Consider the following 288,358-nt stretch of genomic DNA (forward strand, 5'->3'; position numbering starts at 1 on the left):
GTAGGTGTGCATATGTATAACCCAAGTTGGGCTCAGGTGCAGGACATAAAATGTAAACGAATGTCAAAAAAAGAGGTAGATGTCCGTACACTGAAATTAAAGCTCCAACTTTATTATAAAAAGGCAAAGAATCGACCAGTTAGGACTTCATCAGGCACAAACTGGTCGAAACTTTGACAATTTGTAATAAAGTTTGGAGCTTTAATTTCAGCGTGCAGACATCTACCTCTTTTTTGACATTCAGGAAAAATATCTAAACATCTTTAAAACAAGATAAGTTTACTTGAGAAGCCAAATAAGATAAAATTTGTTATCTTATTTTATCTGGAAAATTTGTTTTCCAGATAATATATCTTCAATTAAATTTATTTTTTCTACCTCATTGGCAAATTGTTTTCTTTTTATGAATATTGTTTTAAGCTTAAACCTAACTAGATTTTGTAACATTGATGCTTAAAACAAAACTGCAATAACATAAAAACATGAAAATAAATTTAATTCAAGACATAGTCTTTTAAAATAAGTCTCAATCTATTCCAAATATAGTTTTCCTTTTCAAATAAATATATCTTATTTTAAGGATGTTGAGACATTTTTACTGGAAAACAAACATTTTTATAGACTCCATCCAACTCTGTTCACACATGCCAAGTGCCCTGATTGTGCAGTCTGACTGTGTTTTGCACATCTTCATGTATGATTAGGTTTTCTACTACAGTTTTATAACAGCTATAACCATTTCCACAATGCACATCATTCACGATTCAATCCTTGTTTAAATTATTATTCCACTGACCTCAATTAAGCCTTTCATTTTGGTTTTTGGACTTGGAGAACCACAAAAAAAGAACAATATCACCATAGAACCCTTTTTATTGAGAGAATGGGTCAGTTGTTTCACATGTTGCCATAGGAACAGACAAGTTTTGAACTATGAACCTTTCTGCTAAAACCTTCCTGCAGGAACTTGCCAAACTGCTATTTTGAAACATGGTTTCATTGAATGATTTTTTTCCCTTTGGCACGAGAGGTCATTCAGTTTATTTTGGTTCCAGCGTCAGCGCTTTTATTTCCGTAATTGCCTTACCCAGCCCCTGCCTGTCTTATCATGGTGTTTTAAAACAGTTTTTTATTGTCTCTAGCACTTCAGGCTGTCATAGAAACACATTATAAAATTGGATAGAATAAAATATCAAGGCTTGGATAGTTTTCAGTCACTCTTAGAAATCAAAAATAGGACATTTGTTCGGTAATTAGTACATAGTTGCTCTGAATTTCAGTTCTAAAACAGTGAATCCAGGCATGATAAGATTTTAAAGAAGTGTTTAGTCAGGTTCTAGCTCTGAAACATGAGACAAATATTATAGAAGAGGATCTTTTTCTCGAGACTGTTTTAGAAGAACTGTCAAGAACTGTTCATATTCACCCCAATATCAACAGAAAGAAAAAATTTATTATTTTTTGCTTAAAGTCAATGAAGTCTATTTTTAGGACCATTGCCATTTTTTTGTATTATAAAAGCAAAGCACATTTCCCCACCAATTATAATGATGTGAAACAATGCAACAACAACAACAACAACAACAAAAACGTATTACAGTATTTTTTCTGTAAAATAATAGAAATATGAATTTATTACAATAAAGAGACTTTTCTTTTCTTTTTAGGGTAAAATGTAACTATTTTCATGAGATTCATTAAGAAGGTGATTGACTTTAGAATAATATAAAATAGATATGTATTGCATAACAAAAGGTGGCTGTCTGCAGCATGATACATTTGACTCATTATTAACTTCCACCGGGCTCACTGCCTGCTTTGCATATGGTCTTCATTGCAGGCAACATCTGTGCTGATTTTCCTTACAAGTGTAAAGCAGAAAGGGACTTGAATCCACACTGTAAAAAGTGATTCATGTGTCAAGTAAATTTGACTAACAAAATTAACATGAAATTTATAATTATTAAAGATATTTTATATTTTAAATTATGACTTTGCATTTTATAAAAAATACTGTGTGCATTTCACTCAGAAATTTAAGAGAGAAGACAACTACATTATTTTGGGAAAATCTGTGCAATTTTGAGGTTTAATTTATGGACACCAATTCAACTAATAAAATTAAGAAACAATACAACCTAAATATATTAGGAACATTTTTGCAATTTTGTGGTTTAATTTATGGACACCAGTTCATTAGAAAGTGAGCAACTGCTGATTTGACGACATTTTGGCGACTGGTCGACACAAGTGCACGCTAAAAGTGGAGTGGTGGTGGTGTAGTGGTCTAAGCACATAACTGGTAATCTGGTAATCAGAAGTACACTGGTTCAAACCCCATAGCCACCACATTGTGTCCTTGAGCAAGGCACTTAACTCCAGGTTGCTCCGGGGGGATTGTCCCTGTAATAAATGCACTGTAAGTCGCTTTGGATAAAAGTGTCTGCCAAATGCATAAATGTAATGTAAAAGGTAAGCCTTAATAATTTGTACTTTCCTTTTATTTCTTAATTGTCTCGTTAAATGTTGACCAAGTGTGTTCAATCCAGATATGTAGCACCACATTACACATTTTGGATAGCTCAGTTTTTAATGTAGTTTTTTATTTCATTTTAATCAAGCAAGCAAGCAGATGCCGCACAGGTTAGCGAGGTTAGTTGTTCGTCTCGGCCTCAGTCATGATGCTAATCAGCATGACCGGCTGAAGCTTTCATGGCACTAATTTTTAGTGATTCGGTTTACAATTTTGTGTGTCCCTGATACAATAAGGAAATGCTATATTAAAGTGATAGTTCACCCAAAAATGAAAATTCTCTCATCATTTACTCACCCTCATGCCATTCCAGATGTGTATGATTTACCTTCTTCTGCAGAACACAGATTATGATATTTAGAAGAATATTTCAGCTCTGTAGGTCCATGCAATGCAAGTGAATGGGTGCCAAAATGTTGATGCTCTAATAAGCATATACAGGCGTCATAAAAGTATTCCATATCACTTCATATCTTCAGAATAATTGCTTCCATTTATAATATCCTCAACCACCACCAGTGTGCAGCATCCACCTGGATGATGAGACGGCAGCCATAGTGCGCCAGTACACTCACCACACACCAGCTATTGGAGTAGAGGAGAGTGATGTAGCCAATTCAGGGCTGGAGATTATTAGGAGGCCATGATAGATAAGGGCCAGTGGGTGGAATTTGGTCAGGACACCAGGATTATACCCCTATTCTTAACAAGAAGCGCCCTGGGATTTTTAATGAACACAGAGAGTCAGAACATCAGTTTAACGTCTCATCTGGAAGACGGTGCTTTTTTACAGTATAGTGTCCCTGTCACTATACTGTGGAATTAGGACCCATACAGACTGCAGGGTGAGCACCTGGGTGTGAAAAAGATCAATATTTAAGCATTTTTTTGCTTAAAATTCTTCTCCCTGCCCAGTAAGGGGGCGGTATGCATGAAGAATGTGAATCACCAAAAACACAAGAAAGATTTGATCTGTTTCTCACACACACCTATCATATCGCTTCTAAAGATATTTATTTATCCATTGTAGTCCTATGGATTACTTTTATGCTGACTCATGTGATTTTTGGAGTTTAAAAATTTTGGTCACCATTCACTTGCATTAAGTGGACCAAAATAGAAAAATGATTCTAAAAAATATTAATTTGAGTTCAGCAGATGAAAGAAAGTTATACACATCTGGAATGGCATAAGGGTAAAGAGTAAATTATGAAAGAAATTTCCATTTTTGGGTGAACTATTCCTTTTTCAGTGGCCCCAAAAAGTATGGGCATTTAAGCCATACTCTAAAATTTATGAATGTCTTGGGCTGACATTATATAATAAAATATCAATATATATATTTATATATAAAGTTATATATTAGATTTGTTTCATGCTGAAGAGCTGCTTCGCTTAGTATATATTTAGTTCTAGTTTGTCAGTTTAATTGCCATGGCAATTAACATATGACACAAAGGTTGTGTTTGCAACTTGCTAGTCCCTAAATATCTTTAAATATGTTGACAAGCAATATTGTGAACAGTGCAAATGTTCACAATGTCAAAAGTTTTACTCTTGCTTGCAAAACCTGTTTTTGGGTGGGTAAGGGTTGACAGAAAAATATCATCTACTCAATCAGCCAACAATCAGATCACCTTAAAAGAAATTATATAAACAATTGTATTTTTTTTTCAATAGATTGCCAATAAATTTCTCATCACATCTCCAAGGTTTTTAGCTTGTCATATTTTTTCTTGTATTAACATTTATATTTTCTGTCTGTTCCAGATTCACACAAATCAATACAAGAAAAACACTGAAACCTTTAGTCCCTTACTATTTTCAGAATTCAGACAAGAAGATCAGCATTGAGGTCCAATTTATCGCCATTCACAAATTCTTATTTTACTTAGTCTCCGAATATTTGTTAATTCCAGAAACAGTAAAAGGTCTATGAGGAAGTATAACTCGGCTTGACACGCTGTGGTGTAACATATTACAATAGGAAATATTTGTACTACTTGCTTTAAAGCCTTGGGTATGTAGAGATGTTTTCCAGAGGCACAAGATTCCTTCAGCATATTTTTGAAGAAGCAACACTGCTGCTGCTTTGCCAGCCTTAAAATAGCAGACGGTCTTGCCCAATCTCAAACCCTGCCGTTTTGTCTGATAGGATGTCATGGCTGACAACTCAGTGACTCATACACTCACACCAAGCACCTGTCTGTCCTGTATACATGATGCAATCCTCCTCCCAGATGTCACACTGTAAGCTTATTTGCATCATCTCTGTTCTCTCAGACATTCACCTCCCAAACACATTTTACTCTTGATGTGTATTCAATATAGTTCACCCAAAAATGAAAATTCTGTCATCATTTACTCACCCTCATGTTGTTCCAAAGCCATATTACTTTCTGGCAGCCTCAGTGACCGTTAATTTTATTGTATGGAAATATCATGCAATAAAACTGAAAGGTGATTGAGATGGAAGAAAGAAAGTTATACAGGATTGGAATATCATGAGGAAAATTAGGAAAACATCAATTTTAATACAAATATCCAGAACAATAACTTTTGTTAATATCAGCAGTAGGCTTTATTTCACAGTCATCTAAATTTATATTCAAAGTAACAAAGAAATGTTCTGTGTGTTGTTATGGTATATATGTTATGGTAGTTTGGGCATCACGTTAAAACATACCTTAAAACTTCTATACATTAAAGCTTAATCTAATTATCAGGTAATAAAACAAGTAAAATATGTTATTAAATCAGTCATGGTCCTCATTTAGATTTTCTCTGTGTCAGACAAGAGGCTCTGAAAATTCCAGAAGGATTCTTGGACATATATGTGTTCAGTCAGCCATGAACGCTTCTAACACATCACTCAAACAAAGATTATTGACAAAAAGGTTTCCACTGATAAAAGGAAAGTAATTCCTATTATAAAATAAGGAGAACAACTTGTTTCCATTTTATGAGATTACACTAAGGGTAATACAGAAGAGATGCTTGAACTAGAATCACAGTGGTGTTACAACAGCAGCTTAACTAGCAGCAATGCCAAGGTCATGGGTTCAAATCCCAGGGAACACATGTACTTGTAAAATGTACACCATGAACCATGCTGATGCCCAGGGGTGGAAAGAGTACTGAAAAATAATACTCAAGTAGAAGTAGTTACATCTTAAAAATGTAGTATGAGTAAATGTACCTGTCCTAAAATCTACTCAAGTAAGAGTAAAAGAGTAGCTCATTTAAAAGTAGGCCTACTCATGAGTAGTGAGTATTGAGTACTGAGTTTATGTGTAGGGTATAATTTTTACTCAATGCCGACAGAGAGAGTTACTGTTGCGCATAAATATGTTCGAAACAATGCAAGGAATGCAAAAAAAAAAAAGAAAAAAGAAAACCCACTAAAAAAAACAGGGTCACTTGGTGCATTATGTCCCGAACAATAGAGGGGGTAGAGCACTGATTTGGTACAGGGGCCACTACAGGCTTCAAAGGAATAATTAACACAAAAATGACAAGTCTCTCATCATTTACTCACCCTTCTGCCATCTGTCTATGACTTTCTTTCTTCAGTAGAACACAAATCAAGATTTTAAGAAGAATTTCTCAGCTCTTTTGTTTCATACAATGCAAGTGAATGGGTGGCAAAATTTTGAAGCTCCAAAAATCACATAATTCAACATAAAAGTAGCCTAATCCATGTGACTCCAGTGGTTAAATCCATGTCTTCAGAAAAGATATGACGGGTTGGGTGAGATTTTTATTATAAATTCTCCTCCCTGCTCAGTCAATGTCCACTTTAACTTTCACATTCTTCTTCTTTTGTTTTTGGTGATAAACATCAAGATTGTTTTTTCGCACAGCCCTTTTGATATCATTGCCTTAATCTCTCACAGCAGCCCAATAATCTCAGTGATAGACAAAGATACTGTTAAATTACAGGCTACATTATAGACACACAGAATCTACTAAACAGAAATATTAAATTTACCTCGAAATGTTTCTTCAAATCAGAGGCAGGATTAATGCTGATATCTGGCTTGAGCAAGTTAAATTTACACAACACAATCATGCAATTGGCCTTTTTCCTGGCGAAAAGCCCTTTCAGGTGTTGAACTGTGCTTGAGGCATCCTCCACAGTTGGCTCCGGGACTACAAGTGCTGTTCAAGTGTGTGATTTGATTTGATGGGAGTCAAGAGGCTGTCCCTAGCCAATCATGTTGATAGATCAAAATAAAATCAGGATGGGAAGTAGTGAACACAGATGGTGGGAAAATAGCGCAGGAAAAGTAGTTACAGCACTTAAAATGAACTCAAGTAAAAGTATTCAATTTTTAAACTACTTAAAAAAGTACAATTCCTGGGAAAAACTACTTAATTACGGTAATGTGAGTATGTGTAATTCATTACTTTACACCCCTGCTGATGCCTCACATAAGTCAAGTGCACTAAATTTTGTGCAAAAGCAATTGATTTGTACCAGTGCATGACACAACAGTGCAATGATCATTTAATTCACTTGGCCGTTATGGACCTTAGTCAGGGTAGATGGCATATTTAATTTGACCTGGATGAAAACAAGGCTGTGAGGGACATAAATACAGTCTTGTTTTCCAGAGTTTTAAGGTCTATTGCACAAGTTTAGTACATGCCTTAAACATTAACAGAATTACATAAATCACACAGTGGGCTTCTGAGCAGTGAGATGTATAATAATAATGTTATATATGTCAGGATTCAGGAATGCTATTAAATCATAACAGACAATCATAGACAATATATTCTGTTTTGTCTCAGTTTGATGATAATCAGATTTGCATGAACAGTGTGTTTTGTTAAGATTTTGTGATCTTTGAACTTTTTAAATATCATTCTTTTGAGATTTCATAATATGTTAAAATGATAAAAATGAAAAATGTTTATGTTAAATATGTCATATGTATAATGTAATCCAAACAAACTTTAAGCAGATCAAATCAGTGAAGGGATTTTATATAATATACCAACATTTCCAAATAGCAAACAACTCAACTATCAAGCTATTTTAATCAGTCAGCTAAATGACATGTTGGCTGAGTGTTCTGACACCACTTTTGAGACAAGGCCTGTGGAGGTCAGGGTGGGATATGGCTTATCTTTATGCTTTAACCCAGTGTGAGCAGGTGTGGCCTTGTTTTGTAGAGTAAATAAAGGAAACGTCCAGAAGCAGAGGGAAAACATGATGACAGTGCATGTGAACGCTGATTCACTCTTCCTCCGGTGCAAATGTGACAAATGTTGTGGCCTGAAACAGTGGAAGTAGACTGATTGGAAAAGGAAGGATAATAAGGGCTGTGTCAGTGACAAACCTCCAAACCAGGAAAGAAAGTTCAATTTTTATCAATCCTGATGAAAAGGTCATCCTTCTCATTTTGAGGGAATTACTGGAAAACAGACGCAAAGATTAACATTACTCTGAGCCACTGTTCTTATTTCCTATTTATGCACACGTTAAAATTATATTTATACACAATTATTTTATATATTGTTTAATTAAAAATATGTTATATGTTACATTGTAATTGAGCAAATTTATAGATGCCAGTATCATGCTAAATCTAGACTCTAGCCCGCGCCGTTAGATCTGAAAACTCACCAGTGTGTAAGTCCTTTAGTTCAAGTGCACAACTTGAGGGAGAAAACTGGACTATTTAGACAGTGCCTCTCTTAGCCAAACAGGCTTCTCAAATACATCCATCTGAGCAGTGTTGAGGGGGGTGGAGAGCTTTGTTCCCAAAAAATGGTGGCCTACATATTCAATTGAGAGGATTATACTCTTTTGTTGTAGACATTTTTACTCAAAAAAGGGCTAAACATTTAGGTTTTTACTCAAAATGACAGTTCATGTGCCATTTAATTATTATTGTTATTTAATAATTTGGTGTCATCTGAGGCAACCAATTTTAGCTATGTAGTCTTTCTTTTTACATAATAAAATAATTTAAACTTGAATGATTATTTCATGTGCATTTATTTAGTATGTAACCGGTCCTGCTCGATTCCCTCCGAGCAGGATTTCAACCAGCATCTCTGGTATGGGACGCGGGCGCGCTAACAAGGAGGCTAAAGGCCAAAACATACAAGTATGTAAAACACGCAAGTATGTGAACGCAGACACCTTGCTACACAAGCTCGATTTCACACATCGTTGTGAAATGTGTCAGAGCTTAATTCATAACACAATGCAAGTATGCGTTGCATTCTTAGCGTTGCCACAAGGGGCGCTAGAGCGAATTTTCTTCTTTCAAACAACAACTGTCTTTGTGGACTCGGGCAGCAATTTGAGTTTAATCTTTTCTAAAAATATATACGGCATTTTGTCCCCAGTCCATTCGAACTAACTTGTTTTTTATCCATGTCTCTCCCCTCCTCATCTATCGACCCATCTACCACATAACTGATAGCTGTTTTGAATTAATGGAACTCTTCAGGAACTTGGTTTCGAACAGTTTGAAAAGCACCTTATTTTCATCCTGCCTCCGTATACAGCCTCCGAAGGCAGCATTTTCCTGGTTTTGGATGTAGCACTGGTTTCATGGTCATGCCTAAAAAATCTATTGCCCTCTTGTGGTCTGAGGTTTGTAACCGCCAGAGCAACACAAGAGCGCACATAATGTATGTACAAAGGGACCATGTGTTGGCAATGTATTGGCCAATTGCTCGCATCTGCATTTGCAGACTATGTTTCGGCCTTAAAGGCTACAGCCTTTAGCGTAGCGTTTAGCTAGTGTGCCTCTTGAAGCGAGGGGAGATAGATTTACACACTGCACAGCTATCTACCAGCTGGCTACTTTTACAAGTACATAAATGTACTTTGTTTTACACTTTGCATTGGGGTACTGATCACCCTGTATGGGGGTTATTTTTGTGATAATGTCCTGCCAACTGCACATTATATTACACAATATGCTGCTCATATTTAGTTTTAAGAACCATCAAAACCTTGCACTGTCTGGTGAACTAAAATGAAATTAGATGAATTAAGATTAAAAAAGAAAAAAAATCCATACATATTTCAAAGTAATGCTAAGTAAATTCAGTTCTGTACAGTAGATGGTTTTATAATGTTATCCTGTGTAAGTTAATGATTAACAATTATGTTGAGAATGTTTTGATAGTTTGCCCAAAACAGGGAGGGAGCTGGACAATTTCAAAACTTGCCTTGTTTTTGCTTAACCTTTATCGAACCAATGTAACCATAAAAATTGAAAATAACAAAAGTTCACACTAGCAATTTTTCAAAAACTTTGTACAGTCCAGCCAATATTGTCATGTAACGCTCTGCCCGGTCTTGCCTTTCCCGGGATGAGGTCACGTGCGTTGGTGACAGTCAGTCACAGTCATAGGCAGCATTTCATTGGCCGAGAGTGTCCCAATAAGCCCCTCCCATGGGCCGTCCTCAGCAACGTCACGCCTAATCAGCTGTTCATTTTCCACAACAATAACAAAGGGAGCAGTTGAGACCTCGGAGAAGAAACGAAAAAGAACCGACTGCGAAACTCCGAACTAAAGGGTCCACAAACGTGTACTTTCTTCTGAGAAGAATTATATTAATATATTTTTGTATTTCGTACGACAAGTAATCTACCTCAAACACTTGAAGTGATCTGTTTTTGTTCTTGAAGTCGTCAACCCTCTTCCTGTTTACATTTTATATTTTTTTACCGCAGGTGAGTTAAACGTTCTTTGTTCATCGACGGACACTACTTTGTTCTGATACGTTATGAAAACGTTTCTGCAACATTTCAGAAAAATTATAAGAAATACACAGTGCTACTGAGTGCTTTCAAAAGTGAATTTGTGGTCAAAAGTTACATTTTTTAAAACAAGAAAACAAATGTATTCTAATCCGTCTTTCGTGGAATTAGGCTATTGTATGCACAACTCATCCGAGTCTGCAAGCGATGTGATATATGTTCATTGTTTGATTCTGCAATGTGAGCATGTTTGGATATTACGGATTAAGCTTTGTTCAGCCGTGCCAGTTGAGCGTTTGCAGTCCGCCCTATCGATTGGTGTAGGGTTACATTCATCCCTCCTCCACAGTGCTGTCTCTTTGGGTGCGGGTCAAGAAAACATCATATATGGCTTGACTGTCCAAATACAGGTTTTAAATATTTTCGCACCTGTGTAATTATACATATAACTGCATATGTTGCTCAGAATGCATTACAGCTGCTGCATGTGTTGTGCAATTCATGTGCTATTACTTTTCTCACTGTGTTGAATTTGGGTCATCATTAAAATACCTTAAAAGTAGTCCATACAACACTAAGATGTTGTTTGGCCCCAGAAAGTTTGGAACTACTGTTATGATGTCTTTATACTGAACCTTTAATAATGCATATTCGTATTTGTCCTTTATGAAGCTTGACCGCTCCTGCTCACTATGTACTTTTATCCTATGGATTAGATCTGCTTAAAATATCTATTTTTATGTTCCAAGAAAAACTAACAGCATATGGGTACATTTTAATTTTTTAGGTGAACGACTCCTTTAACTGGTGGCTAATTTTTCTGAGCACAGACCTGACAAGGACATACTCAAAATAAAACGGTCTCTTAAAAAATAAGACGATTTAGGAGATGCTGTACAAAATTCAGAATTAAAGACATAAATATATTATTTAGAAAATCTTAAATTTATTGTTGATTATTACCTAATAATATTTGCACTAAAAATATATTCTACTAGTTTGTCCTTGTTACAACCTAAAAACTCAATGGAAGCCTCAAGTCACAGTTTTAATCTGATGGCAATAACTCTCTACTTTGTGTTTTATTGATTATTTTCTTAGACAATGTTATGTGAATTTTCTAAACATGCCAGATTACAACATTCATTCAATTCCTTTACAATGTACACACATTCACGCTTTATCTTAAGCCTGACATGCTCTGTTAATGTTTTCACATTCACAATTATGAATGACATATAAATCACGTACTGTAAATTACATATTTTCGATTTGAAATGGGAAATTTTGCCAAATGGTGAATAGTTTACTTTTGGTTGGTACAACATTTTAATCCTAAAACAGTGGCCTGAACTGCTTGTTTTTGCAAGCAGCTGTAATAATCCATGAGTTTTTCCGCTTATCTTCTGAAACTTTAGTCCTGCGACTCCTGCCTTCATTGATTTGATCTCAGATGACATTGAAGAGTGGTGTTAGACTACTGAGCACACAAAAAATTGGCCATATCTAATTATTGGAGGGGACTTGTCCCCCTCAAAGTATATTGCAGTTATGGCCCTGGATTGAAGTACAGTCTCTTTAATGGTATGCACTGTAGAAAGCTCCTAGATAACATCACATTTTTACAACTCATGTTTTCTCATTAGTTTTTATTATTATAATTTATTTGATATTTGATTTTACTGAAAATCTTTGGAACAGGTTTGTCAGCTGAACGGTCAACACCAAAGTAACCCTTTAAGACTACTTTCCCTCATAGCCTTATTTTTGTATCTGTCAAAATAAATTAATATGAGATACTCTGAATAAGGTCTATAAGGGGTGTTCCTGTTTTTATGAGTATTACTTGTCTTGTTTACTATGCAGAAGTAGCTATGTTAATGAGGTGTGTTGTTTTGCTGCATTCCATTTAAGCCAGCTTTCATACTGTTTTTCTCCATACTTCTTCATAGAATGTTGTTCTGAACTTATTCAGCAATTATAGACATTCAGTTCGCCACAATATATGCCAATAAACATTGAAATATGTTGTTGCGCCTTTTATGTCACTCCCTCTATAGGCTGATGTTACGTAATAACCCGTTCAAATAGTGTGAAAGTGTGAACGATTCCAATATTTTCAGCTTTAATTCTGTTATTATTTTCTTGATGGATCCATTGCTGTTTCATACACTTACATATCTAGTGCAGCGTAATGTGCATTTTGTATTTGCATTTTTGTTTCAATTGTATACCTTGTTTGATGCATAGTATCAATGCCTTGAAAATGGATTTCACGCAATGCACTGTATGTTCTGTACACACCAGGCCAATTCTGCCATGTTTTTAGATCTGAGTACCACTCACCAATACAATGCATGGATTGCATAGAGATTTTGATTAAATACAGATTTGTTGTTTGCATCTTACAAAATTTATTTTGAGAGAATCTGCTAAAATGTTGGTAAAAATGTGTGTGTGTGTGCAGATAATCCTCTTTTTGGGGTTCAAAAGGGATACTTACTGTATGAATGTGACCCCACCATCTTAACAGTCAAAGAAAGCACTCTGCCATGACAGTATGCAGGTGGAAGGGAGTATGAATTGGTTGCTGTAAAGGGATTAATGGAAAGGAGGCGGCGAGAACTGGCTTGATAATATAAATAATATTTTCATTATAAATTAACCAAAAAGACACATACACACAAAGGTGTCGGACAGCTGTCCGTAAATCTCTCTCTCTGTCGCACTGCCATCTTCGGTCAGCCTTTATCCCTCTCGAGGGCTAATTAGCCTGATTAGGGGCCAGGTGTGCAGAATCATGACCCTGCCCTCCACTCTGCCATAGTTGCCTTGTCTCATGATGCACAGGGGTGAAGAACAGCTTGTAGTCACTGCTGTCTTTCTTTGTTGTCACAAGCAAAACAGCGGATAAGGGTACCCTCATTAGTCATACTCCTGAACGAGTCCGGGTGTATCTGTGCATAGATCAGTTTTCATAGGCATAAGCTTCTTGTGAAGTGGACAGGTGACAACCAAGACAATTTACATTGCTTTGTTGTGGCTGATCTGTTCTCATAAATATCTGTCTGTCTTTTATGAGCATGGACCTGTAATTTAAGGCTGATCACAACAGAACATGAGACGCTCATGACATGTAAATAATTGTGTTATGTACATGAAGAAATTATGTTCTGTACATGGAGGCTGCTTCCTTTATCTGTGTAATGTATAATTTCATTGAGTAACCATTTTGGGGTAAAAGTGAGTGTCTTTGTCTACAAGAGTATTGGATAAAATTAGGTGTTTGTTCCTTTGTTTAAGTCATAGACACTGATTCAGTGTTCTTCTCTTGTGTCCTCCAGGGCCTTTGTTTTTGCACAATCAAAAAGAGCTATGTCTGAACTTCCTCAGGTGTTCCTCAGCTGAGAAGGAGTGACTAATGCTCCTCAGCACCTTTACCAAGATCTCAGTGAGCAGCTCTCGCAGCTGATGACCAAAGATCCCGGTTCTCGCCCACTGCCAGCAGGACTGTCCAGCCTTGCACCTCTGCCCAGGACACCATCATGTTCCAGAGGTTTACCAGCATCTTGTTTGGAGACTCCCTGGAGGAGGGCAGTCGATGCCCTGCAGATCCAGACTTCAACGAGAAGGAGGAAGATGATGAATGGATCCTGGTTGATTATCTAGGTGAATATAGATCAGGGGTCCCCAAACTTTTTTCTATGAGGGCCACATCATTTTTCCTTTCTATAATGGAGGGCCATAGTCTAACAGAAAATGGCATGGGCCGGAGAGATTTATTGTGGAGATTTTATTATGATTTTAAATGGATTTACAGTATTATGCCTCCTAATGCTAGATTAATTTATTATTTATGCACCATAAATATCAAGTGATATATAGCCTGTTAAAAGAGCATTATTACTATCGTAATGACATTTTTTCATATTCATTGCTATTGAAATCAAATTATTTACTTACTCATGTGTATTAGGCTAATCAGTGTGAACTATGTCCCCTTGACGCGCCAACCATACTAGGAGCTCCGTCAGTCGTGATGCTGGCCAGCTTAGACCAGTCTAGATCCAACTCTTCTATCGTTTGGCACACTTTACCAAAAATATCCTCCCCTGTCGTAGTACCTTTGAGACTTTTTAGGGCTGCCAGCTCCTCAGACACTTCAAAGTTTGAGCTAACTCCACGAAGAAAAATGAGCAGCTGTGCCGTGTCCTGCACGTCATTACTTTCATCCAGCGCTAATGCAAAAAAATCTAATTCTTTCACTTTTTCCTTCAGCTGGGCATATTATACCCCATTTCTTCAATTCGTCTGGTGATTGTACTTGCGGACAGACTCACCGCATTTAAGACATCTTTCTTATCGGGGCACACCTCCTCCGCAACAGCATTAATACATTTCTTTACGAACTCACCATCACTGAATGGCCTACAGCAGGTTGCAATCAGTTTAGCTACCTGAAAGCTAGCTCGAATGGATGACTGGTTCAACTGGGTTTGCCATACAAGCGTATTTTGCTGAGCAGATAGTCCACTTTTTAGCTTCGACACTTTGTCTGCTCTCATTTGGCCTTGTAAACTCGCATACTTGTCTCTGTGGCGGGTTTCATAGTGTCGGCGCAGATTGTATTCTTTGAACACGGAGACTGTTTCTTGACAGATGAGGCAAACAGCCATTTCTTTGCATTGAACAAAAAAATAATCACTTGTCCACTTTTGGTTAAATACCCTGCATTCTGAATCAACTTTTCTCTTTCCCAACCGTTTGGCCATTTTGTTGTCACTTTAAATTTTCTTGCTGGATCGCGTGCACCCGCTCGATCACGATGGAACGTTAACCCGGGTGAATCTAACAAATAATTTGGCTACTTTAATAATTATAACTAAGGGAAATTTTATTTTGAAAACCAATATGTATTATCAAACACAAATATATGATTAAAACATATTTAAAATTAAATTGGAAAAATATTTCTCTGCATGGCATTGTTCAGAGGGCCGGTCCAAATGTGGGGGCGGGCCGTATTCGGCCCGCGGGCCGTAGTTTGGGGACCCCTGATATAGATGATCACATTTTCACATTCCGTTTCTCTGAATCTAAGCATGGTTAAGCTCAATCAACAACATTTGTGGCATAATTTTGATTGCCACAAAATAAAAAAATGAATTCATTATTTAATTGTTTATTAAATAAAAAAATTGCAGTTACAGTAAGGCACTTACAATGGAAGTTAATGGGGCCAGTCCATAAACGCTTACATACACACTGATTTAAAATTCTGCCCATTAGACATAAACATTATACATGTTAACATGATTTTAGTGTGATAAAACATTTAGTTATCTTATCTGTACAAAGTTACAGGTATATCCAATGTTACAAATTTGTTGTTATGACAACAAAACCCTGTAATCCCGGTTACAGATACAATTCAACAGATACAATTAGTAAGGGATTTTATCACACATAAATCATGTTAACATGTAAAATGTTTATGTTTTATGGGCATATATTTGAAACTGTGTGTAGTTTATTGCCCCAGTCCCCTTCATTGAAAGTGCCTTAATTGAATTGTGATGTATGCTTTTGTTTTGTTTTTATGAAGGAAAGACTAATACAACATTTTTTTTAGGTAATCAACATTATGCCCAAAATGCTGTTGATTGAGCTTAATTTGTATTGAATCTGTACAATGTTTTTTTTATAAAACCATCAGTCACAGGCCAGATCGTAGTCTAAGAGACCCGATTCAGTTCATAACACAATTTTGAAAAAAATGTTGCTATATTTTGATATTTAATATCTTTGATCAGTGAACTGAAATATGGATCTCAATCTATGTCAGGGTTGCGATCAATGAACAGGCTTAGGGGCTGTTCACACAGGATGTATTCTTGTATTCGTCTGCACTAAATTTACACAATACACTTTCACTAGTCTTTATTTCTTCAGTGTCTCACACCACGAATGCTTTGATTTAAGATAGTGTGTCAAGTTAAAAGAGGGCAAACTTTTAAAAGGAGCCCCTCTGCACTTTATCTAACAGTTTTCAACACAAAAACGCACCCTGTGGGAATGGCCCCTTAGTCTGTATCAGGATAACTGACCTAATAAGCATTTTATCTAATGACAAACCCCCAGAACAGAGTTCTGCAGAATTGGAAAGTCATTCACAAAATTCTACACATTCCCCAGGCCTTGTTAATTTAATAAATATTTTGGCTGATTTCGCACATTCTAATTTGATTATGGTTTCAGATACCGATAAGAGTGTAGTAGTCACATTTTTACAATTTTAAAAACATTCCACAGAATTCTTTAAATTTTGCCCCATGATCAGCATAAGAAATCCTTAACAGTTTCAGTCTGTGCCTGAAAAAGACATATTATGTCTGAGATGTCCCTAGCTAACCTCATCTGATTCAGTTGACATGGTCTACTGGAGCCAAATTTCAGACACAAGGTTGATTCTGTAACCCTTGGCACAGAAGCAATGCCCTTATTAGATGCCTTCGTATGCTACCTGCCCAAATAGAGGCCTTGCTGTCTGTACAGTCCCTTCTCATATTGTGTATGTGTGTGAATATTTCAGCTGCAAGGGAATCTGGTTGGCCCAGTTCCCCTCTGATAAGTGAAGCGCTGATCGTGCATTGGCAACACAGCTTTTAGCTTGCCAGACAAAACTGTTTGCAGTGGGGTCTGCAGTAAAAACAGGACAGATTGAGTTACATCTAACTGCACATAGCATGGGAAGGCCTTGAACATGGAGCAATTACAAACATTAATTATTGCCTGAAGGCTGAGGTGGACAACAGGGGAGTGGAGAGACACGTCACTTGTTTTGTATTTTAGCTCGACAGGAATATCCAGCATGATACAACAGCGGTTGCTGCCCAAGATGGTGAGAGGATTAGAGGTTAACTGACTTCACAAGGACATTGGAGAGTGCCTATAAGAGGGTTAAGAGCCTTCTTAACCAGCTGAGTTGAGAAGAAGTTGGATGTAATTTGGCAGTAGCATACAAAACTGCAGATAAACGGTGTGGCACTGTACAATGGATGTTCTGTGTATAACATCAGTGATATGGGTGTGGTACTTGTTTAGTGACTAATCAGTCCTGTATTGTATTTAGTGTAGATATACAGCTATTGTCATAGTTTTTACTGTAAGTAGCATTCGTCACATGAACGGCATGTAATCAGAGGCTCCTGCAGTGTTCATGCTTGCTTAATTCAAGGTAGGGATTGTTCAATCACACTGCACCATAGAGGCAAGGGAACGCATAGCACTGTGGGGCTCTGTCCAAAAAGCCAGCTGTTTACAGCATTTGGTTTGCTTCCAGGAGCCACAAAGAGTCCAAATAAAGATGAACTGTGGACAAAAATATTTACTCTTTAGGTATATCTGGGAGCATGACTCATTCTTAATAGAACCAGTGATACTTTCAATGAATTATTTTCCCTTTTATTCAACTTCACATGGTTTATTGATCGAAGGTATTGATTATTCGGTTCATTCTGTGTTCAGATGTTTTTAGTATCAACCAGGGATGATTTTGAATAATTACGGTTCTCTTTTATTCACCTTCATATTATTTTGTCTGTCAAACAATTCTTCTGTTAATTCTATGTTGGTTTAACTAGATTTTTACATTTTCTTTATAAAATGTTAGTAGTGCTTACCTGTGTAAAACTCACCACCGCGTAAAGGTATTGTGGGTGGTTTTCAGGGTATTGCTATATGGTATTGTGGTTGCTGTGGTGTTCAGGGTGGTTGCTAGGTGGTTTCTCAGTGGCAAAAGTCAAAATAGCCCACCCCATATGTCTTTATGATATTCAGGTTGTTATGGCTCAGGTTGCAGATAAAAAATTAAAAAAAGGATTGAAGGGGAATAGTCAATCATATTTTCAAGAAAGCACTCCCTGTTTGAATAAGGTGTAGAGTTAGAATTGGGTTATAGTTTATTCGACCATCCCAGTAGCGCTTTGCTGCTGAATATTACTGATTTGTCTTTCCTCATGAATTTGAATGACTTTTCTCCTGCCTTTTTTTTTCGGTTTTCCACACCTTTTATCTTCTGCATAAATTGCTTTGAAAAGTGATAGCAATAAACCTCAATAAGCTGCATGGTTTTAGGCACCATTCATGTCCGTAAAACATACAGTTTGGAACGAGCTACGCATAGAAGCTTAATACATAGAGTTAGCTGTTTGCTCGAATTCCTAAACCTAAGAATGAGCAATTGTAACAGCGATGCTTGCTTCAGCAAACACAACTAATTATTCTTGACTATTATAGGAAATTATAATGATTATTTGCTCGCAGTATTATCAAACTGTAGTAACTGTCTTTCTCTCTGTCCATGTAGCGAAGGCCTGCTCCAGTGCATGTGGAGAGGATTTTGTGGCTGTGAGCTCTGACGATGTCGCTCCCCTGGACTCTCCTGTGCGCTACTCCTCCTGCTCATCTCTGGACTCTGCGGCGGATATTGACGGCAAGGACAACAGCTTCCTGTGTCTGGAGGCAACATATGGGCTGGAAGAGAGCTGGTTTATCACGCCTCCACCTTGTTTCATGGCTGGGGGCAGAGCGCCAGTTCTGCTGGAGACCAGTCCTCTGGAGAACCTACTGATCGAGCACCCCAGCATGTCTGTGTACGCTGTTCACAGCCCCCTTCAATGGCCTGCTAAGGACGGCACCCGTGAGTCATCAATTTTAAGGTAAAGACTGATTCCCCTAAAGAGATAGTTCACCAAAATGAACATTTTGTCATCCAAACCCATATTATTTTCTTTTTTCTGTGGAACACCAAAGGAGAAGCAGATTGTTTGGGACTGACAGCCTCAGTCACTGTTGTCTTTCAATTAATCTTTTTTTCATACAATGAAAGTGAATGATGATTGACACATCCATGAAAGAAAGAAATTAATTTGTATTTTGGGTGAACTATCGCTTTAATTTTAGAGTACAATAAACCATACCCGATATGTCTTATTTTCTAATATTCGTTCAGTTCAGAGTTTTGTTAAAGCAGCTCTGTTTCTTTTGTTTTATGACTTATTAGTTTATTCAGTTGAATGGTGGGAATCCCTGCAATTGAACCACTGGATATGTTGCCCCTATGTTGTTTATTTGCCCATGCACTTATAAAGCTCTACTGAATTTCTTCTATGTACAAGCTCAATTTTAGGAGTTTGGAAGGGGTACTACTACAATACTGTAATGGCAATATGATTTTGATGGTTTTATCTCAATGTATCATGATGTTGCATTGTGTGAAGAGGTTTAAATTTCAGGGATTCCCTATCATTAGACAACAGATCTATCCCTGTGAACACCAAAATAATGGCTTCAAATGAATTATTTTGATTGCCCAGCCAAATGTGGATTTTAAAATAGTCTCATTCTATTTTCTCTGAATGTGAGCATAGTCAAAACATGTATGTGACAGGACAGATCATTGTCTAAGACGCCAAAGGGATAGATCACCCAAAAATGAAATTCTCTTATCATTTACTCACCTTCATGCCATATCAGACGTGTATAACTTTTAGAAGAATATTTCAGTTGTTTAGGTCCATACAATGCAAGTAAATGGGTGCCAACATTTTTAAACTCCAAAAGCACATAAAGGCTGCATAAAAGTAGTACATAAGACTCCAGTGGTTAAATCTATATCTTCTGAAGCATGATGATAGGTGTGGGTGAGAAACAGTTCAATTTACTGCAATTCCTTTTTTAACTATTACTCTCCACTTTCACTATTACTTTTAAATTCTTCTTCTTTTGTTTTTGGTTATCTGCATTTTGGAGCTTAAAAATTTTGACACCCACACCACTTGCATTGTACGGACATACAGAGCTGAAATGTTATTCTAAAAATCTTTGTTTTTGTTCTGCTGAAGAAAGAAAGTCATTCACATCTGGGAGGGCATGAAGGTGTTAATGATGAGAGAATTTTCATTTTTGGGTGAACTACCCCTTTAAATCAGTTTTAGCTAAATGTATACAGTAGTTTCTCAAGTTTTTCCTTTGCAGGATGGTATAATAAATAATGATGAAGTATAAACAAACTGAAAAAAAGTGGTTACTTTTTTCTAAAAAAAAAATGTAGTAGTATTTCTGAATCCTCTGTATTCATGAAGCAGTAAGTGAGAAATACCTGGATAACCTACAATTTCCGATTCTGAAACCAGAGTAGATTGTTTTTGTACAGTAGTTGTTGTTATTATGTCAAATTCCAGTCAAGGGTCAATACCCACATCCCCAGAAGAAGTATGCCTGAAACCTATTCATACTACTCGCATGAATACCTAAAGAACGTACTGTTTTACCGCTCGAGAAGTGCATCCTTCAGCAAATACAGTACATACTGTGATGGCAGTGACGAATTCTCAGTGCTAGCAAAGCCTTCTCTGTTGGCCTAACATGCCAAATAAATAAATATTTTTCATCCTTTCATTCTCAATCATGTCTTTTTAATCGCTTTCCACTCTTAATAAATCTACATACAAATAGAGAAAAACAAAAAGTTTATCCAGTCAGAATTTATGCCTTGATGCTTACAAGTAAACTGTGACGACTGTTTCATGAATCGCATGCCGGAAGCCAAGCTCATTAGCAGAAGCAGCTTGTGAGTCTGAGCTCCACCCCTTCAGACTTTCCACAGAATCCCTCAACAGTGCAAATGAATGAGCAACTAAAGTCAGATTGCCATATTCATCAGCCAATCAGATTGATTTATTTGTTCTTGGTAGGTGTGATCTTTAGGATATGTCACAGTTGAGGCCTTCTAGCTGGCCTTGAGTGATGCAATCAAGCTTTAAGTGATGTATGTAATTCAAGAGCGAAAAGCACAACATCTTGCTGATGAGTCGGCTGTCACTGCTGGTATTGTCATTGAGAAAGAGATCCATATGGATTTAAAAACCTGAGATGTTCTGTATGATCATGCGATTTGATTAATTGAACTGGAAAAGAGATATAAAAGTATGTGATAAAAATCACTTTATCAAGTAATATTGATAAATTAGTTAGTTTCCACATTACAGGATATTAAAGCTTGCATTAAAGCAACGTCAATTTTCAAGATAAAAAAAAAACATGATCATGCCTGGTAATGTGCATGTAAAATGGCTAGAAATAGCATTTTAGCTAAGCGTAAAGTTGATATTTTATACAAGGTTTATTTCCATTTCTTCTGCTCCAAACTTACTTCAAAATGACTTCTCTGTCTGTTTGTATGAATGTATCACATCATAAGAAAGTGTTTCACCTCTGTTCAAATGCACTTTGGATCGCCAAAATATTAAATTAAACAAATGACAATAAAATGCAAAGAAGTCTCATCCGTTATCAAAATAATTTTTTTATGTAACTGTTTTCTAATTACCAATTATTTTAAATGTAACTGTAGTGGAATACATTTCACAGTTACAGTTACTTATATTTTGAATTTTAAATACGTAACCCTGTTACATATATTCCGTTACCCCCAAACTTGTCTTTATCACAATTCCAGTAGATCAGAAGTTTTCATACACTAAATTAACTGTGCCTTTAAGCAGCTTTGAAAATTCCAGAAAATTATTTCAAGCCTTTAGATAATTAGCCAATTAGCTTCTGATAGGAGGTGTACCTGTGGATGTATTTTAAGGCCTACCTTCAAAGTGCTTCTTTGCTTGACATCATGGGAAAATCAAAAGCAAAATTAGCTTTTTCAAAAATTGTGGACCTCCACAAATCTGGTTCAACCATGGGAGCAATTTCCAAATGCCTGAAGGAACCACATTCATCTGTACAAACAATAGTCCATTGGACCGCACAGGCATCATACTGCTCAGGAAATAGATGCATTCTGTCTCCTAGAGATGGACGTAGTTTGCTGAGAAAAGTGCAAATCATTCCCAGAACAACAGCAAAGGACCTTATGAAGATGCTGGATGAAACAGCTAGACCAGTATCTATATCCACAGTAAAACCAGTCCTATATCATCATAACCTGAAAGGCTGCTCTACAAGGAAGAGGCCAATGCTCCAAAACTGCCATTAAAAGAATCCAGACTACAGTTTGCAAGTACACATGGGGACAAAGATCGTACTTTTTGGAGAAATTGTCTCTGGTCCAATGAAACAAAAATTGAACTGTTTGGCCATAATGACCATCGTTATGTTTGGAGGAAAAAGAGTGAGGCTTGCAAGCTGAAGAACACCATCTCAACTGTGAAGCATGGGGGTGGCAGCATCATTTTGTGAAGGTGCTTTGCTTCAGGAGGGACTGGTGCACTTCACAAAATAGATGTCATCATGAGGAAGGAATATTATGTGGAATTTCAAGCAACATCAGCCAGAAAGTTAAAACTTGTTCACAAATGGGTCTTCCAAATGGACAATGACCCCAAGCATACCTCCAAAGTTGTGGCAAAATGGCTTAAGGACAACAAAGTCAAGGTAATGGAGTGGCCATCACAAAGCCCTGACCTTAATCCATTAGAAAATTTGTGGGCAGAACTGAAAAAGCATGTGCGAGCAAGGAGGCCTACAAAACTGACTCAGTTACACCAGTTCTGTCTGGAGGAATGGGACAAAATTCCAGCATCTTATTGTGAGAAGCTTGTGCAAAGGCTACCCAGAAAGTTTGAACCAAGTTAAAGAATTTGAAGGCAATGCTCCCAAATATTAACAAAGTGTATGCAAACTTCTGGCCCACTGGGAATGTAATGAAAGAAATAAAAGCTGAACTATATCATTTTCTCTACTATTATTTGGGCATTTCACATTCTTAAAATAAAGTAGTGATCCTAACTGACCTAAGACAGGGAATGTTTTCTATGATTAAATATCAGGAATTGTAAAAAATGATTTTAAATGTATTTAGCTTAGGTGGCTTTTAAATTTCTGACTTCAACTGTATGTACTGCTTTTACAAGATAATTATTGTTGAGTAGTGATTGACATATTCTGTTCTGTATGGTTTTTCAGATCTGAAGTTCAGCGCAGGCCAAGTCACCCCTCTGGCTGCTATGCAGCCGCCATCGTCGCTGCCCACGCAGGCTTCGTGGAGCAGACAAAGAGCGGCCGACTGGCCCAACACATCCGTGACCATGTGGAGCGTCAGCAACTGTCCCGCAACGGCCTCCGTCGCCTCAACCTGCTGCGCAATGGCAGAGCCAGACAGGCCAAAGCCACTGGAGGCTACCTTCACCAGCCGGGACAGAGACAGTACAACTACTGAGGCAGCCCTCATTGCACTCCCCCATCCTACCCTGTACGCAGCTCCCTCTCCACCTCCACACTGGGAGAAGTAGTAATTTCACCAGAAGGATTGGAGTCCTTTAGAATCAATGCCATAGGTCACTTTACTTCACGGCAGGTTCCGCTCCACTTGAATGTGACTGCATGATGTTCTGTCTTATGTTATGTGTCACAAGGGTTGAACTGTGTTCAGTTACCAAGTGTTTGTCTGCCGTCAAAGGCACTTTCCTAAGCAGTGCTCAGGTGTGTTCCGTAGCACGTATTGGCAGCTTGACACATTTGTTGCCTTTTAAGTTCTTTTCGCTGCTTTAGAGACACAGCTTCTTGAAAGCCATACTGAGTTCAATCACATCAATGACTAAATCATCTGCAGCAATTTTCTGGTTAGAAAGGAACCTGCCTGTGATTCTGTAGTTCAGATGCTTTTTTCCTTTTCATTTTTTTCTCTTAAAAAAAAAATAATTGTAAGATATACTAGGTTTATTATCACTAAAAGCTTTGTTTCCATAGTAGGTTTCAAAATATGTAAATATATATATAAAAAACTTCAAAAATATTTTCAAAAGAAAACAATATTGAATATATTACATATCAGTATGAAGTTGATACGAGTGTATGTTATCTGCATAGATATGTACGTAAGCAGCGTTTTTTCCCCCCTACTTTAGTGACTGATTTGATGTATGACTGTGTAGTGATAGTTTTCCAACAGGTGAAAAAGAAACAAACAAACAAAAAAATCAAGTGTTTTAATGTTGTTTTTCATGTTTGCTCTATATCTGCAGTACATGTCTCAGGGTCATCGCTGTTCACCTTTGCTCTTGCAAGAATGCAGATTAATTTCAGAAGATAAATTGTCTAAATTGTGTGAATACTGGAGAACCTCTAACTTTGTCAATGTGTATGTTATCTTGTGGAAATACTTGTAATTCTTGTAAATCTTTAACAAAACATGTGTCTAACAATTTTGAATGGAAGCAAAACACTTGCTCGTCCAAGGACTGTGAAAACGAAATGTATCTTTATTGACAGTTAAAACCTTTGACGACGGAGTGAAACTGTTAGCATTTTAATTCAGAATTTAAGATTTTGTTATATGCCTTTTTTATCATGTTTTTTTTTTTTTTTTTGACAAATTACAAGTTGTATTTGCTGAACGAAATATTTAAAGTAGCAACAATCTTTCTTTGTAGTTTATGTTTCTCATTTTCTATTCCTTTATAGCCTGGTGTTGTACATTTCCGGTGACACTGCCAAGGTAAATGTCTCCCCTTAATGAATGAGTTCAGAAATTCTGACATTCAGCAGAATACATATGCGCAACTCAAGAAAATGTCTACAACTCTGTCAACACAAGCAGTGTGTTATATGTACCTTAGTATGAAAAGTATGAGGACATGCAAAATTTCTTTAAGTGACTCTACTGCCCCTAAGGGTTATCAGACCTTCGCTTCTTTTGCTTGCTGTAGTCTGTCTTCACCAGTATGTTGCATTTTCTGACATTTTCTCTGTGGACAAAGGGAATGGAATGTATGGATCTCTTCATTTTCCACGAGTTATACTGGAGGGGCCCCCTTTCCTTATGAACCTGATATTTGGTATTCATAACAGGGATTTAATTTAGCCTTGAATTGAATTTGGGGATCATGTGCCTTCCAGGTGAACAGTATGACAATGCATCCGGAAAGAACTTGAAATTTGTCCAAAGGGACACAAACAAATGTAACTTACTATGCACAGAGGATTAACTTGTCTCTGTGAGCCACTTGCTCTGTCAACTTTTTACACAAATGTAGCAAATGTTTTATGTGTTTAATGTGTGAAGTATATTTTTCTGTGGCATTGCTAAGGTTTGTTAAGGTTTCTTTATTTTATTTTTTACTGGAATAATACAGCACTTTGCCAAAAGTGTAGGGTTTTAGCATTGTTTATTTATCTTTATCTTGAATGGATGCGTTTTTGGATACATGTCATACACAAACTGTTTTATATGAGTAGTTTAATTTGCAAATAAGTTGTCATTTCATGTCTTGAAACCAGCTATTTGTTAGTATGTATACTCTCTTCTCAATAAATGTTTAATACAAACTAATGTGTTTTGCTGTCTTGAAGTATATAGTCAGCTGAGAAGTGTAATGTGGATATATAGACACTAGACTGGCAGGACTTTGCTTGTTCTGGCATCATACGTTTAATTTATTCTGTAATTTAATCACTTAACCACATTATACTGAAAGACTTCCACTCCATACCAACCTGTAACACAACCCACATAATCTCTCAAGAATCCCGAGCCATGATTAGTTAAAGCCATTTAATCATTGTACCAGTGTAGGTATTAGCCTTGATCGTGTAGATTTGTAACTGTACCCATTTGATTGTACCCTCCTTGTCCTTTACCTCAATGCAGACTGTGGTTAGGCTTTGGGTAAGTAGTTTTGTTTGGTTTTTGTCCTTAGTGAATTAATCTATTAAATGTGGAATTTTAATATGATCTTTAGGAAGCTGTTTATGCACAAAAACAACATACTGAAGATATTGTCATATAGGAGAAATATATAATACTGCATCAAGGAGACATTTATTTACATTTTACAGTTTCATGGTCAACACATTCTGGATGTGATGTACTAGCCTGACTTTATGCTGCCTTCCCCAGGTGAAAAAGACGTACAATTAAGTGTATTAAAAATGTACTTAAATATGTTTTTAGTACAATACAAATATAATGTAATGCATTTTTAATACACTTAATTGTACGTCTTTTTCACCTGGGATTTGCTATTGGAAGTGGCAATTACAAGTACGTTGTGCTCATGTGCTTTGTTGTCAGAAAGAACAGGAAACATGGACGATGCCAGATTCATTCATACATATTTCTTGAGAAACTTTTATTTTGACACAATATATCACTCCGTTAGCTTTTTATTTATTTATTTATTTTTATTTATTTATTTTTAAATCGAATTGTAAAATTTACAACAATATCTGGCTTAGTCAGAATACACAAGAATATCAGTGCTAACAGGAAACAGAGCACGTAAAATTACAAACAACTTTAGGAAAAGGATAGTAAATTAAAGTAAAAAAATAATAATTACAGTAATAATAATAAAAAAAAAACATAAGATAAAGAAACAGTTATAAAATAATAGTTAAGGGGCTTCAATTAATTTTAAGGCATCAATAAAATTAAGGAGTTTCTTTGCTGTTTTCTTGTTCATAAACCACAGGGACTTGTAGTACAATGCAAATTCTCTCTTGAAGACAGTAAATAAAGGCTGTGTTTTTATACATTTACATTTGTGGATGAAAAATTTACCCGAGATAATTAAAGTGTTTAAAAGCATTTCATAGTTTTTGTCTTTCATTGTCATTCCAAATGTGATGTTATCTCTAGTGAAACTGGAGAGAGACTGTAGATAAGGCTCCAGCCAATCATACAAGTCACACCAGAATATGTTACTGTAAGAGCAGAAGAAAAACAAATGATCCGTGGTCCCTATGTTCTCATCACAGAATATACAGTTAGTTAGCTAGAAGTTAAATCTATGTGAGAGGAGGTCTCTTGAAGGATATATATCATTAAATATTTTGAAATGGAGCTCTCTAGCTTTTGGTGGTAAAGGTAACTTTAAGAAATCTGTGCGTAGTTTCTTCAGAGAAGAATGACTGAAGATAAGAGAAGCAGCATTTCGGCTGTATTGCATTGGGTATAAAGTCAGAGTAAAGAGATCACGGAACAATTTGTTCTGCAAAGCCTTACTACAGAACTGGTGACCAGCAATCATCAACGAAGGGAGATGAGGGGGGTTGAACAAATGAGGTAGTGCATTTTTTGTCATCAAAAGGAAGGCAGAAGGGATGCTTTGGATAACCATATTATAATGTTTATGATTGCACTGAAAATTAAATTTTGTACCAAAATCTTCAGAAGATAAAAATTGCCATAATTGTCCAGTAAATTTGTGACAGACCAAATGTTGTTTTCCATCCATTCACTGAAATACAGGGACTTATTTCTAAAGAGAATGAATCTGCAATTCCAGATGGGTACATCATGGGGAGTAAAATTGTGTTTGTACAATAGTTTCCAATATAACAGAACTTGTGAATGAAATGCAGACAATTTTACAGAAAGCTTTGGAACATCAAAATCACAGCGTAAAAGAAAATCAATACCTCCATTTATTTTAAACAGTTCCCTGGAGACACAATACCAGAAGCTACTACTGTTTGCTAGAAAGCATCTTAACCATTTAGTCTTTAAGGTTCCATTTATACAATCAAAGTCTATGGCTTGTAGCCCACCATCTTCATAGTCCTTCACTATAGTGGCTTTTTTCAGATAATGGGGTTTTCTTTTCCAGATGTAATCAAAATGTAATGTATTGATGGTTTTAGCCGCTTTGTTGGAGATAGACAGAGAAAAGGCTAGGGAAATGCAGCTTGAAAGGCTTTCCATTTTGGTTATATAGATGCGACCAAACAGAGAAAGATCTCTATTTAACCATCTGTCTAATCTTGATTTACATTCATCCATTTTGTTCCATACATTTAATGTTTCACTCAACTTAGTATCTTTGGTTATTTGTATACCTAAATATTTGACTGCAGTTTTAATAGGGATACCATATGCTGCCTGAAGGTGGCAGTCATGTATAGATAATAACTCAAATTTTTTCAGGTTCAGTTGTAACCCAGATGCTTTTGAGAATGAGTCTATAGTTATATAGGCTAGATATACTGGGCCAGGGGAGCGGTCAGAAGTCAGACATTGCAACGCCTTTTGTAGCTTATTATACGTAATTTCTGCCTCACATGTATTTTGGAAGTCCTCATTTATTTGGGGAATAAAACCTCTGATTTTATTAAAGAAGGCCTCTGTTGCATCAGCTGAGAAACTAGAAGAATATAAGTTGCTGTAAAAGGAATAAACTTCATTGGTTATAGTTTTAGGATCAGAGCATTCATTTTCATTAATGACCAGTGTTCAGTAGCCTTGGGACCTGCTCAACATTTTTAAGAAATAGAGTGGTGTCATCAGCCAGCTGACTTATAACTATTTGGTTATCAAAGATATTTAACTGTTCAATATCTGAATTTTTGACGAGGATTGATAACATTTCAGCTGCAATTATGAAAAGTGAGGGTTGAGATGGGACAGCCATGTTTAATACCTCTGTTGATAGTGAAGCGAGGCGTAGTTCCACCTGAGAGAGATATTGAGCTGTTGGTGTCCTTATAAAAACATTTTATAGTGTTTCTAAATTTTTCCCCAAAACACAGAGTTCCAGAGCCTTAATGATAAAGGGGTGTTCTAGCGTGTCAAACGCCTTATAAAAATCCAAAAAGAGAATAAAGCCATCGTCCTTTATATGCTCATTGTATTCAAGTAAATCAAGGACAAGGCGAACGTTATTGTGTATTGATCTACCTCTCATAAATCCTGATTGAGTGTCACTTATTATTTGAGGAAGACCCTCTTTAAGACGATTTGAAAATATGTGTGTTAGCAATTTATAATAATTGTTTAAAAGTGTTATCGGTCTCCAATTGTCCAAAATTTTGGGATCTTTGTTTGGTTTTGGAATAAGAACAATTAGGCCTACACCTTGCCTCAATGTCTGTGGAAGAGATCGGTTGTTTAAAGCTTCTTTAAGTGTTTCAAATAAAAGTGCTTTGATATGCTCCCAGAAATAAATAAAAGTTGGCTTTCAGGCCAACTGGGCCAGGGGAGCGGTCAGAAGTCAGACATTGCGACGCCTTTTCTAGCTCATTATACGTAATTTCTGCCTCACATGTATTTTGGAACTCCTCATTTATTTGGGGAATAAAACCTCTGATTTTATTAAAGAAGGCCTCTGTTGCATCAGCTGAGAAACCAGAAGAATATAAGTTGCTGTAAAAGGAATAAACTTCATTGGTTATAGTTTTAGGATCAGAGCATTCATTTTCATTAATGACCAGTGTTCCTATGTTATTTCTTTCCTGGCGAGTTTTTTCTAATCTACAGAAATAAGAAGAGTTTCTTTTGCCTTCCTCGAGCCATTTTGCTCTGGATCTGATGAAGGCCCCATTTGCTTTTCTTGTATAAATATTATCTATTTTGGTTTGTAGTGAAAGTAGTTTCCTTTTGTCAGAATCCGTAAGCGTGGGTTTATTACAACAGAGACTTAGCTCTCTTGTCAAATTGGTCTCCTCTAAAAGGGCAGATTGTTGCAATTGTGTGCTGAAAGAGATTGAAAAGTTTCTTATTCTGAATTTTAAAAATTCCCATTTGGAGCTATAAGACAGAAGGTTGGAGTCTTAAGTAATTTCATAAATTATGTCTTTAACCCCTTGGTTATACGTTTCGGATTGTAACAGGCTGGCATTGAGTTTCCAATAACCCTTGTTTCGTTTATGATTATTACTGGGTTTCAAGGTGAGACTTTCAATACAACTAAATAGACATCATATAATATAAATGGAGCAGACTGTCGTAAAAACGTTGGCGATGACAGGAAGTGACATCAGTTTTCGCACATGAGCAGTACCAATCGTGTTTCCAGTACGGATTGAGTAGTGTGTTGGATTATGGTAGTATAGTGGTTGGGTCTGCAGCTAAGTCTCTTTTAATGAGGCTGGAGGTTATTCAGAATCAGGCTTTAAGAATTTGCTGTGGTGCTTTTAAAACGTCTTCAGTACCTGCCATACAAGTGGAAATGGGAGAACTGCCACTGGAATTAAGAAGGAATCAATTGATGGCAAATTACTGGGCTGGATTGCAGGGCCATAATGACTCGCATCCCACGAAAGCAGTATTGCAGGATTGCTGGGAAAATGGAAGAAAGTTAAAGGAAAACTTTGGTCAGATTGGAAATAATATAGCAAAAGAGTTAGAAGTATTTAATCTTAGAATAAGCCCTACGGTAGTTTTTCCAGAGATTGCCCCTTGGAAGATGACATGGCCTGAAGTAGACTGGTATGTGCTTGAGGAAAAAAGGAAGGGAAAGGAAGAAGTTAATCTGAAAAGTATATTTAATATCAGAGTAGGTGGAAACTATAATGAATTTATGCAGATTTATACGGATGGTGCAAAAAAACCAGAGACGGAAGAAACAGGGTTTGGGGTGGCAATTCCAGGGAAAGAAGTAGAAATGAGTATAAAAACATCTAATAATTTAGGGGTATATTCTGTAGAGATGTTGGCAATTTTAAGTGCTTTGCAATGGGTGGAAAAGGTTAGACAGGAAAAGGTTTTAATATGCTCTGATTCTTTATCAGTCTTGGCAAGTTTAAGGTCATTCCATTCAAAAGCTCGGCAAGATATCCTGTATGAAGTACTTCAATTAAACACAAGATTAAGTCATATGGGATGTCAGGTTAAATTTATGTGGGTTCCAGCACATGTTGGTATTACAGGTAATGAGATGGCAGATAGGCTGGCTAAAAGGGCGCTAACAAAAGGGAATGTAGAAATGCAGGTTAATATTAGTAAAGCAGAGGTTAAAAGCATAATTTGGGAGAAAATAAATAAAAGGTGGCAAGAGAGGTGGGATAGAGAGAAGAAAGGGAGGCACTTATACCAAATTCAGAGAAATGTAAAAGAGGATAGGGTGGGAAGTGGGAATAGGAGAGAAGAGGCTGTGATGACGAGGTTAAGGTTGGGACACTGTTCAGCTGAACAAAACACTAAAGATGATAGGGAAGCACCAGACAGGGTTGTGTGAGGGATGTCAAGAAGAGGAGACAGTGGAGCACATAATTATGAGGTGTAGGAGATATGAAATGCAGAGGCAGGTGATGAAGAATAAGTTGAGGCAGATTGGGGTGCAAGAGATTACATTAAAAGGGTTATTAAGAGCAGTAAATGGGACACAGAATAGAATATTGATGACTTTTTTAAGGGAGGCGGGAGTTTTCAATAGGATTTAATTGATAAATAAAGTTTGTTGTTTGTGTGAGTGTTTATTTGAAGGGAATTAAGGTTATGTAAGTGTAGGAAAGAGAATGGACAATGATGTTTTTGTAGTTATAGTATCTGATCCACACTCCGGAGCAGAGGGGGCGGTAATGCACCAAAAAGCTGGATGCCAACCGCCGTTAAATTGGAAAGAAGAAGAAGATTGAGTAGTGACTCTGCTGATATTCCCGAGCTCGATCTAATCACATCTGTTCTGTATATCCGTTCACAACGGACAGTGTTCATTTCTTTCTTTGACATCCGTAGACGTGTTTTTGCGTTGGATTTAGACTGCGCTGTTATTGGTTGGCCGACGATTGCGCTCGAATTCAAATAAGAGACATTGTGCACCACGTGGAGGTGTGGCCACAGAAAACAGCGCGCGCATAATATTCTTCGCGCTTCTGTATGTGCATGTAAGTGAATGCTTTTTCCTCTCGTGAAAGATTGCACTAGGGCTGTAATGTTCATTTGCACGTCATTCAGTATGAAAGTAAAGACTGGTTGTAGTAAAGTATGGTTTCCATGAAGATATACGTTGCATAACCGTACGTTCACACCAGAGCCAGAGAGAGAGTTGCGACAACTCCATTGACTCCAATGGAACATTTCTTTTACAGCAATGGCGGCTCGTGGAGCCTCTCAATAGTTCCCGGAAGTAGCAGCAAACACATGCCGCGCCGTAGAGATGCAGCAGAACAAACCGTTTGCGACGCACTTTTAAAAGGTGAGAATAATATTATTCTTTAAATAATAATATTACGTTTAAAGAGTAATATTATCTTATTCCGTATATTATTAGTACATCTAAATAAAAATAACTTGTAAATTAAAACCTTATAGTTGAGTATTACTCATTAAATTAGGAGATAAGGGATGTTATCGGATAACTAACAGATTAGGCAAGGATTGGAGCTGGATAAAGTTAGTAACGAACACCCTATTAATTGTAAAATCTGTTCTCTTGATTCAGTTTCATCCATCTTTAAAAAAAAAAAGTTATATCGTAATATATTATTACAATTTAAAAAAAATGTTTTCTATTTTAAAATGTAATTTACTCCTGTGATGCCAAGCTGAATTTTCAGCCTCATTACTTTTGAACGGCAGTTTATATACGAGTATGCTTAAGTTGTTTTAAAGCTGAATATATTGTGTATATGAATAAGTATTGTAAGAATTATACATTAGATATATAATATTTATAATACATAAATAATTATATTACTATATATAGAATTGTAAACAATAAGCTTCATTTCACTAAATTTTACATTTACGTAACTGCTGCTAATAGTTAATAGTTCATTGACCCATTGTGCGGTGCGAGCTGGAAATCACCTGTCACTAGGGTTGTGCCGATGGACGATATCATCGTCCATCGTGATGGCTGACCAACATCACGATGTAGAGCCACCATCGTGATACCACGCCCCCTTTTGCGAGTCTTGCTAGTGTGACTCACTAATCCAAGTCTCTTCTATAGTTAACCTAAAAACTTTGCAGGGATTGCTCTGTAAATTAAATTGAGAATATAACTAATGCATATATGCTATTTTAAATACTGTAGTTTATGCCAGTGACGTGTTAGTCTGTGAAAATACCGTGTCAGGCAGGCTACACAAATATTGATCTTGACATTGTTAGCTTCTTGTCTTTTTTTTACATGTCTTACACTGTACATTTAGATTAAAATATTTTATGTTGTAGGCTACAAGAAAATAGCCTTTATTAATTAATTATTAGTAGTTGTAGTGTCTCAGAAAATCTTGCTCATTGTCACATAGCACTTGTATACACTGAAGCGGCAGTTTAAGATAAACCCAGACCAGCGAACGTCAAATAACTTTTGTCTGGTTAATACTTTTAACTCTTTCCCCGCCAAACACGGAATTTTCCGGGTTTTATGAAAAAACGCTTCCCCGCCAAACACGGAATTTTCCGGGTATCCGTGTTTTAGGTGGTATACGGTAAGGAAGACCCGCACGCATGTTTTGAAAGAGTACGCAACTCTTTGATCAAAGAAACGGACTGCGATCATCTCAAACGTGAAGTGGAACACCATACTAATACTAAAGCACTTGTTTGATAAAAATGCCTTTTTCTCAGCTTTTTGTCCGAAATGTTGTTTTTGACAAAACCTACCTCTGTTCAAGTGGCAATAAAAAAAGAACAAATGAAGATAAAATAAAATCGGTTTTTTTGCCTAAACCAGAGGCTCAGATCTTTATTTTGATATATAGCATCTTCATATATTCATGGAACAAAATATTCTGCGGGCCATTAAAGTTTAGCGAAAATCGTCAAAAACCCTGGCGGTGGCTGGCAACTTTTTTTAAAAACGCTGGCGGGGAAAGAGTTAAAGAAAAATTTCCTTGGCCATAAATCCATAATGTCAAATCAAATGAAAGAAACAAGGTGAATATGAATAACACACATTTATTAAAACATAGAAGAACAACAAATTAAACGAGAACAACACTCAGACCGAAAATCGGCATTAACATTTCACTTATAATTAGCAGCACAATTAACTTCAGCACAGGCTACAAAATAAATGATGTTATTGAAATATTGTAAAGTGGTCATATGAACTACACAAATGAACGTTTAAAAAATAATATGCAAAATCGAATAGCTCCGCAACGGAGGGCGAAAAATGCGTAAAGAAGTCTTAATATCTTTCACCATAGACCATGTTTAAATTTCGATGTTTCTGGCCAGAAATACCAACATATTCACTTTACCTGGTTTTAATAAGATGCGGATTGGAGTAACTACACTACCCGCTGTGCTGAAGACCCGCTCTGATGAAGTACTGGTAGCACATATGCACAGATATTTCCGTGCTAATCCTGCCATGAACGGAAACCTTTTGTCGTTCGTTTTCACCAAGTCAGCGGGTCCTCTTTCCCATCAATGGCCATTTCCTGCAGGTACATGGTCATTTCTGCCTCGACATTTTGCTCATCAGTGAGTAAAATAACGAAATTATAGTTTTTAAGAGGAAAATAGTATTTATGTAAAGAGATATATTAAAATAAAAAGTGCACAACTCTTCTTAAGTGAAAGCTAAAAAAAAAAAATGCTTCACATTAGTGTTGTCAAAAATATCAATATTTCGATAAATATCGATACTGAAATATCTGAACGGTACCAATACTAATTTCCCTAAGTATCGATACTAGCCGAGCTGTCACTTTCACTTCTCTCCAAAGGGGCGTTGACAAACACCACACACACTCGCACTCCTCTCATTCGCTCTGGTTAAATAGCAAAAGTGAAGTGAATGTAAAGATGGCGAGTGCATGCGTTGCCCCGCGACCAGTTTTGTTTGATAAAGAACACAGCAGGAGTGCTATCTGGAAATATTTTTGATATGAAGCCATACATCCCAAGTCTCCCGGAAGTTCCGGGAATCTCCCGCATATTGATAGCTTCTCCCTGATGCCCGCAATTTAGTTCAGATCTCCCGGAATCTATAGCGCACATGCGAGACAGATCATACTGCACGCATAACATAGATAGCGCGTGCACGGCAGAGAGGGAGAGAGCGAGAGACCTTATGAAAGCTAGTCAACCCCAACCCCCCCCCCCCCCCGACGTTTAAGTATCTTTTGTTGACATTGAGATTGGATTTGATTTGACTTGGAAATACAAAAGATTGCACTTTTTATTTACTTGCACTTTATTGGTTTTTGAATGTATGGCAATCTGAGAGGCTTTTGAACAAGTGCAATACCTCAGGACATTTTGTTCATGTAAAATATACCTCATTGTCATGTTCTAGACAGTTCTACCCTCTTAATATTGTGGCAGTTTTTTTCTCTGTGGTATCGAAAATGGTATCGAATATCGATATTTTTCAAGGTATCGTATCGAAGTTAGAAATTCTAGTATCGTGACAACACTACTTCACATGTCGTGCAACCTACTGATAAAGCGCCGACGAGTCATTAGTTGGGTTAGTAAAATAACGAAATTATCATTTTAAATATAATTTTTGAAAATTATATAATCCCGCCACGCCCCCTCCGACCCACCCCACCGACGATATCATCGTCCATCGCGATGTTTTACTGTCAACATCGTCAACTGCCAATTTAGGGGACATCGCCCAACCCTACCTGTCACCAGCCTGTCTCTGTACTATCTGAAAAGTCATAAATATGACATTAGTTACCATGAGATTAGTGAAAACAATGAACATGAGGTTACATAAAAAGGCAACAGAAACCCTAGCCTGAAATAAGTTGAGGCAAATAACGGTAAGCTAACACTAATCCTCAAATATTAGCTGATTTGATCTTTAAAAAAACAACATCGCTGTAACAACATACTCATGCTACATACATATGTCGGTGTTACATAAATGTATAAAATAAATGCATTTATTGACTACTAATTACCAGAAATCGCAGTTCTGTCACTCTACTCTAACAGTTTGAAATGCCCGCCAAAACACTTCCTGGAACTATCTGAAGTCTACGTGAATCACGTGACGATCAAGCATTTAGAACTTCCGTTGTCGCAACTCTCTCTCTATATGGCTGTGGTTCACACCAGAGGCGGAGAGAGCGTCAAATCGACCGGAAGTCATTCATTTTCAATGACAGCCAGCGTCTCTCGGCGGCGAGAAGCGGCGCGGCGAGTCTTGGGCGGCGTGGGCGTCAGATGGAAGTTCAAGTGCAGTCAACATTATGGTAATGAGCTGTGACGCGGTTCGGTGGCAACCTATTGGAATATCAAGTCAAGTGGTTTTTATTGTCGTTTCAACCATATACAGTTAGTACAGTACACAGCAAAACGAGACAACGTTCCTCCAGAACCGTGGTGCTACATAAAAGCAACAAAGGACCAACACAGGACCACGTGAGACAACACAACAAAATAAAATACCTATATAAAATACCTATATACCTATATAAAGTGCACGTGCAAACGTGCAAAGTACGGGACAGTACAACAAATTACTGACAATGAACAGGACAATAGACACAGTGCAGTGCCGACCAGTACTCAGTAGTGCAAAAAGATGACAGTTTCTAAAACCGTAAACATAACATACTTTGAGATAGTGTTCTATGCACATAGCAGTTATTGAGGTAGCAGACAGTTATAAAGTGACAGTAATTAAAGTGCAACTCAGGACACGTGTGTGTTTGTGTCAAACCAGTCTCTGAGTATTGAGGAATCTGATGGCTTGGGGGAAGAAGCTGTTACACAGTCTGGCTGTGAGGGCCCGAATGCTTCGGTACCTCTTGCCAGATGGCAGGAGGGTAAAGAGTTTGTGTGTGGGGTCGTCCACAATGCTGGTTGCTTTGCGGATACAGTGTTTTTTGTAAATGTCTTTGATGGAGGGAAGAGAGACCCCAGTGATCTTCTCAGCTGTCCTCACTATCCTCTGCAGGGCTTTGCGGTCCGAAACGGTGCAAGTCCCAAACCAGGCAGTGATGCAGCTGCTCAGGATGCTCTCAATAGTCCCTCTATAGAATGTAGTGAGGATGGGGGGTGGGAGATGTGCTTTCCTCAGCCTTCGAAGAAAGTAGAGACGCTGCTGGGATATAGAAGTGCTCAGCTCTAGCAAAGTCTAGAGAACATAACCGTGTAAACTTTGGTTCCCACCAAGCATTCGTTCCGAAGATAAAATGGAGGAGAAACAAATTATTGCCGTGACGGGTTTCCCTGTTATATATATCCAAGACCACAGTTATTATTACAAATGTATTTTATTTTTTATAACAAACAACTATAATTTTAATTACTTACTGTCGATCGATTTCTTATTTTCACATTTTAAAGAGTTCATGAGGATATACGCTACTTGTGATAGGTCGGCAAAAAGTAAATTGTTGACATGTCTGGATGTTTAAATTGCGGCCCCTTTAAATATAGTTCACAAAACAAAGCATTCTGAACAAACGAAGGCAGGGCAGCCAGAGCGAATTTTGACGCTCTCGCCGCTTCTGGTGTGAACATACAGTAAGCTAGTGAACGCCTCGCCTTTGCAACAACATCTACACTTATTTGCCAACGCCACAATCTGATCTGAAAATATAATATATATTAATTAGATACAACTGCGAATTTACACAGAGCCGAAACATTGACCACTCACAGGTGCTGCCAATAACGTTGAACGTCATTTCAAAACAAATCCACGTGTCAAAGTTTGGGTAGATACGATGGAAAGTGAACAATCAGCTCATGTAAATGAAGAAGAAATGGACATGGGTGAAGACCTGAGCGACTTTGACAAGGGACAAATTGTTGTGGCCAGACGGCTGGGTTTGAGCATCTCTGATACGGCAAAGCTTGTGGGGTGCTCCCGGTCAGCAGTGGTGAGTATCTACCGACACTTTCTGACTCCGAGGAAAAATAATGCAATTATAAAACCTAAATTACAGGGTTGTTGTGGGTTTGTTTATGCATGTTGCATAATTTGCCACTAGTTTTCTTGTAGGGATGCATAATATATGCGGTTTCAAAGTACTAAATGCATATCCATCTACATTATCAGTGTGGGTGTGCAAAGTAATTAGTTACTGTAATGACATTTATTAAATTAATAAAAAGTTAGTGTAATGCATTACTTAACCTCCTGTAATCAGATTACATTTACTGATTTTTTTTTTTTTCAGTCACTTTGATTACTTAAGTACATTACTTAAAGAAATTATCTACGGACAGTTTGGATAAAGTATCGCCATTGGTTGGTACATTTTTAATTTTTGTTTTACTCTGCAGACTGTTAACTACATGTAACCTAATGCAGCTTAAAACAGAAAATGATTTTTCCAACAATTGTTTACAGACAGATTGTTTCACTTTTAATTGACTATCACAATTCCAGTTGGTCCGAAGTTTCCATACACCATGTTAACTGTGCCTTTAAGCAGCTTGGAATATTCCAGGAAATGATGTCAAGCCTTTAGACAATTAGCTTCTTATAGAAGGTGTGCTGAATTGGAGGTGTACCTGTGGATGTGTTTTAAGGCATACCTTCAAACTCAGTGCCTCTTTGCTTGACATCATGGGAAGATCAAAAGAAATCAGCCAAGACCTCATAAAAAAATGTGTGGACCACCACAAGTCTGGTTCATCCATGGGAGCAATTTCCAAATTCCTGAACACAAGTATTAACACCATGGGACCACGCAGCCTCCATACCGCTTAGGAAGGAGAAGGATTCTGTCTCCTAGAGATGAACATAATTTGGTGAGAAAAGTACAAATCAATCCAAGAACAAAGGACCTTGCTGGAAGAAACTGATAGACAAGTATCTATATCCACAGTAAAATGAGACCTATATTGACATAACCTGAAAGGCTGCTTGGCAAGGAAGAAGCCACTGCTCCAAAACTGCCATAAAAAGCCAGACTACAGTTTGTGCACATGGGGACAAAGATCTTTTCGGAGAAATGTCCTCTGGTCTAATGAAACAAAAATGTAACTGTTTGGCCATAATGACCATCATTATGTTTGGAGGAAAAAGGGTGAGGCTTGCCAGTCGAAGAACACCATCCCAGCCTTGAAGCATGGGGGTGGCAGCATCATGTTATGGGGGTGCTTTGCTGCAGGAGGGACTTGTACACTTCACAAAATAGATGGCATCATGAGGAAGGAAAATTATGTGGATATATTGAAGCAACATCTCAAAACTTCAGCCAGGAAGTTAAAGCTTGGTCGCAAATGGGTCTTCCAAATGGACAATGACCCCAAGCATACATTCAAAGTTTGTGGCAATATGGCATAAAGACAACAGTCAAGGTATTGGAGTGGCCATCACAAAGACCTGAGCTCAATCCAATAGAAAATGTGTGGGCAGAACTGAAAATGTGTGTGCGAGCAAGCATGCCTACAAACCTGACTCTGTTACACCAGATCTGTCTGGAGCAATGGGCTAAAATTCTAGCAACCTATTGTAAGAAGCTTGTGGAAGGCTACCCAAAACATTTGACTCAAGTTTAAAGTTACAATTTAATGGCAATGCTACCAAATACGAACAAAGTGTATGTAAAATTCTGACCCACTGGAGTTGTGATATAGTCAATTAAAAGTGAAACAATCTGTCTGTAAACAATTGTTGTAAAAATGACTCATGCCATGCACAAAGTAGAAGTGTTTAACGACTTGCCGAAACAAAAGTTTTCTAATATGAAATCCGTGGAGTGGTTAAAAAAGTATATTTTTAATGTCTTCAATGTAAACATCTGACTTCAACTGTATAACAAGCACTAAATTGGTACGGTCTCTTTAAGAATGTTTACTCGAGCTTCCACTAGCAAGTGTTTATGGCTAATGGGCGCAGAGAGAAGTTACAGTTGTTTTTACCTCATCCGTGCAATGTGCTATTTAAAAGAGACAAAACATGCAGTGAAAGAGGCTGAATACAGGTTCTTAAAGGTTCTGTAAGGGAGTTTCATCATCTGTTCTACTTCCACAAGACTGAGCCGTTGAATTAGCCACACCACCTCTTTCCTAAACCCCGCTCTCCAAAGATAACAAATTAGCTTTTTTGAGAGTGACATTGTGCAGAAACTTTTGATGAAAACAGCAGCAGCAAAATGGTGCTCTCAACTGACATATTATAAGCAACATGGATTAAAAATGGCAGGAAGCCTCAATAATAAGATGAAACTACAATACAATGAGAACAAGCAAAATTATTGACTGTTGATAAGCACCAATGTTCGTGATCCGTGGACACAATTTTGTCGCCATGTAGAATAAATGTAAAAATTTCCTTACAGGAAGCAAGTGGATCGCCAACTCAAGAAAAACAAAGAGTACGACCAAAGGGTAGCAGAAATAAAGGACCTTCCAAGAGAGTAAGTGATGATGGTCTTTTTGGATAAACTCTCTATTTTATGTCATGATTTTTTTTAGGATTGGCCTTCTGTGTAAATATAAATAGATATTTTTTTCCTCAATTACACTAGTACAACACTGCTGTCTCTATTTTGCAAACACATAGAGACCTGCATTATTACATTTAAATAGTGTGTGCAGATTGTTTCTTGGCGGCTCATCCCCAGACCAGCAGGTCACCCGCTGTTAGCCACTTACTGTAGCTCTGAGCAGTGCCTGCCTCAACTCATTGCCCCCTCCATCTGTTATCATGTGTAGAAAGTGGCTCCCTCTACTGGTGTTAATGCAGTGTTGTTATTGGCTCAGTCAAAAATACTTTGGGGTGGCATACAACACTCTGTTTAACGAGGGGGGGGGGATTGTGTACAACCAAGTGACAATTTTTTTGAAATGACATTAATTGTTAATTCATGTAATTTTTTATTTAATAGAAAGCATCGGCTGGAGGAAAACCGAAGGGAAGGCCTAAGAAAGAGGTACACTTAAAGCAACAGTAGTTCAGCCAAAAATGACATTTCTGGCATCAATTCACTTGCCATCATACCGTTTCTGTATGACTTTTTATTATTATTATTATTCCATGGAACACAAGGAGAAATTTTCATGATCTATAAAAGTATATTGAGTCCATATATTTCAAGTCTTCTGAAGGCATAAGATAGCTTTGTGCGAGTATATAGTTTGCCAATGGAGTAGTATTCCGAATCCCCCGTATTCATAAACCAATTAAGCGAGGAAAAACCCGGATGACAAGAAGTGTGGATCCACTGGACACTTTACTATCCCATAATGCCGCAGGAGCTGAGGAGGCATCACCTTCAAAATGCTGGATTTAAAAACCGTTAGATTAAAAAAACATGAGAGAACTGTCTGACCAGTGAGATAAGAGAATTGTCGCTGCAGCTGCTCAATCTAGCATGATGATGGTGGCGGCATTGGACATGCAGTTGATGGACACCCCCGAAATTATATACTTAAAAATAAATAGATGCAGTTAATGAAACCTTGGTACTGCAAACATAAACCCAGTCTGTTTTTGAAGGTCTGCTTATGGTGTTTTGTCTTGATGTGCATTATTTGACATGTTTAACAGTATACCTGTTATATTCTGATGACATTAAAATGGCAGCGAGGTTCAGCAATTCGTTTGCACCAAGCTCGTTGTAAAATAGCCCATAAAAAGATTTGTTACCTGCAATGATTTTTACAAACAAATTGCAGAACCACACTGCTATTTGTATTGCATTGGGATTGGTCTAACAACAGGGGACTGGTATAACAACAGCGCTGCCTACTGTACAGGAGTGAAATTGTTTTTCCATTTAATGTTTTTACGGACTGTGAATGAGACCTTCCGTCAGAAGTTCGTCTTGCAAAATCATCACTGATTTGGTGTGAACAGGCCTTCAGTTGTAATATTATATTTTATGTTGTTGATAAAGCTGATCAATATCTCTCAGGAGGTTTGAGTGAGTTAATTAATTAGGTTTGAGTGAGTTAATTAACCCATTAGTAAAGTTCATTAAACAAGGTCAAGAGGGAAAAATTCCCAACACAATGACTCTCTGGATTGTTTGAATCAATTCTTTCTAGATTTTACTTTTTAAAGAAAATTGTTCATGTTAGTACATGGTTAATATCTTGCAATATATTTCTTGTCATATTTTCTTCAACAGTTTGAAAACAGTTTTAAAACCTTTTTATTATCGTCATGACTCGTCGCTATTGTCTCGTCTTTATTATCATTGTCAAAATCTGAAAGCCCTTCGTTGGCGAACATTTTCAGGGCAAGATTACCACTGAATAATGACTTGAATATCAGGATGTTTTTCCGTACAAAGTTGGACTACTGTGTTTTCATTTTTGAAGCCTCAGCCTGTATGCCTTTGTGGTTTGGAAAAGAGCTGTATGAACATTCTTTAAAATTTCTCCATTTGTGTTCCATGGATAAAAGAAAAATGGTAATTTAAGGTGAGTCGGTAGTTTTCAGGTGAACCATTCCTTTTAAAGGTGCATTCAGTAGTTCTGTAGCTAGCGTTAGCATTGCTCTTCATATACTTTAAGTAACGATACGACAGTGATGTTAGACACTGTACTGCCATCTATTGATGTGGATCAACATGATCGTCTCTGCTGCCCACGCCAGCTCTGGAATATCATTTGCATCTGGAAAAGTTTCGAGTTTGAGGACATTTCTAAAGTTATTTATTACTACTATAATTGCTTTGCCTAAAAACAAACGTCAGAATTTAAGCAAACATGCTTCTAAAGTTAAGGAAAGATTATTATTGTCCCTCGTATCAATCTTTGGAGACTGTCTACGCTTCACGTTCTTTCTAAGGACAGTTATTACCTTTATTAGAGAACTGCTTGCCGTTATCTAGCGATACAGAATGTTTTGTAAAGGAAAGATTAGAATTGATTTTGATGATCAAATTTAGCATGTCCATGAATGCTGTATTTGGCAAACTTGTTTTGTTCAAAGCAAAAAAGATTTTCAAGGAATAGTGAAACGCCACGGGTCATATGATTTCAACATGGCAAAACGCATTGAAGGGGGTGACCCGCACCATGTGGAATGAAACACGTTTCATTCGTTAATGTGCAAAACTTTTTAAATTGGCTCCAATCTATTGAATGTACTTTTTATTTTTATTTTTTTTTTAAATTACAACTTTCACGGCAGTAACGGCTACCCGCTGACTATTTTAAAGGACAATCTTATCATAAAAAACAATTTTAAATGGCAGTTGTTTTTAAATGTCACATCTAACATGCATAACAGGAAGCTTTGCTTGCTTGAAATCTACCTTACAATTTATACCCAAATGTTTGATTCTGTTCTTTGAAACAGGAGAAGGAAAAACAGGCACCTCAGGACTCGTCTGAGGGCGCTGAAGATGATGACAAGAAAGAACAGTAATTGTATCTTACCGGAGCACTACACCACAACCAAACAAACTGCCCGTCTGCTCTCCAACCTGTGAATCGCAGGGAATGTCATTTCATATATAGGAAAATATATTCTGCATAAATACATAAATGCATTTTTTGTAAGTAGGTCAAATAAAGAAACTAGAATCAACCTACATGAGAAAATGTTGAGTGTTTCTAGTTTTTATTTTACTACATATATATCTGTTAAACTAACATGCTTTACTAATGTTTTGTATTTTATCCATGTTGTTGACTAGCTATAATTTAGCACATGTGCTGTCTTTACATTTTTTTTTTTTAAACTTAATTTGGTCATGACTGTTCTATTACAAATGATTTGTAAATCTAATTTTTGATCTTTTTGGGAACTCGTTTGTTTTGTTTTCTTCAATTGACATGTTTTGTACTTCTATCTGGAAATTATTGACTATAGGCCTCCTTGACCTGAGCTTATGCACCTCTGTTTTCCGGGTTCATTTGTATTGAGAATCATATGTCTGTCACAGTGACGCTACAGAAATTAAATGGAAGTGTTGGTCAATTTTTAAGCTATTTTTGACACCGACTAGGGGTTACTGTTACAAATGGCAGTGAAACTGAACTATAAATGTACTTTTTGGTGTTTTGTGCTAAATGAGACATTCTTAATAATTCATGTTTGGGAACTAGACAGATCAGCCACAACATTAAAACCACTGACCGGTGAAGTGAATAACATGTATTATCTTGTTACAATGGCACCTGTCAAGGGGTGATATATATTAGGCAGCAAGTGAACAGTCAGTTCTTGAATTTCATGTATTGGAAGCAGGAAAAATGGTCAAGTGTAAGGATCTGAGCGACTTTGACAAGGGCCAATTTGTGAGGGCCAGACAACTGGGTCAGAGCATTTCCAAAATGGCAGGTCTTGTGGGGTGTTTCCGGTGTTCAGTGGTTGGTACCTACCAATAGTGGTCCAAGGAAGTACAACTGGAGAACTTAGCGGGATTATGAACAGAGGCTATACATTTAGGCTAATAGAGACGAGCCACTTTTATTTAAATTAATGGGAGAAATTGGAACGCCCAACCAAGGAGCCAGAACGGATGTCCTGCCTTACATGTAAAAGAGCCAATCGCCTTTTAGATACAGACTTAACCTGTCAATGAACTCGAGAACGCGCATGCGCATTAGCTATAAACCCCGGGGAAAATAAATTACGTTTTGATTTTTAAGTGTAACTTGAGGCGAAGAAGCTCAATTTATGATACCAGTTTTATCAGATTTTACTGCTGATTTTAAATATGCTCTTTGATCGTAATCTTGACAGACCATTTTTGAGATTTCGATGTTCCCCCATTCAAGTAGATTGGAGTTCCACTGGCATGACTGAAAATAGCCTCCCGGGAGCGTTCCAAAAATGGCCGACAGTGGACTGACTTGCTAGTACGCTTTGGTTTGAATCAATCTGGCCAGCTGGGTAGTGTTAAAGTTCACACTAAGGGCTTAGTAACTACTAGTTGGTTTGTAAATAAGTCAATACTTAATTTGGTTTCACCAACTGTATTAGTAGGTCGAAAGCTCTCCTTAAAGTAATGAGTAGTCGTATAATATGACGTTAAGGCCTACTTGTATTAATCCAATAAGCAGCCTACAAATTTGTACGCAGATGTGATAAAATGCCGTGAATTTCAGTTGGATCTTGTTACGGTTGATGTTCAAACCTTTGCTCATGTAACTGTTAGCTGTAATACATTTTATCCTGACAATACTTAATAAAACAAGATTTAATTATTGGTATAATTAGCCTATGTAAATAATAAAATTCAATAATTGTATCTAAAACGAATAAAGGGCAAAAATAAATAAATACATACTAATACCACAGGCTGGAAAATAAACGTATTCAATTTAATATTGTATATATATTGACTGTTGAAAATGTGCACTGGGCAGCGTAGACGGGAAAGTGCACCGTTAGGTTTCATGCTGAAGTAAAAATTTTTTCACAATGTTTTCTCCCGTTAATTTAAACGAGTGTAAATGTCAACATCATATATGTCGAAAGGTCTGAAGCTTGTCACACAAAACATGAGCTCGTTGATGTCATTAAATTAGTCTGCTTCTTTATTCCAATCGCCTTAACCAGCGTTCGCGCCTCTTTCTGAAGTTTTCCTAAAATATGAATATATGTTTTTGGAATTAACAGTGTATACTGCCCTCATTCTTATGGCGTCACGTATTTTTATAATTTCCAAAACAAAGTTTTATTGTGTGTATAATAATAATAATACATATTATTATAATAATACAAAGTTACAAATACATGACTTCATTTTGCATATTGCTTGTTTTAATGCTTATTTAAAACATTAAATGATGACACAAGCTTTGCGGAATTGGTGATCTCTCCTCTCACGGGTTTGTTTACAAGAGCACGTTGTTTCTCCTTGAATAACCATGATTGGTCAGAGGGATTTAAAGCCCCGCCTATTGGATGCTGTCAAATTAGGACTCGTCTTCTAAGAGTAAAAACTCCTTATAAATGCAATATTTATCCTATAAATGTACTCGCATAAGGTACATTATGTCCTCAAGCCCCGGATTCGTTTAACCGGGAAAGCAGGAAAGCGCTCTTTTTTAAATATTTAAACCAAAGTTCAACGCGGCAAAGAGCAAGCCGAAAGACCACAGACATTTCAATGTGCTGCTCTGAAATTGTTATCATAATCGTTGTTAAATGTGCGCAGCTGCTTTTGCACTTTACACACCAGGCTTTCTGATATTTTTGAAGACAAAAGCATCATTCAATGTGTTGTTTTTTGGGTTATTTTGAGGGCTGAAAGGCGCCGCGCATGCGCAGTGGTCGAAGATAGCTGGACTTTATATAGCTTGGCGCCATTCATTCATTCATTCGCACTGATCACTGCGGTAAGTACACGTACCTGGCTCTTCTATTCAATATTAACATTTCTTATTTTAATTAGACAGGTTCATATTTATGTAACAACCATGTTTAGCAGGAATTATGTTGTGGCTTCATGTTGTTTGTCGCTTTAAAATGGAAGTTTGTTCACTTTTTAGCCAGTCAGCCACGACAAGAGACGAAACTCCTTTTTAAAACCGTATAAAGTGTCTGTTTTGATAAAAAATATCTGTTTACGCGGACAATAGTGAGTAATGTTTCCAAAAGCGTCGCACCAGGTACAAAACTTACGTAATTTTGACAACAGAGGGGGAGATGCTGTTTAAAGTTAGCCAGCTTTGCTAGGCGCCAGATTAGATCACTGAATATGGGTGGACTTGCATTTGCAAACAATACTCTATAAATTAGCAAATAACTGATCTTGTTAAGACACGGTCTGTCTTTACCACACTTAAGAAGTGCCTTGGAAAGCATTTTCTTTTAAAAGGGTGTTTTAATGTGCTCTTAAAATGTCTTAGATGGGGGAATTGTGGGGGAAGCTTTACTCTCCCGCTTCATGTAAATTGGCGCGGACTGTTCTTTTATAAACCTACAGAACTGGATCATGTATTTCTGGTTTGGCTAAACACAATAGATGATAATAGTACTGCATGTGTAGACTTTTCAGTTACTTTTAATATTCGTAGATTTGGGCATTATTTTGTTTTTTATCGTCTTAAACATGATCGAAATATGTCTGGTCATGCGCTGTTCAATCTCTAGCCAAATGGTTGGAGCACACGTTTTATTTAGCTATGTTATTTTCTTAAATGTTTTTATTTTATTCACGGAAATGGAATATAGTTGATTAATCGGTGACTGTTCTGGGTTGAAAGATTAAAGTATAATGAACAACGTCGTACGTACTTCTCGATTACAGGAGAGAAGAGACAAAACTTGCTTGGAAAATGTCAAAACGCAGGTAAGAATGGTTTAAAAGAGATTAGTTGTTTGATTAACAATAGCCCTACATTTAAGGGCATATATAAACGATAACTTAAATATTTATTTTTTATTTTTCACATCAATAGTGCTCGCAACACTTTACAAGAAATAAATGAAAACGCACTAGAACAAACAAACAAACCTCAAAGGAAAAGAAAAGGCGAGGTGAGTTTCTTTTTCTTTTTAAACGGTGTTTTCTTATTTTCTTTACGTTAGCGGTAATATTTACTATTATAACATTATTTTCAGCAGTGCAATAGAAGGATCCCATCAGCAGCAAAGAAACAACACTATGAAATTCAGGTTAGTGTCGTCTCTATTGTGATTTATTTTTAGGTTTACACTATTTTAAGTGTAAACCTGCATGTTCTGAAATAAGATTTATTATCTGGCCTTTATTAGTCTGTTTATTATGCAGTAGTCTGGTCATGCGCAGTAATGGTGTCAGTGGGTTAATCGTCGCGTCCTGACGTCACGTCCAGAACCTCCCGCGTTTATTTCTTTATCCACCAGCCCGCGAAAATGTCACTTATGTCCTTTGGTTAACTGACTGGAAAATTGTTTAGTATTCTGTCAGTAAGCTTTACTATTGTTACTGTTACTATATGAAGCTGCTTTATGGATCAAATAGTTTACAATAAATCAGAAAGATGTTTGTATCAGAGACTTCTTGCAAGTTTGAACATGGAATACAGTATACTATACACTACATATACTATATGCTGAATCGAAGATACAAGTGAACAGTTAGTTTCCAGACTTGAATGTAGTCATCTTATTAAGGGTTATTTAGTTGAGACCAATTAATTGAGGTGATCTAACTTTTTTTTTTCTCCACTTTTCTAGAACCGGTGTATTGAAGGTGATATTAGTCCCAGTGTCTTAATTGAGACTCCTCAGAAGGATCTTCAAGAGACCAGTAATCGGTCTGGATTTAAGCATTTCCAATTTAAGAATCTCTTCGTTAAACCCTCTCCGCTGCCGTGCCTCAGGTAACAACTGATCAGAATGTCTCCTGATTTTGAAAGTGAAACTATAATACTGATAATCAAATCCTGTTCTGTATAACAATTTGTTTTTGTAAGATTCGAAGAAAGTCAGTAACTTGACAAAATGATTTACTTGTTTTGCTCCTAAAGTACTTAAGGAAGCTTGAAATCATAGTGAAAACATTTTGCCTTGATTTACTTGCGATTTGAAAACCTTAGTTGTGTAATGTTGGTTAGTAATGGAAAGATTTGCAATTCACAAGTGTTCTTCAAATGTGATCTTGGTTGCTTTTAGCCTTAGCATCATTTAGTATTTGCTTTCTGCATTAATGGCTTAAACATGTTTTCTCTTAACAGCTGGGCGAGTTCAGATGATGTATGGATAAAGATGCTGAACAAGGAGCTGAAGTACATACATGACAAGGGCTTCATCCAGCAACATCCAGCTATGCAGCCCAAAATGAGGTCCATCTTGCTGGACTGGCTCATGGAGGTCAGTATGCCATGCCTAGGATGATGTTAACACCAACTGGGTGTTAATCGGGTTATTTAAAAACTGATGTTCTAAAATGGTCTCTGTTCAGGTCAGTGAAGTTTACACACTCCACCGGGAGACATTTTACTTGGCTCAGGACATCTTTGACCGTTTCATGCTCACTCAGAAGGACATTGGCAAGGATCAGCTACAGCTCATTGGCGTAACGTCACTCTTCATAGCCTCAAAGATTGAGGTATTTAAATGTGGTTTTGCTTTGCTTGAATCTGTTTAAAGTGTAGGGCTGCCCCTGATCAAAGATTTTCCTAGTCGACTTGTAGGCGTTAGTTTAAGCCATTAGTCGACTAGTTGTCGCATGTTTATGATATTAATTTAATTACTTAAATATCTGTTGGGGGGGGCAACAGAAAATGTTTTGAGTTCCAGGGCTGAGAAAGAATGTTATAAGTAACATTACTAACACTGTTCTACATTACAGAAAAATACTAAAACATAATAATGAGCATATTTAAAATATAAATGTTACAAGCACAAACGAGCTGCAGCGACACCAGCAAAAGCAGTAATGATTTCTGAATGTGTCTTAAAAACCAGCAAGAGACTGTCTGAACATTTTGTTAATTTAAAGAGAGAAATGCACATTAGGACCGATGGACAATGATCTTTGGAATCGATGATTGTCAGAGTGATCACCAATAGCTGATGCCTTTGACGATGTCTAGACGATATTTGGCTTGTTTTCCCATGTATTAACTTATTATTACATATAATTTGCAAGTAGAGACACAGACACACACACTTGAAGAAACACACTTTATTAAATTATTAAGAGCAGATGACAGAAAAGCCGTCTGACGCGCTGTTTGTATGGAGGTGTGCAGTCTTGTAGAACACGCATATGCAAAATGTTCTCACTTTTTGTTTTTTTCAAGAACAATATCGTCTATGAGTGCTGCAAATGATCTGACATCTTGGATCAGGAGTAGGGTTTTCACAGTATGATAACCGTCTCAGAACATTTCACGGTATACGGTATTACACAATTAGTTTTATCAGTGAAAACAGAAGGGTTATTTATTTATTTTTGAGCAAACACTTAATTATACTTTAAACCATTTATTTTATTGAAGTATGTGTAAAAAAAAAAAAAAAAAAAAAGGCTCTCTTTTGAAAATAAAATAAATAGAAAAAATAAGAAAGCTAACAGAATTATAATAAACATAATTATAAACATGATAACAAATAGCATGTAACTACAACATGTTATATAACTAAAGCATGTTAGCATAGCATGTTAAATTAACTACTATATGAAAAATGTCTTGAGCTGTGTGAGCTTTTGAAGTAATGTCCTATGATTATTAATAATTAACATATACTGTAGGTGCACGACAGCACAGCCAGATTTGTGTCTGTACCTTTAACTCCGTGGTTCTCAACTGGTTTTGCTTCAGGACACAGATTTTACATTGGACATCAAGTGTCGACCTGCCATAGATTAAACATAACCTGTATTTAATTTATCCTGGGTTGCATTTCCTTGTATGTTGCATAGTTTTGTTCATGGTTTTCCAGTACAAGGACATGCATCATGTGACATTATTTTTGTTGTCGTGCGCGCGTGTGTGTTTACACTACCGGACAAAAGTTTTGAAACACTCATACTTTATTATAATTTTTTTAGAATAATAGTGAAGTCATCAAAACTAAAATAACATAAATGGAACTATGGGAAATATGTTGTGACACAACAAAATCCAAAATAAATTAAAAAATATATATATTTTAGCATCTTCAAAGTAGTCACCTTTGCCTAGAATTTGCAGACATTTTCTCAACCAACTTCTTGAGGTTTCACCCTGGGATGCTTTTTAAACCGTATTGATTCCCATCTATGTTAGGCACTTATTGTCTGCTTTTCTTTATTATTTGGTCCAAGTCATAAATAAAAAAAATACATTACATTTTTGTTTTATAATTAAATTAATATTGTGGCACAATTACATTTTTGTCTACAAAACTAATTTAAAACATTTTAGCATACTGTACGTCTTCAGATTTGTGTGTGTGCGTGTGTGTGTGTGTGATATTAAACACACATATAGAGGGAGCGGTAGTGTAGCGGTTAGCGCGCTACGAACCTGGCGACCCGAGTTCGATTCCCGCTCATGGTCAACACCAGTGACGATTATCTGAACTGGTCCTGGGCTGCCCCTAAGTCGACTCAGCCTAAAAATGAGAACCTGGTGTGTAAAACATCACCACTGGGGAGACAAAGGCGGTCGGGCGTGGTGCTGGCCACCCACCCCCTTGTGTACCGTTCCGGCCTTCATAGGTGCTTGCTAACAGCACTTGCCCCTACAGTCTGTTAAGGCTAAGTGGGGGATCTTTGTCGTGTGTGTGTGTGTGTGTGTGTTTGTGTAATATATATTATACACACACACAATGCATTTTCCCGGACAATAAAATACCCGACCGGTAGAAAATGCACAGATGCAGTAGGGGTTTGTTTCCAAAAGAGATGTCGCCCTGTTGCAAAGCCATCTTTCAAAAAGTTTAACAACACACATTTTAATTGCACTTTATTTATTTTAACAAAAAATTTAAATGAAACTGGAAAAAAAATAAGTTCAAAGTTTGAAATAAAGGTGTCTTGGTTTATCCAACCAGTGGTAATACCGGGTTCGTCAGTTTCCTGTGGAGGTTTTTTTGTTTTTGTTTTTTTTCTACGACCAATCAAAACTTGGTTTTCGACCAAGACTCTTCTCATCAACTAACGTTTGGTCAACTATTATGGGCAGCCCTAGTAAAGTGTATGAATATCTGACTTTTGCATGATAATCTAATTAAAAAAAATTTTTTATAGGAAATTTACCCCCCAAAGCTCCAAGAGTTTGCTTACGTGTCCGATGGGGCATGCAGTGAAGAGGAGATTCTTGCAGAGGAGCTTGTCATGTTGAAGGCACTAAAATGGGACCTCTGCCCTGAGACTGTGATCTCATGGTTGAAGCTCTACTCCCAAGTGGACTCTTTGCAGGATTGCACTAATTTCCTCATTCCACAGTTCTCTCAGGAAACCTTCATCCAAATCACACAGGTTAGAGGTTCAGCTTCATCTGCTTTTATTAGATTAAGTGGATAGACTTATGTGTGTTATATACTTATATCCTTTCTAACCTGGGAATGCTCTCTTGTAGTTGTTGGATCTTTGCATTTTGGATGTTAATTCGTTGGATTATCAATATGGAGTCCTCGCTGCTGCAGCATTTTGTCACTTTACCTCATTTGAAACTGTCCATAAAGTTTCAGGTAACTAATGTTGTTGATATCCTTAAAAGTGCTTTTTTGGTTTCTCTACTAATTTGATGTTGAATCAGTCTTTTTTAATTTTGCATGAGAAATGACAAATGAAAGGGGATTATTTATTTTCCACCAGGACTGACATGGGACAGCATATCAAGCTGTGTACAGTGGATGAACCCATTTGTTAGGACCGTAAGTGAGTGGCCAAGACCACAGCTGAGAGGTTTCAAGAAGGTCACTGCTGAAAATTATCACAACATGCAGACCCATGTGGACTACCTGGCTATGTTGGTGAGTTCCATCACTTTTTTCTTACCATGAACATACCTGATGGATCTTCAGAAAAGAAACCTAGTTTGACTTGTCACTGTAATTCATCATCAAAGTACAGATTTAGCCCTTTTTGCAACTGTAAGATGTAGTTGCATGTTTAAAATTAGTTAATCATTCCGTGACCATGAGAAGGGGTACATTTCAGTGCAGAAATGATGCAAAAGCAACTAATGATGGATAAAAATAACCACAATGGAAATTGTACAACTTTACATGTGTCTTATAATATTTGCAACGCGACCTCTGACTGCAACCTATACAATGCGGTGATGTTACACATAACCGTGTCATAACAATACTCGAATATTTGTACCAGTTGACACATTTGTACTGGAATATCATTTTAAGCAGTATATCGATGTTCAAGTCAAATTGGAACCGCACACAAACATTCTGACCAATGAAGGGACCGTTTACTCGCATGTGAATTTTATTAATACAGTTTGGTCCGTTTTTAATGTCCTTGTGAAACTGAGCCATGAAGAAAATCCAACATTTATCTCTTTTAGCCCCTGTTTCAGAACAAATCAAGCAAGCCACAGGTCTGAAAATGGCCTAAGTCTCCTCATTCATGTTCCTCATTCAGCTTTTTTGGCTTTTCAGGGTGAAGCACATAACCGGCAACAGGACAGCTTGGACCGAATGTCTCCTTTGGCTATAGGGGGATTATTGACCCCACCTAAAAGCACTGAGAAACCTGTGAATGTTTGAGAAGACCATACTGGAGCCTGCGTTCATTCAATGCAGTCTCAGCCCAGAGATCTTTCAGTACATGTTTAAGGGAGACCACTCAGCCAAAAACACCCAGAGAGACTTAAAGTTGTGTTCGGAACTGATGCACATTACATGGATAAATTGTATCAGGTTGTTTTTGGGAGGTCTACATGAGGAAATTACATAGAGGCTGAGATGCTGTAGGTCAAAAACATTTCAGACCAGACCGGTGAAATTGAGGAATCTGCTGGCTTGATTTCCCATGCAGTATTTGACGCACTCAAAAGTCCCTTCCATCAAGGAATGGATAATTCCATTTTTCGTAAGATGGAGAAACAAAAGTTTAATGTTTGTGGATTTCAAACATGCATAAGAACATCTGGCCATGTTGCCAGTTTAGAGGTTGTCTACACAAATGCTGCTCCTTCATGGATCAAATGTTACAGTTGATGTTATGTGAATACAATTTAATTTTATTGAGTGTGTGTTGTGAAACGTATATTAGAGTCTACGTTGCCAACCTAGTGGTGCTAAATTTGCTTGTGAAACAGGAAGACCCTGTATGGTGAGCAGTTTTTGTGAATGTCATCCCATTTTTGTACTTTTTTTTTTTTTTTCTAATGCAATGGAAGACATTCCTGGAAAAACTTGACTATTTTCACCCCTCAGAAGTGAATTTAACCAAACAAAAAATTAGCATATTGCATATTTATACACTAGATAGATTTGAAATATCCTTGTAATATTTGAATTGCAATTTTTGGTCATCAATGCCAAAGGCATATTTAATTAATTGAGGTGCTTGCTATTTATACATTTTAATGGCTTGTTTTATTGTAGCATAGCTTGATTAAAATTTTTACCCCTGGACTTGAGCCAGTGTCTGTAAACTACATTGTTGGAATTGGAACATAGTGTAAAATAACTATAAATTGTACATAAGATGTACAGTATGCGTACAAATAACAATGTCCTACTGTTTCTGTATAATTTCCAATGTGAAATTAAAAGGTGAATAAACCATCTTTGTTTGTGTGGTAATACGATTTAAAGGTCAAATTGTTTTTTTTTTTTATCAAATTGATTGTAATTTTGAAACTTTTATAAAATCACCACTCACATGAGATGAATACTCCAGTCATATCAGTAACCTTACAAGAGCTGTTTTTTTTTTATCTGCATGGAGAGGGTCCCCTTATAGGTGCGGTCATGTTAGGATTACATGACCATCTGAATACTATAAATTAATAGTAATCTCATTACCTGCTCTGTAATTGAACACTTCAACTCTAGGATTAAATTACTCATGGCTGCTGACTGATTTAGTACAACAGCATCAATACCTAAAGACGGTGTTTTAGTGATGCTGCATCCATGCCCCTAGGTGTCAGTGTAAGTCCAAGACGATATACATAACACGGATTTCACCCTTAAATTTAGGATAATTTGAGACTGAAGACTCTTGCTGTCTGGTCAAAATATTTATGTAAGTACTGCAATTTGAGCAAGTGAAGTAAGCATATAGAATACGGAGTTTGTCAGTTAATCCTTGGTAAATGTTTATTACCCACCTTAATTGCACATACATGTACAGTGACCCTAAATGCTTGGACCATTAAGCTACATCTAATACAAGAATGTCATTATATGAAATAAAGCTATCATAGCTGTTTTCGCCAGAACGTTTTAACTAACTGGTCCCTAACTACTAACTAAGTTAGGGACCATTAAACTAACTAAGTCACTCCATCGAGAACAATTTGATGTCATTCAATTCATTAGTATGGAAATGTTTGAAATTTGACAATAAGAAACTACATACTTTCTGATTTTCAAACCGCATACTTCATTTTTTTAAATAATTCAAAACTATTGATCCTGTACCATGCGAGCAGCTTTTCATGGGGGAGGAAGTGACCTACCTTTTGGTGTAGTAAAAGAGGAATGGCACTAGGGGAATGGAGCTTGAATTGCTAATTGGAAAATGAGGGCAGCAAGGTGACACTAACAGAGTCTCCTGTAAAATGTACTAGAGTTGCTGCTCACCAATACTTTTTGCTTAGCCAATTCTCTATTGTAATACTTATTGAGTTAACAAATAGGAAAACACCATTTTTTTTTTTTATAAATATTAAGTTACTCAACCAGAGAAGATACTTAAGATGTTTATGTAGTGGCCAGCCTGTCTCTCATTCTCTCTTTACGCAGAGGTGTCTGGCCAGACGTGAGGCTGGCGTTTAAGACATCACAATGCCTCTGTTGTGTGAGTTATTGTGTAGTTCTGGGAACGAGTGTCCCCTGCTTAGTGGGCTTCCTCCCCTGAACTCCAAACCCCCTGCAAATACATCAGAGACAAAGAGCAGTCTAAACTCAACTACATGTGCCTTTAGTTTTTAATGATGTGTCCCACATACAATTGCATTAGGATGGCTTGAAGAACTTTCCAAATGATGGAGAAAGCAGATTTAGGGGAAAACAAATTTTTTTTTGACCCATGCACCAATAAGATCTAAGTTAGATCTAACTTGTTAAGAATTTTTTTTACACTGGGTAAAATGAAGTGAGTTTAAGGACAACAATGGCTTAAGGACAACAAGGTCAAGGTATTGGAGTGGCCATCACAAAGCTCTGACCTCAATCCGATACAAAATGTATGGGCAGAAATGAGAAGCATTTGCGAGCATTGAGGCCTACAACCTGACTGTTACACCACTTCTTTCTGGAGGAATGGGCAAAAATTCCAGCAACTTATTGTGAGCAGCTTGTGGAACGGTAGCCTTAAAGTTAAACAATTTAAAGGCAATGCTACCACATACTAACAAAGTGTATGTAAACTTTTTACTCACTGGGAATGTGATGAAAGAAATAAAAGCTGAAATAAATTATTCACTCTACTATTATCCTGACATTTCACATTCTTAAAATAAAGTAGTGATCCTAACTGACCTAAGACTAATACTGAACTAATATTACACGCCAGTCTATTGCATACTGTGGCAACTCAAAAACAACCACAAAGGCAATGTTAAGCTTCATTTAACAAACCAAGTAGCTTTCAACTGTGTTTGATATAAAGGAAAGTGATTTTGTAGTACCAAATTAGCAAGTTAGCATGATTACTCAAGGATAAGTCTTAGGAGTGATGGTTGCTGAAATGGGCCTGTCTAGATTTGATCAAAAATGACTAGTCATGGTGCTGTTTTTTTTTTTTTTTTTTTTTTACATCAGTAATGTCCTGACTATACTTTCTAAAACAGCAAAATCTGAACATTATTCCACACTTTAGGCCCCAGTGTATAAGGCATGCTAAAGGCATGGCTTCCTGGGTAATTCAATCTGACGTAACGTTCTAAAGAGAAAAACAAAACGGCCTGTAATTACAGAAAGCCACCACAGAGTGGCAGTAAAACTCCACAGAAGAATGTCCCATATATCTGTGAATATGCTGAGTGTCACGTTGATGTGTGCTCTGTTGGACTGGGAAATTACACATAATTGCTTTTAGTTTGACGACAAAAGAACCACATTCTCGCAATCACTCAAGGAAAACATTTCATTTATTAAAATTCATATACAAAAAAAGGAATAACAGATGTTAGGTCCCTAGAAAAAGTATTTATTTTATACATTATTTACATTGTTTGGACAAAGGCTCTATGTAGCCAATACAATGAGCATCACACAAGACTGTTATGGGCTTTAAGGAAATTTCAATGTCAGCCATAAGCCATTGTGGCAATGATGACTTCATGCGCTTGTTATAAGCTTCACAAGCAGCATGAACTGACCTTGCCTGGTTCTTTCAGGCCAGCTTGTAGAAAAGGAAGTGGCCATGTGTGAGCTGACCTATATTTCTTTATATAGGTTCAGCCATTTATGCTGAGCATACAGTTGACAATGGTTGTCTGTGTAATTCACAGATATTAGAGGGGTATACACTGCCAAACTAAATGAGAACAATCTCTTTTGACTCAATTTACAAAATATAAAGTCTGGACATTTTAGCACATGAATATTCTTGATTTTCACAGCAATAAAAATATAGCTATACAGATCTTTTGTGAGTATTTTGTAATACAAAAATTATAAGCATTTCTGTGATTGTATCTGCACTGCATCTGTTGACATTTAATTATTTTTTTATTTTTTACTTTTAAGACTTTTACACAGTGGATTCTCAACCCAACCGGTTATTCTAATTTAACACAATACATTCATCTGCTGGTATCCATGACAATGTCACTATGTTTCAGCACACCAGGAACAGAAATGATTGGCTTTATGACACACTATGTCCTGCCATTTCCAATTGAGAGAAAGAAAAGAACCCCCAGGAATTCCTACGCAATAAATATTCATGGCAGATTAATACCGGAGTAAAAAATAATTCAGCCACTGACAGAAGGTAATATAATTTATGCACTCTTTGCATGAGCAGATTTGTGATTCATTGGGAGATCGGTGACCTCTGAAATCTTAAGGTTTATTCATAACCGTCTTTTGGCAAATGTACTTGTATGCTTCTGTGTTAAAATTCAGAAGTGGGCATTCATCACTAGTACTAGTGGGTCCATAAAAACAAGAGAGTTTTGGTCAAGTGTATAATTGCAAAACATTACGCCATGATCGGTATACTGCTTGGAATAAGTTCCATTTAAAGGTGGATGTGGAATAACTGTGCTCTGTTGTCTGATGTTTGGAAGATGACACATAAAGGAATCATGACAATTTGCTAGCGTTTGCTAGTTGGTCGGTTTTATGATCATGAAAATGTAGAAAAATTGGATCTGTTCATGTATTTGATGCAACAATGAATGTTTATCTCCATAGGTCATGTTTGTGTGATGTTATACACCCACATTTATTTGAAATTTAAGTTGTAGATTTTCGCACAAGTTTCCAAGTTGTAAGTCCGACATTAAATGGGACACAGGCAAAAGAAAAAAGTTATATTGCACCTTTCCAAGAAGTAAATTAGAAATTCTGAATTTTGGAGTTCAGTGGAACGTTTTTATTGTTTATCTATGTAAATGTGGTTGATGGATGCAGTTTCTCGTTGTTTTTTCAGTTTTGCACACGAACACGTCTCGTCAAGTTTAAAAGAACTTAGACTTTTAAAAACGCATCTGGAAACACCATCATTCTGTTCCATTTGTTGCACTGTGCCAAGTTTTTAAAAGCAAAAATGAGTTTGGTCTGAACGGCCCCTTATGTGTTCACTGAAATGTTGTGACAAGTTGGATTTAAATTCATCATCCACGTTCATAATGACAGGCCGAGTGGTGCTTCACTTTTGAAGTACATCTCAGAGCAAAAATAAATACATTACACAGAATATTTCACACAAACAGCACTCAATAAATAAAACAAATCAATTCAGTTGCTCCTCATCTTTAAAGCTTGTGAATGTATCACATATGAATACAAACACATTTTCTTAGGACACATTTTGTAGTGTTCAGGAACTCAATAAAGGCTATAAAACACAAACACTCAAAACAAACGCTGGGCTTGAAGTGCTGGGGTTGTCGGGTTATTGTTGCTGTTCCTGGATCTGGTTTAGAGGGAGACCCTGGCTTTGGTTTTGCATCGTATCCATATAAGGGACGCCCAGCTCTGGTTGGCGATAAAGCTTGCTTAGGTCTTCAAACTTGGAGCCCCAGTGCCGTAGGGAGTCATAGCTAAAGTTCTCCTCTGTGATGGCAGATCCTAAAGAGCTGAGGCTGCCTGCAGTGGAGCCTGTTCCTTCGATGCAGTACACATTGTAGGTGTCCATGGGGAAGCCCAGGCTGTCATTGTCGGCCTCCCAAATGATGCGCGACACATAGCTTTTGAAGTCCATGGAGCAATGGGCAGTGCAGTTGGCATTGTGGTGGAAGGGTAGGGTGGCTCCATTGGCGATGTTTCCACAGGGATGGACCTCCTCCTGGGAGCCCTGAGAGGACTTGATTAGGGGGGCGGTGGTGCAGGATGAAGACTGGGACAAACTGGAGCACAGTGGCCTCTTCAACTCTGTGATGTCATAGGCATTCTGTTTGGCACATGAGGAGAAATTCAGTTGGGATGAAGGTTCAGATTGAAGACTCTGATCAATGGCGATTTTCACCTGTGAGTTAGAGATAATCTGCTGATCAGTGACCTGTTTAGAGTAATCAATTCCTTTCCCTATAAGCGTGATCCCTAAATCTAATGCCATATAGCATTTTGCTGTTAAAACATCCATAGAAGAATAGTTCAATCAAAAACAAAGATTCTGTCTTACTCACCCTAATGTCATTCCAAACCTGTATGACTTTCTTTCTTACGTGCTGTAGTGCTAAAAACAACAGAGGTTGTTGCCACTGTGAACAAACTTCTTTTATGATACTTTAAGGTCCTTTTTAAGCTTAAAGTGAGTCACTATCCACTGCCACTTTATCAAGATGGTCTGTGACATTCATTAAAACATTTCCTCTTGTGTTCTGCATTGAAATGACATGAACAAATTATGACAATTCTTATTTTGGGTGAAATATCCCTTTGAAGTTGACCAGCATAGCTTCCTGCTGAAGCTGGTGGAGCAAAATGGTCTTGCTAGTTAAGCCTGGTAGGGACAAATTAGCTGACCAGCATAAATAACGTTATTTTTATAAATATGCCTATCATGAGAAACCAGACCACCAACTAGCTGTTACTAACCAGTCATCTTATGTGTTTCTTTTCACTCAAGTACTAGGCCTAATAATCAGATTGTTGATTTACATCCTTTTTGGTCCTAAAACAACATCCTATCAACCAATCATAAAAGGGTGGGGTTTGTACACTATTCTTATCAACCTTTAAATTTCCTCTGATTTTAGGGGTAGTTTAGTGGTTAAGTGTTGAGGATGTCACTTATAAAATAGTCCCCAAAAGTACCATGTTACTAGCTTTCGTGTTAGTATTGGAAAGGTGTTACTGGAAGTACCTTGGAGTACCATGTAAATACCATGGTACATTAATATAAGTATCATCTGATACCATCACTGTAACATAGTACTGCAACAGTACTTTCTGTTAGGGGTGGATCAAGGAACATGTGAAAAAATCACGATGACCCCTTTAATTATTGTCTAATGTCTAGTGCCAGAACACTTAATGCAACTTACCCAAGTAGGTCATGTTCCTGGATCAACATCTTTCGCTGTTCATGGAACAACAGTCTCAAAACCAACTATAGCCCTAAGCCCAATATCAGAGGGTGCTAATAGGTTGATAGGAATGTTGATCCAGGAACATGTCCTAATGGTGGAAATAATGTTGTGCAAATAGAACCCCTAAAGTACTCAATGCTGCCAGAAAACGACACTAGAAAAGTCAACATTCTGATGGAAGTCATTCCCCTGACGTGAGTGTATGTGAAAGTAAATCAATATCTCCCCCTGTCTGAACTGTGTTAATGGAATACCTGGTCCTGCTCTCCTCCTCCCTCCTCGTTGTAGTTGAGGATGTTCTCCCGGATGTCCTCCCAGCTCTCATGCTCCGCTGGGATGTGGTATACACCTCGCTTACGGAACTTATTCCGACTGCCCTTCTGATTCCAAACGGTCACTGCCACGAGCACGGCTATGGAGGGCAGAGTGAGATGGGGAGACAAGAGAGAGGCTAATGCAAGAGTGCAAAAAGACCACTGATGAAAGTCCCTGCTAAAAAAGACCAGGATGAATTTCTATTTGATTCCTATTTTATTATCAATTTGTCTTTTCAAGTTAGCTTTTGTTATTTTTCACTTCATGACTGTTAGATAAAGGAATATTCCAGGTTTAATACAAGTTAATCTCAATCAACAGCATTTGTGGCATAATGTTATCTTGTGGATTACCACAAAAATAATTTAAACACGTCCCTCCTTTTCTTTCAAAAAAGCAAATATCGAGGTTACAGAAGAGAATATTTAGCAGAGATGGGCCACTTCTATTCAAATAAATGGGAGAAATTGGAATGCCCAACCAAGAAGCTCTAGCACCCTACGGTCAACGGATGTATAAAGGAAGTCCCGCCTTACAGGTAAAAGAGCAAATCACCTTTTAGGTACAGACATCGCCTGTCAATCAACTCAAGAAGGCGTATAAGCAATGCAGGCTGGGAAACTGTTTTTTTTTGTTAGCGTAATAGAGGTAAAGAATCACAATTTATGATTCCAGTTTTATCCAATTTTATTGCTCAAAGTTTATTTTAAATATGGTACTTGATTGTAATCTTGACCAACAGTTTTTGAGATTTTGGTTTTTCCCCATTCATGTAGATAGGAGCTGCACTTTCATGACTGGAAATCAACAGTGGACTGACTTGCTAGAAAAACTTTGACTACAATGATTACTACTAATTACTACTAATTATTCTGTTAAAATGTGTGTATTATTTGAGCTGTAAATTGTTTAAATCATTACTTTAAGGTTTATGGCATTACGTTCTGGTCTGGTGCTGGTCTTGCATACCCATACTGTTCACCAGCACAAATTAGCCTGTATAGCTGGTCAACCAACATTGTCTTTCTGCTGAAACTGCTTGACCAAGATAATCTTGCTGGTTAAAAAGCAACTTTAGGCTGGACTAGACAAAACCAGCAAACCAGCACCCCATGTCGGGGACCAGCATCCAAAACAACATTACATTTACAAATTTTTATACAGATACATTTAATCCAAAGCGACATACAGCACATTCAAAATATGCATTTGTTCGGTCCATATGTTCCCTGGAATTGACACCCAGAGCTATGGTGTTTCAAGATGTATGCTCTACACTCCACATGCTGATGACCAACAATACAGAGAAATATATGCTTTATTAAACTACAACATTTGCTCTCTCAGCGTTAAATGGACTACTGTGTATTTCTATACTAATGTGTGTTTATGTGAGATCATGTAACTGTATTTTAGTGGGTTGTAATGTTCAGACAGTATGGCAAATTAAGAGAGCAGACTCTCTCTCTAAGAATTCCTCCCTCTATCACCAGTTCCTTCCATCATCTTCTCTTGGCAGTTTATGGATGACAGGTTGCCTCTTTTCAATTAAAGGCTGATCAATCTAAAAATAACCCATCTCTCTGCTGCCAGATTTCTCTGAAGGCATCTCTCCTCCATGAGCCCAACCTATCCCATTATCTGGCACCACTTTTCTAATTTTCGCCTCACTTGATGAGGGATTTTTTCCAGCCTGCATGTGGTGATGCCTTGAAAAAGGATTTGTGTGTCTGGCTGTGATGTGGTTGATTGGGTGTCAGAGCTGGCAGAGAGGCCTGGAGGGCCTGTCAGTGGTGCACACACATTCACATGGCCTGCCTTGTCATTCTTACCTCTCTTTCTGTCATTCCCCCATTGACATTTTTCTAAAAGGGACAGTTCACCCAAAAATAAAAAAAATGGTCATCAGTTACTCAGCTTTATGTTGTTCCAAACCCATATGACGTTCTTTTCTCCTTGGAAAACAAAAGGAGGTGTTAGGCAGAATGGCAGTCATTGCATGTCACAAAGATGCAATGAAAGTGAATGGTGACTCAAACTAAAATACTACCTAACCTCTCCTTTTGTGTTCCACAAAAGAACAAAAGTCATAATGGTTTGTAAAAACCATTTACAAACCATATATCAGAAGAGAAATGTAAACTTTTTAGTGAATTATCCCTTTAATGCTCTGATACAATATATAGAAGTAGTCATATGGTAAATGGTAAATATTTCTCTTTGATAACAAAGACTTCATAGCAGTTGGGGCTTGTGGCTAACACTGCTTCTTAACCAGACTTTGCAACCTAAAGATGCAACAAGTAATTTTTCTGTTCATAATGAAAACAAAATGCTGCATAATGTGACACAATTATCTGCATTTAATCTGTTTTTGTTAATCTGCATTTTGGACCAATATGATTTCACTGTGAAACTGCCAGAGCTACCCAATGTGAGGAGACACAAATTGAAATCAAACCAACGTTAAAATGTAATGATGCTTGTTGCAGTCACGACATGTTAGGATAACTGATTTATGTTATGTATGTATGTATGTATGTACTAGAGGTTGACCGATTTATCGGTTTTGTAGATTAATTGGCACCAATAACAGATTTCTGGAACTATCGGTTATCGGCAAAAATCCATACCGATAGTTTTTCCCCATTGCATCCATTGCTGAAGCAGCTGGGAATGGTCCGCTCTCATTATACAGTATGAGAGCGACCTCTAGAGGCGAAATAGCACTTCACTGATGCCTTGTGGTGTTTGTTTTGACACGTGAGACTACACTCTGCATGGAGCGGAAACACTTCAGATGCAGATTTAAAACATCAACAACGAAAAGGTATGTATACAGTACACTACAGTACATGTTGTCTTAACATTATAAAGTAATTAATTTGTTGACAAGATACTGCATTAGTAGAGAATATCAGTATGTTTGCCGATAAGGCTGAGAGGATGCTAACATTAAAGCTAACCTCAAGTGGTTAGAACAATGTAACAAAAATACACGCAGGTCCTACCCAAATGTTTAAATGTCATGATTGTTACCATCTATTTGCATTAGTTTATATCCCGTTAGTCACATTTATGCATTTGTTAGCCAGCTAAGCTGCATATTTAAAGCTAGTAATGTGAGAAAGCAAATGAATATTTGCAGCCGAGAGAAACGTATAAACAAATCAGAAATGCATCTGATTTCAATAAAAAATGTTCATCTCACAGTAATACGATGACTTCAGATCGATTACATTCGTGTGCTATAAAAGGCTAGACACAGCGCAACAAATACAGTTTAACAGAAAGCAGGTGTCTCAAGATGAGTTTAAATTTCTTTTTAATTAGACACATCATCTAAAAAACAGCTCTCCCGAGAAGCTGAATAAACAAAAACAAAGGGAAACAAAGACGTTTGTCTATTGTGCGTTTACATAGAAAAACACATGGATGGTTGCAAAAGCATTCTGTTTGAACAGCCCCTCACAGTTCTTGGAGGTCTTTGGCCATTGTGTCTTGCTCTCTTATAAGCATTTCTCAGATTAAGCAATGAGTTGTTTAAATGCGTTGTCAGGAAATATGTTAAACTTGAACATGAGTGTCTCCAGATTCTCGCCTTCGGTTCCAGTATGTTGTGTTCCTTCTGATTGAACAGCTCCTGGCCTGGGCACATAGTCTGAGCCGCTTCACCACCGAGTTCAGCCGAATACCAATGCTATCTGTTAATAATGCTACTCTACATACAAATGTGGTATTTTGCTGTTATTATGAAGCTTGAGTCTGGAGTAGTAGGAATCAGTGCAAGTGTAACACCATGTGAACTGTTTTTTACTTTTGACTTAACATTTGAGAATGTGGACCAGCTAAACCTTTTTTTATTTATTTTGTGCACATTAGTTGAAAATGAAATGCTCTTTTTTAACAGCCCTGATAGGAATGTTCTATGCAATAATATAATGGTTCTGAATGGTTTATGTATTTATTGTGCCCACTTGTGGACTAAGGAAACAACATCATTTTAAAAATCAGCTAACTTTAAGATTCAAATATTAGTTCATATATATTAATATTTATATATTTATTTAATTTAAAAAAGTACAATACATTTTCATGGTTCAGTTAGTGCTGTATATTTTTGTAATACATTTCAGCACTGTTTTACTTTGTGTGTTATTTTTTCATTTAGTATCAATTTGAAAAACTACTGGTAGATTAATAGGTTGGTAACTGGATGATAACTAAGTTGGGCAGGTACTGCCCAACTTAGTTATCGGTATCAGTATAATCCACTTATAGACTAAAGTCGACCTTTAGTATGTACTTGTTAGGACATTTCTAAGTAATGAACTGATACAGTTAAATGGTCAGATTGCTAAATTTTCTGAACTATAACCCAAATGGACAGTAGCAAAAGCAATGTTTTGGATTTTATTACCAGGAAACACACATAACCCACTGAAAAAATTATGAATGAATGAATGTTACATTTATATAGCACTTTTCTGAAACTACACTCAAAGCACTTTACATTGTGAACAGGTGTGCAAATTCCACCTGGATGATGCAACGGCAGTCATAGTACACCTTTATGCTCACCACACACCAGCTATTGGTGGAGAGGAGAGAGAAGAGTGATATAATCAATTCATGGATGATGAATATTAGGAGGCCATGATTTATAAAAATGTTTGGTTGGATTTTCTCCCTTTTTCTCCTCAGTTTGGAATGCCCAATTCCCAATACACTCTAAGTCCTTGTGGTGCCGTAGTGACTCGCCTCAACCTGGCTTCACGCTATTCTCCACGGCATCTATGCACAACACATCACATGCCCCACCGTGAGCAAGAACCACACATTATAGTGACCACGAGGAGGTTACCACATGTGACTCTACCCTCCCTAGCAACCGGGCCAATTTGGATGTTTAGGAGACCTGGCTGGAGGAACTCAGCATGCCATGGATTTGAACTCACAATTCCAGGGGTGGTAGTCAGTGTCAATACTCACTGAGCTACCCAAGGCCCCAGGAGGCCATGATTGATAAGAGCCAATGGGGAAATCTAGCCAGGATACATGGTTTAAAGCCCTACTCTTCACAAGAAGTGCACTGGGATTTTTAACAACCACATAGAGTAAGGACCTCGGTTTAACATCTCATCCAAAAGACAGTGCCTCTTTACAGTATAGTGTCCCTGTCACTACACTGGGGCATTATGACCCACACAGACCACAGGGTAAGGGTAAGGGTAATGGTAAGGGTATGCATTAAAAGTACTGTAAGTCGCTTTGGATAAAAGTGTCTGCTGAGTAAATGTCATGTAAATGGTTTTGCATTTGTTTGAATATCTGGGTGCGTTTGAGGATATCTCGATAGTTACCGAAGAAGACGAGCAGACACATGCTGATGGCCAGAATGGAGCTCGGACTGAGTGCAGCAATGCGGAGAGATTTGACCTGGCCGATCTCACACCACTGGCCCCTGAAGCCCTCTGCACAGTGGCACTGGTAGCTCTTAGTGGAGTGGGCAAGGCAGGTACCACCATTACGGCAAGTGTTGGAGCCGCAGGGGGAGGGGGCGCAGCACTTAAGACCTGTGACCTCATCCACCACTGCAAGCTGATTAGCTGGACACCTGGATCAAGAGAGAGAGTCTTTGCACATCACTGTGATGAAGAACACGTGAGTTGTTGAATCGAATGAAATCAAAACTCTCTGTACCGACCTTAGATTCAACAAGTTTTTTCATAAACTTATTTACAATTTATGTAATCTGAGGGTTCATACCTGCATTCGTGTTTTCTCCACAGGTCCACACAGTACAGCGGGCTCAGGCAGGGTTTGGAACTGCAGGCATCAGAGTGGCAGCCAGGTACAACACCACGGTGCTCCAGTACTGTACTAAACTCTGTGCCCTGACCATCCAAAGGCAGAGAGTGACCATTCAGTCTCACGTCCCGCATACAACCTGCAGGAAATACACATGCAGTATTTTGTGTACTTTAAATTTGTAAGTGTAACTGTATTTACATTCTAAGGCATTTTAAAGGCACACTAAGTACGTTTTGGTGTGTTTTGCTGGCTCTTATTTGTTTTCCTAAACAAATAATACATGTTGAATTTTATACTGACACCTATTTGTGGAGATGCAGCACCAATCAGTTTTTGGTACTGATACTATTGTAGAAAAACTATATTAGCAGGCACATTTGTCATCCATGCTTAGCCTAATTTATTCAACAACTATAAGTGTTTGATAACATGGGGTTAATGTGAACTCAACTTGAGGGGGGACCACCCTTAAGTAGAATAAATCAGCTTTTAGGCCACTGATATGACTGGAGCCTTCATCTCAGTCATGTGAGCGTACCTTATTTTATATTTTTATATTTATATAAGTTAATTTCATTAAGTGTAAAACATGTCAAGTGGAAAAAGTGCTTAGTGCACTTTCAAAATTGGACAGAGTTACTAAAGTCAAAAACTAATCTTTAATCAACCAAAGACATGAGTCTAAAGCTTAGAAGATAAAACAAAAAGCTTGGAAAACAAAAATAATTCACAATCATGATGGGGAAAAAAGTAGATGAGAGTAATGCATTGGTTTGAGGTCACAACATTGAGAAGCCTTACCTTGAAAGTCTCCATGGACATTTGGAGTGGCGCTGTTTCCCAGAAACACACCGGAGGGATGAACCACTATTTCCTTCTTCTGACCCAGGATCCCTGTGACCTCTCGTGATCCCCCACCCTGCTCCAGTCGCAGTGTAAATATGTTGTCATGGCGATGAAGGCTAACCAGGACCCATTGGCCGTGGTTCACACGTTGACCTTTTAGTTTCAAAGTATTGGCACCATCTCCTAGGTTAGCACGGACACTGAGATACCCATCTACAATCTGAGAGATAAAAAGATGCCACACATGACACAAGTTTTTTCCCCAAGTTCTAGACATATTTTTATGTGAGTGTCACTCACTTCCAGAATAATGAACTCATTGGTGTTTTGGGAGGCCATGCTTAGCAGGCTGCCCATAGATGAGCGTGTTCGGAGCAGGAGATGAGCTTGAGTCTTGCGTGGACTTCCTCCTCCTCTTAGCTGGTACCGGAGCACACTGTCCTTCTCAAATGACCACTCAGGCAGAGCTGTAACACACATAAAACCATGTTCTAACATGATAAAGCAATGAGCAGAAAGACATATCGTGCTGGGTAGTCCCGGCCACCTTGAAACCTCAATGGTCCAACACTTACTTACTCACTTAACAGTACATTAAACACAAAATATTTTCTGATGGTCTGTGATTGTGTCACAATACATGCAGTTTGTGATCAGTGTGGACAGACTAATTGTTTTTCTCTGACATCTTATCACATAAATGTACACTTTAACCAGGCACAACACAGCAACTTTTCAGCATCAAGTCATTTGTTCCAAAACCATATAACTTACATAACTATCCCTTTAATAGCAGTGATATGGAGTAGGATTTTGGACTGGAGTTCGACCAATAGTGGATTTGGCCGATGGTGGTGGAAATGGCAGATCACCAATTAATCAGCTGGTAGTCGATTTATAGAATGTTAAAAAAATTTCTTAGTCTTTCCTTACATTGATGGGCACAGATATATGGTAGACGCTACAAGAGTCTAAAATAAATAAAATCCCAGATGTAGTTTATTGTTCACCCAAAATCCCAATAAGCTCTATATTTATGTATTAACCAAATTAAGCTATTTATAGACTTTATATAGGGCTTTGCATATTTATATTTCACCAGTTAAGGTTTAATAAGGAGTATGGTTTATTATTATTCACAAGATATGAAGCTGGAGACAAAATGTATGTGCTGATGGGGTAAGTTTCCATATAGTTGCATAGATTTTTGCCGATCCGATAACCGATATCAAAAAGCAACTATCAGCACCGAGTCTAACTCTATTTTGGACCAAGAAGATTTCTCTCTGACTAATGTGTTCCCTTTACAAAAGGCTTCACTACGATGTTGCGCTGCTAAGCGCTACGGGGAACAGCTTTCGCTGTGAGCCGAGCTGAATAATGTGTGGAACACGTCAATGAACATTGACCGGAATTTATAGCCTCGGCTGATGTAATCATTAGATGCACCTGAGGCCAGGCTATAAATGGATACGTCACCAGGTGTCGTCAGAAACTCTTTTTTCAGAGCGATTCTGTTTCTGTGTGTTTCACACACCCTGTCAAAACTTTCTTTCCTCTGTTAGGAGTTAGAATCAGTTAGACAGTGTGCAGTGAACTTTGTTCTTTGTTCTCTTTTCTCTTATGTTTAGAAAATATTATATATACTGTATATATTTCTAAAAAAAAGTGAGAATGACTGAAAGCTGCAAACGGTGCGTGTTTCCCTCTTCTCGCTCTATAGCTGAAGACGACACACATCAGTTTTTGCTGTTTGTTTGGGAGCACGCTGCTCTCGCGTTGCAGCAGGGTGGGTGCGAGTACTGCGATTTACAGGCAGAGTGCGTCGTCGCCTCTCTTGCTTCCGGGAGTCAGCATTCTCGAAAAGAAGATCGTTCGTGGGGCTCTTGCATGGTTTTGGCTGAGGAGCAAGAGACGGGTTGATCCCTTTCTCTCACTCTCTTCCCAAACCCAGCTGTTTCTTCACATGATCTCAACGCTTCTCGGATCATGAGGTGGATCGCTATTCTCTTCCCGCCTCCGAGCTTTCCGTCCGCGATAAAAAATCTACGGAGGAATTGCTCGATGTTGTTACTCGTGCGGTTGCCAGATTGGTCTGGCCACGCGAAAAAGAGACCCCCAAAAGCTCCAAATTAGGGGATAGATTTTACCTTCCAGTCTAAGAAAGGGAACACCTCATGGGTTCCTTCCCTTCTTTGATAAACCTCCATTAAGAGCTTTTTCGCTCATGGAGAACCCCTAAAAAAAAAATTTAAAAAAATAAAAAAATAAAAATATATATATATTTTTTCTTCCCGTGTTCACATACCCTCGACGTCATTATATTCGACTGTCGTGGGTGCTGAGGCACGGCGGTATTCAGTGATGCCGCCGGTCGAAGAGATGCTTGCGGGCTATCTCTCGCCGGGCTCGGCATCGTAACTTAAGAAGCCCTCTCTCCCCTCAAAGCCTTGTAGGACAACCTCCACTTTAGTGGGAAGGGCTTATCAAGCAGCAGGTCAGGCTGGTGCTGCTCTGCACACTATGCTGTTCCTCCCAGTTGGGTGTTTTCGCTGTTCCTGCATTTTATTCAGGACTCGAAACACCCGACAACCCCTCAACAGGAAGTGTTAAAATATAATACCCATCTCAGAGATCCTGGCAGCGTGGGAACTTCTGCCGGATATATTATTTTCTGTGGGTCTTATAAGGGCGTCAGGATTTAATTCACTCGCAGCTTTTCCGTGTTTCAACGGCATGTTCTCACTACCGTGAACCGGATTTCTTTTTATGTAAAAAAAAAAAAAATATATAAATCAATCTCCTGGTTAAAGGGGCCATGGTATGTGTTCCCCTTCCAGAAAGAGAGTTAGGTTATTACACTAAATACTTCCCGTTTCCCATGGAGGGTGAGGGGTGGCGTCTGGCTTAGATCTTAAAGCTTGAACTACCCGTGGGTGTTCAAGTCCAAGATGATGCCTGTCAAGACAGTCGTGTCTCAAGCCCTACAACTCGTTTAGCTGGTCACCATCGATCTTATGACGCACTTCTATACTTCATTTAGAAGTTCTGCCACAACATGGAAAGTTCCTGAGGTTCACTTCCGGGAGCGAAGTCTTCCAGGGTCAGGTTCTTTCACTCAGCCTAGCCCTTTTACCAGCACATTCACAATGCATGATGTAGCTGGCTCCTTGCGACTCTGGGGCATCTGCATTCTGAATTATGTAGACGACTGGCTGATCCTAGCGCAGTTCCAGGAACTGGCAGTTCAGCACAGGGACATCGTCTTAGCTCATCTGTTTCTCTGGGGTTTAGGCTCAACGCCAAGAAAAGCGTCCTCTCTCCCACTCAGAACACTGTCTATCGGGCATCAGTATAGAGTTCAATCTCAATGCGGGCACAACTGTCTCCCGCTAGGATTGAGTCCATTTAGATCACCCTGAGCAAAGTCAGGCTAGGTCAAGGTTGCACTGTTATCAGTATCAATGATTTCCAGGTCTCAGGGCTGAATGCGTCCACAGTGATCCCTCTGGACCTTCTGCTCATGAGACCGCTTTTGTTGTGGCCAAAAGCCAGGGATTTCTTCCAAGGGCCAAAATCCCTAGGCTAAATAGGGTTACGCGCCTCAGGCTTCGTTCCCTTTCTATGTGGTTCAGACCCCGGTTTTCTGCCTTGGGTCCCACTCTAGGTGCGTCTTGTTGTCGCAGGCTGCTAACGACAGACGCCTCCCTGATGGGCGGGGTAGCGGCCTTAAGTGGTCGTCCAGCTTAAGGGGATAGGAGGGTCATCAGCTCGGTTGTCACAGTCTCTGTCTCGGGTTGATGGCTGTATTTCTGGCCCTGAAATACCTCCTCCTGAGGCTGCCATGTCTTGGTGCGGGTGGACAATGCAACGGTAGCCTCTTACATAAATCATCAAGGAGACCCACGTTCTTGTCAGCTGTATTTCTGACACGTTGGGTTCTCCTTAGGGCCCAGGGCAAGCTCCTGTCACTCAGGTCAGTTATATCCCTGGATGCCCGTATATGGGAGCAGATTTACGGTCCATACCAACGGGGGAGTTAAGAACTCCACCCTAAGGTAGTAGTTGCCCAGAGTTCGCCAGCAAGGGTTTTTGCCTCTTACCGATAGCACCGCGCTGGCAGAACAGGGCTTGGTTCTCGGAGCTAATCTCTTCCCTCGATGGCTCGCCTTTGGCGATGCTGAACAGGAAGGATCTTCTGTCTCAGGCACAGGGCAATATTTCATCCCTGCCCCAAATTGTGGAATCTTTCATGTTTGGCCCCTAAGGGTACCAACTGAGGGACACAGGGCTCTCTCCTGAGGTTATCGAGACCTTTTAAATGCCGGGATTTTTCCACTTGGAACAAGTTTGGGTGAGATCTTAGGGCAGAAGAGGACCTCTTTGCCTCTATGAATAGCGCAATGTCTCCTCTACTTCTCCCTGAAATCATCCAGCCCCTGGACGTTAAAACACATACATGACCCAGAATGCATCTGTATGCGTTTCTTTCCCCGGTTTCTCTGCTCCCGGGAGTCTTGGCAATGTTCACCAGCAAGGGTCTTGCCTCCTATTAATGGCGCTGCACTGGCTAAACAGGATATGGTTCTCGGAGTTAATATCTCTCCTCGACGGCTCGCCTTGGGCGATTCCGAACAGGTAGGACCTTCTTTCTCAGGCTAAGGGGGCATATTCATCCCCGGCCCGAATTGTGAAACCTTTCATGCTTGGCCCCTGTAGGGTACCAACTGTGGTTCACAGGGATTTCTCCTGAAGTTATCGAGACCATTGCAAGCTTAGGGCTCCTCCCTTGGAACTGATCTGGGTAGATTTTACAGGGCAGAAGAGGAGCTCTTAGCCTCTGTTGATAGCGTAATGTCTCCTCTACTTCTCCCCGAGTCACCCAGCCCCCTCGGGGTGCTGATCGTGGTGGCGCATACATGGCACAAATGCGCCTGCATGCGTTTCCTTCTAATAAGTTCAAATTACAGAACCAGCTAACTGCCAGTTTGCTTCAGTTCTGGATTTTCTGTGGAAAGAACTGTCAGCGGACACTTGCCTTGCCACTGCCAGGTTCTATGTGGCTTCCACTTCGGTTTGCCACGCCTTGGTGGGCGGGGTGCCCTCTAAGAGGCATCCTTACTAGGACCTCTTCATAGGGTAAGACCCCCCCTTTTTAAAACCTCTAGAGTCAGCATTTGGTAGACTTCTGACTCTCAAGATGGTTTTTCATATGGCAATTATGTCTCTAAGGAGACTTGGGTACCTACAGGCTCTGTCTCTTTTGCCGGCCTGTTTTGAGTTGCCCCAGGTAGGACCAAGAGCATTCTTTGCACCCTCACCCTGACTACCTGCCCAAGGTGCCTTTCTCGACCCTTGGCCAGTCATTCTCTAAGCCTTCTGCTCCCTGCCGCTTGTAATGCCGAGCAGCTAAAGACTACTCAGACTTTGTCCAGTCTGTGCCCTTCAGAATTATGTCCACCGCATTTGCTAGTGGCGTAAAGTCAGGGCAGCAGTTCTTCACTTTGAAGCCGTGACCGGGTTGTCACTTTGGGTGAGGGACCTTACTGCCCGGGCCTACGAGGCGAGCGTTCAAGCTTCGCCAGTAGGTTTTAGGGCGCACTCTTCCAGAGGGCTCTCCTCCTCTAAAGCCTTGGCTAGAGGTCTCCCTCTGCAGCAAGTTTGTGGTGCGGCTGGTTGGTCCTCTCCGCGCACATTCATTAAACTTTTATAGTTTGGATGTTCTTGCCACTCTTGGCTCTTACGCCCTTGAGTTGACACCGAACAAGTTTGTGGTGCAGCAGGTTGGTCCTCTTCGCTCACATTCATCAGTTTTTATGACAAGTTTGTGTTGCGATAGGGTTCTCTTCGCACACATTCATCGAACTTTATGGGTTAGATGCTTTGCTACTCTGGGCTCTTATGCCCTTGAGTCGACATCTCAGCTCATGCCTGAACAAGTTTGTGATGCGGCAGGCTGGTCCTCTCCGCTCACATTCATCAGTTTTTATGACAAGTTTGTGTTGCGATAGGGTTCTCTTCGCACACATTCATCAAACTTTGTGGGTTAGATGCTTTGCTACTCTGGGCTCTTATGCCCTTGAGTCGACATCTCAGCTCATGCCTGAACAAGTTTGTGATGCGGCAGACTGGTCCTCTCCGCTCACATTCATCAGTTTTTATGACAAGTTTGTGTTGCGATAGGGTTCTCTTCGCACACATTCATCGAACTTTGTGGGTTAGATGCTTTGCTACTCTGGGCTCTTATGCCCTTGAGTCGACATCTCAAGCTCATGTCTGAGACCTCTCGCGTTTTTGTGAGTACACTGCACAACCGTAGGGGTCCAGACAGCCCCAAGTGCGGCGGCGTGGGTATTGCGTTCCCCATAGCGCTTAGCAGCGCAAAATCGTAGTGAAGCCTTTTGTAAAGGGAACGTCTCGGTTTACATGTGTAACCCCTGTTCCCTGAAAAAGGCAAACGAGATGTTGCGCTGCTTTGCCGCACTGGGACGTCCCAGGACTGTTCTTCAAAAAGAAGTATCTGACGACACCTGGTGACGTATCCATTTATAGCCTGGCCTCAGGTGCATCTAATGATTACATCAGCCGAGGCTATAAATTCCGGTCAATGTTCATTGACGTGTTCCACACATTATTCAGCTCGGCTCACAGCGAAAGCTGTTCCCCGTAGAGCTTAGCAGCGCAACATCTCATTCTGCCTTTTTCAGGGAACAAGGGTTACACATGTAACCCGAGACGATTTCCCACATGGCCATCAATATCTAGCCCATAAGAACTAGCTCACCTTTGTCACACTTGTGTCCACTGTAGCCAGGGTGGCAGTCACAGCTAAAGGAGCCCCATTCGCCCAAGCACTTCCCATTAACCCCACAGGAGAGTCCTCCAGAAGTCAGACAAACACTGTCGGTTAGGGCACATCCTGGAACACTGTTCTCACTCTCTGCTGCGCTGCCGAGGTCATATACCTGACAGACACACATACACACACATGTTGGGTTTCCATGTTTTATGGGGACTTTCCAAAGACATAATTGTTTTATACTGTACAGACTTTATATTCTATCCCCTAAACCTGACCCTCACAGAAAACTTTCTGCATTTTTACATTTTCAAAAAACTTAATTTAGTATGATTTATACGCTGTTTTCCTCATGGGGACTGACAAATTGTCACCACAATGTAAATCATTTCGGGTTTTACTATCCTTATGGGGAAATTTGTTCTTCAAAAAGTGCTAAATAAATGCTCACACACACACACACACACACACACACACACACACACACACACACACACACACACACACACACACAAAGGCCTAAGTCATCACTATGTTGAATCTCATTTACATGCATTGACTCTCTGTCAGAAAGTGGCTAAGGTGAATGTCTGCTCCGTCCAAACACAAGATTTTGGATTGTTAACCAAAACACATGTCTGTATCTCATTCATGTAGGAAGATGTGTAACAGACACAGTGCCAAATATACTTGTTGAAATATTCATAAAACCAACTCAATTCAACGATTATCCTAAGAATGATTTTACTAACAATTTAAAATAAATTATTTCTTTGTGTTTCAACACTGAGGCCCCTTGACACTAGAAAGCATAGCACACTGCAATCATTTTTACAGTAGAAATATTTCTGGTGCATCCTAATTTGAAAACTATCTATACTAATTAATATGCAAGATAAGAATTAGTGTATCCCAAATCGTTCTTGCGTCTTTCAATTTTTAAAAATATAAATATGTTTTTTTGTCTGTATGACATCTTCAAACTTTGCGATGCGTCTCACACCAGATGCACGATGCTGTGTCAATTTAAAAACAGTTCAAATTTAAAAAAAGCATCTCAAAACACCTGCCTCAGTGCTCCCTTTTTTTTTTTTTTTTAAAGAACACCTTCTGTGTGAATGGCCCTTTAGGGTGCATTTACCTGACTGTCCACCACCAGGTTTCTCATGCATCCCACATAGCCCTTGTAATGTGGGTGTGACCTGCGGAATGGGTGTGTCTCTTTAAATCCGCCCAGCTGGAGAGGCTGGTAGACATCCAAAATCCTGTGGAGAAGAATACACATGTGGCATGAACTTCCATTTTTTTCTTTCCTTCAGAATATTTTCAGAAAGAAAAATGGAAGAATGCTCATGCTGCTCTTTTCTATACAAGGAAAGCAGACAGTGACCAGAGGCAGTCAAGCTCCAAAAAGAAATATAAATGACCAATTCATGCTAAATGTATGTCGTTATATTCACTGAAAACCTTAAACACTGCAATGGCTCAAAAATCTCATTGAAGCTCGCAAAACTTGAAGCACACCTCAAGGTTTGACATCAATGACTGGTCATTGTACACTTTCATAATTAGGAAAAGAGCAGCCTGGACATTCTGAAAAAATATCCTTCTGTGTTCAACGGAGAGAGTTTTTGGGAGAACTATTTCTTTAACAAACAATGTTTTGTTGGTGACTAGTACCAAACCAGCATACACCAGAATAAACCACAACTGAAATTCATGCTGGCCTGCGCTGGTCTTTTCAGCAGGTTATATCTCAGACTATACAGGCATATCTAGAAAAAATTTACATGTACACATTTATTACCTGGCACTGCCTGGAGTCTCTCCAGAGGCTTTGCACATCGACTGATCTGTCTCAAACATCTCCAATCCCAGACCTTCCACCTCATTCACCACAGCCTCAGAGCAGTGGTCCAGAATCATCTGTACTGTCTACACAAAAACACACATCAAACACACTCCAGTGATTCTTCCTCAAGGCAGAAGTGTTACACCACATCTAAGTACAGCAGAGGTCAAGTTTTATAATGGAAAATGTTAGACCCCAAACACAGAGGGTAATAAAGATCACAATCTGATTAACTCGTGAGAACCTCAGAGGTATTTGATGATCTTGATGGTCTGACAGCTTCATATCTCAGCGATATTGAGGTGAAGTTGAGAACATTATGAAGTCAAACAAAAGTTCCTAAGGGAATAGCAATTGCCCAGTGTCTCACCTGGATGAAACTGGTAGTGTGCTCTCTAAAGGCTAGGGTATTCTTCGCTTTGTCGTGTGCCATTACGTGTACCACATGGTCGGGCGTTCTAACCTTTCAAAGTATACACTTCGTAGTTTGATGCATGCACACTGCGACTTCTTTGTGATACTGTTTACAGTCTGTTTTAGTCAACACCAGGCACTTGCTCAGACAAACACACGGCAGTGAATTAAAAAATTGGGCTGCACGCGACCCTTCAGATGAAAACAATTACGTCATCAGTAAATTTCGTCACGCAACTCTGGTAAGGACAAAATGTACATAATGTGCAGTGTGTGAAAGACGTAGCAGCAAATTAAACCCAAAGCATACTTTTGGCTTAAAGGTGCTGTAAGCGATTGTTTTCATGGAAAGGTTTGCAAAAAATGATCAGCTCCCTGAAATATATTAATTAAATAATTGTCCTGAGATATCTCACCGGTCTCTGTGACAGCTATAGATTCTGTACACAGCAAACAAATTGTTTTTTTTTTTTATGTTTTTTATTTTTTCCATTTCATTTCTTATTTTGCATGTTCTCATAGTGTTATAGTTAAAGCAGATCATTGAGGCTTAATGCCATTTTCAGATGTATAATATTTGTCTGTTGAGGGCGCTTTTGTGCAACTGTTGTTGTGTTTGACAGTCATAGGAACACACAATGCTGCTCTACCGCTCGGTTTCAGTCTCAACTTTATTTTTGGAGGGCAGGTTCGGAAAGAGGGGGCTTGGCTTATTCAAAGAGTCAGTGTCGAGACAATTCCAGAACGATAAAATCGCTTACCGCACCTTTAAGACCCTCTCAATCCTTCTCTCTCATTTCCTATCTTCACTGTACCTTGCCATCATTGATGATGTCGAGGTGATGCCAGCGGCGGTCTGTGACGATGGCTCTTGCAGGCAGCTGCAGTGTCAGAGTCCCTGAGCCATGATTCACACTTAGTAAAGGAACGCCATTTTTCAGTTCTAATGAAAGAGTAAGAGAGACAGAATAATGGATTTTCATTAAACCTGAAGATGCACAGAATATTGATGTGGGTGCCAACAGGTATAATCACTGTAAATCACAGAGAGACAGATGTCTAATTAACTACATAGCACAGCACAATCTGTGCTCATCAACTCTATGTATAAGAATTTATATATATTAGGAATGTCATAAAATATTGGTACAACGAGTACGGATCGATACGTTTTTGTGGCATCAAATTATTAACATTAGCCGACTTTTAAATCAGAAGCCTAATTTGTGTGCTTTCCAATTCACTGTCAGTTGGCCTTCTGTTTAATGTAGTCTGACATAATAGCTTTGGGAGATCATACACCGGACAACAGGCACAGCATCTCGGGCAATAACCAATTTTCAGGGCTTTTACAATAAAATATTTTCTGATATTATGCATCATTAAATATTAGGGCTGCAACAGTACATGTATCTGTGCCAAACCAAACGGATACAGGGTGTACTTCGGTATGGTTCACGCAGTTCACATGAATGATTACATATTTTTTAATGAAACCAATATTAAAACAACATATAAAGAACAACACAAACCGTGTAGAACTAAAATGAAAAATATTTAAATAATTGTTGAGCAACACAGGACCACATGGAACCAAATCTTAACAGAAAAGAGGGCCTCACTGTACACTAGAAACATGATCAGATAAATGTATGTAATGTTTATGCGGCCAGTTCTTTCATCAATGTGTGCACTGCCCTGGCGGCTTTCACTGTATTTATATCCGCATCTTTCACTAATCGAGCGAAAAACAATATGGAACAGCCTTTCTGTGCCCCCAACCCCCACTGCCAGAGCCTGGGACAAAAGGTCCAGTTGTCCACCCTTATTGGCCGCCCTGCTCATGAAGCATATATCCACATGTGTCTCTTGAGCTAACTGGAGCAAAGCATGAACAGCCTGTGCAAGTTAATCTCGCCACTGCGTTCAAGCAGCCTCCCTCTGCAAGCTCAGACAGGGTTAAAACGTTAATGAACACCACAGGAGTGCTTATAGTTGAGTGATAAGTACAAGTTAAGTACAAGTGGTGAGCTGAAAGAAAATAGACGCAGAAATCTGCATGTCTTAAATTTGTTACAATTTTTATAATTGCACTTTTTGTACTTTTATTATTATTTATGTTTTTAAACAATGTGCATATAAGTGGCTCCTAAGTTTTGCATTGTAATTTCGTTGAAAAAATAGGCATAGTGCAGTCATGTATAAATTAGCCTTAACTATAAGAATCGTTTCCCATCAGCCACTGTGTTTTCAAAAGAAATAATTTAAAGAAAGATTCTTTGTTTTCCCAGCTGTACCTGAAGCATACAGAACCGTGACCCCAAAACCGAGGTTTGTACCAAACCATGTATTTTGTGTACCATTGCAGCCCAATTAAATATAGTTTAAAGTGATGTGTGTTATTTTTCACAGTTAAATACTTTCTTTTATCCTTGTAGAATGTACAGTGTAACTAAAGCAAACATCATTTTTATTGTTCATACTAAATGTTATGTATTTGAAGAATCCCAGATTTTTTTTTTAAATCCAATTATTTTTGCCATTTTCTATGGTGCTACTAGTGGTGCAGAAATTGCACACTACACCTTTAAGAAGTTTTCAAACTCATCATAGAACAGCATATAACACAATGACCGCACACGTATGTGACATGAGAATTTAAAGGTGTTCTATGCCCCCCAGAATTGGTTTTGACCTCAGCAGTATAAAATGCTGATTCGCAATCAAATTGTGGTCAGTTTCAAATTGCTGTCACTGCAGTGGAGGGTTTCCCAGTTCAATATAAACATGTACCAAACTGATGATGTAAGCTTATGCAAGGCCACTGGAGGATTGTTCCCTGAAAACATTTAACAAGTTGCACAATACAGTATTGGACAAGTGGCACAGGATCTGAACGTATGACCTTCACTGGTGACCTAGGGTCAAGATCAATGCTGACCCAAACTCCACTTGCACCACTGCTGACCAAATACATTTAAAAGCATCTATCATTAGCGGCTCACTGCAGACAGTGCTTGCGGCCACTGATTGATTTTAGTCACACAGTTAATTGAAAGGGGAAATTAATATCATGCAATTCTTTAAGGAGAATCTATGATGGTTTAAGATGGCTTAAATTATTTACAGGATTCCGACTGTACCGGATATATGCACACATTTGTACGTAAAACATGTGTGTGAATATTTTCATCTATACATACACTTACATTTTTCCAAGATTTAGGATAAAAGTTAGAGACAACTCAAATCAAGCATTCACAAAAATCACAGACTTCCAGTGGCCTTAAAAAAACATGAAATATGTTCAAATTATAAAAAAAGTTATTAGTAGAATTTGAATACATAAGTGAACTTACAATATGTCTTATTTCTCAATAACAAAAAGGAATATTTTCTACATTAAAAAGGTATGTTGATCATATGTGGTCTGGGACTACTGTATATAAAAGGTGTTAATTGCATTTCAATTGAATTTGAGAAATTGGTCTTTTCTCAAAGATCTTGCAGTGCAGGTTCGAAGGCAAACGTCTCTTGCGAAACATACCTAATGCAATGAAGTCCTCTTTTTCTCCTGGCTGTGGTGTTCCCATTGGGCCATTGTAAAACAACAGGCCATTGGCTGCCTCTGTGATAAACTCCAGAGAGATGTGGCTTTGAAAGCAAGGCTTTATGGGAGGAAACCAGGCGTAACCATTGCCGAGAAAACTGTGTTTGGTCTGCTGGCATTCTGGCCCGTCAAACATGGGGGGACATTTACACCTACAATAGAACACAGAAGATTGGTCAATATTAAATCAAAGTAAACTCATATCATACCTAACCCACCAAGTTCTATATTTTACAAAAACAAAAGTAATTTAGAAAAGTTATTGCATTGAACGGTAGTCTGTATTACCTGTAACCCAATTCACTGTCCACACAAGTGCCGCCATTCAGGCAAGGGTTTTGTGGGTATGAAGAGCATTGCTGGTGAACACTCTCTCTGGCCAGGCAGCCACACTGAGCACTTGCTTTGGCTGAGACGGACACCAGAGAGACATTTCCATTGTTCAGTACTGTAGGGCGGTCACCGAATACCAATTTGCTAGAGCAGCCGCCTGTCTGACCACAGCCTGCATAGGCGCACTCGTCCACCCCCACCTGTAGGATGGCCACACCCAGAGCCGACTCCAACTGAAAGAGAAAATGTAGATCCTTCTTAACCCTATGCACTGTTCATCATTCAAATTGTTCCCAAACAAAAGTGTCATTTTTTAATCGTTATGAGCGAAATGTAACAACTCTAACTTCAATCATTTAAATCAGCATTTCGGGTGGGTTTTTGTGTATTTTATGAACCAGTCCTCATAAATGATATACCGTTTGAAAGCTTAAAGTCTCAAGAATCAAACTGTGCTGTCCATTTAAAAAATAAAAATAAACCCAGTTGAAATTCCAAGTATAAACACTAGATGGCTGCAGAGAGCTACTTAGTCATCCCTGGTTGAAGAGAAGATGTTTTCTAGATTTTGTCACAAGTTCTGCCTTTAGATATATATTTAAACATGATCAAAGGCTACTTTTGTCAAAGCTTTGCTTTTTGTTACATCTTATGGAGTTTTGTGTTCCCTGCCACAGTCGCCTTCGGCTTGCTCACTGGGGTTCTAAATCCAATTATTATTTAACTATTTCATTATTTATTTTTATACACAATTTACAATTACACAATGATGACTCTAAGACTTTATAGATATTACAGTTTCCTTTCTGTTAAAGCATGACTTTCTGTAAAGCTGCTTTGAAAAGATGTATAATGTGGCATTATTGCAATAATTTGTCAGTTTTGCAATAATGCCACATTATTATTACAGTCAAACCTGAACATGGTGTTACAAAGAGATGACATATATAGAGAAAGCATCACTTATATTTTTTTCAAACATAAAAATTAAATTACTCAAATAATTCAATATAAATATCAAGAAAATGAACATAAATGTGCAGTGATAACTCAAAAAGTTAAATTACATTTTCAATGGCAAACTTTTTTTAATAAACGTTGGTGGCAAATTGCTTCCAAAAATGATGAGTACAATAACAAGTAATAACCTAATTTATCCCTGTTTGTAGCCAGATGAATGTATGCTTGTGCGTGTGTTTAGCATCGCAGATGTGTTATCGTCTCGCCAATTCATTTTGGTGAGTGTGTTTTTTTGACACATTTAAAATTTCTGTTGTATAGTCTTACCAGTTCAGTTTTGTGTGTTGATTTAGATTTTGTGTGTGGCTGTTTTTTAGATTTTATATAATAAATAATAATAATAAAAAAAACTATGATCTCAGATTTTTAGTGTTTCCCATTCATTTCCTATGGTGGTCACTTTTGACAGTACAAGTACAAGTGTAGCTTTGTTCAGATATCAAATGGGCGAAAAGTCACCAAGTCTCATACCTCTCAGACAAAGGAAACCAGTTTTATTGAAGAAACAAAATTGATTTTGGTCAAAAATGACAGAAAAGTGCATAAGAGTTAATTACTCGAGCTTAATTAATGTTACTTCCATATTTCATTCAGTTTCCTTAGATTTGCGGCAGAATAAGTTTTACTGTTAAATAATGGGATAGTCGAGTAGAAAATGTGATTTAATTAATAAAATTATATAATTTTAATATTTAATAAAATTGTATTATTCCTCGTTTAACTCTTTGCACTATTGTTTTTTGTATATTAACACTAACTTCACTTTTTAATGGTAAGAAATTGATGGTAAGACTTGATAATCATAGGAAATCGTTATTTAGATCACAAATTTGCCATTATTTGGAGCAGAATCTTAGATACGTCTAATTACTAGACAAGTTTAGAATTATACAGTATTAGCTGATTCATCATAATTATTTTGTTGTTGTGTTGGTTAGTATGGGTGTGTTTTCAGACCACCATCTCATGCCTTACATGGAAATTAAATATTCATTGACCCTAGCGCAATGTGCAGATATGAGTTGTACGTATGAGGAGTCCATGGTCTCCATGTCTGTCTATGGATGAAACACAGGAGACTTGTAAGGGTGTGAAAGTGTGCGCATAAAAGTGCATTTTTTCTTTCTCACCTTGGCTTTGTTCATGGCCACATAGCCGTGGAGTTTCTCTGGCTTGTAGTACGGTGAGCCGTGAGCAGCAAACCACACACTAAGATGGTGCTGAGCTGACTGGCTGCCATAGGCCAGACTGAAGACATCTACATTCTCCACGTCTGTCTGCAAGAGCTCAGACAAAATGCGCCGGAGACGCATATATCGGCTCTCAACATTCGCAGATGTCCAGAAAAACTCACTTGCCGTTATGTCTATAAACACCAAAAACATACATAGATACTCTTAAAAAATTTGTTTATAACATCAGAACTTATCAACAATATAAAATCCAAAATTATATATTAAAGAGATACTATCATACACACATTTTATTTTGTCCCTGAGGTTCACTAATGTAGTATTGCAATACCATTTCAGACCCTCTCTGGTCATTCAGAAACTCTCTAGTATGTTTAAAAAGTATATCAAACAAAAATTCAAGAAAAATGCAGTTTGTCATGATATGACTTCTTTAAACATAATATTTATGCATACGATATGTGTCAAAAAATATAGCCTGACTACATTAAGAATTTCACTGTTTGTTTTTTTTTAAAGGGAGAATAACTCACTGGCTAATCTAATAGACCCAGCGTTCTTCAGCGCCTGCTCCTTCAGTTCAATCACTGTGACCTCAGCTGTGGAGGTGACGTCAGGCCAGCTCTTATCTGCCACCCTCACATGCAGATTGTAGAAACCTGCCTGTGTTCCCTCTCTGATGCTCAGCTGACCAGTGTTCTGGTTAAGGCTGAACTGTCTGTGCAGGTTCATGTGCATTGGGAAAGGAGGCAAAAGGTCAAGAATTAAAAAACATTATCATGAATCAACTTGTATCGATGGTCATCACTTTTTACCACATTTGAAGAGTAATTCACCCATAAATGTAAATTATGGGATCATTAACTCACACTCATATCATTCACATTCTATATTATTGCCTTTCTTCTGTAGGACATAAAAGGAGATATTTAGCAGAATGTCCAAACTGCTATTTTTAACATATGAAAGTGAATGGGGTTGGATGGTATTGAGCTTAAAAAATAAAAAAAAGACAAAAAAGGATTATAAAAGTAGATCATGTGACTCAACAACAAACAAAATGAGGGTGAGTAAATTATTAAATACATTTCATTTTTATTCAGTTATTTGCACTATACTGAGATACACTGGAGGGAAAATGACTGTACAGTAACTTGAGAGTCATTCCCATGTTCATTCCTAGATAATCACACATGAGAGGGCAGCAGTGCAGTGCACAAAAGTGATGCTGTAAAATGACTCATGCTGTATTATTAATGGCAGTGTGTATATCGGTTAAAGCACTTATGTCAACTCCTGTCTCTGTCTCATGTGATGAGCATGACAGGGACACTTCTGCTGCTTTGAATAGGAAATATTCCAGGAACAGCAAGGCAGCACAACTCTCACTCATTCTCACTCTCTCCCTCTGTATACATACACTTTCTCTAGGTTACTCAAGGTTTCCCAAATGGCAAATTGATCTTTGTTATATATATATATATAGTTGTGATGCTACACACCCGGCCCCTAATCAGGCTAATCAAGCCCCGGAGAGGGATAAAGGCCGACTGGAGACTGCAGTGGGACAGAGAGAGAGATTTACGGGCAGCTGTCCGACACCTTTGTGTGTGTTTGTCTTTTTGTTTAGTTCTTCATTTAGCTACTTATATCGTCAATCCAGTTCTCGCCTCCTCCTTTCCCTTAATCCCTTTACAAAATCTAACTATTTTAATAAACTTAACTTAATGGAAACGTAATGGAAAACAAGACAATGTAAATGTAATGCAAGGTAACATATGAACACTGTGAAACATGGAACAAGATAACCCACAATTACATTTAACCAGGGTTAAAAATGTATTTCAATGAAATGCAAGTAGTCTATGCAGGACCACACTTCTTCAATATGGGGATGAAGGAAATGCACTAAAAAAGCTCAGTTAATCTAGCACTTCAATTAAATCAACACTTGTTTACGGCTCTTATAATGTACCATTTGTACTGATGCTTTTTTTTGCCATGTAAATAACACAAGAAATTTAGCACCAAGGTCATTAAATTCACATTAGCCATTGCTGAAATTAAATTCAATCATGTTCACATAACAGGAATAGAGTTCCAGCTCGATGGTGACCTTCAGCTCTGGTGCCAAATTAGGTACTTAACTGTCAAGTAACAAATGAAAAACTGCCTGGATCGAAGCAACGTTCTTTGTGCCAAGAGATGTGTCATACTAACTAGCACCAAACTGCTAATGTATTAATGTTTTAATTATCAAAATTAATGAGGGCAAAACCTCCACAACACTTTTCCGGGCACAGCTTTGAATGAAACTTCAAATGGACTGTGATTGAACTCAAGACTAAACTGATTAAGTTGGCATTTGTAGTCAAGAGTATTAGCGTAATCACTCCTCTTAAAGGTCCCATCACTGGCACAAGTCACAGAGGCTTGTTTTGACAAAGACCATCACTTACATGGAGTGATTAAAGAGAGCTTCTATCCAACATTGTTTGTTCTAATCAGTTACTAGGAGAGAATCCTTGTCTGACTTCAGAGTGAATTTTGAATTCTATTTTTGATTAAGTATTAAAAAGCAAGTGACAGGCAAGGTGACGGAGAGCCAATATACAGCGCTCAAGAGCATGCTCTCATTCTTTATCATTGCCTTACTTTTGTTCTTTTTTTTTCTTGCCTTGTAAGTGTCCGTTTACACAGTCATGTTTCAATGAAACTTCAATAGAAAATCAAAGCACCTGGGGGGTTTGCCTTCGAACTTGTACACCTTTTCGCTCCAATCATCGAGGTCAGTGGATTGAACCTGTCCAAGTATCATGGTGGGGAGCATACCTGGGGAAAATACATAATGAGGTTAGAGAAAAGCTACTTCCATCCAGTCTGTGCTATACCTGGGGCGATGTGTGTGTTAGTGTGTGTGGGTGGGACAGACATATCTTTAAAGAGATAAGCAGAGCATCTTATTGGCCCATATGGACCCACTTAAACAGCACAGTGGGGGGTTGGATATGATGCTATTAGCATGCACCATTGCCATTTCTCCAAAAGGAAAAACAAACAACTGTAATCCTGTTAGTCATGAAATCCAATTTTTTTAAATGCTCCTGTTTATGTGGCTCATAAAACCTGGGATTTAAGTATCTTGCTATGTTTGACCTATGTGACAAATTCTTAATAGAAGGGTATTAAGTTTACAGGTAGTGTTACAAACTAAATAGATTATTGCATGGGGACGACATGACCATAAGTAACAAAGAAAATTAATGTGACTCTCCCATGTTTTGGTTTTGGACATGGTACAATGTTACCAACATGTTTGTTAGTCTTACATGAAAGTACTTAAGTGGTCCTATTACCTATTGTATACTGTACTTTGATACACCATTCATAGTACTACAATGGTAAATGTCTGAAAAATGTTAGTATCATGATATTTTTTGAAGTACACTGGAGTAAGTTATCTATATCATGTTACATTAATATTTTAATCATACAGTATCATGGTATATGTCAAAGTACAATGGTATCACCAATTGATACCACCACTGTACCATAATACCCCAATGATACATTTTTAATGGGGTAGCACAGCAGAATAATGACATTCTTTTGGAACATACCCTGTAAGTTGTACACTATAAACTCGCTGTGTCCAGGAGCATGGGGGTGGTCATTTTTGTCTCCGATAATGACAGTAAGAGTACTGGTTGCACTCATTGGAGGAGAGCCACTGTCAATCATCAGGATTGGGAGAAGGTACTGGTTCTGTTGTTCCCGGTCAAAGGTGCGGAGAGCGGTTATCATGGCACTGCCATTTCGCAAGTCAGTCAAGTTAAAGTTGGTCACATCAGAAGTTAACATCAGTAGACGGATGGAAAAAGGCCCTCCGTTGGATGATGTGTCTCGATCAATGGCATGTAGCAGAACCGAAGTGTCATTCATGCGAACGACTTGTGGTGCAATAGTGTTCTCCCACACAATGGGCCGATATGCAGCCTCAAACTCTGGTCCGTTGTCATTGACGTCCTGTATGGTCACTAGAACAATGGCAGAACCGGTAAGAGCAGGACTGCCCATGTCTGTGGCCAAGATCATGAGCCTATATTGGGACACCTTCTCCCTGTCCAGAAAGTCAGCCACTACAACCCAACCACTCTTGTCCACCAAAAATTGCTGAAAGGGGTCAGATTCTGGGGCAATGCTATATGTGAACCTCCCATTTTGACCTGAGTCCAAATCCACAGCTGTCACCTGAGCCACAATGGTGCCGACTGGAACGTCTTCAAACATCGAACCAGCTTCATAGAACTGTGGGAAGAAGACTGGAGCATGGTCATTGGAATCTTCAACCTGGATGATGCAGTAAGCAAGGCTGAAGAAGTCAGCATCTTCTACTTTGATGGTAAGGTTGAAAGTGCGCTCATGTGGCTTCTCAAAGTCGATCTTCTTCTTCAGCCTCACCACACCACGGCGGTTCACCTTGTCCGTCTCAATGAAAAACTTGCGATCTTCATCTCCACCAATGATGCTGAAGGTCATGACTGAATTTTCACCTTCATCTCCATCGGTGGCAGCCACTACCACTGCCTCGCTGTTGATGTCCAAGTTCTCTGGCATTGACGCCATGTAGACCCTTTTGGTGAAAACAGGAGGGTGATCATTTACATCGGAAACCACGATCGTGGCTGTTCCTGTCCCGGAAAGTCCTCCTCCATCCCGAGCTTCCACCACAACATGATATCTGTCCACCACTTCCCTGTCCAAAGAACGCAGAACGGTATAGATGGTGCCAGTGGCTGGATTGATAGAGAAGAGGTTAAGATTGATTTCATTCCGCACATTCTGCACAATTCTGTATGTCAGGATAGCGTTCTTGCCAGCTTTTGGATCGTCTACGTCGGTGGCCCGCATTTCCATTATGGAAGTGTCTGCTGGGGAGTTCTCAGGTACGTGACCCAGAGAACAGTTATCCATGGCACACAGAAAGACAGGTGCATTGTCATTGATATCCTGCACATCGACTAGAACATCGGCAAACCCCGTAAGACCAGCCCAGTTCTCATCGGTGGCCAATACAAGGAACTGCCAGACCGAACGAACCTCACGATCTAAACGCCGCTGTGCATAGATCCTACCATTCAACTCGTCAATGGTAAATTCACTACCAGCACCCTGCCCATGTAGAGAATACCGCACTGCACTCTGGTCTGCCTCTTGATCTGGATCTGTGGCAGAGACCTGGGAGAACAGTAGTGGGGAAAAAGAGGAATGTATATTTGAATTCAACACACTGATCACAAAACATATGAGGCAATTAAAAGTTAATAGTCTCAGTAAAGGAATGCAGATTGTTCTCCTGCCTTTTTTGGTTTGGTTATGCAAAGCCTTTGAAGTTTTTTTTTATACTGATAGCACAATACAGAAATATTGAGACATGCTAGCGGAGAATGACAACCGTGGCAAGGTGTGTTAAAGCATTCATTTCAAATAGGGTTTCTTTTCTTCTTAAGCTTTAACTTCAAGAGCACATTAATAAACATAACATATCACTTCAAGGCAATCCACAACAAAACTGGAACCAATTTATGGCATAAGGTACAAGGCACACACAAAATCAGTTCTACATCTCAGCAATCTGCCAAGGTTGATTTGCCTCTCTACAAGAATATTACCATGTTTTTCAATTCACCTGCGGTTTTCTAATCCTCAGCACCTGTTGTGCATCCATAACATTTCAAATTGTGTATAGTTTATACAGTGTAATTACTATACAGAGGCCACAAAAAGTATTTGGAGCACTTTAACATGCTCAAGTCACACATATAAAAAAATATACTGTATGTCATTGCATTATCTAACAATATTAAACCATACGGCATCTGCAAACAATTGATGCTAGACCTTTTTCTCAGAACTAACTTTATTTTTCATATTCCACTTAAGCCTGACAACCAGAAAGTGGTTGCTAAGTATATTTATTGTTTTATCATAAGAAACCTAACTTCTTTTTGTTAAATGTTTTAATGGAAATGTCTGCTTGAGCTATCATTCTTGAAACTAAATGCCACATTTTAGACATTCAAACAATAAGTGTGGCATAACTTCCCAAATAATTTTTGGAGTCAACATATGTGTCTGCTTGAGTGTTTTAACACCTCACCTCTAGTACAAAGACAGGCAGCTCCGTAAGCTCCTCTGTGACTCTGGCATGATACTCCGTTTGAGTGAAAATAGGTGCCTCATCATTCTGGTTGATGACATTAATGACAACCATTGTCTGGTTTTCCCACTTTCCATCCGATGCGACCAGCTGTAACTCGTAGCGCTGCACCTGCTCATAGTCCAGCCGCTGGGCAATAAAAATCGTGCCAACCTCTGGCTCCACATCGAACGCACCCATAGTGTTCCCCACGGTAATCTGGTAGCGCAGTTTGGCATTGGCACCTGTTTGGGGGGTTTGGGAAATGATAGCATTCAAGGAAGTGTTAATCTTGGCTGAGCTGGATAAAAAGAGAATGTCAGCATTAATCTGTGCTCATTTGATGAGGATTACATAAAGGCAAAGAAAGCTCTAACACACACATGATATGATTGTGCCAAATACTAAAATCAACATACATGCATTCCCACAAAAAAAATGTCACACAAAGACTGTTTCTTATATATGGTTTTGTACCATATAGACAACAATTCTACTCATCAATATACCATAAAAAAGAATCCCATTTAATCCTTTCATAAGAAGTAGCATTAGACTAAATAACCATTCTTTGATCCATTATGAAATATGATACCCACGTAATGGTCTTGTCGTCTTACCTTCAGTGTATATATATTTTTACCTAAGAGTGAGAAATTCTCCTTTGACAATGTACCAGACACAATGCCTGATTTTTTATTTTTATTTTGTCATAATACTTTCTGCTGGTGCAGTTTAATGTACAGAGACAACTACAGTATAATCAAGCCATTTATAGGTTGACCTCCCTAAGAGTGTTTCAAACATACTGTAGACTTGTTGACACAGTCAAAAATAGTCAACATGTCAACTGGCCCAACCAGTGGTGTTAGTTTGGGATGAGACTACCTGTGATAAACCATTTAGCTGTACATTCACTAGCTTGTCTGAAGATTTGTAGATTGGTGGTGTGGAAAAGGTGGAGTGTTTAAAGACTCAATTTGGAAGCATTCATTGTTTTTTATCGTTTCCATTTAGTGCTGCCTTTTTCAGAAATGATACACCTGTAAGTACACAGAACAGTGATTGAAAAAGTATCCTAGAAAACAAGCACCACATTCTATCTTTTCCACTTTCCTACTAGATTTGTCCATCCATGGTACACTGCAGGAGTGAATGGCTCCAGTTTCGTTCCAGCTCTGTTTACCAGGCTGGATCAGATTTTATGAGACAAACACCATCTGGGCATGATGTGTGAGGATTTCATTAGAAAGTGTCGTGCTCATCCTAGCTACGGCCATCATGGATGTGAAGTGCGATGTGTTGTGACACTTGCTGAGGGGAGCTCCAGTGATTTGCCAGAAGTGGATTCCTTAGTGACCAGCCGAGCCATATGGTGCACCCTTCTCCCCAAAGCGCCACCAAAGGCCAACCAGCTTAAACTCAACTACTGGGATCCATAGCAACTGGCTCTCAACTGGTTTTGCTCCAGGACCCAGATTTTACATTGGACATCAAGTGGTGACCCAACACAATTAAAAAATCTTAAAAATTTAAATCAAATCAAATCCTTAAAATCAAATATTGAAATTATGAATATTAATAATATGAATATAATAGTAGATAAAATAATTACATTATTAAAATATTTTTAATCTCTTCAGCCAATAACTCAATGACACAATGTGTTGGCACACACCATGTTTATCCTTGTTGCAAGTGAACCTGTATTTAATGTAGTCTGGGTTGCATTTTGTTTTTTAACCTCGAGTCATTTTATTCATGGTTTTCGAGAATAAGCACGAGTCATGTAGTAGTGTTTGATTGGACACACAGCCTTTGACGTCAACAACAAAAGATATGAGAAGCGTTTATTCTCTATTTTTAAAGTTGAGAAGCCAACAGTATTTATTTTGCTATGTTGACTATGTGGCAAGTTGCATTTTGCCTTGTTTTATCCCAGTTGCTGCAACACTATCAGAACAGGCTTGCGAGGCTGTGCCCCACCAATTGAGAAGCACTGATTTATAGGATGGTCACTGGTGCTGAATGACAGCAGAAAAGTCTATAAGACCTTTGGCTCATTTGACTGTTGAAGAAAGTTCTGTATGTTTTACATATTCTATCTTTGAAATCAGTCTGGAGTTTACATTTACACATTTGGCAGACACTTTTATCCAAAGCGACATACAGTGCACTTATTACAGGGACAATCCCCCTGGATCAACCTGGATTTAAGTGCCTTGCTCAAGGACACAATGGTGGCGGCTGTGGGGATCGAACCAGCGACCTTCTGATTAACAGTTATGTGCTTTAGCCCACTACGCCACCACCACTCCGAGTTTGATGAACAACTCAAGGAGGGTACTGCTAATAAGCTTTAGGAAACATTTAACAGGCCTGTAAAATTCATCTTCTCCTTTAAATCAGTTCCTAATTATTCCTATTCCCCATTTTCATCCCCAGCGTAATTTTAATGGCGATCTCATTCATTGTGCCTTTCAAGATGGAAGGGGGGACAGAGGGACATCACGTTCTGATTTGCATTCTCTTTCATGACAGTCGTGAGATATTAGCTGTCGCCTGGCTCTGGACTGTCCATCCAGCCAAGGCAGGTCATGCCACTCTTCTGCCAGCGATGCCGTCTCATCATTAATGAGCTATCAGACACCTGTGCGTCTTCATTTCACTGGCACTGTCTCCTTCACCCTAGCCTGCTTGTTGACACGGCTCCATGCCACACGTAATTTGTCATGCATATGTAACAGTGAAGCCGTGTTGTGCTCCCGCCTGTTTGTTTATGTTGACAGATGAGTCGGAGTCGCCATGCCCTGATGAAAATCAGAGTGAGCTCAGGTGGAGGAATCGTATCATCAAGATGTGTGGAGAAGACAGGCAGAGGACGAGAAATTTGGGGGTGGGCAGACAGACAGGCTGGCATGCTTCATTTGATGGATAAGTGATTTGTACAAGGCTGTCATGCTCAGATTATCAGGAGCAACTCAATGGCTGTCGAACGAAGCTCAATAGTAGCTTAATAGTAATTTTTTCCATCTAACATTCTGCCTAACATTTCCTGATTTTTGGGTGAACTATTCTCATGAAGCCTTCTTTACTAAATAAAAATGGCAATACTGATTGGTTTGTAATTTCTGACCCATTATGTATGAGTATGACTTGTGATAGTCATGATGATTCCATGACTATCACAAGTCATACTCGCAATTGCAACGAAACCTCATCTATGTTAGCCAGTTAGATAAGCTAGATAAGATAGAAGCTACCTTGGTGACATGCTTAAATAAGCTGAATTCAAAACATACATTTTCAATACACCACAGACATCCAAATGTTTATCTTTACAAGTCATAGCAAGTTATGCACAAGATTATCATATGTAAGATGTGGTGACAATCAGGGCTGTACTGGGAAGACAAATTATGTCATCATGTCTGGTCAACTGGTTGTTGGGTGATCCAAAATTTGTTGAGCCTTTTCTGCATATTGAGGCACCTTTTGTTGTCCGTTCTGCATAACGCGGCGGCTCATATTAGCTTATTGCGGAACATTCTGCACATTTCGCAGCCGACCCACGGGTCCGCTCGGTTCTCCCAATGGCCAGTCCACCCCTGATCGTCCACAAAGTGCGTCGGCCCAAAAGCCCAGTATGCCAGATTACCAGTCCAGCCCTGGTGGCAACACAGCACTGGTCCACTAGATTTTTATTGTTGAACCCTGATGTAATGGCCTAAATGTTCCAATATCAACTTGTACACGTCACTCAGTAAACCGATGCAAAATTAACTGACTGCAAATAGTTTGGCAAGCTAATTCATACTGTAGCTCATTCACATGGTTTCAGCAGCTAAGATTATGTTTTGAGGCTGTGTTGAATTTGGCTGTAGGATAAGCAGCTCTCTAAAGACAAATCAAAAATTTACTAAACAGCCATATTTCATTCAAGAGGCCAAATGATGCATAACAATAAGGTAAGGTTTGCTGTCAGCAATGTTTGTACACATGATAATACTGGCATCTTACATTACAAGGACAAATAATACAGACCGCCTATTTGAAGATGGTGTAATAGCTATAGTTACATCATTATAAAGTCTGTGTGCTACTGAAATAAACATGAACTTCCTGCAGTTCCAGCTTGCCCTTGAGGGGTGCAGCATGCTTTGCAACTAAAATCTGCAAACACACAACATAACCAAGTAAAGCACAGTGAGAAACATACTTAAAAAGTTGTAGGTGAATCTACAAAAACATGTCCGGATCATATTTCACCCCCAAAACTAAAAGAATAAAATAAGAAATTATTTTTGCATTAAGAAAATGAGTTGTTTATTAAAGACAATTAAAGGTGAAAAGTTCTGTGCCAGAACTGCAACTTTTCCAAACACTCCCTCTGTCTACCATTCATCAGCAAACAAACTTACGTCATAAGTTGTGCCAAATTTGGCAATGTTGGACTTGACAGGATGCTCAAACAAATACAACAATGTTTTGATAGTGCTACCGAGCCACAGTATTTACATTTTATAAGGAAATCAACCTAAAACGGGCTTACTTATGGATGTCTCTGCATATTAAATTGGGATAGGAGATAAAACTTAAATGCTCATTTCAACCCCAATTCAATGAAAATTCAATGCGAATTCTCATTGATTTTAAGGTTAAATGTGACATGGACATGTCACATGCTTCGTCAGATTCACTCAGAATGAGGAAGAGACTTTCAGACACATTCAGACACATCACCAGCTGAGTGACACAGCTAAAGTCATCGAGGAAAATATGTCGATCAGCAAGTCTGTAGCTTAATGGCATAGTGCCATGTTTTATGGATTAACTTCCTCTAATATTGATCGTCGACATGTTCGGACACCTGTGCTAAGCACATAGGACACCAACACAGCACATATTCCTACTCTCTGCCTCTCCGTGAAGTTTTAAAGGAGTAGTTCAACTAAAAATGAAAGTTCTGTCACAATTTACTCACCTTCTTGTCTTTCCAAACCATTGTGACTTTCTTTCATTTTGGAATGCAAAAGAATAGATATTTTTATCCAAGATAAATTACTTGTAAAAATCTATACGTTTTGAAAAAGAGTTTTCTTTTTCAAAATGGGGACTGCGGCTGTCAAGGTCCAAAAAATGTGAGTATGGTTGAGATTTGAGAACTATGATAGATGGGAAGATTTTCATCAAATAATGAGGCGAATAATACATTTTGGACTTTAACTCATACTAAGCTATGGTACGGTTTCAGAATAATTGGAATATAGCGCACAAGTCTTATGGACCATATTTATGGATCTTTTATGGTGCTTTTGCACCAATTTTGGGGTCTGAATATATTATACAGATTTAGATTGACGTGAGGGTGAATAAATGATGACAGAAGTTTCATTTTCAGGTGAAATGTTCCTAATAAAAAACACATTTATAAAAAAATTTTAACAGATGGAATTATTTTGAGGCTTTGTTTTTTGTTAGGGTGACAGACAAAAGGTTCCAATTTATGCAGCTCGTTAAAGGCACACTATAACATGTAATGCCTCTGAGAGTTTTGTCATAAATCTGCTAATATACTTTCATTGTTTCACTATATTGTTCAAAAGGGGAGAGCTATTCCGGTCCATTAAAAAAATCTCAGTCGTTATTGTTTGAGTTTGGGTATTGCTCAGATGTCACACATCTCATGTAAATTTTTCACAAAGTCTTTCACTCAAGGGTTTATCCCCGTCATTAGAGAGGGCCTGTTACTTATTTAATAATTTTCTTGAAGACAACGACGAGGAAACATATCAAAGAGACAAACATCAAATAAGGGACTGAAAATGTTACTCCCACATCCACCACAGAGATTGCTAACAAGCTTGGCACAAAATGAGTGCATTTTCCACCTAGATTTATTTAGTCATTTAAACCCCTCCTCCTTTGTCTTTGTCAAAAATATCAGTGGGCTGTCAGAACAAATATCTGTACACAAACACACAAATCAAAAACAAACTAAAACAAAAAACAAAAATAAGTGACAGGGCCACCTGAATAAAATATTTGATTATGGCTGCATGCAGTGTAAAAATTACCCTCGTCTTCGTCGTTAGCTGTAACTGTAATGACCACATAGCCCACTTCCTTGTCTTCTTCCACACTGATCTCGTACACAGACTGAGAGAAGGCTGGAGCGTTGTCATTCACATCAGTGACAAAAACCCTCACGTAGGCTGTATCTGTGGAACAAAAAGGTGTGTATTACTTCCAAATCCCATTAATACATACATTCCAAATCCCATTAATACATACATCTCTCAAGACAAATTGGTAACAATTCATTGAAGCTTATTTAATATGCATTAAAATACATTCACAATGGCTTTTTAATACACATTATAATCAGTTTTATGGTCTCAGATCCAACAATGGTTAAGCTAATGTTGCTTTTTTGAGCTGGTCAGGCTGTTCAAACAGAGCAATGTTTTGCTATCTCCAAAATGTGGGGGAATTAAACTTTTAATAGCTTATAGTTGCCTTTACATATTAAGTTAGTATATCAGAGATCATTTTAACACCCAAAACACTGCTAACATTACCTTTAAAATACTATAACTTTAAACAATCTAATGAATTAAGCACAATTAGGTTTCATTTAATGTGTTATGATTTCTAATGCATAACACTCATACAGGTATAAACATGAATAGGTTAATAATGTATTAGAATATATTAACCGTATGTTTTATGTATATCATTTCCATATTTTTTAGGAAAACATATAATTAACAACAGAGTGTATTAATTATTGCATTGAGAATGATGTGTTATGTAGACAGGCTTCATAGGCATCAACATGTTATGGAGACTTTTTCTGTAAAGAATTGACAAGAAACAGTTTTGATTAACATCCTAATTACATTTTAATATTCCAACTGCGGCCTTATTAAATTATATGCATCCTATATTACATACAAATCCCTGGGATGGCATTAGGTCTTCATTAAGAGTGAATCATTAATGCCTTAATGAATGGAGCTCATCCTGGAGGCTAGTGTGCCATGCTGTGATTGGTGGGGAGAGAAAAAGGGGGACCGAGAAGACTTGAAGGTTGATGGATCACACCTGTGTTGGGTTGGCCCTGCTGGCTGGGTCGGGCTGACTCTGAACTATCCTGAGACTGGACCTCGATCAAGTAAGAGCCTTTCTGCTCACGGTCGAAGGTGGCCCGGGTCTGGATGATGCCCGTGTAGGAATTAATGCTGAAGAACTGTGAGTCACCACTTTGATCCTTTAGAATAATGTAGTTAATCTATATGGAAGAGAGTGCCAAAACAGATGAACATGGGAGAAATACTGACACATCAGTACAAAATCAGTGACTAAGGGTTTTGCTCTGCTGAGAAGGCCAGTATAGACCAGCATGAAGTTATATGGTGGTCCAGGCTGGTTTATGCTTGTTTAGTGTTGGTCTAGGGGGATCAACATGCATTATTTTCTTTCTTTTTTCTTTCTTTTTTGGGCAATGCTGGTTGATTGAGGAAGGAGGTAGATATACCATGCTGGGGACCAGCATCCAAAACATCATATACTCATGTTCTTCAAAAATCTTGAAAATGAAAAGGGTCATTACCTATGCAATGAATCATCTAAGACTCTTTACAAACAACAGACATAAAGTCATGGCAGTGTTTTGGTAGTTCTAGAGTAGAGAGAACCAAGATGGAATGGTTTCAGGGAGGACTCACCATGCCATGGAGGCCAGAGTCCAGGTCAGAAGCTGAGACCTGTGCCACTGATGTGCCAATCTCTGCACCCTCTGGTACTGTTGCCTCATACGTGGATGACATGAAGAAAGGAACATTGTCGTTGACATCTGAAGACCAGGGTAATAAGAAAGAGAGCAAATTGTTTTTCAATGCATCTTTGTTGATGTTTTTATTGTTGGTATTTTACAGCTTAGAGGAATTTTATTTTGCTAAGAGGCTACAGTTTTATAGCTGGGGAGTTCTCAGTTATGTGTAATTTTAAGTTTTAACTTTGCCTTTGAGAAATAGAAATAGAAACAATTGAGAAAAATGTCAACAAACAGTAAGAGTATCGAGTTACAAAATTAATGTGATAGCATAGCTCAGATAATATGATATTTTAAGAATTTGATAAGAAATGTTTGACTATATATTGAAATCTCTGGCTCTGCTTCTGTGTGTGCATTTTTAATATGTGAATTCACTTAATGCAGGGTTCTACTGTCTGGATTCTCTGCTCTTCACTGATTACAGCACCTCAAACTAGCTTTTCATGGGCTTTTGTCTCTCTTTCCCTCAATTTCAATCCTACATTTTCTCGTAATTAATGATGATGTGGTCTCAAGTGTTGCCAAAGCTCTTCACCATTTCTATAACACACACACAAAGTCAACCCCCCCCCCAACTCTCCCCCCTGTGCCTATCACGCACTCATCAGTACTCTGTATTTCCACATACACTCAATGACAGCATAGAACGCTTTTGTGTACAAATGCACAGCACAAGCTAAATGACCTATGAAGAAAGGGGGAAAAAACATTAGTTTCAGCACCTCAAACACAATCAGTGAATCAGATCAGACACTGCTGTGCTTCTGAGAAACTACGTTGGTATGAAATGCTGATTGCTGAACTACCGCAAATGTGTTTACCTCTCCGAGGGCACAGAAGCAATGTGAAACTGGTTGTCGAGGCATATTTGTTATGCACCAGTGAAATGTGTCAACAAGGACTATTATCATTCTGTCATAGATTTCTTTAAAATATTTGTTCTCTTTCTTTCTCTTTGTTTTTCACTAACAAAAGTACCATTATATTACTATGTTCTTGTATATTTCACCATGTTAATATCCAATTTTGTTTAGGTTATACCATGGTATACTATGTTTTTTTATAGAAGATGTTGAAAATATCTCACCTGTAATGTTGACATATACAGTAGTGAAGGAAGCTAGCGGTACAGCCGCCACATTCTGTACGCGCACACGGAGCATAAAGAAACGTGTGTTTTCGTAGTCTAGATTCTCTGCCACCAGAATAGAGGCAGAACCATCCCTCCTGTTAGGCTTGATGTAAAATCGCACAGGCATGTTGGTCTCGGGAACCTGACCTTCCTCCAAGTTGTAGGTCACCCTGGGGTCACCAAGTGGGGATGTCGCCTTTATGGTCTGTTGGGGAAAAATAAGCGTTAACTTGGTGACATCAAACTACATAATATGGCCTGCATGATGAAAATAGCAGTATCTAAAATGTATATTCATTTACATCTAGTACAATTTTTTATCTATTAAAAAAGTTTTTGGGTGTTTGGTTACACTACATCAGCTTTATTAAACTTATTTATTAATAGTATTGCAATGCATGCAAGTTTTGCCTTAATTTACTGTATTTCTTTCTTTGAAAGCTGACAAATATTGAACTCAAAAGATGTATTAAAACATTCATAGTCTCAACCTGAAAAGTAAGAGGGCTTGGTGAAATAAAAATTGCTAAGATATACTCTAAGCGTTTATAATTTTCTTTTTCCTCCTCAAGAGGTATCAGGAAAAATACTGAAGCAACGCTCTTCCCAAGCTCAACAGGATAATTAGCATTATTTGTGAGAGGGCATTTGAAATCAGCACAACCGTCAATCATCTGCTTGCTGACTGCAGCATGTGAATACATTAGACACAGTTCATCTGTAATCCATCCAATTTCCTATTGAACTGGTATTGGCACTTATGGAGTAACTTTCTGCAGTAGTAGTTTCCTGCCTTCTTTCTCACTAAAGTGCATTACGTCTTAATCAGTTACACATTAAAAAACTGCACATACTGAAGACAGAGTAAACTTCAGGGACTGACCATAAAAACAGAAGAATATACAGTTAACACCAACTGGATGCATACAGAAAAGGATGGGGTGGTAGCACTTTACGTTACGTCCAAGAGAACGCAAGCAATAGTTGAACTATAATGTACCAACCTCAAAGTTAACATTTATTTGGTGTTTGACCAAAAACATGCACATTTGACTTGGATACAAGACATACAGCTGAGTTTGGATTGGATAATACAATATTACAGCTGGAATCTGTCTGTGAAGTGAACTCAAAAACTTTTAAAGGGCCGAAACACTTTTAACCCAAAACACCATTAACCAAATGACACTATAAAGCAAACAAGACATTCCTAAGACAATACGGCTAACGGCACAGCAACGGCAACACCGTCAAGAGTGACAGTCAAAGACAAAGTCCTAAACCATGTATGGTAGTTCAGTAGAGTAATACTTGGCATATGGGGCAGGTTATAAAACTAATACGTAAGAGAAAAGAGTGAAAACATTGATGGAGAAAAAAAGATAAGGGGTAAAAAGAGTTAGAGAGAAAGAACAACATGGGGTCCAGTCAGCCATTAAATCAACTCTGGCTAGGATATTGAGATACACAGCCCAACGCTACACAGAAAAAATGCACCTTAAAAGCTCTGTGCCTTTTGCTTCCTGCTTTTATGGGTTGACTTCGGCATCTGGAATGTGTCTCCCAACAGAAATTACCTATTCAGGTTGCTTCACTTGCCATTGTCACTTTAACAGAACTCCACTAACTTTATTGACCTATGTTACCCTTACAGCTCCACTAGGTCTCAACTCAGACTTCAATGCCAATACAGATCTCAGTATCTATTCAAATTTCACACCAAAATCAAAAGACAAAATAAGCTACAGCTGCCTAATCTATTTTTTTATTATTTAAATCTGAATAAATGTAATTAAGCACAACAAATGCTAGACCCCCTTCAGTTTGCTTACTGAGCAACCAAGTTTGTGGATGATGCTGTCAACATGGGACTGCATTATATCATGCAACACCTCGACAGACCTGGGACTTATGCAAGGATCCTATTTGTGGACTTCAGTTCAGCCTCCCAAAAAATCATGCCTGATCTTCTCTCAACCAAACTGACCCAGCTCTTCATGACCACCCCATTCTGTCAGTGGATCACCTGCTTTCTGGCAGGCAGCAGCTAGTGAGACTGGGGAAACTCACATCCGGGACCCTCAGTACTAGCACTGGTGCTCCTCAAGGATGCGTTCTTTCCACTACTCTTCTCTCTTTACATGAATAACTGCACTATCAAGCTCCTGAAGTTTACAGTGGACACCATGACCACTGGCTGACGGTGACAAGTCTGCTTACAGAAGGGAGGTTGAACAGCTGGCTGTCTGGTGTGGTCACAAAGACCTTGAGCTGAAAACACTCAAAACAGTGGATATGATAGTGGACTTCAGGAGAAAATCCCCCGCACTCCTCCCCTCACCATCCTGAACCGCACTATGGTAGCAGTGGAGTCATTCAGGTTCCTGGGCTCTACCATCTCTCAAGACCTGAAGTGGGACACCCACATAGACTCCATTGTGAAGAAGGCTCAGCAGGGGTTGTACTTCCTTTGCCAGCTAAGGTAATTCAACCTGCCACTGGAGCTGCTGACACAGTTCTACTCTGCCATCATTGAGTCTGTCCTGTGTACATCTGTAACTGTCTGGTTTGGATCAGCCACCAAATCAGACTAAAAAACTACAATGGACAGTCAGGACTGCGGAGAGGATTATTGGTGCCCCCCTACCCACTCTCCAAGACCTGTATGTCTCCAGAGTGAGGAAACATGCAGGTAGAATCACTTTAGACCCTGCACACCCTGCCCACTCGCTCTTTGTACCTCTCTGGCCAGTGCTACAGAGCACTCAGCACCAGGACATCCAGGCACAAGAACAGTTTTTACTCTCAGGCCATTTACCACATGAACAATTTAACTGCCTTCAGGACTCCCCATAGTGCAATAGTGTAAATACATATCTCATGTACATATGTAAATTCACTCATATTTAATTAAATAACTGTACATACCCCTACCTTGCACAAGTATATATGTCATTCTATGTTATATTTCCTATTTTTTGAATGTCTATTTATACTCTTAACTTTTATATTCTGTTTCTCACTGTAATGTTCTGTGTGCACTTGTTTCTCCTATCATCAAAACAAATTCCTTGTGTACGTGACTTGGCAATAAAACTCATTCTGATTCTAAAATACTATGATAGACTATGTATACAACTATACTTCAAAAATATAAATAATCTTTTTTTTTTTTTACCTTAATATAATGTGAATGAGATTTTCTTTTTTCAAGATTTATTTCTATTTCTTCTGTTATACGTATATCTTTTTCCATCTGAAAGGACTAAATAGTAAATGATACAAATTACAATAATATCCAAAGTAATCTCTGTATATTTATTTCCATAAAATGTAACTGTATTCTAATTACCAATTATTTAAATTGTAACTGTAGTGGAATACAGTTACTTTTATTTTGTATTTTAAATACCTAATCCCGTTACATGTATTCCGTTACTCCCCAACCCTAGCTGCACGTGAGGAGCGCTATTTCAAAGATACACAGAGCTGCCGCCTATGTAGAGCATTCCAAATCAGTCTCTTATGAGGCATCATTTCAGTATGGATGCTGACATAGAAGACAGCTGCCTATGTAGGCAGGAGACAGCGAGGCAGCTCACTATGTTTTGGAACAGACCCAGCATCTTTGAGCTAGGCTCGTGCCTCTCATTGGATGGAACTCCTGCTCAATGGAACATCTCACATTCACTGTTATGCTTCAAAACCTAAATTGCATTCTAATTTACTTCTACCCACAAATTCATCATTTAGAGGACATGTTTATGAGTGATGTACGAGTACACTTAGTATAGGGACAATCCACTAAAGTTACTTGATCAAGGATACAATGGTTATTGTATTAAATATTGTGAGGTTTAAACCTACACCATTACAAGCCCAGATCTTACACCTGTAGTCTATTCCACAGATATTATAGGAGGGGAAGGGTGACTGGTATACAAATGAATAGGAGAAATCATAATACTAAATATGATGGCTGTAGGAATTGAAGTCTAGCCTTACAGTAAATGCCAATTGCATTTTTATTAGAGACATCACTGGTCTGTTTACTCAGGAATACACCATGCACATTATCTCAACCAGCCTGAAATCAAAAATGTTGGCATACCCGAGCAAAATAAACAATTTATAAAAGCATTATTGTAAGACTGAATTGGTGATTTGAAAAATGTTGCTGATCGTAATCTTAACCAAACTTTTAGTAGATTTTGGACGATCATCATTCAAGTAGATAGAAGCTGTACTTGTTTTACTAGAAAATAGCTGCCCAGAGAACATGGCCATCAAGTGACCTGGCTTGCCTTAAAGCGACTCTGGCTATACCACACCATACTATCGGCCAAAAACACTCAATGGGTTTGGTCATTCATAATAGCGAAGGATACCCTACAGAACTAATTCCTATAATGCGTTCAGAAATACAACTTGCGCAACCCAACCTGTTTAATCTTCCCCCAAGAGTTTATTAGCATCTGTCTCTCAGGTTTGATGAGAATGCCATACTCATTATCCCTACACACGACAAAAATCCTTTAAATTACATCCTCAAGATTGCAATTACTGCTTTTGAAAATGTGTTAATTAGCATTTCTTGAGATAATACCACAATGAACTGACTGATATTTAAATTTTTAATTAGATAGACAGAGAGACAGATAGATAGATGAAGGGGGTGAGAGCGAGAAATGAATAGGAGCACTCGACGCACAACAAGGTTACTCAGTGTTGCTAATGAATGAATTATACTGTTTAACAAGCCTAATTTGTATTTAGACTTCTGAGGATGCATTAGCATGAAGACTCCCAATGCACAAAACAGATCTGAACAGCCAGTTGCAACAGTGATTCCACACTGGGGAGTTAATACAGTCCTTGGAGAAAGGGGTGGGAATTGGGGGGGGGGGGCTTAAGGGAAAGACTGTAATTGTTGTTTATGCTTTGTTTTTCATATCAATTCATATTACCAGGAACAGAGTTTGGGTGTTGGCGTGGGCGTCAGAGGGAGGGAAGGAGAGAGACAGGAAAGCAAAGATATAGCAAACAAGGTTATTTGTCCAATTGTTAAGGTGTGTTCCATTAACAAAGGCAGTGATTACATTGGAATACTTTTGCGACCTGCTTTGAATCCCCTTGACTGCAATTACAATCATTCCTTCAACTAAAAGAGGTATAATACGCAACCTCCAGTTTCTATCTTCATCAATGAAGAGTAGAAGGGGTGACAAAGCTGGTTGAAAATGTGCTACAAAAGCCTGGAGTGGTAGAATATTAACAGAAATGGAAACTCAGGGAGCAGGGGGTGGATAAAAAGCTCTAAAGAACAACACTTATCTTGTTTTCTGAGTGAGCAGACACTGAAGGTGACCTCCAGGTACATCCTACATTAGCAGAGCTATGAGATTGAGCAGGAATTTTCAGATCTGCTTTGACACACTGCCCCCAGAACAATCACGGTCATACATTCAAGAGGTGAGCGCAGTCTTGACATACACACTTATATGTGGGAACATACAAAAGCTAAGACTATGAGAATATTAGATTTTTCTTCACATTTTCTGAACATATTTAAAATATTGATTAATAATTTAGTCACACCAGTCACGGATGCATTTAGGACCAAGGAGGTTTGGCTTATGTGTGGCTGCATTTAAAATTAGAAATATAATACTAATGATTTATGCATTATAAATATGAATCAAGGATTTCATACTACAACATTACTTGACGAAGATACACATACACACCGACGGTATGTGAAATGTGGAAATAGCATTATAGATCTGCATTTTACAAAATGTTAACATTTATTGCTCTGATAATTGTGAACAATAGGTCTGTCACTATCGATTATTTTGGTAATTGAGTAATCTCACAATTATTCTGACGATTAATCTAGTAATCGGAAAAATTATTTCATAACTCAGAAGTTGTCGAGGTGAAGTCACATTTGGCTAAAATGTGCTAATTATCCTAAATTTATATGCACTTTATGATTGAATAACAACATCAAAACAGTTGTGAAAACAATATCTAAACCAACAGACACCCAAAGCAGATCTATATTAAAAAAATATATAATTCAAGATTATAGAGATTGGCTACTTCAGCAGTGCTCACCTTTACTTTTCTTTTCTTTTTTCCTCCAGATGCAAGATCTACATTTTTTTTGTTCAACACAATCTAGTCATTTCAGTTACAACTTAAATATAAGAAAACAAGCCATGGCAATAAAATATTTTATCTTTTCAATAACAATGTCTGTTTACCAGTCTAGTTTACTGAGTTCCATTCATTGTTAAACATTTTATGGAGGTTAAAAATCCATTTTATTTGTTTGTAGTTTTTTTAATTACTTACTGTATGCAACACGGAATACAATACAAACAGTAATCATATCATTGAGAGATGCGTGTTTCCCCTCATTTCTCCTACAGGTATGCCAACATTTTTATATAATCTCTTTGGGGTGTGAGACGTGCAGTTGTGTGGCTTTAACGGCTCATTTTGAGCTTTGACTGACAGCATACAGAGCTGTGGCTTTATACAGTAAATAACATTCTCTGGCTTCCTACTTTGAGTTTTATCTGTGATAATGGCCATAAACTATAAAATATTTAGCAGAAAAGGGGATACTAATTTTATAACTATTACAAACTTAATCATCATGAAATCTGATTCACATGAGGAAGAAGACCACATTTACATTTAAATGGTAATTAATGTATACAGAACAGAACTCGAATTATAATCTGCACAAAATAACCTTATTAGATCGTATGGATTCAGTCAGATTTACTGAGCAGAAAGTGTTTGTGCATCCATCAATGCATGTGTAACTTTTTGTAAGTCCAACAGATGTCTTTGCATTACATTATATATATTTTATTTTATACTGCTTCATAAAAGCCTATATTGCAAAGGATTGTGTATATAAATAAGTTTAGAGTGCTGTAACGAGAAGGAAGGCATGACCGGGCCGTGAGGGTGCACGGTTGGTGCTGAATCAGAGGGAGAGCAAGATAAAGAGGGGCCGGAGACACCAGTTGGGGAGAGAGAAAGACGCTGCGTGTGTATTCGTCTTATGTTTTATGTTGTTTTAAGTTGAGTATTACCATTAAACTTTACATTGACTGTTCAGCCGGTTCCTGCCTCCTCCATGCCCAACCTGTAACTGTTACAGTGGTGACGAAATCTGGGAGGGAGGAGGGATGCGCATTTGCGGAGTACTCGCCGCTAGAGGAGCAGTTTCACCCACCAGAGGTCAGAGGGCTCACTGCCGTCCATCAGAGGGCGGAGGAGTGGTTGGGGACCGGCGAGCAAGTTTTACACTCTCCTCTCTCTCTCTCTTGGTGTGTCCCCGCTCAACTTTCCCTCTTCCCACACCTCCCCTTGTCTCTCCATAGGTTCCCAGGAGGCGGGGTTGACCACCGGCTGTCAGAAGGGCCAGAAGGGCAGCGTCTCCACTCCAGAGAGTAAGTCATTCCGGTAGCGCCCCGGCCTGAATCGGGCAGGGGATGTGTGTGACAAGGAGGAGGGCATGGCCGGGCTGTGTGTGTGTGTGTGTGTGTTTTATGTTGTTTTAAGTTGAGTGTTACCATAAAATTGAATGTGGACTGTTCAGCTGGTTGCCGCCTCCTACTTGCCCAATCTGTAACAGTTACAAGTGCATTTCAACGTGTTTTTTATTTTTATTTTAGCATGTCCCACGCGGAAACGAATGGCTCACCTTCTTCCGCGCATCTGGACGTGCAGCACCGCATATCGCATGCAGATGAGCTTATCCCGTGGGTCCAGCGAGTCTGTGGAAACGGGATGTCATCTTTTTGAGTTCTGTTGCATTTCTGAAGTGATGTTATGGTTTTTCAGATCCTGCATTGTTTTTCAAATCTAAAGTGAAGCGCTGCCACACAGTTGGCACCTCATGTCATTATGTGTTTGGACCCTTGTCAATGAACTGCATCACTTCTGCCTTATTTTCGATTCTGCAGTTTTGTAATCAAGGATTTCTTTAATTGAGTAATCGAAATGAATCGATTAATCGTGACAGCCCTATTGAGCAGAGAGATTAGGCCCATGTCTAAATCAAGTAGCATCACAGAATTAAAAACTATCTACTTGTAGCATATAAAGGGGTTTAAGTTCCCTATTCATTTGCACTTTGCAAAATTTGTTTATGTAGAAATAAAGCATTTTATAAAGATATGATAAACACAATGTATTATAATCAGAGAAGCAAGCAACAACAATTAGACAGTTTTGAACATTGATACAGAAAGCCGAATTCGGCAGCATCCATCCATCCATTTACCTGCTTATCCAATGTTTCACAGGGAGTGAACTCGGCAGGTGCACTTTTTCCCTCTCAATCACACATGCTCTGCATCTGTTGCAAGAAGGCTCGTGTAATCTGAGACAGTATCTCTATCACACTGGGTGTTAATAAATGAATGATAATCGATTCTTAAATTCTATAATCGATGCATCAAAAATTCTTTGTTAGATGATGCATCGCGATGCAAAGATAACTTTTTCACCCCTAAAACTGATACAATGATAAAAGGCTATAAACGTAGAAACGGCAGAATAAAGAGCAGTCAGAGATCATTGCTCTACAGCAATGCTCTAACAGACCCAGAAAGGCTGAATAAAAGTTCGAGAATCAAACCAATCTCAGCCGACAAAAGTAGAAAAATAGAGGAGAGAAAGTGGCCAATGGAATCCAGAGCAGAGAACTTTTCAAAAAGGGACATATCCTCTTGTCTGGATGAGATCACACAATTTCTTTTTTTTTACACATATAATGTTTATGTATTGTGGCTAAACCTTTGAAACAGTGTGTATTTAAAATGTTTATGGATTGGCCTCATTCACTTGCATTGCAAGAACCAAACTGTAACTACGATTTATAATTTTTTATAAGTTTGTTGCTTAGGCAAGTGAAAAGTTGAAATTATTTTTTTTGTGGCAATCAGCATTATGCCATAAATGCAGAGGATTGAGCCAACCTTGTACTGAGCCAACCTTGTACTGAACCCGGCACACAGCAGACCAGGTAGCTATTACAGTCTCATGGTCTAAGCAGAATACAAGAAGTACTGTAATGCTACATACAAGTCACGTTGATCAGATCACAAAAGAGCCTATAATAAGTCTAGTGTTGAAAGCACTAGTTCTGAACTAAGCCTGGCATTAATATAAATGTAATACAGGTTAGACAGGGATCAGGAGTGTTATTAATGTGAGGGGTTAAAGCTTTTGTACATTAATAATTGAGTCAAGATAAAAAAAACGTATGTATTAAAATATGTAATGTTCCATGCATGGAGCAGTATATGGGAGTAATATTAATTTCCTTTGACAGAGATGCTAACAGAGGCCCCCAGATGACAGGGCACTGTCAGGAAATGAATGCAGTAGCCGGGCTTCAGGGAAGAGAGAATCGTGCACACATAAAAGCGTCATTTAAGTCATCCATAACACTCGTGCCTTAGATTTCAATTCTTCTGAAGCCATATGATAGTGTTGTGTGAGGAAAAGACCAAAATTTAAGTGTTAATTCACCTCGTTACTCATTTGAAACTGGCGTGCATACACAAATGACCTTGTTTACATGAGCACACTTGACATCAACGATTTGGGCCGTCAAGAGCTGTGCATGCAGGACGCGCTATGGTGCCAGGCGAATGTTTAAACAAGTCAGGAGAAAAGGCGACCCCACCCCTTGGGGTACACCCCACACTTTGAGAACAACCGCAATGGGCTATTTTATGCAGTGGCGATTTCTAAGGGCCAGCAAAGCCTTCTCTGCTGGTCTAACATGCCAAATAAATCAATATTTTTCATCCTTTCATTCTCAATCACCTTTTTTAATCGCTTTCCACTCTTAATTAATCTACAAACAAATAGAGAAAAACGACAAGTTTATCCAGTCACAATTTATTCCTTGATGCTTACAAGCAAACTGTGATAACTGTTTCACAAATTGCATGCCCGAAGCTGAGCTCGTTACCTGAAGTAGCGTGTGAGTTTGAGCTCCTCCCTGTCAGGCCTTCAGAATTTCTGAGTTTCAATTCAAGCAAATTGGTAAGTGCTTTTTGTATTGTTATAGCTACGTCAGGAGTTTTCCAAGTGTAAATAAGGCTGCTTGAGCATTCAGTGTTGGATCAAGTTTTGATCCAACACTGAATCCTCTTCCTACTAGGAAAATTGCAATGGAATGCATCTTAAGTCAGAATTACAACTTGTAGGCTCGTGCAAAAAAATCTCAGCATTTAAGCATTAAGTGTTGTCGACATGTTTTTAAAATGTCAGTTGGTATTACTAGTTAGCTGCAACATAATGTATGATTCCCAAAGACATGAAGTGTTTTCTTAATGGCATGAATCACACTGAAGGCCTAAACCCACCACTGATTTTATGTAAGCATATAGTCAACATTCATATCAGTACTGGAACAGTAAACATACACAGTATTAACAAGACATGGCAGCCCCTTAGTACACTAGCAGAAGGGAGAAAAAGCATTGCTTTACCATTTATGTGGTAAAACTTCACTTGGTGCAGAGCAATCTGGAATAATATGAAACAATGCAAGTCTTCTCTATGCAGCCTGAACTTGTTTAGAATGTTGAATCTTTGTGCCAACTATATTGAAAACAATCTAGATGCAGCACAACAAATTTTTGACAATTCGAAGTTCTTTTTAACTTGACGTGGTGTTTAAAATAAGCCAGTCCTGCACGAGACGCTGAGAAAAATGCGAGACGTGGTGCAGATGTCAAATAATTTCATCCAGCATGTCTTTAAACAATGGGGAAACAGAACAGACACACACAAAAACTCATTCTGTGTGAACGGCCCCTAACACGTCTATTCGAGCATGTCTGAGAGTGAGAGAGCGTGTGTGAAACAAGTTCGATAAGCCTGTTTATGTTTTCATTAATTACAAACCCTGAACCCAAAGTCCTACATGAAAAACTGACCCCAACCCTTAGGTTCTCGTGCCCGGGTCGGGTTACAGACCTCTAGACTCAACACACAATTGATTCCAATCGAAACTTCTGTTAACACTTGTTGCTAAGCTAATGACATGATACTCCAACTAGCATCAAACTACTTAACACACACAAATACTGGGTAAAATGCCCATTTCAAATATACTTAAAATTAGCAACTTTTATAGAAATACTATTTATTTTTTAATTATAAGATTGTAATTAACGTTTCTTTATACTATTGGATGTATTTTTAACCTAAGTTTACAATTAAGTAAAGGATATGTGTGATGCTGCCTTAGGCTTTGGTCAAAATTAAGTATTTTAAAAAGCAGCTGTAATAATTTTACTGCCTACATTTCAGAAGAGCATTTGTGCCTTGAGTGGATCCAGGATGCCTTAAAATGCTGCCTAGGTAGGCAGCTCACTAGGTACAGAGCTTTTATCTGTAAGTGTGCATACGCATTTTCCACCTACTATAGTGTAAACCCTGTAGCTCTTTGCAAACAGGCTAGCAAAAATGACTAGCAAAGCAGTGTGCACACTAAAAGCCATGTCGGTTCAACATTTCTTTACAAGCCAGCAGGGAAAGTTGAAATTTTAAAGATCAAACATCCCACATAAGCCTATTTTACATCCTGTGGCAACATGAAGAGGAGAATTTCCCTGCCACGGTTTGCGCCACTGAGGGATGCTAAGATAGATGCGGAGGGATGTACAGATTGCAGAACTGCTGGCAGCAGCCACAGGAAGCAGCTGATGACAGGGAAATTCAGTGACTTCAGCCAAACTCCTCATGGTGCGCTTAACTGACAAATCTGCTGTATGCGAGGAAAATGGGCTCAGAGGACCGGCCTTTTGCCCCTTTTGAATGAATTTGAAGAGAATGTTCAGACAAGCAGTCTGCTCAAGTTTGCTGGACAGATGAGGTTGTTTGTGGATGCTGATCTCTGTGGGTATAAGCTCCCAGATGAATGTAAAAAGTGACATAGAATGAAAAGGGCTGTATTGGAAAACATGATGATAGCTGGATAAGATGTGACAATCCTAAGTGACAAGAGAGGCACAACTTCAACACTTTACCTCTGCTTATCAACAACAAAACCAAAGCAGGAACCACAATAAGGAAAACAAAAAGAACAAGTGTAATTCTATATTTGACCACACACTACAGTTAATATACCACACAGATATTAATGGGTAAATATTACATTTATATTTTAGATATACAATATAAAAATGAAATTGTTTGTTGTTGGTCTAGCTGTTCTCTTTATTAGCTAGTTAATAAGCCTGATGATGATACCAGTACATCATTATCACACACTGAGGACTAGCATCAAAAGCTAAGTCCAACACCATGAAACAAGAACTTTAGAGCTCAATCTTACCTAAACTACTTCTAAAAGTAGAAGTGCTGGTGTACTTTTAGAATTTTTGGAGCGCCCTAGCTATTAAAGGGATAGTTCACACAAAAATCTAAATTCTCTCATGATTTATTTGACTTATATGACTTAATTTCTTCCGCAGAATACAAATTAAGATATTTAGAACATTTCAGCACTGTAGGTCTTCACAATGCAAGTGAATGGGTGACAGAATTTGTAAGCAACAAAATCCACATAAAGGGAGCATAATAGTAATCCATGTGGTTTAGCTCCAGTGGTTAAATTAATATCTTTAGAAGTGATATGATAGGTGTGGGCGAAAGTTTTCCCCATTAATTCTCCTCCCTGACAGTAGGGGGCGATATGCATGAAGAATGTGACTCATCAAAAACAGAAGGAGGAGATTGTGAAAGTGAAATTTAAAGTGGAGTTTGACTGAGCAGGGAGGAGAATATATAGTAAAAAAAAGACATAAATATTGATCTGTTTCTCCCTCACATCTATCATATAGATTCTGAAGACATGGATTTAACCAACAGAGTCATCTGGAGCTTCAAAATGTTGGCACTCATTCACTTGCATTGTATGGACCTTCAGAGCTATTGCAGAGATATTCTTTTAAAAATCTCCTTTAAAAATGTGTTCCATGTGGGGTGGCATGAGGGTAAATGATGAGAGAATTAAAATTTTTGGGTGAACTATTACTTTAAAACACTACTGTTTACATGTATAAACAGCAAAAATTAATTATCAACCTAAAACTTTAATGTTTAACATGCAACCACAACATAATTGTAATCAAGCTTGATTAATTGGTGCCAATAAAATGATAAACTCTAAAACAAGAACAATCAGAATCAAGCATTCTAGAATGTCGTGTATTTTAATAATCATTCCGGTGACATAATCTCAGCTATAGCTAAAAAGCTATAAAAATGCCTTTATTTATGATTCTTGGGTTCTAATATGTATTTATATTTTTTGTTATGCTCTTATAAGAAAGCAGAGGAGACCCTGGTAAATCCTATAGTAACCATACTTGAGTAATTTAAAGTCTTACCACTATCTTCGAGTCACGTGGTGTGTTCTCCGGGATTGTGACCCAATATTCTGCTTGTTCCCACTGCGGGGGCTGGTTGTGCACGTTGGTGATGATGACAGTGAGGTCAACCGAGCTGCTCCGATTCCCTCCGTCTGTAGCGATTATCAGCTGACTGATTCGTGATGTCTGTCAGAATGAAAGGTGATATAATTCAACCCAGGGGTTTTAATACATTATCATATCAGCATACACTGGAATAATTCAGGACGCCACTGATACCGCAGGAGAAGGTGGATTTTCTGTCAAATATATATATTTAAAAAATCCCTGATATTTCCACCCAAAGAATTGGTCTCCATTATTCATTGGATGTTTGACATCCATAGTACCAACTACAGCAGCTAAGCTGACTTATGCTTTATAATTTGACTTTCAAGACAGAGGGCTTGTGGAATGAAAATGACACATGGCTCATAGACCGTACTCCACACAGTTGTATTCAAATGATTTCTTTTCACTTAAAAATGGTAAAGCACTTCTGAGTTTGAGTCAGCACTAAACTTTGCTTAACTGACTCCAACATTTTGCCTTTTTCAGGTCAGACAGAGAGAAAGAACGAGGCAGGGAGAAAGAGACAGACGGCGAATGAGAGGAGGAAGGAATAGTTAACAGCAGGGGGCCGTTTAAGTTGTCTATTTGAAGACAGGTGACTTTAGTGTTTATGACACTGCCTTTCTGAAAGTGATCCAATCTGACATATGTGACAAGAGGTGGCAAGACTAGCTAATGAAAAACATGGGCTAGACCCATAAACATCTTATTGGCTTGCACTGAGATAATCACTCGGGGGAAGAGAGAGATGTGGGGATGATTGGTTTCTGGGAAAATTAGAACACTGCAAAATTGAGCCCAATTTACTTTCTTGTGTTAACATTTTACCAATTAAAAAACAAGAAGTTTGGGTGGGACATATCAAAGGTCTTGTCTCTTTAACAAAATAGCCAACAGACTTTAGTTACATCACAGCCACGAACCACGATTTTCTACTTGCAGTTTAACTGCAGGTGGTAGTAGGAGGAGGGGTATTCTTATTCAGGGTTCCCACACTTTTCAAGACACAATTTTCCAGGACATTTCCAGGATATTTTATGTGGCCAACAATTTAAGCAAAGCACATTAATCAATTTAAATCAAGCTTTTATTTTGACGTGTTTTTGAGGGTAGATTTTTCACCTACAGATAAGTTATTCCCCGTAAACTGTAATTTAATTAAATAAATACACAGCTTTAAAACAAAAAACAGTGGTCTGACCATTATCACTGTCTAAACTTTAGACTTAAATGTTTTTTGGGTTAACACAATAGCAATGTCATATTAACAAACAAAACATATTTTATATTATGAACTATCAATACTTGAGTGTGTCTGGGTGGAGGGCGTGCGGGCCGGGTCGTGATCCTACACACCCGGTCCTGTATTAGGCTAAGCAAGCCTCCGAGAGGGATAAAGGTCAACTGCAGAGGATCACGACCCGGCCCCGCCCTCCGCCCTGCCACATTGAGCAAAGCAGAGATGACAGCAGATAAGCAAAGACTGTATTTGACAGAGATTCATTCATGGCAGGCTAAATGATAATGTTGTTTCACAATGAGCTGCCGCCGGTAGTGAAAAAACAATATGAAACCGTATATTGAACACGTATTCCAGATCATTGCCATGGTTTTGTACATGCTACAAAAACCTTGTTAGCAACACAGTCAAGCAGTTTTATTATACTTAAATATTTGTCAGCAAAAATAATTATATTTCCAGGAAATTTGAGTATTTTCAAATGTTATTTTTGCTAATCAAATTTTTCTTTAGTTTCAAATTAAACAACAAAGGTTTCATCATTGGAAAACTTCATCAAATAAGCATGACATGGTGTGACATAAATCCTGTACACCAACTTAAAATGTACAAGCTGATGGGCCACATTTTTTGATGAAGTGAAAACATTATTACAATAGAGTCCCGATTTAAATCAATATGGAATATATCAAGCTCCCTCTGACAGACTATGAGTGCACCAAAGGTCAGAGTTTTAAAAGTAAAAAATAAATAAATCATATAAAAAAAGACACTAAACCCTGGGTAGAATTAAGTCTCTGGAGATGTTCACGCAAAGGATGGTTCTCTAAATGGCTGTCTCAGGGTACACCATAAGCCCGGATAGATGACCTTAAACTGAGGTATAAAAAGTAAGAAGAACCAGGAAGAGAAAAGACATTGCAAAGTTCCTGCAAGAATGTAAACCATGTGAATAAAAAATGTCATTCAGAGTATGGACATTCTTTACTGACCAAGGAGAGAAAACAAAAGGTCTAGATCTTGTCAAAAGGAGGTTATTTCAAGGTATAATCTAGATATTTTCAAGTGTATTTACACACTTCAAGAGAGCAATTTATAATAGAACCCAATCTAAGTAATGAACTACACTGTTTGAGACCAGAGAATCGTACATCCTTTAATATAAGGGGGAGAACTAATTCCTGCTAGTGATGGGTCGTCTAAGAGCCAGCTCTTGTAGGTGAACGTTGGGAGCCGGCTCGCATATCAGAAGAGCTGAATCTATTCATAAAAATATTAAAATTAAGATTTTAATTACTTACAGAAAAAAAGTTATACTTGCAGTACCGCCGCTCCCTATAAACAGATTATGCAATCTGCGTAGGGCACCAACTCCCTAGGGGGGCACCATCTTACCCAAGGAGGGCACCAGAAAGTCAACCGGCTGCCCTTACTCGCACATTATACGTTATTTAAGGACCCAAAAGCAGTTGTGGAACACAGATGATCGCTTCACGCACATATCACGCAAACTCCCTCAGCGTGCGTTGAATGTACTGCGTATAGCAGTTTGCAAATTTTATTTATTTTATTTGATATGGTCAAACATTTGCTTTACATGTACATTTATGATTTGCAGCTTATCAGCTACAGTACTTATTACAGGACAATCGAGCAACCTGGAGTTTGCTTGCCAAGGGCATCTTAGTGGTGCTGGGTTGAACCCACTTCTGGTCAGTAACCTGAGCCTCAACCACTGAACCACTGCCTCATATTGTATTCATTTTCATAATACTTTCAGATTGTATTCATTTTGAATGGTTAGATTTATATGCACTTTGTTTGTATACAATAAAAAGTTGTACTTTAAATGTAAATGTTTAATAGCATTCTTTTTCATAACAAACCAATGCATTTTTAAATACATTGTGGTTATGATTTCATTTAATAATTAAAATTATCACAATGAAGAATGTATGAAAAAATACAAAACATATTTTTTTTAAAGAGCCATTTGGGAGCCAAAAGTGACATTTTTGGTGAGCTGAGCCAAACGAGCCAGCTCACTGAAAAGAGCCGAAATGCCCATCACTAATTCCTGCTCTATAGAATGCCAAGCAGTTTCATTTGGGGGATCAAACCATGATTTCAAAGATCTGAGTTGGAAGGTCGAAAAATAAATTTGAAGTTTGGTAAAGCAAGACCACCAAATTAGGCTATTGAAGAGTTCTTAGGCACAGTTTAGACTTTTTTTTATTCCATATAAAGTTTTTGCATATCTAACATCCTCTTTAAAGAAATCTGGCATTGGAAAGAGGGGTATCATTGAAAACAAATTGACCAGAGGCAAAACTTCTGCAAAAATAAAATGTCAATACTGAAATCCTGCCAGAGAGAGATATCTGTAAATGCGACCATCTATCCAGATCCATTCTGAGTTTATCTAACATGTGGTAAAATGTATGTTTATGAATAAGTTCATGAAAAGGACGAATATATAAGTAAAACCAGAGGCCAGTATCTGTAGAGGTAATGCAGTTGGGAGAATAACATCAGCAGGAGAAATATTAAGAGGCATCAAAATCGACAAAGCACAATTTATCCTATAATCCGAGAACGAACCAAACCTATCAAATAATGCTAGTGCCTGAGTTATTGAGTTATCTGACACAAGTTTGAAGATGAGGGTTCTTGGTCTTGTTGAGGTCTCCCAGCCATTGAAGACATGATGAACCCTCTCAATTTCGATAGGGCCTCTGTTGGCTAAGGAAGAAAACCAAACTGGCAGTTGACATTGCATCACCTCCCACTTCATTTTCTGATCAGTTGGCCAGACGAGGACTGTCCCATAGGTTTCAATCCTCCAATTCCACCATACGGTTCTGTAATTTTTCAATCGCGTTTTTTTCTTTGATGCGCTCTTTATCTTGCAGCTGAGCTGCCTGCATCATGTCCACGTGTTTGGTTTGCGACGCAACCAAGGTGTTCATAGCAGAATTTCTGTCTCTTTCGTAGAAAGCTTCATCTGAAACAAATCCATTCCCCACATATCATATTCACATCGAAACAAAGCTCTCGTAAGGAACCTCTCAGGAGGGCTTTCAATGACAGCCCCAGTGTCTCTTGTAGTGAACAGCGTGGCAAGATCGTTAGCATCAAACAGTTGCTTCTTAGCTTTTCCTTTGTCAATTTAGATTGAAGAGAAGGTGTTACAGGACACGTCATGGAAAATTACATGGCCATCTTGGCAAGAGCCCAACCGGAAGTGATAATATTTGTAAAATTTGTAAAAGTGGAAAAATGAATTGCAAAATACCAGGTTTTCCAGGACATGTGGGAATCCTGGCATTATAGAGCATTTGATTGGACAAAACTCTGCAAGACGAGTCATCACTATTTTTGGTCCATTTACCTCAAGAGAAACACTTCGTTTTCCATGCGTATATCTGCTAAAAGTTCATTTGTTCAAAGTTTAGGAGAACACTAGCAATAGATAATCTCAAAGCTTACTGACTAAGGTCGCTTACAAACTAGAGAAAATCCAATGGAGCATTCAATGCATCGGAGTGCAAAAGGTCCATTTAGAAGGCATGCACTTGAGGGAAGATGTGGTTCAGTTCGAAAACAAGCAGCTATTGCCAAACATTTAACTCTTCAACAATGTGCCTGTAAACATTGAAACACTTCTCCAGGCACTTTCTCTACAATTAATACCTTTTTAACCCAGCAGAGAAATATACGAAACATGTCTGCATGTCCGCCATGTTTTTTTTTCGATTAAACAGCGCAACTAGTCTCAACTTTTCGAGATCCTCAATGGCCAACCCATGCCTACGTCAGAGAGTGTTGCAGCAAAAGTTGAAATGTGTTAAACTTTTGGTCGCATGACAGCACATCACTATGGCAATCCCTTGTGTTTTCCTCTATGTCCTTCTGAAGCACCATCTCCATTGAAATAAGTGCATTCACAGTTTTCTTTGATGCAGCATAAACTCTAGTTGAGTGCTTGTAATTGCAATTAAAAACAAAAACGGCATTACTGGAGCATGGGCTATCTTTCCATCCATGCCTGTGTGCATAGAGTATTTTTTTTTTAAATGTCAAATCAACCCCTTACCCCTCAAGGCTTATATAGTCAGTGTAGAAATGACAGAGAGAGCCTCTCGTGGGAAGAAAAGACAGTGACATTTCTGTCCAGACCAAACAGTGCACACACACACAAATATATATAAAAAAAAAGAGTTAAAAAAAATCAGGAGGAATCAAAAGGCAGACAAAAACAAAGAAAGAAGGATGGAATAGAAAAATAATGGTTCTTAAAGATTTAATGGGTAAAAACATAAAAAATACAATATCTTGCTCGACCTCTGAAAAGACTTTCCTTTTCTAATGATGTCACCAATTCCCTCTTATTTTTCAACTCCTCCCCCTCCAACCAACTGTCATTTACAGACAGCTTTTCACAATCCAGTTGATTCCTGGTGGACAAAGGTCCCTTCTTAAATTTTTCATCCTGTTTTACTTAGAAATACTTAAAACGATGGAAGTAAAATTGGTCGTAAATGCCGATTCATTTTGATTTTAAGGATTAGTTGTATCTTCAAATCAGTGTGTTTGGGTAAATCTGTACCTGTGAGATGGGGTGGTTGACGTAGATCCATCCTGTACTGGGGTTTATGTGAAAGTAAGCTGGGTTCTGCTGGGAGAGAGAGTAGGTGATGGCTGCATTGGTACCATGGTCGTCATCGTGAGCCGCTGCTCTTAGGAAGCTGGTGCCAACTGGCGTGTCCTCTCGCAGGAAGTCTGGCATAAGAAGGGTTAACATGTAACGCTGGAGTCAACAAAAACAAATAACAGTCTAAAAACAACAAGAAATGCCTGATGCTATTAAAATCCAAGTGCAGCGTAAAGGGAAAAAAATAATGCAGGTCCTAGAAATGTTTAAATCATTCTCTTTAATTATTAATTAACTTTCTCAGTAGCGATGAATGAAATGAATTTTGACATCAAGCTTACTGAACATATATTTGCAAACATCATAAACAAACACACATCTCTCAGAAGAGCGCAGGACATTTTCAGAGTTTTCACAGCTTTCACAGTTTCAGCTAACTTTCCAGGATTGCTTTTCGAATATAAAATGATTAGTAATGCGCTTATAAAACTGCATTGAGCACATTAAAGAGCACCTTGCTCAGACTGTGATGCATTTTTAATATTAAGGTTTAATGTGTATTGACTACACTCAGGAACCCAGGACATGAGAATATGTTAAGCTTGCAAAATCCTTGCCACTGCCCATAAGTGCAATGTTAAAGGTATACGTATAAATGTTTAAAGAGTGCACAGCTAAAAACTGAGCTGGGACCCTATTTTGAACTTCCTCTCACTCTCCCCATTGTAAAGATGGCAATAAACAGAGGATACAACATATCTTAAGAATCTTGAGTCTCTATGTCTGATACCATTTGGAGAATTTTATGTAATTGTTTGTCTATGTAAAAAATCTATGAAATGAGTGTGCTCTTCCACTGGTGGGCCTGTTCTGATGGGATCATGGACAACAGGGGATAAACAATCCTAAATGCAAATAATAAAATGCAACTAACTATATAGTTCATTGTTTGGATATAAAAATAAATAGACTTAGGAGGAGAAAACATTTTCCATATATAATGTTGTTGACGTCAAAGGCTGTGTGTCCAATCAAATCCTATATTTTACGCAAGATAATCTGTCACTGAGTAGAAGCTATTTGATTAGAAGAAATTTAGATAGATGCCAACATAGACAGGTTGCGCAATATGCCATTATCCTCGACAACCATGAACAAAACTATGAAAGGTAAAAATTACGACCCAGGCTACATTAAAATGGTTTGTGTAGACCACAATGTGTTTGTGCTGCGGATTATTGGCTGCCGAGAGCATGAAACCATTTAAATAATTTATTTTTTATGTAAAACACTTTTAGTAGTATTAGGTCGCATCTTGATGTACAATGTAAAATATAGGTCCAAAAGCAAAATCAGTTGAGAACTGCTGTTCTGTAATTGCATTTCAGGTACCTAATCTCCACAAAAAACAATGCCAAAAAGTCTTTTAAAAAGTACTTTAGGAATTGCATCAGAGAGCACACTGCCTTTAGGGTAAAACTCAACTCTAGCTAACAACAAAGGCAATTTCACCAGCTCTTCAATACGAGACACTTTCAGTGTTTCTTACATTGGTAGCGGCTGTTCTCAAACTTGGGGTCGTTGTCGTTCTGGTCTGCGATGAGGATGGTGATCTGACAGATGCCAATGAGAGGCTCCTGAGCTTGGTCTGTAGCTGTGATTGACAGTGTATATTCTCTCTGTCTCTCCCGGTCAAAACTTACCACCGTACTGATCACACCTGCGCAAAACACAAAATGTACATAGACTATCCTTTTCCGTACTCAGAACCTGATCACACCAAGTTTGACGTATTTCAAATCAGGGACTAAAAACGGTTCAAGGAACGAAAACGAAAAACGAAAACGAACAAAATATTTAGTTGAACGTAACTGAAAACCGGAACAAAGTGATTTACATTTATGCATTTGGCAGATGCTTTTATCCAAAGTGACTTACAGTGCACTTATTACAGGGACAATCCCGCCAGAGCAACCTGGAGTTAAGTGCCTTGCTCAAGGACACAATGGTGGTGGCTGTGGTTATCGAACCAGTGACATACTGATTAACAGTTATGTGCTTTAGTCCACTACCACACCACCACTCTATCGATTTTCAACTGTTCCGGAGTGAAAACATTATTTTTAAATGCTGGAAACCAGTTATATTAAAATAGTTATTTTTTTTTTTTATTAAACTAAAGGCCAAAGGGTTTATCACAGTATATTTTTAGAACTACACCACTTAATTTTGCCTGAAAAAATTAAACATGTGCTTTGAACCTGAAGCTGCATCACACATTTCTTTGAATAATTACCTGCTGTGGATGTTGTATTCTGTGATGAAGACCTTTTTAACAACTATGTATAATAACTGTATACTGTATACATGAACGGCTAATTCAGATACAAGGAAAAAAATTTTAGATGTAAAAAGTACATTTCTCAGTTGTTTCCAAGTCTTTACTAAATTATTGTTAGATATGATGCATTAATACAGATTTGATGCTGGCAGGTTTTGACTTTTTGAGATCTTTAATTCAAATTTTACTTAACTGTTAATTAACTGTATGCTTGTTATGATTTCTATTGTGATACAGTGCTATTTTTAAGGAAAGTGGCCAGTTTGCTTGCTTCTCTTATGAGATCTGGCATTGCTGCAATTGGCATTTCACTCAACCGTTTTGCAGAGAGTAGCCTACTGCCATTTTAAAAAGAAAGTTATTCACCATTCTTTTATTTTGTTCTTTTTTGACCAATTGGAAAGGAGGCTGGGGAATTTTTGAACTGGATCGAAAAACTATTTTTGCTCAGATCGAAAAGAAAAACATTTCGTTTTTAGTCCCTGTTGAAGAAACATTTGTAAACAGTTTATCACACCACAACTATAAACACCAAGTCCAATTGCAAATTATTTGAAAAATGTAGCTCACCTTTATGTATTCATCACATAAAATAAATAAATAAATACATTACCATTTATCATATTGGTCGGCAACCTATGGCACGCATGCCAGCATTGGCACGTGGAGAGGTAATCACTGGCATGCCAGCAATGGCGAGGAAGAGTAGTCTATATTACAGTATATACAGAATATAAATTCTGCACCTGCATTCCAATCTACATCTTGATGTAATCCTTCCTCATGATTACACAGTGTGTTTTCATGAGCTGAATGGGAGGCTAAACAAAAGTTAAAATGTGACGAGACTGCAGTATACTCGACAGACTCGCTAGAAAACCCACTGCTTTAATTCGGTCAGTCGGTGCGGATGTCAGCCTACATTCCCAGTTTCATTTGTCTCTTTTTGCATTCAGAACAACACATGAAGACACCAATATTAATCCTTGAGGTTTCCAACCCAGCATACAGGTACACCCTCCTTACACCATGGTCACACTCAAAATTACATTAAAAGCTTAAAGGAGAAAAAATAAACCCACATCGTGGGGTTCAAAAATCTGAGTCTAATCAAAATATAAATTAAACCTGGAAATATAGTTTTAGGATTTTGGAGGTGCAATTCCCAGAAAAGGGCTAAATGCGTGAATGGCTTGCACGTTCAGCGCGAGTTTCGTCACACTCGCCACAGCTGATGAAAACATGCTGCGTGATCATGAGTAAGGATTACATCAAGATGTAGATTGCAATGCAGGTGCAAAAAACTTATTAAAAAAATATTTAAATGAAATAGCCTGTTCCTCTCTCGCTGTTGCTTACGTGCTATGATTACCCCTCTGTGGGATTTTGAAAAACGTATGACTGTGGCAGGGCGGAGGGTGGGGCCGTGTCGTGATCCTACACACCCGGTCCTGTATTAGGCTAATTATGCCTCCGTGAGGGATAAAGGTCGACTGCAGGGGATCGTGCGGGAGAGAGAGATCGTTTACGGACATATCCGTCGTGTGTGTTTATGTTGTCTTTTAAGTTTATCATTAAAACTATTATTTATATTGAAAAGCCTGTTCTCGCATCCTCCTTTCCATTAACCCCCATTTTAATTATTTCTGTTTCCCTCCGCCCTGCCACATTCCTCCATCGTCCCCCGGCAGATGGCCGCGGCTGCTCCGTTGGGGTGGAGGGTAGTGGCTTCCCGGGCTTCGGCACCAGTGTAAAAGGATCAGTGGAAAGGAGGAGGCGAGAACCGGCTTGACGATATAAATGATGGTTTAATGATAAACTTAAAAGAAGACACAAACACACACACATGACGGACATGTCCGTAACGATCTCGCTCTCCCGCACGTTCCCCTGCAGTCGACCTTTATCTCATAATTAGCCTAATACGGGACCAGGTGTGTAGGATCACGATCCGGCCCCGCCCTCCGCCCTGCCACAATGACATAATATAAGAAATATTTAAGATTCCACACAATATGATAAGTAATCAAATAAGCGCTTTTTCAAAACAGCCATTTACCAGGAAAATATAAAATGTCAAAAAGGACACATTGATTTTGCAACCTCTCATCCACACTGGAATAACTGGAAACTTTTTAGATACTTTGGAAAACAATTACAATAAAAATATTTTTTCAACCAAAAACATGTTATTGTGGATGTAGTAATACGTTCAATGTCTATTCACTGACTTGAATGTGAAAGCTATTCGGTTGCATTGATTGCATGTAATCAAGAATGTTCTGATGAGGAAGGAAGTGTGCACCTGTGTCAGGGTTAATAGTGAATCCCGGTGAGGACCCTTCTCTTTGCATGATCCCATACTTGACCTCGCCATTGACCCCGATGTCAGCGTCGTGTGCCTCCACGCGCAGGACGAAAGTCCCTGGGGGCTGATTCTCCAGGACCAGAGCATTCACACCGTAGTTATGGCACTTTGAAAGACAAAACCACAGTTTCAGAGGTACACAACATAAAAACAGAAACAAACTGAAAAGTGGGTAGTTTACAGTGACATGTCAAGCAACGACAGCAGTTTAAGGGAACGGCAAAAAGCTTAAAGGTGATTAAGCAGACATAGCACCTAAAAGCACCTACACTTTCCTTTATACATTTCAATTTCAACATAAAATCTTAATGTTGAAAAAAATATTTTATGGAAAACAGCAGCCTGGACATTCTGACAAACATGTAATTTTGTGTTCCACAAAAGAAGAAAATTTTGTTTTGAACTATTTAAATTTTTTATTCAAAACTCTGACTCTTCATACTGTACAATAAGACCACAAATTATATTAATCTGCTAAAGTAAACAGCACTTTTTCTTAGAATAAAATGAGAGATAGAAAAGGAGAGAGAGTGAGCAAAACATGGTGACAGAGAGAATAAAGGGCCGTTTAGACCAAGAGCATTTTCGCGTTAAAATAGCTAGACGCAGCACAACCAATGGAATAGAATGCAGGCGTCTCAACATGCGTTTTAAAAACGTTTAACTCCAAAAATTCCTATTAGAATAAAAAAAACTCAAACAAAAACTGCGAGACGTGCCACAGCAGTTAAAGTCTTCCATCTAGTGCACGTTTACATAGAAAACAAGTATGTAAAAATGTATTCGCTGTGAGTGGCCCCTTAAAAAAAAAACATCCATATAGTGCATGTTAACAGAAAAACAAGAAAATAAATTGTGCAGACGGACACAGAAACTCATTCAGTGTGAGTGGCCCCTCAGAATATATTTATGATAAAGTGTTCAAACATTTTTCTCCTTTGATGTCCCACTGCTCTATAATAATAGGGGCACAAGCACTTTTAATGAGGCCTTCACCCCATTCTCCCGGTCTCATCATGCTCTCATTACAGAGCGGGCATCTGGTGGGGCGTCCTGGTGAGCAGTGCCCACGAGTGAGCGGCTTGTCAACTTAAGGCAATTAATCAAGTGACTAGATCGATACTGGGGCTAAAAGCTGGAATTAGCTCCCCTCCCTGCCTCTGAAGAAAATTCTCACCGCACATTGCACTTCATACCTCTCATTGTCTTTCGACACACACATCCTCACCCTTCTGAGAGGGCTTAGAGAGGATTTCTCAGTTTAGCAAGGGAAAAGACTTGAATTAATAGTCTATTGCTGTAATCTGCGGTGCAATTAGGAGCACCAGCAACTAGCAACTACAAAGCAAGGAGAGGGTTTACACTTCATTGAACGTCGAAGGAGGCGTGGAGCCAAGATGAGGTCATTTTATCAGGAGTGTTGGGAAGTCATTTGAAACAGCAATTTCAAGGTACTCATAATTTAATGTAGTTCAAATGCAGTCAAGCTATAATATTTGAAAAGTTATTTCAAGTTAATAACAAAAAGTAGCTAACAAAATTCAAGCTATTTAAGGCGGCAATATATTTTAGCTAATATATTTAGCAATAAAAGGAATATTTACCTGGAACAAAAACAACAAGGATCTCAATTAGATGACATCATTAAACTTGAACAGAAAAATGTAGAATAAAAACTAATAAAGCTAGAAAATGTCATGATTTATGAGTCGAAAACAGTGATGAGCAGCAGTATTTTACCACATTTTTCACAACAATACAGAAGACATAAAATGCCAGGTAGGGTCTCAAATGAACCTTTCTTTTTTAAATGATTAATTTACATTAACTGTCTAAACAAACTGATTCACTAAAATGAAGCATTCGAACCTCGCAAAGCTATATGCAAGAGAAAGAAAATATTTCAGGCGTGTGCCTTTTGATTATTTCTTAAAGGAATAGTTTACCCAAAAATGAAAATTCTCTTATCATTTACTCACCCTCATGCCATCTAAAAAGCACTTAAAGGCACCATAATAATAATCTATACGACTCCAGTGGTTTAATCCATGTCTTCTGAAGCGATCTAGTCAGTTTTAAGTGAGAACAGACCAAAATGTATTTCTTTTTTTTCACTGTACATCTAGCTAGTGCAGTCTCTAAGCAAGCTCGATTACACATGCTTGTGCTTGACGCATGCATAGATCGCTAGATGGTGCTAGGAAGTTAAATCGAGTTTAAAGTCACGATCACCAAGGAGACTGCTGATGTTAAGATTTATAGTGAAAAAGGAGTTACATTTTGGTCTGTTCTCATCTAAAATGGATTGGATCGCTTCAGAAGACATGGATTACACCACTGGTGCTGCATGGATTACTTATATGCTGTCTTTATGTGATATTTGGAGTTTCAAAGTTTTAGTCACCATTCACATGGATGTACAGAGCTGAAATATTCTTCTAAAAATATTTGTTTGTGTTCTGCAGAAGAAAATAAGTCATATGCATGGCATGTGGTGACTAAATGATAAGAGAATTATCCTTTTTTGGTGAACTTTTCCTTTAAATTCATTTGTCTGTAGAGCTAGGAGCACAATAAATGTAAAAATAATAAGCAGCGATGCTGTGTTTGTCATGTTACATTGTTTTACACTGGAAAAAGTAGCTTGTTATTGGAAAAGCAACATTAATTTAGAACAGGGTATTGAGGTACTGTCGATACTTTTAGTTAGTCACTTCCCAACATTGATTACCAGGGCCATGGACTGGCTTGACAGCTCTAAGCACAGGGCGGATGTTGAAAGAGAGAAAAGGAGATACTGAGAGAAAGACAGACTCTGATCAGCAGGGCATGCAAACCCAGAGCAAGTGAGAGGAAGGAAAAGGGACAGATGTTGCCCCTGGGGCTCACTTTGTGCTTTATTTCATATGCATCCCCCATGCCGGTGAGTAATTCTCCCTTGAAATATTCATGGGTAGCAGCAAAGGAGGTAGCTGCAGCAGCAGTAGCATTAGGGCCGTGCGGCTCAGGCAGAGTGAACCACGATGCAGTTCTGCATCCTCCACACAGTAACACTTTCCAATAAAGTTTCATTCGTTAACATTAGTTTATGCATTAGGTATCATCAACTTACAATGAACAAAATATTTTTATAGCATATTTAGTCTTATTTTACAAAAAACAATTATAACTAACTAATTAATGTTAGCATATACAACTTTTAAATAAAACAATATATTAGTATATGTTGAAATAAACATTAACCAATATTATTAAATGCTGTAAAGGTATTGTTCATTGTTAGTTCATGTTAGATTTAACTGACGTTAACAAATAAAATATATTGTTATTATTGTAAAGTGTTACCCTCCATACTCAGCCCTAATGCATTAACCTACTTGGAGAAGCTCTCCAACCGAAGCACTCCAAGAGCCTTTAGATAAGGTCTTCTTGTCTCTTTGTCTTCCCACAGCTTTGCTTTCATTCCATCAACCTTATTATCATTAACGAAAACTATTATAACAACAATAACTCGGAGTCAAGTAATATTTTCGTTAACTAAAATAAAAATGGGACCTTGAATAAGAACGAAAACTAAACTTCTGTTGTAAATTTGTACATTAATATGAACAGAAACACAATAAATGTTAAAAAGAATATTACTTTTGTTTTTGTGTCTTCAATAAATGTTCTTACTGATCTTAAATCTATCAAGATTGCTTTTAACTATCAGTATATTCTGAAAAAGAACCACCCAGTTAGACAAAGCAGATGTTTGATTGACATGTAAATCCACCAGTCGCAGGTCACTTGCTGCATTTTCTGATACGTTATGTATCAAACAAATACTGAAATGAAACAAAAACTAAACCAAAGATAGCCATATTCCAAAGATAATGAACCTGATAAAAACAATATATTTAACAATTAAAACTATCTTAGTCTAAAATTTTATTCAAAATACAAAATTAAATAAATTCCTCAAGAAATTCTATAATTATCCTGCACTGCATCTCTTCATTGCTGTGTTTCCTTTTACTCATGTTCTTTCATTTCTACTCTGTTTTACTTGCTTATTTTATCTTGTTATGTCTTCCACACACTCATTTCTCTGTATGTCAACTCTTACCCATCATTCTTTACCTTTTGTCCCCTTAGACTTTGTCTCTGTCTCTAAACATTGCCATTAGTGGGGTGTTCACAGTGTCACCGGTATTGAGAGCCTCAGGCACTTCATGCAAGGCAGATTTAATGACAGAGTATATTTGTATTCCATTCTCATATCCACATCGGCAGGCCAGGATCCTCTGATTCAGGTTCTCTCAACTCATAGTAATGGATTCTAACATACAGTTTTCAAGTTTTCTTTAACTAAAGTTGTTGCTAATGTTTAAAAACTGTCTCGACCCTTTAAATTTGGTATAAGTTGTACACATCCACACATAGCAAAGACAAAAATCGTAGATGAGATCTCTTAAAGTTTCCTGCTTTTTATAAAGGGGAATATATGCTCAGGCTCACCTCATCAAATACTGGCTTGTTGTTGTTGATGTCATTAATGCCAACAATGACCTGGGCAGAGCTGCTTAGAGGAAGCAGCCCGCCAGCTGAGTTGTCGTCGGTTGCCGTGACGTTGAGGACATACTGAGGCCCACGCAGTTTAGGTGGAGGGCTGCGGCGCAGTTTGATGATGCCTGTCAAAAATTTAATAAAACACTAATTTCATTGGACTGCCAATACATTACTCACTTTTACTGTATGGAAAAAAAGTTGCAAATATAGTGAATGGTGACTGAGGTTATCAGTCCCTAATATTCTGCTTTTCATAACCTTTGAATTTCACAAAAAGTAAGTGTAAGTGTAAGAGTAATTGAAAGATGCCAAAGTTTTCATTTTTCAGGTGAACTATCCCTTTATCATTTAAAAAGAATGAAAGTGTGGCGAAGCGACCCGCCCCTCCCTCTCTTCATCATCATCCCACCTCTGAGGTTCGTCCTTCAGCCAAGCTCACAATGGGAGTGGGCAAGATAGAGGAGTGGTGCAATTTAATAAATCTCTTTTGGGCAGCGGATGATGAGGCGCACGTGATGTGAATAAGGCCTCACCGTGGCTGCCATAAATACGTGTAGCGCCTCTCCTCAGGGAGCTGACTTCTATCTCCTTGTGTGCACACACTAGTGTCCTTGCAGGTCCAGAAATGGAGCGGGCTGGTTCCAGCGAGTGTTAGAAATTTTGTCGGACCCGCACCCTAAGCCCCTGGTGCAAATTAGATGAACCACCAGGGATTGGAGCACATATCAAGGCTGATGGGCCAGGATGCCGGGCCACCCTTCCCTATGCACGCCGCGGCCCCAGGGAAGCCTAGCCACTTTGAGGAAGCTGCAGCTCCTTGCGTCCGGATCCAAGAGGGGAGTGCGTCGCTGCCGCTAATATACCTAGACTTTACCCTTTGAATCACCACCTATCCTTCACATAGCCCCATTCACAGTGAGAGTGCCAGATCCCCCTTTATTATGGACACTTTATTCCCCTTTTGAGCATTTTATGTTTAATGTTTTTCCAATGAATGCCTCTCCGTGGTCTGATGCCACACCCACCATATCTGTCTCTTGCTCAACCCGCCACAGAAAGACAACTGTTTTTGTGCATCATGCTGTACAATTTCACAAAATAGGCTCCTAATGGCAGCACTTTCACCAAAAAACTGTGAAATAGGGGGTTATGGGTAAAAAAAAAGTGCTGCTACATCTTGAAAGTGGAAACTCAACACAACTGTGAGTGCAGAAGCCATAGGCCATCCCTCTGCGCTGACCTCTAATGGGTTGGATGGTAGAACAGCCGTGCAAAGAAGCTGATAAGACAGGAGAGAGCTTCAGTGTACTTTGCTGTTTTCCAGCTCTCAGGCAAAAATGTACTGGTAAACAAACGATAAACAAACGAAAACCAAACACTAAAAACAACTGTTACCTTGTTACTGAAAGCACACAGGCAGGCAGGCATAAAAACAGACAAACAATTCACACAGAAGTGTGCACACAAAAAAGTGCTTCTGTGCGTTGGGAGAGAGCTACAGACCAGAAACATCAAGAGGGGTGTTTGTTTTTCACAAATAAGAGTTAAATGATGGATTAAAAGTGTGTGTTATGAAGACAGAAAGAGGAAACAGTTTATTGATGGCTTTGTATGTCCTTGTTAAAGGGATAGTTCATCCAAAACTTAAAATTCAGTCATTGTTTACTCATCCCTGTGTTGTTATAACCCAATATTGCTTTTTTTTTTTTTCTTAACACAAAGAGAGAAATTACAAAAAATAAATGTGTGCTCAGTGATGTCACACAATGGCAGTTTATGATGACCAATTCTTCAAGCTTTAAAAGGATGCAAAAATATAATTCAGAACTTTAATGAATTATCCCATGAGACTCAGGATTGTTATGAAAACATACAATAAGGTTTGATGATAAACAAACCAAAATCTAATGTATTATTTAGTGAAACTGTTGAATTACAGTTACTGTCCTCTGCGCGCTCCTGAGACAGCTCAAGACCAGTAGTTTACGCAGCCTGCTGGCAAAGAGGGGCGTTTTAACGAAAACACGTTTTATCTAAAAATAGTTCCACCACAGTGATACTAAAGAACAGAACACAGCTACACACAAACCAGAGAACTGAACTAATAAAACATGTCTAAAGAGTTTGTAGTCCAAGAATAGATGCATTTCTATGCCCAGCCATATTTGTTTTAAAAACTGAATATTCATTCAAACGGAAGATTGTGTAGGAAGGAATATCTGTCAGAGAAGAGAGCAATACCTCAGTGAAACATTCAGTAGGTCTGACATTCTTGGCCAAAATCATCTCTCTCAGTTTGATTGAGTACTCCGGCTAAAACATTTTTTTAAATAAGGCTGGGCATAGAAATGCATCTATTTTTGGACTACAAACTCTTCAGACATGTTTTGTAAGTTTGGTTCTCTGGTTTGTGTGCAGCTGTGTTGTGTTCTGTTCTTTAATATCACTGGGCAGACCTTTTTTTTTAGATAAACAATAAAAATGTTCACCTTTCTGTCAGAAGGCTGCATGAACTACCGGTCTCGTGCAGTCTCGTGAACGTGCAGAGGAGAGCAGCGATCCGTGAACAGTTTCACTAAATAATACATTCAATTTTGGTATGGTTTGGCTTATTATATGCATTCGTTACAATCATTAGTCTCAAGGAATAATTTATTAGACTTCTCAATTATACTTTTGTGTCCTTTTGAAGCTTTAAGATGTGGTCACCATAAACTGCCATTGTATGACATCACTGAGCACATCATTGTTTCACAATTTTTCCCTTTGTGTTAAGAAAAAGAAAGAAAGTCAAATGGTGTTATATCAACAAAGGGGTGAGTAAACAATGACTGAATTTAAATGTCTGGCCTAGTGCCAGGACTATCCTTCCTACAGCTGCCATTCTGATTGTTATAATTTCTCCCATTTGTTATTCTACGAGTGGCCCATATTCTTCTCCTTATACTGTCTCTGACTCCACTCACCCTTCTGATTGTCAAGCTCAAAGTTACTATCTTCATTTCCCCCGGTGATGGCATAAGTTACGCTGTCCCCATCAGGGTCCTTGGCGTGCACAATGGCCACCAGTGTCTCAGGACCAGCATCCTCCGAAAGGAAGGTTTTATAGCTGCAGAAAGAGGGAGAGAGAGACAGAGAGACAGACAGATTAAGCTCCGAAAATCACAGACTTACCATCTGCTTCCCCCACCAGGCCTCTGAAGTGTATCCCATGGTGCACACAAACAACTACGCAGTCCCTGCTCTGAGAAGAACCAGAGCAAATTTTTACATAAACACACACACACACACACACACACACACACACACACACACACACGTTGTGTTTCCATGTTTTATGGGGACTTTCCATAGACATAATGGTTTTTATACTGTACAAACTTTATATTCTATCCCCTAAACCTAACCCTACCCCTAAACCTAACCCTCACAGAAAACTTTCTGCATTTTTACGTTTTCAAAAAACATCATTTAGTATGATTTATAAGCTGTTTTCCTCATGGGGACCGACAAAATGTCCCCACAAGGTCAAAAATTTTGGGTTTTACTATCCTTATGAGGACATTTGGTCCCCACAAAGTGATAAATACACACTCACACACACACACACACACACACACACACACACACACACACACACACACAAACTGCTGCTCTAATGATGATACATCACCAAATCCTTTATGTCTTCTCCCAAACTCCTACCATGGGAGAAAACGTTTTTCTCAAATAGAGCACTTAGTGTGTGTGTGTTTGTGTGTGTGTAGACTTAAAAGTTCACAAGCAACACTGTAATTGTTGTCTTTTTTGCTGGTTCTGACCAAATGTCTGCCTCTCCTTCTGGCTACATTCAATAAATGATAGAGACGAACAGCACAATGGCCAACTCTTGCTCACTTCTTTTCCCCTGAAATCCCATTGTGACTCATACAACTGAGAAAGAGTGTAAAACTGGGAAGTCAATTGGGGTGGAACACAAAAAAGACAACAAAAAGTAAAAAAATGAAGAACAAAAGGCTGAAAAGACTATCTTAGACCAGCTTGCATTTCCATGCTGTTCCAGGCTGGTTTATGCAAGCTAGAGCTGGTTTATTGTTGGTTTGACTGGTATGGCAGCATATCCAGCTGTTCACCTGGTGCTTCTGGTGAAGCTGGTTTACCAGGGAAGTCTTACTGGTTAAGTTGTTTAAGAAGCCTTGTTGGGACACCAGCATCCAAAACCGAAAATATGCTGGTGACCATGGCTATGGTTCACAGAAATAGTGATGTACTGTATATAAGGAATAATGTACATTCAGCTGGTAATTATCACAAAATAAAACCAACTTGGCAATCAGGACCCACACGAAGAGGTTTTGCTAAAGGCATTTATATTCTGGTAAGAACTGTGGCTGACTGTACATTATCTGGCTTATTAAAGGGTTATTTACCAAATAAATGGGCATAAAACATTAATCTGCACTTACAGTAAATTGTTTTATTATGCAAGTAGAAAGAGACCATTCAACTAGCTCAGTTGCCTGGGATAACAGTCAATTATAAAAATTTTATATAAAAATATCCAACCGCACACTGCTGTGATTGACCAATCAGAATCAAGTATTCCAGAGAGCCGTGAATATAAAGAGATAATAAAAAAAAAATGAGGACATTAAAGAAAAGATTCATACATAGTCTGTGAAAAGACAGGGGCTTCATCATTGACATTGGCCATGCGGATGCGGATGGAGGCGGTGCCAGTGCGAGCGGGCGTTCCTTTGTCTACAGCCACTACTGTGCACTCATACAGGTGGTTGGGTCTCTCATAATCCAGCATATGACTGGGGCTCACCACTCCCTGAGAGGAGATGTCAAAGTCCATGCTCTGGATGAAGTAAGAAAGTTCTGCATTCAGGCCAGTATCACAGTCTCTCGCCAGAACTAGACAAAGAAAGACAGAAAGGGAGAAAGAACTGTGTTAACCATCAGGTCATGTTGACTAAGGGAAACAGCTAGCAATAACACAGTGGGAAATTATTGCGACGGCAACCTTGGCTGTGATATGTTCTGGGTCAGGCAAACAAATGTCAGTTCTTCATCATTTCTATGCTTTTCTCAGACAGTCGTGTTCTCATTAGATCTAGAATGTTCCAAATGGGGCAATACTTTATCATTTACAAGTCTTAATGTCACCATGTGTGTGATTTTTTTTTTTCCCAACAAAATCACAGCTAATCAAACAAATTTCAAAGTTGAGCTCAATTGACAGCATTTGTGGCATCACAGCATTTATTTTGACTCATCTCTCCTTTTCATTAAAAAAGCAAAAATCTTGGTTCCAGTGAGGCACTTACAATGGAAGTGTAACCTCACTGTAACCCTAAATTTTGCTCTTTTTTTTTAAGAAAAGGAGGGATGAGCCAAATAAATTTTTTGTAGTAATCAACATTATGCTGTCGATTCAGCTTAACTTGTATTGAACCCGGAACATTCATATAAGCTCAATTGTCAGCATTTGTGCAATTCTTCCTTCGTTTATAAAAAAAAAAAAGAAAAAAAGATTACATTAAGGCACTTAAAATGGTAGTAAATGGGGCCAGTCCATAAATATTCACATAAATACTGCTACAAATATATAGTCACAAGACGTAAACATTATCCATTTAAACATGCTTACTAACCATTAACTCGCTTACTAACCTTACCTGTGTAAAGATATATCCAATAGCAACCAAATAGTCATGCCTATTACACCTTTATCATTTAAACACCAGTAAACCCTGTAATCTGGTAAATCCTGGATTTTATCACACTAAAATAATGTAAACATGTATAATGTTTACGTCTTGTGGCTAAACACAATGAAAATAAATTAACATGGAAAAGACAAGATTTATCGGTTGCTCATCGTGCCTGGTCGGGTGATTCTAATGAACCACTGATAATAAAAATTACACTGGTGGCCAAATGTTTGGAATAATGTACAGATTTTGCTGTTTTGGAAGGAAATTGGTACTTTAATTCACCAAAGTGGCATTCAACTGATCACAAAGTATAGTCAGGACATAACTGATGTAAAAAACAGCACCATCTCTATTTGAAAAAAGTAATTTTTTATCAAATCTAGACAGGCCCCATTTCCAGCAGCCATCACTCCATCACCTCATCCTTGATTAATCACAAAAAATTGGTAATTTGGTACTAAAAAATTATTTGCCATTATATCAAACACAGTTGAAAGCTATTTGGTTCATTAAATGGAGCTTAACATTGTCTTTGTGGTTGTTTTTGAGTTGCCATAGTATTCAATAGACTACCATGTCTTAAGGTCAATATTAGGTCAAAATGGCAAAAAAAGAAACAGCTTTCTGCACTTATGATGATCTGCACTTATATAGCACTTTTTTAACCTCAGCAGTTTTCAAAGCGCTTTACAATGTGAATCATTCACCCATTCACACACACACTCACACACCAATGACGGCAGAGATGCCATGCAAGGCGCTAGCCTGCTATTGGGAGCAACTTGGTGTTCAGTGTCTTTCCCAAGGACACTTCAGCATGTGGAGTCATGTGGGCCAGGAATCAAACTGCCAACACTGCGATTAGTGACCAAAACGCTCTACCACCTGAGCCACAGCCGCCCCATTCTCTAGAAACTTGTCAGTCAGTTTTGAGGAATGAAGGCTATACAATGCTTTAAATTGCCAAAAAACTGAATATTTCATACAAAGGTGTACATACAGTCTTCAAAGACAAAGGGCAACTGGCTCTAACAAGGACAGAAAGAGATGTGGAAGGTTACAACTAAACAAGAGGATAAGTACATCAGCGTCTCTAGTTTGAGAAATAGACGCCTCACATGACCTCAGCTGACAGCTTCATTGAATTCTACCCGCTCAACACCAGTTTAATGTACAACAGTAAAGAGAAGACTCAGGGGTGCAGGCTTTATGGGAAGAATTGCAAAGAAAAAGCCAATTTTAAAACAGTAAAACAAAAAGAAAGTGTTAGAGTGGACAAAGAAACACAGACATTGGACATCAGATAATTGGAAAAGAGTGTTATGGATCTTAACCCCTTTAAACATTTGTGGGATCAGCTAGACTGTAAGGTGCGTGAGAAGTGCCCGACAAGACGGCCACATCTATTGCAAGTGCTACAGAAAATGGTGAAATGTCACCTGAGTATCTGGACAAACTGACAGCTAGAATGGCAAGGATCTGCAAAGTTGTAATTGATGCACATGGAGGATTTTTTTGATGAGAACGCTTTGGAGTAGTTTAAGAAGTTCTGAAAATGTATTTCAAATTGCAATGTCCTGACTATAAATTGTGATCAGTTGAAGGCCACTTTGGTAAATAAAAGTACCAATTTCTTTCCATAAGAGCAAAATCTGTACATTATTCCAAGCTTTTGGTCACCAGTGTATATTTTGCACCAAGAAAATGACGTGTATTTTAGGAACAATTCAGAGTTTTTGCATAATGACATTGTTTTTTATGAGAATTAAGTCCGCATTCTCATAACTGTAAATCTCATTGTAATACTGTAATACAATAATAAATGAAAATCCTATTTGAACACAATATTTCTAAATTACAATCAGCATAACTTAAATTCAGGCCAATAAATGCTACAATGATGTAAAAACATTTTTGTTACTTTTTATATTAAAACTAATTCTGCAAAACATACTTTTTCTGGATTATGGAGTAAAACATAACCTAGACATATTTTTGACCGGTGTCTTGAGATTTACCTAATTAGGGCACAGTATTACATGGGAAAAACATCTCATTTGCGGTTGTTGGACTTCTAAATGGTAAATGCTTTTTAAGTTACGCACACTGTCACATTAATGGAGCCAATATTAATTCAAACTATGTAGCAGAGGCCAGTTTATATTTTATAAATTTAAGTGCCCATCTGTTGGTGGCATGACGAAAAGCTGATGTTGACTGGAGCAGATCAAAAGTAAAAGCAGAGGAAGGCTTTGCTGTCATTAGGCCCACAGCCAAAGTCAGGGTCCTGTATCATTATACTGCAGGCAAGCTGTCATCACACCCAACCAGACAGCACACTAATTTACTATGGCACATGATGGCCCTCTAAGCTTCAAGGCAAATAGCTAGCATCCACAGATGTAGCAATATACAGCAGCAGCCTTCTTTATTTCCAGCTAGTGCCCACTCTGTCTTTCTCTCCTTTGCTTTGCTGGAGGACTTGTTGCAGCTATTGGCTGCAGGTGGGCAAGGGTGGGTGTCAGCCTCCTGCACATGTACAAACAAGTGTCAATGCATGCGGTGCACACATGTGAGGTCTTACAGTGAGGATTCACACAGAATGTTCATTAGGAAATACAAGCCCTAATATGCTGTCTCTTAAGGCTACCTATTACCATATGTAATGCATGCAGATGAGAGACCCGGGGCTAAATTAAACATACCAGTTAGGCAGCTTGGGAGGGAGAGAGAGGGGGGGCTGGTAGGCAGGTGGGCTAAGGTTGGGCAAGTTGATCCGCTGCGTGCTAAATCCTCTCAGAGAACTTTTTTGTGCGATAATTGGAGCGCACTCTGCACTTCTCTTCCTGCTAGGGCCTATTAAAAGCCGGCACCCAATTTACTGTCTAATCCCATTTTTAAGGTAAACAACAATAATAACCTTCTCTCCCTTCTACGTGGCTTTGCACAGCCGACAATTGCTGCATGTTTATGTACTTTTTTTTCCACTCAAAACAGAACATATTTAATAAGCAAATAACAGCTCCAGCTGGTGTTTGTGTGAACCTGCTGCTTTTCCATGTTGCGAGTGCGAGGAAGAGAGAGAGATGCAAAAGATAGAGAAGACACAAACAGAGACAGAAAAAGAATGTTGTTTTGTGCACAACATTAAAACAGAGAAGCTAACTGGAATCAGAGGCAGGAACTGTTCTTTTTGCATATGGCCGAAAGTGAAACGGGTGAATGAAAAGAACAGTGCATGTTTTGAATTCTCACAGCAATATGTCAACATATCTGAATTGTATAAATGCAGTTGCCATTCTAAATTTGTGCATCTCCCTCACAAAGCATGCAGTCTGACAGATCTTACCCACTTCTGTTCACTGTTTCTCTCTTTCTTCTTCATCAGACTTGTAGGCTTGGGCACAACAAAGGCTAAATTAAGGAATCGTTAATCACTGGTAATTCTGTAGAGAAGGCTTCAGATATCAAACGGTTGAATGCTGGATGAGAACGATCTCCCTGCCGCTAAGTGCACAGCTCATCAGCTTCTGTTCAATACTAAGATAACCATTTGATATGGAGATTGTTAATAAAGTCAGTCCCTATTAATTCAGAGATGAAAAGAATGTAGTTACATGCACTGGCATATGCTCAAACATATCAATCATGAATAATTAACATTGTACAGATCATGCTCACCTCTAAAGACCAACACTTCTCTAAGTAAATTTTTACATTTGTTTAAACTTTTATATATACTTTTTATATATTCTCTTTTGTATGACAAATTGCTTACTTTCCTCATTTGTAAGTCGCTTTGGATAAAAGCATCTGCTAAATAACTTTATATATAAATATAAATATATGTAAATATACTGTACATTTAATGTTGTTACCAGCTTTTGTTTTATGTTCTATTGAACAATTATATAAAAAAGTGAAGCCATGAATAACTCACCACCTCAATTCTAGGATGTTGTGGGTAGATGCCAGGGCATGACTATGTGGTTGCTAAGGCATTCTGAGTGGTTTTTGAATTGTGCTGTTTTCTAGGTGGTTGTTTAATGGCCCAAGTCAAAATACCCCTCTGATATTTTGGTCCTTAGACATGGCTAGGGTCCCTCATTCAGTCTAAGTCTATCAACAATTTTTTCCGGCATGTGAAAATCCGAGTTTCCTCAGAAGAGTAATAGCACAATTGTAATAGCATAGTTTGCAAGTTAATGTAATTCTGCTTAGAGGATAGTGTACATGTGTGTAGCTTGCTGTACTGGGAGAAGGGCTCGTGGCTTGAGGCTTGACTTGAGCTCGAATACCCCCCTCGGAATTAAAATAATTCTTAATAAATAGATAGAAGGAGAAAGGGGAAGTGGAGGAATGCCAGAAGACTCAATGGCATGTAGAGGTAAGCGGCTGTTTATATGTGCTTACTCTAGTGATGTGATAGGTTGGATTAAATGACCTTGCTCCTCCCGAACCTAGTTTATAAAACTCCATATCATTAATTTTCACAGCACAAAGACGTAGGATGAGTTGCATGCCAAGTTTAATATTTAGGGTTGGGGCTATGTTCACAAAAGTTGAGGTGATGCGTGCCTTAGTAAGCCACTAATTAGGGTTTATGAATATTTATTAAAATAACTAATGCACTCAAGCCTCTTCTCAAAGCACAACAACCGTATTTCATTTTTTAAAAAGCCTCTAAAACACCTTCAATTACAGCGATAAGATCGCAGCTGGGGCAGGTGCAGGGAGATAAACAGGTCCTCATTCCCATTAATGCTTGTGTTTAGTGGAGGAGGTCAGGCACGCTTTTTTCTCAGTCTGCCACCTGCCTCTATCAGCTGTGATTATCAGAGGTGTTGAGGCCCACACCTTTCCACATCCATGTGCCATTGTGCCGATCCCACTTCTACTGTAGAGAACTACTGAGAACCTCCGACCAGTGGTTAGTCTGTTGAAGTAGGAGGGCATAACGTGGCAAGTCAGGATGAAGAGAGAGAGGGAGAGGAAGAAAAAGAAAGAGGGAGATGGTGGCAGAACAGCTCCTGTGCCTGGTAGACACATAGCTGGCTTTGATTACAATCCATTTACCAACCAGAAAGTGCTGCGCTAAATAAATTATTTAATAATCACAGGACTGAGTTGAAGAGACAACCACCCCCATAGAGCGACCACAGCAAGAGCACCTGCCTTAAGAGCATGACCACTGGAGGAAAGAGACTTAGAGACTGAGGAAGAGACAGATACATAGATGGAGACAGACAGAGACCAACAGACAGAGGATGACACCAAAAAGCCATTTATTGTGAGAAAGCTGCTACAGAGAAAATACATACAGTATATGTGCTGTGTTCGCGGCGTACTCTTTACTCCATATACATAGTATACTCAGTAAGCAGCTTTCTCATCAGCAATGTTAATTCCCTGTGACATTAGGGGGCGGCTGTGGTGGTAGAGCGGGTCGGCCGCTAATCTCAGGGTTGGCAGTTCGATTCCCGGCCCACATGACTCTAAATGCTGAAGTGTCCTTGGGCAAGACACTGAACACCAAGTTGTTCCCAATGGCAGGCTAGTGCCTTGCATGGCAGCTCTGACATCATTGGTGTGTGAGTGTCTGATTGTGTGTGTGAATGGGTGAATGAGTCACAGTGTAAAGCGCTTTGAAAACCGCTGAGGTTAAAAAAGTGCTATATAAGTGCAGACCATTTACCATTTTACACTGGTGTAAAAAAGAACACATCGTCTGAGTGCGACTTCACAATTTTTTTCTTAACTTTAATATCCAATTGTACTTCAGTTGCTGCTGTGTTTGTTTCCTTAACTTTCCATTGCAACATGCCATGGCATTGAACTGCAATTGTGGCATTTCCCTCTTATGTCACACTCCGGGATTCCCCCGGAGCACTTGGGCACTCTTCAATAACAAATAAGAACTCTGCTGTAGTGAGAATCACCCTGGCACCAATTGAAATGAACTGGGCCTCACACAAGACACCAAAGTATGTGGTGATTTTTGATCACACTTCACTTAAGGTGTATGTGGGGGCCCGTGGCACAGTGGACATCATCAACCTGGTGGTACTGGAACAATTCATCTCACAGCATCATCATGGTATGGCCATGTGGGCCCAGTGCCACCACATGGCCTCGCTGGAGGAGGCCATCCAACTGGCCAAATACTACATGACGGCATTTCCAGGAGGCAGCGATCCAGAATATCTTTCTTCTCTCTCTCCTATATCTCAATATAGAAGATCGGTTGGGTGCGGCTCAATTTTATTCAACACTGGATTTAACAAGGGCAGATCCCTTTAACTCCATTCTCCCAAGAAAAACAGCGTTTTCCACAATGTTAGGTTTACACCAATTTGTGAATCTTCTGTTCGGTTAGTTCAGGCCCCTCACTATGTTCCAGCATCTCATGGATAAAATTCTCAGATCACATACAGAATATGCCACCGCTAATTTTGATGATATCGTCATTTACATTAATGATTGGCGGCGGCACATGCAACATCTGAGAACTGAGAACATCTGAGGGTGAGGCTCATGGCCAACTCAAAGAAGTGTGCAATTGGGCAGGTGGAAGTTCGGTATCTGGGGTTCCACTTGGGTCATAGGCAGGTGTGACCCCAATTTAACAAAACCACAGAGATCGCGGCTTGCCCGAGGCTCAAGACCAAAAAGTAGGTGAGGCAGTTCCTGGGACTGGCTGGCTACTACTGAAGGTTTGTGCCTAGTTACTCTGACGTCACCAGGCCACTGACTGATCTTTCTAGAAACGGGGCACCCGATCCGGTCCAGTGGATGGAGTCGTTCACCCTCTGCTCAGATAATGCCCCAATCTAATGGCTCCACTATATGAAGGATACCAACGTGCAGATCACCCGTTGGTTCCTGGCACTTCAGCCATTCAAATTTGAGGTGATCCACAGACCCGGGTGCAGATGGCTGTCGATGATTTTCTCTCCCGAAATGGGGGAGGAGTTGGCAGACCGGAGATTTCTCTGGCCTGAGTCGGGTGGTGGGGGTATGTATGGATGGGTGCGTGATCATGTGTCTGTGAACAAACATGTTCTGTGAACAAAAATGAAGTGGGTGTGTTACAGTTGGTAAACGTTTTGTGTAGACTTCCACAAGTTTCTCAAAATAAGTTGCTAGAATTTTGGCCCATTCCTCCAGACAGAACTGAGTCAGGTTTGTAGGGCTTGTACATGCTTTTCAGTTCTGCCCGCTAATTATTTATCAGACTGAGGTCAGGGCTTTGTGATGGCCACTCCAATGCCTTGAATTTGTTGTCCTTAAGCCAAATTAGGAGGTATGCTTGGGGTCATTGTCCATTTGGAAGACTCATTTGTGACCAAGCTTTAACTTCCTGGCTGCTGTCTTGAGATTTTCCTTCCTCATGATGCCATCTATTTTGTGAAGTGCACCAGTCCTTTCTGCAGCAAAGCACCCCCACAACATGAATACTCAGTGAGTATTGATGCTGACTACCACACCTGGAGCCGCGAGTTCGAATCCAGGGCATGCTGAGAGACTCCAGCCAGGTCTCCTATGCAACCAAATTGGCACGGTTGCTAGGGAGGGTAGAGTCACATGGGGTAAACTCCTCGTGGTCGCAATTAGTGGTTCTCGCTCTCGATGGGGCACGTGGTGAGTTGTGCATGGATCACGGAGAGTAGCATGAGTCTCCACATGCAGAGTCTACGCAGTGTCATGCACAATGAGCCATGTGATAAGATGCATGGACTGGCTGTCTCAGAAGCGGAGGCAACTGAGATTTGTCGAGGGCCTACTATGTAGTGGGAATTGGGTATTGAAATTTGTGCAAAAAGTAGAAGAAAAAAAAAGAACACAGTGCACCAGTCAGAAGCTAATTTGCTAATTGTTTAAAGGCTTGACATTATTTTCTGGAATTTACCAAGCAGCTTAAAAGCACAATTAACTTGTACGTAGACTTCTGACCCACTGGAATTGTAATATAGTCAATTAAAAGTGAAACAATCTGTCTGTAATTGTTGGAAAAATTACTTGTGTCACGCACAAAGTACATGTCCTAAATGACCTGCCAAAACTATAGTTTGCTAATCTGAAATCTGTGGAGTGGTTAAAAAAGGAGTTTTAATGATTCAATCTACGTATATGTAAACTTCTGACTTCAACTGTATAATGTAACATTTATATTTGAAACCTTTTTTTGTGCACATTATACAGCACACAATAATTTATGTCTTTTTTAATAAATACATAAAAATACAGGGAATAATATGTATTGATTAATTGAGAAATAATCAAAGATTAATGGAATATTAAAACAATCGTTAGTTGCAGACCAAGCATGTTGACCTTCTTTCTCTTAATCCCTTAAACATTGTAAAGAAGTTGTTTACATGATGGTTCAGAATGCTGCTTTCTGCAGAAACCTTGGAATAAGCCGGTTTATGAAGTGCATCTAAATGAGGTCAATGAGAGTGGAACACAGATAGAGAGAGGAGCAGAATTGGTGTGTTATGTTTCTCTGTTTTGCATAAAATGTATTTGTTGTGAGTGGGTCATCTCTATGAAGTATTACATTACTAATCTCCATAAACTTCTAATGACATACACATACTCACCCTGCAGTAGGGAGGTACCAGGAGGAGTGGTCTCAAGAACATTGTCCCGACTGTAAATAGAGTGTATAAACTCTGGCGTGCAGTCATTCTCATCTGTGATGTGAATTACCATCTACAAAAAAATTAAAATGAGAAAGAGACATTATTTTGAGGACAGATATGGAAAAATGATGGGTTAGAGTGTGGTCATACTTGTCTTTTTCTCTTTCTATGTGGCCAGTTGCAAACAAATGTGGGAGTAAGAAAGAGGGATAGCATTAAAAAGAGAAGCCAAAGCAGTGGCACAAGCCACTGAATGCAAACGTGACCAACCACCCCACACACACACACACACACACACACACATAAACCACAGTCAAACTCAGTATGTACAGCCCTTTCTGTGCCTGGTCTCAGACGAAGCTCAGATGATAGTAAATTAGCTTATGGAAAATATATTCTCTCTGTGCAGCGATATGGGAGCATTCAGACAAAATACTGGCACAGGATTTGACTTTGACCGAACAGAGAGAAAGGAGAAGCAGGATGAGTGTTCTCAGTGGGACTTTAGTCATGGTGAAGGTTGAGTCCCACAGCAGAGCTTATCTCAGAGGAACAGCCCTGCCAAGAGGGTGAAAAGGTTTCTTACACATACACATACAGCACGTTACTGTTCATAAAGCTCTGAAGCAGTCAGACCAGTGCCTAAAATCTGTGTAGCTCTGTTCTATGGAATATTTTTTCTCTGCAACCTTCCCTCAGAATTTGCTTTCTGGTGGGAAACTTATGTGTCTGTTTCATAACTGCTGGGGGTTGAATATGACAGTAATGAGTGTGGTGTCTGCTGTTGAAGGAGTATTACAGCTAACAACAACAACAGGGGTTGAAGAGAGATGAAGGAGCTCAGAGTAGTCTCATCTTTATTTAATAATTTGTCTCACGCTAAGAAGACAGATACTTGCTCTTCTTTTCTCATCTTATTTTGTCTGGTTTCTTCTCTGATAGTCTCCTCTCATCTCTTCATGTCTCGTCTCATCACATTGCATTCAATTTCATCTTCACCTCATCTTGCCTCATCTCACCTCTTCTAGTCTCATATCATCACATCTAGTCTCATCTTGTCTTGTCTCATTTAGTTTTGTCTCATCTCTTCGTCCATTCATATCTCTTCTAGTCTTGTCTCATCTCATTTCTTTGTTTAATCTTATCTCATCTCATCTTATCTCATCTCTTTTAGTCTCATCTCACTTCTTCGAGTTTTGCCTCATCTAATGTCTTTTTGCCTTATCTAATTCTTTCTAGATTTGCCTCATCTCATCTCATCTCATCTCATCTCATCTCATCTCATCCCTTTCCTTCTCTAATTTTGTTTCATGTCTTTTCATCTCCTCTCTCTTCTAGTCTCATCTTATTTCTTCTAGTTTTGTCTCATCTCATCTCATCTCTTCTAGTCTCATCCAGTTTCTTCAAGTTTTGTTTTCTCTCATCTCATATCTTCTCTTTTTTTCTAGTTTTATCTTGTCTCATCTCATCTAATCCCTTCTCTTCTAGTTTTGTCTCTCTTCTCATTTCTTCTTGTTATTCACTGTCCAGCCAAAACATTATGACCACTCAAAGGTGAAGCAAATAACATGAATTATATCCTAACAAGGGCGCATGTCAAGGTCTGAGAAGATTAGATGTTAAGTGAACAATAATTTCTCGTAATCGGTGACAGGGTGTTGGGTGCCCAAGGCTCATCGATGCGTGAGGGCAACAAAGGCTATTCCATCTGGTCCAAACAGACAGGAGGTCTACAGTGGCACAAGACAAGTCAAATACATTTTTTTTATGATGGTTACGGGAGGAATGTGTCACAACACACAGTGCATCGCACCCTGCTGCCTATAGGGGCTGCGTGGAAGCAGACCGGTCAGAGTGCCCATGTTGACCCCTGTCCACCGTCAAAAGTGCCTACATTAGGCATGCGAGCAATGGAACTGGACCTTGGAGCAGTGGAAGAAGGTCGCCTGGTCCGATGAGTCCCTTTTTCAACTAAATTACATGGACAGCCGTGTATGTGTGTGCCGTTTATCAGGGGAAGTGATGGCAACAGGATGCACTGTGGGAAGACGACAAGCCATGGAGGGAGTGTGATGCTTTGTGCAATGTTTTGCTGGGAAATCCTTGGTCTGGCCATTCATGTGGATGTCAGTTGGACTCGTGCCACCTATCTAAACACTGTTGCAGACCAGGCACACCCCTTCATGGCAATGGTATTCCCTAATGGCAGTGGCCTCATTCAGCAGGATAATACACCCTGCCACTCTGCACACATTGTTCAGAAATGGTTTCAGGAACATTTTGTCCAAGGTGTTGCCCTGGCCTGCAAATTCCCCAGATCTCAATCAAACATGGGATGTGCTGGACCAACAAGTCCAATCCACGGTGGCTCCACCTAGCAACTTTCAGGACTTGAAGGATCTGCTGCTAATGTCTTGGTGCCAGATACCACAGGACACCTTCAGGGGTCTAGTAGAGTTCATGCCTCATCATGGCGTTGCTGTTTTGGTGGCACGCGGAGGACCAACAGCATGTTAGGAAGGTGATAATGATGTTTTTGGCTTATCAGTGTATTTTCTCATCAACAATTCTCTTTTAGTCTTATCTAATTTCTTCTAGTTTTCTAGTTTCTTTCTTTTCCTCTCATCTCATCTTATCTCTTCTCTTTTCATCTAATCCCTTCTCGTCTAGTTTTGTCTCATCTCATCTCATCTCATCTCATCATCAATTCTCTTATAGTCTCATCTCATTTAATCTCTTATATTCTGATCTAATTTCTTCTTGTTTTGTTTTCTCATCTAATCTCTTCTAGTCTCATCTCATGTCTTATAGTTTTGTTTTCTCTCATCTCATTCCATATATTCTAGTTTTGTCTTGTCTCACCTCTTTTCTTCTCTTCTCCTCACTTCTAGTCTGATCTCATTTCTTCAAGTTTTGTCTCGTCTCATCTCATATTTTCTCCACTCATCTCATCTCTTAATAGTCACATCTCATCTTGTTGTGTCTCTTCTCTTTTAGTCTCATCTCATCTCTTTTATTTCCTCTCATCTCATCTAGGCTCTCTCCTCGGCATGTCTCTTGTCTAATTTCATCTTTTGTTGTCTTGCCTCTTCTTGTCTCTTCTCTAATTTGCTATCCCTTTTCTTTTTTTCTACTCTCATTTTCTATCCACTGATCTAGTCTCGTCTCTTCGTTCTTGCCTGCCCTTTGAGAAGAGTCATCTTCACAGATGGTGTAATCATTTGGCAGGGGGCAGTGTCTCTGACAAGTGTCTAAAATGTGTGTGTGACTGGTGCTGGCACAAGCACTGTTACACATCATTGTTTCTCAGCCAAGTCCATCAAGGCGACTCAATTAATGTGGAAGAACTTCTGCCAAACAAAGAAGATCAACATGGAATAATAATAGTGTGAGCAACACAGACACAAACAGATGGATGCACTGACCTCTCTTATAACATCAATAACAATACATCAAATCTTTGTCACCTGCCTTTAGCTTTGTCACATAATGTCAGCTGACATGAAAAAACACACACACACACACACACACACACACACACACACACACACACACACACACACACATTGTGGCATGTTGGATGGCCTCATCTAACTGTGTGTTAGTTTGTCTATGTGTCTGTGTATGTCTTTATGCATATACTGTTTGTTATCTGTTATAATGCCTTAAGTGTGTAAAAAAAAAAAGTTAAATTGTATCAGGGCTGGATATGGAGAAAGATTGACAACAATGCGTACATGCACACTACAGACCATTTCAAGACGATTTAAGAAAGTGACATCTTTTTGTTCCTTTAACAATTCCTGCTTGTTGTTGGACTCAGACTTTGTTCAAAATGGCATAAATCACCCTCCGAAGGGCACTTTGAAGGGAGAACAATCATGAATCATGCTGTAAGATTGCTTCAAACAGAATTTCCAATAAAAATGACTTATAATGTGAGTCCTGAATGACCATCATTTTTGAGCCAAACACCTTTTAGCCTTTTCAAAGCTCTCAGAGTGGATGGTAAAGTCTTCGAAGGGAATAGGGATGATCACTTCGGAATGGAACGCCACTTCGGAATGGAACACACCCTCATTTAAAACAACAGTGGGAGGCACTACAATCATAGTGACTTTAACACAATTAACTAATACGATTGTCATAAAATATTATTAAAATGTGGGCTATGCTATTTGGTGGCTGGATGCTCCCTGGATGCCTCGAACTAACAGAAATGAAAGAGTTTAGATCTCTGAAAAAGCAATGAAAAATGTACTTATGAACCGCTTCTGTGAAGTGAGAGCTTGATAAGTGCAGTAATAACAACTGTAGCACACATCTTATCTCTGGTAGGTGAACAATGTTCATACCAACTAATTTCATGTTTGATAGGTAGAGCTCTGAAAGTGACTATAGATCAGTACCATTATAATGAATGAAGCTGCGCAAGTAATTTATTATTACATTTAGCAGACACTTTTATCCTAAACAACAAATTAGGAACACAAAAACATAAATCCTTAACTTGTCCACAGGTCACGCAGGCAGCTTCATTGAACGGCTTCATTGATTATAATAGGAGTTCTCCAATATGTCTGAGCTCTCTGCTGAAGTAATAATTGTGAGCAGTCTGAACTATGATACAGTTTTATCACCTCTCTTGGGTAGATGATCAGCATCAGCAACACGTCTAGATAAGTCACTTCAGGTGAACGTTTGAGGTTATTTGAGAAAATGTGTTAACTTGGAGCCTTATTTAAAGGATCCATCAATGATGCGCTTCAGAAATAGTAAAGTCCTTTGTAATTTTTTACATGCTTGAAACGGTCTATACATGCCACCATAATGTCAAGCACCAACAACAGGTGTCTCTTCTTTAGTTCTGTTAATTAATACAGTGTACATGTATGGGGAAAATGTCAGTCAATGTGTGTGTGCTTATTTCAAATGTTTAATTTGCTGAACAATCATAGATAATAAATGAGACAATTGTTGTCACAGTAAGATTATAGAGCTATAAAATTAATGTGTATAGCATAGCATGGATCATTTAGATTAATCTGAAAATAGCTCTTTTTGTGGACATCCTCAAAGGGAGAAATTTATAAAAGACTTTAAAATCTTTTCAATCACTTTAAAAATGATTTGTTGCAGTGAAAAAGTTGAAGTGAACATTTCTATGTGTGTACCTCTGCAATGTTGCTAAGCCCTGTATCTGGCTCGGATGCTCTGACTTGCAGGTGGTGCAGATGTTGCCCACTCTCATAGTCCACGGTACGCGTCAGACTGAGAGCGCCGCTCTCCTGGTTTATGCTGAAAAGGTTTCCTGGGTTGACCAAAAGCATATAGGACAACACCTTCCTCTGGAATGAGATAGCCTTGACCATCGTCACCCTACATACAAACACAAACACACATAGGAAATAGAATCAAAGCAAGGGGCGACTTTTTTTGTTTTTTTACAGAATTGTTTTAGAGGAAGCTGTAGTTTGTTTCATAACCCAGTGAGCTAGACAGCATTTTAAGGCATCATAGGCAAGCTCATCGATGTGATTTTAATTTGAGATTTTATTTTGCCGGAGCTTTTATTTTGAAGTGTTTCTGCATTGATTTGGAACTCTGACATTATGACAGTAGATTCTCAATCCGGAAAAGTTGGTGCCTACGTGACTCAAATTGATTATTAAACCACAAAAGGCTGCAATTTTAATTAAATAAATATGTAGTCGTATGTGCCTCGTGCACATCCCTCTGCCTGCTGTCATATGCTGCAAACAGAGCACGCAATGCTCATGATTGTGTTCCCCATGTTTGGGTCAAGGAGCTCTGGCTTCACACATTCACAAGGGCTCACATATAATAATAAAACATATTGCAAAACATGCAAACTATATATGTATCTCATTAAATCGCAGCTTTTGCTGTTTAATAATCTCACTAGAACATAACACGATTTTAATTTGTGCGCTGAATATTTACGTAATGACATTTATATATCAGGTACGTTTTTTGGTATCGGACCCAATTCCGATACCAGTATCTGTATCGGGACATCCCGAGTGAAAATCATCCAAGATGCCGGAAGAGTGGACCAAATAATGACCAAAAAGCAGTTCACTCTAATTAATGTTGAGCTGTTTTTTTCAAGATTTTGCATGCCATGTATTTTTATGCTTATCAGAGTATTGCCATATGATTTGAGCAACACGTTAACATTAACTCTATTAGAATCTATTTTGAATCGAGTCTTCCTTGTGCCTCGTATAAGGAGTGCTATTTGTGTGCCGCCTATGTCAAGTGTTCCAAACCAGTCACATGTGAGGTTTCATTTATGAGGATGCTGCCATAACAGGCAGCTGCCTATGTAGGCCAGTGTTTCCCAAACTTTTTTCTGCCACGGCACACATTTTATGACTAAAAAATTCTACACATAATCCCATATAAACTAACCATCATCAATATTTTTCCTTTACAAGGAAAGGAAAAATTTCTTGTTGCTTAGTACTCTCAAAGACATTATTGGTGAAGCAAAAACATGTGTGTGAAAAACACTTTGGTGTAAAGTGCCGTCACTTCATAGACTTCAATGTATTCTGAATGTATTCTGCAGCGCTGACGTGAGTCATGTAAAAGACCCTTAATGCGTATAAATATCAGTATCTTTTGCACATTAATCATTGCTCTTCACAATCACAAAAGTGACCGATTATGGTTTCAAAACAGCACATTTCTCAGTAAGGTGAGGAGTTTGTATCCCTTAAATTATTTATTTTTTTCATGCGTTTATTTATTTTGTGGAATTTGATAATTTTCTAAGGCACACCTGACAATCTTTCACGGCACATTAGTGCGTCGTGGCACAGTGGTTGGGAAACACTGATGTAGGCATACCACAATGTTTTGGAGTAGAGCTATTGTCTCTACACTTACAAATGGGAAATAATACATCTGGCAAAACTCAGTGGTTCTTTGTGGCTCTCTTCCTATGTAATCCCCCCGCTCTCTGTGATTAGCTGTCCTCTCCTCCTTCACACAGATTATTATGCTCTGTTCTGTGCCAGTGCCCAGAGGGGGAAGTTCAGACACAGCTCTTCATGTGTATCCAGAAGTTTCTTTTAATAAATATTTGAATTTGAACACGCTTTCAAATTTAGCGCCTGGGGACACGAATGATGCATCTGTGTTCCCCTTCTCTGCCACAACCCCCTCTATTCCTCTGTCCCCCCTCTCTCAACCTCCACTTTTCCTCCGGGCCATTTTTTTTTATGCAACTGATGACACATAATGGTTGAGACTTGCCACATTGACACAGTCGCTCCTTTACCCTCTAATGAGCAGCAAATTTGAAATCATCTTACAAGCAAACACACCCACAAACACACAGCTTCCTGTACTCACGCTTGGCCCACCCCAGTACTCTCTGGGACGTAGATGGTGTAGGTGGTGTTGGTGAACTGAGGGGGCCGGAAGCCAGCCAGTATGAACACAGAGGCGTGAGGACCCTTCCTGCCCCGCGAATCCATGGCCTGGACGGACAGGGTGTACACCTTACTGGGCGTCAGAGGTCGCCCTGTGGTTTTCACTTCCCCTGTGGTTCGGTCTACTTCAAATGAATCTTCGCTACCTGTCAAAAAATAAACAAATATTTTATGTTATTATAACTAAAAATGTACACAAGTTATGTAAAGTCAGGTACACACTGCGCAATTTTTTCTTTCTTTTACAATTGTTGCTTGACTGATTGTACGATATGACCTTAGCAAGATCTTGTGTAAAAGCCAAGACAGACTGTGACATCACTGGTCTTAAATGTCAGATTGTATCGTCATTGACACACACAAATGTAAATGGTACTGCATGAACCCAAGCAAGCCAGGTTAATATTGGAAACATTTTTGTTGGAAAAAAAAAAGTAGTGGGAGTGTTTAGAGTCTTTTGTGGCTGAGCAACTAGGGAATTTATGCTTATTCTTCTGAGCAAACTTCGGGAAAGTTTAGTGGTACAATCATAATGCAAAGGGAAAACAAGTTATTTATGTTGAAGATCATATACAGTAGAAACTAAACTGATGTTTAACCAAATGTCACCCTCTCTCTTTCACATACATACGTCATTGGATGGCAGGACTGCAACCCAAAAAATTGGATCTCTTTCAGAACTGTGGGGAAGGCTAAAATTAATCGGTGACGCATTTCACACTAAGTGCTCAAACACTGGCATATTGCCCCTTCAGTAAATAAACCTTATACGATTCCCAAAATGTTACTGTAAATCTTGGCCAAAATTGCACAGTGTGCATCGGGGTTAACCGTGGATTCAATTAAAGCCTCTCTTTGAAATAATGACTTTTGCGCAATTTGCATACATTGCCTAGAAAATTTAGTGACACTTGTTTTTAATCAAAAATTAAAAGCACAACTATTGTAAAGTTCAGCCCAAAGTGCACGAGCATTACAAAGTCAAAGTCACAAAAGCCTTGGAGTGTTTTAACGCACATTAGGGGTGAGGAACCCTTCTGCCAGCTGTGGTTCAGTGCATCTGTGTGAGTGGGCAATATGCTCCCCTCTGTTCCTCCTTCAGGACAACAGCAAGACAAGAGCTCATTTTAACCACTCTCCCCTTGAGCATGTCGGTATTTGGAAGAGGAAGAAGAGGAGGTGGATGAAGACCACAGCTGCTGAGGCGGAGCAGGTCTCTCAGCTGCACCCTCTCGCAGCTGCTTGAACAGAGCCTATCAGCAGAGGTTTTGATCTGAAATCAAGCTTGATTCTGTCCTTGCAAGCTAAGTTAAGTTGTCAATGAGTAATCTATATTATATATGAATCTATCTAAAGGGTGTTTATTCAACTTCAGGCACTTTTTTTGCATCTGTTTAACCATTTATAGCAGCATTTAAACTACAAAGACATTGTTGTGTTATGTGTTTAAACAACACATACTGTATGCAACATTTCATTAAAACTGAACCCAAAGACCAAAACCTAAACTTAAAACGAAAATGTAAAATTTTGCTGCTTTGCAAGCACTGGTAACTCATTCCAGAAATGCAAATCAAGCTAACTTGACAGTCAACTAAAGGACAGATTAAAAATCATGAAGGTAGAACACTGTAGGTAACAGCACGTAATGCAGGAGTTTAAAAACTGACATTAATTTCACCAGAGACAGAATATTTATAGCAAAGTCTAAATCCTTACGGACCACTGAAGTAATTTTGTAATGCCACAACATCAAATGATGAATAACTATCCATTATGAGAGACTATGATGTCCTAGAGGAAAAATAAAAGCAGAGCTACACACCTGTCATAACCATCCCTGTGCATTTCTGTAGCAACACACACACATGTTCATACATCAAAGCAGCAAATTTAAAGCACTTTTGGTCTATTTGCTTCTGACTAGATGTGTGAATCCCACAGTCATGTTCGAGTGAAGCACATTTAAAATTCTTCTAACATCGGTCTCTGTGCAGTAATGAAATCACTTTAAAAAAGTCATACAGACAACAATGCTACATCTATTCACTGCATTAGAAAAAGTATGTCTACAATCTACATATTTATTTCTATCTACTCGTATTAAGTTTCTTTTTGTTAGAACTTTAAAATGTAAACTCTTTTTGTTATTTATTGCAGAACTTCTCATTTGGGTGTTGCAAGTATATTCTAAACCTTTCAACTGAAACCTCATCTGCTTAATTTGAGGTTGTCACAAATATCAATAATATCAATGTATAATATGCGAACACACTGGATGAGCTTAACTATGAAATGGGTCTGATTGAATGATGGTTTAACATGCTTTTTTAGTCATTTCTATCCTTTGACAAGTTTAATTTTGGAACCACCATCAAATAAAAAAAAATAAATAAAAAAATAATATATATATATATATATATTCTGGGATCAATATTCAGTTTGTCAATATTTTGTGCTTTATCAACAACTGTAATTGATGAATGTAGCCACAGATCAGAGACCCACCACTTGAAAAAATAAGATAGCAAGTTGTCACACAACATGCATTTGAGACATTAATATCAGGTGTAAACAGAGCCTTTATGTGGCCCATTACCTGACTCTCACTTGCAAACCTGAGATAAATGTCCAAATAATATAAACTGTAATTTTCAGATGGTGAGCACTTTGTGTCAGAAACATTTCTGTTTCTAGCTTAAATAACGTGATGTGTCAACATTATTGATCACGTAATACATGTTTGCATGTGAGACATATCTAAAGTGGGGTAGAATTTTAATGGCGGCACGATTGTATTGACAATTAAGTGTACATTTCTGCTAAGATTGCTGGCAGGTCACAGAATAACAAATGGTCAAAGGCTCCAACCCATCACACTCACCATCCACCAATAGAAAGTATGCTGTTCCCACTGAGCCATCTCCACTTCGGGCCACAAGCTTGTAGACCACAGAACCAGGACCAGTGTCAGGGCCTACAGCTGCCAGGTAGGGGTAAGGGAACATGGCCCACTGCAGATCTGAGAGGTTAGGGAGGTTCAGAGTCAGCCTGCACAAGTACCATTCATCACCTAGAGAGAGAGAAAAGATAAATGTTCATAAAGAAAAAGACAAATATAAAAAAACATAAAAGTCAGTTGATACTTGAAAATCCAGTAATTTAGGAATTAACTATTAAAATGACAACCAGAAAACACCTTTATTCGATTCTATTATTTTTAGTGTAAGTTTCTAAGGTGATCATCACTATTAACATAAACCATCTCCAGTCAAAGATCAATTCCAGGATCGGGTTTCTATTTCGAAATAAAGCTTCATTTACTCTTCCTGCAAAACAGGCCCTTGTGAAAATGACCATCATCCCAATGCTTGACTTTAGTGATGTTGTCTACAGAACTGCTTCTAATTCTTTACTCAAGAAATTGGACGTTGTTTACCACAGTGGTATTCGCTTTATTACTAAAGCTCCATATAATACCCACCACTGCACTCTTTACTCATTAGTTGGATGGCCTTCGTTACACAATCGGCGCCTAAATCACTGGTATCAATTAATTAACAAGTCCATACTAGGCAAAACACCATCTTACCTAAGTACTTTAATAACCATATCAGTGCCTGTATTTAACCTGCGTTCGAGTAAATATATCTCTTTAGACTCTACTAAAGCCCGCACCTCTCTTGGCCGCTCTTCTTTTAAATTTTCTGCTGCAAATGATTGGAACCCTTTACAAAAGTCTCTTAAATTAGAATCCACTGTTTCGATCGCTACTTTTAAAGTTTTACTGTCAAATTTATTGACGGACCACTGTACATGTTGATGTTGATGCTCTTTGCGAACAAAGACTTATGTATTTTTGTACATATTCAACTAAATGGCTGTCACTGCATTTATTTGCACATTATCAATTTACCTATGTTGGACTGCACTATTATCCGACTGCTATTTCTATTGCACTGCCATTTTACATTTTTTTAAACTATCAAGTCTTTCAATTTCTATTCTTATATATTGTCCAGTACTTTTTAACTGAATCTGAATGTTTTCTATATTCATGACTGTGTAATTGTATGTTGGTATGTCATGTGTAACATTATGTTGCCTTGTACCTTGCGCCTTATCTTGGCCAGGTCGCGGTCGCAAATGAGAACCTGTTCTCAACCGATTATCCTGGTTAAATAAAGGTAAATAATAATAATAATAATAATAATAATAATTAAAATGAGCTTATACTGTATTTTAAAAAAGCACTGTTTGTGCTACCAATGTAAATGGTTAATCAAATCATGCTGCTTGTTGAGCAGAGGCAGGAGACTTGGTGGTGGGCTATTTTGCTTGGTCTATTGAGCAACCACCTAACGTCCTAGCAATTATAGCAATGCACAAAAAACCCCCAGTCAAAACACCTAAGAAACTGCATAGCAGCGTCACAACAATAACTAACAACACCAAAAATGTAGTTCATTTATTCATTTCTATTATGAATCCACATTTTAGAGCTTAAGTGGAGATTTTGCAGAAAGGTAACCCTGATAAAGAGAGGCTAAAAGTGAAACCATCAAGTTAAACCGGCAGATGAGCGATTGACCTATTTAAACATTACGTTTAAAAAATTATACATTTTTGGCCTATTTTCTCTCCGTCACAATATTCTTCTTTTTATGTTTCATTGTTTTTCTTTTTTGAAGGAAACTGATAATGCTTTTCATAATCGAATGTGTCTACTTCACCATTTTTCAGGCCATAGGGTCACTTTTATAGCCCCTCAAATTACATACTCTAATAACGACACCAGCGAAAAGAGCAGGAGGAATACAGAAATCCTTCAGCCACCCTGAGTATAGTGCTGCCTCTCGTCTTCAGACTGCCATTCAGCCCGAGGATGCTTGGCTACCAGAGAGAAATGACATTTCAGTAGAGCACATCATCTTTGACTTCCCCTGTAGGTCCTGAGGAAGTCTGCTGTCAGATAGACCATTCACTCCATAAGATGGCCTCTGAAGATCAGATAGAGAGACTTAACAGATATATCTTTTTTGGGCATGGAGGGTTACGGTTTGTGATCTGTTTTCGCTGTTGTTTGTTTGTTGGTTTCTAGGCTTGCACTGTGTTGTATTTGACATCTCACGCAACAGTGAGACAACAGCGAAAATAAGAAGAAACTTCACTTTTAAGCACCTCGTCAAGGGGGAACATACTACTGTTTCCCTCACTTCCTATCTTTTCATAGCCATGCTTTGAAGGACATCAAAAGAGGCAGATCGAAGGAGATGCAAGAAAAAGACAAAAGAGCATGAGATAGCAAAAGAGATACATTGGCTGGGGTTTGGGTATCAGTGAAACTCTCGCCTCTTTGTTTCCATGTCTCCAGTTTGGGTCAGGATTTAAAGCGATCATGGTCAGCCCATGCAGACGGTGGCCTGGAGCTCACATTGAGCTTGTGTTTCCCTTTATAAGCCGAAAGCAGAAAGTCAAATAGACAAAACCATGTGGATTTGTTTTCGACCACGCAAATACCGGCATAGCAACACAACAACAGACTGACAGAATCCCACAGATCACTGCACATGCTAAAGTAAAATCAGTAGTGACATTCTCTACGCAAATCCATGTAAATTCTTTCAAAGATGTTGTTGGTGTAATCAAATTGTTTGGTTGTCCACTTGCCGCTGTGTGATTCACTGACGTTTGATGATAATGTAAATAAATGATCAGTGGTCTACATGACTGAACCTAACATGATGTATGCTAAATACATGCATAAATGTAATCAAATGAGGGAATGATGGCTTAAGCAATGCTCAGTACAACAAGCAACATAATGGCAATGCCAATTTAACTGCTAAGGAAAGAACACTATAGGTTAGGAGCTTGAACAAACTCCTAACTCCAAGTATTAAACTTTGGCGCATAACTCATCCTGCACCATTTGTGCTACAGACATTAATGAAAATTCAAAATGTGTGATTTGTTGAGAAGAGGTGTTCTTTTTTTTTCAAGGCAATTAAAAAGATTTAAATGTAATTCCATAATTTTTATCTGGACCATAAATGGGCGAAAAAATCATATAGATTTACATTGAAGTAGGGACACCAGCCATATCAAGGGACCAGAATATCATAGGCCTTGTTTACACCTGGTATCAAGATGCATTTTGGGGTATCCGATCACAAGAGTACAGGTAAGACACATTGCCATTTAAAAGGGACCTATTATGCAAAATTCACTTTTACATGCTGTTTGTAAATAAATGTGAGTCAGCAGTGTGTGTACACAACCACCTTACAATGTTAAAAGTCCATCCACTCCTCTTTCATATATTTCTATTAATCAAAAACAGTGTGTCAAAATGAATGTTTTTCATTTCAGGCCTCGCCCACGACTGGTGACGGACTCCACCCTATTATCATAGATCCTCCCCTCAGTGATCTACACAAAGCCTGCCTTTTTCCATGCTGGAGCAGCTACAGTGAGAAGAATAATGTCTCAGCTTCATAAGCATCATAAGTGTTCTGTTGTTGGCTGTAAAATTTAACAGAAGAGTCTCTGTTCAATTGTACTCGCTGTGGAAAAAGTTTTGTTTTTGTAGGAAATGTGCCCCAAAACAGCAGAAATAAAGCAGGATTTTCAAAACATTTGATTCTCAAGCATGGATCAGTACCAACTGTTCGTGTTCCAACTTTGTATCCTGAAGATGAAGTATCGCACTTTATATTTTGTGAATGTTTGCAAATCGCCTATCCGAATGTGCTTGTTAGCTGATTCCAAGGCTAATGCATCTAAAGTTACCATAGTCTCTGATTGTGTTCATGGAGACCAGAGCTATGTTGGGGCGGGGAGTATTTTTAACTGAAACTTCACAGACATATTCTTGGGACACCTGAGACTTATATTACATCTTCTAAAAAGGTGCATAATAGGTCTCCTTTAATATGCGTCTCTTTTGACCACCTTTGTTCTGATATCAAGGGGAGGATCTTTGATTTCATGACAACATACATCAATCACTGCGTCAGTGTGTATTAATGCATGACAATAAAATGTAAAATGTAAAAGATAAAAAGAAAGCGCAAAAGAATCGGAGCACCGTTTTTCCTAATAATACTTGCATTTAATCACAAGCACAAACACAAAGTTTAGAACAGAAAACTTTGTTATTTTAGTGGAGTATTAACTGATCATCAGTTGTGCATTCTCCTCATCTTTGTCGCTACATGTTGAAGTCAGACACACTGAAGAAGTTTCATAAAGTTCTTGCACATGTACAGTATATGCATGCACTTTTTTATATATTCCAATCATTCATTTCCTTTTAAAAATGCACGTTAAAACTTTTTTAAGCACATTGATTAATTGACAGGTGAGAGGGTGATGCTTTACTGCTGTTTGAAAGCATTCGAACGTATGAACGTTTACACTATAAGCTCAATGAAGTCATGTGCATCTTCAACCACATTGTGGATAAATGCAAAAATCTCAAAACGTTTTGGACCAGGTTTACACCTGTTTTTAACGTTGTCCTGATTAAAAAAAAAAAAATCGGAATATATAAAACATGTTTGAATAATTTAGCTTTATTGCAGACTATTTTAGAGGGGTGAATATGCACCTGGACGGACTTGCATCTCAGAATTGGGGCAGTATTGATGTTTTTTGCCAAATGAGGGTTGGCAGGCGAGACAAAGGTGGGTGAGTTCCTGTAACGTGAGAGTGAAGACGGACACCTCATCAGTGTCGGGTTCTGTTTGTAAACTGGGGTCCAAGTCCTTTCGTGCCTCTGTAGACCCCCTTTCTCCACATGGACAAACAGACCTCAGAAGCGATCTTTCCTACCTCACAGGGAGCTCTGTACGCAGCCCACTATTGGAGTGCACTAAAGACCGAACAGATGTCGATCAAACCCCAGCAGCCAACACCTAAACCTGTGAGGCTAATGGGCTACAGGCTCAGTCAACAAACTTCCAACCGGGAGAGAGGGCAGTTCAAGGAATGACTGAGGAACTCGGGCGAGGCTTCCAACAAAGACCTCTCAACCCTACTCCTCCAAAACAGCTGTCACAGTACAGCCACATCCTGATTAGAGATCAACATCCCTTGTATAGGGAAAATGAGAGAGGGAGGAAAGCGCCTCTCAAAAAGGGGTAAAAAAAACTGCCTTTCAGCAATGACGAAAATAACAAGGCCGTCTGGGAATGGAGGGATGAGTCTTGATCCCTTCCATGACTGGCAACTTGCTCCTCGTTTCGAAAGAACAATGTAGAATCCTAACTCTGATCTGTTTCGGTGCAGAAATACAACAAAACAATTGCTCTATCTCTTTGCCATCATTGTTTGCGAGTTCAGATAATGTATGGAAGAAGCCAAAGAGAAAGCACAATGGCTTCACATGCAATTGTTTATGCCTCACTGATCCAAGTTAAGCCTGGATGGTGGTGCAGCAAAGCACTGGATATAACATGCTCCATTTATAAATAGCTGGTGAATTTTATCTAAGTCCACCCAAAGCTCTGTACTAATTTGAATATCAATACAGAAGATGTCACGGATTGTTATGTTAAAAAGCAAGGAAGAACAGAGAAAAAAGGATCGAAATGGTGAGCACACTGTTTGTGTTATGTTTTCGCCCTTAATTCTGTGTACGGTAATTTGGCAAGTGCATGTATCAGAAGCCAATGCCAACAGAGGAACATTTTATTCCATTCAAAGAGACTTTTATGGTCATCAGCCGCATCAAACATGTAGCACTTTGCGTGTTTGTCTGTGTTTAAAAAAGCAACTCAAAAGGTACTGGAAGATGAGAAAAAAGACACTAAGAAGATTTGAAGTGTTGAGTCAGTGCTGAACCACCATCAACACAAGGAACAAATGATATGTTGTAGTTTGAATGTTGCGCTTTCAAAACTCAAGAGACTTTAAATATGATTCATTTTTTGTCTCAACTTTTTGGAAAGCATAGCTCGTATAATTAGGTTTTAGTAGAATCAATATGAGAAATGTATATATGCATGTTTATATTGTAATTTGATTTAATTTATGACTTTTGATTACACAGTGTTTTATCTTTCCAAATCTGAGCACAATTTGTGACATTGTTGAGTTCTCTTCTGAAATGCTAGAGGAGACACGTTGTCAGTTGGGGAAGGACTACATCTGGACCAAACCAAAGACCCTGAGAAGAAGACAACAGTTTATCTCTGTTCACTCTAAACCTGCCCTGTTGGCGTGTCCCTGATGGTGGGACCACACCTGATACCTCTGTACATGACCACCTAAACGGATGCACACACACACACACACACATCTATGCTAAGCACAGGAGAAGGCTCGCAGGTGTCTTAATGTGTGATAGCTTAGTTGTCATGGTGATTGGGATGGTACAGCCATCCCACGGTGTCAAGTATACGCTTTGCAGGGTTAAGTCTTTGTGACATCCAAACAGCACGCTGGCGAGCTCGCATTATTGCCTCATCCTTGCTGGGCTTGCAGAAGCAGTTTTCACGATGCGGTCTAAAAAGAGATCACTTTTCATGCTTAATTAAACACTCAACAGCATGTCATCAGAACTCATTGTTGTTCTGATGACATGCTTTTCCAGGGGTGTAATTACGTTTTCAAATCAGGGCCTTTGTCTTTCGACCTCTCTCCCTCTCTTTCTCTCTGTCACCCTCACTCATGAAATGCACATTGAAATTCCTATGGGTGAAATATCTTATAAAGAGTGAGGGGTACAGGAAAAGAAAAATAATTTTTAACATTCCTTTGTGTTTCAATAACATCAGTAAGACTACAGAGCAATACAAATGAACATGGAAAGTATAGCTCAGATAATCTGGAATCAAATTATTCATATTGAAATCTCTGACTTTTGATTGCAGACTTTTGAATCTTGTCAACTCTGAGCACAGTTTGAGACTCTTGCTGAGATCTCTTTTGAATCTCTAGAGGAGACACATGAGATTCCTGGGAGAAGAATATATTTTTCACTAGAGAAAATCAGACAAGCCCTTAATTTTGAAGACTCGATTAAATACCACTGTCTAGGTGACAGAGAAAATTGATGGAAAGGGAAAAGAGAGTAAGAGTTGAAGGTGAGTGAGATGTCTCATGCCAAGCAGGGTGAAAAGACGTGCTCTAGCTGCACCAAACATCACAACACACACACAAATGAAGATGGCACGGCTGTTAGTGTAAGTGTGTAAGTGTGCATACTAATCTGTAGTCAGTGACAGAGGGCATAGTGTGAAACAGACAGGGCCTCATTATTAATGTACTCTACATGAGTGTGTGCATATTTGTAATGTAGTGGCTGTTCTGGCCATTCTGTCCCACTTTTGGAGTAATAACACACACACACACACGCACAAGAGCACAATAATTTCTTCTTAACACAACACACATACACATTCACCCAAAAGGCACACTCAAGGCGAAGGGCTTCTTTGCTCAGAGTCAAAACATTTTAGAAACAGCTGAACAACTATATACTGTTTGCAAACATTCAGACACCCGGAACGTTGCAGGGGGAGGTGTTTAGAGGTACATTTACATATGAGGACTACTAGATGATTATTTAAAGTAATATATATGCAGTAGATCATGTGTAATTTGTAATGTTTACCTGTTGCATTCATGGTGCTAATGAGGGAATTAGTTGTATGTCTCAAAGTAGGTGGAGCTCCAAGTCACACCTACAAATGACGTAAACGAATGGCAGTAAGAAGGCGTTTAGCAGCCATGGTGAGCTGCAACGAACCACTGAAACTAACTTAAAAACACCTTTTTGGACAGATTTTGTTCTAAATGACGTCACACAGCCAACAAAGAAAATTACTCACATCCAGTCTTTACCAATCTTTATATGCATAATGTCAAGCAGCTTATCATTTACACAAACATATTTATTGTGATCTGACAGACAGAATCTAGCAACGAGAAATGTGTCTAAATGTTCCAATACTTGGGTGTAATGTGATTACAAGGTAGTATGTTATTGTAAGCTAATTACTTGTGAGTACAAAAAGTATTGTAACATATTACATTAAAAAATATGTAATCAGATTAGATATTCTTTTATACTGAGATACCAGCCTTCATACCTACCACAGTAGAGAGCGTAATGGTCAACTAGCATGCTAGATTACCATTTGCATATACCAAACAAATGAATGGAGAGAGCAGTAAACCTGTCACAAAATTGTCCATGATACATTTTAAAAAACAGCAATTTTTTCGTAGTTATCTCTGTTATTATAGTTCACTCCAAAAAGACTGTTAAAGGGATAGTTCACCCAAAAATGAACATTCGCTCATCATTTACTCACCCTCATGCCATCCCAGATGTGTTTGATTTTCTTTCTTCAGCAGAACACAAACAAAGATTTTTATAAAAAATATCTCAGCTCTGTAGGACCATGTGATGCAAGTGAATGGTGATCAGACCTTTGTAGCTCCAAAAATCACATAAAGCAAACATAAAAGTAATCCATAAGACTTCAGTGGTTAAATCTATATCTTCAGAAGCAATGTAATAGGTGTGGTGAGAAACAGAACAATAGTTAAGTATTTTTTTTACAATATATCTACACTTTAACTTTCTGATGTGAAAGTGAAACTAAACAGGCACTACATGTGACTTTTAGATGTAAAAGTGAAAATGGAGATTTAGAGTTTAAAAAAAAAGCACGTACATTTTGATCAGTTTCTCACCCACACTAATCTGTTGTGAAAATACACTCTAGAATTAACCACTGTAATCTTATGGATTACTATATTTTTTTCTTTATGTGATTTTCTGAGCACAAATGTCTGATCATTATTCACTTGCATTGTATGGACCAACAAAGCTAAAATATTCTAAAATATCTTCATTTTTGCTTGAAAGTCATACACATCTGGTATGGCATGAGGGTGAGTAAATTATGAGTGTATTTTCATTTTTGGGTGAACTATCCCTTTAAATGTAAAACATGTTGTAGATTAGCGGACAGGTGGCCAATTCATTTAGTTATGAGTTTCCTCGCAAAAGCAGTTTATTCTGTGTACTGAAGCATCTCCATTAACGTCCATTCAAAAAGAAAGGCCTCTGATCTCCTCGCCAGTTGCTATTATGCTGTTTTACTAACCTTGAAGGCTCCCCCTTGGTAGAGGGATTCTAATCAAATTGCAGCCACTGACTTTCAAGGATTTTAAGTATATTTATTGAAGTACACATATTCCTAAAGTAGTATTATTTAGAATATTTAATATGATTCTTAATGAATACATTTCAAACATGAACTAAGTTCATTGGTACTTCTTACGAGTCATTGTAAGGGGGAAAAGTGTGTTGCTGAGTGTATGATCACTTTGTTACTATTTCTGCGGCGTTGCTCGGGTAGCCCCGCCCACCATGAACTCTCATTGATTCAAAATCCTGCTTCTCAGAACAACCTGCTTGCCATCCAGATATGAAAACTCTAGAGATTGACTTGAGACTTGAGGCTCTCTTAGTGTGGTTCTGCTTAGCTAGTATTAGGTTTTCTAGGTTACAAAGTTACACTTACGTAGCTACAAGCTTAGCCATGTTAGATAAAACTTTCATCTGAAATTATATTAATTTAATCTCTCCCATGTTTAAAACACTTTAAGACTAATGTAATAGTGTAGTTTTGGGGGGAACTTAATATGACTTCTATCTATCCCAAAGATATTCTGAAAGATCAGTTTATTAATAAATGTGACCAGATTACTGTCTACCATGGATCAGCAAGCTTCTTCTTTTTGTTATTTGTTATATATGAAATATTATTTTCTTTAATAAACATGTTATATTGTCCACCTTATTTAGTGTGTGCGCTCCTATTTTTGACAACCTTGCATATTATAAATAGGGCTGCAACTAACGATTATTTTGATAATCAACTAATCTAATGAGTATTACTACGATTATTCGGCTATTCGGGTGATTACTGCAACGATTAATCATTAGCTCTTAGCCGATTAATCAGCTTGTGCCCTGACTTAACAGCTTGTATTAAAAGTGCTTACTAACAATAAATACAACAAAATCATCTTTAAAAATACCTTGAAATGACATTCACTGAATTAAAGGGAAATAAATAATTTTATTAAGTTTAATTCAATAAAACAATTCACTGCAAAATAATCCTATTGTTATCAAGTGTTTTTGTCTCGTTTTCCATTTAATATTGTCCAAAAAAAACATATAAGATATTTAGGCTTGCTTTAAGAGACAAATATAAGTGTATTTTGTATATAAGTGAATTTGTTTTCATGATCTATTCTCTAAAAGCAAGTATAAGCATCTTATAAGATGCTTCTCAGGTGAATGCATCTTTTTTTTAGTACTTATTTGTACTTATTTAGTACTTAGTTTGTACTTATTTACATGACTTGCTTCCTCATTATTTTAACTTTAATAAAGCTATAATGCTTTAAATATAACTGCTTTAAAGATGTAACAGAGGGGTGTTTCCTTTAAAGACGTTCGGCACACAAGTTTTGCTTCAACGGAGCGGCAGCTCCAGCTCCGCTTATTCCACGAGATTGCTTCTTTATTTACTTATTTAGTATTTTTGCATTATAATTCCCTCATACTTTGCGATCTACATCACCTGAAGCTGTTTGGAAAATTTAGATTGCATCTGGACTATAAGATGTGTTTCTTCTTCTCCTCAGTCAGGCGTGAGCTGAAGTGATGCTCTCGCGCGCCATCATTAGAGTTCTGTATGATCTCATATTACATTAAATGAGATCAAACACATATACGACAACAAAACATTTTGTAGACAATTTTTTATTGTCAAAGTTGTCGATAATGCTGACTAATCATTTCAGCCCTAACTATAAATATTATGAATGTTATAAATATTGCCTAAATTAAAGTTTATGCATTCTACCACAACGTTCTGGCAACATTTATTAATGAGAAGAAATGGAACAAAAGAGGCTAATTATTTCTCCTGTAATAGTTTGGTGTAAATTAAATGTACAGTATATTGAACCTCAATTGTTTGAGACTACAAAAAGTTAAAAAGAACAGAAAGAAATTCTTCGCATTGCATGATCTCAGGCTACTCTATTTTGAAAATCTTACATTACAGTAAATTAAGCCTTACAGTATTCCTGGTATGTATATAAACCTTGGGGTAAATATCTTTTGTAATGATAACTGCATACAGTACATAAAGTGTGTACTAAACTTGGAGCATTGTGCCTGTTGGCTCTTCTGCTACATTAACACTGAGATGATCATCATTGCTGTAGGTAACTCAACTGTCCAATCACAGAGCACTTGTAAACGGCTTCTAATAGCCAATCCTGTTTTAGGTGGAGGGATTTACAGAATAAGGTTGAAAAAGCAAACAAGAAGTCTAAAGTTCCAAGCACATGCAGACGGGATACAAGGAGAGAGAACGAGTGAGATATTGCACATGCAGAAAATGTATTAACCTTCGCAAGAAGACACATTGGTTAACAAAACTGATTTCAAGTGTGTACAAAATACCTTTTTGTGCACTCAAAATATCATCTTGTGCACCCAAAACATTTTTATGCACTCAAAATATAACCTTGCGTATGCAAAATTACTTTATTGTGCTCAAAATATAAACCTGCACACTCAAAATATAATCTTGCATGCACAGAAAATTTTTCTGTGCTCAAAATATCTTTTTGCACGCTCAAAATACAATTTTGCACATGCAGATTTCTGGCACATATATAACTCCATAGATTTCAAGCTCTCAAGCTCACATTACAGCGCTGAGAGGACCAGTGAGAAGCACGATGCGAGTCACAGAAACATTTGAATTCAGCACAGAATTCTCTGGTGCAAACATCTCGGTGAGCAAACAATAAACGGCCCGACAAAACAGCATTGGCGGTGAGAAAACACAGTGACATGCACAGACATAAATTAGCAAACTTTTCACACATCACCACCTTTATCAAGAATGTACTATTGTAACACTAACTGTAGTATTTTAGGCAGAAATATATTCATAATTAATATGATATTACTCCTATAGCTCTATTAAAATTAATATATGGGAATATCATTCATTTTTGTTACATCTATGGCAGCTTATAAATGTTTAAAGTTTGTATTTATAGTTTTAAATGTGTGTAGGTTACTGTTTTTCTTTACAAAACTACCAAAGTTTGTTTTATAGAAATCATGTTACATTTTACCATGGTAGTGACGATCCATGCTTGGTTTTACCTGAGATTACCATGGTCTTGATAACAAATAAATACCACTGTTTAAACTATACAACTATGGTACATTTTCATAAGGGCCAATGCAAATATGAATAAAGGCCTAAAGATTATGGACAAAGCTAGTTTACTTTCCATGTACAATCTTCTCTCTTTTAATGCAAATAGTTTATTGATTGTTTCCTGAATAAAAATACGATCCATGTTTAAAGTAAAACCGTATGTACTTTATTAGACAAGTTTAAAAGAATAAACAAGGAAATCCCTTATAGTAGTCTTAAGTTTTAAATTTTCAAAGTTGAATTAGCCTTATACAGGGTTTATTAAACTAACCAGCTGCAGATAATGTACTATTGCACAAAAAAAAACAAAAAAAAAACCTTAGACTTGACTTAGCCTTGGCCTTAAAAGACTTGAGACTTGACTTGGATATCAGTGACTTGTGCACATGTATGTTGTCATGTCATGCTGCAGTTTTGTGCTCAATGTGGATAGACAAATTGCTTGAATCTTAAAAAAATGTGTAATCTTGAATGGTTGATGGAATCTTATCGCATAACATCTAGGACACAATGTTAGACATAAAGCAAGCAATTCACTCCCCAAATTTTATTTATAAAAAAAAAAAAACCTGTTTTAAACATTCTGCTGCTCTACACCACTCTCAATTAGACCCAGTTTTTCAAAAAGAAACACTCAATTCACAAATACACTTCCACGCACCATATGCATAAACAAAGTTTCCCGCAGGTTAATTGAGCCTATTTTTCATCACTGATGAGAGCACGCAGAGAGAGAGAGAGAGAAAGAGAGAGAGAGAGATGTGGGGAGGAACTAAACACATATAATTATGTTTCCTCTGTTCTGTTGATTTCAAACTGACATATGTGTAGGATGCTCTTACACACACATACACACACACACACTCCTTGTCTCTTCCAGACAAATGCTACTACTCTATTCTCCTCTATGTTATATCAAAGCTTGGGCATGTTGTTTAATTCATACACTGTCATCTAAAATACAAACAAGATAACACTGGGGGACAAAGAAAAACAGACTTTTCAAAGGAGAAAGAGAAAGAGGGAGAGCAGACGAGCTGTTACACAGAGGACAGAAACCACTCAGATAAATGCAACAACACGACTAAGCGATAGATCCTCCATCTTAGTGATGTGTTTTATCTCTTTTGCCCTGGCTATTTTTTTCCTCTTGTTGTTTATTTCCTTTTCATTTCAGTGGCTGAGATCTGATTGAAAGCCTGAGGCTGTTTGTGGACACACATACTCACTCCACAGTGAAATACAGCAGCGGCGGCCGTGCACGGACAGCACAACACTGAACTAAACCACAGATACTTACACAAACACACGCTGCTCTAAACTGGTCACCAATAATTCTTATTTTTCTTACAACCTAGGAACCTTTGTAGACCAACACAGCATCTTAAATTCAGCAGAACTCTGTACTTATCTGCAGCATATACAATATTCAATTATGTGGTTCTCGGGAGATTAAAAAAAGTTCTTGATGTTATATTAAAGGTTCTTCAGCTTATTGGTCCCTGAGGTTTTAAAGCAATATATAGATGGTTTTCTAAAGAACTAGAAAATAATGTGCTTATTGTGGAGCAAATAAGTCCTATGGGACTTTTGGTTGGAATTGGAACCCTTTATTTGTATTAGCCCTGGTGGACAATCCAGCTTAAACTAGTTTAAAGCTGTGTTTTGGAACCTGTTAGCTGGTGTCTGGTGGTTGACCAGCTGAACTAACATTTGGTCAAGGGCCCAGCTGGAAAAACCAGGTCAAACAAGTTTAAGGTGGTCAAGTTGAATTTTGGAAGATTCATTTCTTTGCACCAGTGTGGTCTACCAGCTCAGGTCCCCACTGGCTGCTAATCTGGCTAGGCAAAAACTAAACCAGCTTGGACCAGTTAATGACCATCTTGGATCAGCTTGAAACCAGATACCATGCTTTAAAACACAACTACTACCTCCTTAAGATGGTTTTAGCTGAATTTTCCAGAAGGGTGCAAATCATTTCCAGCAAACAATAAGCCTTCTTGGTAATATTTGTTGTATTAATGCTGCCTTCACGTACTTCTAGAATTTTCCAAAGTCCCACTTCTAAAGTTATAGTAACAAGTGCTTTGTTGTCTGAGAAACTAGGAAACATTCTTGCATATTTCTTGGGAAACTCTGATTTTGACACTGTAATAGATTTTAGCCAGCTTGCTGACAATAATGGTATTTTCTTTGTGTAAACAATGTACAATATGCATTATATGGTTACTGATAAACATAAATGTTTATGACAGAAACTGCAAGAGATAATGAGGAATATGCATTTAGAAAAATGAATACATTACTACAAAACTGAATTTGTCTCCATCATGTTGAATGTTTATGGCTCCTCCTAACTTGGTAACTTGGGTACCAAATGTCCCAGTTGCAATTATGACTTCATGTGCACCTTCCAAGTAGAAAACTCACATTTATTATAATTCCAATAGCATGTAAAGGCAGCAAAACTCAGGTCAATACATGTTGAATCTGAGTGTTGTTGGAGAAAAAGTGGTTTAGGTCTTTCAAAGCCCACTGTAGATAGTAGAGGATCAAATAAATATGATGTCTAATTTCATAATCTTGTACTGTGGAAGATAAGAGTGTCACAAAATCAACTGGGATGCTGGGATTACGATTCTGTCTGACAACAGGAAAAGAGGAGGCCTAGAAACATGGAAGGAAAGTACTTCCCTCTCTCTCTTTACCACTCGTGGGCAAAACAGACCTGCTAGTCAGCACAACACAGAAACTCAATTAGAGGCTCAGTGTGTGTGTGTGTGTGTGTGTGTGTGTGTGTGTGTGTGTGTGTGTGTGTGTGTGTGTGTGTGTGTGTGTGTGTGTGTGTGTGTGTGTGTGTGTGTGTGTGTGCGTGTGTACGACTGTCCTGAGGTGAGATAATGACCGCGATCAGCACCAGCACACCCCTTTCAGAGGAAGCCTGCCAGTGCAGCAGACTTTCTCCCTCTAGCTCCTGGATGGAGTGGAGCCGTTATTTCAAAGGACGTCTCATTACCCTGATCTGCTCCAACTCTCAGACCTGGAGTCATTATAGGACCAGAAAACAACTCCATATTGCCTAGACACATTTAAACAGTGAAACCCCCTGAAATGCGCTGAGATGAGGTTGTGAAGTAGGTTAAAATTTGTATTTGTTCGGCTAACTGTTAAGGGCAGGAAGTCCTCACACTCTAACCTTTTTAAGGTTAAGAATGTTTCGATAATTTTACAGGATAGCAAGAATTTTTTGCGGTGTACTAATAATATAAACTACAATTAGCATTATTTTCATTAAAAATACGGTTTGTCCTCATGACAATGGGATTACTTAATTGTTTTAGACTATATCTGTGGAAAAACTCACATCACATTAGCCAATTTCTGTCCAAATATGAAAGTGCACTTGTCACAAACACATACAGACACATTGACCCGATATCACGTTGAATATGGACACATCGTGATTTGTTTAGGATTTTCTGCATCCTAGACACTTAGACACATCATAGAATAGCCTGTCATTCTTATAATATTAATTTAAACTTGTATTATGCTGCATTTCCCACACACACACACACACACAAAATTCATTTTCCGACCAATTGGCGAGTTGATTACTCAAACTCCTTTATCTTTTCTCCCTTGATATAACACGTCTACAGAGGCAGAATATTTATACAAATTAACAAAGTCAGAGCTGTGTGGCTTTAAAATAGATTTGCGAGTGCACATGACACGTTTTGAGTGTGCACTGTTGCACACGCACTCTCTGAGCAAGAGCAGGGAGATTTCATAGAGCAGCGTATATTTTAGGGGTTGGGTCCAGGCAGTAAAAGGTGCCTGCCACGACTTTGTGAGCTCCTTGTGCACTTCCTGGAAGAATGGAACCGGTTTGGGGCGCGGCCATGAGCGGCGCTCTGAGCCCTGGAACCAATAATCAAGCCGCAAGGGCTCAGGACAGGGTGGAGGGTTCCACTCAAGCCTGACGCTCATGGCAGCCCGGGCAAGCATGGCCGCCAGCTCCGTGTCGTCCTCAGACTGGGCGACCACACACGAAGGTGGGAGCCCAGTCTAATCCTCTGCGTCCAACTGGATCAGCCTGCTCTTACATGGATGTGCTTTCGCATGATATGCATGTATTTGCGACATTAACATTGTTAGAACGCCATTGAGCTACAGTCTATTAAGCTGGATGGTCTATTAAGCCAATCATATTTATTTATTTTCACAATACATTTTTGTAGTATTTATGTATGTTTTGATTTCACTTGGTGAATTTATCATCAATCTCTGTGCCTCTCCTGTCTGGCACCCCCTAGGGAGGTGCAACTTCAAGTTTGAAAACCGTGCCCCTAGTAGTTACCTGGCTGAAAATGCTGGCCAGACAAAACAGAGGTAACTAATGGTAAATGTGGCAACTACCGAAACTACTATGAAGACAATGCGAAGGTTGCAAGTTTAATGTGAGTTTAATGCTTTACTACCTCCCCACGCTGTATGAATATGCACATTATTTCAGATATAAATGTTAAAATGAGGTTGACTTATGCACTAAAGCTAGCAGTAACACATGCATTTGAACCATCACTTCTTTCAGCTGAAAAAACTAAAACACAATTGTTCCATTTGAGACAATACTACACTTTGAAAATGTATCCACTTGATGGTCTAGTGCACAATGCAAGTGCACAGTGTGTCATTTAGGACAGCTTCAGGCTTTTGAACCCCACTGTACATCATCTTGCAGATCAAGCTATCTTTTCCCATACGGAAGAGTGCTTGGTTGCATATCTACAGAACTGGATCTATGAGATGCCTGATCCTGGATCCATCTTTCCAGTCTGCCCCGCAATGCTAGGAATTAAATTGATTGCTTGTACTCTAAGGAGTGGACAAACCCCAAGCAGACCCTTTTTCTTTGATGCCAGCACGCAAACTTCTGTTTCATTTCGCCTCTGCTGAAACTTAATTACCTCGCTGGAGTCTGACAGGCTATATTGAAGAGGGGACCATAGGAAACATTTTCAACGTTAGGCACCCTCCCACCTCTGAGATCCCCTCTGTCTCTCCCTCTCAATACATCTAAAAGTGCCTTTACAGAATGCAGTATGTGAGTCTTCTGCTCCATTTACTCTTTCTGATCCTTCATTAGAATGGACTACACTGTGTTCAGTGGTTACCATGAGGGAAAATTCATAATAAATGAGTCAATCTGTTCAGTACAAAGGCCGGCCCTGCCCTGTAACTGCCGGAGTTTAGCAAGCCACACATCTCTCTCCATATGTTCTCGCAGATTTGACAAGATATCAATGCCTACTTGAGACTTCAATATGATCTCAGAAATGTTCATGAAATTCTTCAATGTCCAAATGATCTAATCTATACTATTTATTTAAATTTTGTAGCTATACTATACTTTTACTGTATATCAGTTGTCTAATTTGTTTTTATTTTTATTTTTCCCAATTAAATCTACGACAAATTTGAGATTGAAATGAAAGATTACTAAACATACCGTCAACAATTGTCTCATCTGTTTATTTTTTACACTTAACTTGATACTTAAAAGAAACATAACCGAGAACCCCATAAGTTATGAGCTTATGAGCAATAAACATTTTCTCTGGGACATATCTTTATATTTGGCCCTTTTTGTACAAAAAAAGCACAAAGATTCAACGCGTCCTACAATAAGCAAACTGCCTCAGTAAGCTCCATGAAATGTGAAAGTCACAATAGTAGCTCTTAAATGCTCCTGTCGGCATGGCACTCAGTTCCTGCCCCTTATTCAGACAAATAAATATTTTTTTTCTTCAGGGAGCTGCAGTTCTTTGTAATGTGAGATAGGTGTGATGGAGTGAACAACTCGGTCCATGTGGAGCACTTAAACAATGAACTGCAAAGATAAAGCAATTGGGAGAAAAAATAAAAAAGCAGATATGATCTAGCAGAGCTTAATATTCCAAACCGCATGTAATAATAAAGCTGTTTTTTTAACCCTATAAAAAAACCTCAAAGAAAGACATATGAAAAATGGAGACAGATGGAGCAAAGACTCGAGATGTTATCACATAGTAGATCGCATTTTTCGCATCGCACCCTTAGGACATGCTCTCAATAATTCACCAGTCCTCACATTTACAATGACGGTTTCCTGGATAAAGACTATTTTCAGTGTGGTTTTCATCATCAAGCAAATGGCTTGGATCCACATTTAATAAGCTCTGAGGAAATAGACCAATCTAAGACATGGAAACTGTCACTTAAATTATGAATATCTGAGAACCTTTGTTCAGCATTAAAAAATAAAACTGTGAAAAATTTATGTGGGGCTCATATCATATTTATGATTTATGCCAGGAAATTTCTAAAAAAAAAGCCACAATCTGTGCTGTGCTGCAGTGTATATGTGTGATGTCAGCACGTAGATATTATGAAACTTGCAAAAGACTAGGGAACTTTTTAATAGGATGTATTCTGGAATTCCCCAGATTTGGACTGAATGGACAGTGAGGAAACCCTGAACATCCACTGGATTATGTGAGACATTATTGTACAGCTTCTGATCGGGTGGACTCTGTTCACATACAGAATAGTCTTTATGATAATTTTATATTTATTCATTTGAAAGATGCTGAAAAGCAACTTATAGTGCATCCAAAGTACATTTTATCAGTATGTGAGTTCCTAGGTAATCAAACTCCTGACCTTGCCTTTGCTAGCATAGTGCTCTTTGATTTAAGGCCAAAAACATACTCTTCACAGGTATTCATGCTTAAGGATAGGGTATACGTTTTTTGTATACCACCTGCCATTCTGTCTCGTGTACGACCTTTAAAATATACTCTTTTGACCACAAACCCATATGGATGTGTTTGACGATTTCGCACTACGACTGCTTTGTGATACTCTTTTATATAGTCAATGGTATGCGCATATAGAGACAGTTTACCCCGAAGGGGACCGATCACATGTCCAGAAAAACTGGGCTGCACATGGAAAGTATGTGCGTACTGTGCTGATGACAACATCTGCTTCATGTGAAATGTGCACAAGATGTAGTGGCATCCGGAAAACGTAAGTGTACTTTCACCTTTATTTGCCAAAACTTAGCCAATGCATTGCAAGCATTTTTGTACATTATGTGTGTTGTTGGTGTAGCTAACAAATGAGCGTGATAGAGTTATGTCTATCAGCTGTAAACATGTTGGCAGTGTAACAAACTCCACATAAATTGCTCAACAAGATTATTTTCAAACTGTTGCTATGCCTTAACAGTATTTGATCTGAAAGAGAAAACTGACAGTGGAACATGTTTACGCTAATGCCCACTACAGCACCCCTTGTGGAAATTAAGAATTGTCGTATAAACTTGACATTTCAGAATCCAAAACCTAGAAAATTAGTTTGCATCACTAGAAAATGCTTCAGGCCTTAGTCTATAACAACCTCTTGTCTGTTCCCCCATCTGTCTGTCCACCTCTCATAACATTTGTGAGAAACTGACTCAAGCAGAGCTTCATTAAACCTCCAGCAGTGCTGTCGACCGTGAGGCTCCTTCTCAAGATAAAGCTTGTTAACGGCTCCACATTCTGCCGTGTTTAACACAGACCGTACACAAAGCATTCGGTGCAAGCACATGCAAATGCATGCTAAGTCATGCAAATGAGGAGCATAATTGCTAATCTTTGTTGAACTGTGCATCTCAGGCCTCAACGGCTCCTTAGACAACAAGAGAGGAGAGATGAAGAGAGCGAGAGAGAAAGAGAAATAAAGAGATTTGCTCTTCATTATTCATTAGTGTATCATAAGTCTGGCTAGATTTATGATGCTCCTACAGGACGAGAACAAACAAAGTGGATCTCTCCATCACTCATGCAAAACATAATACAACAAAGAAAACCCATGTACTGCATGTAAGGTGCATGATTTGTTCCAATTCATAATTTAATTTGTAAAAGAATGATTAGAAAGGCAGATAATGACCTAAGGCCCTCCATTCTACAATGAAACCAAAGGAAGGCTTCTCTGCTCCTATAAGAATGCTCACTTCCTCCTTTCTGAATGTGTTTGCATTTGTCGTTAACCCCTTTAAAGGCTATACACTTTCCTTTGAATATAGAAGTGTAGTTCTGGAATATGTCACCATACACTGGTTGAGTTGGGGTTAGTGGCAAATCCTGAAAAGCCTCCAGCCATTAATTCGGCATCTTAGCGGGGGACCACTGAGTTCCAGCACCAAGATTCCCATGCCCCATTCAGGTGCAATACCCCCTCCACGTCCAGATTTTCCACTCAAGTGATTCTGTGAAGAAGCTGGATGGGACCCGGGCAGATCCGCTGGGCTAGCCCACAAAAGCCAGACACACACATGGGCACATGAATGCCAATGTTTTCAAACATGAGGAGATAAAGAAAATGCAGAACTGCCTGTGTTTGGGTGAGATGAAAGACGAAGCACCTACAGCTGTGCTGCAAATTAGGTTCAGGGTTGCCCCTTCCTCCTGCTGACTGTTCAGGGTTGACCGTCTGACTGCGGACTTATCCATGTGCCCAAACCCCCTCTTGACCAAATACACACACAAAAAAACACACACAACACACTTCCCTCTGTAGCTAAACTCACACTAGCAGCCCTGAAGAGCAAAAAAATGGCTCGGCGATTAAAGCGGAAGATTTGTCTTTTTGTTTACCTAAATGGCCACCAAAATCGGCTAAATAAAGAATGCTAAGCTGACTGTGGGTTTGGAGAGAGGTGTTTTTGTTTCAAATGGGAACAAGTGATGAAGAGGAACCAAACAATCACTGTGAGAATTGGAAAATCTGGCTTAATCTCACTCGGCAACCACACTGGCTTACTTTTCTCTAGGCCTAGGAGAACGGAACCATAGGAAAATTTTAATTCTGTCCCAAATAAAACTTGGTTTTGTATCATTCTCTCTCAATCCTTTCACTGTCTCTCACGCTCTCTCTCTCGCTCTCGAATATGAGTAGTGTGATTTCAAGACAGGGGCCTGTGGAGACAGAGGATTAGACATTGGTGTTGAGTTCTCAACTCTGCGATCTGAAGTGTGATTAAGAAAGCCTCTAAAGATAGCCTATCTCTGACCCTGCCACCTCTTCTTTGCTCCCTATGCATCCCTTTCTTCTCATCTCCCCCCTGTTCCACTTGTCTATTCTTTTTTTACATTCTTCTCACTTTGGCTCCAAGATATCTGACAAAAATCTCAGAGCTTTATGAAATTCAAGTTGTAGTGGGACTCTAATCGAAAGCCGGAGTCTCCCTCACTTGTTTAAAGGATCTCACTGCTGGGAGGCAACTAGATAAGAAGCAACCAGCTCTCCAATTGGATTTCCAGTGATAAAGTTGTTTACCTCACTCCTCTGCACTTTTTTCTACTCTCTGATGCTCTGACTGAAGCTGTCTAGCATATGAAATTTTCTGAAGCTACAGGGAAGCACAAGCCTTACTTTAAAATATAGGCTTCAATATGTTGTCTGAAATGACAGAGAAATTATCCCTAAAGAGAATGGATGCATATTGGAGGTCCTCATATGGACATGTTCCTCAAGAGAAGGGAAGGAAATATACACCAGCATTGGTCTCTGTGGAAACAGCAACCAGACATCTTTTCAAATTCACACATCTTCACTTGTTGCTGAGTGAAGCACAAACGGGTTGGCCCCCTCTCTTTTTTTGAGAGTTCTACTAACCAGTATGCAATACCTGTCCTGCACTCTCTAATATAGTCTACAGAGTACTGGCAGTTTTTCTCACGAACCAGCATTTTTTCTGTCATACAACGTCCTTCAGATGAGATGTTAACATGAGATCCTGACTCTCTGTGTTTATTAAAAATCCCAGGGCACTACTTATAAAGAGTAGGAGTGTAACCCCAGTGTCCTGCCCCCCCCCATTGGCCCTTCTCAATCATGGCCTCCTAATAATCACCATCCATAAACTGGCTCTATAACTCAACTTTCCCCTCTCCACCAATAGCTAGTGTGTGGTGAGTGTACTGGCACACTATGGCTGCCGTCGCAACATCCAGGTGGATGCTGAAAACTGGTGGAGGTTGAGGAGAGTCCCCTGTTCACTGTGTAAAGCACTTTGTGTGTAGTGCCTGAAAAAGCACTGTATAAATGTAACATTCATTCATTTCTAAGAGTCTCCAGTGCAATGTAATGTCTTTATTTAATGTAAGTCAGCGATTCAACGAGGCCCGCTAATCACTTTTATTTGACCCTCCTATTGATTTTGATAAAATCGCAGTAAACATCTGTGCAAGTGCAACAGCATCAGTGGTTGTCAAGCGATCCGTGGTCCAGTTCCAGACCGAAGCACGTGTGTTTAAAGGGATAGTTCACCCAAAAATGAAAATACTCTCATAATTTACCCACCCTCGTAACATATTTCCTTCTTCTGCAGAACAGAAATTAAGATTTTGAGAAGAACATCTCAGCAATTTAGGTCCATACAATCCAAGTGAATAGTGAAGAGAATTCAGAAGGTCCAAAAAGTACATAAAAGCAGTCTGGTGTGGAAGTGACTTTCACATTCAGCCACCTAATGGTTGGGGCTGATCAAAGGTGGAGATTCATGGTAAAGAAGGACTTAAATATTGATCTGTTGTGAACAAAAACATCCTCACAGTATAATTTATTTACCCAAAAAAATAAATAAATAAAGTTTAATACTAACAAGGAGAGTATATGCAAATTGTTTCATCCACTTCAAGATAAAGTAAGCCAGTACATAAGCTAGTTTGTAATAAAACCGTTAGTATTCAATGCAATGTTCCTACATCTAGAGACAATTTTCCACAGTGGCAGTTACATAAATGTGGGTGATGAGCCAATTACAGTGTGTAATCTAACTAAAACCAGCCATGTTGTGAGATCTAACACATCCAGCTCATGAGTACATGACTGTGACTCAAAGTGTGTAGGAACACACACATGCATCCAAAAAAAAAAGCAAGCAATACAATAAAGCCTGGAAATCATGTCCTGAAAAAACACATGACTACTGAGTCACAAGTTGACCAAATTCTACAGATGCTTTTCCAATTTCACATACCACTGCAAAAAGTTTGTCTCATAATCAGGCCTTGACAATCTCTTTTGAATGAAAGACATATTTACAGAAGACTTTTACGAATACATCAGTGACAAAATCAGACAAGTCAGTTCACTCTGAGACCATGTTGGTAACACCCTGGAAACTCATTTTCATGCAAGTACTTAAATGGGAAAAGACTGAAATCTCCTGAACTGTTTGTCAGGATCACATTTCAAAAGCATATGTCAAATCAGCGATTAAATCTGACAACAATTATATTATAAGTTGGGTTTCTTTAGTTTAAATTCATGCTAAAAAAAAACTGTATTTTTCAGGATGGTCCAGAGAATGTGCATGCTTGCTCTATAGTAAATAAACAATCAAAAAGATGATTGGTTCTTTGAACTGAAAGGTGAACTTCCTTCTTACAGCCGCCAAATTGACTGTTACAATTTCTTCCATTTATATTCCTATGAGTGGCCTGTCTTCTCCTCTTTATACTGTCTAGGGAGCAGGATTAGAAAGTTTAATGTAGCTGTGTGCTATCTGAGAGTAATGGACATCATCAAGAGGAAGTGGGCAAAGAAAGAGAGGAGGAGGAAGTGTGAGTTTGTGTGTGTGTTTGTGTGTGTGTGTGTGTGCGTGTGTGGGTAAATAATTAGAAGCAAAGAGACAGCAATTATGCTAATGAAGCTTCCTCCAGGAACTGGCCACTTGCTGCATTAACGACAACTTTACTAATGTGCAGAATTAATAAGATAGAGTCCTACTGGCCAAACCTCTCCAAAGTGACTGCACCCACACTAAATATCTAAATTATCATGTGAATGGACACCAGCAAGGACAATGAAGCACTCTAGTACTTTGTCACAGATTCATCTATCGATAAATTATGTAGAGGTCTGTTTTCTTTCAAAAGAGCACCTTTGTGATAATACTATCGCTTCACAGCATATCTTGCTTCCAAGCAGCTGTCTGCCCAAGGTCTAAATGGCCTTGAAGAATGCTTCTACCTGTATCTTCTACACCACACCCGTCTGTCTGTATTAGAGACTCTTTCTCTAGGCATATCACACTATAGCTATGTGAGGAAATACATTGAAACATTAAAGGGGACATATTATGCCCTTTTTACACTATATAATATAAGTCTCAGGTGTCCCCAGAATGTGTCTGTCAAGTTTCAGCTCAAAATACCTCACAGATTGTTTATTCTGCCATGCCGTTATACCCCTGTTTTGTAGCCCTGTTCCAAACGGGCTGTTTTAGTGTCTGTAGCTTTAAATGCAAAGGAGCTGGAAGTGGGCTGTGCCTTTCCTGCTGGTGTCATGGATACCAGAGCGTCAACAATGCAGGAGATTAAACAGTTTAAAAATTATATATAACACGGAGAACACACTAAGTCAATCATCTTACTGTATTATGCATAACAAAGGTCGAGTTATGAAATATAAAATAAAACAGCTATAGTTGTCAAAAATACCACTATCGTTTCATAATAATTTTTGAAATAATGACCGGTTTTATTACACGGAAAATCTTAATTGCACGATCACTCAAGCGGTATTGTGGAGGATGCCAATCAGTTCATATCGTAACCGAAACAGAGCTACAGCTTCATTATAAAGGAATAAGGAATTTAGGGACTAGTTGCTATGTTACACAAAGCAACAAGCGGTTTTCACGCAACGTCCAAACAAGCAAGTTAAAAAAGCCAAATTGCAAACCCTAAAAAATTATAAAGTGCAAAACTTACAACTTGTAAATCTGAAGTTGGGTCACAGAGAGTTTGTATCGATCCATCCTTGATCCTTATCTTTGAAGCAAATCCAGCCTTATGTTGACCATCATTGATGAAGCAGTCCGAGTTAGCAAAAGCAGCTCTAGCGAGGAGATAAATATGGCGGACTGTGTGCTGCACACTCAGGTTTTGATGAGGGTGGATCAGGGCTACTCATAAACCATCATGTGAGTGCTGACCTGCATCTCAGAGTTTTGAAAACAGTTAATGTTTTCAATGGAAAAGCTATATACAAAAATTGCGACACTCGCTGCTGCTGAGAAGTGCTTAAACTTACATCTTGGCGATTTTGAAGTGATGCTACTTCTTACAAGAGCTGCAACAAGAAAAATATTATCCCTGAAGTGATCTCTCTCAGTTTGTGAGTTTCTCTGTTTCGATCACTCAAAAACAAACTCACAAAAACTCACACACACATGCACAAACACACTATCTTATTACTCAAGTGCTCCAGTAAAGCAGTGCAAGCCTCCCGGTCCTCTTTTGCTAGTTCTAAAATGATGTTTTCAAACTAGCAACGAAGGCTCAGACTGTATCAAAAAAAGACACTGAATCCGTGGCAGAAGAAAGTAGTTCCTCTCACAAGAGGTATAGGGACTAAAACCAGAAAATGTCTTGAGATAAAACCCAGAACAATGTCTTATGTTGTGGTAAACGTGGTATAAATGGAATAAATGAACCCGGCCCGTTGAAGTATTGAAAAATAACGCACGTGCGCGTGTCGTGGCAGCATTACCACCTATATATATATATATATATATATATATATATATCAACCAATAATATCATAGTCACCCCTCCCACTTTGTGCAGTCCAATCCAAAACCAATGGGTTCTCAAACAGGTTGTCTTTTAGACTGATGAATTTCTATACACACTTGTTTAATCCGGTCTTGTATTTTTTCCTTCGTAAACTGAGCTAATGTATTCAAGTAGAGCAGAGTGCTTTCAAAAACATTCTCCTCTGACAATGAGGAGATAGAGAGTAGTAGAGAGTGGGAGAGAGAAAGACAGACTAGTGCTCTTGAAGAGGTCCCCAGGTCCCTGCAACAAGACCATTAAAAGCTCTCTTAAGTTTTATAATTTGTCCTATTAATATTGAACACCTCCATCAAGGAAGTAAATGTCCTAACAAAAACGACGCAATGATTAAATGCACCTCAACCCATTTACAGCCTTTAAATTATCCTTGCAGAACTTCACCAGAGAAAATACTATATTTTGTCCTACTAAGTCTGTCATTATTTACTCACCCTCATCTCTTTAAACCAGAATAATGTTCTTTCTTCTATGGAACACAAAAAGAGATGTTATGTATAATGTTAATGACTGTCAGCCTCAGTCACTATTCACGTCATTGTACAGAAAAAATGATGCAATGAAAGTGAACGGTCGCTGAGGCTAACATTTTGCCAAACATCTCCTTTTGTGTTCCACAGAACAAAAAGTGATACAGGTACAACATGAGAATGAGTAAAAGATGACAGAATTGTCATTTTTGGGTGAACTATCCATATAGATGCAAAAAAAAAAATGGGGATGAGGAGGAGGGATGCGCTGTCGTGGAGTCCTCACCGCTGCCATCTGCCAGGGGACGGAGGCGACATTGTCTTCCATCATGGGACAGAGGACTCGCTACCGTCCACCAGTTGAGGAGCAGCTATCGTCCATCAGGGGGTGGAGTTGCTGAGGACCAGGCGACAGTGTGTCCGGGGACCGACAAGTAAAACATTTTCTCTCTCTCCTCTCTCTCTCCCCCTCACCTCTCCCAGGGTCCAAAGAGGTGAGGAAGACCTGCCGGTAGATGGAAGGCCGGAAGGGCAACACCACCCCTCCAGGAAGGGAGGGGAGTACGTCAAGCCGGCCCGAATCGGGTGATGGAGGAGTGCAACGAGGAGGAGGAAGTGGTCGGGACGTGAGTACACACGCCCTGCGCTGAATCATCCTAATTGGCCGTGAGGGGGATAAGGACGTGCCGGAGACACCAGTTTGGGGGGGAGAGAGATAGACGCACAATTTTCTCCCTTTTTCTCCCCAATTTGGGATGCCCAATTCCCAGTCCTCATTGTAGCAGAGTAACTCACCTAAATCCGAGTGGCGGAGGACGAATCTCAGTTGCACATCTGAGACCATCAATCTTATCACATGGCTTGTTGAGCATGTTACCGTGGAGACGTAGCATGCGTGGAGGCTTCATGATATTCTTCACGGCATCCACACACAACTCACCTCGTGCCCCATTGAGTGCGAGAACCACATTATAGCGACCATGAGGTGGTTGCTCCATGTGACTCTACCCTCCCAAGCAACCAGGACAATTTAGTTGCTTAGGAGACCTGGCTGGAGTCACTCAGCACACCCTGGATTCGAACTCGCGACCCCAGGGGTGGTAGTCCGTGGCTTTACTCGCTGAGCAACCCAGGGCCCAATGTGTGTGTGTGTCTTTGTTTGTTGTGCAGTTTATGTTATGTTTGAGTTCTGTTGGATTAAAGTTTTATGTTGACGGTTCAGCTGGTTCCCTCCTCCTCCTTGCCCATCTTAAGAACCTTGTTACAATGCAAAATCCTCATTAAAAGAATGTGAGAATTGAACATACCACTGGTTCTCCTTCATGGCTAAATTTGATTGTTTGCTCAAACAAAAAACGAATACCAAACTGAACTGCTCAATATTGCACATTAGGTCTTTAACTCTACATATTCTTCAAGCAGGGGAATTTATTTTTAATATATCATTTTAAGAATAAATGTGTTAGGCCTTTAACTTTTTCCAGAAAAAAATCACAGACGGCACACTTCATTTCACATGTATTAAAGGGGAGAGAGAGAGCCGAATGTTATTTATCTTCATTCTACAGAGAGCAGGATTAGTCAGTATTGATGTGCGTATGCCTTCGAGAGCACTGGCAGCACAACAAGCTTTGAATAATAGCAAAAACCAGCAGGAAGAACTAGTCACCAGTAAGTGGAGAACATTTGCTGGAGAATTTAGGAGGGCTGTTTCTTCACAGAGTGCAGTGTTTATCTCGTCAACTAAATTACTGACGACAATGTTTGTTGATGAAATAATAATAAAAAATAATAAAAATAAATTATTCACTATTATTTTTTGTCAGTAATTTGACAAGACATTTTTGAATAATAAACTTTAATATGAAACTTTTTTTTATTTATTTAAAACATACTGTTGACAGAAAAAAGATGATAAAAAATAGTGCAAGATATTAACAACGTACTAACAACGTTTGCCAAGCTGTGTGAGCTGAACAATGAATCGCTTTACTAACAGGTCAGTTACCTCACTCAGACGCATTCTATAAATGTGAAATTAATCAGCTGTAATATTACATAATATATTAATACATAATATTACAATTTACATCACAGACAATAAAGCTGAGTGCTGGTCAAAACGCACTGCATGTAACACAATATCCTAAACTGTCTAAAAGATGAGCAAATCACAGAGAAACTTCTAAAAGCTACAAACACTTCAGTATAGTATTTATGCAATTATCGGAGGAGCTTGGTTGTTTAATCTTACATGTTATTTTTTCATATGTTTGATACAAATTTAAATATTTAAATGTTATATATTTAATTTCTAGAATATCTGTAGTTTATGATCAGTAGTTTGACCTGTTACAGTTTTACACGTTTTTGCCATTTTTATTGTTTGGGCTGATTTTGACGGAAAATCTGCAGAATTCGGCAGAAGGGATTTAAATATGCTAAAATGTGTTTAATGGAGCTTAGATTATTATAATCTCATTGGAAGCTGAAAGCGTCATGAAATTAGCCAAAGTATTGAATAAACATGCATGTGGTGGGAAATGTGTGGAACTTTTATGCATGACAGTCGCAATTCTACAGAAATCTGGAGAGTTTGTTACTTTTGTGCAATTGTAGTCAAGCGTAAAAATGACAAAAATGTATGAATTTGACATGACAAAGTATTGACAAGATTTAAAGGACTTGATTAAAATAAAATAAAAACACACTGTAAAATTGAGCACTGACAAAGCAGGAAGCAATAAACTCAAAAGGGGGCTTTTACTTTAGCTGAAGGTTTGGGCATGGTCTGAGAAGGATTTCAGGGGGAGCCAGTGGGCTTGCATCAGCCACTATTGCCCTACGGACTAGCTCTGTCTTCCTTGCTATCTTCCTTTCTTTGCTTATTTATCACATAGTATGGTGATTGGTAAATGTGCGTCTCCCTTTGTTTTCTTTTATTAGACACACTCAGTCTGCTTTTGCAGGGGCTGGTGGCCTTAATAATGAACACGGAGAGAGATTCTCTGGCATGATTGCAGAAAGGATCAGTACTGCTTTAGCTATATAGGCCAAATACACACTGCAATGTTTCGGAGTGACAACCACATTTAAATGTGGGAGTGAATCCCTTGAATTTGAATTCCATGTGTACTGAATACAGGGCAGACTCCCACAATTGCGATGATTGACAAGTGATAACCATAGCAACGCTTCAGCTTCAGCCAGTGAATGAGCAACATGAATGACACCAGTGTAACCAGTTTTGTGTTTTCTGTTTTTGAGCAAAGAGATTATCCAACAGATGTACAGTATTATCATCCAAAAATATTTCATTAGCTGCCGTCAACAGAATCGCCATGTTTTGTTTATGCGAATCTAAGCGGCTGTGTTAAACAGTGCATGCTCTCTTTGGACTGTAATGCATGGGTAATCCTGAGACGGAAGGGTTGATGAGAGAAATTACAGTGGAGAGAGAGACTGGAATATATGAATGAATGAAGACACATACTGGACCACGTGCAATTAATCACGTCAATAACAACTAGTTTTTCAGTTTGATTCCATTTTTACTACGTGGGATTTTTGAAAATGCGGTTTTCACTCCATTACATTTTATTCAAATTTTAATCAATTTGAAATTCATTTAGAGTTAATTTGGTTGTAGAATGTGGTTGCCACTCCTGTATTTTATCAAACTGTGTTTGTACAGAACAGGATTACACACTAAAAGGTGAATTGACAACTGAATATAGCTGCAATTTGTATGTGGCCATTGAGAAGAGAGAGATTTCAACTATCTTTCCAATTGCCACACTCACAGATAAAATCCTCAAGTGCACACCAGTCAAGTGTCCATCAAGGACACTTACTCTCTTATGCTATGCCATCCTTCAACGACAAGCTATGAAACCAGTAATTAAAAATGTTGTCATTGCTCTAAAACCAACTAAACACAAAAACGAATGGGTTTTAAGGGTTGCTCACAGAGAACGCGTTTTTGCTTCCACTGGTGCTGTTTTTCAAAAAAAAAAATTCTATGTAAATGTACATAGTTAAAGTTAATCGTGAACATTATTCTTTACACCCTCATTCTTATGAAATGGCATTGTTGAATTCTGTCGATTCTGACTGGTTGACAGACATTGCAAGGTACATGGCTATGGAGTAGGCTTGACTTCATTACAATTCAGTACAGTATTACATGTTAACCATGTCACCAAGTTCTTTCCAAACTTGTAATGGCAGCTTGGGCTGTTTTATGCAATTTTAATATTATTACTTATTTATTTTAGGGGCGGTAAGTAGTAGTTCAACATTATTGAGAAATAATGCACACCCGAATTGTCAGTAATTCTGTGGTCCATTATAATATTTTCTTTAACTATGGTATGCAAAGGTACTCAATATACTTCAACAAATACCATAGTTATACAATGGAACATGTAAAAAATACACATATTTATTATGTTACTCTTTCAAGCTAAGCTATTGACGTGGCAGGCTGGTTTAGCAGACTAGCACTGCTTTTTCAAAATCATTTTTCAGCCTTACCACAATCCTGCTTTGTCTTCTATGATGACTAAAATTGCTTTTGTTTCCTCTATCTCATCTGTCTCATTCTCTGTTCTACCAATTAAGGCGGAGACCCTTTGATCTGGCCATTACCGTGTGAAACAATTAGTCAGAGCCCAGAAACAATTCAGGTGAGGATTGATCTGCCAGGCAAAGCTACAAAGTAGAAACAAGGTCTTTAATTCTTTTAATTAAACCGAGGGCAAAACCTTTTTTGTGTTCTTGTTATCGATATTGCAGAGCACGGCATTAATGAAACTAAGGCTAAGTGAGGTTGACTCTAAACGCCATCAGCATATTATTTCACGGATAGAAAGGCTATATACTGGTAATGGCCCTGGAGGAGACACCAGACCCAAATTAACTACAGTAAGGAGCAAGAGAGGAGAGGAGGTTATAGAGCAGGTGAGGATACAGCTTATTGCTGAGTCAAAGCGATACACTCTGCTAAGCTAGTTCAGTTGGTGGCCCATTTAAATAACCAACTTAAGGCATGTTTTTAATGCTGGTTTTGGCTAGACACTTGGCAAACACTGGTCAAGCAGGATATCTGCAACAATAACTAGCTTAACCATTTTGTGCAGGTAACAACAGACCAAAAACAGTTCAGATATTTAGCTATGCTTACCGACTATTACTATTGCTCGTTGAAACCCCCTAACCCTAAGTATTAAACTCATACTCAATCATGTGTTAAGCTATGGAGAGGTGTGCTGTTACTTTTCTAAGCGATTGGGTGTATATGTATTGGAGCCTCTTTATCCTGTTCAGCCACAGCGGATCTCTCATCTCCCAGTCATGGATATAAACCCCAGCTTCATGCCTGTTTCGCACCCTAAAGAGTGAGTAACCCATGGCCAAAGGCTTTGCTTGGCTGTGCTAAGACACTCATAACAGCGATGGAAGGAAGAGACGGAGCACAGAAAGGAGGGAAAAGAGAATAGAAAGGAAAATAGAATGCTGTTTAAGTTTGGAGCAGTTGTAGATTTTGGAACAGTGGGCGGCAAGGTGGATCAGTGGTTAGCACAGTCGCCTCACAGCAAGAAGGTCCTGGGTTCAAGTTCCGGCTCAACTAGGGTCTTTCTGTGTGGAGTTTGCATGTTCTCCCCGTGTTTGCATGGGTTTACTCTGGGTGTTCTGGTTTCTCCCACAAGTCCAAAATCATGCAGGTTAAGTGAATTGGAGACTCTAAATTGCCCCATGTGTGTGAGTGAGATTCCCCCAGCCATTGGGGGTTGTGTCAGGAAGGGCATCCGAAATAAAGCCAAATCAAATATATACATGTGGACTATCATGAAGCGGACCTTGCATGGGACAATTGCTAGGAAAGAGAGAGAGAGAGAGAGAGAGAGAGAGAGAGAGAGAGAGAGAGAGTAGAGAGAGAGAGAGATATGTAGATTTTGGAGACTCTGTAGTTCTTCAACTTTCAGCACTTTTATGCCCCAGGGGTTGATTTTTGTCAAACTAACTATAGCAAAATATTTTGGAAACTTTTCACTATGTCTTTTAACTAATTAATTTTTGCTGCTTTTCAAATGCTTTTTATGTATATATGTTATTAGTTTACCCTTCTCCTATATTGCATTCAGAGACATTCAATATTAAAATATGAAAATCAATTATGAAAATACAGGTTGAATTGCAAAGACAAAATGACAGAATTCTCCAATGATGCATGTCCAGTATAAAAGTGCACATAGTTGAGGAAACACACAGCTCCAGAAAAATAGAACAGAAAAAGCTTTAGTTGTTTTGGCAATCCTTGCCATAAATAAGATGAAAAAAGACACGCAAACACAAATAAATAAGCCTCATGTGCCCTAATAAATTAATTTACCAGAAGCACAGGAAACCCTCTTTTCAAATGACCCTACCTGTTATTGGCATATGTGTAATCCAGAGAGAAAAACACTTGTGGTCCATCTGCTGATATTTCAGACCAGCTGTGTGGCAAACTGATGGGCAAATGACTTTGAAAGCAAATCCAAAAGGTGCTAGCCTCACCCAGGCAAAACGGATTACAGAGATTTTTATTGGATTTGCCCTCATTCTGTTGAAACACCATTAATGCACCCCTTAAAGCAACTCCAGCATCAAATTAGAGAACTTTTTCATCGAATACCTTCCTGGTTGCTAAAAAAAAGTGGATATCAACAGAAGCATATCAGTAGATATTTCTTTGTAGAATATATTAAAATGAATATCTCACAATGTGCCTCTTCTGCTTTGACAGTTTGTTTACAGATCTTCCACTGCTCTATATTATTCGGTTGCACAGGCATCAATGTCTGAAGCAGACACGGACAGATTGGAATCATCTATCACAAATACATTTCCCTGTCTACTTCAAAAACAGCTCTCACTGATGGCTTTTTCTTCTCACATGCATGCGTTTGCTAAAAAGATCAATTTTATAGTCACTTGATAGAATATTGTATCTACGTATGTTTGCAGGACTATGTTTGCTTATACTCATTGATCTTCAGGTAAAGCAAGAGACAAAATGTGGGGTGGGGTTCAGGGTTAGGGGGGAAAAAGTTAGAAGGTTGTGCTTTCAACATTTAAAATGGCTAATTTGAATTTTCCTATTAATTGTAAAAAGATCCTTATGAACGGTCAAAGTAAAAAAGTTAAGCAATTTGAACTGGGCCAAAATATACCATTTGCTATTTAGTGTTGTTACTCATCATTCAAAGCAGTTACACTACAGTCAAGCTACCCTGTAAAAACGTAGTTGCCTACACAACAAGCTACAGTGATAAATCAGTAGTTGGCAACACTAAACGCTGTGTTAAAGCAATTTAAATGGATAGTTCAGTCAAACATTTGTCATAATTTACTCACTCATTTTGTTCCAAACCCATATGACTTTAATTCCTACATGGAACACAACAGGAAATGTTGAAATAAAAATCACAGATATTCATTAGATAGGTTTTTGTGACAAACAACCCGAAATCGAAGTAATTTTTTCAGTGGAAATATTGACGCCTGTTGTATGTTCATCTAGCCTTGTTTAGTGCTAAAAACAACTCTGGCGAGAACATGTAAGCCACTGTGAAGGAAATTGTCTCAAAGCGCTCAAGACCGCGTAATGGGCGTAAAGATTATCACTGAAAAATTACTTACATTTTGGGGTTATTCTCACCAAATCCGAATCCTATGCCAGTAAAATCTGACAGAATTTTTTTTGTTTTGTGAACTATTATTTAAAAGTAGCAAGATATTTAAAATATATAAAAATCAAGCAGAGCAGTATTTATCTGGCACAATTTAGGGTGACAGATTTAAAGTCAACAAATAAATGTACATTAAATACAAGATACTAATTTAAACATAGTGATGGACGGCAGCTTTTAACTATATTATAATATTTAGACGACGAAGGGACTCAAATTGGCTTTGAGTAACTTTTTCTAATTGCTTTTCCGCTATGTAGATTTTCCAGCAACAAGCGCATTTTTGATTGGAAAAAGTAGCTTGTTACAGGAAAAGGTACACTATTTTGAAAACAGCTGAACTACTGCCACACTGCTGAAAAATGTAGGTTGCAACACCATAGCTATGAATTATGGTATTATATAAGGAAGCTAAAACAGGGTGACGTCCACACAGGAAATGGTCATCAGAATTGTCTGCAGTCACACACATACACAAAATCTCAGAAAGGCACGTTTTAAAGTCAAGAGAGAGGGAGAGAGAAAGGGACAATAGGAGAGAGAATAGCAGGACTGGAGCCCATAATGAGATATGGCTGTTAACCTGATTACCGTTATCAGCAATAGGACTAATTATTTCCTCTACCTCTTAAGCATACTGGGTTAATCCTTTTACAAGGCCTGGTATTTTGGGCCTCTGCTTAATTGGCACTGGAAGGGGGTTGTGGTGGGGGTGTGTTACCAAACAGCATCTGTAATTATTTGGGACAGTACTTATTTATTTTACCCCCAGAGCAGATAGCAGAAGAGTGTAAGCTGCTTTCCTCCCTAATTTTCTGTATTCAATCAATTAAACACGCAATAATAAATCCTTGTGTTTCAATGACACATGCTGCTGTGGATAACAGTAGTTGCTCTTGCTAGGCATGTTTTTGGTGGTGAAAGAGAGGCGAAATAATGTGTGTTTGTCTTTGGGTGGGTGGGCGGCAGTCTGATAAAATTTAAGCTTACAGATGATTTACATAGTTTACTATAATGAAGGTGTGATGGGCTAAATAAAAGGGGGAGAAAGCTACCCAACCTACTAGGACATATTCAGTGTAAACAGCCCATAATGTTGTTTTGTATGACAGCAGTAGTTTCAGCATTTCTCATGAGGGTCAGTCCACTGACCAGACTCGCACTACCGTGCAAGAATTCTGAACAAAACCTCCAACACCACAGCACATCTGGCTTTAACTTCCTGTCATACACACAAACAGACACATTTTTTGCGACCGAGTGCACTGCACCCTAAGGGCAAGGCCTCATTACTGATCTTTTGTTGCCTTTCATTATAGACCTGGATCAAATAACAAACATGGATTTGAATGGCCTTTGATAGTTAAAGCAGGGTTTCCTAATAAAGTTCAAATTGGTAGATAATATCCCCACAGCAGGACATAGGCGGCAACCGTCTGTCCAGTCTCCTTGGTGCATGCTTGAGTGTACACATGTGTATATGTAAGAAGATTGGATCAGACACACTCCTTGGTCTTTGCTGGCATTAGCTTTGACTCTCTGATCTTAAAACAGATGCCCAGCTGTGTGTTAGAAGAACATGAGCTTCAGAGAAAGGTCATCAAGATATTGTCAGTGCTGTTAAAAAAGAACAAAAGTGCAACTGTGCAACGTGTTGGTTCCGTTTCAGGTTTATATCAGGCTTTATTGTAATTCTGTAGCAGGTTTGGGGAATTCTGATTGACTAGTGTGCTAAATCTGTCTGCTGAAGATAGATGGCTGATCCTCCTGTAGAACAAAAATCTAAACACATCTATGCATTGTCTTTCTCTCCCTCTGCCTGTCTTGTCTCCACACTCCTGTTTAGGCAGTAAGCTGCAGGGTTTCTTCTTGTTCATATTGAGGTTTGAGCTGAAGTAAACCTCTCTAAAAGTCTATTCTCTGGCCAGATCAATGTAAGCTGTGGTATTCAAATTTTTTGCCTTTCCCCACCTAAAGTCTAATGGTGAGACGGAGACCTGGAGAGTCCTACAAGCCACAGTGTCTTGCACCCACTGTGAAATTTGGTGGAGGATCGGTGATGATCTGGGGTGCTTCAGCTGTAATCGGGTAGATTCGTCTTTGTGAAGGACGCATGAATCAAGCCACATACAATGTTATCCTGGAAGAAAACTTGCTTCCTTCTTCACTGACAATGTTCCCCAACTCTGAGGATTGGTTTTTGCAGCAAGACAATGCTCCATGCCACATATCCAGGTCAATCAATGTGAGGATGGAGGAGCACCAGATCAAGACCCTATCATGGCAAGCCCGATCTCCAGACCTGAACCCCATTGAAAACCTGTATATAAATGTCCACTTTAGCACCACCTATAACAATGTTGCATACTTGCGGTGAGTTGTAAATTGTGGTCGAACACATTTTGGAATGAAACAATGCAAAAAATCAAGCTTGTGTAGCTAGAAGCATCTGTTTTCACATACTTATGGCCTTAAACTAAACGTTTTATGTTTGGCTAACCCATTCGCAAGTGAAATGAGTAACAACAACCCACCGAGTAGCTGAATACAGAATAGGTGTTGATGTAAACGTGGGCGTGTATTAATGAAATCTTGGTTGTGAAGTTAATACAATGACGATTTCTGAATAACCTGTTCTAGCAGCTTAGTTTCAATAAATGGTCTTGGAAGATTAGGGAGGGAGCTTTGCAGTAAAACATTAAAGTAAGTCTACATACAGTAGTTCATTGAACTCATTTCATAAAAGTAATTAAATGTTTTCCATGATATGTTCCTCTAAATAACTACAGGTGTCATTGTTAAAGTGAATGTATTCAGCCAATCGTTATTTGTGTTTACATGCATATGTAAGTGTATGCACATTTGTATGTGTATAAATATGCTAGTGGGAGTGCTTTTGTGTACTTGCATTGTCACAACAGCACACATTTTCGATTGTGAGAATCTGATTGGGTAAGACAGGAGCCACATCATAGCCAGAGGACATTTGACCTCTAACTCTCTCTCTCTCTCTCTCTCTCTCTCTCTCTCTCTCTCTCTCTCTCTCTCTCTTCTCTTCATATTCAAGTGTGTGCCCAACTCCTGCAGAGCATTATGGGAAGAAGCAGGAACAGCACGTAGGATGAAAGGGCATATTGTACATATTATAATATACATAATATTTATCTGTGTTAATGTGTATGTGCACAAAGAGAGAGATGCAAGTGCAACCATGAGCTTCTTTAAGGTCTGTATCAGTGTGTGCAAGTCTGTCTAGGTGTCATGTCGACCTCACCAGTTGGCCTTAAGTTCAGAGTGGGTAGAACGTACCAGATGCCTCTACACTGCAAGATAAGCCACAGCTTCAGGGAGAGTTAGGGACCTCCATCACCCCTTTACAGACACATACACCAACCCATACTTCAAACATGCATTTAGCTTTCCTGCCCTCAGACATCAACTAAGCCACACACACACACAAGTCTAACACGCACTGTGCTTTCTTGCCCTTGGCAAATGTGCTACACAAACACACACTATAAACTGGGGCAGAGTTGGGAATGAGTGAAGGACAGCCATGTGAGGCAGCATGAAAAACGAGCCACTGAAGGACGAACAGGATTGAATTTGAGTCTGTCTCATAGAACTGTAACTCTTGCCTAATCAAAGTGTCTTCCTGTGTCTGTCCACAGAGAACAGCCTTCATTACAGACTTCAGATCTGCGCTACAATCTTTCAACAACACCGTTGTGTTGTATAAAGCCAGAAATGTCTCAGGCGCAAACTAACTTGTACTACTTCAGAGTAAAATGCTCTTATCAGTGTAACCATTGTGCATGAATCTGGAAGTTAAAGTCACAGATTCAGATCACCATTCATTCGTTTTGTCAGACATTTTGTTTCTGCTTCCTATAGGAACGGTTGCCTAGCAGAGAACAGACTATGGGATTTTACATAGCAACTGGCCCAAAAATTGAGCAGGGGGGTTGTGGTGGTGGGGGGGTGTTCGCTGTCCTTTTCTGCATATCATGCCAGACCGCCCCTGATCGGCCCCAAAGTGCCTTGGCCCAGTATGTTTCCATTGATCATGGTATAAATATTGGGGGGGTTGTACTTGCTTGTTTTGATTATGGGGGGGGGGAGGAATCTACGCCCCTGCCTCAGCATGTACACATCGAATCATGCGGTATTTTAATCAGGAGTATTTGCTCTGTTTATATTTCATAAGAAAAACACAACAAATAAGCCATTTCTGTTGTAACTCTATGCTGTGCACAAATAAACTGCTTTTAGTCTGTGAGTAAAACAGTATTCCTGTTGTATTCTATTAATTCATTAACGTTAGGAATGGTCTATTTGTGGATCTTTCTTTATATTTGCAATTCTCTTTGCCACACTATGCATCTTGTTCACTGTCTGAAAATTTTTGATACGAGTGTGATGAAACCATTTTTTGGAGTTGCATTTGACAGCGGTCTATAGAACAATAATGTTCTGATGGACAGAATATTTAAACTGGTTGCATAAATTAATTTGTAAAGGAATAATACTCTGAATAGGCTACTTTAAAATGCTCCAACCATCACTATAAGTGCAGTTTTCATCTGTTTGTATGTAAGCATATGTGTTTTATTGTGCAGTGTGTTTGACCGGCTGGTTAAATAGCCCACAAATTATGTATTTAAATCTCTTTGGACTATAAGTCACAGCATCTTTCAAATGATGAAAAAAAATGACTTAAATTCTGGAAAATACAACAAATAATATAAAGGAAGCTTTTTCTCCTCCCTTTTATAAGCCTTGCATTATAGTATTTGCATTTTGCATAGTTTTTTCCATTAGATCCATAATCATAAGTCTCATATCTGAGTTAAAACTTTGCAAACGATGGCTGAGAAATGGCTGTTACTATCAGCCATCTGCAGGGACAGAAGAGACTGTCTTTGTTTTTCTTTGTTCGCCCTTCTTTGCTCTCCTCATTTTACCAATTCATCTATATTTTAAGAGACCAATTCCAAGAATGGAATGATATTAATAAAGTATTAATAAAGCTTGGCACATTTGATGCCTGTTCACGGCCAATGTTTCTGTTTCCTTGCACCTTTGGAACAAATATCCACTTGTTCAGTACACAATTCTTTTTGCAGTGGTCTGTTTTTCACTTTTTTCACCCATTTCATTTTCTGTTTTGTTTTTATAAATGCTGACATGCTCTGTGGTCATATCCAGGCCAGCGTAGCTGTTGAGTTCCTCAATGCAACATAGGTGATTACATTACTGCTTCTAGAGTCAGTGAGGCTAAAACGCATTAGCTCCAACACTGGGTCACTGACGTGGCAGGATGCCCCCCTGAGGGTTGGTAGGTCAGGTGGAAGGAGGGCGACGCTGGGTAACAATCACCTGACAGTGGATGCCAGCTCAGAACTCATGCAGAGCATAACATACCTTGTCCCCTCTCACCCCACAGAGTTTTTTTTTTTGTCTACCTGTCAACGAAGATTTGGGCCTGTCGCCTGCCATCTTAGTCCCAGTTTCATACTCAACTACTGTTGCCCCCCGGGAAACATCAGCGCCTGTCGGTGCACCACAGCATCATACATACCACCAGATAAAGGCCAAAGCTTAACTAGATCAGGCAGTGGCTTTCAGAACCTGAGAGGCTGGCTGTTCTGAGAAGAGGTTTATAAAAAAAACATTTTTTGTCACCAGATTTAAAACATGTGTAACGATACACTAAGCTCACGATTCAGTATGGTCATGCAAGAGAGAACAGACAAAAAAAAAAAAAAAAACTTCTAGTCTCCAAGACACAAATCATCATCAACAGCATTGCGATAAACATTTTAATGAATTGCGTTACACAATATATTGTTACACCCTTAGTAACTGATTAATCTTGATGGATCATTTCAACACAACATAGTTACAAGTTACTTTTAAAAGTAATGGTCCCTAACACTAAAAATTAATAAACACATTAAAAGCTACAGTCACACTAGGCTTAAAATTATTATTTCAATGTTCTGTTGGTCTTCTTGTCATGCCAATTTGCAGGTGAGAGTTCACCAATATTGAACTTTGGTGCAGAGAGGAATGCAAAATTTCTTAGCATGAGCTTGTGTTTCCAGTCTCCCGCATTCTGATACATTTGAACAGTGTAGTGTGACCATGGCTTTACCTGTTTTACCAGACCCATGTTTGTCAGTCGTTCATGATTTTTTAAAGTCTGGGTTGTTGTAGAATACTATGACTCAAAAATCACATGGGCTTAAACTATCACTTTTAAAGCATTAATAACATACAATATTTGTAAGCTGGGTTCATTCATACATTTATGTACACACACACACACGCGCACACACACCTATCATAAATATGATGGATAAAAATGGATAATAACATACATTTTACAACTCACAGTGTTTGTCACAGTGATGGATGATGATTATTTGTAGTGCAAGTCATTTTTCTGAGACATTTATAAAGGAGAACTTTCATAAGCTTCCAACATTTCCAAGATCTACATTATGCACATACGCTACAAAGCATTCTCTGAAAAACAGGAGGTGAATTTGCTTGTGAAGCACAGACTTGCAGGGAAACAGCTGACAGAGGGGAAAATGCACAATTTAAATCTTTGAGAAAAAAGGAACGGATAGGATAAAAGGATGCAACCAAATGTCAGAGTGAAATATGACATCAATTAGCACAGTGTGACACGTAATAGAAGTTGAAATGGCAAACTCTGAGAACAAGGGTGGCTCTGAAAAAGGACGATTATGATAAAGGCTGTGGTCTTTAAAGTGCTGACGACATCGACAGTCTAATGGAAAGGTGAGACAGAGGTGTGGAAAGTTCTTGGCAACTTGCACAAATGCAGTGTAGGAAAGCAGGTCTTGTCTTCAGAAATAACTTGTCCAGATTGGTTCACCACTCCTACAAATCCGTTTGTGATGGGATGTGTTGAAAGTAGATTCATATCACTCAGTGTCAAAGAGAACAGAGCTCATTTACACATGCTCAGGCTGCCTCTAAAGTGCTTTGCTGTAGGCGACCCTGACGACCCTTGGCTCGGGCGCTGATATGAGGGCCCTTTTTGAAGAACAAGTGCACATCCTATCGCTCCTTTTTCATTATCCTCCCTATTTCGGGCTCAGTCGAGTGTGGAACAGCATGTAAAAAACAACAAGAGCGAGAAAAGCAGGATGGAATGAGAGTGGCTGGCAACTCTGTAATTTAATGAAGCAGAGAGAATGTTTACTTCACTCGCTCAGAATGTCCTTTCAATGCTCTTTGTAATTACAGATTAAATAAGATGCCTCAAATAAGGAATTTCTTTTACTTTAGGGTTATTTTGCTATGCATTAAAAAAAGCATTCCACTGTATTATCTTGCGGAATGAGGAACGAAGAAAAAAATATATTTGAAGGGGGGTTTGGGTTCGAGTGGATAGAGGTGAAGGAAATGAAAAAGAGTGATAGAATGTGAAAGTGATTGAATGGAAAGCAAGGGTTGAGAAAGACAGACTTCATGTTACTTTATGCCGCACAATGTCAACCAACACATGCATGTTTGCATGAACAATATGCACACACTGGTGTGTGCGTTTGTGAACATGCACTCTGTGGGCATACAGAGTGACTGTAATGCGATCAGGGTAGCCAGCTGTGAGAGGGTCTCTGTATTTGGTCAGAACGTGTCTCTCTCTCATCAAAGGAGCGCCAACCACCCTGCAGATATTCTCAGGCAGGAGACCATAGCCCATGTTTCCTTACCTCCTTTGGACAAGGCTATACCTTACACTCGCACAACCCTACCACACACACATAGCCTATCCCAAAACTTGCAGACAACAAATGCAAACAACATTCTCTTTTAGAAGGCTGCTCAACATATCATATCATATCTCAACAGAAATACAACCTTCCTGCCACTTTGCTGAAAAGTCTTGCTTAGATCAACATGAACATCCATGCTGGTCCAGGTTAGTTAGTACTATCAGTTTTATTTGTGTAGCATTTTTCACTGTATATATTATCTCTGTTCTAAAACCTAGTGAGCTTCCAACCAAGACATCAGTTTAAGGCATTATCAGCACGGCACTCTACCATTAACATTTAGCAGACATTTTAATGCAAAGTGACAGTTCATTACAGTACATTCAAGCTATACTGTGCATATATCAGTAGTGCATTTTGGGCATCAAACCTGTGACCGTTTCTAAGTGTCATGCTCTACCAGTTGAGCTACAGGAAAAATGGTACAGCTGACATGAAAGGTGGCAGGTAGCATAATTTTGTTTCAAGCATCCTTAACAAATCGCATGTAGTGAAAGCAATCCCAGTAATGTATTGTGCTGAAAAAAGAAAGAAAAAAAAGTTGAAAGAATTATGCAAAATTTCATTCAAAACAAATGTTACTTTTTCCAATATTTGTGTGCTGTGCATTTTTATGCTTATTAGAAAGTCACATTGTTAGCTTAGCAACGTGTTTACAGAAATTCTAATGTTTTCAGCAGGGCTGCTTATTCAAAAAGCTAAACTTCAAAACTTGCATCACGCCGTGTTTAACAAAAAACCCAACGGAAACTGGAAAGGAGACATGAAGTTTGCAATAAAGCCTATGATGCCACTCTGAATGGAAGCATTAGAAGATACAGTGAAATGATGGAACCGCCCAGGCCTGACTTGCACGGTGAAGAGCAGATGAGAGATGGAAGCTGTCACAGGCTGACGCGAGCAGTGTGTTGTTCGACAGGTTTGGGCGGGGGGTGGGTGGGTGTTATGCTCTTTCCGCTGTGACAGGATTTTTGGAGAGCTTTTTAGATGTATGGAGAAGTTTTTTGATCTGGCAGCTCTTTGGACACTACACAAGCACCGGCTGACGAGACATTCTGTGAAATGGATATGTGCGAATGTGTGCCACTCACTCTGTTGCTGCTGGGGCTTGAAACCGTGCTCTGTCAGAGCAACAGGAACACGTATACAAGCCTTTATAGCAGGAGCTTTGAGCTAATGAGAAAAAAAATCTGAAATATGTATAATGCACTGTACGCAACGTAGGCCATGAACTCAAAACTTGAAGAAGTAGGCTAAAACCAGTCTACTAAAGAAATCATGGTTTGTGATGACTATTTTAGTGGACAATAGTTCACACTGAGTGGGACAAACGTGAGTTGAAATTGATTCGTGTTTTTGATAAGGTTGTTTGGCTTAGTAGTTAAAAATCATAATGGTTACTATTGTAACCTCTGTTCCCTGAGGGAGGGAACGAGACGTTGAGTCGAATGAAGTGACACAAGTGGTCTTCCTTGGGAGCCTCGCGTACCTCTGAACTTGAGAAAAGGCCAATGAGAAATTGGCAGACAGAATTTGCATGTCCCTCCCCCGGACATACGGGTATAAAGGGAAGCGGGCATGTGTCTGTCAGTCAGGTTTTTGCACCGAGGGGGCGAGAATAAGATACAGCCGTTTACAGTGGTTGGTCTAGTGTCATGGCAGAAGGGACACAACGTCTCGTTCCCTCCCACAGGTGCAAGCAGGCTGCAGAGTGCTAGAAGTGACTGTATCGGCTGCACGTAACCCTCCCCAACGCCCCCAGAAAGGTGTAATACACAGACCTTAGGTTCCCAGCACCCCTGAGGGGGGAACAGGTGCTACATGACCAACATGGGAGCAAGCCCGGCAGCCGGAGCCTTTTTTCTCTCTATGTCTCTCGCATAGAGTGTGAAGCGGCTGGGGCTATCTTAACGCTATGAAATGCATCGGGGAAGGCGGTCTTTCCTGATTCTATTCTTTCAGGGGGAAAAGACCCTGTGGAGGCCACATCCTAAGGGGAGGTGATATGTGGCTAATACACCATGTGGGTTGTCAAGCCATGTGGGAGCAGCGCTTTGGTAGGTAGCTCTACAAACACGGCGACCAGGGGTGCCCGGTCGGCTGTTCTGCATTACCGAGTTCAACCGGCTCGGACCTGACAAAACACAGGACGAGACCGACTCAACCTTGAGATTGTAAAGTCTCGCAAAGGTATTGGGTGTTGCCAAGCCCACTGCTCAGCAGATGTCTGCTAGGGAGGTGCCATTGGCCAGTGCCCACGAGGATGCCACACTTCACGTCGAGTGTGCTCGAACCCGCAAGGGGGCGGGCACGGCCTGAGTCTGGAAGGCCAAGGAAATGGCGTCGACGACCCAGCTTGCTTGCAGGTTTACGACCTGGTCCCTGAAGGGCAGATTATCAGTTCATAAACACTTGCTTTTCACCCTGTTCCTCACACAGTGCTATCGTATGACATCAAAACACTTTTACAATAGCGCATGACCCTTTTAAACAAGGAACTGCACTCAAGTTTGAAAGGAGGTTTCAGGGTTCGATTCATGAACTGCTGTATATGGTTTGTCGCTAATGCAAATGAAATTCTGAAGTGAACTGCAATTCTGTATTATGTCTATTTTGTAGTCATAAACATGTACCGGTGATACTCATGTTATTGATGACTTAATTTTGCAAATGTAATGTGGTTTGGAATAACATAATGTGTGAAAGTGGCAGGAGGAGGTTTGTCAATAAACATACTGACTGTGGCATCAACATACTGTGAAAGTGTGTTACAAAAACAGGCCACAATTGGAACTGAGAGAACAGTGGTGAAACAGATAAACAGCAGTCAGGGTTTAACAAGTTGGAGTGAAGTGGGCATTTGGTAGAGGACTCCCTGGTCTGTCAGGCTCTGGACAAACTCCACACGGCCCAGATGAAGGCAGCTGGACGCCCGGGCTGAGACCCAGAGAGATCTCACTCCAGCCTCATCCTCTTCCCAACACAGCGCTAGAGAGAACAGATGGACTCCGGTGAGGGAAATCAGCCCTTCGTCTGCTTTGGACGCAACTACAAAAACCTCTGTCATAAACAGCACCCCGTGGGAGAACCGCCCATCACAAAATCTGACATTCCACCCAAACTCTGGCTCGTTTTCACTAGGACACTGAGGACATGCATTTTCTATAAAATTGCATGTAAAACTGTTATGAATTAATGGAATAAGCAAGTATATGCTCTATTTTGATCAGTGTGACATATTTAACAGATTTTATGAGTCAGACAAAGTAGGTAGAGTGATAACTTAAGTAGGAGTCACTCTCCAATCAGTATGAGCACTAAATGTATGAGCAGAAATAAAGAGAGAAACAGACAGTTAAAGACGTGAACATTATGAGATTGCGAGGACGTTTAATTTCGAAGCAGTTTCTGATATGAAATCACTATAGAGCAATAGCAGATTTTTTGACATTCCTTTAACACACACACACACACACACACACACACACACACACACACACACACACACACACACACACACACACACACACAGACAGATGCAGGTGTAGTGCCAGAAACAGAGACAATCAAACCATTTACTGTGCAGAGGGACATTGGGACTATTTGAGAGATAAACAAACAAAGAAATCTAAAACATGTGTGGAGTGCACACCACACAATGAGACCATGCATGATGCACAATAGACAGCTCACTTACACCCCACAACATCGTCCCACACCTGCCGACACATACTTCCTGTTTAGCCTACTGGGACAGACAGCTGTGAGATGCACTTATTTAAGTCTACATGTCACCTTAATGAGAACATAAGCACTTATTTTTTATACCTCTCACCCAGAGATGGCACTATTTTAAGTTTACAGGGATCGTTAACCAAAATACACAAATCCGGACATTGCTCATGTCATTCCAAAACCATTTGACTTTCCTTCTTCACCACACAGGAAGAAAGATATGCCCAGTTCATATTCAAACTGGGCATATCGTGATCGATGATAACTAGACACTCAAGAACCAATGTTCGCATTATCTGCCCCAGTTCATGATGTCAACTGTGTAAAATTCAGTCCTGGGAACTTCCACCTCATGCTACATTGGGCACAGTCGGAAAATTCCTAAGCAACTTACATTTACATTTACATTTATGCATTTGGCAGACGCTTTTATCCAAAGCGACTTACAGTGCACTTATTACAGGGACAATCCCCCCCGGAGCAACCTGGAGTTAAGTGCCTTGCTCAAGGACACAATGGTGGTGGCTGTGGGGCTCGAACCAGCAACCTTCTGATTAACGGTTATGTGCTTTAGCCCACTACGCCACCACCACTGTGTCAGCGAACAGGGGGGTTTCGAAGATCAGCCAAAGATGAGAAGACATTTCACACATCAGTCAACTCAAAATTATGACTAAGAATAGAATGAGAGACAGCACAAACCAGGGTCAGAAATAAACAGGGCAAAAATGCCACATAAAGTGACAAGGGACACAGCGCTATGAATTTTTTATAATTTTTTTTATACATTTTTTTTTTTTTTAAACTATAGGGTAATAACAATATTTTTCCACTCACATTATTTTGTCATCAGATCGCTGTTTTGCTTAGGATTTGTTTAGAAAATAGAGATATAAAAAAAAGCTATTTTTATAGTTTTAACATTAAATAATTTCCATTGAAAATGGAATGACAAGCCAGAAAAAAAAAGATTTAAAAAAGTCCCCAAAAACTTTTTTATATATAACATGACGATTGATCTTAGTAGTTATAAGATCTCACATTTTACACATTTTTATTAAACATTACAAATTCATTTTATGCATAACATTTGACATGGGTTACTTTTTTGGATGTAATTTATTTGAGTGGGTATATTACACACCGATAGTTTTTTCTTACACCTGGGAGTTAAGAAAAAAATTGAGAAGGGAAAAACTATCTTTTGGCCACTTGGCTCTCTTTCACGCTCACTCATTGTCTTCCTGCCACCCTGCTTGCTCACCCTGCCACCAATTTTTATAGTCCTTAACTAATTGAAGCATTTGCTAACTGAGTAAGACAACACAGTCTTTTATGTGGGCCCTCAGAGGCCAGGTGGTATCTGTGGATTCGCCAACTAGCATCTCTTTTTCTCTCTGTCAGGGCTCTCCCAGCAGAAACACACCAGGCAAAAACATCAAAAGAGCCCCTCGCATTCGCTAGCAGCAAAACTTCAAAGGTTGGTTTTGTTACTCACTGCAAATATGTGTGTTCAGCTAAAGCTCACCCAAGATAACAGCCCCAAATCCACTGTGGCAATTTCATACTCGATTCAGGAACAATTGCAACCTGAGAGTTGACTACTGTGGTGTAATTAAAAGTGAGTGTTTGGGATGAGAGAGGAAACTATTTGAAACATACAGACTCCTTTGAGTTGCGTTTACATTGAAATCAACCAGCAGAACTTATTTTAGTCATTGCTAAAAACTCCTGGAGAACTTTGCATTTACGGAATTCACACCTGGTATTAATATCCGTCTCGGATTATCCGAGCATGTCGGTAACTACCATAGAAAATGAGATGGACACATTGCACCCAATATTCACAATTTCCAAATTATTAATTATTACAAATTCCAAAGTATCCGTTCTCTCTTCCTCTCCTCAGTCAGGTGTGAACTGCAGTGCTGCTCTCGCGCATCATCATTACAGTTTAATGTGATCTCATGTTACGTTAAATGAGATCAAACGACTATTCGACAACAAAGTTTTTTTTTTATTGTCGACGTTGTCAATAACATCGACTAACCGTTTCAGCCCTAGTACAGGCCAATAATATAATAAAGTCCAAATATATACATGTAGAAGGCATATTCTGTATGCCTGATTCAGTGGCATGAATTATGTGAAGCACTCATATGAAGTTATTTTAATACAGTTACTCAACTAAATTAACAACAAGCGTTCTGCTTGAGAAGTCTTGTTTTTGTTGAGATTAAAATTCTAGTAAATTTGGAAGCAACAGTGTGTCAATTTTTGTGTTTTTTTATAAACATACTGATATAGTAAAAGATGTAGAATATAGTCACGAAATCAGAGATCCCTTGAGAAAATTCTAACACAAGTAGTCACAGGAGACACACTTGAAAAGCACTCAGGGTGTTAACGCAATCTGTCTAGGTTGACCACTTGTGATAAGATCACCCATAGGAATATTAAGGTGTAGCCTATAACAGGACCAAAAGCACAGAAAAATCTTGTTTTTTTTGGGGGGGGGGCGTATTCAAATGAGTGTCATTCGACATTTCTCTTTGTGATGTCGAGGTAACAGAAGTGTGAAGATGTTTTTGGGGGTGAAAGTTAGTGAAGCAGATATTTCTGACTCCGCACGTCTTTGTTCCTTTCCTCTCCTTGGTTCCAGTAAAAACAACACAGACATGCAATGCACAACGCAATTTACACATCCACATCAGTGCACACAGCAGGGGCAAACACAGGCACACGCTGCTTAAAAAGGGCAGCGTTTTGAACCCCTCAGGGTGTGTGTGTGGAGTCTGGGGTAGAACACACATCCACATGATAACACAGATGTGCATCATGTCACACACAAATAACACATTTAGAATATACAGTGTGTTTGTTTATTGGGATTCTTTAAGCAGAGAACTGTCACACCTTACTGAGATGGGTTTACAGTCTACCACCTCATTACTAGAAAACACACATTAAACACAATCAGTCTCAACACATCACGCTCCACTCTACGATCAACACCCCATTCCAGAAACTTCATGACATTTTTAGCTCTTTTCTCACCTTCTTAAAATGCTCACATTTAATTCTCAAACCAGTAACATCTCAAAACGGCAGAGGTGTGAGAGAACAGAGGTGAGACTTCCCTAAACTCTCCAGTTTTCTGCTTTGTCAAACCAACAAGAACAATTTTCCTACTTTTTCCGAAATCACAGATGATACCCAGATCACTACAGTTTTACATTTGAAATGTGAGTTGTGTTTGCCCATGCATAACTTGCAACCATGATTTAAGGGTGTTTTGGGTAGTTGCCAGGGCAATGCTATGCGGTTTCTAGGGAGTTGCTATTATCAATAGTAGGTTAATAGAGCACAACAGTGACCATCCACTTTTTCAGCCATCTGGGTTCCAGAAATATTCTCCCCATTCATTTATTTCATAGACTTGTCATAAAATAGTTGTGAGAAATGAACAAAAACAACCAGCTCAAAGGTGAATCACAAACTTTGTTTTGAGACAAAAAAAGGATTTGAATATTGGACATAAAGACAAAGGTACAAGAATGTGTACTTATCGTGTTTCATGAGGGCCCGGACTACAATCCCATGAAGCACTGCGAATGATGTCATTGAATAAAAAATGGGAATATATAAAACTATTGATTTTAGGGTGTTGATTACAAGTATATAAATAATATATTTTATGTTTATTGCAAAATAACCTGATATGTACAAATATATAAGTAGTTTAAGGCTGAAGGGACAGCGACTCGATAACGTCAATCAAAGGGCGTCATGGGAGCGTGTGGTCGTTCCGAGCCATGTTTCGAGGGTTTTGATGGATGCTGTTGGTGGAGCTTTCTCTGCTGCACCATGGGTAATGTAGTTGTTTACCATGAATTCCGCAATCAAACAAGATTTTTAAACAATGAAGTTGAGATAACACAGACGGATGGTTTCGACGGAAGCATATACCAACAATGAACAACCTCGGTCGGAGCTCATAGTAGGTCTGTCTTTAAAGGTTCATAAGTTATCATTGAAAATCAATTAGTCTATGGGATAAATGAATGGGATTTTTACTTTTGGAACCAGACTGTTGCTCTCTATTGTGGTAAAACCATCAGAGATTCCACAGCCGGAAGTACGTTGCAACAGAGTGTATGGTTCATAAGGAAACATACATCCATACAGCTGAACAACAATAAATCTATGCAAGTTTGTATACTCCTGAATTAAGTACATCTGGGCTTGTGTGAAAGTTGTGTTTGTGTTTGCATTACACTTTGTAAAAACTTTTGATGTTTCAGCTTGTGCTGAAAAACATTTGATGTCGTATTTACTGTAATATTAAAAACATTAATAAAGATTACCATCTCAGACTGTCTATCATGCTCTTATAAATGATATATTAATCTACGGGCCTTAGAAATGCATGATGACAATGAATTATTTATCATTGTTTATAAGAGTAATGAAGGATCAGTTCAGAAATTAGATACGGAATGAACACTTACGAAATAGTGTCAAAATGTGCATCAACTCCATCTGTGATATGTTAGTCTTTGTCACATTGTTCGGCAGTAAACTGCACTGACATTATCTGTTCTCACACAAAGTAAGTCAGTGAATGAGAAGAAAGGTATATAAGACAAAGAGACAAACAGGAGAAACATGGAAAATCTATATTATATTATGAAACGGATAGATTTGTCTCTGAAATCTAGTTGGATGAGCCACATCTGAAGACATTATACAAAGCTGTACAAACAATATACATACACCTGTGACCACATAGTGTAATAATTCATAATATATAATCATATATTTAAGCGCCATTACATTTGTTGGCAGCCATATACAGACTACAAGCTAATGACCTATATTACTTGGCGGAAGAATTATTTATTGAGGATTATGATGAATAATAGGCTAAATGTGATTTTTTTTTATTATTATTATTGGGCATTGCTGTCTTTTATCTTATTGCTGTTTTATTAAAGGACATTCATTAAGGACAATCATAGTAAAATCACTGTAATGCGTGGCCTCTCGTAGCTTATTGCTTTTTTTTTTTTTTTTTACCACTGCTGTCTAAGTTTGTGTGGAAAATAAGGGATTGCGAGTGTGAAAGTGCAACAGACATGGAAATGACCCCATAGCTCTAAAAGAGACATGTGTTTCAGATTTCCCCTGCAGGAAGAGTGACCCACTGAATCTCTAACACCCACTGCTCTCCTTCCTCCCAGACGCTTGGAGCCAGTGGTCATTGATGGGCGGCCTCAAAACAGACAGTGGGCATGTGGAGAGTGTCCAGTCCAGATTCTGCACCCATGGCCGAGGACTGGATTGCATTTGGGCCACAACTCTTCACCTGCCTTCAGCCCAAAAGTAGGGCTATCACTTCTAATGGGCTTGCAAATAAAAAGACAAAAAAAAAAAAGAAGCAGACCTACTTCCATAAATCTGCCATTTGAAGAGTTAGTTCACCCATACATCTCTGTCATAATTTCTTTCTTTCATGGAACACAAGAAGAGATAATAGGCAGAATGTGTTAGGGACTGACATTCTCAGTCACCATTCACTTCCACTGTATGAAAAAAAAGATGCAATGAAAGTGAATGGTGACTGAGGATGTCATTCCTAAACATTCTGCATATTATCTCCTTTTGTGATTTGCAAAAGACAGAAAGCTCTGTGGGTTTTATTGAACTATCCGTTTAATGCACTCCTCTAACTAAGGTTGTTTGAATGCCTGGTGTGCACTGACTGCAAGAAACAAGACTCCAGTGATGAAGCACTGAAGAGGAGAATCCCTGATTGCTGTAATGAATGCTGTCTCATTTGAACACTGTAATATTGATGACAAGCAATCAGCTAATATTAAAGCATACACAAATGGTGACAACTAACTAAAGTGTGGAGTGGAAGATAAAAATGCCTTTTATTGAAGGCATAAATCCAGTAAGTAGGCTAACGCAACATTTTCAGTTTCTTTAAGGAAAAACATCCCATTCATGCTGTATAAGAGCTCGTAGACTGTTGACATAGGCACGTTAGAAGTATTTCCGACATGGTTACAGATTAATACTGTATGACATCACACTTATATGTTAAGTTATGTGCAACCAAAACTAGCTGAAAAAGCACCAAATGTGATTACAAATTGGCTTGTATATAATTGGCGAGTGAATAAAATGGAGCTAACAGAAATTAAGATTTTTATAAGCAGATATCGGCTCAGTTTGTCCGTATGGTGCATGTAAATGGGTGTCATCAGGCTGCTGGCTGTTTGATGGTCCAAAAGGCATATTTAGTCAACATAAATGTAATCCACATGACTCAGTCGATCAATAATGTCTTCTGAAGCAAACTGATAGGTTGGTGCTTACACCAATTAACTTAACCAATTAAGATTTTGTCTTAACACAAATCGATAATTAAAATGTTTTTAATTTGTAATTGTTGCTTCTGCCCAGTGCTGTATTGCTGTTTAAAATAAACTCTTGCGTGATGTTCATTTGTTGCTTCTGACTTCTAGGGTGAATGCACCATTACACTTATGTCAATGATGCACCGACTGCTTGCAGGAAGCAATTTTTTAAAGCTAATAATGTTTTAATTATCCATTTACTTTTTACACAAACCTAACAATTTGCTTCAGAAGACATTAATTGAAATGAATTGATCGACTGGAGTCGTGTGGATTACTTTTATGTTGCCTAAATATGCCTTTTGGACCATCTAACCCATTCCATGCATTGTATGGACAAACTGAGCTATAATCAGCTTGTAAAAATCTTCACTTTCGGTTCTGCTGAATAAGGAAAGTCATACACATCTGGGATAAGTAAATCATGAGAGGATTTTAATTTTAGGGTGAACTGACCCTTTAAATTACGGCATGCAATTGACTGCCAATCAAAGAGTTTTTCATTAATTTACAAATATATTTATAGATTTCAATGTTATCAAGGGACATACTGAATTCAGTCTAGGCTAGAAGATGCATTGTGTGTAGGACATTTTTCAGTAGCAAGTTTGTCTTTTTGAAGTTTGACAATTGTTGCTAAGAAACCTGCTGGCCAAGTCACACAATTTAGGTCTAAAGGGTTTTTAACCATTTAACCATTTTACTATTTAGCCCATAGCATGACCAGCATAATTAGTACAAGGTCACGGGGAACGCCTATGAAGCTCAGATGAGGACACAACTCTTCCTAATGTACCAAGAATGGGAGAAAAGGGTTAAAACTTCACACAGTCTGCTCATTAAGGGGACCTTCTTTTTAACTGAGTTTCCTCAGCCTTTTCATAAATCAACAAACACTCTGCAAAAGTAGAGCTGCAGCTGAAGCCTTAATACCCTGTGTAGCAAACAGGCGTCTTAAATAGCCTGTAAGACTCACACAAAACAGACCCCTGTAGTCACCTCCATTAATCTTTGAAATCACATCTGCTCACTGCAAAATTTGTGCACACAAGATTCTCTGACATAAAGCCACTCGAATCGAAACTTAACGACTTTGGTCTTCGGTGCTTTGTCTAAACCACTGAGATTTAGTAAGCTGGAATGTGTTGTTTAAGATCATAAATAGTACATGAGATCAAACCTTTAATAATGTATTCATTCTGCCAAGGTGCAGGACTGTAAAATGATGTAACAACAGTATCAAATAGAGAAATTAAGCACCCGAAACTAGAATTAGTAACAGCCTTTGGTTTCATTTTGGTTGCACGAAACTTGCCTGTGGATGCGGAAATGCCTTGTGGACATGATACCTTTGTTTCTGGAAGATCATTTGGTTTGTTTCAGCAGTAGTCATGAAGACTGACATGGCTCAGGGCAACAAAATATGACTTTCATGTTTCCCATCACATACGTAATCTGGCTCTGCGGGACATGCTGGAGATCGGGCACATAACATATCAGCACGTTGACCATCCAGAGGTTCCTGTCTGGGCTGGACTGATTTTTATGAGCTGATGGGAATGGGATTCTGTAGTTAGCACTCCCTTTCAGAGAGATAATTGAAGAAACATCTGTTTTGCAAGGGAAACAGAGACTTACCCTCTCCCAAAGAGGCTTTTAAAGTTTTAAGCTTTGTGGTTTAGTAAAAGGCCCTAACGACACTAACAAAGTAAAAATATGCCAAATTGGATTGAGAATCAGGCATCACATATGGATAGATAACAAGGACTAACACCCTGTCTACACCGGGCGAGTCCGTTGATGCGATGCGATGCGACGCAAAGGCTTAAGGCTGTTTATTCTGGATGCGTCGACACAAACATTATAAATCATTTCATTTGTGTAGTAGGGATGTGCGAGACTACTCAACTAAATGCTTCTGATGCTGCTAGTCGACACTGCAATTACTAGTCAGTTAATATTTCCCCCCATTAAGCTGCTCAACATTTTAAGACATTTACGTTTGGCTTTATTTTACAGAGGCTGCACTTAAATTATTGTCATATTAATGTTGCATATTTTAAATAGAATTAATTTTACAAATATTATTTAAAAAAAGAGGATATATGGAGGAGATACAAAGTTTCATTTCACCTCAGGCTGCGCATACTTTTTCCTCTCTCACTCGTGGCGTGTAGAGGAAAATGTCCTCTCACTAGACAAGCAAACTCAGCAAAGTTGTTATGAAATCGCTTTGGTGGTGGTGCGGTAATCGGATTTCCAAATGTTTGAGAATGCCTATGGATGCTTTCACATTTGAGTCTTCTTTAAATCTGTGCATGCTTGTACGTTATATTTCAAGCATATAAAGTCCTGTCTTTCAGCAGACCATGACGATGTGTTCATTTTGCTCATCAAAAGCTTTTGAGTAAGTAGCCTAGAAAATGACTAGGTATAGGTAGGCTAGGTATGTCATTTTTTTAATCTGCTGATTAAGAAGGTTATTTTCAACAAGGTGCCGACTGCTTAACGGATTAAACTATGTGTTATTCTGTGTGCACGTCGTGTTTAGAATACATTAGGTTTATTGTAGGTTACATCACAGGTCTATTTTTCTATCTTATAGCTACTTTTTTCATAAGTGTTATTGGTTACCGTTCTTTACCGAACATCTGTCATATTAAATCAATGACTAATGCATGACTGTACGTCCTGCAAATTTTAAGTGTATATTTTTCTCTCGTAGATTTGGCTTAGTCTACCTGTTAATTATTTTCAACAATGTACTGACTGTTTTAATATGCTAAGTAACTATTACTTGGTGAATTCCGTTTAGAACAGGCTGAGTTGCTCCATTGGTCCTGCATTATTCGTTCAATTGTTTTCAGTAAATATGCCTGTTAAATATTCACTAACATTGATTTAGTGAATGCGTGTCATGTTCTATATTTAAATGTACAATAGTTATAATGCAAGGCGCGCACGTCACAGATAAATGCCCCTTTTCAGTGGAATTTTGTGCCAGATTTGGAATAGATTAAGTATTTTAAATGTGTCACTTAAACACATTTTTTTTTACTGTTTTCTGGAGGTTGATTTCCTATTAGACTAGTCGACTTCAAAATTTTTGTTTAAATGTCAGTGAAATTAGTCGTTCTGCACATCCCTGTTGTGTAGTAGTGCCAGCACGCGCAGCGCAAAAAGGAACGGGACACCCGTTTATTGACGCCGTGATGAATGTGCCACAATGGACGCTGCCACTGTAGATAGCATCATTGATTATAATGAGGTTCTATTACTTTTGATGCAACCCCCCGCTCACGTCCGGTGCAGATAGGGTGTTAGACAAACACTCTCGGCAGACAGTGAAATTAAATGAAAAGTTTAAAAAAAATTTAAAGAAAAAGAAAAATGAAAAAATATATCATCATTTACTCACCCATTCTGGATGGCTTTATAACCCTATATGACTTTTTGGATACACTGCTCTTTTGTTCCAACTTGAGAATTTTCATTTTTGGGTGAACCATTTCTTTACAGGAATAATTCATCCCAAAATGAAAATTCTCTCATAATTTGCTCACCCTCATGCCACCCCAGATATATATGACTTACTTTATTGTGCTGAACACAAACTAAGATTTTTTTAATAATATCTTAGCACTGTTGGTCCATACAATGCAAGTCAACAGGGTCCAAAACTTTGAAGCTCAAAAATAATATAAAGGCAGCATAAAAGTAATCCATACAACTTCAGTGGTTAAATCCATGTCTTCAGAAGTGATATGATAGGTGTGGGTTATAAACAGATAAATATTTAAGTAATTATTATTCTTCATGCTTATAGGCATCTACAGGGCAAGGAGGAGAATTTATAGTATAAAAGGACTTTAAATATTGATCTGTTTCTGTAAAATAAAGAGAATGTTCAATTTTGGGTGAACTATCCCTTTAAGCAAGCATTCTCAGAAAGCCACTTATTGTTAAATAAAAAAAAATTAAAAATATTCCCACAGAGAAGGCTTCATTTAAATGGTATTATAGGGTTCCAAAAACTGAGAGAACTTCCTCCAGAGGCAGCATTTTAAGGCATCATAGGCAAGTTCCCGACAGGAAGGCTGTTAAGATATCTCGTTTTGGACAAATTCTAAGAGAGCATTGTATGTATCCTTCCAAAATTATGCAATCCCAAAATGCACTGCGATGAACTTGGTTTAAAACATAAATACAAGATGGTGGACCAAGTGAGATACATTTTTATCATAAATTTACTTACAATCAATTCAATAATGAAGTATTGAATAGTTTAATATGAAAGAAAACTGACTTTTTACCCAAAAAGTGAGTGTGCAATGTATATTTATGGTTATTAGAGTATCGCTTCGTTCCTCTTACTGTATTAAAATCAGTTGCGAATCTAGTATACTGTGTGCTGCATGATGAATGTTGAGTGGAGTTGCTGCATTTATAAAATGTTCCAAATCTGTCTCTAATGAGGATCCGTTTCAGTTAGGATGCTGCCATAGAAGACAGCTGCATATGTAGGCAGGAGACAGTGTGAGGCAGCTCACTAAGATTTGGAATAGTCTCATAAAAAAACAGGAATCCTCAAACACCTTTTAAGCATCCTCAAATATCAAATGTCACATGACCACATGTATTACCAGGCCCTGCAGTCACACATATATCTATATACTGAGCAATTGGGGGCAGAATCTCACTTATTTTTCTTTTCAAAACATGCTTCAGATAAAAATATCAGTTCTTGTCCTACAATGAAGACATCAGGACAGGAGATTTTCTTTAAAAGAGGGCAGTAGGGTGAACGGCTCTCCATTAAGTTTTCATTTGACAGGAATGTCAGAGGTAAATTACCCTAACCTGTCTTTCCATGCATTGAAGATGGTTTCAGCTTCCAACATCCCTGACCTGCTGGGCCTCAGAGCATTAAGCTCTCTGTACACAGAGTAAGGTAGTCACCCTGAGCTTTAATGAGAATATGAAGACAAGCCATATCCCCTCTGTTCACTGTGTGTTTAAGAGCTGTGCCAATATACATCAATATATCAATACATAGTGCTTTTTTTCCCCCTAAACTGCATTAACTCTGTAAATCAATATTTTTCACTGATTTGTGCATTCATGAAATTTTCCTACAGTTCATTTAATGAAAAAGAAGGCCATCTAAATAAGAGGAAACTCTGAATTTGCAGCAGATCCACTTTATTGCGCTCATTTGGCACAGTTTCAATCACAATCCATTGTCCTAAATTTATGTAATGCATGGTAATGAATTGCATTGTGAAGTATATTGTATGGTGAGGTAGAGTGGTGGAAAAACCTGCCTTAGTACCTCCATCATAGTGGGAAAAGTGGACAGAGGGACTAATATAAATTCCTTTTGCCCATTTCCTATCACACCTCTTGCCCTTGCCTGATTTCCACTGGGACATATTTGTCTATCCATTGACCTTTTAGTAATAAATAAAGAGAAGAACATTCATTGTTTTAATTGAAGTTTGAAATAAAAATGATTTTTTTCAGCCTAAAACTGCCTCATTTGGGTGCTTCATTTCATAAATGTTTCATGCTGGATTATTAAGCTAGAGAGGATCAATAATTTCTCTGTTTATTTATCTCCAACTCATTCTCCTGTAAAGACTTTTGCGTGACAAAACACACCATTCGTAGGAGTCACTGGAATCCAACTCATGTATATAATCAATAGGTTGCCCCTTGATTCCTGTGTGGTGGGCACTTATTTTCCACTTTTTTCACTTATCACACAAAGTAATTTTTTTACTAAGATTCATATTTTTTTCTCCATGTACAGTCAGCTCAATATCCATTTCAATAAACTGTCATGTGAAACTGAATAAATTATGTCTTTAGAGAGTCATACCCCACCCAGTGAACCATAGTGCTATGAAATTTGCCATTTTTAAACCATAATCGGTCACTTTTGTGATAGTGAAGAACTAGGATTAATGTGTAAAAGTGACTAATATTTATAAGGGTCTTTCACATGAATCGTGTCAACGCTGCAGAATACATTCAGAATACATTGAAGTCTATGAAGTGACGCAACTTTACACCAAAGTGTTTTTCACACACACATTTTTGCTTCACCAATAATGTCTTTGAGAGTTCTAAGCAACAAGAAATATTTAAAAACTGTCCAAATTTGTGAAGAGACATTGAATGTCTCATATTTTTTTAAATTAAATATTACCTTATTGTTTCCAAATATCAGAGACCCCAATTATTGAACTAATTTAAATTTGCCAAGTGCATGCTTGCTAGACCTGAACATAAACGAGTCCTTTTATTACTTTCTGCAATATAAGGAACTGCCAGTTTTTTTCTCTTTTCCAAATACATGTTTTCAAAGTTTATTGTGCACATCTCCCGCTTTCTTACATGGCAAACTTGTAAAATCGCCCCTCTGTGACTCTTTCAGCAACTCTTGTCATGTGGCGGGTAATGTGGTGCTTGGCGCTGGCGTTGAACGGAGTATTGACGCCTTGACACAACTCAAGTAAAATGCACTTTACAATGACGAAAGAACATTATTGAAACTCAAGACTATAATATTTAGCTATTATTGTGGTCTTTTCTGATAACAGTCATGCTCAGCTGTTTAAATACTGTAGGAAAATGATACCGTAGATCTGCTTTCTGTTTATTATTCTTATTATTCATTCTACTCAAGTCATTCGCAGTCATGCAAGATTTAATGAAGGAGAAGCTAAGGACATTATTGATACTCGTTAATATTATTAGACTATTATTGTTGTCTTTTTGGATGGAAAATCATACTTAAACTGAAGGAAGACTATAGATGGGCTTTATTATTTTAATGCTTAAACACTATAAAATCTCTTGGTAGATTTCGGTCATGAATGACTCAAAATGATTCAATGACTCACTCATAGCACATAAGATGCTCATTTGTCACCACCTAGTGACATTTCCAGAAGGGGTCACTGAACTAATCAGTAAATAAAATGTAACAAATTTGTGAAACAGAAGCAAGCCTCACCAAAATACTCTAATTCTGCACCACTGTTAATTTGATATACTTGCATTACTAAAATCGCTGGATTGGTACTTTTAGCTTATTCTTTAAAAAAATATCTCTGGAAAAAATGTTCGTGGGCCAGTGATTGTCTCACTTTTTCAACCCATCATGAGTTTGCATCCCTGTAATTTGATGTGGCATTGCAAGAACTAATTTGTGAGAACAAGTTGTTTTTCATTACCCAATTAGCGCTCTTGCCACTTGTGACCTCATACAGTGTACCTATTGGTTTTTTGCATAGCCGAATGTCAAACATGTAACAAATAAACGCTCAAGTTCTTGAAAAGAAAAACTATTGACGATGGTTATGTGGGATAGTGTTGTGCCATGATATTTTTTATTCGTAAAAAGTGTGCCGTGGCAGAATTTTTTTTTGGGAAACACTGCCGTAGGGTATGCATTTATTTTCATAAGACTAGTTGAGCCTCATTTGCAGACATCTCTGGGATGGCCTCCGATTGAACACAAAATCTTAAACTAACCATGTTTGTTTGTTGATTTTCTGCCATGTTCAAAAATGATCAAAATCTTTGCGTATTTGCTTAATTGATTTCTGCAGCTTTTAAATCTTTAAACGAGTTCCTTTTTCCTGTCAGTTTATTTTCGCTCTTTGAAGTTGGCATTTCAAAAGGGGAAGCTGCAAAGCAATATCCAAATGATCATCTAGGACTGTGCCGTAGCTCCATTTGAAATCGACAGTAACGCCGGAGAGATTTTCGACTCCGCGCTTACATAATATTGATTTCACCTCACAGTTGAGTGGCTCGGGAACTTTCCAACACATGCTGATATGTTCTCCCCCCATGTCTGACTCATTACTCATCAAAATGATCTGTATCCTTTGACAACGGTAACGGCACAGAGAGCGACGACTATCCACTAGTTTCACTCCTTGAACACAGGCCAGGGTACAGCTGGTGTTGGACTACTGGAAGGGGGAGGGGGGGTGCAGGTGTGCCTCCAGTTGTGGGCTAAAAGCCTTGCAGGCCCTGGTGTTCATTCACAACATGCTGCGTATTTGGGTCACAGTACTGGGACAGAGAGACAGAGAGGAATACAGATTGGGTAATTCAATACCACCAGGTCTCGAGACCAAATGCAAGCCAAGCTTGAATATATTTAATGATCTAATTAGGTCTCGATCTACTTAAAGTGACAGTCCACCCAAAATTTTTAAATCTGCCATCCTTTACTCAACCTCATGCTGTTCCAAACCTCGAAAAGAGATCTTAGGCAGAATGTTAGACATAGCCAACATTTACTTTCACTGTATTTTTTTTCCATTCAGTGAGAGTGAATGGTGACCAAGGTTAACATCTGCTTAATGTATCTTTTTGTGTTACACGGAAGAGAAAAAGTCAAGCAGACTTGGAACAACACAAGGCAAATGATGACAGAATTTTAAATTGTATTTCATATTTAAATGTGTATGTTTGCAGTATTTGTGCTTTAAAGGTGATGCATTTAAAGATGCAACTTTTCCAAAAAGTTTTTACCATTCAGTCTGTCTAAAGGACAGTAAGCTGTCAGCACACTAATTAAAACACCCGCACCATCACTTGAACATTTTCATAAACTGGTCAAACTTACTAACTTACTAGCCACCCAACATCAACATTACCCATCCCAGGGGGCCTGGGTAGCTCAGCGAGTAAAGAGGCTGACTACCACCCCTGGAGTGGCGAGTTTGAATCCAGGGCGTGCTGAGAGACTCCAGCCAAGTGTCCTAAGCAACCAAATTGGCCCGGTTGCTAGGGAGGGTAGAGTCACATGGGGTAACCTCCTCGTGGTCGCCGCGGAGAATAGCACGAAGCCTCCACACGCGCAATGTCTACATGATAACGTGCTCAACAAGCCACGTGACAACGTCTCAGATGTGGAGGCAACTGAGATTCATCATCTGCCACCTGGATTGAGGTCACTACACCACCATGAGGACTTTGCGCACATTGGGAAATGGGCATTCCAAATTGAGGAGAAAAGGGGAGAAAATATATATATATAAAAACATTACAAATCCCTAGCATTGGGTACTTTCTTCCTGGGTTGTATTCGGCTTCTGCTCTAGCAATGGCATCAGACAGTTGCAATTCAGCAGATGTACCCAAACCATGGAAAGAAAAGAAAGAAAGAAAGAGAGAGAGAGAGAGAGAGAGAGAGAGAGAGAGAGAGAGAGAGCAGATGTTTGCAGCAAACAGAGTTCACATAATTACTGTGTGTCAGGGATTTGGAGAGCTCTCATTTCCCCAGTACAAAGGAAGAGTATACAGGAAGAAAACATGCTGATCCCACAAACTGTATCAAAATGCTTGGCACACAAACCGGTCTGCGGATACAATTTTCATGTTAATGGCTCTAACTGTCAAATGACTTTAACAAATGGTTTGCGTGCTTTCAAATCAACTTTAGCCGGTAAAATAACAACGTTTCGAGACCGAGGGGCAGATATAATAAATAGTTGCGCCACATAGGTGCGGTATATCAGCGCAAAAACCTGCGTCTTACTCACTAGCCACCCGCAATCTATTTTAGCAGGCGCAATCAGCATTGAAATTAGTTTTGTCAAAAGTACTAATACTTCTGTACCAAGTCGATACCAAAATAAAAAAGATGTAATGATGCCAGTGTTTCTGCAGAACCGGTAGTACCGAGAACTGACTCTATCCTGTACTAGCGCAAAGTATGACTGGCACACGACAGCTTTAAAATGTTCACAGGCTTATTTTGAATGCCTGCTCTGTTACTCATTGTACACTAAAATTTACAATTAATCAAATTAAAATTGTGACATGTCCTAGTGTGATTTATTAATCCGCTAAAAGCTGCAATCTTACTGTGGATGAGCTGCGTACTTTAAATAAATCTGACCTCTGATCCACTAGAAAATTTACAGACAATGAGAATCATTCATGTTGTATCAGATGACAGAGCAGAGCATTTATTCACTGTGAACCATGCAGCACATGTAAAATATATATATTCATATAATTAAAATCACAGTATTTGCACTTTAATCTCAGTTCATCTTGATTTATATCACATTTAAAACAACAGAGTTGACCAAAGTGCTTCATAGTAATAACATTTATAACATAACTTTTCAAAATTACCACATACACAAACACCATTAATCTAAAATACTTAAACTAAAGAGATTTCAGACGTGACTTAAAAGTCTTCAATGATGGCACTTTGCCTTGTCATGAACTGTTTATCCAGGAAAGTGACCCTTCTGGCAAAAAAGACAAACGTCATAATAAAAGCACTATTCAAAATAAAAACTAGATGCCTGAAATTGAAGAAATTGAATACAAATATATTACAACTGTATAGTAAAATGTAATATTCACTGTAATACTACTACAACTAATAATAATAATAATGAATCAATATATCACAAGCAAGACAGCTGTTGATAATGTTTGGCCAAAAACAAATGCAATGACATGTTGAAAAGTTCTATATTCGCTTGTTACAAGTTTTAAGAATTTACTGATTAGACACCATTTTGATGATGAAATTAAATAAAAATTTAATTATTAAACTATATTTATTAAAAGTATTAGTAAATAATAAAAAATTACTAAACTGGTGTGTTCAATAACACATTATCATATTAGCATATTTTTGCTGTGGTATCGAAATTGGTATCGGAACCGCATACTGAAATTTGAATACTGTGACAACACTAATTGAAATGATGCTGTGTTGTGTCTTTATCATTCCTTTCCGAGCAAACACACCTCCGTTCTATGTAAATTAGGCTCACTGGAGATTGCACTTCAACTGATCATTTCAGCAGTATTTAATCAAATAATCATCAAAAGATGGAGAACCGTGTTATAACTTGTCATACAGATGTGCGGTGTCATCAAGTGCATGTTTAAGAGATGATCCAGGTGTCTGGATCAAAGTGATGCTGTACAGTTCCGGCAGGGTGTGTCAAAAACAGAGGTCTGCCGAACACTCCGCTATATAGCACTCAGAATCTGACCGGAACTTCAAATATTGTGTGTGCAAATTGCGTTCAGCAGGAATTTTGTGGCCGCATTTGCGCTGTTGCCTTATCTGCATAATTTCATTAGGGAATCGGGTGCTAATCCAGCACAGAGAACACTTTGACTGGCCGCAATTCATTCTTAGTGAATATGCTCCAGAGTGCATGAGTGAGAGAACATGAAACCATGTAAGTGGAGAATGGAAAGGAAATTAGTTTTTCCCCTTAAAATTACACATTTCAGCTTTAAGTCAGTAAGTAAAGTTAGTCTTTCAATATGAATTTCTCAACATTTTCACATGTTGTTATTGCAAATAATTATTTTTTATAAGATCAAAGTAGGTGCTCTAATTTGTCATTTTTATTTTAATTATATTTTTGTAAACTTTTTTATTGCATTAGCATTCCTATTACAATCTTATGAACCCCAAAGGAACTACATACAAAGGGTCCACTGTCGGCCATCTTTGGAATGCTCTCGGAAGGCTATTTTCAGTCATGCCAGTGCAGCTCCTATCTACTTGAATGGGGAACACCAAAATCTCAAAAACAGTTTGTCAAGATTACGATCAAAGAACATGTTTCAAATCAGCAATAAAATGTGATAATATTGGAATCATAATTTGTGCTTCTTCAACTCATAGTACGCTAAAACACATGCGTGTTAGTGAGTTGATTGACAGGCAATGTCAGTATATAAAGTCTTCCTTTCTACATCTGTTGAACATTGGGCGCTAGAACTTCTTTGTTGGGCATTCCAATTTCCCCCATTCATTTAAATAAAAGTGCCCATCTCTGCTAAATAGTCTCTGTTGAAAGCCCTCGGTTGGCAGACCCTTCTTAAAATAAAAGTGGCAAAAAAAAAAAAAAAAATCACTCCAAAAACAAGCTGCATTATGTCAGGTGGACAAACATCTCACCTTAAATTTACAAGAGCTGTTAAACAATGATAAGCATTGTGCAATTCTTTCCAGTGGCTGCACTTTCCTCACAAATGGGAACGGTTCATCCTCATTGATCTCTTTGTGGAACTGTTTTCATCTAGATTGGAAGACAAATCAAAGCTGCTCATTGGCAAAGTGGGATTTTTTTATCTTGTTGTTTTCCAGGCTTGCTGATATCAGTTCAATCAGCCTGAAACTCTGATGGTCAAATTTGATAAATAAATGTAGGACTAAAATCCCACGGCGGAAGCTTTAAATTGAATGCATTACAAGAACAATTTTCTTTGCCTGAAGTGAGGGATTTCCAAAAGAGGAAGGAGAAAAGAGGAGTGACAGCGTTCTTCTCTAGGAATTAAAATGAATCCAAGCCAGTGTGACCAATTTAACAATTAAGATCAAAAACTTAAACGGGAGCACTGTGAGGCTGAGTCTTGGTGCAGTTTAGCACGGGCCACGAGGACAGGGAATTCTGATGACCTTGCCCTAATTCAGCTTTAGGAAAAACACTATGGCTCTGGGCCACTCTAGATAATCTGTCAATAACCTATAGCACAATGGACAGCCAGGCCTGCCATGCTGGCATGAAGTTCAATTAACTCAGAGGACAGAGTATGGACAGAGAGATCAAAACAGGAACAAATTCTGAGTAGGGAGAGATGTGCGTAATGGTCTAGCCTCATTTAAACTGTACTGTATTGTACCCATGCCAGAACATTTTCCAAAAATCATGCTTATAAATGTTATTAAAACATTTACCAAATTAAATATATTGTAATTTACACAAACTACACACACCAAGATATAAGTCATATTTTGTTAATACTGCCCACCCACAAATATATTCCTCTGTCTTCCAATAGCAGACATAACAATGACTGACAGTTTGACTTTACTACCAGTTGTCTCACACCCAAATAACCTCATAAATATATGCATAGTTGCGCACCATGAACACACACACACACCCACTCTCCTTTCTCACCACCCCTGTCCGGCATTCTGTAACACTGATTCAAACTGATCCAGACAGCTCTCCAGGGCCTCATTTCCAACCAAAAAAGATCATTCTGTAAAGCTTTGGCTTCCTCACAATAGTATATCCTGCAGCTGTCTCTGAACTTCTCCGAACACACACACACACACACACACACACACACACACACTTGCTTAATCACAACAGCATGCATGTAAAGACACAATTAAAATGTATGTCTCAAACAACCCTCAAAGACCCCATACACACACACAGAATGTGTGATCTTCAGAATAAGTCAGCATCGGGTGAAGTCTCCTGTGCACATTGCTATAATGGTCCTATCTAAAGAGCACAAGCAGGGGATCATGGTCAAGTCCTTAGGCTAACCACAGCAGATGGGGATAGAACTAATTGTACAAACCAAACCAACAGGCGAAAAACGGGTGGTCCAGGATGCCCCCGAGCAATTAGTCTCCTTCTGCTGTCTGAATATGACACTAAAGGGTACGGGAGACACAAAGATTCCAGAAAGCTACTTTTCATTATAATCTGATGACAAGTGATTGTTGTTGATACATCTAAGTGTTATTTTTAGTTCTGTACAAAAAGCAGTCTGGAAGGGGAGGAGAGTAGGTGATTTTGTTTGTTAGTGGGTTTATCATCAAAGCAATGAAGAGGTAATTAATGGGTGACTACTGGTTAACAAACCTCCTCAAATTTGACAGCATGCCTAAGTGAGCCTCTCTTTCTATTTAGATGATCTGTAATCACCTGCTCAGGACTTCTGCAAAATTCCCATTCACACATTTTAAAGCTCACAGATAACAACACTCACATTCCCTATTGTTTATCATTTCAGAAACATTCTGACATACATGTTACGAATGCTATGTTTTCATAATTACTTTATTTCTTATATTGAAAATCAACAATCTTTAAATATTGTCATACAACCAGGGTTGGTGGAATTCATTTCCAAAACTATTACGACTATATTAAATCAACAGTATAAAGTTGATTTAACATTGATTATTTAACCCCCCCCCCCGAGACTTAACCACTACACTGCACCATCCCCATATGATAAAAGCATTTCAGGAACACATAGCTGCATATGTTGCTTCAGAAGGTCAGACTCATGCATGATTACCTCCAGACCTTCAAGGAAAAATGTCTCCAAACCTAGAAGACCCATGCTAAGATACATGGTAAGCAATAAACATGCAAGTTATAGTGCTAGCTCTTTGTCCAAGACCAGTGTTGGAGGTAATGTGTTACAAGTAATACACGTTACTGAGTATTTATTGGAAGTAACAGATCAAGCAACGCATTAAAACAAGTGATGCTTTTTGAATATACACCACAATGCATAAATAAATTGCTCCCTTTATAATCAAAACCATCCACACTTGCAAATGTGATCTCATGAGAATTTTTATGTATTTTTTTGTGAATTTTGGGTCTAGCAAACTTGCATATGCTAATGTTTGCATAAATACAGAAACGAACAAAATTTACATACTGACAGCATCTAAAATTCATCACTTTACGTATTAACACCTTTAGAATCGTACAAATGTTTACATGTACTGTTTCAATACATTAATATTTAATTAACCAAATTAATCAGCTAATTTTATTGCATTTTTCATCAATGAGTTTAGATTTTAAATGCCATTACATTTATTTAATGCAGTTGATGCATTTACCTAATTTGACATTGATATAATGGTTTCATTCCGTTCTCTGTGATTTCTGATGCGCTTATCAATGCTTTAAAAGTTTACATCACTTTAATCAAGACTAAACTTAAAATGAATAATAATTCTTTAATCGTTTAATCATTCATTAAGCATTTAATGTTTATGTTGTTTGCCAGGGGACACAAAAAGGAGTTTTCAGAATATGTAAAAAAACAGAATAACTGACAAAAGCACCATAAAACAAATCACAAAAGTAGTCCATTTCATTCGTACGCTGTAATCCAAATCGTTAGATTGCTTTGTGCGAAGAACAGACCCAAATCCAAGCCTTTTACTCAATGATCTCCATGTCCACCCACCGTTGCGCCCACCGCAACCGTCAACACGAGTTGGTTTAGTTTTAAAATTAAAAAATTGCCACCTCAAGAAACACAACATGGGTTTTACGGCAGCGATGTTGAATGCTCATTGGCTCTCTCTTGTATGAAACGGTCACGAAACAATTCACGAAAAACATTTTGCGTTTTAGATGCTTAAAAATGTCTATTTAGCTACACTACATATAGTTACTATATTGTCTTTATAGCATCTATCCAAATGCACAAAAATGTACATTTAAATATTACAATTATTAACATAAAAACTCTACATAATGAGTTCATTTAATGAGTTCAGGCTGACAATGCATATAAAAAAGAAATCTCCGAGCCAAGCTTTGTGCTACTATTCACGAAGAGAGAGCGTTAGTCAACCAACAGAGATTTTTTTTTTTTATTCAGAAGTAAACTAACATAGTACTTGCCATAAAAAGTAATAATGAAATGTAGTTTGTTACTCTTTATTGGGGTAATAAAATAAAGGACCCTTTTCAAATTTTTGGGTTTGAAACTATAAGTAAACTACAGCAGACCAAACTTCAATAGAGGTACATGGATGGCCTTAGCTAATATTATTTCTGCGTTCCCATTTGCTCCAGCAGCAAAAGAAAAAATAACTACTATGTTTCCACATCTTTCCAAAAGAGGAAAAAAATAGTGAGCTGTGGGTGAAACCAGTCGAGAAAGTCGCCAAATTTACTGTCACTCCCTCAGTAGAGCTATATTTGAAACCACACTGCATCAGTTTTAAATGAATGCCATGATAATACAACACAAAGAATAAGGTTAAATACATTAAATAATAAAAAAGATTAAAACATAAAACTTTGCTAGATTTAAACTGCTAAATAAAGGTGGAAATGTGTCATTGCAGTCTGTGAAAAGAGACTTTATAACACATACATTTTTTACCCAACACTCTTCACCTGTCCTTAGCTGTCAGTGAGCACATGGTCTGCATTTACTTTCCAGTATCTTCTTGGGAGTTGACAGGCTTCTCTCAACTCTGAGCATGCACTGAGCCTGAGTGTGTGTTAGAAGAGGCAGTCCTCTGAACAAGCTAGTACACGTGGGAGACAAAAGGGCAAGTAGCCCCTAATTACACCTACAGTACACTCAATATGTTTTAGCATCACCAGGGAGAAGCAGGACAGTTGGAATATAATTGGGTCTTGGACCAAAGGGAGGCCACTAAACTCCACTGCCTGAAAGCTGTGAACATCACTGTGTGTGAAGCATATGTACTCGTTGCTCTATGCCCTTGCACTAACTGGCCCCATTTGTATTTGGTTTTATTGACATGAATGACATGACTGAGGCAGACAAAGTCCAATAACTGAATAGAAACCAGATGGAAAATACATGAGCTGATTGCAGAGGGTTACTAATAATGCACATTCATTAACGACAGCGAAGATCTCATTAAACATACAGGAAATGTAATGTGGATCAGAGGGGCATTCGAAGTCACCCTAGAGGAAATGTTGTGGCTCAGAGGCTGCTCTTATATAACTCATGACACTTAATGGTGTTCTATGTCATGCCTTAAGTATGGTTTATAGTCTCGGAAGTTTCGCTTAAAACAAAAAATTTTAAAATAGAATACATATAAAATTGATGTGGATAGCATAATACAGATAATTTGTTCTTGAAAGAATTTGATGAGAAATGGTTGAGTCATAACTGAAGTCATCACTGAATTTTGATTGCATGGTTTGGCATAGCAAATCTGACACAGTTTGAGACATTGCTGAGCTCTCTTATGAAACTCTAGAGAAGACATGTGTGATTACTATTTATATTCCTCTGAGAAACATCTGAGAAGCAAAAGACTTAAGCATGAATCTCCATTTTCTCCCCACTGAATAATTTTGCAGTATATCAGAATCAATTGAGACGTGAAAGATGTAATTTATGATTTTTCTTTCCTATGGGATATTCTGACTGCTGAAGGGTCAGAGCATCCTTGTCTTTTTTTCCATCACTTGTTGCCTTTTTCTTACATGTTTCCAATAATTTATCCTTGCTTCATCTTTTGTTCTTCAACCAGACTGTGTTCCGTGAGAGATAAAGTTGCTCTTTTGTGAAGACTTTCAAACTTTCATGGGTGCATGGATTCCTTAAGGGTGCAAAAGAAGGCTCTTTGTGCATGACATACAAGCCATTATCAGTGTTTACCAAACCAAAGAAGGCACCACAGGGATGGTCTTTATGAGGATTAGAAAGCTGCCTCGCGGTCCCGACTGTGTGTGCTGCATAGTAATGCTAATGCTAATTGTGCAGGACAAACTGTTAAGCCTCTGTGCTCTATGAGTGGATTCTTGATTAAATGGCAAGTGACACTGGGGTGAGTCAACCATACTGGTGTCTCTAATCCAGCACTGCTGTTATACAAATGTGACAGGCCAATAATATAAGATATATGCTGAGGGCATTTGAGCATCACAAGACAAAATGGGTGGAGGTCAATATGCACTGAAAAAAAAAATACAAAATTATAATTTCAGGCCCTGTGCCAAATGTCTCTGTGGTCCTCTTTCAAGTTCAAAATCTGGTGAAGTAATGCCGGATAGAACTTTGGGTCCACGTAATTACACAGGTGTAAAGCAGGTCAATGGAAAGGAGGAGGCGAGAACCGGCTTGACGACATAAATAATATTTTAATGAGAAACTTAAACAAAAGTAAAACACACACACACGACGGACATGTCCGTAAATTAACCCTCTCGGAGGCTTAATTGGCCTGATAAGGGGCCGGTGTGTATAATCACGATCCGGCCCCGCCCTCCGCCCTGTCACATTCCTCCCTTGTTCTCTCAAGCAGGGGAGCCCCCGGCATGACATACACCCCCTCTCTTTCCCTGGGGGAGGGTGTACCCTAAGCCCCATCTGCAGGCAGGTCATCCCCGTCTACCTGGTTGAGGGAAGGTCAAGCGGAGGGAAACAGAAATATAAAAAACAATAGGGAAAAGGCCAAAGCGTAGTGGCAATGAGAGAGAGAGAGGAGAGAGAGAGATGAAAAAAAAAAAAAACTTACTCGCCAGTTCTCCAACCTCCCTCTCGGAGGCTTAATTAGCCTGATAAGGGACCAGGTGTGTATAATCACGACCCGGCCCGCCCTCCGCCCTGTCACAACAGGATCTTGACATTTTGCCACCAAATGTTTCGGTACTCTAACATTGACCCCATTCTGCTGAGTTACTGACAAGTGCCATCTCCCAGCAGATACTTTTGCATCAATTCAAATGTGTTTACCTTTTTCTGTGGTGCAGCCTCAGAGACATGGGTTCTGGTCAAATGGGAACCAGGAAGTAATCACAATTACATAATTAATGATGGGTGCGATTCGGTGGTTACATTTTCCCTCTAAGATAAAATGTTTACATCACTGACAGCAGTGGGGATTTCTTTAAGACTGCAAGGGAAGCTCAGCTTCCCCTATAATGTCAAAAAAATAATGGTCAAATATGTACTATTGTGTAAACAATTTATTGACTAAAAATGCGTTAGAACACGTTCATCTCGAAGACGAGTTCGTTCAGAATCAGCTACATTACATATAGCAGGTCGGCTGACTCGATTTACTTCTCATACATTCCCGTAGCGTCAGTGCATTTCCCTGTTGAAGCCGAGCGTCCATTGACTTCAATGGGGCTGCTCTGAACAGTTTTTTCAGTGCTCGAAAATAGGCGGTCATTGGATAAATGCTGCGATTATGTCCCACCCACGGACGCTCAGCGTCTCTGGGGGTGAATGAGGAGTGGGCTGGCCCGGACTCCGGGCTTCAGCGTGATGATTGGAGGATCTGTCGAAAGACTGCATCTCCTTTTGATTGACAGCGAATCTGTACTATAAGAAGTCACTGAAGCTATTTCAGCTCAGTCCCATCGCGGATTTCTCAAGTGTAGTGGAAAGACAAACTGCTGCAACCTATTTCTTTATATTTGTTTGGCGAAATTGCTAGTCAATTTGCATAATACATTTCACACAATTATACACCACATTCCTTGTTTCAGTTTTACCAAGTTTAATATATTTTGTTTTAGAGCGTTCGTTCGTTCGTTCATTCATTCATTCATACAGTAGGCTAGGCTAGCGTCGTACGGGTGAAACTGCGCACGATGGCAGACGGTGCTAATATTGTCGACCTGATTTTGGCGAAGCCATTTGAAAGTCTTCCTTACGAGGAAAAAAATAGAATTAAACAGCAGGGCAGATCAACACCTAAGATTGATTTAGTGCAAAAAATAGGGTAAATAAGTTTTTAATGTAGGCCGAAAATGAGCTTCCCCTCTTTGAAAGACCAGCAGCCGCCACTGACTGACAGTTAGGTGTAGGATTTGGGTTAGGCCATATGGTTGATAAAATATGCATTTCGCTATGGACATTTTATTTGGAACCCGTAGCTCCCACACTTTCAGATTTGGCCAGATGGGCGAGTAGTTTGAATTTCAGTAAATACTGTTCGATTTCATCTGAAGAACTTTAAACCTATTGTAGCCGAAAGTACAGTTAGATCTGTCTGGCTGGGTATCCACAGTCTGATTGCTTATTAGGGATGGGCATTTTGTGTACTCGAGTACTCAAAGTAATTACAGGTGAGGGACACATAGACATGTACATATATAATATGTACACATTGTTATACGCCTTTGCTTGGCTGCTGCATTGTGTGTCATTGTTCCTTCCAGTGTCTATTAATTATTATAGGCTGTTATAATGTAGTCTGTTACAATAAGTACAAAAGAGGGCATAATCAAAATATGATTCATGATATTTTGTCATTATGTAAAGACTCGCTGGCCAAATCAATGATACAATGATCAGAACACATGTCCCTGTTCTTCCTTCAAGGTACCGTAATAAGCTTAGTAAGTGTGCACTACTGTTTCTGAACCATGTACAGGGTTCCTACAGCTTAAGGCAAGTTAGATTTAAGAATTTTTAAGACTTTTTAATGCTACTCAGAATGCAATTGAAGACCAACTTTACAATAACCAAAATTGAAGATAAAAACAACATCAATTACGTAGGGTTAGGGACAATTTTGCCCAAATGTTTATTGTGACATGTTGTTTAAGTGGTTTACGAGGACTTTGTTTTATGTTACAAATTGGTAAATATAGCTGCAAGCAGCAATCAACGGGCCCAAGCACCGTGGGCCTATTTCCTCCTGGTGGCTTTAGTAAATGCATGAAAAGTTTTGAAGCAATTTGTGTAAATGTAAATAGATTTTTTCAAAGACTGTTGTAAGGGCCATATTTCCTGCTGCCAGTTGGTGGTGCAACGACCGTGACCCACAGTAGATATGTCAATGTGATCAACCCTCACGTCCAAACATACAATCTGGATGTAAGTCACACGTCAATTTTGATGTAAATCACACGATGCATGCAGAAGATATGAGACAATTCTTTCTTCCTATTTATTTGTTATTTTATCACGTTGCCATGGAGACACTGTTTGAGATATCAAAAATACATTTTTCCAAGTTTGGTGCCAGTCAGATGAATTCCATATGAGGAGTATTTCAAATTCCAGAGCATGCCATTTTCAAACAATCCAAAATGGCTGACTTCCTGTTGGGCAGAGCTAATGTCTGTGGTGTGAAAGTTGTCTGGCTGGATCTACATACAGTACACAGTTTGGTGACTGGAGCTGTAAAGGGATGTGCTACAGAGTCCCCTGAACATGGCCATTTTCTATTTGGCACTACAGAGCTCCCTCTACACGCCCATGAATGAACCTTTGCCCAGCCCTAATGGCAGACGATTCTGATGTGTGTGTGCAAAAGATCATAAAAACTCAAGCATGCCAAGTATGAATATACAGTACATTAAAAGGAATAACAATGTTTAATGCATTGCCATGGCAACAGTAGTTAAGATATTGATAATCTGTAATGTACTGTACTGTCTTGACATTACACTGTGTAGCTGTTCACAAGCTGAACACATTTTCAACTTAATAAAGACCTTCATCACTGGCAAACGATAGGATGCATTTGCAGGTTTGATTTCAATTGATTGTAGATCCACTGCAACCAGTGTTATCTTCATTTTCCATATTTAAAAATATTCTGTGAGAATGTTACCAAGTGAGATCAGCAGTTCAGCAGCATGCATGTGAGCTTTCGGAGTAATTCAGGTTAAATTGCGAACCAATTCAGACCACTTTGCTATGACATTTGACCAATCCATTGTAAAGAACCGACTCAGATGAGCGGTTCATTTGTGAGTCGGATATCTTTAGTTCTGATTCAAAACTGGCAATAGTAATCATCAGTGTAAGATGTAGCGGTGTAGCTTTTGTTAAAGCTACCTAATAAAAAAATATAGCTTCGCTACTGACAAGCTACTTGATTTAAAAACTAGCGAAGCTACCACCTCGTTACTCAGAAATGTAGTATTTGTAGCGAAGCGACTGCCCATAATTTTAAATAGACAATTTTCTTTGAATTTGCACTTCCCCATGTCATCGCTAGCAAGCAAAGATTGCAACTGCTCTGAGCATTCCGTCCGCAAACAAAATATGAGCGTTGTTGGTTACACTTTCCTGATATGCATGGCATTAATTTACCGGCATTCGGTAAATTGTTTAAAAAAATTATGTTACTGATTATTTTGTGATTTTAAATTGCAATGTCAGAAAAAAACTGTTAATAAAATCCTACTTAAGACTTTTGAAAGATTTATTTAAGATATTTTAATACCAATTAAGGCCTTATTTTAAGATTACTGAATTCAATGTCTTTGAAGACTTTAAGGATCTGCGGGAACTCTGATGTATCTGCAAACCACGGTTGGCATGACTGAAGACTAGAGGTCGACCGATAATTGGCACCGATAACATCAGTTATCAGCAAAAATCCACACTGATATTTTTTCCCGTTGTGTCCAGTGCTGGAGCGGCTAGGAAGGGTCCGCTGTCATTATACAGTATGAGAGCGGCCTCTAGAGGCGAAATAAAATCACTTCACTGATGCCTTGGGGTGTTTGTTTTGACACGTGAGACTACACTCTACATGGAGCGGAAACACTTCAGATGCAGATTTAAAACATCAACAACGAAAAGGTATGTATACAGTACACTACAGTACATGTTGTCTTATCATTATAAAGTAATTAATTTGTTGACAAGATACTGCATTAGTAGAGAATATCAGTATATTTGCAGATAAGGCTGAGAGGACACTAACATTAAAGCTAATCTCAAGCGGTTAGAACAATGTGACAAAAATACAAGCAAGTCCTACCCAAATGTTTAAATGTCATGACTGTTACATCTATCACCCTCTATTTGCATTAGATTATGTTCAGCTGGTCACGTTTTTGCATTTGTTAGCTAGCTAATTTGCATATTTAAAGCTAGTAACGTGAGAAAGCAAATGAATAGCTTCATGCAGACGAGAGAAACGTATAAACAAATCAGAAACGCATCGGATTTCAATTAATTATTTTTATCCTCACTATAATACAATGACTTCAGATTGATCACATTAGACACAGCACAACAAATACAGTTTAAGCAGTTGTCTCAGTATGCTTTTAAAGTTGTTTTTAATTAGACACATCATCTAAAAAACAGCACTCCTGCCAAGACACTGAATAAACAAACACAAAGGGGAACAAAGACATTCGTTTTGTGCATGTTTACTTAGAAGAACAATGGATAGCTGCAAAAGTGTTAGGTGTGAACAGCCCCTTACAGTTGGTGGACTCCTTTGGCCATTGTGTCTTGCTCTCTTATAAGCGTTTCTCAGATTAAGAAATGAGTTGTTTAAATGCTTTGACAGGAATGATGTTCAACTTGGAAATGTGTATCTTGAGATCCTCACATTCAGTTCCATTCTGTTGTGTTCCATCTGTTTGAACAGCCCCTGACCTGGTCTCAATATCTGAGCCGCTGCACCACCGAGCTCAGCCGAATACCTCTACATACAAATGTGCTGTTATTATGATGCTTGAGTCTGGAGTAGTAGGAATCAGTGCAAGTGTAACACCATGTGAACTGTCTATTGAAGCGTTTTCCCCCCTCATTTTATTTTTGACTTAACTAAAACTTTTTATTTATTTATTTTATGCACATTAGTTGAAAATGAAATGTTCATTTTTAACAGCCAGGATAGGAATGTTCTATGAAATAATATAAAAGGTGCTGAATGGTTTATGTATTTAGTGTGCCCACTTGTGGACTAAGGAAACAACATCAATTTAAAAATCAGCTAACTTTAAAATTTGAATATTAGTTCATATACATTAATATTAATATATTTATTTAATTTAAAACATTTTCATGGTTCAGTCAGTAGTTTATTTTTGTAAAAAAAAAAATTCAGCACTGTTTTACTTTGAGTGTAATTTTTTTCATCAGTATCCATTTTAAAATCTATAGGTTGATTAATCAGTTATCGGCATGCACTGCCCAACTTAGCTTCGGAATCTGTAAAATCCACTATTGGTCAACCTCTACTGGAGACGCAATAACCATTGTGTTTTTAAAACACAGTGTTAAGTTGAAAATTGTTTTGAAGACCCTGAGTTCTGTTACATTCTACTGTGCTTCATCTAGATGTTTGAAAGAAAGATTTCGCCTAGAGTTTAGAGCACTGTCTTTGCCCCGAACTGAAAATCATGCTGTGCTCTGTTGGAGTTTGTTGCTGTGAAGACTCATGCTTCCTCCCATTAAACTCTGAAATTTTTACTTCATACTGGGAAAACTGCAATGGAACGGAACTTTATGTTGGAATTACATCTTGTGCAGAAATCTTCAGCTCTGATTTCACTGAAATGCAGGTGTGTGACATCCCACAAACATGTCTGCACTGAGTGAGATTTACAGTTTCTACATTATATGACAATAAAACTTGTTTAGCAAACGTTTGCAGAGACAGATGTTCAAAATACAGTGGATTAAACTTTATTTTGATTACCGTAAACCTGTAGAACTAACGGTAGCATTGCAGCATCGTTTATCAGTTTGGTTGCTATGAGATATCTCTGTTGACAATCAAGGTACTGCTGAAAATCACAATGTAATCAATCTCAAAATTATAAAAAAAGGCCCTTCTTTGACACGTTTGTGTGTCGTTGTCAGGTATTTGTCACTGATCTTTGAATTCAGTGAAAAGTCAAGTCAAGCATTTTCATTATCAATCATTATTTTCATGATAGATCATTGCTGTCACTTCCGAAAACTGGGGTACTCGAGTACTCATGCACATCCCTATTGCCTTTGGACTGTTCCGGTGTCCTTAAGAATCAATGAAGAAAACTATTGAAATGAGCATTCCCAACGGACAACAACAACCATTTAAAGTACAAGTTGGACTACAAATTCGCTCAACTTTTGCAGTGTGGCACGGCAATCATAAAAAGTTGAAGCAGTTAATGATATCAATGTAACTAAACTTGGGCCACAGCTTCATGTCATAAAAGACGTCATCACAACTCTGTTTCTTATTTTTTCTTATTAGGCATTTTGTAAAAATGTAATATGCTTAACATTGCATTATCCACTTAAAATATAAGCTGATGCAAGTGAAAACACTGAAGACTAGAAAATGAAAACAGGCTTCTATTATGAATCAGGGTGGCTGAGTCCACACCTGAGGGGACACTCGTGAGCAGCCTTCTGTATCATAAAATGACAAATGACAAAACGGTCTCATGAACTTCATGGCGAGCGAAGGCCACTTGGTACAGTACCTTAGATTAAATGGACAATTTATAACTTACTCAAAAGCATGGCCGTATGTTATTTACACCTGCAGACCTCTGCAAAAAGCTCTGCAGATTTCCACAGAATTTGAATGCCTGTCATTCACAAAGCTCAACACATAGCCTGTATGTTTATTTATTCAATATTTTGGCTAATTTGATTATGCTCTCTGTTACCAAGGAGAGTGTAGTGCATGCTTCTAACTCTATTAATCACATTTCACCATGTTTAAATTCATTCCAGCATAGACAATGTGAAAAACTCAGATCTACTGTATCTAGCTGCTTTAAATTGATGGTTTTCATAAGTACACTTGTTTTTTACAACAACAAAAAAGCTGGCATCAAGAACAAATAAACTGCTAATTATGATTCAGTCCAAATTACAACAAAAGGAAAATCTCAAAGGAAAAATTCTAGCATTGAACCAAAAGAGGTAACTGTGTTTACTACCTGAAAGAATCTATATTATATGTCATATATCAAAGACTACTGGCACTGTGAGTGAGAGTGATTCTACTCTGTTAACACAGATGGGACTTTCTTATCTAAACTGTGCACATAAATGGGACAAAACAAACGGTTTTGTTCCAAAAGCACTCAAACTGACTATGTTAGCAGCATACAGCTAAACAATGGATTCAAAAATAATTGTCTCCCAGTAGACCTTGCATTGGCTTGACTTGACCATACAAGCTTTTGCAGAGAGAGAGTACTTCAAACTGCCAGCTGAAAAATAAGATACAAAGCTCTTCTGCTGCCAACAGGACTGTGTTCCCATTGTGCTGAATTCTCACAGAAGTGTTGAGAGTACACTCCAGTGCATTGTTTAAAAGTGCAGATTCTGTTGAAATTACTGAGTAGCTAAAACAGCATCGACTGGAACTTTGAGTTCTTGGCTTTGTAGATCAGCCATGTGTTAGGCAGACACTACACAGACTTTAAGTGCAGGACAGTGCTTCTTGATTAATTTTAAAGGACCACATCTGTGCTCTATACTATTGGTCGACCAATATGGGTTTTTTTAACGGCGGATGCCGATATCCAGAGAGCAGGGTGGCCTATAGGCCGATACAATGTCGATATACAACATAGTAAATAACATTAACATTAAAATGCTAAAAAAAAAAAAAATATATATATATATATATATATATATATATATATATATATATATATTTGGTGCTATATTTACTCAATTTCACACAAAAATTTTACTTTGTAAAAAGAATAAAAAATATATATATATTGCATGAAGTAATTGATAATATACTGGAAGAAGAAAATAACAGTACACACAGTAGTCCAGCAACCATGGACAGCATGTCCATGTTAGCAATCGTATTTACTCAAAAAATACTGACTCAAACCAATTGTACATACAGCGCATAGTGAATAAGACATTTACTTATAGCACACGTGAAGCATTTTACCTTGAAGTTGTACCAGAGACTATTTAGCAGAGGGCCACTTCTATTAAAATTACTGGGAGAAATTAGAATGCTCAACTGCAGCCAATGGTCAATGGATGTAGATAGGAAGCCCCGCCTTACAGGTAAAAGAGACAATCACCTTTTAGATACTGACATCGCCTGTCAATCAAGTCTAGAATGCGCATTAGATATGAAAGATGGCAAAATTGAGTTTTTAGCGTAATCTGAGGTAAAGAAACACATTTTATTATACCAGTGTTGTCAGATTTTACTTCTGATTTGAAATATATTCTTTGATCGTAATCTTGACCAACCGTTTTGGAGATTTCAGTCGTTCCCCATTCAAGTAAACAGGAGCTGCGCTGTCATGACTGGAAATAGCCTCCCGAGAGCGTTCCAAAAATGGCAGACAGTGGGCTGACTTGCTTGAAAGACTTTGGTTGCACTCACATGCTCGTGCGGATCCAGCGAGCAGCAGAAATATTCTGACAGATTAAACAGCCTGGATCGCCTGCTTGGACTGTGACATCATGATTTGTGAATTAAATGAGCGCTCGACAAGAAGAAAACGCTGGATTTTTGTGAAGTTCGTGAATTATATCTGTTTAAGCAAGATATCAGCATATTTGCAAATGGAATATGGTAGACATTTTATTAATGTTTACATTTTATCATTAGAAAAGAAAGTTCAAATTAACAGGAAACTGCTAAGGAGTGGCTGATAGAATACGTGCTTTAGAGGTAAATAAATTAGCGCTCCACAGGATGCTGGATCTTCTCAAGTTGTGTGAGGTTGGTTTATTACATCTGTTTAGAGAGATATGTGCATATTCACAGACTGTACATATGACATTAGTTTTATTGATATTTGCCTTTATCTCATTAGATAAGAAAGTTCAAAGTTACAGGGAACTGTTGAGGAGAGAGAGGGAGAATGAAACCGGTGAGCACTTTAACATTATGAGCTCAAATGCGTCTGCCACGGCCCTGATATGCGGACCGTTTAAATGAGACTATGTTGCGCACACAGTCATTGCACACTATTATTGTAGTAACACGATGGCACATAACAACAAAAAAATCATAACTGGTTGTTTACATGTCGCTTCATATGCAAGAAGCTGATTTTTGGCACCCTCAAGAAAAATGTCGGTCGACCACTGTACTGCTAATAATGAAGCTTTCAAACAAGCTCTCATCCCAAGGTAAATTATCCTGTAATTTTCCAATCAGAGGATACAAGGTAATTAAACAAAACATTTCTCAAAGATCCAAGGTATACGTCACAAAAGTGCACATTAATAACTCTGTGTTTTCAAGGGGAAACAAGGAGGCATTATTTCAGAAGAGGAACACCCAGACAATTTCAATAAACATGTCAATCCATCGATCTCTGAAATCAATCTATAAAACAGTCACTGACGTGACCTCAATCAGAATATCAAACAATCCCAATGTTGTATTCAGGTGATGGACTGGACCTTTGCTTGCAAAAACAAACATTTGTGTCTCTCAAGGTAAACTACACATCCTGCCTCAGCAAAGATATTTGAGAACACATGTGCTGTCTGGTAAACTCCAGGTGAATAAATATCACTAGTTACCCCAAACAAACAATGAACGAAGGTTTGCTTGTAGAGCTCTGATTAGCTAAATAAGACCAGCATGACCTAAATCACTTAAGCTAAACTTTCAGTCTTAATTAGAAGGCTTTCTCCATAACATTTATGTTCACTTGAACCCAGTTCCTTGATGACACCATCTGACCTCAATTCATTTTAGCCAACATGTCCTAAGGTATTCATTTCACAATAATTCAGCATAGTTACCCATTCAAGTGCATTACTTCAGGTTAATATAACAGACAAGGATGTGGCAATCATTGGAAAGGGGAATTTGGCAACTCAAACTCACACTTTTTAAATCGTTCCTTTGCCCCGATCACAGTTGTGACACCTTTGAAGCTTTCTGCAGGAAAGGCTTTGGCGTATTCCAAATCCAATCACAGTGGACTCTGAAGCTAATTGCCACTTTCTCTTTGATATGATTACCTGATTGCCGAATGTGAACTGCTGAGGACAAACATCTCACATTTGCGTAAAAAGGGAACTAGTCAAACTTGACAACCCAAGCACACTGGAACACTAGAAGTGGGACAGCAATTTCAGAGCATTACCAAAGTACAGTATAGATTACTTTATATACACATGTACAATATAATTCGAATCATTTAATGCACTTTAATCTCCCATTGCATTTAAACAACAGAAGGCACCACAACATTGCAATCAAATTCCAATACAACAAACACCACATGGTGCATCTTTTCAACTCAATCAAAGGCTCTTGGCTATAAGCTTTGCATAATGTTCTGTAATACATATTATGCTGTATGTTTTAATATAATAGTATATGTGAATTTTTCAACTTCAGGATTCAGATGGTGCATAAATACATGAGATTTAGAATTAGAACTTTCCCAAATTAGCCACAGATCGGAGATTTGTGCGCTTTGCTTTGTGGAATAGCTGGAAACCACTTGACAATGGGAATATCAAGGGTTCAGGTGGAACGGAATCAACATGTTTGCGCTTTGAATTTCCATCAATATTTCATTATCAATATGGTATCTTGTTTCCAGGGTTTATTTACTGGTGCGTGTGAAAATGCAGTTCAGAGGAAAAACTGACAAAACCTAACTCTGATTTATTGCTATAGCCTTAAAGGTACATTCTGGATTCAATACAAGTTATGCACGTGTGTCAAAATATTGATTACCACAAAAATTCATTTCGACTTAATTTCGAAAGCAAAAATTGAGGTTAGTGAGGCACTTGGAAGTGAATGGGACACATTTTTTTTAGGGTTTAAAGTCAGAAATGTGAAGCTTATAATTTTATAAAAGCACTTGCCTTAATTCTTCTATTAAAACTTGTGTGGTATTTGAACGGCAAAGGCAAAGGATGTCGTTTTTACGGTCGTTTTAGCACTTCAGAGGTCATGGGTTCATCGTCAATGGCATCATAGTTGTACAATTGGATATAACTTTAAACAGAAAAGGTTAGTAAGTGATTTTAACACACTAAAATCATGCTTACACGCATAGGGCCTACTTTTTACGTCTTGTGGCTATACTTTTGAAACAGTGAGTTTCTGTTTTTGTTTTTAAGAAAAGGTGGGACGAGTTGAAATAGATTTTTGTGGTAGGCTAATCAACATTATGCCACAAATGCTGTAGACTCAGCTTAACTTGCAGTGAACCCGGAATACTCCTTTAATGATTGGTCTAAAGGGTATTCATTTAAAGTGTAGTAGCCTAATTAATTTATTGCCATTGTTAAGAATGTCAAATAATTTTCAACAGCAGGTATCATGTAGCCTTCTATATGTAAAACATCAGAATGACGGGGGGTCGGTCTATGAGACAAATATCCACCTGCTCGTCAAATGTTCAGGTTAACATATAAGGTATTATACACTGAATTAAAAGGCTATGTGACATACCTCTCGTGTTGTGAATTTTAACCGTGACCTCGGCTGTTGACATCAAACGGTGTGCTAAATACACGCGTCCCAACTCTCTTTCTATCTGGACCGGTGAGTTCCCTTCTGAAAGCACCTCGAACCACTTCTTCTCGAACTTCTGGTCCGGAACCGTAAAGATCAAGTCTCCGACTTTCACATCTTCAGAAACTGTAACGGTGTAAGACAGTTCTTCAGAAACGGCTCTTGGCTTCCTACCTCGGCTTTGAACTTCGCTGTGAACTTCTGTCCTTTCATTTTGTTTGTTAAATTGTAGCGTATTGTCGTTTTGATCGAGTATCTCGATTTTAATAGTCACTTCTTCAGTCGCGTTGTTGCAGTCCGTCAGGTGCGCGCTCACTGTATAGCTCGATTTGAATTCCCTGTCAAAAGTTGTGGTGGTTTTTAAAATGAATCCAGTGTTGTCCTGATATTCAAGTGAAAAATCCGATGAATCCTGTCCTGTTATTGTTTTCCGTCTTGGCAAGTTTGATTCTTGGCATTTGGCTCCCAAAGGTAAAGCAAACCCAGCGACCACTGTTCCAGCCGGCGCGTTTTCCTCAACTTGCCCATAAAATATAGTACAATTCACGATCTCGATGGTAAAGACAAACAAAATAACCAAAATGAATGCACAAGAAAATCTAAAACAATTCGGATCCCGTAAATATGCCCTCATGATTCCATCAACTATTCCAGCTGTGTCCGTCCTTTAAAAGAATCTGACCTTTATCCTTTATGCATCAATTATGGGCTACAAAACGCAGCCCAAGTAGACCTTAAATTAACTGAAGTAGTTAAAATGAATATCTGAAGTTTGCAATGCAAGATGTCAATGTTTGGCGTGTGGCTCCTCGACCGGCATCATTCAACATACTCTCATTCAAACATCCAATGTTACGCAGCATCTCCAGACTCCATGTGGTACCCTGGACACCGTCCATAAAGTTTAAGCCAATCACAATGACCGAGAGGTCGGACTGGGCGGTTAAACACGCCTACATCATTTAAATACAGCTCTCTCCAGCTTGAGATGCGAATGTAGGGGAGTGGTTTAAAATAAACTGTCGTTATGTCTATGGAACTCTTCAGGCTGCGATTTTTTCAATAATAGGTTAAATAGGCTATTTATGTATACACTTTTCTATAAAGTTTTGTGCAGTTGCATGATGCTGCCAATGTTGTGTGAATGTGTTCTTGTGCTAAACATTAGACGCAACGTAACACAACCAGTAGCGGGTTTTAACCACCACTCAATTGCGTGCCATGGGGCCCCGGACGTCGCGCAACTTGTTTTGCGCACGCGCTCTCACTCACAGAAACGCGCGAAAGGATGAGTTAGGGGGTCGTTCACACCGAACGTGGTTTTGCCTGCGTCTCCTCTGTTTTTCCATTGTTTCCTGTGTAAACGCGCTGGATGAACGTCCATACATGCTTCACTGCGTCTCGCTATTACATCAGTGTCTCACCGTGGACTAAAACACTGTGACACTGTGTCAAGTTAATAAGAGCGTGATATGCGCGCGAAGCAATCATCTGTGTTCCGTAACTGGTTTCGGGTCCTTGAATAACGTGTAACGTACGAGTAAGGGCAGCCGGTGGACTTTCTGGTGCCCTCCTAGGGAGTTGGTGCCCTACTGCGTAGTCTGCTTATGGAGAGGCGGTACTATAATGACAAACTGGACAACAATAAATAATTGTTAGGTTATAGCTAATATTAATAAATAACAACTAATTCCAAAATGTTACTTGGTGAAGTAGTAGGTTTTGTACACACACACAAAAAAAAAAGAAAAAAATTGTTTTGTAAATATATATGTAGGTAAGTATAATTTTTTTTAATCACTGTATTGTGGGAAAACTGGAAACATGCATTCATTATCTTTAACAAGATTTTTATTTCATTAAACATTTGAATGTACTTAGCTACAATGGTTGATAGGATGAATTTAAAACATGTATTTTAAACACATTTTAATGTAATTTTTTAAGCAAACATTTTCGAAATGGGGACCCAGCTTGGTCAGATGCTTGGGGCCTCAGAATCCGTAAACCTGCACATAACAGAACGCAGGTGTGTCTAGACGTGCTTTAAACATTTTTGTTTACATCTGGCACTGAAAACAGCATTTTGTTTGTTACTCATAATTAAGCTTTAATTATGAACGACATGAGATAATCTTTCCAATCATCACCAATTCTTGTAAATATAGTAAATAAATAATTGAATAAAATGGAATAAACATGTATAACAAACATGTAGAGCCCCATGCATCATGTCTACTCAACTTCAGATCCTTCAGTAATTTGGATTTATATTCAAAATTTTGGCTAAATTCGTTATGTTCTAATACTGAGATGTATTGTGCGCACTGACACAGTTACATCATACAGAAAAGATCATGAGCATTAAATGTTAATGCTATATGTTGTTTTCCTGATTTTTTTCTGTTTTTCTAATATTTCTTATTATAATGGGATACTATTTTTGTTAATTGTCAAAACATATTTGGTCCAAAGTCTTTAGAAAGTTTTGTAATTAGGCAATATATATACTGTTGCAAGCTTTGTTATGTGGTTTAAACACCAGAGATCTTTAAAGGTGTAATTTGTTCCTCATTAAAAAAGTTTTACTTTAAGAAATAGTCATGTATGTGAATTAAATCAACAGATATGCGCGCTATTATGGACTGAGGCTTCATTACCCCAGTGTATTTTTCTCCCTCGGCTCTGCATGGATCTGCAACCATACTGTGTACTTTTAGGGTATATGGCCACCCATGTTTGGGCATCTGTAAATAGCCACAAAGAAAATGGTTCACAATTTTAGGTTTTTAAACTCTTATCATTACTCCTTTCTCTGTGTCCATATTGTGCTCAGATGTGCACTAACAGTTGCGATGAATGATAGCGATGCTAAAAATGAAGAGAGGTGGAAAAAAAGATCCACACATGGGAATATTTATCCTTATTCATATCAGCAGCTCAACATGTGCTTCACCTTTTCAAACCTCGAATATAATCATTCCCATATTACAGAGTATATACAAAATGACATGACATAACCTCTCTGAAATACGTTAATACCACCTCAATCGAAACCTCATTTCCCTCTTCAAAATTTCTTTGCTTGATGTTTCAAGAAAGAACTGTCTCTTGAATGCAGTGGTATGTGCTCTCGCTGAAAGACGTGTGCACACTTTAAATGGATTAAAGAAATCACCTGCACCTTTCTCTAAAGTCTATTAGACTTGTTTAAGCATGAAAGCCCCCACAGCAGCCCGCTTCCTCCCCCTCTCTTTGAGAAGCATAATGTAAATTACAGCAATTTACCCCAAGAGGCAGTGTGTATGTGTGACAGCAGAATGGGTTTGTAGTTGACGGTGTCAAATGTTGTGTCACAGCCACTCACGCCAGACTTTCATCATATTTTGGCACGCCTCTCTGTGGAAAAGTGACAGGAATGGAGAGGGAAAGATGGCAATCTCGCAAACCTTGAGTTTCTCCGTCAAAGGTCACCAGAGCTGACAGGAATTCTCTTGGCTTGTTTCCTCCTCATTTCCATCTGTACTCTGTGTATTCTCTCGCTTTCCATCCCTCCTTCGCACTCACCTCCTTCTCTTTAATCTGAGAACTGACAGTCAAATGAATGCCAGGTGGATTTCTTTGCCTCCACCCTTCTTGTATAACAGACAGAGAAAGAATTATTCAATAGTTGAGAGAAGCTCTGCTCGTCCATCTCTCTCTGTGCAGAGAATCAGTGTCTGTTCTCCTGTCTGGTCTATCAGATTGCTGACTGGCTTCTCATATGCTTGATGACAGACAGGCAAGCGTGTGGGATGGTCTCCGGGCCCTGTCCCCTGCAACTCCAGAGATAACATCTTAAATCAGAGTCTGCAGAGCTGCTTCTCTTTCTGTAACATCGTCCTCCTACCTGCGCTTCTCTGTCATTTCGAAATCCATCTCCTGCCTTCTTTTCTTCCTCAGGCTTCATCCCATCATTATTGCATCAGTATCATTCTCTCCTTTCCAGCCATGTGCTCATTAAACCTATTTTTTCACCCTTCACTTTGCTCATTTTTAGAAGGCCTTTTGATCATTATGTTAAAATACCCCACATTCCCCTTGTCAAAAAACTTCTACTCTACTATCCCAATGTAAAGTCTATTGATCAGATGTTGCACTTTAACACCACAATGGAGTCCTCTGGTGGGATTCGTGCTGGTTGTTCACTTTACTTTATTAAAACGCACTAAAGCAACACAATTCTAGAACATTTGATCTTCATGATCATGATTTCATTACATTCTATCCAATTCAATTTGAAAAATTGACGTTTACTTAACCAATTTGAGTTAGGACTACATTAATATTAACTGTTGTATTGGTGAAACTGGGCAGGGATTTCCATTTCCCAGCATACTTTGCAGGTGATCAGATGGGGTGAACAAATGTTGAAACTAAGTGTTATTTTATGCTTTTTTTCGTTAGATAAGAATATGAGGATATTTGTTCATGTTTAATTTTGTGTTATATTGGCATATACAGTAAATCATTGTTTGTTAGGCTGGAGTTTTTGGAGTTACCATTGTGGTGAATATCGGCACTTGTTAGGTTGAGGATGGACTCTCACTTCCAGTGATGATTATTTGAGTGCTGATTAGCTCTTTATGCAGTTGCTATCAAACTGCTAATGCATCAGTTTTAGTGTTGTTACACTTACTCATCTGGCATATACTAATGATTAATCAAATTAATTTATTTGGACCAACTTAAGAAAATTAACTACATCTTATTTAGTTGCTCTGAAAATAAATGCATTTTAGTTTGTACAACTAGACCAGTCAGCTCAAACCAATAACATTTTTTGTGTGTGTGCGTATGTTTCATGTAAGTATCAACTTTGTCTCAGGTGTTTCTCCTAGAATTCCTCTGGAGGAATAAAATATAGACAAATTAGACCATTGATGATATTCAGTAATAGTATAGAGTTATCCAAATAAAGTGGATAGCACAGCTCAGACAATTTGCTTTTGGAAGAATTTAATGAGAAATGTTACTTTTGAAATCTCTGACTTTTGATTGACTCTTGGTGTCTTTTGGTACATTTTACTTTTTGGGTCACTGTATGGGTACTTTGATAGGGTTTGCTGATTTAATTTCACTGACGTGATCATGAGTTCCACCAGTGACCCGTAGAGGTTGCTGTGCTGAGCCATGCTCTGGCTGAATGTGCCACCTGTGCCCAGCATGCACATCTATCTCTCTGGCCACCAGCTACGTAAATCACTCAATCAGGCTTCTGGCAGCTCTTCCATCAGTGCCATGCCTCATGTCTTATGGATAATCTGTGTTGTTTTTCTCTCCCTGCCACTCACATGCTGTCCTCAGAACAGTACGTTACCCTACCCTGAACCTTTACTCACCCACCTCCAAACCATTTCTCCATGGTGTCTCCTCCATTTAGACTGCCAGCAATCTCCTCCCGGTCCCTCTGATTGCAATCAATGAAAGCACCATATAATTCTGTCCGCTCCATTTAGAAGCCCCCTTGAAACCAGTTAATGCTTAACTGTTTGTGACAGAGTGTATCATCTGAGACAAACAATCATCTGTCGTACCTGTGGTGAATCCCAGGCAATTCTCCCTCATTGGTATGCACATTTTTTGAAGCAATTCACACAAATTCTGAGCTCGGAGGCATAAATTATTTTTGGAAAAAAAAAAATATGTATAAAATTACTTTATAAAAATGTACTTTTTCAACAGTTTTAGAGAAAGTGACAATCAGCACTTGGTGTATAAAAATGTATTTGTGCCAGTTTATTCATAGTCTCTTCCACAGACCTCCCACAGACAGTGCACTAACTGTCTGATGCATATTGCACACAAAACTGGAAAACACTTTCTCAATCTAATAAGCACCAATATAATTGGCTGGTTTGATGGAACTTCTGTGAGTAAAAAAGCCTACAGGACATTATATCAATATACCTGAAAACAGAGTAATTTTTACAAGGTTCCGTGTTGATACAATGAGTGCTTTTAACGATTAAATAATCACTAGACATTTTTACATTTACATTTTAAGCATTTGGCAGATGCTTTTATCCAAAGTGACTTACAGTGCACGTATACATGGACAATCCCCCCGGAGCAACCTGGAGTTAAGTGCCTTGCTCAAGGACACAATGGTGGTGGCCGTGGGGATCGAACTAGCGACCTTCTGATTAACAGTTATGTGCTTTAGCCCACTCTGCCACCACCACTAGACTTGCCAATGTTTGCCAAGTTCAAAAAAGGTAATCCAACCTTTTAATGATTTTCAGAGTTTCATTTGAGCTATGTAGTAGCAAGTAAATCTTTGTTTTGTTCTCCATTGTTTTCTTTCATATGTCTGTGAAAGGAGAATTTGGTTTTGTATGCTGTACCTAGACTTTCTACACATTTTCCAAAAAGATTTTGTGCAATTCCTAAATTTTTTTTTTTAATTATTTATGTATTTTTTGCACCCTGGTCTTGTATTAAGTCACATCTAAGATAACCCTGCCCCTGAACGGCAAAACCGGTTGATACTGATCACTTTACTTGTCAGTAAGATGGCTCTTCCTGTCTAAGTGGATGGTTCATGGCTAATTTAAGCTGCTATACAGGCCAGATCTTTGCAGTTTTAGTCAAAGGTCTGGCTACGCAAGACTGAATTCGTATTCCAGATCACAGGCTAATTTTATATATATATAAAGAATTATATATTCACATTTTTATAAATGATAATTGAAAAATATTTCAATTAATATTAAATAATTATTCGTAACTACTTCTCAAGATTCTCATTTGGTGTATGCAAGCCTGTTTTTGAACATGTAATAGCCAGGACATAAAACTCTGTTCCAAAAACTAGTACTTGCTACTTTCTACATACTGTAGGTTGCTACCTTCTAAGGTATCAATCATGGAACCTCATAAGTGAATGACCCGCTTTACATTGGCAGCAACAGTTCACACCACACTACTAGCTTTCCTCATGAGCGACTAAATGCACTCTCATATTTGATTCCAATGGAATTTCCCATTAGCATGTTGCTAAGCTAAAAACACAATACTCCAACAAGCAAAAAATACATAGCACAAGAACCGTATTAATGCACAGGCTTAACAGGACTTAATTCCTGTGGCTGCAGAGGGGCAAAACTCATTCGCAACATAGACCATCCTATTCTCCCACATCAATGGGGAACAGTCAGACCCAGGGTCCTACGTTACTTTAATGTGCCCCGTAGCACACAAAGTACTGTATATTGAATCAAATTGTAAATTTTTATACTTTTCAGTATCTAATGAACTTTTAGTATATTTAATTATGCATTCAGTAGTTTATAAAGATAACAGTTCAGAAATAAATTAAATATTTTGAATATACTTGTATATTTAATTGACATATTTTGGAATAATTATTAGAGTGCAAAACACACCACATTCTGGGCTTGCCTTATCCTTGAAGTATACATGCAACACTTTTAACATTTTGGACCAAAAATTCACATCAAGGCAGCATTATTTGCCAACTGCTTGGAACAGCATTTGCATCAGGAACACACCTATGATGCCTAAACGTAACATATATAGAGCTATATGGGCTATATTCATGCACTGATTAATCAACATGTAGCACTCTGACCAATGAATGCATTTAGTGCTGACTTTAAGATTTACTGTTGGTTTTACGATCTTAAGTAGAATTGATGTCTTTGGCTAATGAATGAAAAATCAGGAAGAGACCTCAGAGCAAACTTGAATATTCTTGCATGTAATCTAGATAAAAGCATATGGCCCTTCTACAAGACAACAGTGATGGGATGTGCTAGTGCTTTGGTACAGTGTGACATCCTAGTTAAAGTTCACAGAAAAATGATAATTCTGTCATCATTTACACACGCTCTATATATTTTTATATATCTGTATGACTTCATGCAGTACCTTGAAACTCAAAAGGAGTTGTAAGGCAGATTTTAGCCTCAGTCACCATTCACTTTCATTCAATCCTTTTTCCTTACAACAAAATGGTAACTTAGAGTAACCTCCTCACTAACACCATCATGAGGGTCAACAAGTCATGAGGGTGTGTAAATAATGGCATTGTTTTACCATCCATTTAAGTAATGGCTTTTTCTGTCAGTCCCAAATGCTTCAGCACACAAAAATCTAGTGTTGTGACAACAGCAACCGGAAAAAGGCAAACCTACATTAAAGGTTGGGGGCATAATCAAGAAGAGCTTGCTTTTATCTTGAAGGAATGAGCTAATTATAAAACCTCATGATGACACTGTGGGTTTAACAAAGCACTACAGAGAGCCTAGAGTCATGTATGGTGTGGTGTTTGCAGAATGCGGCGAGTCTCATTTAGCATTTCACAATCAAGCTGTTTCTGTGGATCCCTGTATGCCGGAATACACTCGGCTCATTTCTGCAGTGACATCCACAAACATTTTTTGTGTAACTCACTCGCTCCTCTCACACTTCTCGAGCAGGTACATTCTCTCTGCCCCTTTTTCAGGGCACCGGTGTCTACTGTTTGCATCTTTGACAAAAATGGAGCACCTGAATATTCTCAAATGTGATCAAAGCTATCTGAATGGGCTACATTTTTTTGTCTCTTGGGTTTTGTATGTTGTATTTATGTGTGACTCATGAGTCCACATCTTCCTTTGATTACATATAATACTTTTTAAAAAGAAAACAGAACTGATCTGTGAGTTCACAGAGCTGAGATGGCTGCAGAAAACATAGCCACTGCAATAATAACACATTTATGCAGGAACAACAAACACAAGATTTAAACCTGTAAGACAAGTTGGAACAAAAAGCAGCACTTTTAAACATACACATAACATTGTTATATTGTAGTAAAGCACCATTAAATTTGAGGTGCATCTAGGTGGTCTAGGTTACAAAACACAGGGTGGAGATGTTCCTCCTGTTGTAACAAACCTGTATGACATTTTTCCATGGAACATAAAAGGAAATGGTAGGCAGAAATGGAAAGCCTCAGTTGCCATTCACTTTCATAGTATGTAAAGAAGATGCAATGAAAGCAATGAAAGTGGATGGTGACTGAAGCTGTCATGATGCCTAATATCCCCTCTGAACTATGCATTTAAAATAAGCATTATTGACAATTGCATAAATATTGATTTAAATGGTTTTCAAACAGGTTTGCCCAGCAAATCCTGCCTGCTATTGGTCAGACAAATGTATAGTCCAGCCCTAAAGTCAGGTCATTGGTCGAGACAATATTGCGATGGCTGGTTGAGATGCTCAAATAAATAGAACAATGTTTTGAAGCCACAGTTTTAAACTTTTTTGGGAAATCAACCTAATAAGGGCTTAATTAAAATGATCTCTACATATCAAGACACGTTCACATTTACCTTCGCAAGGCAAAATTCTGTGAGCGAAATACAGTGATCAGAATGAGAATACACGCAATTGTGAATTTCACGTGATGGACTACATTTAGCTAAGAATTTCAAGTGGAATTCACGTTGGGAACACTTTGATTCACCACGTTGACCAATAGGAAGTTGCTTGGATTGGCAGTGACCTCTGTGTGGGCGCACTGGGTGGTGCTTCGCAAACAGCTACACTAAATATTCACAATGGACAAGGATATCATTGTAGTGGTGAGTTTCTTTACTTCACTCTCACAGAGCATAAAGCACAACATTTAAAAGAGTCTGCTTGACAATTCATTTTTTGCTGGTTTCACACATGCTCAATGTTTGCCCATGCCTTCTTTGCCTGCAGAATTTCATTGTGCTAAGGTACTGTAAATGTGACATACAGTACAATATACAGACAGACAGACAGAAAAACAGACAGACAGGTTCAGGGAGTAACGGAATATATGTAATGGGATTATGTATTGAAAATACAAAATATAAGTAACTGTATTCCACTTCAGTTACAATTTAAATCCTTGGTGATTACTGAGTACATTACTTTGCATTTTATTGTCATTTGTTTCATTTAATAATTAGTCCTTTCAAATGGAAAACATTTATACATATAAATGATGCGATACAAAGTTTATTTGAACAGTGGTGAAACACTTTCTTATGATGTGTTTACATTCATACGAGCAGACAGAGAAGTACGTTTGAAGTAAGTTTGGAGCCTAAGAAATATAAATAAACCTTGTGTAAATTGTCAGCTTTACGCTAAGCTAAAATGCTATTTCTAGCCATTTTACAAGCACATTACCAGGCATGAACATACCTTTGATATTAGGGCAAAAATCTGATTCTTGATAATAATGTTTGTATTCTTTTCCTCTAAAAATATCAAAAAATCCATAAAACAAGATAAGTTTGATTGATCTTGTTTTAGAAACAACACTGCATAAGATATTTTGGTTTTTCATAGAATTAATTTTTAACATGTGTATTTTTCTTACTGTACTGACAGAGTTTTTATAGTCAAAACAAATGAAAAAATCTACTAGTGCTGAAGAAGTAATCCAAAGTATTTAGAAGATGTTACTGACTTATCGGAATGCGCAATCTAACGGAATGTTACAAATTACATTTTTCAGCATGTATTCTGTAATCTGTTGTGGAATACATTTGAAATGTAACCCTCCCAACCCTGTAGATAGATAGATAGATAGATAGATAGATAGATAGATAGATAGATAGATAGATAGATGATAACAATATGTTGGCTTTTTCATACCAACATAATAAAGATTATTGCAGAATGCAAACCTCAATATCCAATGAACTTCTACAGTAAAATATTTTCACTGTGGAAACTTAAAATATTACAATAATATTTATTTTTGTGTAAAATAGTGCTTTTCATTGGCAGTGTTAAATGAGTGTTGGCAGTGATAAATGAGTTTTAAAGACAAGGGTCTCTACCCATGACAGCCACATGTGACCGTGATCTTTCCGAAATGAAAATGGCCAACATCTGTAAATCAGTCAACTCCAGATACACAAAGAGCTCTCAGAGAAAGATTCTTGGAAGCTGTCTGCTTAGAACTCTAAAAAAGGTCCAAGGCTAGTTTCATGGATATGTATTATACGGTTTTCCCACCTATCAGGTAACGTGACAACAACTATGGCTAACGTTATGAAAAGGTTTGAAAAAAATGTAGTTAAATATGATACTGATTCACTCAACAACAACAAAATCTTGTATGAATTTCTTGCATGAACATGAAAGCCTCAGTCATCATACACTTTCACTGTGTGGGAAAAAAAGATGCAATAAAAGTGAATAGTGACTGATACTGTCATTCTGCCTAACATCTCAAGTCATACAGGAAATTCATTCAGAATTTTCATTTTTGGTTGTGCTATCCCTTTCTTGGAACCTCCTTATGATGTTATTAGTTTTTGATAAAAGTTATTACAACTTTATATATATTATATATCTATACTGTATATATATATATTTTAGTAAATTTTTTAAACGAGATGCCTTTAAAGAAAAATTCTGAGAGTGAAAGCTGATGAAGAATTTCACAAATTAAGTTTTTAGGTACATTTTCACAAATGTTATCCTAACCTTTAAATAACATTCTACTCACAATAAGAAAACTGGACATGTTTACATTCCAACAACCACAATGTAACGTTTGGATAACGTTTTAAGAACATACATTTGTTAGCTATGTGTCTGCCGCAGTGCATTTACTGGTGCTATAATAAGCCAGAGAGGATGTAGATAAAGCTTCCGATTCATAAGACAACCTGCCGTTAGTATTAAAGTTGACTTCACTCTCTGTTTGTCAATCAGAGTCCAGATGAGGGAGTCTGGGAATAATCCAGTAAATCACCTCTAGCCCATGGCTAGCTCACTGAATAAATCCATCTGAATGCATGCCATTGGAAAGTAAACAAACAATAACAGTTCTCCAGCTCCTCTTCGCCTCCCTGCACCGCAAAGCCAACTTCCACCGACTCCCAGCATCTGGCAACCTGCTTGACTGACACTTCAGCTGAGTTTCATTAAGGCCAATGTGACTGAATGACCATGGAGTACTGAAATGTTAGTTGAGGGAAAAAAGCAGTAATAAAGGACAAAGACATTAAAGCCCAGTGCTGGCGCCTCACTCATTCTGAGTAATTATTTCCAAGGCCTGCCATTATTTGGCCCTAAGTAAAAGATTTCTGGAGGAAGCAGGCTAATCAAGCAGCATTTGTGGCTGTCAGTGTGTACCTGCAACAAGCAGACAAGCACAGTACTGTAGCTCAAGGAAAGCATATAGCCTTCACTGGGCCTGATTGCTCTCAGATTGCAATGTGACAGTTTGGACAGAGGGTGGTAGGGGGTTGGGTGGGGGGCTGGGGTAAGTGCACTTCTCTGAGTGGCCTTATGGCTCTTTTCCACTGCACGGTACAGCTCAGCTAGACTCTGTTTGCTTTTTGGGGGTTTTCGACTGTGGATAGTACCTGGTACCTTTTTTAGTACCACCTCGGTCGAGGTTCCAAGAGAGCCGACCCGACCGATGTTAAATGTGACGTCATAAGCCTGCTGATCACTGATTGGTCAGAGAGAATCGTCACTACCAGCACCATTGGAATTGCATCACTGGACATCAACACGCTAGTTTTAATGTTAGCAACAGTGATAGCAATATCATTTGTTCACACGACTTTCGAATTGTAAAATGAAATGGCTGTGCGCAAAACCACACTGTGGTCAATAAACGAGGTGCAGACGTTCCTCTCGTTAGCAACAAACGAAACGACGTGAAACGAAAAAGCCATTCAGGAAGTGTCTCAGCTGTTGGCTGCACACGGCTAACACCGGACCTACCAACAGTGTAGGGAAAAGTTACCAAAACATTTAAAGTGACTACAGAACATCAAGGACCACAACAGCCAGAGTGGTTCAAACAGAAGAAAGTGGAAGTGGTTCAACTAAATGGATGCTATCTATGGTAATACACTGATGAGCAATGGGAGGGAGAGTGCCCTGGACACGGTCCAACGATGGAGGATGGTACGTTAAATCTATATTCTGCTCTATGTAAGATTTACATTTATGTAAATTTGGCAGACGCTTTTATCCAAAGCAACTTACAGTGCACTTATTACAGGGACAATCCCCCCAGAGCAACCTGGAGTTAAGTGCCTTGCTCAAGGACACAATGGTGTTGGCCGTGGGGATCGAACCAGCGTCCTTCTGATTAACAGCTATGTGATTTAGACCACTACACCACCACCACTCCTACTTTACTTTATTTAGTTGACCAGCTACTGGAAAGCTTGCTTCTAAAACAGCCAGGCCAATTTAACTGTTACACATGTGTAAAATCACCATGCAACAACTGCTTTATGCAGCACGATAAGCTAGTAGCTAACAGCTAGCGGTCATGTTATTGTTTATGGTCAGTAATGTTTGTGTCACGTTTAAAATTATGTCACGGCAGTAGAGGTTGCGCAGCTATGACGATCAGCCTATAATCCCACCCACGTTGAGGTGGTACTAAACTGCAGTGGAAAAGCAAGCTCAAAAAAGTAAAGCGATCAGTGTCAAGTTGGGTCGAACCATAACGTGCAGTGGAAAAGTGCCATTAATGTGTAACATCAGCTGACACTTAGAGATGAGCCCATACCAACATATATACTGCAGTTCACTTCAAGTGGGGGTGTCTATGACAAGCCTTCAGCTTGTTAGCCCAAAGATGCATTGTTGCCATGACAAGGCTGTTGGTCTTCTGGCCTCTTTTGGGAGCCTCAGGCCTTTTCATTGGTGAGAAGAGAAGAGAAGAGAAGAGAAGAGAAGAGAAGAGAAGAGAAGAGAAGAGAAGAGAAGAGAAGAGAAGAGAAGGCAAGACAATAGGAGAATATATGAGACAAGAAGAAAATCGAAAATCGCCAAAAGAGATCAGAAAAGAATACTTCATGCTCATTCATTTGATCTCAGCCTCATTTCATGAAAATTACATAACTGTGCATTTTAAATTATATTAAGTGGCCCCTTACATTTTGTATATCATAGCAGTTCGAAGGTAAAATATCAACTGTGTGGCACTAAACGCAAACAAAATGAGGTTTTCATGGTTAATGCTCTATCGAGTTTTAAATCAACAATACCTAGCCTCTACCCTAAACCTTAAACCTAACCGATAGTGTCTGGAAAGCAAATGTGACATGAAAAATGCAATTGCAGAACCAACTACATCATTTGGTGCTGCTTCTATGACACTTTCGGCTCATGCATCAACTCTGTGCCCTTCAGAAGTGCAACACTTTATCAGTTGAGCTACAGTGCAATTTAAGCATACTTGAACATATGGTAAAAGTGTTTCAATATCATACAATATCATTGTGTGAGGAACAGTGTTGAAAATAAGTGTTTATGAAATTAGGCTCTGCCTCTTTACTCTTGATTTTTGTGAAAGGGAATAAAGGTCATTGTTGTTGTAGCGCCTCTAGTGTTGATTTCACCAGGAAACTGCTGATACGTGAAAACTTTTACATTTTCACGAAAATGTTTTAAAATAAATTTGCACAAATAAATGTATAGTAACGTGAGACCAGTTTGATATGCTGGTGGTGCAATGCTATCAAACACTTTAAAGCAAACAGTAGCGTAAAACAGGGCTAAAGACTGGTCACAAAATGTATCAAGGTAAAAATCAAATATTTATTTTTATTGAAAATTGATGGAGCAACATAATTTGTGTGAAAATAAATAATAATGGTAATAGAAAAGTTGTTTTGATTAAAATTTTGTAAAAACTAAATTAAAAATAAATACAAATAAAAAAGGTGGTGAGGGAGCAAACTCTTGGGGTAAAAGGCTCCTATGGGGTTTAAAGTGATATCGTGCAGATACCGAGGTAATAGTTAAAGTGCACAATTTGTCAATGTGGAGCGGAGGGGGGCGGGACCGGGCTAGAATGTCACACGCCCGGTCCCCAATCGGCCTGATGGGTCCCGCGAGGGATAAAGGCGGCCGGTGACGACGGTTCGAGAGAGAGAGAATTACGGGCATGTCCGTCATTGTGCGTTTATGTTTGTGCTTTTCTTTGTCCCTGACTCTCTCCCCCACTAGAGGTTCTGTGGCTGCTTTTATGGCGCTCTCCCCATGTTCACTGAAATTAGAGACATAATTTAGCTCAGGTGCAAGCGCCCTTACCACTTTCTCTCCCGGACGGGCGCTTGACCACGCCCCCGCGTCACAGTCAACTAATGCAAATCATTTTGAGACACTAAGATGCTTTTTTGAGTAATAAATTAAGATGATGCTTGCTCAAAATAACTAATTTAAAAAGTCAAAAAAAAAAAATTAGGGGCCTTTAACCCCTGTTACGATTCCTGGTTGTCTGCCCCGTGTTTCTCATGTCACCTCTCATGAACTACAATCCCCCTCTTCATTACCCCTCTGTATTTAAACCCTGGTTGTTTGTTCAGTCTCTGTCGATTGTTGTTTGTAGATGCCTGGATGTTGATGGTTTGCCCTGCTCACTCTGTTCATGTACCCTTTGAATGTTTTCGCGTTTTTGTTTCAGTTCTCCCATCGTGGATGTTTCCTTTGTTCCTGTCTGTCTAGTTTTCACCTTGTTAAATAAAACCTGCATTTAGATCCGCACTCCTCGTCTGCCTCCTCCTACTAACGTTACAACCCCTGCAACAGGGTTTTTTTGTATTTAGTTTTTTAGCCCCAAATGCTATAATTTCACTTATTGAACAGATATTGAAAAATGTTTGATTTAATGAACTTAAACAAAACTAAAAATTATATAAAGTATTTTGTCTCAAAAGAAATTTCAGGGATTTTAATTAGCTACATAAATTTGCAACACTGCAACAATGCTGTGGTAGATTTTGTAGAAAATCAAATCAAATGAGCCTTTTACCCCACGGTGCCTTTAGCCCCGTTATACCTCACTTCATTTAGTTACTGAAATTTCTGAGAAACAATTGTTTCCATTGGATCCTGGACTGAACACAAAAAAAGTGTGCAGTAATATATTGCACTCAGTAGCCCTTCTGTGGTCTTTGAAGATTTATAAGTGAGAAAATAATGTTAATGTTATAAAATGTAAAATAAGAGGCAGTGAGACGCTTCACTGGAGCATGTCCCATCACCTGCCAGTGATTGCAGACTCAGGTCAGCCGTCTCAAGAAACATAGCTGTCACAAGTGTCAGAAATTAACTATTACATTAAGGGGCAATATTTGCCAGAGATGGGACCAAGTCACACATGTGCAAGTCTCAAGTAAGTCTCAAGTCTTAACCTTCAAGTCTCAAGTAAGTCCCAAGTATTTTTTTCTTGGGCAAGTCAAGTCAAGTCAAGTCACAGGCTATGTCAAGTCAAGTCCAAGTCAAGTCACAGGCTATGTCAAGTCAAGTCCAAGTCAAGTCACCTTATTATTTTAATTTTACCTGCAGAATCTGATCATAATAAAGTGAAAAGACAAGATATAAGTAACTGTCAGTAAATTACAATACTCATGTTCAGTAAAATACATCATGGAATCAAACAAAATTGTAACTTCATAAAATTATTTATTTTTCACTTCTGCCAACAGTGTTTGAAATGTTTTAAATTTTCAACATTGAGTCCATAAAACAAATAACAGCTTAACATCCAACAGACTCCTCTCAGAACACCTCCCTCTCTCTCTCTCTCTCTCTCTCTCTCTCTCTCTCTCTCAAACACAGTTACCTACATTAAACTTTGTTACATTTCTCCTCTTTCTCTCACACACACTCCCTCTCTCACACACACACTCTCTCTCTCTCACACACACTCTCTCTCTCTCATACACACACACTCTCTCTCACACACTCACTCTCACACCCACACTCACTCTCTCTCCCACACTCCCACACTCACTCACTCTCGCGCTCACACACACACACACACACACACACACTCACTCTCGTCTCTCGCGCTCTCACACTCCCACACCCACACTCACTCACTCACTCACTCACTCACTCACTCACACACACACACACACACTCAGAGTATATCCATTAGTCATTACCTCTTTTAAAAGGTATTGCACCTTGAGGTACCAGCGCGCGTGAACGTCATGGCAACGTACAAAACAAAGTACCTCGCGCGGGAAACACTTAACGTAAATGCGCGTAACTAAGGTAAATCAAGCAGGCTAGTATGCAGCATAAGCCACGAAGTGTTGGCAAAATAAAAAATTAATGGACAGATTTTTTTTTTTCCAGAAAACTTCTTGCACAAAATAAATTCAAGCACTTTCAAGGACCTGTATCTATGTATGTTTATTTTCAAGAACTTTCCAGGGCCTTGAATTTTATTTTTCAGATTCACAAACTTTCAAGGATTTCAAGGACCCGTGGGAACCCTGCTATTATTACATTAGCTAACTACCAACTAACCAGATAAAATTAACAAATTGACAAGCACTTACTGGGCAGAATGGCTCTTCAAATGGCGGACGAAATTGGAGGTTGTCGTCTGGCTGTCCGCGATCTTAACGTTGCATGTCTTGCAAAGCGCTGTTCGTCTTTTGCCATCTTGATAATAATTTTTGAAGCCGAAAGCGATGACCCTCGGTAACGTTACCCCTCGGCTGACATGTTGATGTGTTGTTTATCTGATCTAAGTGGGCGTGGTGTGCGTAAGGTACAAGAGGGCATGGCTGATGATAGCCTATAGTGTCGTGAGTATTCTCAGCCTGCGCTCCAGCTGGATCAACTTTATTTTTTAAAATAATTTACATATTTTATATTCAAATTGAAAACATGATGTCATTAACACTCAAGTCATTCAAGTCTTCGTGTCTCAAGTCAAGTCAAGTCCCGAGTCTTTAACTTCCAAGTCCGAGTCAAGTCTCAAGTATTTTATTTTTTGTCAAGTCAAGTCACAAGTCATAAAAATAGCGACTCGAGTCCAAGTCACCAAGTCACAAGTCCCCATGTCTGATATTTGCCCACTGAGTTTGAGTTTGGGCAATGTTTTGCTTTATGAGGCATATTAATATATAATCTTTGGTGGCATTTTTGCCAAGAGCCCTCCTTCATTTCTAACCCTGGCTTGCACTTTTGGGGCTCCATAAATTCAGCACTCAGCATGAGTGTACACTTACATATCCATGAAATTATCTAATCAGCCAATCATGTGGCAGCAGTGCAATGCATAAAATCAAGCAGTCTCTTGATGACAGAGGTCAACGGTGAACGACCAGACTGGTTCGAGCTGGCTGAAAGGCTACGGTAACTCAGATATCCTCTCTGCACAAGTTTAGTGAGCAGAATACCATCTCAGAGTGCTCAACATATTGAACCTTGAGTCAAATGGGCTACAACAGCAAAAGACCACATCAGGTTCCTCTTCTGTCAGCCAAGAACAGAAAACTGAGGCTGCAGTGGGCACAGCCTCCCCAAAACTGGTCAGCTGAAGAGTAGAAAAATGTAGCCTGGTTAGATGAATCTCAATTTCTGCTGAGGCACACAGAGGGTAGGGTCTGAATTTGGCATCAACAGCATGAATTCATGGATCCAACCTGCCTTGTGTCAACAGTCCAGGTTGGTGGCGGTGGATTAATGGTGTAGGGAATGTTTTCTTGGCAAACTTTGGGCTCATTAATACCAGTCAGTCATAGCTTGAATGCCACAGCCTATTTGAGCATTGTTGCTGACCAGGAACCCTTCATGGACACAATTCACCTATCTGGCTACTAACAACATGATCATGCACCATGTCACAAAGCAAAAGTCATGTCAAACTGGTTTCAAGAACATGACAATGAGTTCACTGTTCTTCACTGTGTGCTTAAAAAAAGTTGACAAATATAACTTTTAGCATACATAAGCTTTTAAAATTTGAAGTCTTTCTTTCCAGGAAAATGGACCAAAAATATTGATGAGTCATACTGCACTCATGGCCATATCTCACTTTTTTTCCAATTAAATGCTCTCAAGAATGAGAATATACCATCCTCCTAATTCCATCTGCCTCTGGCTAACAATAGCAAGTAGCTAATTATGATTCAAAGCTGTTATGTAAACTAAAGGCTATTTGCCATTTAAAAACTTGGATGAGCACTTTGATACGTTCCGGCCAATATTTGCTCCGAAAGACGGCGATGAACAACCAGACCCCCTTTATCTGGTATTGTTTCAAACATCCAAACTGAAATGGGATGAATCTGAATGCAGGGGAGAGAATGGCATCAGGGGCCCACACAGGCTGCTGGGTAATCAGAACACAATTGTGCTTCAAAAGTGATGGGTGCATGTGGTGAGGAGTGGCAATAGTGGCTGTGTAAGCAAATTGAAGTTTATGCTCGAATACAGCTTGAAAAATGGCCCGATCAAGTGCAGTGGGTTGGAGGGGGAAGCAATTTTATGAGACTTAAGGCACACGATGGCCGTTTATCTGCAGAGACATACGCAATGGGCATATCTTTTTTTAAAAGCTAGCAATTAGGCTGACACCTACAGACTCAGAGTGGGCGGAAAATTATTTTTGAATTATTAATTTATATAAGGGACCAATCTAGGCCTTTTCATGTTTAATTGTTTGTTCCCATAATAAGAATGTTTTAAAAATTTAAACATGGCAGCATATCATTGGGTAACAAAGGGAAACAATCAACCCTGGCACTCTCACCGAGGCAAAATGCTTCAAATGGAAAACACAGTGAACAGGTAGAGTTGAGGGAGCCAGAGCCAAAATGAGTCTGTGAAAAAAAAAAACATATTTTAATATGATATACTATATCCAACAGCAAAATAAAAACTCTGTTTCCAAGACTTTCCAAAATATGGATAATCACATTTACTATCAGTCCCTCAGCAGCTGTTTTGAAATCCCATTTCAGCAGTATTATTGACTATTTTTTTTTTTTTTTGCAGTGTATTACAAAACAAAGTGCATTGATATAAATGTACTGTATATTAAATAATAAAAATAAAAAAGGTTAAATTAAGCTATAGTAAGGTGAAAATGTGCAAATTTTAAACAACCAGGTCTCAAGGAATCACATTAGTTTTGCATAATATTTTTTGCGTGTCTGTTGTAGATCGGAGCAATTTCCTGGTGAAAATGTAAGTCCAGAAAAGCACACAATTCGATATGTGAGAAAAAAAGTGTCATAGAAGCACCGCAATATGACGTGATTGCTTCAGAAATTGTGTTTTTCATGTCACATTTGCTTTTATTACACTATCGGTTAGGTTTAGGTTTAAGGTTAGGGTAAGGAGGTAGGTTTTGTTGATTTAAAACTCGATAGGGCATTAGCCATAAAAAACAAATCTGTCAAGGCAGAGATCCTTTATCTAGCTTTTAGCGCCATACAGTGGACATTTCCCCTCAGAACTGCCCAGACACGTGTAATGAAACACGTGTATTGTTGTTTTGCAAGAATGCAGCCACAGTCAGATAATTTTCATGAGATCTGGCTGATTTTTAAACACTTAGATAAATAAATTAAATGTTTTGCTTTTGCAGCAGCAAAGTGTCGTAATCTTTCATATTGTCATAACTATCAGTGGCGGTTTTGTTTTCTGTGGTTACACATGAAAATGCATAATCGACTTTTGAAAGCTTGATACATTCATTCCCGTGATCAAGATTCCTGTGTAAATGCATTTATTCATACAGGAATCATGATCATAAATTTCTAAGTAAATTTAGTGCTGTAACAGTTCAAATGAACGAGGAAGCAGGAGTCGCCGATTCCAACTCAAGAATGTCTCTTTTTATTAATGCGCAAAACAATAAAACAAATTCACATAAGGCGTAATGGAGAAGCTTCAATCTATTTTTGAGGGCCAGGCAATCAACACACACACAGTGTCAGAGTCTCACTCTCTCTCATCTCACACTTTGAGGACTGTCCCTTTTTATTTCCCCTGTCTCTCACTGCAAACACAGAAACAAGCAATTACCAGCAATTCTTCTCAGGTGAGAACACTTACCACTTACTCTCTTTCCAGATGAATGCTTGACCATGCCCTCGCCTCCACACGTGCCCCCCAATTTTGCTTGCTCAACAAAAAGTGAAATCCCACCTACTGTTGGAAAATGTATCACATCTGGTGCTTGACTGATCTTTCCCACCACCTCAATCACTGTCAGGGTGAAGTCTCTCACAGGGTCTATAAATCACACTTTAAAATATGTCCTTTACACAGAGATATTAACTGCTTTATTGGACGTCTTTGACAGTGTCATAAGGATATGTTTATGCAAGCTGTATGTGATAGATCTCTTGCTACTTTTGAAGGAGGAGCTGGTTAAACAATCCACATAAGCTTTTTATTTTATACACTTTTCAGTCTAATACACACTGTTGGCTTTTCAGCAACACACACACACAAGACTCTGCTGCGTGCGTCTCACTCTCTCTCTCTCTCTCTCTCTCTCTCTCTCCTCCGGCAGTTTGGATTGCCTCTTTTATACCTCTTCAGCTCTCACTGCTACACAGAACAGCTGTTAAACATCATTTTCTAAGGTGTCAATTCTTACCATTCTTCCTCTCTGGCCTCGCTCTCTACAGTTCTCACTTGGCCTCTCCCCATCATCACATACCCCCATCTCCTGAGCCCCTGGCCTGTGCACCACCTCAAACTTAAAAGGCTGGAGAGCTTTTTATTTATGATTATTTAAATTTATCAGTAAAGAAATTCATGAAGTCATTACTATTGTGCTGCGACGGAATATCTGGTTCAGACGATGCTTTATTCCTAACCGATTTAGCCATAGCACTGAATAAACACCTAGGATTGTTGTGGTTATTTTCTATGAGTTTGCTAAAAATATGCTGACCTGGCAGTTTTTAGTGCCTGTCAGTAGCTACAGGCACTATCCTTCCATGCACCGCGAAATACCTCAAATTTTGTATTCTTCCACTTGCGCTCCATTTTCCAAGCTGCTCTCTTGAGAGCATGAGTGTGATCATTGTATAATTTACAACGGTGATTCGATTGGTGGCTTTTAAGTTCACTTTTGATCCATGCTCCTCCCTATCCAGAACCCCTTCACCAACGTCATGTGGACTGCCTCTCTCCATGGTTTTAGAAGGTTGAGATGGTAAATCTGATGTGCTCCGCCTCTATCCGTCGTCTCACCTCATAATCAATTTCCCTGACTCGCCATGTGACCTTAAAGGGTCCTTGCCTCTTGGCGAGTAATTTAGAGCTTGATTTGGGGAGCAATACATGGACTTTATCTCCTGGTGAAAATTCCAGCTGGCTTTGACGTTCTTGAGCCTGGACCAAATTCTCCTTTGTTAATTGCCCCAGAGTGTGGAGTTTTTCTCTCAGGTCAAGAACGTATTGCCAATATTCCTGTAGGACGTTAAACACACAGCGCGGTTGACGTCTGTACAATAATTCAAATTGTGAAAACCCCGTGGAGGCTTGTGGGACCTCTTGAACTGCAAATAATAGGGTTCGAGCCACTTGTCCCAATTTCGAGTGTTTTCATGCACAAATTTACTAATAATATTCTTTAGGGTCTGATTAAATGAGTCGACCAAGCCATTTGTTTGGGAATGGTAAACACTGGTCCAAATCATTTTAATCCCCAATAATTCATAAAATTTGCGTAGTGTATGTGACAAATGTAGTGCCCTGATCAGTGAGGAAGTGTTGCGCAGAGGCACTGCTTCTGTATATCGCATTGTATAGTCCACCAGAACTAACACAAAGTGATGCCCGCATGCCATCCCTTCTAATGGCCTGACAAGTTCCATACCAATTCTTTTAAAGGGGACCTCGATCAATAAAAGGGGGTGCAATGGCGCTCTTGGGGTGGCAGGCAGATTCACCAGCTGACATTCTCGGCATACAGCACACCACCTGCGAACATCCCCATGAATGCCCAGCCAATAGAAAAGGGCCATGAGACGGTTTAGTGTTTTTTCCTGCCCTAAGTGACCCGCCATCAAATTATAATGTACTGTCTGGAATAACATTTCTAGACGGCTCCGCTATATTAACAATTGGGTTGTACCCTCCTCTGTCTGATTGTCCTGCATCACTTGATTAAACCGATCCTTGATCATTGAAAAACCTCCTTGGAATGGTGATCTTCAGCCAGCAGCCACCTTCAGCATGTGTCACGGAGCTGTTTGAGCGAATGCGAACAGTCGTCCGAGCTCGCAGAGTTTCAGTGAGCCGATGTGTTGCCGTTGTTATTCTGGGCTTCAGCCAACCCGGTGCAGGATGGCTTTCATCAGTTCTTCATAAAAAAAGAGGTTGGACGCAGGTAGTTGGTGGGCCATTAGTTGGGCTTCCCCGGACAACAGCGGCACAATGCTGGCCACCCACTGAGTGATCATGCTCCCACCGTCTGCTTGAAGAGCTCAAAGAATGTTTCTAGGTAGCATTGAGGTCCCATCTTCGTCAGCGGTGTGGCTGTAGGTGAGTCCAGGGTCACGGCTAAAGACCCCTCCTGGTGTGCCAAGCTCCGTAGCACCTGTCGGTCCTCCGGTTGAGCCTGGAAGAACACCTGGAACTGCTGCTCCTGTTCCATATGCAGCTCAAGAAGATACTGATGTTGGGCTTAGTGGATGCTGGCGAGGGTCTTGAATACTTCGGCCAGCAGTGAGGACTCCATGACAGTGTTTTCTTCCTCCAAATTCCCAGGTTTTGGCACAACTATGATAGATCTCTAGCTACTTTGTGATAAAGGAAGCGGGAGCCGGGTAAACAATGCACATAAGCTTTTTATTTTTCAGTCTAATACAAACTGTTGACTTTTCAGCAACACACACAAGACTCTGCTGCGTGCGTCTCTTTCTCTCTCCTCCGGCAGTCTGGATTGCCTCTTTTATCTCTAATTTCCCACAGGTGTCAATCCTTACCATTCTTCCTCTCCCAGCCTCGCTCTCTACAGATGTCACTCGGCCACACCCCCATCAACACAATGTATAACTGAAAGATACAGGATATTTGTTGAGGAGCACGCTTGACTCCAAGTTAAACATGCCATTGTGTGTGTGTGTGTGTGTGTGTGTGTGTGTGTGTGTGTGTGTGTGTGTGTGTGTGTGTGTGCACTCAAGGTCTCAACTGTTGGATCTGTCTCATCAGTAAGATCTCCTCATTTAAAGAGCCTTCACCCAGTTACTCAAATTGGACAAAAATGGGCCATCTTTTTTCAAATAACAGCTCTGAATAGAGCATGACTCAAATGAGGCGGGCTGAAGACAGTAACGTTTATAGCTTAACTTCTTGTATTTGACAGTTAAAGACAAAAGGCTTCTATACCTCCATATTCTTCCTCCCTCAAACACATGCAGAAGACAGAATGACATGAGACACTGCTGCTAACCTTTATCAGTTAAAGCAGATAGCATGTGTGCTCTTTGTATTGATGGGTAATGACTCACAGAATGGTCTCTAAGGGATTAAACATGTCCAGTGTGTGGTGGTACTATCAGTCACCCAACGTTTTTTTGGTAATTGGACACCATATGGGGGCATTTTAAACCATTGGCTCAATCAATGAATTCACAGATTGCACCCAAATCATGCAATAAAAACAGCACTGACCTCTTCACTTAAAGGGTTAGTTAAGCCAAATATGAAAATTCTCCCATTATTTACTCACACTCATATAAGGATATTTTGCAGAATGTACAATAAAAATGAATGGGGACTGGCGCTGTCAAGCACATTAAAATTACCACAGTTCATACAACTTGTGCATTTTAAGTCTTCTGAAGCCATCCAACATATATGTGTGAGGAATACACCAAAATGTAAGCCATTATCAGTTTTAGCCATTATAGCTATCAAATTTCATTTGTGCTTGCATTTAATTAATACATGGAGATGCATCTATTCCTATGATCTAAAAAGCATTTGTATGGCTTCAGAATCCTTTCTCAATATTTGAAAGCCATAGACCCCATTCATATTCATTGTATGAAGAAATAAAAGAAACCTTGCATTAAAGAATCACGTTACTATACCTAAATTATTGATTTATAACAGCAGTTTCTTTTTTATGGGGGCTTGGGTAGCTCAGCGAGTATTGACGCTGATTACCACCCATGGTGTCACAAGGTCGAATCCAGGGCATGCGAGTGACTCCAGCCGGGTCTCCTATGCAACCAAATTGGCCCGGTTGCTATGGAGGGTAGAGTCACATGGGGTAACCTCCTCGTGGTCGCTATAATGTGTGGTTCTCGCTGTCGGTGGGGCACGTGGTAAGTTGTGCAAGAATGCTGTGGAGAATAGCTTGAAGCCTCCACATGTGCTACGCTCTGCGGTAATGCGCACAACAAGCCCCGTGATAAGGTGCACAGATTGAATGGAGACATCTCAGATGTGGAGGCAACTGAGATTCGTCCCCCGCCACCTGGATTGAGGCGAGTCACTACGCAAGGACTTAGAGAGCGCATTGGGAATTGGCAATTCCAAATTGGGAAGAGAAAAAAAAAACAAAAAAACAATGACTTTTATTCACTTTTGTACAAATCATGAGTGAAATGGCATGAACACTTACATTTGCCCTGTTCATTTACAAGCTTATTTGAGCGTGATCAAGTTGCATGGTAGCTCAACGATAAACGCAAATGACTGTGGTACAATTCCAGAAGAGTACACGATTCAACACGTGAACCAAAAGTGCCATAGAAGAACCATAAAATGTTGTTGCTTCAGCGTTTGGATTTTTCCATGTCATCTTTACTTTTCTGACACTATCAGTTAGGTTTCATGTTTAGGGTAGGCAAGTTGATTTTGTTGATTTAAAACTCAATAGAGGATTAACCTTAAAGGGTTAGTTCACCCAATCATTTACTCACCCTCATGCCATCCTAGATGTGTATGACTTTATTTCATCTGCATAACTCAAATGAAGATTTTTAGAAGAATATCTCAGCTGTGTTGGTCCATACAATGCAAGTGAATTTGAAGCTCTGAAATCCACATAAATCAGCATAAAATTAATCCATATGACTACAATTGCTAAAGCAATCTCTTCTGAAGCGATATGATTGGTGTGGCGAGAAACAGATCAATATTTCATCAATAAAAAAGTCATTTTTTTACTATAAATTCTCCTCCCTACTCAGTCAATCTCCACTTTCACATTCTTTTTCTTGTGTTTTTGGTGATTCACATTTGTTAAGCATATCGCCTCCTAATGGGCAGGTTGAATGTTTCTAAGAAAAAAAGGACTCTTTGTTTTTTGTTTTTTTTCTCACCCACACCTATCTGCCATAATACATTTAATGAATAATGTAATGTCATTTTACACACAAAAAAAGTCGCTACGGTCAAATAGTCACAAAATAACAGCTTAGACATTTTGCACAGGAGAAAGACAGTAATAAAGGTTTGGAACGACATGAGGATGTTTTGCGCCATAAGAGGGTTTACGCTGGACTATCTTATAGCTTGTCTTTCACTCTGCCTTGGCTTCCCTTTGTTTTTTCTTTTTCTCTCCCTAGTGACCTTTATCTGATCCAGTGTAATTCCCATATCTCTCTCTTTCTTTGGCTGTCATGTTCTTGTCTTCCACGGTGCACCAGCAAGCGTACCAGCACATGACCTGTGACCTCAACAGGACAGTGAGAACAACAAGAAAAAAACAACAAAGACAGACAGAATGCTGCACACAACCCAACTACTAAAATCTATGGACTTGGCTTGGTGTCTAAGTGCAAGATATTATCCCTGTTCCACACAGTCCTAAATCCTCCATGCAAAGTGGCAGGTCATTGATATCAAGGTGACACCAGCCTTCACGAACACTCCCGTGATGTGATGTGATGTGATGAGAGAGACAGACAGGAGTGAAGCTCAGGGCCACTTTCTTTAAGCTCCATTAAGCGCAGTGGCAAATCATATCCTAATACCTGTTGTCGTGGTGGATTCACTGGAGTGAAAATGCTTTTCCAGGCCACGGGGTGAGACACACATGCACACACACATTTACACACCCTCTCTCGCATGCTGTTTTTCACTTACTTAAATTTATAAGCAGGCAATAACACATGATGGGTGTGCAATCTTCTTGAGTAACCACAAACCTCTGATGCTTCAAGATTGTTTTTATAAATTACCTTTAGTATTCTTTAGTGTTTTTTTTTCTCTCTCTATGTTAGTTTTGCTATAAAATGCATACAAACATTAAAGAAATAGTTCACCCAAAAATGATTTACTCACCCTCATGTTGACTTTTATATCACCTCATGTATGACTTTTATATCTTCTGTGGAACACAAAAGGAGATATTAGGCAGAATATTAGCCTAAATCACCATTCACTTTCATTGAATTAAATAAAGGTGATAGGGGAGTTAATGGTGACTGAGAATAACATTCTGCATAACATATTTTTGGGGGTTCAAAATAGGAAAAAAAGTAATATCCGTTTGAAACAACATGAATTTTGACAATACAAACATTCTGGGCTTTTTTCCCATGGGAAACACAATAAAATATATTTTAAAGAATCCTCAAAGCAGTTTAATTTGAGACCAATGATTTATAATATATATATATATATATATATATATATATATATATATATATATATATATATATATATATATATATATATCAATATTTTCTAAATCATATGATTTATAAAATATATTTTTTTTATTAAATAAATCAGTGGTCTCGAATCAAACTGCTTTGACAATTCTTTAATATATATATACTGTATATATATATATTGTGTGTGTGTGTATATATATATATATATATATATATACATATATATTTCAAAGAATATTTACAGAACATTATGCATTACCAGAAAATGAAACCATAATGTCTATACAGTCTTAGAGTCATCATTGTGTAGTTTTATTAAATATGATTGTTAAATTTGCATTAAAAAAAAATATAAATAATAATTGTAATTAGAACCCCAGTGAGTAAGCCGAAGGTGACTGTGGCAAGGTCAAAACTCCATAAGATGTTGGTTAATGGAGAAAAATAACTTTGGGAGGAACCAGGCTCACTGTGGGGGCCAGTTCCCCTCTGGCTAACAGCATGAATATAATACCAATATTACTTATTTATATGCAGTGCAAGTCATGGTTTAAAATGAGTAAACTAAGTAAGTGTTAAGGGCCAGTGTTTAAGATTTTGTATGAGCTGTAAATTTAATGACTAATGCCTTTGAAGTCTATACTGGATTAACTGCAGAAGTTTATATAGATGCAATGTCCTTTGTTAGTTGGCTGATGAAAGCTTTTGTTGGCAATTAGTTGATAGTCTATGTATTCCATTTTAAGAGTGTAGTCCATCATTAGACTGAGGTGATACAGGCAGAGTTGACTGAGGAGCATCGCAGTTCAACCGGCCAGCCATTTCAATGAGGTCTCTCCTAAGTCCAAGGTTCAGTCAGTGGCATTTGAAGTATCCCATGTCTTAATGGTTGGTATTGTAATCAGTTCTTCATAACAGAAGTCCATTGTAATAGACTGAAGTGATGTCTGGCTAGCACCGGCTGCATTTAGTCATCATCACTCAGAGACACGTAGCAGTGGAGTCTTACATCAAGCAGGAATGGAACTGAATCTGGCGGTTCTGGTGGAAATAGATGCTAAAACAAAGCAACAAACTCAAAATATTAATGCTAAATAATGTCATTCTCACAGTCACAATCTCATTGAATGGTCTTGCCAATATTTTCAGTCTAATTGTTACAATGGCATCCCTGTTCCAGACCACTGTTTCTAGGCAACCGAACACAAAACCACCTCCCTTGTGATATGAGAGATGCCACAAGCATTGGGACATGATTATCACTGCCTCTTATCTCTCATCAAACCGATTTCCAATTGCTATGCGATTACCACAAGCCAGTCCAAGTTGGCCAAAATGAGGACATTTTGTTAAGTCAAGAAGGCGTGAACCCCCAAACAAACAAGGAATATCGAAATGTGCTGGCTTATTATTTGATGTTAGGACTTGTTCCGCTGGCATGCCCTGAGAGAAACAGCTCGTAATACTGCTAAACCATACATAATCCATGGCTGCGTGTCGGTGTTACAAAGCAGTTTTTGACCCGATTGTAGTCTCATTGTTTTCCATTTAGAGATTAAATCAATAAGGCCTTGATCACCCTCAAACACAGGTAAGTTCAGTATGCCTGGTTGAATCCAACTCCATCTCTTTAAACTTCCCCATATCTTTTCAACTACTCCATCCCAATTCTTTGCCATAAATTGTTGAGATCCAAAAATATTTCCAAGGAATTTCAATCCATCTGTATTCCAGTGGCACTGTTGTGGGAGATGAGGTGGAGCTTCTTCCTGCCACTGGCCACAAAGTAATGCTTCTGTTATGTTCCAATTTAACTGTGCTGAAGATGCTTTTTGAAAACAGTCCAGATACTTACTCAGTTGAAAAATATCTTCTTTGGATCTTATTATGACCGTAACATCATCAGCATAGGCAATAAGCCTAACTGTAGTAGTTTCAAATGTATTGGGATTAAGGACTGAAATACCTTGCAACCTTTCCCTTAGAACTCTTACTAAGGGTTCTATGGATATTACATACAAAAGTTCTGAGAGGCTACATCCTTGTCTTACACCTCTACACATAGGAAAAGGTCTTGTTAAAGTTCCATTTATCTTCAGCATGCTGTAAACATCTGTATAAAATATCTGAATCCATGAGATGAACTGTTCTCCCAATCCAAAGGCTGACAAGGCATTAAAAAGGTATCCATGGTCAACTCTGTCGAATGCCTTTTCCTAGTCAAGTGACAAAAGACATCAAGTCTGTATATCTCAGTAAGATGTAATAAATCATGCACAAGAAAAAGGTTATCAAAAATAGAATGTTTTGGAATGCAATAAGACCGATCTTAATGAATTATGTAAGCCATAACCTTCTTCAAGTGATTTGTTAATGCCTTTGAAAGTATCTTGTAATCTATCCCTAAAAGGGAGATAGGACACCAGTTCTTCAAAAATCCAAAATCTCCTTTCATTGGCAATAAAATTATTAGAGCTCTTCTGCAACTGAGAGGAAGAATTTTAGATTTTTCACATTCAAGAAACACGGCATGTAAATCTGATCCAATCAATGACCACAGAGCCTTATAAATTTCAGAGGTCAGTCCATCCAATCCTGGAGATCGTCCAGCAGACTTTTGTTTAACAGTCACACTCAATTCTTCAAAGGAAAGTGGCTTTTCTAATTGTATCTTCTCATCATCACTCAATTATGGAATTTCACTAAGAAGAAAATCCATTGCCTCAGAATCACAAGCTTGGGTGCTATAAAGTTCTTCATATAAAAGAACAAATGTTGTGAAATAATTTCTCACTTTTCTGTTGTCTCTCTTCAATCAGACAATTTAAAATGATTAATTAGCTTCTTTTCTCTAACCTTTTATCCAAACCAAAAAAGAATGATGTCGAAGAGACAATATTGTTAATTTGAGTAAATCTTTTTGTACTATTGTCCCTTGATCTCTTTCTTCATACAAGGTTTTCAGATGAAAATTATGTTGTTGAAGCAAATCCACACTTCTTGTTCCATCACTTTCGCTTATGGATCTATTCAATCTCATCATTTCTTCTGAATTTCTTTTGTATTCTTTTTTTACATACTATTGACAAAATAACTGAATTTGAATTTTCCCAATGTTCCACCACTGGCTTAGGGACTTAAACTCTGTCTTTCTCTCTCTCCAAGCGCTCCAAATAAAAGTAAATAGATGCACAAACATCCAATGTTGCAACAAACTATTATTGAAATGGCAATAAGATTTAGTAGTGCACAATGTTGTGACTATGACAGAGACATAATAATGATCAGAAATTAGTGTAGGATTAATTCTACTTTTGAAAATATTCTATATTTCTGGACATATATCCTACTATCTAGTCTAGCCCCCGATATATATTGGAATTCATTTTCAGCCATGTATACTGCCTACATTTAGGGAAGAATTCTCTCCACACATCTACAAGCAGGTTAAATATTATAACTTCTTCTGCTGAATTGGGGTGGGGTTCATCATGATTCCTATCAATTTTATAGTCAAGGGTACAAATAAAATCTCCAGGCATAATAATTAGGTTATTACGAGAAATATTAATAAAACTTTCCTGTAATAAATTAAAAAAAAAACTTGTATATTAATTAAGGAAAAAGACAGATTTTGCAGAATAATGTCTACCCGCTGCATTCATCCTGGAATAATTTATATCATGTTGGAAGCATTCCCCTGAACACTTTCTGATATGAGAACAGCTACTCCAGCACTTACATTGGAACGATGGCTAAGAAAAACCTGTCCTTTACATTCACTTAGGTTATATACATCTGTGTGTGTTTCTTGCAAGAATATCACACTATACTTTTTAAAAGCCAAAAATTTGAAAAGAGCACTTCTCTTTCCTTTATTACGACATCCATTTACAGTTAAAGATCCAATATGTAAGGATGTCATAGTATCTTACTATAATGCAGTGAGCAAACAATATCCCGCACAAATCTGTCCTGTACCAAATCTCTAATGTTTGCTCTCTTTCGTACCTTGATCTTTTTTACTCTGGTAATTATTTTTTGGAGACAATATTGTTTTTGTCTTCTAAACTCCTCGACTGTTGGATTTATCATTACATCTCTAAAAGACACTATAAATCTTCTCAAATCTGGAAAAAAAACTGTTCAAGTTGTGGATTACGTACACCTTTAGTTTCATCATGGAAAATCTCTCTTGCAGAGTCAAATTTGGCTTCACAGCCATTCAATTCTGATGTCTCTATTTGAGAATCGTTTTCTCCTATTTCAAAAAAACTCCCTATATTCTCACATTCATTATCTAAATCATATCAGACCTAGTGACACCAGAGCCAGCTGCAAATGACTGACTGCAATTTTCAGTGTCACGAACCCCACTCCCTCGCTCCACCCCCTCGAGCTCGCACGCTCGTTTTGCTCCCTCGAGCTTCCACGCTCGTTTTGCTCCCTCGAGCTCGCACGCTCGTTTTGCTCCCTCGAGCTTGCACGCTCGTTTTGCTCCCTCGAGCTCTCATGCTCGTTAGCAGGTCTCCCTCCTCGGGCTCGCAAGCCCGCTCTCAGTCACCACATTAGTTTCACCTGTACTCATCTGATCACCCATCATTGTTTACACCTGCACTCGCCCCTATATATATCACAACCCTTTCATCTCACTCCTGTTGGTTATTGTGTTTAGTTTCCCGTGTCTTTGCCCCCCGCTAGTCCCGTCTAGTTCCGAACTCCCCTGTGAATAGTTACCCCTTAGCTTGCCAGCTCGAGTGTTCCCCTAGTTCCCCTGTCTTTGATCCCGCTAGTCCTGTCTAGTTCTGCGCCCTAGTTGTTAACTGTTTTCCCGGCTTCGACCTCCCGCTCTCGTTGACCACTCTCTCCCGGATTTGCCCCTTTGTTCCATTCTGATTCCCCGGCTTCGACCTCCCGCTCTCGTTGACCACTCTCATTGGATTTGCCCTTGTTTGTACTTTTGCCTGCTTTGCTGTAAATAAAAGCAGTTTCCCACCGACATTGTGACTGTCTCATCTTGTGTGTGTGTGTGTGCGGGTTACATCAGACACTTTTTCATTTTTATCATTTGCCTCTACATACTCCATAACTGGATCTTCATCTTCTCTGTCTTTAGACTAAGAATGTACTTTTTGTGCTTCTGTTTTTGCATTCTGCTTTTCCACAGCATTAGTACGCACAGCGCCACCAGCTGGCTGATCAACTTCAATGTTTACATTGTTTGTCTCACTACTACTCTAATTTTCCCCTATATTCCTCTCAACCTCTTCATCAGTCACTTCATAAATGGCAGTATTGTTCTCTTGAACATTGTTTTTGGGAATTGTTTGTGACCCTGCTGCATCATTAACATTATCTTGTTTACTGGGACATGTCTGTCTAAGATGTCCGTGTTCACCACATTGAAATCACTGCATTGGATCTGAACTAATGAAGATTGTATAATCTTTACCATCTACTGCTATTTTTAGTATTAAGCAGATTAAGCAGCTCATTTAGCAAATTCTGTATCATGTAAGTGATGCATCGGAAAGACATGACATGTTTAATATTTGGGTTTTTAAATCCCAATGGTATCATATTAATCTGAGTGGTTAATTTTCCATACTGTACAGAATTTCTTTCAAAATGTCTTCTTTTATGAATGGAGGTACATTTGAAAGTACAACTTTCTTGGAAGGATTTGAAAAAGGCAGTACTGGTAAAAATAAAAGTCTCATTAAGAACAAGTCCTTTCTCTTACAGTTCATCAACCAAATGAAACTTCTTCAAGAAATATAAAAAACTCTGTTCATTCTTGAGGCAGATGTTATATTTAAACCACCGACCTGTTTGCTGATCGCTATCAGTACATCCTCAATTGAAATGGATTCATCCGGCATGCACTTGCAAAAGTTAAACGAACAAATCTTTATTTTAAGCACTGTTTCTAATACTGAAAAGAAGCGGAAAAAAAAGAAACCCCAAAAACAAAAACAACGTGCTCTAGGCCAAACACTCGCACAGAGAGAGAGAGAGAGAGAGAGAGAGAGAGGGGGAGCAGAGGGAAAAACAAACGCATCTGCCACCGGAGTCGGAGAGCTTGGCATGCCGCTACGGTGAAGCGCCCACACTCTGCCAGTCTCTTTATCTGCTAATTGATATTTAATTTCAGAGCAGGCGATGTAGTGCAGTCCTAGCTAGACCTGTTTTGCGAAGGGGGGACATATGCCTCTCGTCAGATTCCATAGAGAGTCGTATCGTGTCAATGCATCTAATGCGTCCAGAAAGTTAGACATTTCATAATATGCTTCTAATTTGACAGTTTTGGTTTTAATATGTTACAAGTAATGTGATGTATTTAATCTGATTACTTTTTTGTAGAAATGTGTAAGGGTCCATTCACAACAAACACATTCTTGCGTACCATTTGCGTCAAATTGTTGGACTTTGGTTCAGACCATGGTTCAGACAGACATCATGTATTGATGTTTTTTCAGCATCTTGCACAATAACTGCCACCAAGACAGTTCAACTTTTTTTTTAAGTAGCATATAGCTGTTTATGAACATAAGTTTGTGTCCAATCACAAGTCAGATATTTCCATCCAATTAATTTTATAGCTCTATGCTATTACGGAGGGCCAACAGTTGTCTCAATTGTTTTTATTTCTCTTGAGAATTTTTAGAAGAAACATCCGAGACTCAAGTTCAAACTTGAACAAGTAAAACATTGCTAATAACTCCATTATGTCCCCTGTGGAGTTTGCACTTTAAACTATTGGACAGTTAACACAGCACAAAGACTCCCAACAGCACTGTAAAATCCTAGGCACTTAGAAATCTCCAGGCTTTTTATGGAGCGGATGGCTGTTACAGTAGGTGTTCTGTACACTGGTTTCATATAAAGGAAGATTACGAATCTATATCTTTCTTAATATTCTACACAGACTCCAGCAACATTGGGCTCCTAAAGATGCACTACAACAAGTAGACAGAAGCAGCCTCTCTGGGGAAATGAAAAATTATAAATATACTCCCAAAGAGTTAATCTGGCTATTTAATCTGGTGCATTTCCATAAAACATGTACTGGTAACACTTTACAATAGGGGTGCATTAATATGCATTAATTAATGCTTAACTAATGCACAGATAATATTGAGTTTATGTATGACTCATGATTATCTAAGCCATTCATTAACGATTGCCACATCAGCAACTAATAAAGAGTCTGTCTGATTAATATATTAAATCATATGAATTGCTATTAATTAAATGTGTCATTGTGGATTAATTTCCTAACAATTTATTATATGAACTAATAGTGTTAATTAATATGTTATTTACCAAAATGAGCTGAAGCTATGTATTTGAACTTCCACCATATTCTAGTGCACTAATATGCATGCTTAATTACGGCATTATTACTGCAAATGCTTGTGTTAATTACAACAATTAAAAAAAGATATATACAAAATATCACATGCATGTATGTATTTGTGATATTTTGTATATCTCTTTTTTTATCTCTGCATCCCTCTGTTTTTTTTTTTTCTTTAGTGAGGCAATGTTTTTGTAAACCAATGTTAAATAATCAGCTTTTAGAAAGTCCAATGATGGTAATTAATGATAAATTAGTTCATAACTTTTTAGGCAGTACTGGCAGTATCAGAATTTGTTTTAATGAATCATTAACTAATGTTTTTCAAAGATATCATTATGTTATGACTTTACTTGTTGAGGCATATGACTATTAACTCATCAAGTAATTGTTGTAAATAAAACATGAATTTGCAGTAATAATGCCGTAATTAAGCATATATTAATGCATATTTGTGCACCCATATTGGGTGGAAGTTCAAATACATATCTTCGGCTCATTGTGGAAAATTAACACGTTAATTAACACTATTAGTTCATATAATACATTTTTTGGGAATGAATCCATGATGACACATTTAATTAATAGCAATTCATATATGACTTAAAAAATGAATCAGGCACTAATTGTATTATGCTCATTAGTAACCGTTAAGAGAGTTGTTGCCAATGTAGAGCATATCAATTCAGGCCATGTCCACATTAATCAGTTTTCAGTAGAAAACTCTGTATTCAGGTTCCCGACATCATCATTTTCCAAAGTACGTGGTACTAGATAGTATTTTCTGAAGTTTTTGTAAATACTGTTCCAGTGTGGATGAGAGGCCTAAACATAGCAAAACCAATGCTTTTTCAAAAGAAAATGCATTAGTGTGGATGTGACATAAGTCAAGTTCCACGATGGTGATGCTGCCTTAGAAGATAGCTGCTGATTAAGACAGTAGACAGTGAGGCAACTTACTAGGTTTTTTTTAACAGAGCTCATGTGTTTATGATCAGCGTTCCACTGACCAAAAAAAGAATCCGGAATGTCAGTGTCAATCAATCTCTGTCTTAATGAACTCTAGAGTTAAGCATACACACGCACACACACACACTCGTGTTGGTGCAGCTATCATTATGAGGACTCTCCATAGACATAATGATTTTTATACTGTACGAACTATAGATTCTATCCCCTAACTCTACCCCTAAATCTAACACTCATAAAAAAAAAAAAATCATCATTTTTACATTTTCAATAAAACATCGTTTAGTATCTTTTTTAAGTGATTTAAATTATGTGAACACTAGAAGTGTCCTCATAAACCAATTTTTTGGCATAATACCCTTGTAATTACCAGTTTGTAACCTAAAAAAATTTCCTTGTAAACCACTTAAACCTGCCCACACACACAAACACACACAGCCAATCACCCAGGACATGAAAGGGGCTTTGATGCTGCTTAGATATACTACAGAAAGTCAGAAAGGACAGATGTAATATAAGTAGTGGGCCAGTCTTGGAATTGTCTCCGCAATGGCTTGTTATCGTCAGAGGAATGCCTGGCCTCAGCACTAAGTTTAAAACAAAAGCACATCTCACACATTCTTTCCTAAACACAAATCTCTGCTGACAGCCCTGCATGTGAGCTTCCTGCGAACACCAGACCTGCTCTTTACACACACACTCTCTCTCTCTCTCTCTCTCTCTCTCTCACTAACCTCGCCTGTCTTTTTACTGAGAGAAAAAAAATGCAAAAACTAAAAACATCTGTCAGGGAACAGCAAGAAGGCCCACTTAGTGGAGATCTGCTTTCTGCGAGATAGATCCCCAAGTAGTTTCTCTCCAACATTCACACTAATCCCATTATTACAGCAACTATGATCCTCTAGCATCACCAGTTTTTACCAATCTCAGTTAATTCTTGCTCTTCCCTTCAACTCTTAACTTGTTAGAAATCCCAGTCTGCTTTCCTAGACCCACCCTATATGTCAGGACTGGACTGGATAAGCTTAGAAGGAGAGGGGATTTCAATACATGCACTCGCATTCCATACAACCGTTAGAGGCGTCTCCACACTCTGGGGATAATCTGTGGGAGAGATGCTATATCAGCTTCCCCCATACTGCCTCAGGACCACAGTTCCTCTTGTGGTGTCTGTTTGCCTTAAACTGTGCATATGAAGCACAATCTTGACTTTACACACACGCACAGAAAGACATACACCTTGGGTCATCACACAGGAAGGAGTGTAAGCTACTGACAATATGATAGCAGGCCAAATCCAAGAGTTGTTCAGTTCTTATAATGAGAGTCATTTTGACATAGTAATTAGTAGTAGATGTAGTCTCAGGCAAAGTCCACCCTAATGCATTTTAGGTTAAAAACACATTGATTTTGCCAAGGTAATGCCTCTCATCCACAATGAAATGGTATTTTCCACCACTGAAAACAAGAATGTAGAAAACACTCTCTAGTACTACATACTTTAGAGAACCATGATGTTAGCCAACAGAAAACAACTGGAAATAAAGATGACGTTAGGAAACAGAAAAAAAAAGGAAAAATCTATGACAAATGGAAAACTGCTGAAAATAACAATGACATTAGGAGACGGATGACAACTGACTAAAACAATGACCTCTGGAAATGTAAAACAACCGACACAAAACAAAACCATAATGTAAGTAAATGGAAGAAAAAAACAATGGCATTAAGAAATGGAAAACAACTGACAAAGAACAATAACATGAATAAATGGAAACAACTGAAGGAAGTTAAGAAAATGGTAAAATAACCAACAAAAAATATGACTTTAGGAAACAGAAATCCTGTGTGTGTGTGTGTGTGTGTGTGTGTGTGTGTGTGTGTGTGTGTGTGTGTGTGTGTGTGTGTGTGTGTGTGTGTGTGTGTGTGTGCAGGGGCGACAATTTCATCAAAATGTTGGGAGGGACAATAAACATAACAATTCTCATGAGCAATTTTTGAAGGGGACACCAAGGGTTTTTTTGTTGTTGCCCCGTTTGCATTTGTATTATTTTATTTCTTAAACAATTATTTTAAGAATATATCATTTATTATTTACAATACACATATTTTAATGATATTTTAGGGGGGGACAACCCTCAGATAGGCCCCCCAAACCCCTGCAATTTCCACCTTTGTGTGTGTGTGTGTGTGTGTGTGTGTGTGTGTGTGTGTGTGTGTGTGTGTGTGTGTGTGTGTGTGTGTGTGTGTGTGTGTGTGTGTGTGACAGCAGGGAGCTGTGCTGGCGCATGTGAACTAGATAGTTATCCAATTCAGGAAATGTACAAATACTTGAGTGGCTGAGAGCAGGCCAGCTATCAGCTGTTCGCCCCATTTAAACAGCCACTACTCCCTCCCACTAATTAAACATAGCACATCTACAGTGCCTCTGAAAACTGCAGCATCACCCTGTGATGAAGCAGATCTTGAGCATCAGACACCTGGTGTGAGGAGTGATATTCCACAAGAGTAATTCTATAGACAAACCACAGCAGGAACTGCGGCAAACATTGCCTATGAAGCCCTCAAGCTTTGTAGAATGATTCTGATGTAGGAGATAATGGGTAAATCTAACTTTAGCATGCAATTTAATGCTGTGCTGGAGTTGCACCTTGATGAACACATTGACATAATGAGGGGAGTGGGGACAGAGGCAGGGGAGGGGTAAACTTAAATTCTCGAATGGCATCTACCACTAAGGAGAGCGAGAGAGGCAGATGTATTTTCAGCAATGCTATAAATAATAATAATAATGATAATAATATGTAAGGGAAAAAAGAGGTTACCGTGCATGCTGCAGTTGAAGATTGCCATGGCTGCCAGCAAGCCTCCAGAGTTAAAAGTGTGACCTTGGCTACAAAGATGACAAAGAAAACTGAGGGTATGCACACACACAAAACTCCCTCCTTTCATTATTCATGTGACTCCTTGGTTTTGGGCATTCTCTCTACATTTTAAACACCAGTGGATCTCATTTGTATGTTTGTGATCAGAGAGGTTATATATCCATGTCAGACTAATTTGAACTGAATAGCATTTCATTGAATCAAACTTTATTAAATTGAACTGACAGTTCAGATTTATTTGATTCAATTTGATTCATCTCAGTTCAAATATTTTCAGTGCGGTTCTATCCAATTCAATGCAATTCCATAGTTTAGTTTAGTTTAGTTTAGTTTAGTTTAGAGGACATGTAGTCTAAGGCCATATTCACACTAATCCATCTTTGTTTGAAAACTCAGACCACATCCACACAACTAGGTTTTCATTTCAAAACACATTGATTTCAATATGTTTACACCACTCATCCAAACTATAACGGCATTTTCCTCCACCAACAACAGAGGATTTTGAAAACGCTCTGCATTACCACATACTTTCGAAAACAATGATGTTAGAAAACTGAATAAGGTTAAGTATGGATGTGGCCTTAGTTTTCAGTTGCTTAACGTCATCATTTTTCAATAAGTGATATACAGAGAGCATTTTCAAATTTGAAAATTTCTGGTGTGGATGAGAGTCGTAAACATAGCGAAATCAAAGTGTTTTCAAACAAAAACCTATAAGTGTAGCCTTGTGTTGACTGCCAACAAGAGTATTTCATTATAACATGTTGCGAGCTGCAGAAAAACATTCGATTTGAGCTGGAATATGAGAGTTGTGTGATACACAAAGAATTGCCATTGTCTACTAATTACAAATGTAGGGACTACTCAGCAAAATGTGTAACAAATTTCAGCAAAATTCAACTGGATTACTCATTATAACACTCGTTAGCTGAGTTTTCACAATCGGCCAAATGAGGACATGCTAGTGCATGCCAGGGCCAATTGCGTTCCCACGGTCACTTCCGGGGCTTTATCGTGCCTCTTTGCGGCCAATGGCCGTTGGCCCACCAATTACCCTTGAGTTAAACAAGGCCAACTGGGTATTGAGGCGGGTTTGATTACAAAGGCAGAGTTTAGCTGAGTTAGATCAGAGGGTCAGGACCAAGTTACGAAACAAAGACATGATTAAGTATATTGTCGGTGGGGCCTGGGTAGCTCAGCGAGTAAAGACGCTGACTACCACCCCTGAAGTCATGAGTTTGAATCCAGGGTGTGCTGAGTGACTCCAGCCAGGTCTCCCAAGTAATCAAATTGGCCCAGTTGCTAGGGAGGGTAGAGTCACATGGGGTAACCTCCTCATAGTCGCTATAATGTGGTTCTCGCTCTCGGTGGGGCACGTGGTGAGTTGTGCGTGGATGCCGCGGTGAATAGCGTGAAGCCTCCGCACACGCTGTGTCTCTGTGGTAACGTGCTCAACAAGCCATGTGAGAAGATGCATGGATTGACGGTCTCAGATACGGAGGCAACTGAGATTTGTCCTCTGTCACCCAGATTGAGGTGTGTCATTACGCCACCACGAGGACTTCGAGCACATTGAGAATTTGGCATTCCAAATTGGGGAGAAAAGTGGCAAAAATAACAAATAAAAAAGTATATTGTCAGTGAACTTGTCAAGTTGTGTGTCCAGTGCACATCACTACAGGTTCAGAAATAATAATAAAAATAAGAAGGCTCAGTTAAAATCCTTTAAGACACACAATGGACAAAGTGGTGCCAAAAGTAAGAACTTTCCATTGTTCAAGATCATGGGTGGTGTGCTGAGACATCGTCCCACTGTTAGTGGAGAGACCATTAGGGACACCATGGAAGTTAAAGTCAGTGAGTTGTCAATGTTATCATACATCTTGCTTGCTAGCTAATGTTTACATACAATATTATCTCGATATTCTAGATAACTAGACAACATGATACCTCAGCTTGAGCTTCCCCCTTGCTTGTGAAATGGGCAGGGTGTGTGACGTTGGCACCAGGGCAGCATTTTAAGTGTGGCTTTTAGAGAAACGCTGCGTGGCTATGGTGGGAATGCAGATTGATTCTGGTCTCGAGCTCTGAGGCTAATGACCCCAGTTGGCCAGTTGATTGCCTTGGCTCACTGGCCCGATAGTGGAAAAGCAGCTATTATGACACACACGAATGAGACTCTTTCTTGACAACTCTTAACAAACATGCTTCCTCTGTATTCATATTAGATACATTCCTCACATAAACTCATAAATTAGTGAGGTGATCTATAGCAGAAATGACCATGAAATGGCACCGGCGCCTCATAAACATCACCTATGTGTAGTATGGAGGTTCATGTCTGCCCTTCTCTGATCTCACCTAGTTAGAAAGATAGTAGAATCAGATACATCAGCCATTGGGGGCTGGTGGTACAGGGCCAGTTTTGTATAGAGAAAAACAGGCTGAGCTGTGAAACTCACAATCTGTAAATTGGAAATGATGAAACGGGACGGTAATGATTCCACTATAATTCCTCTGTCCCTTGTATCTGCCACTAGTCTGATGAATCCCGCTGCAGAAATGAGGTAGTCCGCATTGACTATGCAGGGCTGATCAAAGACAATGTGTTGTTTTGAAATGGTGAGGACACAGGGAGACCAAACACAAAGGAGAAGAGAGAGAGAGTGATGGAAAAGGACATTTTTAATAATGTAGTCTTGAATCTTGTATCTCTGAGTCATTTTTGAAATGCCCAATTAAGTATAAAATATTCAGGCATATGCAACCAGCTTAATTCAGATTAGTTTAGTTTGGTTCTAGTTCGATTCCAATCCATTTTTATTCAAACAAACTCAATTCAGTTTAGTGAAGTTTAGAAACAACATATTATGTATAAAATGAGCTCTGAATAATCACAAAAAGACAAATAACAAATAAAATGACAGCAGTATATCAAAAATCGGCAAGAAGTCAAGCTAAGCAATACACACTAATTTGAATAATTTATTCATAAAGCATTACTGGGAACTGGAGTGCGGCTTCTTATAACAGTATTATTAGACACAGATCGCACATCTTGTTGAATAAATTGCACGCCTCACAGAAACGCAGGAAATAAGTTATGAAAAATATTGCTTTGAGGCTATTTGAGTCTTTGAGGCTTATTTAGTGTAAATGACAGCAGAAATAGCACTTGTCAAATCAAAAGGTCTTTTTTCGTTTTCTCATGAATAATCTGCTGGGGAAGGAATTCAGACTGTCGATATACAGACGCAAAAAAAACTCACATAGAGTGAAAATATGAGCAATTAATCTCGAAAATAACCAAACCATCCTATCTGCAAAAGATCTCTGCAAAGATCTCTACTCTCTAAGAGGTATGTATTTATTCTTTACATTTGTTTACAAATATGTATTTCAATGAGCTGTGTTTATAGGCCCTATAAACACAAATATGTAATTGTATTAATACATAATTAACCCCCCACTCCCATAGCTGTACCTTATTTTCTTTTGCACTCATTCTGGCAAACTTTTTGTTTCCATTGATTTTGTTGCTCTAAATAAACACTTACACATAGTGATGTGGGTAATTGAAATGGAATTCCAAGCATTGTCAGCAGTGTCCTATACTATTGAAACTATCTAAAACTATTTTAAACCCATTTTCTTATTTTGTGTAACTTTAATGGGTAACGCTTTTGTTAACATTACTTAACTAAATTAGTTAACATGAACTTACAATGAACAATACTTAATAATCTTGGTTAATGTTAATGTCTACATATGCTAGTCAATTTTTAACATACAATTTGTATAAGTTAACATTAGTTAATACAATATGAACTAACATGAACATACAATACATGAACATACAATTTTTTTTAATAAATTGACATTAGACAAGATTAATAAATGCTGGGAAATTGTATTATACATTGTTTATGATACCTGATGCAAAACTTATTATAAAATGTTACCCAGTAATTATCATACTTGCAGTTCACATGACCTCATATTAATTGAGACACTGGTTTATTTCTTACTTCTAGGACACAGTTGAAAGGCAATCAAAATAAGGTGATAAAATGGTGACTTGTCACATCAGCTAAAATACACATATTCTCTTCATGTTGGAAAAAAAGCTATTGAGCACTTTATTTGTTATCTACCGAGCTATACAGTATAGTGCTTCTTTTTAGTGCTTTCTATTTAAAAAATCTGCTTATCACATTTGCAGTCATTTTATGGATGTTATAAAGTTATGACAATTTTCATGATTTCACCTGTGGCCCCACAAACCCATGGGCCGGCCCTGAATCTGTGTTTCTCAAGTTATTCAAGTGTCTGAAGTGGCTGTTGGTCAAGAGAAGCGAACTGGAGATAACGCTGGCTGTTGCGTTTGGATTGATGCATGTTTTTCTCAAGCATTTTATGCTTTCAAGTGTTCATTTAGACTTGAAATATATATATATATATATATATATATATATATATATATATATATATATATATATATATCGGTTAAGAAAAAGAGAAAAGTAGCTACACAAGCACATACAATTGTTATTTCTGTTGGATTCAGTTCTGTTCACTTAAGATCATTTCTTGTTCAGTTCAATCCAATCCAGTTAAATTGAATTAAATTAAAATCAACTTCAAGTAAGTGCAATTTAGTTCAGTCCAATTCATTTCATTTCAGTTAATTTAGATTAAATACAGTTTAGATCAGCTCAGTTTTATTTCATTTATGTTAGATTCAGTTCCATTCACTTTAGATTATTTCAGATCTAGTTCAGTTTTAATTCAATTCAAATAGCATGATACAATTCAATTCAAATCATTTGAATAATACATTCAAGTCCGAGATTTCTATACCTTTAATATCAAACTTATCTGAATGCATATGTCTGCCTTCATGACTCACACTGACATTTTGCTTCACCAACCTTGTCAGCGAGTAATTTCAGTAAAAATAAAGGTGAGTTCTCTCTCTCTCTCTCTCTCTCTCTCTCTCTCTCTCTCTCTCTCTCTCTCTCTCAGCAGTAGCCATCAATGACATCATTCTTCACCGGGCACATTTTAGGGCCCCACCGCGGCAGTCTGCCATTTTCTAACCTTCTTGAGCGGAGTGTAGAAGAGTGACAAAGGAGAGAGAGAGAGCAGGGTTTGGAATGGGAAGGTGTGGATCAGCATTCTACTCAAGCCATCCGATTCACTGCATTGGTCCCGTCTGCTGGCAGTGACAGATTTTCTGCTGCTCGAGCGGGGCCAACTCATTTTGCCCGGCTTGTTTTCTGTGCACTCCCGCCTCATTGTTTTTTAACCCTGACAGAAGCGGGCACTGCAGAATATACATTTTCACACTCTGTTGGCCTCCTGCAAACACAGGTGGGACCCCGCTCTGCTGAGAGGAGAAATGAGGATAGACAGAAGGAGAAAAAAGGTTGACAGAGCGGAAGATAACTGAGATTCACAGCCAAAATTGTTAACGGGATAGTTTTATCAAAAATTCTAATTCTGTCATCATTTACTCACCCTCATAGTGTTCCAAACCCATATGACTTTCTGACTTTCTTTGAATTCAAAAAGGAGATGTTCGGCAGAATGTTAGGGACCGTTTGGAAAAAATAGCAGCATCAACATTTTTCAAAACTTTAAATATTCAAAATTATTCTCAGAAAAAAGCCATTTATACAAGTTAGGAATATGAGTGTGATAATGAAAGCATAATCAATATGTTGTTATCACCACAGATTAAGCCTGAGACAATCGATGGATACTTTCACATGCTTGTACTATATTTGTTTGAGTGTTTTCTGTGTCTCTAAGACATGGGAGACATGGGATACATCATATGTCATTGGCTGAACCTTAGATTTAGGATAGACCTCACCGAAATTACCGGCCGGTTGAACTGCGATGCACCTCACTCATTTCTGCCTGCATCACCTCAGTCTAATGATGGATAACACTCTTATAATTGAATACATACAGTAGACTATCAATTAACTGCCAACAAAGCCCTTCATCAGCCAACTAACAAAGGACATTGCATCTATGTGAATTTCTGCAGTTAATCCAGAATGGACTTCTCAAAGACATTAGTCATTAATCTTACAGCTCTTACTAAATCTTTGTTTAAATGCTGGCCCTTAACACTTACTTAGTTTACTCATTTTAAACCATGACTTGCACTATACACCAGAGGGTGTATAACCAGAGGGAACTGGCCCCACAGTGAGCCTGGTTTCTCCCTAGGTTAGTTTTCTCCATTAACCAACATCTTATGGAGTTTTGACCTTGCCACAGTCGCCTTCGGCTTACTCACTGGGGTTCTAAATACAATTATTATTTAATTACTTATTTTAAACACAATTCACAATCATATTTTATGAAACTACACAATGATGACTCTGAGACATTATATGATATTACAGTTTAATTTTCTGTTAATGCATGATTTTCTGTAAAGCTGCATTGAAACGATGTGTGTTGTGAAAGGCACTAGCCTATATAAATAAAAATGACTTGACTCTCTGTGTGTTTAGATGCGTTTTTGTGTGTATAACTGTGCTAATGTGCTGATAGGACATTAAAGAAATGCTTTGATGGCAAGGGTCTGCCCCTGAGGACCCATTATTCCAAAGTAGGCATTTTAATGGGCAAAAATGCACTCCACTCATTATGGGAGCGTAAATAATTTTTCTCCTTTATTCCTACCCAAACACATCTGAATTTGTGAAAAACTGCTTTTTAACTGAAAAGAGAACTTGTGTTTGATTGTGAAGAGATATGGATTCTGAGAAGGACCATGTAAAAGTGCAGTAATTAGTGTTTTATGCACGAGGTTGTCATGCAGCTTTGAAGACAACAGCAAATTGCTATCAATATGCCACAAAGTTCCTACAAGCTTATAAAAAAATAGGTTGACAATACGTCCAATTTCCCGGACATGTCCTCTTTTTCTGACATTAAAAAAGCGTCCGGCCGGGATTTCTAAATTTGCGAAAATGTCCGGGATTCGGTTGCATTATGATGTGCATCTGGTCTAATACTTAATTGTGCGTGCGCGCATAATTGCATTGATTTAACCACTCTTTGTAAGCCCCGCCTTCTCGCACACCAATTGGTCGATTATAAGAGGCTTGCAGCAACTATTGGCCAAATTCCTGCCTGTCAATCCTGCCTGCGAACCCGCGAAGCGCTGTTGTGTACGGCATCAAACAGTTGCTTGACATTAGCAGCAAATTACAGCTGAGTGGAAACAATGCCCAAACTAAAGTGCACATTTTCAGAAGATTTGCTCAAAAAATTCCTATGTATTCGTTCAGGTCGACATCCGTGGGAAGCAGAATGTATGACATGTAAAAGCTGGCACTTATGTGTCAGAACAAGGTGCAAGTGATTTAGTAGCACACATTAGCTCTGCGGAAGCATACATGGTCAGCAAAAGGTGAAAGTTCATCAGGTAAATTAACGGACTGCTTTTGCGACCAGGTAAAATTGTTATTACATTGCTTCATTTTCCATGGCCATTCAAAATAATAGTAATAGTAAATGAAGGTACACTCATGACATCAAATATTTTATTTTAGTACATGTCATTCAAAAGAATGTTTATTTATTCATATCTATATTTATGTTATGCTAATAGAGTGTCTTTTTCACTGTATTAAAGTTTGTATTCATAGTAACACTGTTTTGAACCCTATTATTTTTACCTACCATGTTTTACAGTAATTGGAAGGCACACTGTATTGATATTAATCAGTCATTCTGATTAAACTTGTTTTCAAAATCCCAGCAAATGGCAAAACAGCATTTCATTCATCCAGAACTAAAGTGTAAGACCTAAACTTACCTAAAACACTTTATCACTATTCTTTTCCATGCCTTTGCAGGCACTTGTGTTTCCTTCAGGAAATGCAAATCTTGTTAGTTTTTGTAACACAGGACTGGAGTTCTGTGCATGTTGCTGATGTTGCCTGTGCTGAGTTAATCTATACTAACTGCTCTCTTGCTCTACTCAGCTGCGTCATCGCTTCCATTGACTAAAATCTGCTTTAGGACCGGCCAGAAACTCTCCTCACCTGCAGCCAACAACCTGGCTAACTTATCTCTCTCTTCGCTGCATTACCTTTTTCCCTGCAGCAGACCTCTGCAAAGTCAAAATAACCCCTTTGTGTGTGAGTGTGTATGTGTGACTATGTGTTGACCAAGTAATTCGCACATACCAGCATGTTTACATTGATGTGATGTGTAGGATTAAAGTGCAGATTAAGGGAGGCAGGGAGGAATGCTAATGTTAACATGCATGTAACAAAACACCACATGCTGTGATGTGCAGAGGAGATGATCCAACCACTAATAAACCCCAATAGACTAAATACGGTGTGTATATTTTATATATATGTATATATATATATATACACACAAAAGGAGATGTTTTGTAAAATTGTCAAGCTGCTCTTTTCCATACTAGGAAAATGAATGTATACAGGGTTGTCGAGCTCCAAAAATGACCATCAACATTGTCCACACAACTTGTGCAGTATAATTCAAGTCTTCTCAAGCCTTATGATAGCTTTGTGTGAGGTGCAAATTGCAAGCAGTAATTCACTGAAAATCTGTCTGTCAACCATAACTCTCAAATCTAATTTCTGCATCGTTGTTTCTACATTTTTTAACTGGGTGCATCACAATGAGTTATCAGACATTTGAGAACAAATGGCATTGGACATCTTTGACGTCAATCCTATAGAGAAAGCATGAAGTTCCAGTGTTCCACATATGAGAAAAAAAATCATTTGTTTTTTGAGTGGCATGAAAGTGAGTAAATGATGACAGAATTTCTTTTAGAAATGTAATAGTCCTATTCCTTTATCAGTGCCTCTCAGAAATTCTTGTTGGTTTTGACATATATATAGGCTGTGGTAGGTTTGTTCAAGTGTGTGTATCCTTGTTCTCTCTCTGCCTTGGGCGAGGTGGATGGTATCGCCATTGTTTGACAGAAATGTGTAATTACTGGTACAGAGATAAAGGGGGATATAAAGATAAAAAGACTTAAATGAGGATGAAGATTGCTGGTGGTTGTGTGATGCCCTGACCACAATCAGACTGTGCCGTTGTCTCACTCCTGTGGTCAAGGACAGTACTGCCCCTTACAAAATAAAACTCACTCACTGCACTATATATACACTATGTTACAGTGATGGCATCAGATGGCAATACCATTGTAATTTGATATATATAATGATACTTAATAATTAACATATTCCTATATCATGGTATTCCAAGGTACTGTACATGTACAAAGAAACATGGTATTACTATTTTCAATGAAATGTTACTTTGACAGCTTCCATGTATCTCTAGATTAAAAAGAGTACAGTCATCTTTTTTATCGATTTACTCGATCATTTTATTTGTTTATATCTATAGAACAAAATTGTGTTTCTTGTCTAAACTTGTTTTCTTTGATTTTGGTGAATGTAATTCTCAAAAATGTGCACTCTACTAGATTCCATTATGTAGGGTGAATGTGAACCACTCAAGTATGTTCAACAACAGCGCAAAACATTTTTTTGGTACTTGTTAAATTTACTCAATTAAAATGAGCTAATTCAAAACAATTCTTGAACAATTTGTCACAACTTACATTTTTTAAATGGATGTATACTTGCATGGGATTTAATGCGGAGAGTAAAATATTTAAATTGAGTGTTATTTGATGTGTTTTTGAGCAAGATGAGGAAAAAGGGAAGACTTCATTATGTTTAATGCTGTTATTTTGGGATTTAGAACTGATTCTGTTATAGTGGGTTACCATGGCCAAGAGTAGAGCTTTTGCTTGGGTTGAGGACAGGTACACAAACAACATGCTGTTTGTTGCTTTACACAAAGAGCAATTACTACTTAGTATTTAGCATGCTAATGTATGTTATTGCTGGCTAAAACTTAGCTAACTAGTCAAATCAGTAATGTGACACAAAAATATTATATAAAACCAAAGGAATGAGTCATGTAATGGACAATTATTATAGTCACTTTGAGGCTACTTTATTGACTTATTTAAAAAATGTACTTGGTTCTATTATGTTGAAATTACATTAACAAATATTTTTTTCTGACAAAGAATTAATGAACTAAACAAAGAGGAAAAATGTTTGCGCTGTAACTTAATGTACTCATGTGGAACCAATGTAAATGATAAAATCATGTAAATTACTTACAGCGTATTTTGCTTATTTAAACATTACACCTGGACAGTGAGCAATTATACCATCATATCACATATCAGCAGTATAAGTTAAAAGTTTAACAGTGTCCATATTTACTCAAACTACTTGTCCTCTGAGCCCTAAATGTAATTTGTGCACTAAATTGTATGCTCCTAAAATATATAAGTGTGTTCCCTGAATGCCTGTGTCATTGTCTTTAATGCTTGAGCCATTCATCTCAGCTGTGTTTGACCATCGCCACACCTGACCTTCGGCTGGTGTAATCAGGAGCCAATGGCAGCAAGCAGTCACTTCACCTTGGCCAACACTGTGAATCCTGACCTCTGCTGGATGGATTGCCTCCCATTCTGTGTTATACTGTACAAGCATAACTCACGGGGCATGTTTGGTTGCAGGCCTGTCAGAGGCCATTGGAAATCAGGGTCAGATACTGCCATATTAATATCTCTTCCAGAAGCCTGAAAGAGATAGATAGCAGCTTTGTGATTTGTTGATTCAGTTAGGAAGAAATGTCTTCAGAAGACTTGGAATATTATGCAGGAGTACTATAAACAATTTTTACATTACTTTCAGGTCTTTTTTTTTTTTTTAAGTTTTAAAGTGGGTCTATTGTATTGAAAAGATATTTCATGCCATATGTGTCACACTATTGTGAACAGCTGAAATGCTGTATTGATAAATCAGCATCCAGGACCGGAACAATTAATTTAACAAGAATTTGCAATGTGAAAATTTCTCATTAAAAGAGTTTGAATTGTTATGAACAGGTCTGACCAGAGAGGACAACTGCAAAGACTGATAACAAAATAGTAGCTTAATGTGGTACGTAGAACAAGCTTGGGCATGGGAATAAACGTAAAGGTACAGAGAGATGCAAAAGATGAAAAATAATAAAATCACTACTTTTGTGACACCCGAAAGGCTTTACCTTCAGGCACCGCAGCATCAACTGAAGACAGTGACATGTAGTGCAAAGAGTGTGCTGGTGTGTGTTTGATGAGTTACTTAAGAAACTTTTGCAAGAAACTTGATAAGAAAATTGTAGAACGGAAAGAGAGAGAGCGAGAACAAGGATAGTAGTTTAGGACCAATTTAAATCTCTGATCGATGGACAGGTCACTTGGTTATCAGTGTCTTTATATGGCCAGAGCCAACAAACCATCAGAGAAATGTTTACCATCTGACATTACCTGTCAAAACAGAGCTGTTCCTCTCTTCTTAAATTTGGCTATAGCCTGCCTTGATCTGTGTTGTGGACTTTTGAAAGCATGCATGATGATTTAAGAAAGGGTTCTTAAAAATAATTTTATAGAGATCACACTCATAACTGACAACAGTAATATATATATATAGCTGAAATATTTTAGAGTTTATATTTTAAACATGTGTATTCACTATAGAAATCTCCATAACATTTTAAGATTTTATACATTTCTATGCCTGGAAATCCCAATTTTAAAGGTATCTTTCGGGTTCAATGCAAGTTAATATTAATCAACATAATTTGTGTCTTACTGTTGATTTCAACAACAACAACAAAATTTAACATTTACCTGTCCCTCATTATAAAAATTGTTTTTAAAAAAAAGTCTGACTTACGATGGAAGTGAATAAGGCCAGTTCATAAAAATGAACTTAAGCACAGTTTCTCAAATATAACCAAAAGATGTAAATATTATATATGTTAACATGATTTTATTGTGAAAACTAATCATATATGTAAATCATAGTGTAAAGCTGTATCCAGTATTAAAACATCGGTCCATGACAACACAGCACCAGTCAATCCTGTAAGAAATATATATCACACTAAAATTGTATAGAACAGAGATTCTATCACACTACAATCATGTATAATGTTCGTGTCTTGTGGCTATACTTTTGAAACAGTGCCTATTTTTATATGAATGAGCTGGCCCCATTCACTTCCATTGTAAGTGTATTACTGCAACTGCGATTTTTGCATGATGAGTTGACAATATATTCTGTGGTAATCAACAGTATGCTACTAATGCTGTCAATCGAGCTTAACTTGAATTAACATTCCTCTAAATTTCCATGAGCATGGGAACCCTTTTACGTTCTCACATAGGTCTTTCACACTACATTTTTGGATAGTTCACCCAAAAATGTAAATTCTCTCATCATTTACTCACTTTCTTTCACTTGACTTTCTTTCTTCTGCAAAACACACATTATGATTTTATAAAATAATATTTCAGCTTTGTAGGCCCATATAATGCAAGTGAATGGGTGCCAAAAGTTTGACGCACCAAAAAGCTCATAAAGGCATCAAAGAAGTAATCCATATGACTCCAGTCATTGTTTGTTTTTTGTTGTTTTTTTGTGTGATTTTCTCTCCTTTTTCTCACCAATTTGTAATGTCCAATTCCCAATGTGCTCTAAGTCCTCGTGGTGTCTTAGAGGCTTGGCTCAGTCCGGGTGGCGGAGGAAAAATCTCAGTTGCTTCCGCGTCTGAGACATGTTACCGGCCGCGGAAACGTAGCGCACATGGAGGCTTCACACTCGTAACCATGAGTAGGTCACGAGGAGGTGTGACTATACCCTCCCTAGCAACCGGGCCAATTTGGTTTCTTAGGAGAACTGGCTAGTGTCACTCAGCACACCCTGCATTCAAACTCACATTTTTGTTGATTCACTTTCTTCATGCATACCGCCCCTACTCAGGGACGGATTATGACTTGCAAAGGCCCTGGGGCCAATTATCTCCAAGGGCCCCCCTCCACCCAAAAGGAGGGGGGCCCTTGTTGTTCATGCCCAAAATTGTTTTCAAGCAGGGGGGGTATCACCAATCTTGATGGGCAGGGAGAAGGATTTCAACCAAAAAAGTCCTTAAATATTGATCTGTTTCTTACCCACACCTATCATATCACTTCTGAAGGTATGGACTAAACCACTACTCCATATGGATTACTTTTATGCTGACTTATGCTATTTGTGGAGCTTCACAATTTTGGCTCCCATTCATTTGCATTGTGTGGACCAAAAGAGCTGAGAAATTATTCTAAATATCTTAATTTGTGTTCAGCAGATGAAAGAAAGTCATACACATTTGGGATGGCATAAGGGTGCGTAAATGAGAGAATTTTCATTTTTGGTTTAAATGAAAGATACAGTGTTTTCCAAATACATTAGGACAAGTATGTTAAGAAAAAACAATTCTAAAAATACTATTGTTTGTCTTGAATGTGTAGGTGACAAAGCAGAAAGCATAAGAAGACTTAACAATTACGAATGCTGTTTGGTCCTCCCAAATCCATTAAGAGTCATCCAGGAAAATTCCCCTGCCAACAATACTCTAAACTGAGGTGTCTGGAAGCCAGCCTCTGTTATTAGTAAAGCGGTTGGGAGGCATACAAAAGAACATTGTCAAGCAATTTTAGTGGAGATGGGAGGGAAAATCTTTGTGGAATATAATAAGTGTTCTGGTTCCCATTGTTTGAAGCATCTGCCCCACCTAAAATAGCGTGTTAATTCATGGGCGTGTTTGTGCCAGTGGCGCAGCACCTAAGGGTCATGGCTATCCATCTGAGACATACTGTGTAACAGAGAAGCACTACTTACAGCTTGCTATGATGCCGTCCAAGTGTTTGACTACAGAAAGAAGGACAGATGCAAAGAACGTCATTGTGCATGAATAAAAATGCTCTGATTATGACAGGATGAGATTAGAATACATACAGTGAATTAGTGAGTTCATGGGATGCTTTTGAGGTTAGACAAATGGTTAAACATGCTTTGTTTGTGTGAAATGAGGTGAGACACAGAAAAAGTTCACCCTAAAATGAAGATTATGTCACAGTTTTCTCTCACAAGTTGTTCCAAATCTGTATGGTTTTCTTTTGGACCTTTCAAGCCACCATATCAGATGTCCATCCAATTAGGTCAGGGCAAGATGGCCAAAAAGGTTATCATGATTTATTTATTTTTCATATCATTCTATATCGATATCACAATAAAAATGTCATACTATTAATGGGGAAGTAAATGCATTCCACATGTTTGTTAGACTTCAAGAGTGAATGTAAACATAACTTGTTTTTTTTTTAAGTAAACTCCACAGGGTAAGCTACGAAGATCAAGAAGTATATCCAGTTTATGATTGATCATACATAAAGTGTGTGACCTCTTCTCGCTACAGTTACATTTTACTTCAGCGGATGTTTAACCCTTCTCGTGGTCATTCATTTTTAAGTTTCATGACGTAACTACTGTAGCCTTGAAGTCATTCCGTCCACAGACTTTCTTTTCTGTGTCAAAAAATTAGTAGATGTGACAGTGTTATGGATCATTAAAAATAAATAAAGAAATAAACAGACATTGAACTGAATAGTGCATAAATAAAAAACAATGCTGTTGATATTGGAGTTGCTGTTGTGTTAAACACCGGCATATTGCATTGTCAGTGCTGTCTTTTTCAGTGCACAACCATATCCTATTAGCAGCAGCTAGCTAGCTAGCCTCATTACTGTTTTACATGACAGCAGGGCTGGGTAGCCACTAGCCAGCTAATACTTTCTAACCGGTTGTTTTCATAACTGTGATTCAGTTAACTTGTGTGTATAACTTTACCAAACTGGTTGAGTTTTTAGCGACACACACTTTATCGTCTATACAGGACATAGGCTAAAAATCGAAAATTTGATATATCAAGGATACCCCCCCCCATACGATAGGTTGGATGAGAAACAAACACACGTAATTTAAGTTGTTATTCACTAATCAGAGAAGTAGTAATGTTTTACATTATTCAAAATGTCTCCTATTATCTTTTACATTTGAGAGAAAGTCATTCAGGTTTGGAATGTCATGAGAGTGAGTCAATGATGGGTAAACTACTCATTTAATCTCTCCACATTCATCATTCTGAGGACAAAGTATATGAAGTCCTTGCAAAATACGTACTCCTTTGAATGAACAAATATGTTTCTTTTGTGGATCTGATAAGATTAGTGATAGTGCTGATTGGGGCTGCTTGTCTTGTGATGGTGCCAGGGATGAGGTATGTTAGTAATATTTATATGAGCCCCCAGAATTCACTCAGCAGGGACACTACTGTAATCAATGCCAGTCACATAGAAGGCCTTGCCATTTACAATTTATGCACTTCAGACAGTCAAGCAAGACTTCAAACAAGCCATACATCACTGCAGAATTAGCACACATCCTTCTAATCTCAAATTCCAAAAAGACAAATGTTTAGAAAAAGTACATTCCAGAACAGTCGACTTGCTGAGAAACAATACATTTAGTCAGGGCCGTGACATTCTTCCCTGCCCTGGGCTACTTGGAATATTTATCACAGTAACGCATTTAAAAGCTATCCACCATAATTGGTATCATAGTCAAACATACCGTATCCAATTCCAATACAGGTTGCCGGACAGAAAATGGCCGTATGATGGCAACTTAAAAAGTGGTCAAGTGGACAAAGATGGCAATCCACAGTAGAAAATATATCACATGTACTTTAGTGACCCATATTAGTGAAGTACCAGAGAGCAACACACACTGGTATCTTACAGCTCAGAGGATATAAATAACATTGTGCAACATATTTATAGCTAAATTAAGATATTAATTCTATTGATGCTTTTGAGGTTGTGTGCCTCTATTCAAATATTATTCTATAGAGCCTATATACCTTTATATTGTATATATATATATGTATATATATATATATATATATATATATATATATATATGTATATATATATATATATATATATATATATATATATATAGAGAGAGAGAGAGAGAGAGAGAACAGTCATCCATAGTCACACAATTTCTTTCCTGCAGTTGTAATACACAACATTTTAGAGGTCGCATTTTAATTCAGTCATGAGAACACATCAGAGATTGTTACAACAAAAAGAAACGGCAAAAAGACAGGAATGATGATGTATGTTGATAAATATCGCCATCTAGTGGTTATAAGAGGTTAGTGGCATATTTTACTGCATTATAGAGACCAACTAGAACTAGATTGGACAGCTACTGGCACCCAACACAAGACCAGAATTAATAAGTAAACAAAACAAGTCCTTAAAATCAAACATTTAAATCAATGTATTATTCTTAATATATTTCCAAGAAATGCGTTGTGTCAAGAATATGCTAAATTATTAACATAGCATAGACTGAACAGACTGAAACCAATTTAAATGCATAAACAACAACAGAGGTATGGTTGTACCTCTGATGTCAAGAACATAAGATATTGGGAAGCATTTTTGCTCCCTTTCAAAAGCTATTAAAACTATTTATTTTCATATCCTATTTATGCACAATAATATGCATTGTATTAATTGCATTTACTATCATCATATTTCACCTGCTGTCCACAACCCTATCCAAACAGACCTGCACTTGAGAACTAATTATTCTAAGCCAGTCATTAAATATTTTAAGGTCTGTTTGCCTATACATACATATATATATATATATATATATATATATAATCAGTATGACTT

The 288,358-nt window shown here is 38.5% G+C and overlaps 4 protein-coding genes across 8 annotated transcripts; 3 read left to right on the forward strand and 1 right to left on the reverse strand.

The window, feature by feature from the left end:
• The first annotated feature begins 10,018 nt into the window (after positions 1-10,018).
• On the forward strand, positions 10,019-25,605 carry LOC127658244 (tumor protein p53-inducible nuclear protein 1-like). The gene is made up of 4 exons (XM_052147442.1): positions 10,019-10,242; positions 13,614-13,938; positions 18,638-18,989; positions 23,251-25,605. The coding sequence occupies exons 2-4, from the start codon at positions 13,815-13,817 to the stop codon at positions 23,501-23,503; spliced, it is 729 nt and encodes a 242-aa protein (XP_052003402.1). The 5' UTR covers positions 10,019-10,242; positions 13,614-13,814; the 3' UTR covers positions 23,504-25,605.
• A 6,027-nt stretch (positions 25,606-31,632) lies between these two features.
• LOC127658227 (high mobility group protein HMG-I/HMG-Y-like) lies at positions 31,633-45,634 on the forward strand. 4 transcript variants are annotated; one of them, XM_052147402.1, is made up of 6 exons: positions 31,633-31,887; positions 32,092-32,198; positions 37,643-37,812; positions 40,225-40,302; positions 40,774-40,818; positions 43,197-45,634. In XM_052147402.1, exons 1-6 carry the CDS (start codon positions 31,880-31,882, stop codon positions 43,263-43,265), a joined length of 477 nt encoding a protein of 158 aa, XP_052003362.1. In that variant the 5' UTR covers positions 31,633-31,879; the 3' UTR covers positions 43,266-45,634. The 4 variants fall into 4 exon arrangements, with proteins under 4 accessions (XP_052003362.1, XP_052003365.1, XP_052003364.1 ...); XM_052147405.1 differs by lacking the exon at positions 32,092-32,198; XM_052147404.1 differs by lacking the exon at positions 32,092-32,198 and having other exon boundaries at positions 37,568-37,812; positions 43,197-45,632.
• A 1,387-nt stretch (positions 45,635-47,021) lies between these two features.
• On the forward strand, positions 47,022-53,900 carry LOC127658306 (G1/S-specific cyclin-E2-like). 2 transcript variants are annotated; one of them, XM_052147517.1, is made up of 10 exons: positions 47,022-47,145; positions 47,255-47,333; positions 47,418-47,471; positions 48,015-48,160; positions 48,515-48,650; positions 48,742-48,888; positions 51,520-51,750; positions 51,851-51,962; positions 52,090-52,247; positions 52,893-53,900. In XM_052147517.1, exons 1-10 carry the CDS (start codon positions 47,132-47,134, stop codon positions 52,998-53,000), a joined length of 1,185 nt encoding a protein of 394 aa, XP_052003477.1. In that variant the 5' UTR covers positions 47,022-47,131; the 3' UTR covers positions 53,001-53,900. The 2 variants fall into 2 exon arrangements, with proteins under 2 accessions (XP_052003477.1, XP_052003479.1); XM_052147519.1 differs by having other exon boundaries at positions 47,421-47,471.
• A 2,683-nt stretch (positions 53,901-56,583) lies between these two features.
• Positions 56,584-233,763, reverse strand: LOC127658027 (neural-cadherin-like). Its single transcript, XM_052147094.1, has 33 exons — positions 232,931-233,763; positions 150,950-151,138; positions 147,986-148,211; positions 145,777-145,981; positions 140,561-140,672; positions 130,905-131,154; positions 129,201-129,343; positions 126,184-126,356; positions 121,621-121,789; positions 118,524-118,694; positions 116,930-117,102; positions 110,988-111,155; positions 97,498-97,747; positions 96,301-96,428; positions 95,678-95,864; positions 94,648-94,791; positions 88,532-88,815; positions 85,992-87,609; positions 85,110-85,203; positions 82,905-83,089; positions 82,309-82,544; positions 80,114-80,391; positions 79,763-79,977; positions 77,031-77,158; positions 75,757-75,884; positions 75,091-75,214; positions 73,935-74,115; positions 67,451-67,617; positions 67,106-67,370; positions 66,260-66,440; positions 65,854-66,107; positions 60,430-60,587; positions 56,584-59,034 (listed from the first exon to the last, which is right to left on the reverse strand). The coding sequence occupies exons 1-33, from the start codon at positions 233,625-233,627 to the stop codon at positions 58,537-58,539; spliced, it is 8,379 nt and encodes a 2,792-aa protein (XP_052003054.1). The 5' UTR covers positions 233,628-233,763; the 3' UTR covers positions 56,584-58,536.
• Between the last annotated feature and the right edge of the window lie 54,595 nt (positions 233,764-288,358).

This window comes from Xyrauchen texanus, chromosome 17 (assembly GCF_025860055.1).
Source record: "Xyrauchen texanus isolate HMW12.3.18 chromosome 17, RBS_HiC_50CHRs, whole genome shotgun sequence".
NCBI classification, from domain to species: Eukaryota; Metazoa; Chordata; class Actinopteri; order Cypriniformes; family Catostomidae; genus Xyrauchen; species Xyrauchen texanus.

Excerpts from the sequence above, each read along its gene's own strand:
- LOC127658244 (XM_052147442.1), top strand. The coding sequence starts at position 13,815 with ATGTTCCAGAGGTTTACCAGCATCTTGTTTGGAGACTCCCTGGAGGAG. Across the intron at positions 13,939-18,637 it reads GATCCTGGTTGATTATCTAG|CGAAGGCCTGCTCCAGTGCA; the intron begins GTGAATATAGAT and ends CTGTCCATGTAG. Across the intron at positions 18,990-23,250 it reads CGTGAGTCATCAATTTTAAG|ATCTGAAGTTCAGCGCAGGC; the intron begins GTAAAGACTGAT and ends ATGGTTTTTCAG.
- LOC127658227 (XM_052147402.1), top strand. Across the intron at positions 37,813-40,224 it reads GGTGCTCCCGGTCAGCAGTG|GAAGCAAGTGGATCGCCAAC; the intron begins GTGAGTATCTAC and ends ATTTCCTTACAG. Across the intron at positions 40,819-43,196 it reads AGGGAAGGCCTAAGAAAGAG|GAGAAGGAAAAACAGGCACC; the intron begins GTACACTTAAAG and ends TCTTTGAAACAG.
- LOC127658306 (XM_052147517.1), top strand. Across the intron at positions 47,334-47,417 it reads AAAGGAAAAGAAAAGGCGAG|CAGTGCAATAGAAGGATCCC; the intron begins GTGAGTTTCTTT and ends CATTATTTTCAG. Across the intron at positions 51,751-51,850 it reads CCTTCATCCAAATCACACAG|TTGTTGGATCTTTGCATTTT; the intron begins GTTAGAGGTTCA and ends GCTCTCTTGTAG.
- LOC127658027 (XM_052147094.1), bottom strand. The coding sequence starts at position 233,627 with ATGAGGGCATATTTACGGGATCCGAATTGTTTTAGATTTTCTTGTGCA. Across the intron at positions 145,982-147,985 it reads AGTACTGGGGTGGGCCAAGC|GGTGACGATGGTCAAGGCTA; the intron begins GTGAGTACAGGA and ends GTTTGTATGTAG. Across the intron at positions 74,116-75,090 it reads ACCTGGTGGTGGACAGTCAG|GTATATGACCTCGGCAGCGC; the intron begins GTAAATGCACCC and ends TGTGTCTGTCAG.